Genomic DNA, 238126 nt, shown 5'->3' on the forward strand with positions numbered 1-238126 from the left:
AGAAAATGCAATAGTATAAAATATAAATAATACAAAATGTAAAAACTGTCTTCCTTAAAGAGCTCTTCTTTCATTATTTGGGGTTTCTTTGAGTGACACAAAGGCCTTCCCCCTGTGCCTGGGGGGGCTGCAGACCAGGCCTTCCCCAAGGCTGCTGGCCCCCAGGCCTGCTTGCCACACCTGGCTCTGCAGCCCTACAACTCCCTGTACCCCACAGCTAAACACCCAGAACCCTCCTGACCCCCCAAACCTCCCCTCAGCATCCAAACCCGGCTGGGAAATGTGAGAGGGACCCACCTGGCTCAGGGATGTAGGAACTCCAGCCATGCCTTCTCCTGCTTTTCCCTCTTTCACATTCAAAGGACCCCGTGCCCTCATCCCCTCCCACACACAGGCTTTGATTTTGAGGGTATGGAGAGAAGAGAGGGGTCCCTGCTCTGGTGAACACCCACTGTGGGCTTTGGGCTGCTGTTGATGAGGATAAGCCCAGGGCCAAAGGAAGCAGGAATCAGCAGGAAGAAACTGTGTGTGTGCAGGAGGTACCCCAAGGGAGGGAAAGGAGAAAATGTGTTTAGCTAGGATTAAGTTTTAATCTGTTCCCCCTAGTAGAGAGAAGAAAGCTGGGCATGTCCTGGAGCTGCAAATTTTTTTTTTCTGTAAATGTTGGGCGTTGGGTTTTTGTTGGGTTTTTTGTTTGTTTGTGTTCCTTACTTGGCTTGTACTCACTGGGAAGAGCCAGAGCCTGGTTTTGCTCAATCCACCCCATTCCCACCTCCACGTGCCATTGGCATGGGACCACTCCACCCATTCCCCAGCCAGACAGGTTTACTGCAAGGGCAGAAAGTCAATAATTATCTCTGGAAGTATTCATTATCATCGAGAGTCAATAAACAAAGGCTGTGAGTGCCCTCTGCTCATGGCACTCCAGAAACACCTACCAATTATTGTCTGGACTTGGCCAGAAGGGGGGCCCTGCCTGACACTGCCCGCTTTGGCCAGGCAGGAGGAGGAGGAGGAAAAAGGGGAGGAGGATGAGGAGGGGTGATGGTCTGCTTTAGAAGCTGTGGGAGATGTGGATGGACACTGAACTGGTTTGGCCATGGAGCTGTCCAGAGGGTGCTCGGTGGGGCTGGTTCCAAGCTGGTTTTCCCAAGAAAGGAGTGAGTGGAGAGTGGCCTGCAGGGTGAAGAAACAGCAACAGGATAAAGTGTACTCTGTGCCAAATTGGGAGAAACCCTCAGATGGTGGCAGGACGCTGCTGCTGGAGCATCTTTAGCCTGGTAAATGCATTTCGCAGCATCAAACTGTTGCAAGAAGGAATTCACCACTTTTCTAGGGGTAAAATACTGGTTTATGGTCTTTTTTCCTGCAACGCCCCTGGCTGACCCTGGGCAGAGCCCAGCACCCAAATGTCCTGCTCTGCCTGTCCCCATATCCAGGTGCATCCAAGGTCAAGGCACTCACCAAAGGTGTCTTTTTATTTTCTGTCTTTCCTTTCTCCACCCACAGAAAGGTCATTTCCACCCACAGGGAACGCAGGAGTGCCCATGGCCCTGGGGCAGATGCAAGGCTGTGCTGGCCCCTTGGGCACAGGATGGTGGCAGTGACCACCCTGTCCCCTCCCTCCGTCACCCTGCCCAGGTTTCTCCAGGCAGTAAATAAGGGCACTGAGAAGTGGAGCTGCAGCTTTCCCTGGAGAGTACCAAGGCCGTGGGCACTGGGGTGCATCCCCTGCCCACGAGGGCCATCCATCAGTGCCCAGCTTGGCAGCTTCAGGATGCTGGACCTGCTGTCAGGGGGCTGCTGGGGCTGATATTGGGGAGGAGGACCTGTGCTCCCCTTGTTTGGGTCGATAAAGGTTGGAGATGTCCCCACGTCCCCTCCATCAGTGCTGGCTCCACTGTGCCCGTGCAGAGAAGAGGGAAACCTGTAGGGTTTGAGGGTGCAAAACCACGATGGGAGTGTGACTAGCACAGGGTGGGACACCCCAGCCAGCCCCTGGATCTCAGGATACCTCTCCATCATGTCCAGATGGACACTGGATGCATCTCCATCATGTCCAGGTGGACATCAGGGACCTGCCAAACCTCTTTCCCAGGACCAGGTGTGTCTCACCCCGGCTTTCTGTGCTGGACTCCGTGGAAGCAGCCGCCTTCTCTGTCTGCAGGAGGGGCTCTGCAGCTCACCAGCCCACGCGTCTGCTCCAACAAAAGCCTTTTCCCTCCCTGTTTACCCGCTGAAGGCGCTCAGTCCGGATATTTAGGCAGTACAAGAAAAAAAGAGGCGCAGGCACAGACACTGTGAGCGTTCCCAGGCAAAGCCATTCGCAGCTGCCGGGAAGAGCGGAATGAAAGAACAGGAGCAGAGAGAGGCAGGCAAGCCAGGCCACGTCCTTTTCTTCCCTTTGGCTCTAAAAAAGCTCCAGACTGGAAAAGGGGATGGAGGGTTGGAGCTGAAAATATGTTTTTTCCCCTCTGAGTGGCAGTGGCCGTGGAGGCCAGGCGGCCCCCGGGGACCGTGCGGCAAAGCTGCGCAGCCGCCGCTGCTCCTCGGGTGCCACCGCCGAAAGGTCAGACACAGCTGGCAGAGGGGGACAGAGGGGACAGAGCCCGCAGCCACATGTGTCCGAGCAGGAGAGACAGGCCCCGGCTTTCCAGAGCTCCTGGCTGGGCTGTGGGGGGCACAGACAGCCCCCGACCGCAGACAGAAGGTCCCAGGACCCCGAGGATGTGCCCCGGAGCTGGGGAGAGCAGGGCTGCTCTCCTCTCACTGCCCTCCTCGTGGCAATTAGCAGCCTCCAATCACACGAACAGCACCGCTGCCTGTTGGAGTCATTTCTGGCAGCTCGGCCGGATCCCAACCTCCCGCTGGATCTGGCTGGAGGAGGGACTTTGGGGATGCTCAGCACAAGTTTGGACTGCAGGCAGGAAGGCACCGGGCTTTTGCCTCCAGCTTGGGAAAGGGTCAGACTCAGGATGTGTGTCCTCCTCCAAGCCAGCACTGAGATGTTTCCATTCCTGGCCCACCCCAGGTCCCAGTGACAGCCCAGCTCCTGCTTCCTTTCCTCCAGCACATCCCTGCACTGAACCCATGAGCCAAGTCCAAACTGCTCGAGGTCACCCTTCACCCTCCCTTGGCCACCCCTTGGCACAAAAGTCCATCTCCCTGGGAAAGCTGAGGTCTGGAGAAGGTTGGAGAGGGACAAGGGACAATCCCCACCCTTTCCCTTTGGATTCAGATCTTAAAACTCATTTCAGATGAGTCCTCAGGAAGATGCTGCCCAAGACCAAAGATATTTAACCAAATCTGCCCGGGGAACGCTGATGGGACAAGTGGTTTGACCCCGTGCAATCACCTCTCGCTGAGCCTTTTCCCCTGTGGATTATCGTGCTGGGGCAGTGGGAGGGGTGGGCAGAGGAACCTCCTCAGCCCCTGCCATGCAGAGCTGCCCACACCACAGGGGGATGGAGCAGGAGGCAGCAAAGTGCTGCATTTTGGCTTTTATAGACTATTACTGATAATAGAGAAGAACAAAAATGCTTTAAAATAAAGCACTCGAGGGCGTCAGCCTAAGCGTTAAATAGGCTTCTGCTAAAATGCTGCTTCCACTGAAGGAGTTTCCTGATTTGGATTGGAGGCATTACTTGGGAGAAAGCTGAAGGACAGGCAGCACCATCCCAGGAAAAGGACTCCGGTGCCTCTCCTGCAGTGTGGGATTGCTCCCCCTGGGATTCAGGGTGCTCCTTGCTCAGCTCACTCCCACCCATGCAGAGGTGCCTCAGGAGAGCACCCACTCCCCTCAATTTTAGACTTCCCGGCCGTGTGGGGAGCAGCGCTGCCACTGCAAAACACAGAGAGTATTGTGCAGTGTTAATGGGCAGCACAACTGCTAATGTGTAAACTTTTACTGCTCTGGAGAGTCAACAGAGAGTTTGGGGAGCAGACACTTCCCATTAAGACGCACTAATGAAACGTGAAAATGTTTTAGTGTGCTGTAATTTTATATATTTTTGAGAGCAGCTGCAGTGCTGTTCCATTTGTGGCTAATTTAAGCACAATTAAACCAGGCTAAATTACAGCCAAGTTCGCCGCAGGAACTGATGTGACAAGGGACGTGTCCAGGGGCCCCAAATCTCACTGACCTTGCTGCCACTGTTAAAGCTGGTTTGCAAGAACTGACAGCTCCTGGAGCTTGCCCAAAGGTCACAGCAGATCCCTGAGGACAGTGGGATCTTCCAGCCAGGGTGAGGCAAGGGCTCCACAGCTCCCAAGGGCTCCAGAGCTGTTTGGGGTATCTGGTGTGCCTGGCTCTTGGAAAGGTCCTCTTCCCTGTTGGCTGTTGGGAGCTTGGATGAGCCCAGGGCTGTAGCAAATCCTTCCTGCTTGGCCTGAGACAGCCACCCCCCCTTACAGCAGCCCTGATGTCCTTCCTGGGACATCTTCTCAACCCCCCAATTGCCTGGTGAATGCTGAGGCTGCATCCCACACCTCACCCCAGCTGCCTCCTGGGGAGGCTGATTCATCTCTGAAAAAAACCAAAGAAAAACCCTATTATTTTTCTCTAGAGAATGAAGGAGCTGGTGGGATTTTGTTCTTCCTTTTGGGTAAAGGGAGGAATAGAATACCCAGAGGCTGTGTTGTGCCTGCTGATAGCACCTACTTGACACCCTGAGCTGACCCCTGTGCTGGGTCCTGGCTGCCCTCAGCAGGGATGGAGCCTCCAGCTCCGTGCATGGTTTAGGGTGCAGAGCCTGTTCTCAGCAGTCTGGGGGTGGTTTTTACTGCTCTGGTTAGCTCAGGAGGGCCCTGTTCCAGTGAGGAGTGCTCCAAGGGTTTTAAAAGCACCAGCAGCCAGCTCCGTGCTCCTGCAGCCCCCGGCACAGGGAACTGCCGGCTCTCCCAAGGGCTTTTCCAGTTGATTTAGGCAATTGCTGTAAATCCCCTGCGGCCACTGGTTTCCAGCTGAGCCAGGTTAGACCCAATTCAGCTCAGGGACAGCAGGACTGACATCCTCCCACAGCCTTTGGGAATGCTCCTTGTGCCTAGGGGCACCACGGCCCTGCAGATCTGTGCCCTACCTCTCCCCAAGCAGATGGGCACCAGGCTTGGCACAGGAGCAGCAGAGCAGCATGGCAGGGTCCAGGATGGTCAGGATTGTCCTACTCAGCCTTGCTGCAGGACTCACATTCCCCTTCACCTCCTTCCGTGCCTCTCCCCAAAACCTGGGGCAGAGGCAACACGAGGCGCTGCCGCTCAGACAGCCTGGGGTGATGGGGAAGGCGACTCCGTGTCCCACCCGCCTTAACCCGGCTGCTCCTCGGGGTGCGCTCGGCTGACAGCACAGCCCACCCACAGCCCCCTCTGCCCCTGCTGCCTCTTACAAGCCCCGTTAACCAGGCCACGCCTCATCAACTCCAATTAGTGGGCAGGTCATTGCCCTGAGCCGTCCGGCAGCCCCACCGCCCGCGGCTGAGCGGTGCCTCGGCATCCCCGGTGCTGCTGCTGCTGCACCCATTCCATGGATCCCACCGCTGGAGGAGGCTGCAGCCAGGACCAAACCTCCCCAGAGCGGCCGCCAGCTCCGCTCTAATTAATCCAATTACAGCACTGCGTTGGCGGCGCAACCGGTGGATTAATTGCGGTTCGTTCCAGGTAGATGGAGGCGGAAACGCTCAAAGAGGCTTCTTGTTTGCTGTTAACTGTGCAAAGCGCAGCCTCGAAGCAGCTGGGGAGGAAGGAGTCCTGCCACCAGCACCACCAGCATCATCCTCGGAGGGACAGCGCGGAGCTGGGTACCTGCAGAGCCCTCGCACCGCTCCCAGAAACAAATCCTTGCCTGGGACTGAAAAAACAAAGATTAAGGAGACGAAGCTGGGAGCAGGAGTACGAAGCAAAAGGCTGCTTGCTCTCAGACTTGTGTGTATATATATATATATATTTATTTAATAGAATAAAAAGGAGATTATTGGAAACACTGATTGTTCAGACTGTCAAAGAGATGAAAGTGTCAGGAGTAAACAGATGCTGGTCACGATTCAGCGCTCATTAAGGCAGGAGAAGGATTCATTTCATATGCATGATTAACTCCTGGCCACTGATGATTTACACAGCAGATGATCAAAGGAGAATTAATTATTGCACAAATCGGGCTGCTGCCAGCCCGGCCCCGGTCCCCGACGGCGCTGCCGATGGCACAGCCCGTGGTCCCCAAACCCAGGACTGCCTCGGCCACCGCTGCCCCCACAGCTCTCAGCCCATCCGCCCCGTTTCAGTGCCCAGCATCCCGAGGATCCTGCCCCGCACCCACCAGGCACCGTCAGCATCGCGGGGAATGTTGGAGGGTTTCCAGCTCACCAACACCCAGCCCAACCATCCCCTCCCCGTCAGCAGTAATTAACCCAGGGAAGGTGTCTCTCCACTTGACACCTTTTCTTTCCTTTGTGATTGAGTCTCTCTCTTCGTTACAAATCCACGCTGTAATTAAAGGAACTCCACTCCCTTCACCTGATTTATTTTTTAATGCCGTCCACTTTTGATCTCTCTTAATTAAATTACGGGCCGCGAATCAACAGCGCTGCCAAAGCTGCTCTGCCTCACTCACTTCCCTCCTCCACCAAGAATCGCCAGAAGAGCGACAGGAAAACAGCAGCTCTGCTCATGCTGGGATTTCATCAGGAGCACAGAGCTGCATCCTGCTGGGCTCATGGAGAGGAAACATGAAGCTCCCAGGCCCAGGAGTGGAGCAGGGAGCGGTGTTGTGGGATGATTTTGCTGCCACTTTTGTCCCTGGCAGGTGATGGAGGACACGGGGCAAGCTGGAGAGCATCACCTTCTGCCTGTGCCCGCTCTCAGGGATGGGAAAACCTGCTGGAAAGAGCTCCTGAGCCCTGCTGGGATGGTCCATCCTTGGGAACGACGGGTTGTGAGTCCACAAAGGCCCTGCAGCCCCCACGGGCTCCGGGATCTCAGCCCACCCTGGAGCATCCTTGGCACGTGTGGTGCCTGTCCCCACATCCCTCCTGCACCCCCGTGCCCTCCCCGCTGCTTCCCCTGCACCTCCTCTCGCAGCTCTGAGGCCACCACGAAGGGACAATCGGATGTCAGCCACCTGAGACCCCGACAGCCCTCGCCCTCCGCGGGCACCAGGGCGCGCATCCCTGCGGATTCCTGCGGATCCCGAGGCCAGGGAAGCCGCGTGTCCCGGCCCCGGGGTGGCACCGTAACTCTCTCCGTGCAGTCCGGCTGCTGGCAGAGCTTTTAATGACCCATTATGGTGCTCTGCGTTTAAATGCACCCGCACTGTTGACTCAGGACTGCAGCAACACCGGGATAGGAGGAATAAATCCGGGAGGGCTCCCAGGAGCCTCACCCCCCTGGAAGCGTCTCCTGCGGACACCCCGGAGCGAGGGCACGGGAGGCGGCAGAGCCACCTCTTCTTCATCCCCTCGCTGAGTGCAAATGAGCCTGATGCCAATTTAATGAACTGCTGATGACTATCGCCTTTATTTTTAAATCTGAATTCCCGCAGGAGTCACCTTCAGCAGGGAAGCGGCCCCTCCCCGGCGACGGCAGCGCGGATTGATTGCCTGTATCTGATTAGCAATTACACCCGGCGCACTTCTGTGCTAAATACCGTCACCCTGGGCCGGGCACGAGGTGATGGCAGATTGTGGGGACCCCGGCGAGAGGGCTGGGGGGGCCGGGAGCCTGCAGGGACAGCACCCTGGGGGCCACAGGCACCTCCAGCTGGAGGGGACTGTCCCTCAATTGAATAATTCGTTTCTCAAAGATTGTAGAGGCTCTGTGTGGTGGGCTGAGCTCTCCACCTTTCCCTCCCCCAGGATAACTCTCTCCTGCTGCTACTTACAGGCATTTATGAATTGTGTCTTTAATACGGCGCCGGAATATTTGCCCCATAAATTCTTAAGATCAGATTTATGGATGAGCTATTACTGACATCACAGACTATTAATAAATCGCTTAAACCTACAGAGGAGATTGTATTCCCTCGTTTTACGGTGGCACAATAAGCGTATCAAGAGGGCCATAAGGCAGCTGCGGGTGCTCATGCCCGGCCACCGTGGCACAGGGACCATGTGCTGTGTCCCCCGGGCCACCTGCCCTGCCCTGGAAGCCACCAGCCATCTCTCCCTGCGGGGCTGCGGGATGTCCGGGGCGGAGTGAGCGGCTCCTCGAAGCCAGGGATCCCAGCACATCCCCATCCCCTCAGGAGAGGTGCGGCGGGGGATCGGGTCAGTGCCGAGGCGCTCAGGAGGCTGGAAGGGACACAGAGGACGCTGCTCGCACCGCGCTGCCTCCTGCGCTCAGCAGAGGAGCTATTTGCAGAGCCGAGCGAGCAGCTATTTCTGGGAGAGGCTTCATTGAAAAAAGCCATCTGGAGAGGGGCGGCAGCCGAGCCGCGGCTCCGGGAGCAGCTGGCCCCGCTCCGGGATCCGGTGGGTGCCCAGGGTTTGATGCACAGGGAAAATGCTGAGCCTCTCCTCGTTCCCAGCCACATCAACCGGCTGGATATTGGGATGCTTCGCCCCTAATTCAAAGCCAGAGAAACCCGGTGGTTTTATCCTCGCTGCCACCCTTGGCAGGGCTGTTCCTAGCCGGGGGAGATGATCAACCTTCCCATGTGCCTAAGATTTAGGCAGACAAGACCTGGAGACACCCTAAGATCAGATCCCGGTGCCATCGTGGGTGATAGGAAATGTGGGATGGAGGGCTTGAGCCCCACACCAGCTCCTGGAACAGGGGTGCCATGTGAAACTCTCCTCCTGAGGAGAAAGGGGCTGTGGAGGACGGTGGCAGGAGGAAGATCCCACTGCTGGGAAGCTCAGCCAAGGCACGGGGCTGGGAGCTGGTGGGCTGGGAGCCCGTGGCTGGCAGTGGCCCCACATCCAGCCTGTGTCCCCAAGCATGAGGAGCCCCCCATGAGAGTCAGGACATGGCCCCAGGGGCACAGGGGGAGATAAACAAACAGAAATGCAATATTTTTTTCCACCACCAAGTTTCCATCAGTGCTGGCTGGCTGGGTTTGATTAAACCTCGCATTTATTACATTTTGCAATATAGTTTTGTTACCAGATTAAACGCACATAAAATCCACAGGAAGGGTCCCAGCACAGCCAGTCCCCAGAGCCAGCACAAGCCACGGCAGTGTGGGCTGGGAGGGGACAGTGCTACCTTTGGGCTACCTCAGGACCCCCTCCCAGGGTCCCCCAGGCTGCTGGCTCTCAACCAGCTTTTCTCCAGCTGGGAATGCAGCCCTGCATGGGCAGATTCCCTGGGGATTGCAGGCACGAGGGATCCATGGAGCTGAGAAAGGGCCAGTGCAGCATTGCAGATGCTTCTCCAGCACTGGGCTCACCAAAACACATCACCTGGTGAAGGGATACCCACAGGCCACGGCCACCCAGCCCTGATCTGCCCTTGTCACTGAGCTGGACAGTCCCCAGGGTGCACCAAGGCCCTGGGGCAGCAGATCCACATTGGGGTACGAGGGTGATGCAATCCCATCCCTGATGCAGCCCTGGCAGCTGCTGAGGAAGAAGTCCTGCAGTCCAGAGCCATCTCCACGGGGCTGTTTCACCAAGCAGGTTCTCAGCTCTCTGCCTGCTGCCCTTGGAGGAGCCTGTTCAAGCTGCACTCCAGCACTGCAGCTGCTGGGCTCTGCAGCCTCTCCGTGACACCAGCCCTGCTCCCAGGCACTTGAAAAGCCTCTGTGTAAAAGAAATTAATAACAAAGTGAATTGCACTCGAACGCAGCTTCTGCAGAGATAAAGCAGTGGCAGGGGAGCGGCGGAGTGTGAGGGAGGAGTTTAACCTCCCCTCCCCACAACCCCAGGCAGTGATGGATGATGACATTATCACAAAACCAGGTCAGATTAAGACCAAAACAAGCTGAGATCCACCAGCCTTCCTGCTGGGGTCCTCACCGGCGGGGCTGGGTGTCAGAAGGCTGACAGCAGATGTCAAATGATTGATTCCTAAGCAGGCTGGCTTTCCTTCCCAGCGCCGTGATTGGAAGCTGGGAGGGCTGGAGCTGCCTCCTGACACTGCTGGGGTCTCACCCAGCAGCCAGCGATCGATGCTCACCCCTGAGCCAGCTGCCTCCCGGCTGGAGGTCTTTGTTTGCTTTGTGATGGACAGAGTTTGGGAAAACTGCATCCTAAAAGCTCTACGGCCTTGTCTGGAGGCTGTGGGGTTTTCACCCCCAGCCTTTGCCACATCAATGCAGCAGCAGATCAACCCACCACGGAGCTGCCCTCGATCCTGACAGGCACAGAGAAAGGAACAATGTTTTTTAAAAAGATGCAGGTTTGCAAGGGCACAACTCACTGTGTGCCCCATGGGCAGGAATGAAAGGCTGGAGCAGAGAAGCAGCATCTTCCACAAGATACAACTCCAAGGGGGACACGGTTTTTTCCCAGTTTTCAGCTGGAGTTTTCAGGGAGCAGCATCGGCAAAATATCCCCGGCTGGGGAAGCAGCAGCCATGGGGACCTCGGGGCCAGAGCTCCATCATCAGCAGTGATTAATGAAACGTCTGAGCTGTCCTTCAGCACCACGAGGTACCAGGGAAAAGGCCTGTGGGAGAAGAAACGGGCTGGGCTGGTAACTCCAAACCTCCCCCAAAGGCTCCTGTTGGTGTCTGACTCTTGGGACAGGGCGTGTCCCCTCCCCAGGCAGTGTCACCCTGGCTGCCATCCCTCCCCAGGCACCATTGTGCTCCTGATGCCCAAGGGGATTTGTCTTGCAGGGCCCCCGCAGGTGCTGGCAGGAGAGGGAGTCAGGAGCTGTTCCGACCTGTCAGGGCACAGCAACTTAATGTCATTCAGAGCTGGGATCTCACCTCCAAATCCCTCCTTCTCTGACAAGAGCAAAAACCATCCACTCAAATCTTCAAACAGCAGTTCAAAGCCTTTACATCACTCTCCAGATTAATTAGCAGCTAAATAATAATCCAGGCTAAGTCTTATCAAGGCATAAGAACCACGACATGGTCAGCCAGTGATGTGTGGGATCCAAAGCAGGAGAAAGTTTCGTGTTCCTGGTTAAATCCAACATCTCCCAGGAAAATGCAGCCTCTTCCCATAACAAACAGCTGTGTCAAGAGTCAATCCTCACCAGAGGAACATTTCAAACCAAACTCACCTGGGGCAGAGGGGCTGTGTTAACTTCAGGCAGGGCAGCAGCAGAGTCTGGTCACTGAGGAGGTCATTCCCCAGTGGGTTGGAGGACAGGTTCTGGTGGGTCAGAGCTGCAGGGTCAGCCAGGTCCTAGGGCAGGTGGCTCAGCAGAGGCATGGCCATGGCCTGAGGATGGACATGAAACAGAGGGACTCTGTGTCAGACCTGGGACATGCTCACATGCAAGCAGTGGCAAGAGGAGAAAGGACTGCCATTCCTTCATCCTGACGCGGGCACTGAGCCCAGGCACCTTTGCCATGGCCCAGGACGGTGCCTTTCCTGCTCTGGCCTCCCACCTGACACTCACATCCCACTCCAGGGGCCCACTGCAGGGTACAGCCCAAACCACAAGTGGAAGCCCAATCCCCAGCAGCCTGGGAGTGCCATTCCTTCCCTACCAAGCTCCCATTTCCCCAGGCAGCTCTGAACCCTAGGAGGAAAAACTAACTAACTAACTAACTAACTAACTAACTAACTAACTAACTAACTACATAAGCAAGCAAGTAGGTAAGTAAATAAATAAATAAATACCCCTCTGCAGCAAGCCAGCTGCACCAGAACATTTATTTCATAGAATGCACCATTTATTTTCAATTATCGTGGTGTTTTCCTCCCCCTCTGTCCCCGCGCATCTCGCTGGTGCAAAGTTAGCAGAGTCCCACAAGAGCCTGGGCAGGAGCAGCGGCTCCAGGGACAGATGGGATGGGGACAGTACGGACACCTCTCCCAGCGGCCAGGAGGAGGCTGGCAGCCCGGCCGGGGCAGGGCAGCAGGGGTCAGGCAAGGAGAGGTGTCCCGGCTGTCAGCTCACCTCCGGATTAGCGCGGGAGGAGGTGACAGCAGCCAGCGGAGCAGAGGCGGTGACAGGGACATGGGGGAGGGCACGGAGAGGGATGAGAGTAGTTCTAGGGGCATCTCCTCCCTCCGGTGTCACCCTCTCCTTTCCCCTCTCCTCCAGGGACCTGCTCTCACTGCCTGGGTGAGCCAGAGCTTGGGGTTGCAGCCAAGTCAGCCTTTGGCTGACAGGAGACACCAGCCCTGACTTCAGGGATGCTGCTGGAGGTGAAAACCCCCAGAGCTGCGGGGGCCAGGCTGCCCCCGGGGCGCTTGTGTGACATCCTGTGCCACATCCCTGGCCCACAGAGACACTGAGCTGTGACCCAGGCACAGAATTCAATGTCCTCACCCCACACTTGCACACCAAGCAGCTTTTTTATTCCCAGGTGTGCCTCAGCCAAAGCCATTTGAAGATCTCTGACACGTCATGAAGGATTTTCTAATGGGGCTCAGCAGACTCTAAGATTTATATCAAAAAGGCCCAATTTATTGAATTAATGCTGCAGAGTAAAGCCATGCCTGCTTAACAACTGGAGTATCAGTATTTTACAGCAACATAACTAATAAGGCCATTAATACAAAGTGGGCTCACTCCTGACATTTATATCACTGTAAATCTTGCTCTCAGCACCGGAATTATTTATGCCATCCCAGGCACTCGAGGAGCGCTGTCATCCTTTATCAGGCTGAAAGATTTGAGCCAAGAAACAACGAATATAAACACAATAATAAAAAAAAAAAAAAAAAAAAAAAAGGAGCTCGAGCAGAGCTGGGACAGGTCCCTGATGCAGAGGCAAGGGCTGGCCCTTGCTGCCCTGCAGGGATGGGAGCTGGAACCCAGCCAGGTCTCTCGGGACTGAACCCAGCCAGGGTACCTGGCTGCAGCTCCCCACATGCACCAGGTGTGCCCTGAGCAAGGAAAACTCAGGGAATTTTCACAGAATCACAGAATGGGTTAGAAAGGACCTTAAGGATCATCTGATTCAAACCCACCACGGGACTGCTTTTGCTTAAGGCCCTGGGTAGAGAACACAGACACTGGCCCCACTGTCACAAATTTCAAACAGGAATTGTGGATGCAGCCAGAGAGACCGAAAACTGCACAGGGTGAGGAAGATCTAAACCCTTCCCACCCCCCAAAAAACCCAAACCCCAAACATCCCCAGCACTCACCAAGCACTTGGGAAACTGCAAATAAGAAGGAGCTGAGGGCAGGGGGGGTGGGAGAGCTGAGGAGCCCGACAGAGCTCACTGAGTACTAATTATTCCCGGCATTATCTGCACAGACAGATAAGGTTTTCATTAATAAACTTGAGGGAGGTGGGGGGAGGCAGAGAGAGCAGCAGCCGCCGCTGAGAGCCAGGCAAGAGCTGCGGATGAAACAGCAGCACCAGTGAGATGCAGTCAGGACAGGGAGCAATCAGGGGCCCGGGCAGCAGCGGTGGCAGTGTGGGGACATGGGGACAGTAATTAGCTGACGAGCCTGTTCCTGCTCGGCATCGTTGTGCAGGCTGTCTCCTAATTCACAGCACGCTGGAAATGAAATCGTTAGCGATCTATCACAGGACCTTGATAAACCTGGAGAGAGAAACGCTGGCTGGTGTGGGAGGAGGGTGAGGGAGAAGCATCCCCTGCTCACAGCCTCGCTGCACCAGCACCTCTCTGCCCTTCCCACACCCACACCTATCTCCCTGTGGCACACTTCCAGGGGAATGCCTGGGAAATATTACCCTGAAAATGTGAAATAAATCTCCCAAGGACTGAGTGTCCAAGAGGATCAGAGCTGTGACAGCAAGCAAGAGGCCAGGATGGGAGGTCAGCCCAGCCCCAACCCAGCAATTCATGTTTGAAGTTCAGGTTACATCATGCAAGACTGAAAAAGGGGGTAAAAAATTCCCATGTCTAACTTTCTAGCATCTCCTTTCTCATACCTTATCTTCCAGCTTTTCCATAAGCCAAATCCAACCTTTCCCCAGCTCTTCCAAGCAGCAGCAGCAGCAATTTGCTCTGCTTGGCTGTAGCTAGCTGCAAAACCACCTCAAAAATTGCCTGGTTCAAGAACATTTAAGGACTAAAAAAAAAAAAAAAAAAAAAAAAGCTGCAAGAAAGCGAGCAAAATCCATCAGAGCTAATTATTTACTCTTGATTGTCAAAAAAATAGATGGATTGATGAAAGGAGTTGGTAAGCAGGACGATAGCAGGAGTGTGTTGTTGAAGGCAAGCACTGCAGTGGGATCCAAAAGCAGGAATTTTCATAATCTATGGGCTGTTAATTATCTAAACTGAGGTCTCTTGGAGCTGCCTGAGTGAAGATTAATTAGTTTTTGAAATAATAGCTAAATTGATACTGGGAAGGAGTTTGGGTCCCAAAATAATGGCTGAAAATTAGCCAGCCTGTTTCTCCATTTCTCTCTGCCATGTTCAGGAGGACATTTGTCTCTGTTGCTTTTTCAGAAAAGGGCCATTAATCAAATCAGCAGATGGTTCTTCCCGAGCTTGGGGTGTTGCAGAAACACAAAAGGGAGGAGGAGGAAGCAATCACCAACAAGTGTTAGGGGAAAAAATCCTCCAGCCCAGTGATTAGCAACTCCAGAGTCCATTTTCCCTTGAAAGAGCAGGAGCTGTTCAACTGGAGTAACACTTCTGGAGACAGGGAACGTCTCCCGTGACAAGCAGGCACCTCCAGGAAAGGGATTTGTCTGTCTTTAAAACAAATTACCTGCACTAATCCCAAATACCAGGATTTATGTCTCCTGGCTGACCCAGGTTGATGTCCAGCTTGTCAGTGCCTGCTCAGGCTTTCACCCACGAGTGGGCCACACACATCACACTCACCTCTGCACATCCTGGGGGTTTGTGTGCTGGCCTGTCCCCCTGCAGAGGTGCTCACTGTCACCCTGTCCCAGCTGGCTGCATGTTCCACGGGAACAGCTCCATGCAGGAACATCTCCTGTCAGCAGCGGTGACAACTCTGCTGTCACACACAGCCAGGACCATCCAGGGGGCTCAGGAGCTGTCAGAGGAACAGGCACACACAGAGTGCCCTGGAACACCTCTTGTTTCCTGGCGAATCAGCCAGTGGCAGCCTCAGCTCCTCAAAAAAACAAAAATCCCAGTGCCCCCTGCCTCCCTGGGATGGCATCAGCCACAAAGGCCCTCACAGAAGGTGCCCTCACAGGTGGGACACTGCTCCTGGAGGATCCCTGTTGTCCCAGCTCAGGGGGAAGCAGGTCCACGTCACAGCCAAGGGAAGGCACAGGCAGCTGAAGGCTGCCCCATCAATCAGCAGCCCCTGGGCTCAGAGGAGCATCTGCTCCATTGCACACACACACAGAGCTGACACGTGTGAAAGCCTTCACAGCACTCACTGAGGTTCCCTGCCTCGGATTTCATGGCAAATAACAGGGGAGAGGCAGGCACCAACCCCTCTGCATCCCACCCTTCATGGTGCTCCAGCCCAGCCCTGCAGGTTTCCTGCCTGGATGTCACCACTCCCCACGTGGCTGAGGGACAGGAGGTCGTGCTCCCAAGGCTTCGTCCCCTTTCCTGCTCAGCAGCCTTTAGGAACAGGCACCACCACCAAAGCCCATCCTTCCCTGCTTGTTATCTTTGCACAGCCAAAAGAAGGGACACGTGCCTGGGTGAGGGGTGGTCTCCTCCAGCGTCTGCCAGAGCCAAAGTTCAGTGCTCAGACCTGTCCATGAAGCTGACAGCCAGAGCCTTTGCCACAAGAGCAGTCAGAAGCCTCCTGGAGCCCACTGCCCTGCCCACCTTACACTGCCCCAGCAGGACCAGAGCTCAGCAGTTTGTTTGTCTGCTCTGGAAGAGGCAGGAGCAGTGCTCAGAGGAGAGATCCTCTGGATCTGAGGGAGCAGGGGCCAGGCCTGCAGCAGGAGGAGGCACTGGGTTTATCAGCAGCGCTCTCAGAGCTCCCACCACGGTGCAGGCAGGCAGCAGAAACAGCTCCTTAGTCATGGAGCAGATCCTGGGGCTCTGCCAATCCCCAGCAGCAGAGGATCAAAGGTGAGGCAGGGACAAGGAGGGAACCCACCTTGAGGCTGCTGGGCCAGCATCATCCTCAGCTCCTGCAGTGTGTGGGCTCCAGGCTGGGTAACTGTGTGATCTCACCCGCTGCAATGCCTTAACTGGATTTATTGCTCTGCCATGGGCAAGAGAAGTCAAGTAGATGCTGGATCCTTGGCCATTACTCTGATTTTTCATCCTTCACCTGCTGTGAATAAAAATAAAATGACAGTGAGAGCAGCAGCCCCCCAGGCCACCACCACTGTCACCCCCAGAGCAGGGCCAGGAGCACCCACTGCTCACTGTGCCCTACACGGTCCAACAAGCCCCTGATTTATCCCCAGGTGCCAAAAGGAGGAAGCTGGCCAGCAATCCTTAATCAAAACAGAGGCACCTCTGCCTTGAGGAAGGGCCAGGTGCTGTGCAGGATCCAGAAGTAGTTTCCTGGCTCTGCTGTTGTCAGCTTTGCCTGGATTCACTTTGTTGCCAGAAACGCACACACTCAGCTGAGAGAACCCTTGAGTTGCCAGGTTTTGGGGTTTCTCTACTAAGAACAGAAGGGAAGGAGTGCCAAGGCCCCAGGGAAGAGCTGTGTGTCATGGAGCTGGCCTGCAGAGGCTTGGGGTGCATCACCTCCTCCTCCAGTCAGCCCTGGGAGGGCATCCACGGCGGGCTGGGGAGCAGATCCAGCTCCTGGGGCTTGTCTCCTTGCAGACATCTCCATGTCTGTTGTTTCCAGCTCTCCTGTCCATCCCCAGGCTCTCTGCCAGCACACACCTGCCCCTCTGGGCTCTCCAGCCCAGCTAACACAGCGGGGTGAGCACATGGTCCCTTCTCCAGATTCCTCTCCAGCCATTTCCCAGCCCCAGGCACGGGGACGGTTTCTCAGCAAGGTGATTAAACGCTGCACTTGTAAAACACTTCATTCTGGAAAACAAATTATGCAAAACACACTCAGTGGGATCTCACACTGATGGATACAGCCACAGCCAGCTGACAGGGGGGACTCTGCTCCCAGGATTTATTTTCTGGGGACTGTGAGAAGCTGCCTGGCCAGCCTGCTCCATCCTGGGAAAGGGTGTTCAGCACAGAGCTCTGCTCCATCCCAGCCCCCAGGGACCTCCTCTGGGGAGGGCTGGCTGGTGGCACACACAGTACAGGGACAGACTGGTCTGGAGGAGGCTTGAGCATCAAACAGAGCAGCTCCAGAGGCCCAGCACATCTGCATCTCCTGCTGCTCCTTATTTTAACCCTCACATGACTTTTTCAGAGCACTCCTGCTGCTGTTGGCAATGCTGCAGCACTCATGCACCATGCTGGGATAAGAACAACTGGATGGGTCTTCACTCATCGTGTTCCCAAGCAGCTCCAGGGATGCTCCACTTGCCCACAGTCTGGGCCAGCACTTTCCCAGCATGAGACCTGCCTGGCCAGGCAGAGCTTTCCACATACTGGACCCCTGATGATGGGCAAGGAGGCTGCTCAACTGCAGACAGACCCTGTCTATGGCAGGCATCAGAGGATGGAGCTCACTCTTCTAGAGTGGCTCAGGGCTGCTCCAGGGGAAAGGACTTCAGGCAGTCAACATGCTGGATTAGGAACAAAACCAATCCAATCTGGAGGCTACCTTGGGTGCATCATTGTTAAAAAAAAAAAAAAAAAAAAAAAAAAAAGCAAAGGAAGAAAAGAGAAATTCAGATTCCCTGCCCCCGAACTGCTGACTCATGAGTGACTCAGGGACTAAGTTTAGCTGGGAGCTCTCAGTGGGGTGAGCAGTGCTGGCCTCTCCTTAACCTTATCAGACCTTCCAAGCAAACCCTTCACAGCCCAGGACAGATTCTGCTCACACTCCGATGGCCTTATGAAGCACCTCTAAAAGCTGTGCCCAGGCAGGTGGAGGTGCACACAGAGCTCTGCTGGGCAAGACCTGGCAGTGGAGACACAGCACCCAGAGCATCAGCCTGGGGAGTCACCATAGCAGCAGGGAATTCTAACAGCAGTGAGGTGTGGGCTGCTCCCCCGAGGGACCTGGGGACAAGGGGCTCCTCTGGGGCACAGGAGGTGGCACTGCCTGACACTGGTGGGCAGACCCCAAATGGCTTTGCAAGCCCTGCAGGTGTTGTTCCAGCAGCTCAGCCTGGCCTGGGGAGTGGGGATGACCCAGATGGATTTCCACAGCAGGGTGCCGTGTTCAGGACTTTCTGATCAAAGCAAACTCCCCGTTTCTAAGCACTGATGGTATCAGCAGCACGGCTTGGCCTGGCTGGGAGCTGAGCTGCCTCCCTGCCTCCATCCGAGCCGCTCCTGTCAGGTCAATCATTGCATAACCTCACACCAAACCCTCATCCAGCGCTTCCCAGGAACCAGCCCGGGGAGCAGCCCAGGGCTCACGGCTCATCCAGAGCTGCTCCTCGCTCCTCTGCAGCCCTGGGCAGGAGCTGGGGGGATCTGCCCACCCCCAGCCCCCCACACTCCCAAATCCTGCTGCCCTGGGCTGTGGCAGCAACGGGGACAGATTCCCACGGGGTCACTGTCAAATGAGCTGAAGGCATCATCCCTTCTCCACAGAGAACACCACACACTCAGCTTTTCCAAGTCCAAGAGCATTGCTGAGAGCTTTTTTCTCCCCCCCCACCCCTTTTTTTCATATGCTAAAAATCAATTCCTCCTCTGCACCACTGGTAATTCCACTGAAGTTTCTCATCCCATTGTTCCCTTCCCTGCACAATTTCTGCATTTCCCAGGCTCTATACTGGATGAAGTGCTGTCCATACCCTGTTTTTCCATGTTTTTGGCTCGTGGTGGCCACTCTGGCCAGGAGACATGCTCTGGCACTCACTTCCCCGGCTAGGAACATTCCCTTTTCATCAGACAGCTTCCAGGAAGCCCTGGGAGCCACAGAAGCTTGGGCAGTGCTGTGTTCGTGCCTTCCTTTGGCATCCAACCTCCCCTTTTATTGATGGGCAGAGAAGGGGCTGTGGCAGCCATTCAGCTGCTTCCTCCCATGCTGGAGGGAGAGGGACACATCTGCAGAGGGGAGATAAGGGAATGGGGCACCTCCAGTGCCTGGGATCTTATGAAAGGAGAGATCCTATCGCTGCCCAGAAATATTTGTGACTTCATCCTCGACCAACGCCGACAACTCAAAGGAGCAGGGAGAGCAGGCTGGGCTCTGTGGGGCAGGGAGCAAGGGCAGCTGCCCCCCTCTCCAAGGGATCACCGGCCACACTGTCCCCAGGGTTGGCCAGGGTCACTGGTGACAGACCAGCCTGTGGCAGCTCGGAGCTGGACACTGCTCAAGCTCTCAGCAGTGCCAGAGCTGCTGCCCAGGGCAGAGGGCTGGGGTTGGAATCTGCCAGTCCCCCCTCATTCAGGGACATGGGGGACAGGGACAGCTCCTGGACACCTCCCAGCCCTGCAGCCTGCCTCAGTCAGCCTCACCTCCCACTGCCAGCCCCGTGGGTGCAGCTGCTGAGCCATGCCCCAGCATTTTCCCACCCCGTGCTGCTTCCCCAGGATGAGCACAGTTGATTTGCCAAGGTCTGTTCCCACCTCTCTGTTCCACGGCAGAGGGAATTGGGCACCACAGCAGCTGATAAGCAGCTTGCTCCTCCAAAGCCCAGAATGAGTTGCAGGCAGGTGAAGCTCAGATTTCCAGATCCTTTACTTCTGCCCTGACACCTGGAGCCTGATTTGTCTCTGAAACCATCATGTGCTGCTGGTTGCTCTCAGGAACAAGCACGAGGCAGGCAGCAGGGCAGGGAGGGATCCCTGCCAACAAACACCACTCGTGCTGGACACGGCCAAGAGGAGCCACAAGGAAAGGACCCGGTGCCAGAGGCTCCTTTCTGCCAGGGCAAAGCTCATTTTGTCCCTGCAGCAGTTTGGCAAAGGGCTTTTGGAGGGCAGCAAGAGCCTCAGTGATGCTTGTAGGGCACAGACAGGAGCGAACAACAGCCAACAGCAGTGGCAGCAGTCTTCTTGTCAGACCAAACACCACAAAAGCCACGTGAATAACCTCAATAAACTCTCCCCACCCTTCAGAAGGGAGGGCAGGAGCCTGCTCTGAGCCCTCCTGGGAAGGCAGAGAGGATGCAGCTCCTCACCACGACCACTCCAGACAGCCTGTGCACACTGCCAGCTGATGGCCTGAGTCACAGGGGCCTTGGTGCCACCTCCCACCTCATCCTCCCCTGCACAGCACGTGTCCTTCCCACTGCTCTGGGGAAGAAGGGGGACAAACACAGAGCCCCCACAGCCGGGCACGTGGGCAGAGCATGACTGCTCCAGGGGGAGCTTCCCAGCTTGGGAACGAGCTGTGCTGGCCAGGAGAGCTGTGGGAGAGGGTGGCTGAGCTGGAGACACCTGAGGGAGCACAACAGGCCAAGCACGGCAGCAGGGAATGATCACAAGCATCAGTGGAAGGACTTCAGAGGAAGGAGCACTTCAGGGAGACAGAAATGGGTGCCAGGAGTTGACAGGGACACAGAATGGATTGGCTGGGAAAGGATCTTAAGGATTATCTACTTCCAACCCCTCTGTCATGAGCAAGGACACCACAAGTAAACCAAGAGCAGCAGTATTTGGGGAAATGAGTGGGCCCTGGTATGCCAAAGCAAAGGATGGGGAAAAGCTTCTGTCAGCTCCTCTCACCCTCTGTAAACACCACCCTGGGAGCTCCTTGTCTGGGATCACAGCCTGCCCAGCCACACGGAGAAAACACATTTCTGGGAAAGCATAACACATCCAACCAGCCAGCAAAGCGTGTCTCTGTGGGTGACAGCCCAAACACCACCAGGACATCTCCCTGACAACAGGGACAACCTACCCTGAGAAACAGCCCTACAGCTGGAGAGAGCTCCTTATGCTCCTCAGCATCAGAGAGCAGTCCTGCTCCTTCTGCACTCCCCAGCTCCTCACTCGGGCATCTCTGCATCCCAAAGACAGCCCCTTTGGGGGAAACAGAGACCTGGCCTATTGCCATGGGCTCCTCTCTGCAGTCCCACAGCTGCCCCCACAGCCCAGCACATGCCACCAGAGGGGGTCAGGGACATTCAGGGATCCCAGGAATGGTGGCAGGAGAAGACTGGCTTGGTGCTGAGTTTTGCACTGTGCTGGACTCTGCCAGACTGAATTGTCATTTACACTGCTCTTTTCTAGCTAACAGAACAAATAACACAGCTGGTGAGCAGAGAACCTCTTCCTGTGACAGCTGCTGAGGGAACCCAGACCCTTTTCCTCCAGCCCCTCTGCTCTGACACAGGGCAGGTTCCAGATAGCCCAGCTGGGCATTTGTCACCAGCAAAGGTGACAAAGGGAACAGCCAGTGCCCGACGCAGCTCCGAGCTGGTTATGGAAGGAGCGTCTATTTAAAGGAGTCAGTGCTTTTCTAACCTACCTTCCTTTGAAAGGAAAAAAGCCCACCTAAATATATCCTCCCAGAATTGGAGCTTTTAACCTGCCTGCCTCCTGCAGCCCATTGTCCGGCGCACCAAGAGCTGTTTCCCTGGAAATGGCAGCGCAGGCTAATTGCTGTTTGAAGCCTTTCCTCCCACGGAGCAGAGCAGCAGCCTTGGAATACCATTCCCTTCTCTGACAGCTCTCTGTCACAACAGGCTTCCCAACCTACTTCTCCCTGATTTTCTCCCTGGACAAGCGAGATTTAATCAGAAGAGTTTCCCTGCAGAAGCCACCCGAGGGTGTGCAAAGGAGGAGCTGCTGGGGACACACCTGGGGACTGACAGCTCCAGGGGAGCTCAGGGGACCCTCAGCAGTGGGATGAACCTGGGGCCTTCCCTACAGGTGAGTCAAGGCAAAGAAGCAACGTAAACAGGAGGAGAAGCACATCTGATGTGTGTGGTTTTTTCCCCTAAGCTCCTGAGAAGAGCAGGTTGTCAGGAGGCAGGACAGGCATTGCAGTGACAGCTTCTTATTTAATGTAATTGCTACACCTCAGAAGAAAAAGCAAAAGCCTTGTCAAGAGCCAAGATGATTTCCCTCCAAGAAATCCTTGAGGTTGGGTGTTTCCATTGAGCTCTGGAGAGGAGAGCCCTGTTCCCAGTCAGCAGCTGGGGCTGGGAAGGCTCTTTGCGTGAAGGGAGAATGCTGGAGAGGAATGTGGCCCTGCAGTGCCCTCTTTGGGCACAGCCAGGTGCGGGGTGTGCAGCCACAGCTCTCCCTCCTGGGCTGGCACACAGCAGGGATTTCATTCCTGGCTGCAGCAGAGCCGGGGGGAGATGCTCACACACAGCAGGCGTGTGCTCCAGCAGCCACAGCCCTGCTGGGAAAGCCCTGCCAGAGCCAGGCACAGCGGGGATCACCTGCAAGAGGAGCCAGCCAGACCCACCCCACTGCTTCCTCCTGCCTGGAGCTCCTCACACACACACACAGAGGGCAGGGATCAGGGGGCTGCAGAGGCTGAGGTGCTTGGATCTGCTGAAGAAGCACTTTGATGGAGTTTTGAGGAGGCTTTGCCAACTCAGGAAAGGGATCTGGAGCAGTGCAACAACCTCCCTGCAGTCTGAGTGAAACATCTGCATGGGCAATGCTCCCAGAGCCCTGCTCTGCTCCAGCCCTCCTTGTCCACAGGTCAGGATTTCCACGGGGAGAGACACCTGATGGAGACAATTCCTGGCTCCTTTGCTGGCACACAACAGCACTGTGAGCAACCACCTCCGAGGTTAATTAGATAAGGCTCTCCAACAAGGTCTCTGGCAGAGCAGGACTTCCTTTCCTCCGTGTTAAGCCCCTTTTTAACCCTCTGACAGGTCTCAACACCATGGTGCCCCTGTTGCACTGCTGACTGTAACAGGGGAGCTGCTGCAGCACATCAGGGGTGAGCTGCAGAGAACCACGGGCAGCAGAGAAAGAAGTAAGAGCTGCACAAGTTTAGAAATTGTTCAGCAGCCCCAGAGTCCAGCAGTGCTCGTGCTCAGAGCTGCATAAACAGAACACGGTATTGGAGTCAAGCTGCAAGCCCAACACATTCCACAGAGTCTGGAGATGCCCCGGAGCTCTAAGAGGCACCACACATGAGAGAAAAAAAAGGACACTGCTCTCTGTGTAGCACAACAAGACTATCTGCTAGCAAAAGTCCTCTGGTTTCTCCATTCCTGGTCCTTGCAGGTGCCTGGTTACCAGCCTGAAAGGCTGAGGGCCACCCCAGCCCTGCAGGTGAGGAGCTGGACAGCTGGGAGAACACAGCACTTTTTTATCTCTAGAGCAAACTGAGCCTCTGCTCCTGAGGGCCAGGGCTAATCTAGGCAGCCCCAAATGAAGCAGTCACTCTCTGCCAGCTGCAGCCTTGTTGAGGAGAAGAGCAGGACACGGTCTGAATGGGATTAGTGCAGAGGAAAATGAAATATCCAGGGCCATCCATGCCTTGGATGCTGCCAGGGATGTGCCTGGGGAAGGCTCTGCCTTGCCTGTCCAGGCCTTGCAGAAGGCCAGGAATGTCTCCATGGGTCTGCCAGGGAGTGAACAGTTCTCCAGCCACATATCCCTTCCCTTCTCTGCTGTCTCCTAGCACAGTGCAAAGGGAGATGGGCACTGGGGGTGGCCAGGCAGCATCCATGGAATCTGCTGCCTCATGTATCCGTGTGCCCCACAGCAGCAATGATGGACTTGTCCTCATGGCACGGCCATGGTTTCTGGGCAGCTGTAATCATTTTGGATCAGACTGATATTGCCACTGACCAGCCCCAGGATAAGGTCACAGGGAGGCAGCTGTAAAACACTAATCACCCCCACCCCAGCCCTCTTTAGCCAAGCCAAGAGCTCCCACCAGCCAGTCTGCCTGGGGAAAGAATCACTCTGTTAGCACTGGGAGGAACCAGCCCCCTGGCTTCTCCCACTTCAGTCTATTCCAACCTCACATTCCCTGTTATCCTAAGAGCCCAACTCCATTTCAGGGGTTTATGGTGCATGTGGCTTAAGCTCCTGAAGAACACAATGGTCAGAGGCTGTAAAAGCCACCCCAACAGCACAGGCATTTGTTCCTGTAAAGTGCAATGAGCTGCAGAAGAGCTTTGTAATTAGTGACCCACATTTAAAGCTGAGCTCCAAACCACCACAGCACAGAGCAGCAACACCATGCTCCACATCAGTCCTGTGCCAGGGAAATACCTCCTCACTGGAACAGGCAGGAACCAGCTCCTGCATGATTCCAGAGCATTCCAGAGCCCAAAAACAGCTCTCAGGGCTGGGAGATGAAGCAGGGACTGAGGTGAGGACAAAGCTGGGCTGAAGGCTGTGGGATCAGGTGAGGCCAGGACAGCAGAGCCCTGCAGAGAGGAGGTGATGCAGAGGCAGTGCTGGGTAGATCCCTGCCCAAGGGACAGTACAGCCCTTAGCCAGCCACCTCCAAGGCTCTCTGAAAAATCCTTGGAGAATGGGAACACCGACATTTTCCCCTGTCAGCCCTTGGGAGCATCCACCCCCATCACCCCCCACTGCCACCCTTCTCAGGAGACCCTGCCCTGCACTGCTCAGGCACACAGAAAACAACTCAAACCAGGCAGAAGAGGGAGAAAGAGGAAAACACCCTGCTCTGCACCCTGTCTGACCTGATCTCCCACCAACTCATCTGCACCCACAGCCTCTGCTCCTCAGCTGCCTGCCTTCCAGGAGCTGGCAGAGAGCCAAGATCCCGGCTCCAAGACATGAACCTGATTCCTTGGGACTGGCTAACCCCTCCTCAGCCCACTCCAACCTCCCCCAGGGCTGGCAGGACTGTGGTGCTGCACAGCTCCACAGCTCCAGAAAAGCTTGGGTTGCTCCCTGTTCTTCTCTGGCTTAAAGGAAATGCACGAGCTGAGGAAATTGCCTTCCTTGGTCATGCCAGTGCCTTGCCCAGGGTAGCTGGGGGAGCAGAACACAAGCAACTCTTCTCCTGCAAGCAGCAGAGCCCGGCAGTGAAGGAGTTAGCAGCTCCTTTGCCCCTCAGATTTCCATTTCATTTGCATTTTAAGTTTGGGCATTGCTGAACTCAAGCCCTACAAAGGGCAGGGGATGCTCCAGGGCCAGATTCCTGCTCTGCAGGTCAGCCATGGAAAGAGAAGACACCTCTCTGCAGCCCCTGCTCACCACATCATGGTGAGGATCAAGAAACAAACCCAGAAACCCTCTGGCAGCATCCTGGCATGCTCAGCCTAGGAAGAAGGAGGTCACACTTCTCCATGGATACTTGGACAGGATATTAAAGTGGATCATCACAGCAGCAGGCAGTGGTCCAAACCCATTGGTTTCAGGCATTTCAGAAGCCAGGACTTGCCTGAGCAAGCTCCCAGAAATTATCCCAACAGCACAGAGCTCACTGCAGCACCAGAGGCTCTTCCTCCAAGATCCTCCGTACCAAATGGCCCAGCAGCATTCCAGATGGCCAATCCATCCAGGCTTCCATCCCTACCCGCTCCTGGGAGCCTGGAACACTTCCTGTGCCCACAAACAGGAACTATGGCTCAACTGGAGATGGTGGCTGGGTACAACTGCTTCCTTGGCAGGCTCAGCGGGGCTGAGGAGGAGGAACCTCTCAGGAGGCGCCAACAAGATAAAGCCAGAATATTTTGCAACTATTTGTCGAAGTCTGCAGGAAACACTGGAGTTTTAGCAGTGCCTCTGGAGCAAACCAAAACCAGGACCTCACAGTCCCACACAAACACACTCACCCCAGCAGATCCCATCCCATGGGAGGGGAAGGGGAGCAGATCTGTTTCCCCATTTTCCAGTGGTTCTTGGGAAGCAGAACAAGGTGAAGGCAGTGGTTTGGCACTTTGATGAACCTCCAGCTCATTTCCCTAAAGAGCCATCAGGGAGACTCTCCTGAAGGTGTTGCTGGTCTGGACGGCCAGACACAGCCCAGTGGTCCATGAGCTGGAGAAGGGAGAGCTTCTCCACCCCCAAAACACAGGAGGGTGCTCCCTACTCTTACCCAACCCCAGCTGGAGATAAAATGGAAATAAAACTGGATGGGGGTGGAGGGCTCTGCCCCACAGCCCAGCTCATCCTGGAGGAGCCGGTGTGCCAGGCAAACAGCTCAGCCAGCTCTGGAGGAATTGGTCACAGGGCTACACGTCAGCACAGCTTTGGTTCAGCAGCTCTGAGCAGCAGCCTGTGCCAGGGAGAGAAGGGGGAAGCGGAGCCTGGAGCCATCCCACTGCACAGATGCCATCCCTGGTGCTGGCAGCCTGAAGGATGAGCGTGTAGGGCCTCATTTGCTTTGGCCTCATTGATTTCCTGCAGCTCTGCCCTCCACAGATCCACAGTGAGGTGGCTTGTCCAGCCTTGCAGGAACTCTGGAGCAGGATGAGGACACCCATATCCTTCCAGGACAAATGAAAGGGAACAACTGAGACAGCAAAGGCACCGGGGGATGTGTGAGGGTGGCATTTCCGCCCCTGGCCTCTTTCCATGCCCCAGGACAGGACTGCCTTGAGCAAATCTGGGGTGTCTGGGTGAGAATCAGCTCCTTCCTCAGCTCCTTGGGAGATAGGAATCCACCCAGAGCCAGCCCTGGCTGCCACACTCAAGCTTTTCAAGCCTCTCAGATCCCAGTCTGGAAAGCAAACTGCAGCAATTAACGGCTCTTGCTGCTGCGAATGGCAACGCTCTGTAAATAAATTACATCTCGGAAATTAATAAGTGTTGCCTAATTGGGGTTTAGCGTCTTTAAATTCCTGAAAATCCTTGTAAGATGACAGAAAGGAAGCAGGGAAGATATTTACTTGGCTGGAGAGCCCTAATCTAGCCCTAGCAGTAGGCAGGACACCCAAGGAGGCTCAGCCCTGCCTGTCACGGGGCTGTCGTGCTCCAGCACCAGGATATGTCTGTACAACCCAGGGTCAGACCAATTTTACTCCTGGCAGCAGAGCAGCAGTATTGCAAATGGCTTTTTAAATACCAAGCTGGAGCTTCCAGGGCAGAGCATCAGGGATGAAGAGAAACCAAAGCAGAGAGCAGCTGCCAAGCTGGGCCTTTGTACATGAGGCAGAGAACCCTTTGGCATTCAGCCTTTGCACTGGAGGAAGCTCAGTGTTCCTCTCCTCCTCCTGACAGCTCTTTGGTGTGTCCCACCATCACCATGGTGAGAGCTGGATGAGCTTTGGTTACCTGAGAGCACTAGGAGCCTCTGGTGCCGTGTGGGGAAATCATTTTGCAGCCAAAATCCTGCACAGATTTCCAGCAGATGATTCCCCTGGCACCAGGCTGGCAGCTTCCTCTGGGCTGCCACCTCTCCCATGCCAAGTCTGCTCCATCCAGCCTCTGAGCAATCTGTCCCTGTGCAGGGAGCAATGTGCCGTCCAGATCTTTCCCCTGCCTGCAGCACACATGGGCTTGTGCCTGATGAGCAGCAAGTCAGAGCCATCATCACTTCTGTGTGATGCTGATGGTTTTGCTTTCCTTCAGATTTCTCCCAGCTGCCTCCCGGACACCCCAGGGTTCCCAAGGGGCTCCATGTCCCAGCCTGTTACTGAGACAAGAGCATTTTCCAGACCTCCAGCTCCCTGGGGCTGATCCCTGAGGATCCCTCAGTGCCTGCTGATGGGCACGCAGAAGAGGCATTGCTGTGGAGCCACTCTCACGCAGGTACCCTGAGGGTTCAAGCCCTAATCCCCTTTTCTCCTGCCCACATCTTTAGCACATCCAGGTGAGCAGCAAACACAGCCCCTGACACTGAGCACTGCTCTTCCTCTCCACTAACTCCTGGGGGCCCAGCACGGAGAAACCTTAATGGATCCGACACAACTCCCAGCACAGAGCAGCTCCACTGTTGGATGCAAAGTTTAATTTGATTTCTCACTTGACTAGCTGAGACATCCTTGATGCACATCCTTCAGCTCCTTCCAGATAAATCTGCTGCATACAATTAGCACCAGGAGTCACCTGCATTTCACCAGCCTTCACTCCAGCCTCCACCAGCACCTCCCAGGGCTGCACAGCAACCCCACTCCACCTTTGGAAAGGATTTTCCATGGCATTTCCCTATTCTAGCAAGGGGAAAGATGGGGTTAAACATTTTTACTACATTACTGTAATCAAGGAGAGCTGATGGAGGGGGCAGAGGCCAAGGCAGGAGCTGCTGCAGCTTTCCCAGCTCAGTCTCCAACTGCAATTCCTGCAGGAGCACAGCCCAGGGCAGCAGCACTCCTTGCTGCCCCAAAAACCACTCTGCTCCTCCCCAAAAGCAGCTGTATTTCAGCAAGGCTTGGGGCAGCCCCTGAAGAGCAGCAGAGCACAACGCTCTGGAAACAGTGAGCAAACCCTGTGACTGCCAAGAAAATATGGGAAGTGCAGGTGGGAACACCGTGTTCCTTTTGAACGCAATGTAAAAGTCTGGAGGGTTTTTCTGGCATCTGTTTTCAGGACACCCTGGAACTTCAGCCTACAACCCCCAAAGCCTGGGGAGAACAGAGCTGCTGAACCAGGGTCACTGTTGGGGCGGGAGAGAGACCCACAGCTTCCCAAAGAGGGAAAGCTGAATAAGGAGAACAGTGTTGTCCTGTACCAAACCCAGTGATGCACAGGCAAAGGTCTCACCTGAGACTGGAGAGCCCCCACAGGCTCTGGCTGTTTTCTGTCTGATTCAGAACTCACTGGTGAGCCAGCTCAACTGAATCCGTTCCCTTCCCAGAGCTCTGAAGCACAACAGTTGATTTAAAAACCTTACAGCAAACTGTTGGGGAGTGAAAAATGGATTTTCAGGCATTAAAGCACAGACCGAGGAGCAAACAGACACCTTTGATTGAGAAATCAATGCTGGGGTTTTACAGCACTTCACACTAAGCAGCAGCAGAGCCCAGCGTGTGCCTCATCCCTGCAGGGCAGGGGGGGAGAAACCACAGAGAAATTAAACACTCTGATGCTTCCCATGGCCTTACCAAAGCCAAACATAACGTGTTTTCAGAAGAGACCCTTCAGATTATGAAGTGACAGGGAAAGGCTCCATGCCAGACCTCTCAGGGGGCTCCACCTGGCTGCTCTCTCCTCACCCCCTGCTCACAAGACCCTGATCCAGTGGGTGACATTCCTGCCCATGGCAGGGGGTTGGCACCAAATGGCCTTTAAGGTCCCTTCCAACCCCATCCATCCTGTGATTCTTTCATCTCTTCCAGCCCAGGGATCACCCAGAAGCTCCTGCTGCTCTGTCAACCAGCCCTGGGTGCAAAAAAAAATGGAGGAAAAAAAAGAAAGAAAAAGAAAAAAACCTGAAAAATATTAAAAGCAGAGCCTGGGATTGATGAAGATGCCAGAGGGAAGGAGCAAGTCACAAAGGGAAGAGGAGGAACAATCCCTGCACCCAACAGGGATGTTACAAGCCAGAGAGACAAGCTGACAAATTAAAACAGACCACAAGAACCCCTGATATGTTTTAAAGCTTTCTCTCAGCTTTCTTCTTCTCTTTTGTATGTTGAAAATTCATCTTCAATTGCAATCCCAACGCCCCCAGAGGGAAAAACACCCCGGCATAAGGCAGACTTCCCTCTAGGCAATGTGAAGCTGTATTACCAGAGCAAAAAGCCTTTCATCTCAAAATCGTTCCCTTCCAGAGCACTTGACCCAAAAGGAAGTCTCCTTTATTTCTGTAGAAGTCACTTTCTGTGGCCTCAGAAGGGAGCAGGGAGGCAGCTCTCTGCATTCCCCAGTACCTGCTCAGAGCTGGAGGTGCCTGCCCTGTGCCCCTCCACTGCCAGGGCACTGCTGGGGCAGGGACAGGCCCTCTCTATAGCACCAGGATGGCAGCAGATCCCAGGGCCAGGAGCTTGAGGACCCCCCTGCTCCTCAGAGAGGCTCCACAAGCCTCTCCTGCCCAGAGAGAGGGACAAAAGGGGACTCCTCCAACTGTTCCCATCCCTCAGTGAGAGCCAGCAGGCGCAGTCATTGGCACCTGGCTTGTTCCTCCTCACATGCTCCAAGGCAGGAGTGCTCCCTTTCCCAGCTGAGGCTGCATCCACAGCCCCTGGGGGGTTCTGGACAGCTCAGGGGTGCCACCAGACACGGCAGATAAAAACCAGGGGAGCTGCTGGTGCCCCAGGAGCTGTGGTGACTGCATGAGCTGGGGATGTCCCCCGTGAGGGCTGAAATGGAGGGGAAATGTGGTACCAGCAGTTCAGCAGGAGGGAGGGGAGCTGCTGTTTGCCACAGCCAGCAGGAAGCTGGATGGGTGAGACAAGAGCTCCTGGCTCCCACAGCCATCTGAGATCCAGAGGAACTGCCACCACTGACAAGGACCTGTGCACCAAGGCTCCCAGCCCAGCTCCACCCTGTGACACGGGCTCCATGTGCCAGGAATGTGTCCCTCTGCTCTGCCCTGCAGGACACCAAACACCAGACACCTGCCCACACAGGACCCAGCTCAGGAAAGCAACCCTGGGCTCAGAAAGCCAAAGCCCAGCACAAGTCACTGACCCCATGCTGAGTTCTGCAATGGATCTGCAGCAGGAAGGACAGCAGGGCTCACAGAATTACAGCACAGTTCTGCTCCTCCAAGCTGAGAACCACCTGGATCCCAGTGTGCTGGAAAAAGCCAGGGACTGGTTGTGCACAGCTCTGCCTTCCCATGTTTTTAAAGCAGCCCTTGGGGTTGTTTGAAGCACCTGCTGTTTGGGATCCGTGCAAGCAGCTCCTGAGCATGAGCTTTGCTTTCTCCTGAACACACACACAGGTCTGGGCTACTCACTGGGCTCAGCCATCCTGGAGGGAGCAGATTTATCAGGCAGGACTGGCAATAAAGATAACAGTGTTGGTGATGGTTCCTCGAGCTGAATTGCTCTCTGTGCACTGGGGGAGTGATATGCAATGCAAGATACCCACAGAGTTCTATAGAATAAACACAACTTGCTTCAGTTCACACAAACCACCCCACAGAAATATTAAAATTCAACAGCAGGGCTATCAGCTGGTTCAGGCTGGGCTGATTTCTGCATGCCATTTTTAGGGAGGCTATTTCTGAGGCTCTTTTCTTCAGCTCACAATTCCCTCAGCCCCTCTTTTTCTGAGCAACCCCAAGGAAAGTGAAATCCTTGAAGGAAAATGATTTCCAAACCTCTCAGAGATAAAAAAGCCCTATTAGACTAATTTTCAGGATGCAGGGAGGAGAACGCTTAAGCTAAACAAACTAGTGGAAAAATTGATTTATTAAAGCAGTTGGATGCTATCAGGGCAGCAAGCAATTTCCTGCAAGCACCATAGCCCATTCTACTAGAACAGATCTGTCTCACCTTCCTGGCAGTGCTCCCTCTCCCTGCCCTGCTCCCAGAGCAGCTCCAGTGCTGTGATCCCCTTCAGTGACCCATTAGCAGCCACGGCACATTTGCCATTGTGTAAGTGGCAGCAGCAGCAAACATAACACTCTAAATAAATTTTCGGCGGCTGCAGAGTGGTGTAATTAATCACAGGGTGGTTTACAGGCAGCAGGAGGCAGGGAAATGCACAAGGCTGTGGGAAAAGGGACATCAGGGTCCCCTCCCCCTGCTGTCCCCACCCTGCCCTGCCAGAGGCGACACAAGCCAAGGGCTGAGGCCAGGCAGCAGCTGGAGCTGGAGTTGAGGTCAAGCTCTGTTTCACAGCTCTGTCTCACAGCTCATCCCAGTTTGTGAGCTCCAGCAATCACTGTGCCCCCAGCCTGCTTCGTTTGGGCACATCCTTGATCTGCAAATAAACAGCCCTTGGTGTCGGTGCCCGCAGAGGTGTAAAGTTAATCCTGCTCCAAGCCCACTCCCTGCATCTCCCCTTTCCCACATCCCTGAGGAGCAAGACCTGCTGACACAGAGCAGGAGCAGATGAGGAAGGAAAAGCTTTAAATACCCTGTGGATCCCTCCAACTCCTCCCTTGGCAGACAGCAGCCCTCAGCTCTCCCTCCCTGCAGTCCCTGCTCCTGCACTCCTGGGAAGGCTCCTTTGGGACGCAGCTTCCTGCTGCCCACCCAGCAGCTGAACCGCTGGGGATGGCTTGGAAAGCCTCACATTTTCCTGAGTGCAGGACACAGCACATGCTGCCAACGTGCCTTCCTGCCCCAGGTCATCAGCAGAAGCAAATGGAATAGCCTGGCCCTGGGAGAAACCTCACATGAACCTCACATCTCCACCACTCCAGAAAATGGTCAGAGACCCTTGAACTCACCAGGATGGCACAAATGGCAAGCTGGGAGCCTGCAGGACTTCTCCAGGAGGAGCTGGCAGTGGCAGGTGCCTCTTCTCCTCTCATCCTCCCTCACCCAAGGACAGTGGCCCACATGGAAGTGTCCTTCTTCTTCAGAGGGCACTGCCTCCATCTGTTGAGACAGAGACAAAAAAACAGGTTTTGTTTCCTAATGCTGAACAGAAAACTAAAGTCCTAAAGGCTGTGGTGGAGTTGAGGTGTCAGCATTCACCCTGAGCCCTGAAATCAACCCACCTGAGACAATTCTCCTCTTTCTGCCTTGTTTCAGCCCCACTCCTCGCTCTCTCCTTAAGTCTGGCACCCCTCCTGCTCTGACTGGCTGCTGTCTCTGAGCAACACCAAAGCACTGCTGAGCAGAAGGGAAATATATATATATATATATATACAGCAGCCTTTGAGCCATGCTTTTAATATTTCATCTTTCTTTTTCTGCCAGAAGAAAGGAAATTCCTTATGCTGACTGGGCTGCAACCTCACCATCACACCCCTGAGCCTCAGACAGCTCTGGCAACCAGCCCCTCTAGACAGACAGGGAGTGCAAGGCTCATCTCCCACCCACCCAAACCTTTCTGCTCTGACATTCCCTGGTGCCAGTCAGGAGGAGGCACTGAGGGGACAGGGAGGGCTGGGCAGCTGCCTCAGAGCTACAAAATTCAAGATATTGCAGAGAATCCCTGCCCTGAGCTCCACAGGCCACTCAGATGCCTCCATGGACCAATTCTGGTGGAAACTTATCTGGGGAAGGGTGACAGGTCAGCAGCCACTGGGTCACCCCGAGTGACAACTGCCAATCCCTGCCACCACGCAGAGCCAGCTGCCATCCCACCCTCACACCAGCTATCCATCAAGCGTCTTCTGTGTCAAGTCAGCTTTTAGCTTTAAATTTAATGTCTGTAAAGTATTTTGGCTTTAAATTATTCCTCGGCCTCCCTCGGTTTGGCGGCGCTTCCCCGTCTAGACAGAACAATCTTGTTGTCAGCGAAACAGATTCGCCCTGACATCCCTGCCGAGATGTTGCTGCTGTTTTGTGGAAAGGAAAAGGGCTAAAAAGCTCATTCTTTACAGTGTTAGAGATGTGATTCCTGTCCATTCAACTTCAAACAAACACCCCAATAAATAGTCCTGCTGTCTCAGTTTGGATCTCTCTATGTTCGGCAGCAGCAGGCATGGCTCAGCATCAGCAGGATCCTCCCTCTCCCACTGCTGCTCCCTCCTGGGAGCCAGGAATTCCCACTGTCCTGGTTTTCCAAACCCACCTGCTTTGGGTCTCTCTCTCTCCAGGCTGCAGAGCCAGGACTGGAGTGTGATGATCCCTGTGGCAGCACAGTCCCTGCTCCAGAACCTGGATCCTCTGTGGCTACAGCACAAGTCTTGGGTGGTGGATGGGAGATGCAGAAGAGCCATCAGCAGCCTGAAAGAGACATTAAACCAAGTCAAAATATACCTTGCACACCAGCTTTGTTGCCAAGGCTCTGCCAGCATGAAAGACTACAAATACTTTATAACTGAAGGAAAAGTACCTTTCCCCCTTGTTCCCCAAGGCAAAGATAAAGCAGAGTGAGTGTTCAGCAGCACCTCGTGTCAGCCCGTGGTACTTGGAGAGAGAAAACAGCCCGATCCAGTCAAAAATAACATTGTTCCCCTTTTGCTCTGCCAGTGACACATCGTTGATGCCTGCAGTCAGAAGTGACAAGTACCAGCTGGGCACCTTTCCATCTCCTCTCCTGGTAAGACAGCCACCCACGTGGCACCAGGGAGGTGATCTCCAACTTGTGTGGGCATTCCCTGCCCAGGCAGGGATGACCCAGGGGAAAGGCACAGCCCCAGAGCCCAGCCCTGAGGAGCTGAACACACAGTCACACAGGAACAGAGGGGCTCCACGTGAAGGGCAAGAACTCAGCCCCAGGGATGCTTCTCAAGGGTGCCTGTGGCCAGGAGGGGCTGGAGAAGAGCTGAACACACCACCAAGCACATCTATAGGGTGGCAAAGGGCCGTATTAGCTGATTTCATCCCTGAAATGCCTCTGGAGCCCCAGGAGGTGCCCAGTTCAGAGCAGACTGGATTGGCCCTCCTGCATTAACATTTAATCCCAGAGCATCATACAGTAATTCAGGTGCAAAAGAGGCGTGCACAGGAGGAGATGCACTCCTCTAAATAGCCAAGCAGAAAAAATGCCTGTGAACATTCAAATAGGAAAGATAAAGTCGTGAAGCAAGAAGGGCTCTCTGTGCTCTTTGCACAGGCACCCACGGCCAGCAGCACAATGGGAACAGCTACAGCAGCAAAAGCTTCAGGACAGCTCCACACCTGCTTCCCACCCTTCATGTGATGTATAACCTCCTGAATTTATCCGTGTCCTGACCTCCATGGAGATAGGGAAGTGTCCTTTCCGTAGCTCTGTCTCTGTCCCATAGGGAACAGCAATCCTGGCTGTGCCAGAGTCAAAGCCCCACCTTTGGAGCAGCCCCCAGCACACCCACCCCAGGCAGCAGCAGATGGCCCCGGGATCCAGGGAGGCAGAGCAGAGCGGGGGAAGATCCCACCATCCATCCCAGAGATGTGCTGTGCACAACCAGCCCCAGGGACTGACTGTACCAGGGAAAACGGCACCAGGAACACAGGGCAAACAGCATATGCATGTGGCCTTTCCTAGATGCACAGAGACCATCCCACACAGGATCCTCCAAGAGCACAGAGCCCGTGGATGGCTGAGAGCATCCTACAGCGGCACTTTGTGCCTCTCCCTTCACCCACAGCAGTGTTTCACCAGCTCATTAATTCAATGAGGTTTTGCCCCAGATCTGGGGGACAGGCAGCTTTGAGGTGCCTCGAGCAGCTGCTCTCTGTGTTGATGGAGAGCTGGGAAAAATCCCCTCCTCAGCCTCTCCAGCTGCACCAGCCCTGCTGATGCCCAGATCACGAGAAATGGAGTTACAGCTCCAGTGGAGTGTTTGCTGTCCTCCCGGGATGGAGGTGTTAATGCATGGGCTGAGCGGGGGAGTGAAGTGCTGGAAAATGATGCAGAAAGCTCATTAGCACATCCTTAATAGCCCTGAAATTGCTGTGAGGGCCTGTGGCAGCTCTCCTCCCCCTGGGTCGGGGGGAGCCATGCTCAGGGCACCTCGGTGCCTGGAGCCAGCACCTCCACAGCGGGCATTCCCAAGGGGAGCGGCACTGGCTCAGCTCAGCACATCTGCTCCAAATCCAGGACTCCAGACGAGCCGCTGGCATGGAGCACCCAGATTTTACTGCTGCTTGCTGCTACTGCCCTCTGTGAGGAGAGGAAGACTGTGCCTCAGTTTCCCTGCCTGTGAGGAAGAGCTGTGACACCTTCCACCCACCTCGGTGAATATCTCCTGCTCTTAATTCTTCTTCTGCCCTCATGGAGCTTCAGGGATACATTTGGGGGTATTTTCAGGCACTTCAGAAGTGCTGAATTTCCGAGGTGACACAAGCACATCAACACAGAATCCCAGAATGGTTTGGGTTTGGGAGAGACCTTGAAGCTCCTCTCATTCCAGGGAACACTGACACAACACTGACACACGCTGGGTGTCCCGGTGCTCTCTCCAGTGGGACATGGGTGTGGACACTGCTCCAGGCAGGTCTCCAACACACACTGAGCCAGCTCAGGGCACAGGTTGGATCAAAGGAGCAATTCTGGTTTCCCAGAGCTGGGGCAAAGCCTTTTCTCTGAATTAATGAGCTGGTAAAATGCTGCTCCTGAGCGAGAAGGGGACAAGCGACAGGAGCAGGTCCCGTGTCCCACCTTTAAGTGCTGCACCACAGCTCCACTTTCCATGGCACCTGCACCGAAGGGATTCAATGACTCCCGAGGAATGCCAAGCCAAGAAGCTTTTAAGAACTCCTGAACTGCCTTTTTAAGAGGCAGGGCACATGTGCAGCTAATCCAGTCTTAAAACTAATGATTTAATTTACCTTTGGAGAAGCAAACCAGCATAAATTAATATCTCCCAGTAGTATAACATAAGCATGTTTTATCTAGAGATTATGTTGATTAAATCATCAAGTGCCATAATCTTCCCTTCATACCTCAATAAGCTGGAGGGGAAAAAAGAATCCCTAAAAATGTAGATACAGCCTTCTAAGCCACAGGAGGGAAGAGCACGTTCAACTCCAAGCAGAGTGAGCACCGGAGACTCCCCACCCAGAAAGAAGCTGCTCCAGATGGTGTGGCACCAAAAGCTAAAATAAAGCTCCCTGTTCCTAATGGAAGAGGTGCCAGAGATCCAGAAACTCTGAAGCAGCACAGGAGCTGCACTTCTGGGGTTTCACTCTGCAAATGGACCTGAGCAGAGCAGGTCAGGTCAGGTCAGGCTCCCCCAGGCCGTGTATCTCCTTTCAGGACACAAGACACCAGGGCCATTAGTCATGGCAGCTGGAAATTCCAGTGGCTCAGACCCACCAACGCAGGGAGACAGTGCCCCAGCAGAGGGGGAAAAAAAACACAGAATCCCCTTTAAAACATCTCCCTCCCACCTCCTTAACCTCGTTTGTTCGTACTCGCCTTGCACTGCAGGTCTGAACCACCCACCCTGATGAATCAACAAGACCTACCTGGACTTTTTCCACCTGCCGGGGGTGGTTTTTCAGACAAAGCCGGTTCCTGCGGGACTCAGCTGCCAACTGACTCCAGGTAATCATGCCCAGGCACTTGAGGTTTAATGGCTTTGTGTGCTGGCTGTTTGGATTGCTGGAGAGCCCTTGGGCCGGCCACTTCAGATGCACAACACCTTTTATTCCCAGCCAATTCGGAACCTCAGGCGAGTTTGAAAGCTTCCCTGGAGAAGGACAAAGGAGCTTGTTAAGAGGAGGTGGCCAAGGCCAAACCAACATCTCCAAAAGAAAGGCCCTCCCACGAAACAGCAAACTCTAAACACTGTTTGTAGTGACACCAGCAGCAGGTCTCCGGCAAGAAACCTGGATTTACAAGGTCAAGCCTCAACGTGAGCAACAGAGACTCACCCTTTTGGTCCCTCCTGGTGCTTATGAAATGAGTGGATTTTGCACAGAAAGAGCAATTAACAGATGTTGTTTCATTTTCTCATTGGCAATTTGGGGCAAAGAGCAAGAATCTGCCAGCAGCGCAGGCACCACAGCTCCGTGCCTCTTTCCTCACCAACAGGGTAATTTCTCCACTTTTGTAACAGCTTGAGAGCCTTCAGAAGAGAAGGGGCATTATTGCAGAAAACATTTTAAAACCAACATCAAGTTGTCAAGAGGAACACTTTGCTCAGCGTCTCAGGCAGAAGACACATCTCCATCCAAACACTGTCACTGGTAGGAAAAATACACATTGTAAAGAATCCATTTTCAGGTTCTGAAAGGAGGCCCTTTCTGAACATGGGTTTTTCCTCAGAGAGGAGACACTGTGTGCTGACTTGCAGCCTAACAAATATGGGAGCTTCAAGAAGTTTCCCGACATTATTATTATTATTATTATTATTACTCATTTCTATGGTCCTGCAAACCTGCCTGATGATTCAGAGAGCAGAGGTGGGGGGTTTTGTGTCTTTCCATGAGCACCATTAAACTAAAACTCAGCCCTTTTCTCCCCTAGAAGCAAACCTCCAAGTCTTACTGATTTCCCTAAAATGATCCAGGCAGAGGAGTGTAATTTAAGAGCAATTCTTCACATCCTTCTGATGCTGCTGTACAGTAGAAATAACCTATCTGACCTTCTCCCTCTGAGAGTGTCTCTGCCTGTCCAGCTCTGACCAGCCTTTTCCTTCTAGGCTTTATAACCTCTTCAGTTCAATTAATGGGGCCCCCAAAAGCCTGGGGACACCATTACTCCTAAATGAAACATCTTCAAAGACATTAATGCCACTTGTCCTCTGCAGGACCCTCATTCCAGGCAAGCCTGACATTTTGACAGATCTTCACACTCTTTTTCACCGAGGAAATGCACCATTACACGAGGTTAATTTTTTTAGGATTGATAGAAAATCTCTTCCTCTAGGTAAACATAACATAAACATCTGCACGTTGCGTGGAATTACATGTCAAGCCACTTGGTAAAACCAGCTTACCTGCCAGGAACAAGCCTGACAAATCCTTGGTGCAGATGTCTTTCTTTCCTCACTTTAAATTGCGCACAGAGGCCTCAGAGTTCAGAGGAAGAAGGGAGGGGGTTCCTCTCACTGATCATCCCCATCCTGCCTGTGCTTCCACCTCCCTGCTGAGACAGCTGCCTTTTGAAAGGAGGATTTGGAGAAGATATCCAGAGGAAAGCCTTACCAAAAAAACAAACAAACAAACAAAAAAAACCCCAAAAACCAAAAAGAAAGAAAAAGACACCCAAACCAAACCAAAAAACCACCACAACAGGGAGGTGAGTACATTTCCCTCTCCCCCCAAGCTGGGGGGAGATATCTTCCACAGGAGATGAAAGCCCACAGATGTCAGACCGTTTCTCTCCCCCTCTTTTAGCTGCTTGATGCCCTGGGGGAGCCAGAGGTGGCAGGGAGAAAGCCCGTGATCCCTTCAGGATGGATTTTATTGTCTTTAGCTAATGAGTTCCACCTTGGAGAGTGAGATCCTCCTTTCCAAGGGCCACAGATCCCCTCTGAGCTTCGCCTAGAATCTGCGTGGACATTGCCATTCCACACTCAACATCCTGGACAAACAAATGATTAATTATCCCCAGGGAGCTGCCATCTGTCAGCCGGGGACGGATCTGATGAACAGAACATCCCCCTGATCTCCACCAACTGCCAAGGGAAATGTGCTCTCTTCCCATGGTTTGTGCAACCAGCTTCTCACACTCAACTACCAAATGTAGCTGGTAATCCAAAAATCAGCCAGTCACCTGCTCCAGAGTGAGCCTTGGCCTGGCCAGCTGGATGGAGGAGGGGCAAAAATGTGACACTAAAGAGATGATGTGCTCAGAGGTGTAGGTGAAGTTCTGACATAGCCAAAAACCTACAGCAAAGCCTTAAGGAAGGTTAAGTTGCCCTCAAGCCCAGAGCAGAAGCTAGGTTGAGGAAGGAGAAATAATTTGCAGCTGAGTTACAGAGCCAGCTCTCAGCCTTTGGCTGATCATTGCTCTCCTGTGCCTCAGCCTCCTCGACTGAGACATCAAGTTTCTTCTCATTTACTTCTCTCCGTAGAAACCTTTGAGATTTGTGTTTCAAAACCACTGTGGGGGTCAAACCAGCGGCAGGACAGGCAGCAGCAGGCACTGGATGTCCTTCACAGCGGTGCCCAAGCAGGCAAGGAGGATGCTCTGCACTGACGCTGGGCTGGCTCCTCCCGCCCGCTCCACTCAGCAGCCGGCGATTGCCACAGCAACAGCAAAGAGGAGGAAAGTGTTTGTCCAGAACGGATTCGGTTGCTTTTAAGTGGATGAACACGGGAGAGTTTGTTTATAAACGTCAAGAGCAGGTCGGTGTGAAATTGGAAACGCCGGAGGAGTTTGACTCAGTGAGCAACAGCGGGGCGAGGGGATGGAGCACCTGAGCCAGGTGTGCAGCCGGAGACCTGGGGAGTCTCAGCACTCAGGAGACCTCGTCACCAATGCACGCAAAGCTTGTGTCACCTTGTCACAACGCTCACCACTCTGTCCCCAAACTCCACCACAGGGCTGAGTGACAGGGACCTGCCTTCCCAACATAAGCCCCCAGTGCTGGAGACCCAAGCCCAGCGTCAGCCGAGCTGTGAGCAGACAGCAGTGGGCAGGAAGGTCGAGCAGGAACCCGTGCTCCGGCCCAGAACCATTGGAGAGGCTCATTAAAGCAGTTAATGGTGCAGGAGCAGGGCTGACAGCAGCTGCCCCATGTCATTTGTAAGGACGGCCCAAAGGAGCGGAGCATTCGGCAGGAGCGCTCAGGGACACCTGAGCCGAGCTGTGCCAGGGCCGACAGCAGGCAGCATGTCCCAAAAAACACAGTGGGGCCCCAAGTTTCCCTGCTTTTCATTGTTTGTATTTTATTCCTAGGTATCTTCAAGAAAATTATGTATATTTTTAGAACTTATCTGTTTTATTTACATGTTTCTCCTCTGGGAGGAGAAAGATGATTGATGGTGATGTTCACCAACGAGGTCAAAGAGGTGGCAACCTTCTGCCTTCTGATCAAAGTGTACATGAGATGGAGTCAGAAAAATAGAGAGCCTCCCTGCTGACCTTTCTTGCTGCCTGCTTCGTTCTTTCACATCCCTAACAGTGACACAAGGAAGGTTAAAATCCTGTTTTTTGATGAACAGCGAGGCTCTCCATGTGCTGTGATGGTGATTCTGATGATGATGGCTGGGTTAAACACCCAGGCAGCAAAACTTGCCCTCAGCCCTGCCTTCCCCTTCCAGCAGGAGCTTGGGACATGTCTGCTCCATAAAGGAGCCTGTGGGGAAGCAGGGTGAGTGCCAAAGGATCGCTGTGAACAGTTCCATTTCTGTGACTGCAGCACACTCAGCTCACTGAGAGAGAAGGGGACAGGCAGGGTGAGGGCTGGGACACCACCGCAGGGACAAACCCCACACCCAGAGCCTGCCTGGCCCTGCACCACAGCCCCCTTCAGCTGACACACCACATCGATCCAAGCAGGTACTTGGCGATAAAAGGCTGCAGCAGCAGTGAAAAGGGTTGCTCTAACACATTAATTAAATGTAGCAGTGCCTCAGAATTTCAGCGGATATGCAAGAGCAGCACGGAGCAGGGTGTGTAACACGGCACGGTTGGGTGGCTGAAGGAGAGGCCTCGTGCCTCTGCTCGGCTGGCTGGCTGCATCCATTAATTACATCCCCATTAGGCAGGCAGGAAATGCTCCCAACCAGCAGCACCTTCCTGCTCTGCTCTGTCATTCAGCCCAGGAACACGAGAGAGAGAGAGCAGAGCTGAGGCATAATCGAGATGGAGCAGCTGCCAGGCAGGATGGATGGGGAGAAACCCCTCGGCTCGGAGGCCGTGCGGGTTATTGATACCTTTGGTTGGTGACAAGATAAAGAGGCACTGCAGGCCTCAGGAAGGCCACAGCCTGTGTTTGAGGCTGTTCACATCCATTACAAGGCAGGTGGATGAGGTTCCTCCCCAAGGCCCTCAGCACTGGGGTAGCAGAGGCTGGCACGAGCCAGCCCAGCACATCCTGCTGCATCCTTCATGCTCCCTTTGGCCCTCGTGGGATTTCAGAGCAAACACCACCTTCAGACTTCTCCGAGAAAGGCAGATTAGCACTGAGAGGTGCTCGGCCCCGCTCTCTGCTCCAGAGACTCCTCACTGCACTGCTGAGGCCCTGGCACAGGGTGCCCAGAGAAGCTGTGGCTGCCCCTGCAGCCCTGGCAGTGTCCAAGGCCAGGTTGGAGCAGCCTGGGACAGTGGAACGTGTCCCTGCCCATGGCAGGGGGTGGAAGATGATCTTTAAGATCCCTTCCAACCCAAACCATTCTGTGATTCCATGATTCTCTCCAAAGACAGTCCAGGATTTGCCTTCCACACCCCATAGGCAGCCCAGGTATGAAAGCACCAACACTGCAGCTTTGCAGCCCAAAATATCTGCTAAATACTTCACAGCACCCAGAAATGTCAGACAAGTACCTGTGCCTACCCAGATGGATGAAATCCTCCAGGAGCAAAGCCCTGCTGTGGCAGAGCCACTCAGTGGATTGCCACCAATTGTCCCATGGAACAGACGAGGGTTTATCCATCTTCAGGGGACAGACACTGTGTTTCTGTATTCACCCAGACTTTCAAAGCTCTTCCCAAAATTGTTATTTCAATGAAAGAGGGAACAAATCAATAGTTTTGAATTCTCTCAGGGGAGAACGAGACCAAGAGGCTGAGGCAGTGCTGCTAACAACCCTGTCATGTTTTATTTCCCTTTCCTGAACTGCAAAACTCCAGGCTTGGTCCAAAATGAGACCTAATCAATATTCTAATGCTGAGGTCCCATTACAGACTGAGCATCCCTGGGTCCCAGGTCAAACCTCTCCTTCATGTCTCACTTTTCCAGACAGTCTTGAACCAATTGCTTTAGCAATTCCCAATCTCAATGGATGAGATTTTTACCATCCCAGAAATCCTTTCCAACAGAATCTTTGCCTCCTGCTTTTCTACCCATTTTGTGCAACTGCTTTACATGATTTAGTATCATCAGTATTCAGAGCTTTCCCCATTGCGTGATGCCTCATGATGTGCGAGGTTTGGAATGTTTCTTCTCTAATCACCTCAGAAAAAAATATTCCTGTGGCTATTTAGGCAGTGTTACTAAATTTTAGATCATGAACAAAAGGCTATTTCTTCTCCAAAATGAGTAATTCTTTAGTGTTAACAGGAACTTGACATGATCAGCAGCGGCCCTCAACTGTGTGACAGAAATCAATCAATCGTTTATCAAACACGAAAAGGGGGAAAAGCCCAAAATGAACAAAAAACTTGACTTACCTCCTCATTTAATGATGGAAGCAGACATGGAGCTCCATCCATGTGTCCTGAGCCTGTCCTCCAAACCTATGTCAGCCAGTGCCACCAGCCTGTTCACTTAAAAACCCTTCAGTCACCAATTCCAAACAGAATTTAAGCAGAAACCTGAACTGAAGACACCAAATTTTCCCCTGGATCTGCATTTCTATTTATTTTTTGTTAATACTTGTTAGCTCTCATGACCTGGGCTGGCCATTAAACCTGCAGAGATCTGCAGGCAGTGACCACCTTCCAAAGAATCCTAAACTCAATAAAAAATAAGGAGCCTTAATAAAATGAAATAATGTACATTTCATCACTATTCTGCCTTTTTTTCCCCCTCCTCTCAAGAATTCGGGGCAGAACATGGGGATGCAAATTAGAACTAAATGAAAAATGACAAAAGCTACCTGAGGCATCCAGAGAACTGATAGCTTTCAAATGTGAGATTGATGGAATAAATCAGCAGCTGCTTCCCGTGGGTTACAGCTCTCGGTTCCAAAGCCCTACAAATGCCTGGCTTTGCTCAGAGCATTGCTATTTTAGAACCAAAGGCTTAAGTAACTCTTCCTGTGCTGCTGTTCAGCATTTTAATTATGTGAGGGGAGTTGAGCCACCCATCCTGGTTAGATATACACCATGGAGAATATTTTGCATTTCTTTTGTCACCTAAATGTCATTTCAATGTTGGTCCCAAGGCTTCTTTGAGCCACTCTCCCCCTTCTGCTTATTTATTAGCATCACATTGGAGGGGAAAAAATACTCCAAACATTTGGGGGGGGGGGTGTGTGGTTTGGTTTTCATAAACCCAAGTTGTTCTTCATGCCTATTTAAAAATTAAAATCTGGATTTTACAGAAAAGCATTCTTGCTTAAAAAGGAGAAATCTAAATAAACAGAATTACTCCACTGTAAAGTGATAGGCACTTAAGTATTACAAGATGGTTTTGGCATTCCCAAAGTTTGAGCTGATGTTTAATATTAAAGGAGTTTTCCACGTTGAGCAAAACATTACAATACTGGAATTCTTTAACTATATGAGATTTGAGGTTTCAGAGACAACAGGATTTCAATAAATCATAGAAAAACAGAAACATGCATTCTTTTATTTTCTAAATACTTCACTCTATATTAAATTCTTAGTTTTAGAATTGGGCAAACTAAAAATAGTAACAGTAAACCTTAGACACTCATTCAGATTTTCTGAATATTTCAGTGTTTGCTTCTGTGGAACAAGACTCCAAATGCTGCTTTTTCTTTTTTCTGAAGGGGGAAGAACCTCAGTTATCCACAAAGCTATTTCTTGCTTTCTTAACCTTTATTTTCTTAAAATTCCCCAGAAATTTACAAAAAACAAGTCAAACAATTAAGGTTTCTGTCATTAAATCCCTTTGTCTCTTTACAAAATTTAGCACATAAACTAAAAAAGCCTCTTTGGAAACCTTTCTGTTGAGAATGATGTCAAAAAAAGCCCTGGAAGTTGGCTCCCTGATCTGGCTTCCTTCCATTGGAACATCTAATGGCTGAGGGAGGAAAGAGTTTTTTATTTTACACATATCAACATCACAGTCCATTTCTCAAGGCAAAAAAAAAAAAAAAGCTTAATATGACTCAGCCAACTGCAATTTAACCCTCAATAAAAGTCTATTTTTGGCAGAAGGTTCACCTTCCTTAAAAATTACTGTAACGACGAGTTAAAACCATTTCCTGAATTTACTTTGAATGCTGTTCATAATGAGGATTAAATTGTTTCATACCTGCAGCAAAGCTGTTTCTGTTCAGAGGGCTGGGATCCTTCAAGACTGATGATAAGCAGGCAAAGAGCAGACAGAAAAGCCAATTTTCTCCTAGAATTCAAGCAAGACCTTGTCCATCTCCTTGAGTAACTTGTCTCTATTTTTCCAACCCGTGGCAGGAAATCTTCAATTCTGCAGCTCATGTCTCCACTCTTGATCTCCACATGCCTCATCCTTACCACAGAACTACTTGTGCATCCTTTTAGGATTGAAAAAAAAAATAAAAAATGCATTTGCTCACTTGCTTCCCTGAGTGCACAGCAAGGCACTGCACTTTATCACTTCCAGCCTCACAAATGGCTCAGGCCATTAGAGAACTGCCTGCCAGGATAAAAAAAACAGGATACAATATTCATGTACTCTGTGAGACACATCTACTCTTTATGGTGATGGACAGAGGCAAGGCAGACTCTCATTTCATTACGAAACTGAGGATGAAGTAGCCTATAAACAAAATTCCTTCAGTGTAGCAGTTAAGTTTGAGCCATTTACAGCAGTGCAATCCCTACTCAAGGCTGCCAAAAGCAGAAATCAACAGCCCAAAGGCTGACCCTGGGGGAACTGGCAAGGAATTCTGACAGAAGGAAGGTGTACAAACCTCACACACCCTTCCTGGAGGCCTGAGATTGGTGTGGGAGAGTTTGGAGATCAGGGTTTGCCAACTTCCATGAAGAAGCAGTGCCCTGATTCACCATCAGTTCATGGAGCCCCCTCTCCCTGTCCAACACACACTGACATCCCAGGCTCTCTCCTGTTAACTCCCAACATTTCCCCAGAGCAGGGAACACCACGGCAGCAGATGGCTGCTGGCAAAGCATCTCCCCAGCACTGAAAACACTCCCCAGCTACTCCCACAAATATATGTATTGATAATATATACACAAATATATGTAGTGATACAGACAGGAAATAAATCCTGCTACTTCCTTAACACTTTGTATTATTAGAACGATGTTCATTTAAAAACTCAGTGACAAATCCTGTCTGGTACATCATCACCTTATCAAAAACCTGTGACATGTGCAGAGAATGTTAAGTTATATTAAGTGAGCTGTTAACTTGACAAAATCCAGCCTGCTGCGTTCTGCCTGACTAAGCTGCAGCAGAGACGGCACGTTGTCAGGGGGTGGGAAACACCCTCTCCTTCCTTGCTACAGCTCCAGATCCACTCCAAACCTCCAAACACAGCAAAAATCCAGTCAGGTGTCTCAGTCACAGCACAAACTCAGCCATCACACTCCACTCCAGACCCACGTACAGGCATCAGTTTCTGGGGTGTGACTGCCACCCAACTGCAGGAAAGGAATGGGCACAGCCATTGCAGCTCCCCTCCCTGGACTCCATTTATCCAGACACCAAAAAAGGCTGCATGGATGTTAGCAAGAAGGCAGCTCAAAAGCAAAACCAGAAGATGCCTCAAAGTGACAGATATTGAGAAAGACAAAATTTACAACTTTTTGACTAGTAATCAGAAGGAGCACAGAGCTGTTCTGCACAGAAGGCAGAGATGTGACAGCACAGCCAGGGTACCATGTGCCTCCTGCCAAGGCAGTCACACATGGCATTGGTGCTTTCAGCAAGCAGCAAATGACTGGGAATAACAAAGGAATGCCAGAGGCAGCTCTTCAAACACCTGGGGAGCACCTTAATGTCACTATTTGGGCATTTTCACTTGCGCTGCAAGAGGGCAAGTGTAGAAACGCAGGGGTACCTCCAGCAATTCAGCCAGCCTTCAAGGGGAGCTCTTTGCAGAACATTTCAGGGCATGAAGGTTCCAGCTAGCAGCATGCCAAGGCCACTTCCTACTCTGTACCAGGCTCATTGGGAGGAGACTACAGACCTCCTGTCAGCAGGATCCCACCACAACCTGTGATTCTGATCAGTAGAAAAAGTGAACTTGATCTTATGCCTCTCTGCATCTGTGAGTGATTACAGACACACACAGAGTTCATACAGCCTTGCTGTCTGCAAAATCCAGGTAATTATTCCTTTAATTTAGTCATCCACCTATCCTAGGTAATTATATCAGCAAACAGACATACTCTGCTTGTTTATTGAAGGGTTTTTTAATGTGAAGAGAAACGGAAGCTTCTGACTAACCACGCGTGACTCTGAGCTACATTAAAATCACTGTATTTTCAGCAGTTTCTGAGCTGTGCACACCATCCTAAGAAAGTCTCCAGTCTTTCAACAGTCCATCCAATAAAGCTGATGGTGTGCACCAGGTATTCTGGAGGAATCAGCTGCAGCTGAAACCTGGCAGGATTCATCTTTTGCCCAAAATCCTGAGCTTTGCAGGAAAACAAGGCCAAAAAGCACGAATAACCTCAGGTCTCGACAAGCAAAGCTTCTTCCACTGGTCTGACTCCAAGAGAAACATGATGATGATGGTTTTGACACACGAGTCCCATCTGTGCACCACGAAACAACAACGAAAAGGAGGATGATGCAAAGTCTTCTCAAACAGTCACCCAAAATACAAAGAGAGCGTACAGGAAGCTTGATGCAAAATCCAGAAATAGTCCAGGGCAGTGCTTGGGCATCGCTAAAGGTTTAAAGGACTACTGGGGATTATGTGGCCAGCCACAAAGTGTCTTGTCAGAGGTCAGGACTGTTCCCTGCTGCGGGGAGGAGTGAGCAGCCTGTGAGCCCCTGGCAGAGGTTTGGTGATCCGATAAAAACCAGGACAAGGCTGGGCAGAGCAGAGTCAGGTGGCCGATCGCCGGCGGATCACGAACACGCCCCGCTGCAGCTGCCCCAGGTAGATCCTCATCTTGGTGCTGTCGCTGGTTTTCCTCACCCAGATCTGCAGGAGAGGAAGGGCAGAAAGAATGGGGCAGGGAGATGAATGGGGAGCAAAAGGGAAAACTCGCAGCAAGGGCTACACAGACAAATTAACTCTGTGTCTTAGTGTGAGAGCTGAACACCACAGGGGGCACAGATCACTGAGGTTAATCCCCTCTCCCTCCCCACATGAGGCATCTCCAACCTGAGTAGAAAATGAAATAACTTGTCTAACTTCACCTCCTTAACTTCCTGCTCAAAACAGTCCTCAAGAAAAATTACTCCTTCAAGCACCATCAGGAAAGCAGGTTCCTCCTGCGACAGTTCACAACAGAGCCGTGGCACTGAGCTTTGCCTAATCAAGACTAAGTCTCTCTAGATCCAAAGATCATAAAATTATCTGTCCTGGGATTTGCCTAGACAAGTCACTATTAGTCATATGAAAAGCTTTTTCTGATTTTGTTCCATGAAGCATTTCCCACCACGTACCACAAAAATTGTGTCTGCAGATAAAAGGGCCTCTCTTTTAAACACCTGCATGGAAGGATTCACACCATGTGTTCCAGAGGACAAATTGCTGCCACCGAGGCAGCCACTCCAGAGAGTTTTTGAAATCACCTTCAAGGTGTTTATAGATCTAAAAACCTGTACTTTCAAAATCAAGTCTGAGCAATTTCCTCTGCATTATATCCTTTTAATGCATTTCAACATATTTGAATAAATACATGGAGTAAAAATTATCCACTTCTTAGTACTGTAGTATTTTAGGAAGGATGTCCAGTATTTCCTACTGCAAAGGATTATAAAGTTATGTTGGCCTGTGATTTACCCTAACCTTTTTTTTTTTTTTGATATATTATCTACAGGCCTGGTAAGTAAATTGATTTAACTCTATTATTTTAATTATAAACTGACTTTATTAACAGGACCCCTCAATATAAAATAAATTTAGTATTTGCCTGTATTTCTACTTCAATTATTTCTCCAGAGAAATTAAAATGAACAGTCATTGATAATCATCTCCCAACTGCAACATTTCCAAGGATTTTGCATGTTTTGCTTGCCAAAGTAATTCAAAACCCCATAAACTTTGAGCAACCGTAGGAAACAAACATGCCCAATTTTATATTCCACCACAGTATGATGGAATGATACATTAGTTTTGCTAAATTACAGTAGTAATTTTAAACAAATTTTAACGCACCCATGAGCTCACTACCACTGTTTTTATGTGAACAACCAACTGAGTGCCACAACTGCCACTGCAAGGGAACAGCTGGGACACAAACAGATCCCACATGCAACTCATTCTGGGGAAAATAAAGTGTTTTCCCTTAGCTGCCACAACAAATTAAAGTTCCTTTATTGGCTGATTGAGGAGAAGTGCACTCAAGTCTATTATTTCTTTCCCTGAAGTGTCTGGAATCTGCAAGCAAAGAACAAAGTGCTCCCTTTGCCCAACTGCTGCAGGAGCTTGCAAAACACAGGATTATCCTTCAGAAACAAGCAAGTCTCTTCCCATCTCAAAAAGAGATTTCCCAAGTCAGTTTTATCTTGGCTTCTTTACACACCAGACAGGTATCAATCTTTAGCCCTTACTAAAAGCCATGTCTTTCCCACCCCTGTGCTGACAAACAAAAGCAGCCACAACCTCGTTGGCGCCCACAGAACTGATCACACAGCTGATCTTCGTGTTCTCCTTAGACTCCAGGTAAATAGCTTGGCTCTTGTGGTACCTGCAAAAAGGAAAAAAAAACCAAAAAACCCACAAATGTTAAAAAAAGGAAATGCATGAACCCATTCTTGATAAAGCTAGACAGTAAATTTGAAGTCAGCCTTTCTTTCCACAGCACTTTCTCCATCTTTGCAAGATAGTGGGTAATCTGATTACACACACACACACTCTGCATTTAATGATATTTTGAAATGCAGGAGGTTCTTAATTCAATTTCAACTCTGCACTGAAAGTTACTGAAAACAGATTTCACAACTGCAAGGGGGAGAGGCAGACCCCTCAGCCACAGCCGAGGGGTACCAGTGACTGACAAAACACCCAGGCTTCAAGGGTTAATCCAAGCAGCCTTTCTCATTTCAGACACAGGATGGATTTCAGAAGACAACTCCTTATTTTGCCTGACAAAATACGACAGAGCAAATCACAGATACTCAAATTATTCCCCAATACAGAATTACTAGAGCACCACCACCACCAGTGAATTACCCTCAATCAGTGCACTCTGTGCATTGTTTAATGAGACCTCAAATTTCTAACACTGTCCTATTTTTTGAAAATACCCAGAATGGTAACTAATGGGTAACTGACTCTGTAATGAGCTGTAAATATCTGCCATAAGGAGGCCATGACTAAACAGATCCATTTCATCCCATCTGAGATCATATTTTAAGCTCTACATTTTTCTTAATGTGTTGTGCATAAAACGAAGACTTTGAAATTCCCAACTCTGAACTGTTTAATTCCATGGACTTGCCTCTTTCACAGCCCACATTTCTCAAGAGCTGCAGTGTGCCAGCCCCAAAACTCCACTTTGTTCTTTCTGCCTCATTCTGTTCCATAGGCAGAACTAATTACACCAGAACAGGTGATTTGTAAGTAAATCATCTTAATCAAGCAAGCACCAGAATACTTTACAGTTATAAAAGCATGACTGTATTTCCACCTTTCCCCTAATCAAGATTTTATCTGGGCAATTCAAGCTGCAGGATCCCTGCACAGATATTCCCTCAGTAGGTACCCAGTGCAACCCCCTTACAGCCTGACTGCCACGTGCAAACTGCATGGATTTATTTAAACTTTACAGTTACTTCTACAGTAACCATACTGTACATGTGGAAGTCTACCAGTGGTTTATTCAACAATCTCTTCCTACTGGCTGATGCACTCAGAATTTTCACACTGCTTGCCAGTAACTGGAATGAGTGTCAGCTTTGAGCCTTCCAAACATACTCATTACCCATGGAGGGGGAGAGAGAATAAAAAAAAAAATCCACGAATCCTGCAACTCTGAAAACAATGGTTGGTGTTTTAAAACACAGGTGTCCTTCTTCTTCATTTTGCCAGAAACAATGTCACTGGGTTCCAGAAACAATAATCTGAGCCAAAAACATCTCAGTTTAGCGAGTCCAGATGTCATAAATTGATACAGGGGAACTCAATAAGCTACTAGAAACCCCAGGCCTCACTAAGATGAGACAAAAATCTCAGTCCAGCAGTGCCCTACCATGCCATGCTGGGAGTAGCTTAAGCAAGAGTTTTAATCTTGTACAATCAGCAGGAGTGCAGGAGATGCCAGTGCAAACAACAGCTCTCAAGCGTTAGCTGTGCCCACACAGACAAGGAAATATTTTTTCCTCACTTTCAATTTTTGATTCCCAGTGAATGCCAAAGCTGATGACACACGTGTCAGAGGCTTCACTCAGCCCTTGGAGTTCACACCATGAATGACTTTCCATCAGTAAATTAATGCTAATTGTGCCCAGGAAAGGCAAAGAACCAAGTCAGCAGTGTTTCACTGAGGAGTTGTCTCAGCTGTCTCACGCTCCATGCTCACACAGACAGGGCAGCTGAAGGCACAGCACCCTGGGCATCAGTTACCTGCTCATGTCTCACCCCTTTGCCAAGTTTATATATCCAGAGAGGGATAGGATTGAGGAAATTATCTCAGATGAAAAATGCAATGGAGTTTAAGTTAGCTTTCAAGAAAGCAGAGCCAAACAACTCTTGCTGTTGCAGTAGGCAAAACACACCAAGTGAGGCAAGCAGAAATAATTCCATTTCCTGCTATAAAATATTTTACTGAAAGGCCAAGATTTCCAACTGCAACTCCACCAGAAGATTGAAAGAAATCCCTCTGCATTATTGTATGCAGCAAAGCTAAGAACAAAAAGGTGGCTGCTTTACAGTGAAACTGTGGTTTAGGATTTGATGGGGGAGCACAGAGCTCTGAGGATAAAAATACGTGAGTCTAATTCCACTTTCACCTGAAACACTCCACTCTGGAAACATCTGTGAAATGTCTCTGCAAGACTTCAGGGGGTTCATTACTGGCCTAAACATTCCCTGTTTTCAGGTAATTGTCATGCAGAGCTGCATCAGGAAACAGAAAGTCATTCCTGGGCTGTCAGCTTTAGGATTTCTGTGCATGCCTGCAGTCTTTATGCACCTTAGAAAGAATCACCCTCCCACTACCAAGAGTTATTTCATTATTTTAAAACACCAGCTACTTTGCATAAGTACTATTACTATCAATCAAAAAATGTAAGCAGGATTATTACAACCAAAAAAATATAAAATACTGATCTTAAAACAGCATAAGAACGAGGCAGCCAGGAAAGACAACAGCTGGAATTCCTGTCAGCAAGACCCCCATGACAAGTGAATTCAGCAAGATGAAAACATCTGTTTATGCCCCAGCTAGAGAGATCTGGTGCTTTGGTGAGACTCTGGGCTCACTGAAGCTCTTCCAGGTTTTAAATTTAATGGGAAGTTTTGAGCTTTACTGACAGATTACTTCAGATGCCTTTTTTTTTTCCCCTTTCTTTTTTTACTCATGAAGACTTTTCAAGTACTCCATATGTTTCAAAATTCTAGAAGAAGAGTTTATTCATCCAAATATATCCTGGGGACAGTCACTTTACACACACACAAAAATTATAAAAGCCAAAAAAAGCCCCACTTGACAAATCTGTGGAATAAGTAGCCTGTTCAGTTCTTATCTGCTTTATCCTTCATGAATGTTTAAACTGAGGGAGCAGCTTTTATGAGAGCTGCGTACACTGAACTCTCCAACTTCAGTCAGAAGGAAAAACTGACCAACTGGCCAAGGGGATTGCTGTGTAAAAAAAATCAGCTTCACATCTATTTCTGTGATAAAATTACAAACTCATCACTTGTTGTTATGAGCCACTAGAAAACTGAAGCAGGCTACAAATAAGCAGATGACTTTTTGAAGACAAATTGTTTTCTGGTCAAGAAGTTCAAGACTACCCCCTTGATTATCCAGGTTTGCAAGTCTCATGGATTAAGTTTAAGACGTACTAAGATTCCTCTGCAGAATTTAATATTTTCCTTGTGTTTTGTGAGGCCTGTACAGCTGTACGGCCATAAAACTCAACCAAGAGAAATCCAATCAGCAATTCTGAAGTTGCCTCTCCCAGGTGGGTTTGATCTTTAAAGGTTATTTGGATTTATTAGAAACATTTTTCATCCTGAGCAGCTGGTGGACGACATTTCTCCTGCCACCTTGTGGAATGCTGGGCTCATGTTCCACAACACTGAGCCTCAGGAATGGGAGTGCTGCTGACAGCAAATCATGGAGTGTCAGTATCCAAGCTGGGCAGCTTCAGTCACATCCCACTGCGCCCTCTCCTACCTCTTACTAGGTTTGACTTCTTAAGTGCCACAGTGGGCCATGGGAAAGATTCAAGTGTCCTCTTATTGGAGCCACCAGTTATCTCTGAAAGCCTACAGGGTGTGAACATCCCATCATCACCTCTGCTTCACTGGAACCACGATGAGCACGTGGAGGGAGCAGCAAACCTCTGCCCAAAAGCATTTTTGCCCACCAACAATTCTTTGATCAGAGCCATTTCTGTCTGCAGCCTCTGCCTCCTCACAGCACAACACACAGAGTGATGGGAACAGAAATTCCCCAGGCCTCACCATCTCTTGTCATAGTAGAGTTTGCCATCTTCTATCCGAGCTTCAAATCGCTGTGCCGGAGACTCTGCTGGGGTGGCTGGGAGGTGCTCGGGAGAGGAGGGGGACGCTGGGGACAGGAGAGACACTCTGCTTAAAGACCAGCACATCTCACAGCAGCACATCTGGCTGCACAACTGCAGCTCATGAGGTCAGAAATAACAAGCAGAGAAAGCTGCAAACTCAAATACGCATTGGGAAAATGTTATATATTGTGATGAGTAACTCGACCTCGGCCTTGAATTAAAATATTCACTGAAATACAACATTTGTCTGAAAAAACATTCATGGGTAAGTGATGGACACTATGTTTTAGTTATAAACCACAGTAAATTAGTTAAATATGGTTAAAATTACTGAGCCAAGTTACTCCCACTCTGTCTTGAAATAAAGTGTATAGGCACATCTAGAGAGCTGGAGGCGTAAAACCGTAAGTGGTCAATCCCTCAGTGGAGCTGACAAGCAGACAAGGTGCTCAAATGCACCTGAATATAATGGAAAACCTCTTTTCCCAGTCAGATCCTCCCATGCCCAAGTGCTTCAGCCACCAAAATGCTCATGCCCCCCCTTCCCATCCCTGACAAACATCAACACCACACAAATAGCAGCAATCCCACAGCCAAACTGCACAGCCAAACATCTACAGTACCCTTCTCTGTTCAGAGCAGCACCCCTGTGAACAAGCTCCATCTGTAACTCACCTGGTCTCTTGGGTGATTTAAGCTACATGGGAAGAGAGCAAAGCAGTGTTAGAGATCTGAGAGGAGCCACAGAAGCTGCAGTGATAACTTCAGATGTCTGACTTTCCATGCTCTGAATATTCTTATTTTAAATGCTCTGTTAAGTGGCATCACACATAACCAGAGCAGTGTGCTCTAAACAGCCAAAGGTGCAGATAATGAGTTTAATGACCCAAAAGGCCAAGAAACTGAATTTGAGAGCATTCAGATAACCCACTCCAATGAGTCAAACCCATCTAACACACTGGTTTTGAATGTGATACAACATTTCTCAGGGTACACAAAATACAGGAGATAAATCATTAGAGAAACCTTAACAACTGGCATAAAACCAGTGTTCCACTACCATCCTCAAAAATGCCTTAATGAACAGCTTATATTCTAAGAAATTAGATAAGCCTTCAAGTGTTCAGCAAGAAAACAAGATGTTAATCAAAACTAGAAAAATTATAAACAGGCACACTGCCCCCTATCCAGCTTGCTGAAGTCTTGTGATAGCAGGGAGAAAACAAAGTTAATGAAAAATCCTACCCCACACTATGGCCTAAACCAAAGGCAGCCTGTGATCTCCCAGAAAAACACACTGACATCTGTTCAGCCATGAGGAAGAAACTCCTTAACATAGCTCATTCCTTGGTTCACACAAAAGGTAACATTTTTAGATGACAGTCGTTCAAATTAGGTTAATTAAGCCTCAATTAAAACAAGGAGATACCATCTTGCTAAATCTTTTACTGTGCTACTTCAGAAAGCCTACAGGGATGAAACAGTCCCATGTCTCAAAAAGGAACATTAAAGAGAGCTCTGTTCTCTCCAGGAGAAAGCATTTGCCTTCTCTTTAAAATGAAGATATACAGTCAAGCAACAATCCCTACCTTATTCAGTGTTCTTAGGTCTTCCATTATTTGCTCATCAGTCAACAAGTAATTTAGCTGAGGTATCCAGAATTAAGGATTCCATAAGCTCTTCACAAGCAAGGCTAAAAATTAAAGGTCAATGACATTTCACTTGAGTAAATATAAGCCAAAAGGTTTCTAGGATTTTAATAAATGTCTTACTTGAGCTTTTTTTTTCTTGTTAGAGGAATTAATGCAAGTCCATCTCCACGATCTTAGCAGCAGAGTGCAAAATCATTTTAACTTACTCAGATACAAGCATCAATGAAAAACCTTTAGTGGACTGACATTTACTTCATGGAAGCATCAAGCACCAGCATTTTCAGTGTTTTTCATCTTGTATTTCTGTGGAGAAGAATCTGTAAGCTGAAAAACCAGACTCACTTCAGGTTTTCTACAATGAAGCTAAATCCCACCTAAACCTATTCAAATAGAACTTTGTGTGGATGGGGATAAATAAGAGCCTACAATGCAGCTGAAAACAAACCCCAAACCTCTGAAAATAAAAATTAGTGTATTACAGTCTTATTAGAGCCCTGCTGTACTTTTGTTTCTTCACAGCAAGTGTTTAGCTGAAAGAATTCAAAGTATTCAAACTAAAGTTAACAATTGCTGGACTGCATTTCAAGGATTTTGGTTGTGATGGACTTCAATCCTCTCCCAGAGAGCAAAGGCAGAGAGTTTCATGGTGTGGTTGCTGTATCATGCTCAATTAGCAGGTCATGTTCACTATGAAACTCATTTATTTTGAATGAGATAGGGGCACTAATAAATGACTTTTTTTTTTCCTGAAAGAATGAACAGAATCTCCAACCAGAAAGAGGTTAATTGAAACTGGAGATGCTCATGACCATCCTGCATGAACTCTAAAAGTTCAAGGCTTGTTATTACCTTCAGAAAATGAGAGTCACTCAGGTAGTTTCTTTAATCTAAGACATACAAGTTTAGAATCTAATAAGAAGCCTCTGCAAAGCAAATATCCTTGCTTTCCTCTCCAGGTGAATTTAATACACAAATAGAAGGAGTGCCTATCATCACAGAGGAGCTAAAAACATATTTCCAGAAGCCAAGGAATATTTTAATTCCGAGACATGCAGCAAGGCAGATCCTATGGATTACACAGACATGTTTTTATGTCTCTTCTGATACACGAAAACAAGATGAATCTTCCTCTTTTCTTATTCAAAGAACAAATCTAGCATCCTTGCTTTTGCTATGCATCTCTGGATTAGAGATCTGAAGCTTCTATCAGAAATGGAAAAACTATTTTGATATGACAAATATGATCTCTCTGGTAAATGCTTTGTCACGTCTTGAAATGAGAAAAGCTGTGGCTCATGTAAAAAGCCATTTACTATCTATGGAATCAATTATCTCAGCATATATATATCTAATGTTCTTTCCAAGTTTTTCTTTTGTGAAATAAATTGCCTGTAAAATTCAAACTACTCTCACTGACAAAAAAAAAAAAAAAAAAGTTATTTCATGATACTGTAATGATTAAGTTAGGATACAAGGGATCTCCAAACACTGGTTTCTATATGTGTATTGTACTGTATAACTGTGTATTGTACTGTATTGTCTTAGCACGCATTATACGTGACAGTTGTGCTTCAGTATTTCCCAGGTTAAAATCTGCCCCTGGCATTTCATTTCCTTTTCTTTGCTGTACAAAACAACAAAGGTGTGGGGGTAGCACAGGGGCTGCAAACCCAACAACAGTGATTCCATGGAAGGATATCAGGGGCAGGTTTCCTCCTCTTGTCTGGGATAGGAACTGGATCATTTGGTCGCCGTCTCAGTTTCCTCGTCATAATAGGCTTCACTTCCATTGAATCTGTAGAGTAATGAAGTTGGAGAGTTGATAAGACCAGAGAGAAAGGAGTAGGCAGCAGCTTTCTACACAAAGCACAAGGAAAATAATCTTTCCCTCTTTCATACAGCAAATTGGATTTATTTTTTGGGTTTTTTTTGGTTGTTGTTGTTGCTGCTAGCTTCCAGCATGGAAGTGCTGACAGTGAATCCAAGTTCTCTCTCCATCAGGTCACTGTTCTGTGCCACTGCTGCAATGCCATGGTTACAGCTGCTCCAGGTAGAGATAAGCAGCACAATGATGCTACAAGGATTCAAGGCAAATTCCTTTCATGCTCATGCTATCTGCCTGGGAACAGATTTAAAAGGCCAAGCTCGTGGAGTTCTTTTTCCCAGCCCAACTCGGATCATTAATAGCATGTAAAACATCAGCTACAAATCAATTGCTCTCTCATCTTCAAGGCAGAAAAATGGCTTTGTCAAAAGATTAGAGAAAATTTCTGCATTGAAGACTGATACAAGTCTGCTGGAGTGATTTCAAACAAACAGTATTTAAATTCAGATTATCAAAGAATGATTAATGAAATGAGCCTAATTAATAACACACAGAGAAGCAGTTGACAGGAAGTGAACTGCAGCACATGCACTAGGAAAAAAGAAGAAAGTCTGTTAAAAACTTAAGAACCAGTCTCAACACCAAGTAATTATTTGAACTTAGTTTGTCCAAATGCCTACAGGTAACCTTTACTGAACAGCTCCACTCAAACTCTCACAACTCATTCCTAAATTCATGAAGATCTGTTGACCTGGCAGCCAAGAGACCACATCATAAATGCCAAACACATCATCCCATCTCCCTTTCTATCTGCTGACATTTATTTGCTCATCTCTAAGCACCCCTGAATCACCCTCTGGGAAGCCTCTTTAGCTCCCTCTAGACATGAAAATCTTGAGCAGCTCTGCATGTGCAAAATACACCAAATTCCTTCTCTCATCTCAAGAGTGAACAAGGATGACCATGACACCAGATGTCATACATAAATAAAAGAAGTTACCAGGGAAACATTACTCAAGATGCTTTCCAGTCCACATCAGCCCTAGAGTTTGTACTAAGCCAAGAGCACCATTTAATACACCAAAACAGGGTTGAATTCTCACTTCTGAGTATTAATTATTAGATTATATAAAACCTGTAGATACTGTGCAAGAAATACATGAAGGGTGTAACTCATGAACAGGCCCCAGCAACAAAACCACACTATCAGTCCATGAAGTGAGAGAGCTGCTCTCAGAAACAGCATCAAACCAGACTTTTGGTTCAGTATCACAGCAATTCTGCAGGAGTAATTAACCCCTGATTCAGTTCCCCTGTGTCCATTATCACAGAGCACTGCAAGGCACCAGGGGTACCAACCATCTGAAAAAGATCTCTCCGTTTAATATAAATTTTCTACAGCTTGGACACAAATGTAACCCACAAATCTTTTTATTTCTGGCTTTAAGCAGCAGATTTCAACTTTATTTTTTGGCTTTCTTCAACTACTTGACCACCCACTCCTGCAGGGAGAAAAGGACACAGCTTTACAGCCTGGCATCAGTGGTTAGGTCACAATTGTGACATATCTCAAGAGTTTTATTGCTAGGTCAGGGAACCAAAGCAGTCTCTTTCCCTGCATATAAGTAAGCCCATCATCCCTTCTGCTCCACTGACACTGCCTGATTCACCTGTTAACAATCCACTGAATTTCTGAGCTGCTTTCTCCATTAAAAGACCATCAATTTGTGCTCTGCCCCTGTTGGCATTTCCCACCAGCTGTCTGTGTAAACCAGCACTGCCATCTTTACGTCTCTTTTCCTGAGCTGGAGCAGAGTGGATAACACAAATGACAGGTGCTTATCTTCCTTACCTCCTGTTAATTCCATGGTTAGCTTTTCATTCTCAATCATCTTCTTCTTCTCTTCCAGCTCCGCTATCAGATTTTCCTTAAGCTCAATTTTCTTATCTTCAAACTCCTTTGCTGCTGCTTTCTTTTCCTTCACATAATTTTTCTCCACCTGATCTGTCTAACGCAAACCCAAGGAGCAAAAAGGTTAATTAGGGACTCAAGTTAATGACATCACAACAGCTTTTTAAATGCTTTATTGATCAGCTTTTCAGTTCACAACTGGTCCAAGTTTTGAAGATTATCGATATTCAGAGTCTACAGAAAAACATCTAAATATGACTTTTAATATGCTATTATATTGGCGAAAGAATATTTGTAAAAAGACATTTTTCTGTTGCATAACAAATCAAGTCCCTATCAGAGAGCTCTGCTGATTTATAAACAGCACTTATCACCTTAAACACTCTTTTTTGACCAGCCCAATCCACAGCCAGATACAAGAGGCCAATAGCAAATATTTAATTCTATTCTAACAACAAAGTGCAGAAGTTACTTGAGGCAATACCAACAGTAAGCTCTACTACATCTCGAGTGTAACCAGTCAGCTAGAGGAAGAAAATTTCTTTAAAGCCTTCTGAGAAAACAAGCCCAAATACTGGTTGATGAAACAAGGTTTATGCCTCTTCCATCTAATTAATGCATATTTTTGATAAATTAAGAGTACTTACTTCCAGCTGCAGGAACAGTTCTGAAACACAAGAAAGACTTAATTTATTACCTTCAAAGCTACACAAAATTACTTCTTTAACATTTTAAGCCACTGAATATTGCAGCCAAGACAAGCAGTGAAGCAAATAATGCACATACTTATCCAACCTCTGCTCTGACTTCACAGCTTTATGCTGAAAATAAACTGACTATGAAAAAGTTCCACAAAAATACACTGTTACCAGAAGTTTCTTACAAATTGTCACCTCACTGAAAAGCTTCCACTATTCCACACTATTCAGTTCAGTTTGGAGAAGGCTGCAGTAGCAACACTGTACTACTCCATTATTAAAAAAAAAAAAAAAAATTAAAAAACAGTAATAGACATACACCAAATATAAGAATGCTGCAATAAAAATCAAACTTTTTTTTTTTTTTTTGCAAAGCACGAAAGCAGCATTATGTATACAATCAAATGCAGGTAAATCTAAACTGTTGTTTTAATAAACCTCAGCATGGCAAAGACAAACATAAAAGACCCTCATTCCTGTAGTGCAAGGCAGTTGGATTTTTTTAATCACAGAATTCCAAGTGATCACCACCTGCCCTCTTGTGGCAGAACTCTGCTGCTGCAGCACTGCCCGTGGCCGGCCAAAAATACCAATTTGCACTTAGGCTTAATTTTATCAAAACAGCCCAGACTTGCCAGGATGCAGCTCTAGTGCATATGAAGGTCTTTTCCAACCTAAATCATTAGTGAAATTCATCTCAGGAGACAGGTTCCTGTTAACAAGAAGTTGTTCAAACCACTTCAGTTCCTCAAGCAAATCCTTTACCTTCCCAAGCACTTCCAGAAATACAGAATTGATTTCTCTTGCTAAAGGAGAAGCAGCTGTATTTCCTATATCCACATAATGCCTTCTACAGAAGGCCCTGCTTCAATATCCAAGGTGAGAAACTACTTGAAAGGCAATAAGAAAGAGAGCAAGCAGCTGATTCCCAAACCATTCCTCTGCAGCAACACCATAACACCCAAAAGAACAAGCACTGGGCATTTTAAAAATTAACCTGGGCCTTTGCTCCTGGAAACAGAGCAGCACACAAAGTCCAGGCAGCCCATTCCATGTCACAGTCAGTCAGAACAAGAGATCCAGCAGCAAATCCTCCGTATGCATTGTTCACAAACAGATCTTTGGGAAAGCACGTCCTAACTTCCCACTCCTGAAAAACGCAGGAGTGAGGGCACCCAAAGGCTTCAGCAAGGGCCACAAAGCAACAAACCAAAGTGGGACACTGTGGGGTATGCAGATAAAAATGGAATCATCTTTTTACTTGTGCTGCTTCACACAAATGAAGACTAAAACTGTTTATCAGTCAGCAAACAATGGTGCTCGAGGGAAGAAAATAACCAAGGTAGATCCTGTCATGTTTGGTGGACTCTGAAAAAAACCTACAATGTTCCCAAAGATCTCTGCTTCAGCAAGTTCCTTTTCTTTAAATGACAGAATTACCTCTTTTTTACTTCAGGAGTAATACAAAACACAAATTTAAGTTATTTACAGTGTCTTAGAGAGAAATTCCATTTACCTGCATTTCGTATCCTTTCTTTGTACTGCTGGTCCAACTTCTTCATCCTTTTCTGATATTCCTGAAGAGTACCTAATGGAAACAGATTATAGATTCCCACTGCATTTTTTTACCAAGTATTAAATATCCTCAGGGAGTCATACACCCCTCAAAGCACATTCCCTGCTTTTGTAAAAAGTGGATTACTCATTTTAAGAAGTGTTTTAGCAGACAGGCTTAACTACAAATGGAGAAAAGATGGGAAGCAGCTGACATTTTTAACTCTGCAGCACAGCTGAGAGCCAACATGCAGCGAAAGATGCTGCTCCCATCTTTCAAAACCCCCAACCTTCTATGACATTTGATAAGTGCTGAAAATAAAAAACAAAGCTACTCTTCAAAGCTTACCTTCCTGCAATTGCTGTAACTGCCTCTTCAGAGATGCCAGTTTGTCCTGATACATCCTGCAAACGCAGCAGCAAACTTTAAGCACCAAGCACACACAGATTATTCCACCATCTCTTGAAGTTACATGTTTACACAATCAAAAACTCATCAGAACTTCAGGAAACAAACAAACTACAAACTAAAAGAACTTTTTTCCAATGAAAAGTTCTCACTCTGTCTTAAGAATTCTGACACTTCTTTGATTCTACAATGGGTTTAAAAATTGGGATAAAATGAAATTTTTTTTTTTATGTAGAAATCCAGAATGACATTTAGATCTGCAAACATCAGAAACTTTACAGCAGAATCATTCTTGCACTATGTCAAGTTTTATTAGCTGTGTATTAGCTCCCCACATTATTTAAAAAAACCCACCAAAGTCTATTCCTGATGCTGCTGCAAGCCTGCATTTCTTCTACCACATATCTGTGGTTTAACATTGGCCAAGTCTTCCTGACCTTTCTTAAAACAGGCCTCTGCCAGTAAGTAAGAACTCAAAATACTGCAAATGCTCCCGAACATCATGGGGAAACTATTTTGAGTCTCCCAAAAGTCCATTTCTGGTTCAGGATTAGAATTCAATTGTTTAAGGCATTTGGATAAACATCTTAGTTTTCCTTAGCTTCTCTAAAGCAGAGCCTTTATTTTATTTGAAGACTCTGTCTGCAGCAGGAGCCATTTGCAGCTGCTCCCAAAGCCCATAATTATTTCTTTGCCCTAAACAGCAGCAGCCCTTAAATCCTTCAATTTATATAGAAGAGAGAAAGTAATAGGGAGAGCAGAAATACAAATGTATGGATTAATGAGCTATTCCATGGGGGTAAGCACTTAAAACTCCAAATCTTGGCCCAAAACTTCGCCAAGTTTTAGGCAATAAATACCCCTAAACCCACAAATAAATACAACATCACGTTATTTGTATTTGGAATGGTTTACTTACTGTTCTTTCATTTCTACAAAGTCCTCCTCCTCGTGCTTTGCCAGGTCTGTTTCACTGGCATCCTCAGTGTCTACAGAGGCAAGAAACAACTTGTTAAAATTAAAAAAGTATTTTTTAAAAAACCCAAACTAAGTAGTAAATTATTTAAAAACAAGGAAACAGGCAAACAAAAAAGAAATCCCCAAACCTCAGGCAATTTAGCATCAAAGACAACCTGAGTGATGAATTCAGAAGGGAAATGAAACACCTTCTGCAACTGTGAGTTTTGCAGTGCATCTTTACATGAACAACTTCAACTTCAGAGAGCCTGGGAATTTCTTCCCATTTAAGACAAGGGGCTCTACATTAATATTCACACACAGGTGAGACAAACACAGCCTAAAGACTCTGGAAAACATTTCACAAACCTGTTACTGGAGCTCCACCCACTCAGTGCTGCTTGGGTTGACCACAAAGGTCTCACCAAAGAGAGCAGTCACTGCCTGGGATCTGAACTTCTCGGCTACACTTCACTTAGTACTTCAACATTCAAATACCAGCCCTGCCATAAAGACAGCTGCATTTTATAAGTAGACTGTATAAACTGTAAATAAAGTAAATCACTGTGGGATTGCTCGTTTTCTGCTAGGACTTTTCAGACTTCTATTTCTAACACATGAGTAGCCAAGAATCCATTACCTGTTCAAAGAGGGATCAGTGCCTCCAGACTTTACAGGGTACAGCTGAGAAATCCAAACCACAGCTAATTCCCTACACATGGAAGGGGAACCCAGCCTCTTAAATCAGACCTTTCTCAGATTTTTCTCAAAATATGGGTTAAACTTCAGAAAAATTCAACGCATCAAAGACAAATCAATTAGTTTTTTAACTGCAAGAAATTTATTTAAATGTCTGGGCCACCACAAAGGACTCCTATACTTTGTTGGGAGAGCCCTCACTGACCCTGTCACCCTCTGTATCTTTCACATCATCCCATCTATAACGAGGACAGAGCGGATGGAGGGCTCTGCAGCTTTAGAGAGCAACAGCCACTCTCCAAGAATCCTTTTACATCTCCCTTATCTGTCACTTTATGTTCTCTGCACTCCTGGATACTCTGGGTTTTACTCAATTTCCTCTTCTCCCTCGCTCTCTGGTTCTTGTACTGTCACACCCCCTGCACTGCTATACTTCTGTTCACACCTTCTCTCTTAGCTGCGTCCTTCCCCCTTCACACCGCGGAAATACAGCCAATACACTGGATTTCTCCACTGTTTTCACTCTGCTGTCCCACTCAGCACCCCTGCTCAGCGGTCTCCCGTATCCCACTGCCTCCTGCTCACCTGGGAAGCCACAACTCCACATCTCCAGCGGCTTCGCTGTTTTACTTTTCCGCGGGGAACCGCTGCAACCCGACAGGTCCTTGTTTCCTTCGGGTGTTCTCGCGGCTCCGAACCCTTTAAGCCCCCAGCCCTTCCCCAAACACCGTGCGGACGGTCCCCTTCACCCCACACCCCCACGGGAGCCCCGCTCCGCCCCCCCGTCCCCGGGCACCAACCCGCCCCTTCCCCACACACCCTCGTCGGAGTCGCGGGCCCGGGCGCTCCGCTCGCCGTCCTCCTCCTCGGCGCTCTCCAGCTCCTCCTCCTCGTAGTAGTCGGGCGCGGGGGCCATGGCGGGGGCGGGCGGCCCCGGCGGGGCTGCGGGCGGCGCGGACACGAGCCCGGCCGCGCTCATGGCCGCGGGCGGGACGGGACGGAGCGGCCGCCGCTCGGCAACCGCGGCGGGAACCGCGGCCGCGCTTCCGCTTCCGGGCGGCCCCGGGGCCGCCGCGCCCCCGTGCGGCCAACGCGGGCACTGCGCCTCGGAGCGTCACGGGTTCGAGTCCCGGCCCCGACCAGCGCGGGGCACGGGGTTAGGCTGTGCCGCCGGCGGGGTTGGACTCCTCAGCGGGTTGTGGCCACCTGGGCTCGCGTTCATGGACCAGGCTCTGCTCAGAGGTGCCAAGAGATAGGGCAAGAACAACGGGCAGAAACATGCACAGGAAGTTCCACCTAGAGATGAGGAAAAGCTTCTTCACTGTGCAGTGACCGAGCAGCGGGACAGAGACCAGGGAGGCTGTGGAATTTCCCTCACTGGGGATATTCCAGAACCGTCTGGACACAATCCTGTGCCACGTGCTCTGCGATCACCCTGCTGGAGCAGATGATCCCTTCCAACCTGACCCATTCTGTAATACAGCAGAGCTGTTCCCCAGACACAGAACAGGACCTTGCCATAGTGGGGATGGATTCATTAGGACACTTCTACTCTTTCGAATTTTATTATATTTTAATAGAGAAATAGCTTCCTTGTTCCTCCATACTCTCAGCAGAACCTGACCACAGACAGCACTGTGATCTCACCCAGGTGAATCAGGTGCTTCCGGCCACTGAACAGCAGCTTTTGTAGAATGCACATGTGGCTCACATCTGCCAGGTACTACTGGTTATTCTGACTAGGCACTGCTACAAAATTAAGGATCAAGGTACGTATCCTGTGGTGAGTCATATGTAGGATCCCACTCCCATCTGAAAATGCCCCACAGTGGTATTTCAGACTAAGTATCTCGTGTATCTTATTTCTGCAGCTCAAATTCACCTGGGGAAGGACTAATTAATCTCATCACCTCTAGCACAGCCACACCAATCGCTCACCTTCAGCTGGGAGGTGCATTCCTGACATGCACAGCTTATTGACTCACTGAGGCACTACAAACACCTCACCGAGAAGGAAATGGGTTTGATCTGAAGCACTGAGCTCCAAAACCTGCAGCGCTTCTCCAAACCCGCCGAGCCGGGTGTTCAGTGCCCCGAACAGCCACCGGGTCACGCCGTGTCCTGAAAGGAGCCGTAATAACGCAGAGCAGCCACTCGGCTTTCCTGCCGATCACCCCAAGGTCTGTTTGCCCAGACTGACAATTTTTAACTCGGAACACCCATGCCAAGTATGCTCCGTGCCTCTTTCCTTAAGTCAATATTGCCTCTAACAGGGGACGAGGCTGAGGCACGGCCAAAAGCCGGCCCCTCCACCCCCCTCAAGCGGCTCCCAGAACTTCTGGGAGTGTTTTTGGCTCATGGGGAGACACATCACCAGAGCTGCTCACCACCTCCCCTTTCCCAAGGAATGCTGTGGGTTATCAGCACTTTGGAAACCCCTCCTTTTCCCCACTCAGGCAGTGCGGCTGGCACGGCTGCCCGCGGCCCTGGGGTGAACAGGAAAGGGCGTGGTGGTGGCTGCCACATCGCTTGAGCTGCCGGGTGCCCACGGGTTTGTCCTCTCCCCACACTCACAGCCGGCTCCAGCGCCTCAAATCGCTCCCCAAAGCCATCCACTCACTGGGCTAAAAATAGCAGTGGGATTGCAGGACTCAAGAACTATCCAGAGCCCCCTCGGAGCTTTACAAACACGAATATTTCCCCTTTCTCCCCCATTTCCTGTATCTGTTCCATCTGTCCACATACTCCAGCTGGGGATACCAAACCAGTTCTAAGTTTGTCTGAACCACAGCTGCCCTCCCGAGGATCATCTGCTCTGCCTCACCACTTTGTTTGGAGCTGATCTGCCCTCCCAGCACAGCCCTTCACGCATTGGGCAGGTGCAGGCGCCAACACGAGGGCGAAGGAACCCCCTGACCAGGAGCTGTGTGAAGCCAGTGGGTAAAAACACTGCAAACTGCTGCGGATGCAAAGCTTTTTAAGCTCATTCTGTGGTCAAAACTGGGCTCTCGCTATTGCTCCCTCCGTGCTAATTCCTCCTGTTTAATAGGAGCCTGCTGGAGACACCCTCTGCTGTCATCTCTCAGGCATTCAGTGGGAACCCGAGGGAGGAGGCTCAGCTTTAAGGAATGCCATGTTTCCCTTACAATCGCAGAAACTTAACTGTCTCCGCCCCAAGGAGCTGTCAGGGAAAGTGTAAAGTTCCCTGCTGAGCTGTTGTTCTTGGCTCGTGCTTCCATCGGAGCTGTTGTTCTGGTCACAACTCACTCAGTGCTTTGTGCACGCTCAGTTTGGGGAGAGATCTCTGCCTCCTGCTTGCTCAGCACCAGCTTTTCACAGAGCTGCTGACAGATGAGTCGTGCTCACGGTGCTCCTCCTTCCACTTCTAAGAAACAGAGGTGTAAAAAAAAAAAAAAGGTTATGGAGCTCAGCTTATAAACAGGAAACTCACTGTGTGGAATTACGGGACTACACTGAGAAGAGCTACTCTTGTACCTTGGCCTGTGAGACACAGGACACACCAACACCCCTCACCTGGGACTCGGGGCTCTCAGGTTTCTGTACCTCTGGTTTCACATGGCTCTCTGAGGATGGTTCTAGAAGCCCAAAAAGGGGAACAGCTGTCAGGAGCAAGTTGACAGAATGAAGCTGCACAAGGTACTGGCAGATAAAGCTCTGCTTTTTCAGTTTTGTTTAGAAAAATGAAGTCATTAACCCCGCCTGTCAAATGAGTCTCTGCAGCTATGAAGTGTTTAGGTTCAGAGGCTGTGGGGAGTCACTAAGTGTGGCAGAAACAGCATGAATTCACTTTACCCTGCCTCTGCTCTGAGCAATTCCTAACCCAAAGCTCTCAACCTCTGCTACAGTTCATTTTCCTTTGGGGCTTTGCTGCTAAATCACAGCTGCTCCTTCTTGGGGCCTCTTCCTGCTGAGACCTGCCACAGGACACGCAGTCCCTGTCAGGGCTCCCCCAACACCTGCAGCACAGAACTGAAGACTCAGAGCTGCCTTTTTACTGGGCCAAACACTGTCCCCTCACACAGGAGCTGGTTGTGGGCCCCAGCATCTGTCCCCCCCACACACTCCCCAACTTGAGACCACTACAGACCCTGACATTGTACACAAACATACACACGAACACCTCTGAACTAATTATGGGCCCTGACACACACACATCTGGACATGTTATGGGTCCCAACATCCATTTCCCATACTTGAGACACGCAATATCCCCGTCCCCTCCCTGACACACACCTGAGGTTACTATAGCCCCTCATCCACCTGAAACCACTATAGGTCCGTAAGTCCCTCACACACACACCTGAACCCGCTGTGGGCCCAACCACCCCCATACACACCTGAGACCACTACGGGCCCTAACACCCCTCACACACCTGAGACCCGACACAAGCACCCACGGGCGAGGCCGCTGCAGCCCCTAACAGCCCCTAACAGCCCCACACTCGCGCCCTGCCATCGCCGTGACCCCACACGGCGTTCCCGCCATTCCCCCTCCCTCAGACCCCCGCTCCCTCGGCGGCACCGCGCAGGCCGCTCAATCGAGCGCCGATGGCGCGGGCCGTGCGGTCCGTGAGGCGGCGCCGCTCAGCGGCCCGACCTGAGCTGCCAGGCGGAGCAGCCGAGGGCCGAGCAGGAAGCGGCGGTGACGGGCACGGCCCGGCGGACACGCTCCGTCCCCCTCTCCTTCTCCTCCTCCTTCTCCTCCTCCTTCTTCTCCTCCTCGTCCCACCCCGCCCGGGCCCCGCGGACGTGGCCCGCTGCCGCCGGCCGGCCAGGTGAGGCACCGGCAGAGGGAGCGGCGGCGCTGACAGGCGGGTCCCGGCGGGGCGCGGAGGGCAGGGGGCAGCGCTGGGGCTGGCAGCGTGTGTGGGGCTAAGGACGGCACTTCGCGGCGGCGCGGGGCGCTCGGTGCCGGCGGTCCCGGGGTGTCTCATGGCGGGGCCGCCCGGGGCTGCTCGGGGTCGGGGCAGCTCCCGCGGGGCTGGGAGTGTGCGGGGCTGGGAGAGCCCGGCCGGCGGCAGGACGAGGGCAGCTGCCCCGCGCCTCGCCTCGGGCGGCCGGGAACAGCCGCTGCTTCCTTCCCTTCTCCCTTGGCTCCCTCGCTCCTTGCCTCTCTCCCGTGTGCCGGGAGCTGTCCCCGGGAGCTCTGTGGAAGTCGGAGCTCCAGCAGAGCCGCCCCGAGCGGACGGGAACGCCCCGGTGAGGAGAGAAGGGAGAGCGGCCGCCTGCCTTCACCGGGAGCCGGGCACGGCTCGGCTGAACGGCGCTGCTCCGGTGGGATCACGCCGGGATCCGGCTGGCAGCCGGAATGTGACCCGGTGAATTCAGGGGAACAGGGAGCTGCGTTTCTGACAGCTTTGAGAGGAGTTGGAAGCAATGACGTATGTCTGGTGCGAGCAGATGTCCCTGTCCTTTTAATGACATGGAGAAATGATTTGCTGTAGGTGCTGGATGCCATCGAGCAGCACTCGTACCTGCGTGGGAAGGAGAAGGAAGGAAGACACGAGGCAAGTACTAAGCCTTCAGAATTTTGTTTCCTGACTACATCTCCTCGTGTCTCCTCACCCCCCTTCCCCAGGAACGTGAGTGGAATGAATTCCCTAATCCTATAGCTATGGCAGTTCTAAACTTCAGGAGGCACTGAGTAGCCCTGGTAGCATCCTGGTTTTCCCCTGAGCCCGGGCAGGACTGAGCAGCTCGGTGCTGGGTTTGCTGTTCTCCCCAGGGTGGGGAGAAGCCAGTGGGACACTGCTCTGGGAGCTGTGTGCAGTGTTGGCTCGCACACAGTCCAGCAGCAGCTCCGTGTTTGTTTAAAACGCAGCAGAGCAGGCAGTGCTGATTCCGGCCCTGGTTGTGCCAGAAGGATTTGGAATCCCCCTGCCCGTCTCCGTGGATAGTGATCCACGTGAGAAGGTGGAAGCAGTGAGCGTTCTGGATCCATGTGGATGCTGTTCCATAGAACACAGGGCCATTTAAAGTTACTGGGTACGGCAGTGCTGGCTGTGGTTTGTGGTGCTTATGTTGTTTGAGAATTAGTGGGCTTCAGTCTGTTCCCCAAGGTCTGCTGACATATTTTAGCAAATGTTTAGGATCCTGCAGTGCTGGGAGTGATGCAGCTTGTTTTGCCAGTGCTCATTACTTTGATGTGTCCTGTACCAGATTTATGAGAGGACATGTGTTGATGTTTCTATGTTCATAGTGGATTGTTCGTGGAGAGAGAGAACACACCATGCTCGTCTTCTCTATGAGCTTAAAATTGGGCTATTTCTGGTAGGTAGGTAGCTATTTTTGTGTTCTCAGGGGCTAATTTAACAATTTAGGACATGTCTTAAATGTTTGCAATCTCTCTTTTAACACTGGGTTTCATACAAATATCTGATGATTCTTTCATGCACCCACAGTGAGGCTGCAAACTGTTCCTATCTACATAAATGTGTCATTTATCAAATCCAGATTTCTTATTTGCTGTGCAGCTCATCATATAACTTCCTCTGGCGTCTGATTTGAGGAAACCTTGAGCTGAGTTGTTTCTATCCACCCTTTTCTGTACGAGGCCTTTCAGATTGCAAACTAATTCTTATTTGTGTGTGAATATTACTTACAGTGATTCTCTGTAAGTGCTTCCCTTTTACACCGTTGCATCATTTTCAGTTAAAAAGCAAGTCAAAGCTTTTAAAGATGAGATATTTCTGCTTGTGTGCATTTTAAATGTGGCTCTTGCATCAGCAGTGTTTTACTGTTAGATTTCTTTTCCACAACGTGTTGCTGGATGGGGGAATCTTTCAGCAGAAATTAGTTCTGTTCCTTCTGAGTAACCTGCAGTCTTGTTTAAAGGAAAAAAGCCCTGTTTGTATGGAGCAGGGCTGGAGCTTGCTGCACTGCTGGGGAGCAGAGGAAGAGCAGGGACAGGGCACTGGTCAGTGAGTTTGGACCAGGAACACAGACTCGTTGTTTTCTCCTCTTACAGGTTTTTGTTCAGGTTGTTCTGCAGCCTCGTGAGATGCTGCAACATCCAGGTTATGAGGAATGCCAGGGAAGGATGTGTTTGTGGAACACTTTCATTTTTATTTATTTGTTGCTTTTACACAGGAAAAGGTGTCTAAGGTTAATGTTTTTAAATAGGCAATACATCTTTTGTTTTAAGACAGAGTTTAGAGTCTTTTAACAGGACCCTTCTGCAGTTCAGTCACAGCATTTACAGTAAACTGAGTTTGACTAAAAGTGCAGTTTTGACATCAAAGGTATTCAAGAAGTAGATTTCTATAAAATTCTATTTCAGCACGTGCTCAGCTTTATTAATAGACATGCTGTCACACATCAGTGAAAAATTCAAGAAGTGAACCCAAAAGAGTATTTTGTTTTATGCTTATTATTTTCAAACTACTTCCTCATTTGAAGGCCATTGATTAAACCAGAAGGATCTGATTGCCCTTGGCTGTGTAATAAACATGATGCAATTGCCTGGTGCCTGCTTGGTCATCAGTTCTTCCAGGGGCAGCTCACTGAGTTTCCCTGAGAGTCTTTTTATCACTCCCTGAAATCACTCTGGCAGCTTAGTTTTAATTTTCTGAGTGAAGTGTGTTTTAGAAGGTATTGATCTGGTAAATCCAGAGTTCCCTCTGGCTAAAAAGAAGGAAATCTCTCCTGTGATTTTCACATGGGCAGCACAGGTTGTGACTTTTCATTGTGATGGTGCAGTGGGCATCACTTAAAAGTCATCATTGGCATTGCCTGCCAGGAACTCTCCTCTGTGAGAGCCTCAGCTCCTCATTAATGAGGAGGAAAGCTGAAATAGAAGTTAAAGTGAATTAATCAGGCATGGCCATCCATCTCTTGAGCTACTGAAGGATGTTGGATATCTGAGTTATTAATGGCATTGTGGCAGCTTCTCAATTGTTATAAGGCCCCCTTTACAGAATTAAAGAGCAGTGTTTTCTAATATAACATGTTGCCCTCATTCTGTAGAACTAAACCATGGGAATTCACTTCTAACATCCTGTTGGAAATATGAAAAATAGAAATATTTTTAAAGATCAGTAGTTTTTGCTCTAAGATTCAAGAATTCTGGAGTACTGCTAGTATTAATTTTAAAATGGTTTTAAATTTATTTTAATTAATTAAATGCTGGCATTAGGTTGGCTAATAAGTTTGTTCTTATTCAGGGTGGCAAAGAACACATTGGATTTGAGCAGGTTTGAAGACTCCTTGTTTATATACTCAGGTTAGTGTCACAAATTGTTAGTTTAATTTGTAAGGGCAGGGAAATTTCAAATTTAATATAGGGACCTTACAAAACAAGTTTGTCTGAGTTGTTAATGAACTAGGCACTTATGCCCTTGTACAGGTAATAGCTTGATGTTGGTGTAATTACTTTTTTCCCCACCCTGAATATTAGGTCAAACTGGACTCTGGTTGATTTAGAATTTAATGAAACCAGTCATTGCATGTGGTCACTTGTGGTCCCTCCTTGGCCACTAAAGGCTTTCAAATAGAGACATTTCTCCCAGTTTTGCCTCCATTTGTACCTCTTCTTGCTGTCACTGTTAATTATGATGCTGGGTTATCTGACAGCTCAAGAAATTCCTCAAAAGAAGGGCAAATGATGACGTTGGTGTTCCAGGAGTTTGATTTGGGATCAGCAGGTTTTGTGCTGCAGGTGACGCTGTCTTTGGGAAGAGAAAGAAAAAGCTGTTTGTACTTCCCTAAGAAACTGTCACTGTGAGAGTGGAGATGTTAACCCAAAATCCTGGATAAACAGGATATCCACTTCCAGCTGCATTCCCTGGAGTCTAAAACACACACATGGGTTTGTGACTTTCCTACAAACTACTCCTCAGCATCACTGTGGTGCAGAACCTGGCACTGGAAGGAATGAATCTTGTATGCAGTGTATGTATGTCCACACGTATCAAGCAGTTTAGGATGAAAGGTGTTGGGACTACCAGATACCATCAGCATTTTGTGAGCAGGATGTCATTATTAGATTGGAACTGATGAACGTGTGCCAAACGTTGTGGCGAGTCTGTTTTTAGAGAGATGCAGGCTGTGCTCACTTCCTACATTAAGCCTCATTTTCCCCTTATTTTTATATGTGAGCTGTGAGTCTGTTGCACAGAAACTGGCATAATATTGAGCAGATTTATTTAGGGTTGCCCTTGAACGTTGTGAGTGTTTAAGCCAGATTTACAGGAACACAGTCAGTGATGATTCATGTTGAGATGATGTTTTTCTCCCTTGTAATGGAACATATGGGACTACGTAGCATATGGTACCACTGAAAATTGTTAAACGTGGAGCACTGATTTATTACACAGCAAAAAGGGTTGGGGTTTTCAGTCTAACACTGAGCAGAAAGCTTGTAAACAGCTCTGGCTGTTGGTTTGTATTGGGTGCACTAGTGTGTTGTGTGGTAATTTTAAAGGATTCCTTTAAATGGCAACAGAATGCTTCCAAAAGTCGTGTGTCTGCCCTTTTACTATGGTACAGTCTTGCTCTGTGGGATGACAGCTTAAAAAACCTGAAAAGAAAAGAGAAATCCTTCCTCTCTCAGATGGGAGGCAGAGGTATTAAAATGTGTAAATAGTTTTCTTCCAGTCTTACTATCCAAAACACTTTTCTGTGTTTTATTTGGGTTTCGTGTTTTGTTGTTTTGGGTTTTTTTTTTTTGTCTTTATGTGACTTCTGGAGGGTTGGGGTTTTTTTTTTGCTGAGACAGGGAGAGGAAACAAACACACACCTTGGTCCTTGCAGTGCACAAGGGAAAGTGGACTAAAGTGCAGCTACAGAGAACATAAATTCCAGTCACCTATTTCCTTGTGCTCTCCTGTGTTTCTTAACTATTCATCTTTGGATGATTGTAATCTTTCCAGAGCAGGCATCCCTTCTGCTCTGGCTTTCAAGGGTCTTGCTGCAGGGTAACTGAAGCTCCCAGGTGCCGTGGTCATACAGGTAATGTATGACCTGTATTAATGGCTGGTCATAAATGTTCATTGATTAAGCTTTTTTAGAAATGATTTAAGCAAGAAACTTCATTTAAAGTACTTATTAAAACAACTTTATGCTAAATTTGCTTTTGTTAGACCAAAAATATGTAATTAAGAAAGAACATATGTTGTAAATTTTTTGGGATAAAAATCAGATGTGCCTTTTTTCTTCTTTACTGATTAGTGACAATCTGCCTCTAAGTTCAGAGTTTCTTGTGTGTCTCTGCTTATTCTGCCTGGTTCAGGTAAAGTTTGAGTATGCTGTGTCCTTTAGAATGGCAACAGATATTTGACATCATTAAAAACTGCTGTTATTTAATAAAAGGAAGTAATATCTACCCTTGAGGGAATTAACTAATGACCTCTTGTTAACCATCGCCTTCAGGATCTTAGATCCTCCCTTTGCTTGCCTCATCCTTAGTCATAGATTGGAAGAGGAAAACAGGCTTTTTCCCCTCCCTCCCAGCTCTTGAGCAGTTTCTCAACTGGAGATGAACTGATGGTTGACCTAAACCCTGTGGGGAAACTGAAGTGGGGACCATGCTGCCTTTCCGCTTGTGGAACATCCTGCTGGTGGTAAAACTCACACACAGCATCTCAATTAACTCTAATTCCCAGCCTTAGCCTTGCACATTAAATATTTTTAAGAAAGCATTAGCCCGAATGAATTTTAATTTCTGGCATTTCTAATCTCAACGCTGGTAGTGGTGTCAGTTTTAGCTCTTCAAAAGAGGGGGAAAACATTTCTTATCTGGAAAGTATGCGAGTGGCAGAGCAGATAAGATAATTGAGCCCTAAATGTGAGCTGGGATGGAAACAGGCTGTGTTGAGAGTCAGGTCTCATCTGCTGTGCCACAGTCCAGTGGTGCTTTAATGCATAATAATCCAGGGAGTTTAGTCTTCCTGGGCAGGACACAGGGAATTTTCTCTGCTGCTTTTTCATTAAGAGACACGAGCTTTTAGTTCCAGTGTGAGACGTTCATGTTCTCAGAGTCAGGAGTTTTCTGTCATTTGGGAAGCAGACAGCCAAAAATAGGATTTTATGGCTCTCCTGCCTGTAACAACAGTTAGCTGCTAAAGTGAGGAATAGAAATTAAAAAACCTTCCAAGTTGTTGTTCCACTTAGGCAGCTTTTTTTCAACATTTCTTGTGTGCCTTTTATCTGTGGTGTCTTTGCTCCGTGGAGGATCCCCACAGGAGATAACAAATTTTCCATTTCCAGCTCTTCTTCCCTTGGACTGAGAGCTCCTGTTGTGGTTTTGAGGTTGTGTGTTCAGCACTTGGGCATGGCCCACGTGGGTGGGAGGGAGCAGCACAGGTACCTAAAACCAGAATAAATGAGTAACTGCAGGAATTACTTTTTGCTACATAAAGTCTTATTTTTTCTTTTGTTTGCTTTAACTCTGCTTTTGTAATTTTCCACTTGGTATCATAGGATTGCCTTTAGAACGTACATTGCTTCAAATGAAGTTAGATTCTTAAAGAATGAGACAAAAGAGGGTTTTTGTTGCAAAAACCAGTATTTCATGTAATATTTTGCTGCAGGAATTGTAGCCTAGGAGTTAGACCTTGAAGCTGTAGTGCAGAAAAAGGTCTGCTTCTTTGTAGTGCCATATGGAAATGCCATAAATCAAAATATATCTCACTTAGACACTCGAGACTTGCAGAAATTACAGTAAGTGTGTGATAATACAGTCTGAGTAGTTTGAATGATTAACTTGGACAAATGCCCCAGACTTTAGGTGTGTTGGGCACCTTTTCTACGTTGTAGGTTTCCAGTTCTTATGTTACAGGGAGATTTCTGCCAGTCTGACTTGGTGCCTTAAAAGCAGGAGAAAGTTGCTGACTCAGGCTCTTTGTTAATTTGCTTTTTCCTGCCTACCTGAGTGTTTTAGAGCAGTGCTGTTTATATTTTTAGACCAGTCTTTTATTTTTTGATACGCTGAGGCCAATCGAGAGGTGTTCAGATGAGACTGTGGTCTGATCTGTTGGACAGTTTGTGCTGGAACCAGGCTCTGGAGACATCCAGGGAGGCAGAGGGACAGGATCCCAGTCCCAGTGCTGTGCAGGCTGGTGCTTGGAGCCCCAGGCTACCAGTGCAGCTCTGCTGGTGTTGAAGGTCAACTCCTTGCAAATATTTTAGCAAGGCTTATATTCAAATGCTATTTATAAGACCAGACTAATTTCTTTCCTCTTAATGATGGCCTTTTGGCTGATGACAGGGCTGGAATCTGGAAGATCTGGATTCTGTATGCCACTAGTCAGCTGTGTATCCACAGGGAAGTTGTTTGCCAGCTTTCTGCCTCGCTTTTTATCTGCACTTAAATGAAAAAAAAAAAAAATAAAGGCTGACTAATACCTGCCTCACAGGCTGTGAGAGCACAGTTAGTAGCCTCATGCTGTAAGATCTCTGGAAAACACTGCAGGAATTTTCAAAGGGCTTATTATGGTTAAGGTCCTGCAATGAGAGAACTGGTTAAGCCTGGGTTATTGTTACACCATTCATTAAGGAGCCTTAATAGCTGAAGCTCTGATAGTGGCTGTTGCCTGGCTTCACCTGCAATTACCCTGGGTAGATCCAGGCTGCTGCAATTCCAGTGGTCTGGAGCAGAACTGGAGCATATGCAGGGATGTTGGAGGCTGCCCTGAGCGCCTCACTGCGATTTCACGGCTGGCTTTGCATGCAGGTCATGCCGTAGCCTCAGTGAATTTTGGCAGTTCAGCATCGTGATGATGACTTATTCTGCCACTAGTGAGCCCTTAGCACCTTCATGCCCTAAGAAATGCTATATTATCAGCTGAGTTTTTCCTCTGTGTCCGCCTAACTCGGAATTTGCCCTGCTTTCACTTTGTAAATTGGACAAAATAATAAAAAAAATCCTTAAAGAAGTGTTTTAGGCAGCAGAAATTTTAGTTAAAAGGTGCAAACCAACTATTAAAAACCTCTTAGATCTGGTGATCTTCAAGCTCGGATCTTCTGACAATCTGTGAAACTTCTGTGTGAATACTCATGTTGTGGCTTTTAAAATGAATTTGATAGTATATTTAGAAAGTATCTATCAGAATTGTTTCCTTTCTGGCCACCATTATAATAACATAACTGTGCAAGGAAAGGCAAAATCCCCATTTTTGGGAAAGCTAGGTATCAGTGTTTATTTCCCAAACCCAAGTAACCTTGTTAGTCATTAGCAACAGTACCTCATTAAACTTGAATAACTTTCTTAAAATTCACACTCACTTGAAAGTCAAGATGCAGCCTTGACAGCTTGAGGTCCAAATCCAGACAGTTTTATTTATCTTTGCAGTTTTATTTCTTCCTTATTATATACAAAAGTTGTTTTCTGTGTCTTGGCAGATTGGAAATGTATTGACTGGATGAAAAATAGAAACTTGGATTCCTATTGAGACACACGGAGGAGGTGGGGCTCAGGGGTTGGGAACAGGAATGGATTAGTTGTGAATTTAAACTGTGAATTTAAAAATCATGAGTCTGCAAATTAATATTAATTTTGTGCTGATTTTAGTGCTGGATCAAAACAAGCTGTTCTTCCACCTCTCCTTTCTCCCACTGAGCTGCGTTGGCACAAACCTTTGTGCTACCAGAGAATGGTTCAAATTAGCAAACTGGTCTAGCTGTGAAATAACCAGGGGTAGCAAAGCCAGAGATTTGGAGATAGGAACAGACAGAGGGTGAGGATGGATGGTACAAACTTCTCCTGCTATATTACACTGTATTTTTCTAAAAATAATATAAAATTCACCAAACTAAACCTCTCCCATGCCGCTGTTGGATTTCCGTTAATGAGTAAAATGAACGAGTTTCACTTTCTGTTTCTTGGGCGCGGGTTGGGTCCTGCAGCATTTGGGTTGTCCTGGGGGAGACTGGAATCGTTGTTAGCACTCCCTCCTTTCAATGGGTTTTATTTATTTTAAGCACTTTTCTTAGGAATCCCAGTTTTGATGCTTTATATTACTTGCACCCGCCTTTTTTTTTTTTTTTTTTTAAGGTTTTGTATTCTGATTTAACCAAGGAAAGGCTTTTCTGAAAGACTGACACAATTTGCTGTATGCTCATTGCTCAGTGTTTTATAATCTACATGGACAAGTATCCTGCCTTAAAAAGTGGGGGAAGATCCCAAGCAGAATGTTTGTATCGAGCACTGACAATATTGACTAGGTGATGATACAGGTATTCCCAAACACGGAGTTGTAGTTCATATTTCAGGCATACAATGGCTTTTTAAAATGTTAGGCCATGGCAGGAATCATATGGAGGTGAAAGGTTACTTTGTAATATTAAATCCTATTAGTTGTTTAAGTGTGAGAATTACTTGCAGTATATAACCAAGATCCTAAAGTTAGAAAAGGAAGCACTAATTTACAGTCTACAAATAGACTGTGTCATTAACACAAATGAGGAGAGAGTTTGTTTTTTCTTCAGGAAGATCATTATTTTGGGTAAACAGTGCAGCACAAGAGAAGCCTTTCTGAGCACTGCTAAGCCCACCTGGCTTCCAGAGCCGTCCAGGGAATTTGTGGTGGGTGTTTAAAGAATAAAGCATCTCAGTTGAAGGAGCATTTGGCTCCTGGTGACAGGACCTCCCCATCCAGAGAGCGTTTGCAGCTGCTCTCAGTGAAGCTGTGGGTAAAAGCCTCAAGGGTGTGGAGAGAGGAAGTCAGAAAACTTTCATATTTACACTCCTGTCTCTGAACAAAGGGCACGAGTAATGGGTGTCATCATTCATAAATTAGGAACTCTCGCAAAGCGGAGCTGAGAGGCCAAGGGGCAGGATGAAACCCGCTCCGTGTCCTGGGCCTCTGTATCCCAGCAGCTTGGAAATGGTGCCAGAGATGGGGCTGTGGAGGTGCAGGGTTCCCACTCGCCCTGGCAGGAGGAACTTCTGAGCGCTGATGGTGCAGAAGCACGAGGGTTGGTTTGCTGCTGGGGCTGTGGGGCAGAATGTGCCTCCTCCAGCTGAGCAGGGAGTGAGGAAACCTCACAAAGCTCCTTGTCTTCTTCATGAGTGAAGGGATGGCTGCGCTGGTTGGGTTTGAAAGGCAGGGGATTTAACCACCAAAGAGCAAAGCTGGTGGTAAGGGGTGGCTGGGGAAGGTTTTGCAAGGAAAGGCACGGCGTGTGCGTGCAGTAGGGAAGGTTTTGGTTCCTGTTTGGGGATGTCCACGCCCTGCCCAGGCTGCTGTGCCCAGCAGGTATTGTTTGTTCCCTCTGGAGCAGGATGATGCCAGCTCCATGACCTGGAGCTCTCTCATGGGCTATGTGGAGGTTTGTTGGTCTTTTTGGTGTCAGGGCACCAGTAGAATAAAAATCATTATATTTTAAATTTTGAGCCCATAAACTGTCACATGATGTATTCTGTCTTCTCGGGAAAATCTGTATGCAGTGTACAGGGGTTTTCTTGTTCAGGAATTTGTGTGCTGCCTTTTTTTTAGGTCAGGGCAGGGGAGAACACTTTGCCTTTTTATTGGGAGCTTGCAAAGGTTTTTGGAGGATCTTTGCTGCTTTTGTAGATTACTCTGATGTCTTGGACCACCTTTGGGTGGGACATGTGCACAACTGAGTTTTAGTTTTTATATTGTCCTACATTTCCTTTTTTTTTTCTTCTCCTCCCCCCACAATTTCTTCTATCCTTTGTGTTCTATGTAAAAAAGTAAAGATCAAATACACCTTAAAATATCCTCTTTAAGAGGCTGCATGTTCAGGGGTTTGATCCCTTTATTGGCATAGCATTGACATAAATGAATGTGCTAATGTTGTACAGTGAGACTGGAAAAAAAAAAGAGTTAATGAGACATCTGGGTAGAGGGAGCAAACCTCAAATGAAAATTGCTTTTCTGTTTTACAACAAGTCAAAATATTTTGGAATTAAAAGCAAAACTGAAGCTAAATAAATTGGGGTTTTTTTAACCACTTGTACTTAGAGCTTATTTTATGTAATTACTGGGGCGTGACTTTAAGTTCTGGGCAGGACTTTGTGGCTTGTTAGCGTCGGGTTGAGCCTCTGATGTTGCAATGAAGAAGGAAGTGTGTATGTGTCTGCTTGGGGAGGGGGCCTGCAAAGCACTTCTGCCTGCCTGCATAAGGTGGGAATTGCAGCTGGCTGGATATTTTTAGCAGAATAACTCACTTTGAATGTGAATTTCGGTTTTTTTTCTCGTTGATCAGTGTTTGGTAAATTAGGCTCTCAGTTATTGTTTTAATGACTTTTTTTTCGTGCCAAATACACTAAACACATGAGCTCTTCACCCCAGTTTTATTCATTGACAATATTTAGGCTTTTATTAAACCTCCAAAGCTGCAGGACTGGGTGTGATGCATTTCCCAAGTGTGTCTCTCTTCTCTTGGTTTTTGCAGTTGTGCATCCATGGGTAGGGATAGAGGTGTAGTAGGGATTGCAGGGAGAGCTGAGGCTTTATAGATCAGCGTCTGTCTCTCCAGCTTAATTTAAAGCAAAAAAGGAAAAATCGTGGCTCTGGTTTTGTTCCCTCCTTTAGAAACATGCAGCAATAAGGACGTTTTCATGGGATGCAGGGAGAGGCAGAAGATAGCCTCAGTTTCCTTCGGTGTTTTCCAGTCATTTGTTGTAACAGTGATTCACTTCTGTTCAGTTGTTCATCCTGGCCTGAGGTGAGACATATAGAATGTTTCTATTTTAAGCTCTTCAGCAGAATGGATGGATAAACTCACCCTTCTTCTGCTGGTTTTTGCCACAGTGGGTGAGCTTTCCTTCCTGGGATTTCTCTTTTGCTGCACTGGCCTAAAACACTTGCCATCATGGTGTGCTGTCAACACCGGTGGAAGAAAATGTTCTGACCATTTTGCTTCAGGGTTGCTGATCTTAAACTGCACTGTTAAAAATAACAAGTTTTCTGAAGGCACACAGTGATGTTTTCCTGGCTCCCTGCCTCTTCCCCCCCATATTGATGTGATTAAATGCCACCAAAACTCAGCAATCCTTAGGTCAAGTGCATAGCCATGTGCATTTGCTGCAGCAGTAATAGTGGTTATTCCAGCTTTCTCAAAGAAAATTAAGGATGTTTGCATAAATGGAAGTCTTCTGCTTGCCACAGTAGGTACCACACAAGCCGTTTATGTACCAGGGCATAGAGTCTTGAGATTATTTTCCTACTGCTTTAAACTGTCTCATGCTGACTCAGTTTAGATGTAAAAAGCTCAAGTGTTGTGATCTAGAGCAAGTTTTTTTTTTTTTTCTGCTGGGAGAACAGGTGTATGCTAGAGATCAGTTTTTCTTTATGACCAAAACATTTTTTAATGTTCACTTTGAAGGATCTGCTTTCCCCAAACACCATTTCACTCGCTGAGCTTTGGGATCAGTCTGTCTTTGCCAGGGTTGATGGCGGCCCTTTCACATTTTGTGTTTAAGAAGCCGCAGTGAAGTCAAGAGTGTCTGATCTGAAATCAGACAGACCTGATAGCTAATCCTTTCAATTATGGGTTCAATAAATCCACGCTGGAAGGAAGGACAGGGCAAAAAGTCATTTCCAGGGCAAAGGGGCATTTCTAGGCTGATTGTGGCAGAAGTACCTTTAACCATCTGCATTCCTTGTGGCTGTTCCAGGATCTTTCTACAGTCATCTGGGCATACTCCACTGTTTTCAGAAGCAGCTTTAAAATGTTATCCTCTCTCCTAAATTAGATGCCAAATGGTGCATTTACCGAATTGAATCAAGAAACCTCTGATGATTCAAATGGAAATCTTGAGCCCACGTGTAAGGTTGCCAAAGTTATCTGCTGAGGTGTGGAGCTCTGAGCAGGCAGATAAAGAGCTTTGCTGCCTGTGTTGGGACTGACTTAAACCCAGATCCCAAACCATACCAGAACACCAATCAGATGTTGCTGTGGGATTAGTTTGAAAAGCTTTTGCTGGCTTGTATTTAATTTTAATGACGATATATTTTAATTGGCTGTCAAAAACGTGCTTCAGATGAGTGCAATGCACTTCTCTTTGTGTGCTGGTCATCTTGTTCCTTGTCCTTAAAGTGTTCTGTGTGTCCCTGGTTGGGAAGATAGTGCAGCTTTTTGAAGGACACGTTTTAAAATCTCTCGAGTTTGTAGCATGTTTGCCTGGGGTTAACCCTTTGAGATTTACAGGGCAGTTTGTGTTTGTTTTGACTGTTACTTTATCTCACTTTCTCAGTAAGTCCAGTCTCTTCTGGCCACCAGTGATAGGAGGGGAGGATGAGGAAGTTCTGGGAGCCCGTGTTGGGAATGCTGAGCTTCAGGGTGCACACTTGGCTTCTTTTCCTTAGCCTTTGCGTTGGTTCTGTGATTGAAAGAGCTGTAAGGGTACTGTGATGATGGAAATGAATTAAATGGTTAAATGTCTTAATCATTCAGATGTGTAATGTCCTTTCTGCTTGTACTTCCCTTGGTGTTCTTGTGTGTTGGCTAATCTTTGGTGACAAAACACTCCTTGTCCTGGCCTTGCACAGCAAAGGGGCTTCCTCAGCTCATTTATTAATTTTTAAGCTCGATATTGACATTTCAGTTCCAGGTTTGGGAGCTGTTTTCTCTGCAGGCACAGAAGCCAGAGGTCGTATTTGCAGTGTTGGTTCATACCCCCACGGCAGGCTGGGGGATGTTTGCCTGTGTGTTACTCTGCACTCGCTGTGGGAATTGTTGTGTCTTCCCGAGTGACACTCACAGCAGTAATGGACATGAAATGGGTTTTAAAACACGGGATAAAAATGGCAGTGCTCACATTCAGCTCTTTACCAGAGCCATGAGTGATGCAGTGCTGAGGGCTGGTGGTCTGTATGTTGAAGGATTCATGCAGATGAATTTCTGGGTGGGTTGCTGTTTTTTTAAGAAGCATTTTGAAGCTGTTCATTACTGTGTGTGTATAGTGGGGTAGCTGAATCATCCTCTGTGGAAAAGAGCATTTTAAATCTACTCATCCAGTGCCAGCACAGGTAGAATCTTTGGGTCCTCCTTTTATCCAGGCTAAGTGAGTGCCAAGGTGCAGTATAGGATTCCTGTGAGTGTAATTCAGGCTGTGTAATGCTGTGCTGAGAGCTGAGCTCCTCCTGCATCCCATCAGAGCCCCTCAGGGATGCTGTGCTTCGTGGGCACTGGCAGCTGAAGCTCAAATTGGGGCAGCCAGGTCACTGCACGGATTCTGCAGATGTTCCTGAGGTGGAGCTTCTGGCCATGAGTGACCTCGTGTGCCCAGCAGCCCGCAGTGCTTGGAGACGCTGCTGGATCTTAAACCTTGGTATGGAAACTCAGTTCCTGCAGTTCTTGGGAGCCAGCAGTGCTGTGCTTGTCTGCATCGAACAGTTAAGCTACTTAGAAACCACAGTTTTAATCTTTATGGAGAAGGAAATGGGAGTGTTGCAAGCACACCTTATATAATGCTCATAATTACTGACATTTGCCCACACTTCTCATACTGATGCCAATCCTGGGCATGCAGCTGGCACTTCCCTAGAAAGGTGACACATGACAAATAGTGTTATGGCAGGTTTGCTGAGCAGGTTTCCTGTCAAAACTGCCCAAGAGCTGCTCTTCAGACTCCTGCAGATCACAGACAAATTTGGTTTGGTTTGTGTTTCAGTAGTGCTTCCTGTAGTTAACTCAAAATGAATAAGGGCAAATGGAGGCCATTGTATGCACAGGCTTGTCTATGCTCTTCCCTGTTGCTTCAGGGAATTTTGGATTTGTGTTTTTGGGAAAGCAGAAGGGACCTGGGAATTGAATAGACTTGTGAACATAGAGGGTTTGGTTATAATATTCAGATTTTGTAGCACTGGTTGCAGCTAGAAACAAGACACTATTATTATAATTGTGATGACATCTGTGAATTCTGCTTTGGTATTGAATGAGGGCTGCTGAGTAATTGAAGGCCACATGATGTCTGAAAAGAAGGAAATTCTGATAAAATTTATACTCTCCTTCAGAACTAAAACCAACTACGGATTCCTGCAGCCTGGTCTCTGCTTTGCCTTATTGCTGCCAACTGTAGTGATCTGATACTTTGGAACAAACCCTTAATTTAGTGTCAATATTTGCAAAGAATTCCTGCTTTTCTTTACATCAGGTGTTTCCTGAAAAGTCCCTGACCAGAAATCTTCTAAAGAAAATTCAGTGTCTGGGGAAGAAAATCATTTTAGGTGAATTCTGATGCTGGCAATGGGGTTCTATGAGTGCTGGGGAAAACTCTGTGTGTTAGTAGTTCTCTATGTCCTTGTTGACATACTACTGCTAATTTATTATAATAACATGACAGACTATTCAAAGTGGGTGCCACATTTAGCTAAACTAGGTGGAAATATATATTTAATTTCATGCTTGGAAAACTTTATTGTCAGTATAAATATTGCTGATAAATGAGTGGTGTCACAATTCACCCTAAGTTTTGTCTTAAGAGAGCTGAAGACTGGCCTGGGGTTGCAGAGGGAGCATTCTGAGCATACTGAGACACATTCTCAGTAAAAGGAAACTCTCACTTCTGGATTTATCTTTTTATTGGGATAGAAAATAGATTTTTTTTGTCCTCAAACCCAGGGCTTTTGACCCTCTTTGCAGTCCTTCGGTGAAAATCGGTGAATCTTGTTCTGTGTCCGTGGTCTTGTGTAAGCAGATACCCTTCCAGTTGCTGGTTTGTGATGGATTTGTTTTAGGCTCTCTCCATTGATGAATGAGGATGTGACTTTCAGGTATTCAAAAGTGAGGTGGAATTTCTCTTTTGTCCTACTGGATTTTTATCAAGAGTCCTGGTAATTCAAGAAGGCCATGGTGTACTCTCTGAAGGTGAGACTGCTGCTGTTTGGTAATTCTAGGAGCCCCAGGCCTTATCTGGAAGGGTTATTAGTTGGCTGCTTGCACACAAATGTCTGAGCTCTCGTCAGATTAGAAGTGAAACCCAAAAATGTGTCTTTACCTTGAAGTACATAACCAGTACTCCAAAGGTGTGAATCTTCATGTCAGTCCTACATCCACTCCTTTCTTTGCAGCTGTTTTGATCATGGACTAAAAATACTGAAATTGATCAAAACAGTATAAAATAACTTCCTAAGTTTGGATGAATTTTTTGTTGAATGTTGATTTTTTCTTTTTCCTAGCAAAAGACTCAGTACCTGCTGAGTAAGAACTAGTTTTGTGCTGTCAGTGAGGCTGCCTTCCTTCCTTAGAGGCCATCTCGTAATGTGACCTAACTCTTAAAATCCAAATTATTCTGGCTTACCTCAAACCTCAGGTAAATTTAAATTTTGCACATCACAGTGCCTCTGTTATGGTGGCAACTTGTTTGGAAGTGAGAGGTGGACACAACCAGGATGCTTTATGCTCAGGCTTTACTCCAGAGGCCAGTCTAGACAGCAGCTGCTGTGGAGGAGTCTTTGGAGAGGCTCTCGTGGGGCTGTCACATGTCTGAGTGAGGGGACAGTGACAGATCCAGCTGTTGGCAGAGTGAACACAAAGTCACTCCGTGATTTGGAACATCTGGGGATGCAGGCAGCAGTGTGGCTGTTGAAAATGAGCCATTTCTAGGCTGGTGTTTTGGAGGGAAGTCAGAAGGTGAGGAGTTTTGTTCTCTCTAGTTTTGTCTAAAACAGAAGGTGCAGGGGGAAAATTGAGATTATTTAAAGTGTGGGGAGGGTCAGATGTGGTAAGAGATTATAGAGTTAGTGATGCAACACTTGAAAATGGAAGCAAGGGCTGTGGGGTGCTTCTTTGTTGTGTGTTAACTTCCCTTCTTCAAAATGTCCTCAAAATCGTGCAATTTATTTAAATTAGTTTCTCTTCTTCGGGTGTCTTCTGACCTTTAATGTTTCTTGGCAAAATTGACATTGCATTCAAATTGAACTGGGGAATATTTTCCCAAACTAAGCTTTCTAATTGTAATCTGTTATTTGAAATCTGCAGCGAGTATGTTAAATATAATGTACATTTATTGATAGAAGTTACTGCTTCTCATTTGTGTGGGTGTTATATACACTGTTTCAATCACTGGCTGCCTGGCTGGTTCCTAGAAAATAGAGGGGAATTTCCTACCATGACTCATCTTGGAAGTAGCAGATGCTACATGCACTCAAGCTGTGTATGGTAGCTCTGGAGTCTCAATAAATTTAATTGAGTGTTGGGGACGCAAAAATATATTGGATTGCTGCAATAATTACACACTGCTACTATTTATCCCTTTCTAATGAGGATGCTTAAGCAAAGTCTTTGTAAAGGTGATGGTGCTTTCTTCCCTTTCTGTCCTGTGGAGCTGCTGTGAAAACATGTTTCTGCTTTGAAATTTCAGTTTTACCCTGCTGTCACTTGGGGGTGGGGGTGTCTCTATTTTTAGTATTTTATAATTCTGGGAAACCTTCCCCATATTTTTTCTCCCTTTTTTTTTTTTTTTTTTTTTTTTAGTTTCTGTGCTCTTGAAAGTGACCCTTGAGCCACATGCTGCTCACAAGCAGGTCCAGGCCCTTAGCAGCAGCAGATTGTGTCGCTGGCAGTGGATCTGTGCTCCTGGGGAGGTGCTGGCTACCTGCTGATCCCAGATACAGAAATGAGCCTGGGAGTGCTGTGCCATGGCCAGCAGGCTCACAGGGGCCTCTGGAGGCTGTGTGGCCGTGCAGGTTTGTGTTCAGTGGGACCACACTGCATGTGCAACAGTGCAAGGAGGATGGGATTAAACACGTCCTAGAGCTGTGCCTGCTGGGATGTCCATCGTGCTGGGAATTGAGGAGACCAGGAGCTGCTGGGCTGGAAGTGCTGGGGGTGCCTGGCATGGAACACTGCTCCCTCCTGCCCTGGAGGAGGCAGGAGGGTGGAGGAGGAGGGCACAGAGGAGCTTTGAAGGGCTGTGGAAGGGAGTGGCTCTCCTACAAGCTGAATGTGTCAGATGAGATACCCAGCTCTGCCCTGCAGACTCTCAGATCTCATAGGGATCACTTCTCATTTCTGCATTATCCAAATAAACCCAACCTGCTGCTTCAGCAGCTCATGTGCCTGTTTCTTCCCGTGTGGAAGTCTGGATTCCCATGCAGGCATGGACCTTGCCTGGAGGCACATGGTGCTCCAGAGGAGCCCCAGAGTGTCAGTGGAGTGCTGTCGTGTCCAGACCCACTTCAAATCCAGGAGGTCCTTATGGCTTGCCCTTTCCAAAAGCTAAGTGAGGGCTGGCTTGCTGAGAGTTGAAAAGTAAAACTTCAGGGAGCAGTGGAATGGCAGTGTCTTGGTGTACAGGGCTCTATGGGATGCCCTTACCCACCTCCTTTCTATAGAAGCTGTAAGATCTGGAAACACAGGACTATCTCATGCTTGAGGAACATTCCCTGAATTTACTCCTTTGGCTGCCCAGGACATGTGGTATTTATCTTCCTGATGTGTCTCATGACTATAATTTAATGTGGGGCTTGTCAGGTTGGGAGGTCACCTATCCTGCTGTTGGGGGCTAATCTGGAAGTGAACAGGAAAGCACTGGCTGGGTTTCTCAGCCCTGGATTTTGGGTGGCAGTTCCTTTGCTCAGAAACATGGAATGGGCAATGTGTGTCTTACCTTCCTGGGCAGTGAAATATCTGAGGAAGGCTGGAATTACATTGTTATTTGAGCTTTTCCTGGGAGAAGGGCGAGTCCTTAAAGTGCTTTTCTTACTCCTGCTCTGGATTGCAGAAATGGACTTTTGCTGTAGTGGCCCTGGAGCGAGCAGCAGCTCTCAGTGGGGAAACTGTAGCCTTGCATTTGGCCAAGGAGCCAGTTCTGCAAAGCCAGGCCCAGCTGGTGGTTCCCAGCCCCAGCCTGGGGTAGGTGGGACAGGGAGGGGTTCCTGTCCCTGCCGTGCCTGGAAAAGAGGAAGCCTGGAGCTGAACCTCGCCGTGCTGCACTTCCCTAGAGAGCAAGATGAGGAGAGGCAGTTCCTCTGCTGCCCTTCATCTATGATTAATGGAGAGTTTAAGCACAGTATAGGCTTGCTCTGTAACCTTGCTGTGCTCCTCATATTCTCTCTGGGAAAGTTTGCTTCTCACCAAAGAAACGTGTAGCTTCGTTTTTCCAGCAGCATCATCTCAAATGGTTGGAAGTGTCTCTGAGTTTGCAAGAGAAATTCTGTGGTTATTTCTGATTTTTTTTTTTTTCCAAGGTCACATAATAGTTAAATTTGGCTGGGTTGGAAGTATTAAGTTCTGGTGTATGTTGTTCATGTACAAATATTCGGTGGTTTTCTTCTGACTTTCGGTAGTTACGCTTTTGAAAGTGTTGATTCTTTTCAATAATATAAAGAAAAATCACTAAAATGTACAGTTATTTTATACAAAAAGCTTTAGCAGAAGAGTTGAGTGCAGCTTCCCCTGAAGGCTTTCCCTCCTTGGAGGCAACAGCTTTAAAATTGTATGTGTAAAACTCAGGGTAGCTCTTTTAATACCATTCTTCTTCTCATATTAGATCTAGTTATACATTTGTACTAGGTATTGATTAGTTAGGAAGACTCCTAAAGGAGTTTTTTCCCCATTCTTCCTATCTAAAGTATCCTTTTCTAGGAGCCTAGAAGCTGCTGCACAGTAAGGACCCTGATCCAGGTGATTTTCCAAAGTCCCTGGAGTTCCTTCAGCACTTTGAGCAGACATGACCATAAAGTAAAAGACTGAGCGATCACAAATTTATTAGTTAATTTGAGAATTTTTTATTCCTTTGATTAGTGGCAATATGCCTCAGTCTGCGGAAAAATATGTTTCATTCATGGAGTGTCTTGGCTGTGCTTAAAATTAACCAGAACAAAATAATGAGCCCTGCAATTGAGAAGTTGTCCCCAACTAAAAATATTCCTCACTTAGACGATGGGATTGGATCCTTTCATAGTTTTACTACAAATATCCCCTTAGATTCATTATGCCTTGGTTGCTGAATCCATAAAATAGGGCTATTAATATGTACACCAAGTAGTGCTGGAGACTTCCAAAAAACTGGTAATTCCTTGATTTATTCATAAAGCAGGGAGCATAACTCTTGAAAATTTGATCAGATGCCAGTTCCTTCAGTAGCCACTCGATCCAGAAACCTTTTTATAGCGGTGCTAACATCTCTGAGGACTGTTAGGCTTAATTAATGTTTAAGACTCTTGTACAGAACATGCCATGAAAAGGGAAGCTCTTCTGAGGGAGCACAGGGAGGCAGCAGGAATCTGGCTTCGGGGAATGGAAAAGCAAAGGATGTACCAGCATTCGAGTTGAGTATGTTTGTGTCTATTCTCTCACTTAAAAACACCCTTTCTGTGTTTTTTAGAGAATTACTGTTATTTAGGGTATTGGATTGACAGGTGTTTATGCAGAATCCTTCACCAGGACTTTCTTTTAGATATTTAAAAGCAATTCTAGGTTACAAAAAAAACCAGGATGGCCTTATTTAAAGTATATATCTGTCACAAAAGAAGTGTGTATCTGTCACTCTTTTCTGTGGTATGAGGATGGTTAAGCCTGATAAAATGGTTCTGAAAATCTTCACTGTCAGGCAAAACACTTTAATTTCTCCCATCTGCAAAACAAAATAATGTTTATATTCTCTGAAGGGTCAAGTGAGGGGACCATTTCTCTGGGAAACTGAACATCTTTTTCTTGTAAATCAACTTGTTATGCATCCAAAAATTAGTATTTTCTCGTGGGCACTGACATCTCCCTGCACAAATACCTTCAGGGCTATGCAGAATATCATCAAACAGTAGAAAACCTTCATCCTCTGGGCATGTCTGGTGCTTCTGGGGCTACAGTGGGCTGGGGTGATATTCTTTATCAGGAGAAAATTGGCTTTATCTATTGATATCTTGCTTAACAAAGGTATCAAACCCCTGAAATCTCATTTCCCTGCTCTTTTTCCTCAACACACATTTTCCCAAAACCTAAGTTACGAAAGGTAGATGGAAAAGAAACTGTAATCACAAGGTAGGAGGGGTTGAATAGATGTTTGTGTACTTTTAACTGGAGAAAAAAAAATTAAAAATTGTATTATTTCAGAAGAATTTGCCTTTATTGCTGTGAAGGGTATATTTTTTTTGGTTTAGAACCCTGTATCTCACATAAATACATTTCTTACAGGAATTTAAGCTGAGTGTCCACCCCGAAGCAGGTGAGGGTTCACATCATGAACTGAGAGGAGAATGAAATGTGGGAACACAGCCCTGCTGCTGGGGAAGGACTTCAGTCTGTCTTAATAGAAAGCAGAACTGGAATAGACTGACGTAAATGACTGATGTTTTTTCAGATTTAAGTCCAACAACATTGCCTGCAGGGGAAAACACTGTTGGCAGAGACATTCCTGGTGATGAAAGCTTTACTGTAGCAGTTAAGATTAGTTGTCTTTAGACAAAAACCTCATGTTCTATTTAATCTCTATTCAGGCTCTTTTTTTTTCCCCTGGTTAAAATGGTAACAAGTAGGGCATCGAGATTGTATCAGTGAATGAACTATAGATGTTTTATTCAGCAAAAAGACCATTTTGGTTTCTCTTAGAAAAGTTTAATTGCTTAATTGCATGAGATTTAAGATTATGATGCTGAAATTCTACTACAGCCTTCAAAGCCTGCTTTGTTTAGCATTGCTTTCAAGGCAAGGCCTGCAGGAACAAAATGTAGTGGAGCTTTTTTTTTTAATATAAAAAATGGGGAGTTTCTGTCAGAAGTCAAGACTGAGAATCAAGGATGCCCAGTCTTATCTGGTGGTCTTGAGCTTTGGATTTTTTTCCCCTGCAAAGACAGCCTTGCTACAGCAGAGGATGTAAATAAGCACTTATATAACCAGGGCCTTGCTCACACTATCGTGGTGGCTTGAAGCTATTTTATCTCAATATCTGTCCAAATAAACAAAGTTCAAAGTGGTTAAGTGATGCCTGAACATCTCTCTCTGGACAGCACTGGGCTTTAGCTGCTCAAGTGGCTCTGAGAAAGTTGTTTAGGTCAGATAAAGAAATTGTGGAATGCTGGGATGCTTCATGGCAATATTTGTAATGTTTTAGCTCTGGCCATGGTCAAATGTAGTTGTTTGTCAGTGGGGGCCAGTCCTGAGGCAGCCTTGGGGGTGACAGGATCCACAGAATGCTGCTTGAGGTTTTGATCAGTGCTTTATCTACAGTAACCATACTTCAGATGGCTCTGATTCCCAGAACATCCTTGGAATAAGTTTGGCGCTTCCAAAGAGCCCTAGAGAGTATAACTGGAATTTGTCTGTTAGATAAAAACAAATCTGCAGAGAGGAAGAAGAGGTTTTTCTCTCATTACTACAGAAATTTGCCACAGAAATATGAAAGAAATCAAGAGTTTTTGTTCATTATCTTCAGCTGTCACTCCAAATACTGGAATACACTGAAGTGCCATATCGAATAGAACTGTAATGTTTGGCAAGGAGAATTTCTTACCAGGAACAATAAACGTGGCTTAAAACAGGTTTTTGTTACTTGTCAGGGTAACAGCAGGTTTGGAGTCAGATGTTTTGAGCAGGTGTTTGTGAAAGATAGAAGAGAGTGAAGTGAGGAGGGAACATGCTGGATTCTGCCAGGGATTTACTGTCAAATTCTGGATCGAGAGAGAACTCCTGAAGTAAATCCCCAGGGAAATGGTGTGTGCTGCAGTTGTGTGTGACTGAGGGGCATGCTGAACTGCATCTCCTGAGGGATGGGGACAAAACCCTGGGAGGTGCTGCTGGGATTCTGCCTTGGTCCTGGGCTTGGGCAGCCCGTGTGAGCTCCTCACCACAGTGAAATTTTTGTTTTCCACTGTAGTTATCAGTTACCTGAGCTCTTCTTTCTGAGCCTTGCACCCAGTATTGCAAATGGGTGAACTCATTGATTGAGAAGGTTTTATTGCTGTAATCAGAATAGAAACATGTAATATTTTTATGTCCATCTATACTTTTTGCCATGGCTTCTTGTCATTGCATTTATCCCAACGCTCCATTTGCCTATTTTTGACTGCCTCTGCCTGCTGAGCAGATGTTTTCAGAGAGCTGTCTGCAGCAACCCCCAGGTCTTTTTCCTGTGTGGTTACAATTAATTTAAAATTCAGCAATGTGTAGAGTAGCTGAAAATATTACTACTGCTGTCTGTTACCCTATTTTTGTACCAAATGCATTTTACCAGCCCCTTTTTTGCTGCTGGAATCTCTCAGGTCTGGGTCACTCAAGGTGGGCCTGGCTGTGTGTGTTTTTAACACAATGATTTATCACCTCTGCTATGAATTAACATTATCTATGAGATAAGTGACCAAAACCCTTTTGGTGGTGCTAATTCAGTATACACAAATCTGTGTCATTACTCCAGCAGCCATCTCAAAAATAGAAAACTGCTCAGTGACTTTTGGTGGCGATTCAAAGTAGTAAATTATCATTAGAGCAAAAATAAAGCTCAGTCATATCTTAGAGCAATCTCCACGTGGTTCTTCCTGTGCAGTGTTTGCCAATAAGCCTGAATTTTTGTTAGCCATTGAACACACATTCCAGCATCAGCTGCCAGTTCCTTAGCTTCTCATGCCAAAATAGAGATCTTTCTAAATTATGGTGGCCTTTTATTTTGCTTTGCTATCCTTTTCATTCTGTTTTCTTGTTTTAATGACTGTCTCTGACCTGAATTTCTCTTGCCTGTTCCCCCTGCCCTCAAATGCCATAAGTGTCCGTCGCTGCCACCCACAGAAACTCCCCTTGTCCCCACAGCCCCCCTCCCAAAGCTGTCACTTGGTATTTTTGTGCAGTGATCTGATGTGATTTTGGACTTGACACAGAAGCTGGGCCAGCAGTGAGGAAGTTGGACCCTCCCCTCCTGATGGTTTCCTTTCCAGGGCTCTGAGAGTCCTCAGATGTCTCCATCAGCGACTAGAAATTTGGATTGAAGCTTTGATAATGTTTTCTCCAACTGATACCTGTGGTGTGTTTTGCAGCATCCATTTTTCTTTTTTTGGGAATTCCAGCAGACAGAAATGCACTCCCTGTTTGTGCTAAAAGCTTTTCCAGTTGGTTAGAAGGGAACTGCTGCTTGCCTGATTATGTTCATATCATAGCAAATTGCACTGCTGAAGTAGCTCATAAAATACTCAGTTTCCATGGTGATCTACCTTCCACTTTTCCTAAAAGGACCCACTAGGTCCTGAGAGACAGACTCTACTTTTTTTGCCTGTGAGAAGATTAGTCACATCCCTTATTTTCCCCTTGGTTCTGCCTTGTTCTCTTTACACCAAGTAGTTTGAGTTTACTGATCTTTTTTTTTTTTTTTCTCTCTGCCTTCAACATTCTGAAATATTTAATCTCAGCACATTAAAGCTCATTGAGGATGTCCCTGTGCACAAGGACGCTGCACTGAAACTTGCATTTGGAATTTCGAGTGGAAAAATGAAATTTAAGCATAGATAATTTAAAATGAGAATTAAAGTCAGTTAAAACTGTGTAGTGATTCTTCAGTGCTGCAATGCTAATTAAAAAATAGTAAAGAGAGATTGCTGAGGGGACAGGTACCTGCGAGGTGTTGTGTCCTAATCCAGGTGACTTTCTCCTTGTCCCTGCCTCTGCCAACGTCCCTTGGGTGGAACCAAAAAGGTGCCCGACCAAGGCTCTGACTTGAGCTGCAGTGTTAAGGTCATTTTACACATCTAATTCCAGTGCTCAGTGAAGCAAATTTTTGTTTGCCTTCCAGTTCTAATTTAAAATTGTAGTTTTTCTGCATTAAAGCAACATTAACATTTTCTGACCTGAGAAAACCCAAGATGACAAAACTTAAGGCTGAAATCACAGATCTGGACCTCTCAGTTATCCAATTATTTAAAGAGTCTCTGGGTGTTGTATATTCTCCTATAATAGGAATAATGGTATGGTGTTGTAGCTGTAATTTCAGCCTTAACTCAGATTTTTTTTTTTTTTTTATCTGCTGAAGCAAAGCAATTGTTTCAGTTTAGAATTCTGCAGAATTTTGGTTTGGGTGGGGGGGGTGTGGGGTTTTTTTGTTGTTTGTTTGTGGGGTTTTTTTTTTTTGGTACTCCTTCTTCCTCTGGAACTTGTAGTGGATATATTTGACAATATATTAAGATTTTTCTTCCTTATTTTTTCTTAATTTTGTTTTTAAATTTTCTTTTTCCCTCCCATCATGTGTGATCCCCATTATAGCCTCCAGCCTGGAAGGAGCCATTCATTATTCCCAGTTATACCCCTGCCTGAAAACTGGCATCATTCACTGTGGGTTTTCTTTCCATCTCAACAGTCTCTGTCCTATATTTATAACTTTTATAACCATGATACTTTGGTATTTTCATGATAACTGTGATAACTTGTGCAATGCAGTGAAGAGCTGTAATTGTCATAAGGGTGTTAAAATGATCCTGAAGAAGAGGGATCCATACATGTGGATGAGTGATACAGCAAAGTTTGAGTTCTTTGTGAATAAAAGCAGCATGTGGTCTTTCTTCTTTTCCAGACTTTCAGCCATCCAGTGTGCTCTTTTCATAGAGGATAAACAGTTTCTTCTTGGACTCAGTTATTAGATGACAATAAGGAGATTTTGGATGTTAGCCACTCATATTTCACTTCTGTCTCTTTTATTAATGGCCATAAAAATTGCAGGTTATAAAAGAATAAACTTAGCCAATGGGTAAGTCATGTAATATTAATGACTGATACTTCCTTGGCTGGTACCTGCTAGGTTAAGTCTATCATCCTTTAATAATAATATTCCCATGAGAAATGGGGTTTTTTGGGTTTTCCCAAATAAGCTTTTTCTCGTTTAACTCCACTCCTGAAGTGGACTTTGGCACCTGAATGAGACAGGTGTAGCCATTTCTAATGATACCAGCGTGGAACAAATTCCTGTTATTTATGTTAATGCTTGCAGTTGTGCCTATAAATAGGTCAGGAGGAGAGCTGGATGTGCTGGAGTCGCTGAGGGCAGGCAGAGCAGAAATGATCAGCTGAAGCAGTCCAAAAGGCTGCTTCCTACAGTGTTATCTCTGGCTGGCACAGAGCAGGCAGGAAGGAAGGAGGGCTGAGAAAGGAGAAGTTGTAGCAGGGAGAGATTCAGGGGGCAAAGAAAGAGGGAAGTGTAACACAGTGAAAAGGAGGTGTCTTGGGGGACAGATATCATGGGAGTGTGGAAAACCAGGTGTGGAAATGTGTTGGAGTGATCTGGCTTTCTCTGCTTAATAAACCAGCAGCAGGTCAAGGATGAGAAACCTTTACCCTTTATCCACAGAGAGGAGGAACAACATACACAGCACTGTGCAACTCACCTTCTGTAAAACTGATGTTTGGGCTTGTTTTATTAATGGATGAAGTGAAGTCAGTGAAGATTGCTGGATTTTGTTAGAATCACTAGGCACGCGCTTCACAAATCCCTTCCCCTGTCCCTTCAAAGAGAAGAAAAAAGTTAAACCCCTACAGTTTGGTTTGTTGTGGGAGGTGTTCTCACCCTGCATGACCAGGGAATGTCTTGTCTTTTCCTCCTTCATGCACACAGCCTGTATCTGTTTCCTTGCTTTGTGTGAGGACCTCCTGCATGATCCCTTCTGGCCAGTTTTACCACGAAGCAGCTTCCAGAAAATCAGTACTTGAGTTTACGTTTTCTTGCACAGAGAGAATAAACAGGATTTTTAAATAGAAAACTCCTTTTTCAAAGTCAGCTAATGTTATGACAAAATCCGTGTGGCTACGCCAGGACTGTTACTCACTGCCCTGCACTTACATAATGAAATCACATTTTGCCCCAAATGGCATCTCAGGCTTTTCTTACATAAATATGTCCATGTACCTCTCCTAATACACACCTTTTCCTTGACTAGCACACAGTAAGTGTCCAGTCACATAATTATGTGTTAACCTCAGGTAGGTAAATCTAACAGTCCCTGCAGTTTCTGGCTTTGAGGGACAAATCAGAAGTCGAGCCATCTAAGTCACGATAAGGAAACTACTTTGAAAATACAAAGGATTTTGTTGTGTTCACAGTTACTGTGGCAATCGCTTCTTACACTTCAGGAAAATTTGAACTGGAGGTGGAGATGAGGTTTCAGCCTCGTTTGCTATTTAAATGACCTGTTGGCCACTGTGGTGGCTTCAGTGTCCCCCATGGGGATCCTACAGCTCCGAGTTGTGATGCAGGTGAGCTGGAGCAGCTCACATCTCACTGGAAACCTCTGGGAATAGATTTGTCAGTTGCTGGATGGGTTTTTTGTTTCATTTTTCTCGATTATGTGATGGTCAAAATATCAAGTCTTTTTTCAAAAGTACCTAAAAATAGCTTTAAGCCACAGAACAGATCCAGCTCTTTGGAAGCCATTACATTAATAGGTAGGAAACTCTGAGTGTGCTGGTGTCTCTTGAGCCTTCCACAAACAAATCCGATGACTTATTTGTGCCTCTGAGTAGCACATACAGCATAATACTCATCAATTTATAATGGTCTGGAGTTTTAAGCAACATGATGAAAGAGCCTGATAAAAACACTAAAGAAAAGAAAATTATGAAAATAGGGAGGCAGTTTTCTCAATCTCATGACCCATCCGTGATGCTTTTTAGAGATGTTTTGGTGAAAAGATCTGATGAAATTTGTATTTCTGTGTATGATGTTATTTGGGCTTATGTATGTTAGGGTTTAAAATGATTCATGGATCCTTCCTCCCCTCCAGATGTACTGCTGAATTATTTCAAGTGTGCCATGATGAAATATTATGAAATGATGTTGCTGGGAGCAGGAAGCCTTTTTTCTTCCCTTTATCTTTAATTAGGCAAGGTTTATTTCATGACTGAAAATGTTTAATCTTGTTAAATAAACCTGAGAAACTCTAACAATGCTCTCTAGATTTTATGCTAAAATACGAATTCTAATCCAAGACACGTTAATTACCCTTGAACTTAACAAGGGCATACATATTTCATTCAATTGTTTTAAATTCAACAGAAAGACTATTGGGAAGCTACACTCAGTGCCTTTTACTTTCTCATTTCGTATCTGTTGTGAGAATGATGCTGTTTGACTTTTGACAGGCCTTACCCCATGATTTTGGGTAGCTGTGATTATACATATTAGCAAAGCAGTGGAATTCCAGAGCACAACTGACACTATTCCTTTGGGAAGGGCTGGCCTGTGGCTTGATTTCATACTTGTTGAAACATTCCCGATGGATAAAACTGATTGTTTCTTGACTTTAAGCCCACTGATTTTATTTTTTTTAAATTTGTTTTAATAAGGTTGTCTTACATTTAAGTTTTTTCATAAGTTTATTGTCTTTTGCTGCACAAATAGCAGTCATAGTGGAATTATAAATTGAATGTATCCTTTAAAACTACTGCTCCTCATTGGAGGAAAAAAAAAAGCTGGTTTTGTGAAGGTATTTATCTCCAACAAGCCCTGCAAGTTATTAGCTGGATTTCATACCCCAGGGGCAGCGTGCAGCGATGGCCTGGGTCAGAAGAGTTGTGATTCAGGGTTTTATTAGCATGAGTAATGTGTGAACTCCACATGACCTGATGCACACGCGAGCTCCGGACAGCCCTGAACCCCGAGCACAGTGCTGGGATGGAATTCCAGGTGCTCTGCACAGCCAGACACTCCCAAGGGAAATTCCTGCACTTCTCTTCAGAAACTGGAGGTGCTGAGGAGCTGTGGTTGCACCCAGATGTTGATAGGAATGATGTGTGGCATTGACTTGGATGTTCTGGGAAGTTATTCCTTGGAAAAGGCAAGCAGTGGAGGTGGTGTTAGAGGAGCTGCTGCTGGTACCACTGGTGTGGTTCTGCTCATGTTGTCCAGCTTTCCTGGCAGACTGCATCCCCATTTCCTGAGGCTGCTCCTCCTGCTCTGTGCCCTTGGGGCACCCTGCTCTGGTATCTGCAGAGCCCCAAATGCTCAGGAGTAGTTGTCTCTCTGTCCTGCTGAAGGTCACTGGGTACCTTCTGTTCCTGTTCCATACTGAGTGAATCATTTTGCTTTAGAGAAATCTGAGGGAAGGACGTGACAGGACTTGCTGCTTCTAGACCAGAGTGAAATGTTTCCTGAGGGTCTTGGAATTGGTGATTAATTTAAGCAAACAAAGGCTTAAATTAGTAGTGGAGGTGCTTTTTGTATGCCCTGTCCGTAGCTTGAGTTTTTTTGCTGGATATGTGAATCTGACTGGCTTGAGCATTAAAATGGGTGAAATGCCTGGAAAAAACACGTATGTTGTGTTCACTTACATCAGGTTAGCTGGGAAAGTAATTCTTAACAATCAAACACTGAACAGCTTAAAACATGCAAGTTCCAGAGTGTTCTCCAGAAAGCTTCTCTGAAACAATGGGCTGTTCATCCAAGGCTGTGGTCCTCATGTGAGGGAATCAGCCCAGGATGAAGGGTTTGTGTTTGGCCTGGCCAGTCAGCCATATGTACCAATTAAAGGGAAGAGGAAGAGCTCCAGCTTCTTAAAAACAACATGAAAACTGCCCAAATCAAACCAAGCAAACCATGTCAGTTTGTGGATGAGGACTGCAGGGGAATTCAAACCTTTCAAGCTTGAAAGGTTTCTTACTCAGGATGGTTATCAGCTGAATTTATCTCAGAGTTTTCTTCTTTACGTTGTATTCTGGGTTTTGGAGAGACTGAAGTGATGAAATGGGGCTCTGTGTTTGGCCACTCTTGGGAAAATAATTCCGGTGTGAATTTATTCCCCTCAAAATAGGCATCTAAAAATGGGTGCATGAGCCATGTCATATTGCTCCTCCTCTGAGTGGAATCTGCTGCTGGTCCACCCTGTTTCCTGTAGTTTGTTTTTCTGCATGAAGTGGAAAACTTTGTCCTTGTTTTGGGAAGTACCCTGGTGTAGTTGGAACTAAAATTAATTTTGTGCGTTTCTGGGCACATTTGAAACAGCCCTGTGCTGCTGGGAGATTCAATTCAAACTCTGTTTTCACAAGCCACACACTTTGAGTTCTCAACTTTATCTTATTGACAGACATAATTTTCGATCCATGGATTATTTGGAAATGTCAGTAGTTTAGCGCCTCTTAAAAGTGCTTCCAGTTGTGTTTTGTTCTTTATATTCAGGTCAAGGTGTTTTCTCCTGTTATTAATGCAGCACCTGGAAGTTGTAAGCGGTAGGAGAGAACCTTTGTGCAGACACCTGTAGCAAAAGCAGTTAATTCATTGTTTTTAAAGGGGAGGCTTGCTTAGCATTGAGGAAACTGCTGTCTGAACAAAATGCTGATCTCCCAAAGCCTCAAAGTCTTGAGTCACTTGCAAGTCCCCTAAGTCACTGCTGGTGTGATTAATGGTATTTCCTTTTGAGGTCTTCAGGACATGCAGAGTCTCAAATGCTGCTTTACAAGGATGAAAAGCAGAAATCAGGCTTCTAATAGAAATTGTTGCTTGGTGTATTAATTCAGCACTTCGGTAATGAAAAGAACCTGCTCAAATTGACCATACCTTGAACTTAAGGTTTTTCTGCTGGTGACACTCAACTCTTACAGTGCTCTGCCTCGATTTAAACCATTTTTATTTCAGTCTCCACACATTTGGAGGAGAGTTGTGGTGTTAAGGATCTGTGACCTTGCCAGCCCCAAATGGAAGCAGTGTGATGTGTGTCAGTGGTGTTTTACACTGTCCAAGACCCAAACTGTGGATCCGGTGCTGTGCTGGTGTCAGTGCAGAGGGATCGTATGGATCACTCTGTGATCATGTTCAGTCAGCACAACTCAGGTTGCTGTTGGTACACTTTCCATCCTGAGCTTTTGTTATTCATTACTGGGAAATAATAGTCCTGCTGAGCAGATTTAACGAGCAGATTTACTTGCCTCACTACTCATGTCTGCCCTAATTGGAAAATGACATTATTACTTAGGGCTTAACTCTTAAGTATTGACATTTAGCCTCCCATTTTAAATACCTTGAATACTGGAGCTGCACAGGCTTTCTTAATGGCAGAGAGGTTCATTTGACTGGTGATGGATAAATTGTTTTCTCCATCAATTTGTTTTTATTTTTTTAAAGCCAGATGGATTTTTTCTGTTGGCTGAAGAATGCCAGACCTGAAATACTGCATTCTTTGCCCTGTCTGCAGGGCTGTAGTAAATATAGCACCTTTGGGTGAGGCCAATCAGCTGAAAATGAATAATCATTTCATTCATCTGGCTTTTGTTTATACTTGAGATATTTTTTTAAAAAAGCAAAACATTGCGGGGACCTTTTTTTGGTGCTCTTCAAATAACCTTTTAACAGCTCAATAGTATTGGCCTGTGATGAGATAAAGTAACAAAAATAACATTTTTGGTAATGTTAGCTATTAGCAGTAAGATTTCTGCACATTTATTTTTTTCTCTAATAAAGGAGAGCATGAGTTAGTGTGTCATTAAATCAGGTGCCTATTAATTCAGATTTTGGCAGTGTTAACTATTGCACTGTGCTTAACTTGGAAGCATTTCTGCTGTGCATGTAGCTACATGATAACATTTTCCGTGAGCTCTCCCTGTGTCCCACTCCCCTGAGGGGACAGCAGTGGCTCTGTGGGTGTTCCTGCACCCATGGGCGGCTGCAGTGGGTGACATTCCTCGCTGTGGCCTGATTTCAGCTGATGGGGCTCACTGGCTGGCACTTCTTTTTCCATCTTTTCATTGCTTATACTCTCCCTGGTGGAATTCAGCAGTGTCTGACTTAGTAATGCCCAGGACTTTCCCTGGAATCTTGTGTGTCATCAGGTAGAACACTGAGAGTAAAGTGATGGACTTTTGTCAGCTTCTCCTGGAGTCATGGAATGGTTTGGGTTGGAAGGGACATTAAAGCCCATTCAGTCCTCTCCCCTGCCATGGCCAGGGACACCTTCCACTATCCCGAGTTGCTCCAAGCCCTGTCCAGCCAGGCCTTGGACACTGCCAGGGATGGAGGTCTTTTTTTGAGCTTTGTCCTTTTTATAGATGATCTAAAAAACAGGTCTGAGCGGGAACTTCCTGTGCCCTAGCAAGATTGAGTTCTTTATAAAAGCCAAAGAACTTGGCATTTAACCTCTTTTCCTGGTTTTCTGTCCTCTAATGATAGATAGTCCAAGGGCTTTGGAGGAAGTGCTTATCCTCACCTAAAGACACACCATTAGCATTCCCAGCCAGTTCTCCTTGTTCTTTCAGGTGGTGCCCTGTAGTCACTGGCCTTTACTGGATGTGGTGCTTCTGTGTATAAGGATAAGGTGTAAAACTTCAAAATCGCTTTTCTAAATACAGATCCTTGTTTTTCTTTGCAGAATAGGAGAGTGTGGAGGGCTGGGAGCACAGGACAATGCTGCTGGAAGGAATGTGAGCCACGGAGCATGGTTGGTGCCACAGTTATCCAGGTGAGCTCCTCTCACTGCCCCTCTCCTTGCTCCATCACTGACCCTGAGCCAGGGAGGTTGTCTCAGCACCAGGCCAAAATCCTGCATTCATCCAGATGGCACTTGAAGTCCAAAACCTTCTAAAGCCTTTTCTGTGTGTGTTTTAATTTTAAATATATCTGATTGTTACATTTCAGCTGGTCTCCCATTAAATGTTGCCCTGGCTTATATCATGGTATAGGCTGAAGGTTCTGGTGTGTGTTTGCAGGAGTTTATTGTTCACTGACAAGATGTGGCTTCAGTAAGTGAGGTGCTGAACCACAGGTGTGAAAGCTGCTCTGAGACTTGCTCCAGACTGGTGGAAACTGCTCCAGTGACTCAGGTGCAGCTCCTCTGCTGCTTTTCACAAGCCAAAAGCAGATGGGTAAAGGCCCCCATCAATGCTTTGCATACCAGTTTTTAATGAGTCAATGCAGATTTTTCAAGATGTTTTGTTAAGAAATGGAAAATTTCCTTATATTAGGATGTTTCATTTTCTTTTTTACCTTCCCACACAAATAAAATTTTGGAGATGAATACTGAAAATTTTCTTTTAGGTGCAGCTCAGTTCTGTGCTAAGGGAAGAGTTTAAGGTGGCAAAGATCTGCCTTACATCATGGAGTTTAGGATTCTTCAAAACCAATTCTGTGTGCTGGGAGCAATGACAATCCAGTAGCACAATCCAGGATTACACATTCAGCTCTGAGTAAATAAACAGAGAAATAACAATTACATGGCTGCAAAGTGTTGCTGTGGAATAGCAGCTGACTTTCCACCAGCACCAGCTGGCAACTGGGAGTAGAGAAACAAAGCAAACAGCCCAGGAAAGTAGGAGGAACAACAGAAAGAGTCTAAAATGTGACACACTGGGAGCCCGGTGTGAAGAATAACAAACTCCTGTCACAGGATGTTTTGCATAGCAACAGGACTCTTGAATTCAAGTGGACTTCAGTGTCACTGCAGCACTTGCTTCCTGTGTGAGATAAAGAGCTGTTGTATCCTGAATGCATTTCAATCTCTATCTAAATAGGGCTAATAATTAAAAAGAATTAGCTGGAGGGAGGAAGCAATGGTGAAGCCTATTGCTGCTGGAAATGTTTCCTCTCATTTTGCTGTCAGAGGAGTGTGAACAGGAACACGTGCAAGGGAAGCAGATGAAAGATGAACTTTCCCAGCAGGTGCTGAGGAGAGCTGTCTGCAGACGGAGTTGTCGATGAAGGAGGAAATTGGTTGGGACTTGAGAGCACAAACCAGTTCCTAACACGCTTCAACATGCGCAAAGGGGTGCCAAAGGACCCAGAAATAGCTGACCTGTTCTACAAAGATGATCCTGAGGAAATATTCGTGGGTTTGCATGAAATTGGACATGGAAGTTTTGGAGCAGTTTACTTTGTAAGTAGAGTTCTTTCTTTTTTTTTTTTTTTTTTTGGAGAACGGAATCATTTCAAGTGAGGTTTTAGCAGGTTTTGAGCATTTGTAGAAGGAGGTGTTCCTTGAGTTTTTAGTGCTTTGTGTGCATTCATTTTGTGATAACACATCTCAAAAATAAGTGTTTCCAAACCACTCTTGATCTCTTTAATGGTCCAGCTGTATTTATAGTAGCAGTTCACTAGAGTCTTAATGGTGCACCCAACTATCCAGTCCAAGTATATGGTGTTTTGTGCTGTTTGATGCTGAAAGTTGAATTTAAACAGCTGAAAATTCATTTGCCAAACTGCAGTTTCAAGATACTTGGTGTTCACATGCTTGGAAATCACTGCAAATTCCTCTGTTGCAAAAGCAAAGAGGGAGTCCTCAGAGGAATGGGAGTTGAAGCAGGAAGGATGTATGGCATTCATTGATACAGGCAAGAGAATTTAATCTGGAAATGAAAAAAATTATTCTTTTACAGTTGGTATCAAATAAAGCCAAATCCAAAATACTGGAATTGGAAATAATTATAATCCAGATTGCATTAGTGAGACTGAAATAGAACCAATATTGAAAAAATCAGTTAAAGCCAAATTAAAGCTGCTTGGAACCGTGGTCAGCCACTCAGAAGGGTCAGGTTCATTGGAACTGGGTTTCTGAATATCAGAGAGTGAAGTATTCAGATAAAATCCCTGACACCTCTAGCTGGCCATAGGTAGCATGAGTTATTTTAAGCATTCCTATTCACTGTTTGGAGCTGTATGAAGTGATGGAGGTGTTGGTGGAACTGTCGTAAGGAAAGGAACCTTACATTTTATGTCATGTAAGTATTTCATGTTGTATTTTGAGAGATAACAATATAATTTCTCAAGGTATCATCTCAAATAGGCCCAAAACTGCTTCAGCAAGTGGCTGTTCCCCAGGTGTGCTCATACAGCCCTGGGAGTTGGCTCAGCCAGGAGCATCCCAAGCGCTTGGTGCAGCCAGAACTTTCCCCACAGCTCTGGGAATGTGGCAGTGTGTCCTTCAGTGACAAATCCCAGCTGGAAGGACAGATACCATGGTCAGGTGGAGCTACTTGGAATTAATGTGACAGGCAGAAAGAAAGCATTAATACCTCTGAGTAGAACACTTGATCTTCTCTGTGCTGAATCGGGGTGGCGAGTGGTGGGGAAGGGCTTTGCCTTATCCCAGAGTTATTCATTTTCAGCTTTCTCTGTCTCATTTGAGGAGTGTGTGCTGTCAGGGGCCTGTGTCCTCTCCCTTCACTAATTCCTGTGCTCCACTGGTTCACTTGAGTTTTTCTTTGAAGTCCCCACATGCCTCAAAAGATGTCATTAGTTATTACATTACTTGAAAGGAGGATTTACCACATTTAGCTCCTATTAAGCTTTCAACTGTCACTAATTTTTTTTTGTCCCAAAAATGGTTGGAGGTACAGAGATTTCAGCAACTGTTTTAAGACCAAAACCTTGATGGTTTTTACCCTTAACATGCAGAAATGAGGGCAATGCCTGTTCAGGCAAGGAGAGATCTTTCCAAACCTAAGGTTTTAGCCTCAAGTCACCATCCCTACATCATCCAGGGTGCAGAAAAGTAGAATTTTGATGGCTGCACAATCTTCATCACAAACCTAAGATCTAGTGCAGTGAAAGGAAAGCTTTTTAATTTAGATAAATTCCAGGTTGAATAATTTTCTTGAAGCTGGAAATTGAAATAGCTATGTTAGATTGTCAGGGTTGTGTGGAGTTTCTGGACGAAATCGTGGAGATTTTGATACACCACTTTGTTTCTTTGGCAGACATTTTGCCAAAGGTTCACCTAAAATTGTTTCTACTGCAATTCCAATAAAACTGTATTTTGCAGGTTCTCAGTAGGTGCAATATTGGGCCTTTTACATATCAACAGAGAAGTAGCACAAAGTCTGAAGGAGGAATAGTGGATATGGACAAATAAAACCCGGGAAAATGCCCTAATAGTTGTGTGGTAAATCTTATCCTGAGGAAGATGTCTCTGAGGTGTAAGAGCTTGCAAGAATATAGGAAAAAGAAGCCTGCATTTGCCACAGGCACAGCTCATTCTATGGGGAGGCAGGAAAAAAAAAAAAAAAGAGGCTTTTTTCAATCTATTTGTTGCTTTTTTTTTCAATATTTCTCTTTCCCCACTCCAGGCTACAAATTCCCACACTAATGAGGTGGTGGCAGTCAAGAAGATGTCCTATAGTGGAAAGCAAACGAATGAGGTAAGAGGAATAAAGGTAATTGTGCATTCAGGAGCTGTGGCAGCTCCAGTGGAAATCTGAGCAGTGAAATGAGCTGCAGCTCTGGTTTGACCCCAACAGAACAGCTTTTAATGCAGGAGCTGCTGCTCCCTTCCATGGGAATCGTGAAGGTTTGGGGAGAGAAAATGAGTTTATGCAAATTTTGACAAAGAGCTCAGTTTAAGGAAGTGAGTGGGGATTTGGAATGCCTGGATGGGGCTTGTTTCAGAAATTATTTTCTTAAGAAGTGTGTTAAAAGCACACTGGCCACTGGAGCACAGCTCTCTGAAACTCTGGAGGATCTATGAAATTGCCGAGACCTGCTAATCTCAGTTGTTGCTTGTTAATTGTTCCTCTTATTTTTGTGTGGAACTTGGACCCACTGTTCCTTTGGACTGGTGTGTGGATGTGCAGGGTGTGTTTGTTTGTTAAGAGCAAACAGGGGTGGTTTAAACTCATTTTTCCTTGCTTGCTTGTTGGTCTCCCAAATGTCAGTGGTTTTGTGCTGTGTTACAGAAGGTCAGGAGCTCACTGCTGCTCTCTGTAGTTCTTACTAACTTTGAGGCCACTGAACGCTTCAATTTGCAAAGCAGCAGCATTTAAGTTAAATGGATTGCAGTTTAAAAGAAGAAAAAAAAATACTTTGGCAGTCCTCAAGTTGTTAAATATATCTTGGGGGTATCTCAGTGCAATAAGGACCCAGACAACTGATTTACAGCTGTGCTTTTGCAGCACTGCCTTTCCATCTTCATATTGTAAAATAATTTTATGGTAGTTTTTCAGACTGCCCTACAGTGTGTGGTGCATGAAAGGATGTAGAGGATTAAGAAGAGAAACATATTTATACTTTTTGCTTTATTTTTGTCATTAGAAATGGCAGGATATCATCAAAGAAGTCAAGTTTTTGCAACAGCTGAAGCACCCCAACACCATAGAGTACAAGGGCTGTTACCTGAAGGAGCACACGGCGTGGGTGAGTGTGGGGCATTTAGAGCAAAGGGACACTGCAGCACTCAAATCCTCAGCACAGGCACTGAAACACCTTTGGGTTTATGGTGAACAGTACTAAAATAAAGCCAAATTTTACATCTTCTGATCAAAAACTAACAAAACCTACTACTTTTTATTTTTTTTCCTTAATCAGGGCGTTAAAGCCACCCTGTGATTTAAATTTGGAATGTAATGATGTTTCCTAATTTCAGAATGCTTCCAAGAGATACTTGAAGGCATGATGTTCTCTTCTTTTGCAGTTGGTTATGGAGTACTGTTTAGGATCAGCTTCTGATTTGCTAGAAGGTAAGTTTGATACATCCTGGATTTTCTTTTTGCTAGTGCCCCCCACCTGAGTTTGATGGGAGGGTATTTCCTCAGAGTGGGGTTTTGTAGAAGGTCTGTCTGTCCTGCTCCATTCTCTAGGAAGAATTTGAGGTTTTCCCAGTGATAGAGATAATTGGCATGCACATTTTAATTATGTCAAATGAAGGTATAAAGCATGCAGGTATGCACCTGTAATCTGTCCCTTTTTAGGTTGCCTGTTTTTGGGATATTCATAATAAAATCCTGCAGAGATCACCTTTGTCCTTGCATTGCAGTGTGCAGGAATAGTTATAGATGGGTTTTAGAACAGGAGGTTGATGCAACCTCAACACTGGAACAGCACCTGCAAAGAAACAGGGGAATTTAAGTCAAAATAGGGAAAGTTTATAAAAGTTTACAAAAACTAGAGTTGGTTGAGGGCCAAGATCACAGGGTCACAGAATGGTTTCGGTTGGGAGGAACCTTAAAACCCTCACAGGGAAGAACTCTTCCCTAATTCCTCTTTGTAGCACATGGGTGGGATTCCTTTCTTTAAAAAAGAATTTTTCTCAGGAAAATATCCCATTTATTTCCTTCTGTTTAGTTTTATTTTCTTGATTTTTCTTCCCCCCATAGTTCACAAGAAACCACTCCAGGAAGTGGAGATTGCTGCCATCACCCACGGTGCCTTACAGGGGCTGGCCTACCTGCACTCCCACTGTAGGATCCACAGGTGAGCCTGGAGCTGCTGCCCTTCCATCTGCTGCTCCCTGGAATCTCAGAGCTGCTTCACTGGCTTTAAACAGCCTTGGAAAAAATTATTCTCCCAACATTTTCTCTGCCTTGTTGGCAATTGTTCTGTGCAGACCCTGGGTAACAAAGGCTACACAGGAATGTTGCACTGAAGGGTATCACCCTAAATGTGCCAGATAAATGGGAGTTCAGTGAGCTAGGCTGTTTCTAAGACTAGTTATTTTTTCATATTTACATGTGAATAAGTAAAACTGTGTTGGTGTTGCACAGCCTGGATTTGTTAACAGAGGGGCCACAGAGGTGTCATGGGAAGCACAATTGGGATGGAAGTATAAGTTGGAAGATAAAACTACCTGAGGAGAAATCAAAGCACTTTTCCATGGCAGGTGGTTCCCTGGAACAGCTGCCCGGGGAGGGTGTGGATTTTCCCTCTCTGGAGACATTCCCAACCCTCGTGGACACATTCCTGTGTCACCTGCTCCACGGGCATTGGACTGGGTGATCTCCAGAGGTCCCTTCCAACCCCAACTATCCTGTGACCTGGATTTCATCCAAGGGATATTCCACCTTTTACCCGCTGAGGTGGGAGGGCCGATGTGCTCACCCAGAAATGAGGAGCAGCGACACATTGCTGGATTTGTGGCTGCTGTGGCAGAGGAGAGGCGAGAGGGCGAGCCCTGGCTGGGCGGGGAGCAGCTGCTCTGCACAGCCCCGGGGAGAAGTTCCTCTGCCAGTGGGATCAGCGAGGATGAGGGAGCAGGGGCAGGATTTGGGGTCGAGGGCCCGATTTTGGGGTTGAAGATCCATTTTTTGGGGTCGAGGACAATTTTGGGAGCGGGTCCGGCCCCGCGCGGGGACCTGGCGCGGGGGCGCCACCTGGTGGCGAGGGAGCGGCGCTGCAGGCGCCGTGCTGCTGCTGCCGGGCCGCGCTGGCGATGGGAGAGGAGGGAATTGTTGGTTTTATTATTTAATTGCAAGCACAAGGCTGGCAGATATGATGCTGATACCTGATGTGGCTGTTGAGCCGTGGTATAGAATCACAGCGTGGTTTGGCTTGGAAAGGACTTTAAAGTTCATCCAGTGCCAGCCCTGCCACGGGCAGGGACACTTTCCCCTATCGCAGGTGGCTCCTAGCCCCATCCAGCCTTGGCCTTGAATATTTCCAGGGGCAACCACAGCTTCTCTGGGCATCTGTGCCAGGGCTTCATCACCCTTATGGGGAAGGATTCCTTCCTAATTTCCCACCTAACCCTGCCGTCTGTCAGTGGGAAGCCATTCCCTGTGTCCTGTTCCTCCATCTCTTGTAAATAGGGAATAAATCTCTCTCCTTTCTAGTAGGCTCCCTTCAGATACTGGAAAGCCACAGTTAGGTCACTCTGAAGCTGCCTTTTTTCCAGGCTAAGCAATTCCAGTTCTCTCAGCCTTTCCTTGTGGGGGAGATGCTCCATCCCTTTGGCTGTTGTACAGAGAAGTTGGCAGTGGAGGTGACAGTAAAGGGGACAGCCTGTTCTGTCTCTCTTGTCCTTTTGAAGTGTCCATTCTTGAACACACAAGACTTCAGCACTTGTCCTGCAGCAGAAGTGTCAGGATGCACGAGTAGCACCTGTGGATGAAATATTCCATAATACACTTTTGAAGCAGTGCTGTCCAGGGAAAGGGGGAATAGAGATTACTCTGAACTTGCTGCTGAAACACTGTTGGTGAATTCCTCTCTGTGTCTTTGTTCCAGCATTACAAATTGCAGACAAAGGCATCTCACCAGAGTTTGCATCATGCTAAATTACTTTTTTTTCTCTTTTTTCTCCGTTGAAGGGATATTAAAGCTGGAAATATTCTTCTAACAGAACCAGGTCAAGTGAAACTCGCTGATTTTGGGTCTGCATCTATAGTCTCCCCTGCCAACTCTTTTGTGGGAACGCCTTACTGGTGAGTGAAGCTTTATTCCTTTATAAAACTACTGTCTTCCTTTTCCAGGGCTTCACAATACAATAATAATACCTGGATTAAATCTCCATTAGCCAAGCAGTTTTCCTGCCATCCCTGTGTTCAGATCTTTGGGAGGTCTGTCCTTCCTCAGAGTCCATAAGGAGATGTTTAGGTTGTGCAGTGCTTGGCAATGGCTCTACTCTTGCAATGCCATTGGCTTAAAAATAACTCACACTTGCCACAGGTGATGGGACTGAGACATTCATAGAGAAAGGGGATCCTGGTAGTCAGACTAGAAGTCACACAGCTACTTAAATCCTGTTTTGAAGGAATTGCTGAAGGGTCACCCGAGTTCCTTGGCATTCCCAGCACCGAGGACCAGCACAGCTCCATGCTCCATTGATTTTGTGGCAGAGGCCCCAGGCAGTGCTGGGAGGTCACCATGGCCCAGCCTTGGAATGAGGCCGTTTGGCAGGAAGCCTTTTTGTGGAAGAACACAATTGAGGAGGCTGAATTTTTGCAGGCTGGGCCTGCTGCTTCTCTGTCCTCACTTCATCCCTTTATCCTGGCACACCGTATGTCCCCAATGTTCCCAATTTCCTTGTTCCATTCATAGCTGCACCCACAGGCTGCATTTGCCTGCTGAAATGCTCCTGGTGTGCCAAGGGGGAGCCTGGGGGAGGGTGCAAGGGGTGCCTTTAGGGCTCTCCTGGCCCTTGCTGTCAGCCTGCAGCTACAATGCCTTTGGAAATAGGGGTTCTCCCATGTGCCAGGGTATTCTGCAGATAGGAAAAATATTGGGTTGACCCTTTCCCCCTCTTTTTCTCCCTCCCCCTTTCCCCCTCTTTTTCTCCCTCCCCCTTTCCCCCTCTTTTTCTCCCTCCCTTTCCTCTCTTGCTATTCCCCTTTCCTCTGACAAGTTGCTGGTGTGATCAGTCCTTGTTCAGTTCCAGCACACTTTTCCTCAGCTCCCCGCTGTCTCTGCCCATCAGTGGCTTTGCTAAAGGGGGTGAGACCACCTCAGTTGGTGTGCTGGGAGTGACCCTGTGTGTCCCCTAAGGCAGCCTTTGCTCTGTGGTTGGCAGGATGGCACCAGAGGTGATCCTTGCTATGGACGAGGGGCAGTACGACGGGAAGGTGGATATTTGGTCTCTGGGGATCACGTGCATCGAGTTAGGTGAGTGCACACACAGCAGCTGAGGTGGGTAATTAACTCTGCAGTGTTGTTAGGAGCTCGTGCAAAAAGGGAAGATCCTCATTCCTCATCAGTTTTTCCCCTTTAAAATGTCTGACTCGGAAAACTCTGACAGTTGAGTTAAATCTTTTTCTTGCTGGCAAATTAAGAGCAAGCCACTAATGTACAGTGCTTTCTTGTTAGTCTGGTGTGCTCAGTTATTCCCTGGAGAACCAGAGCATTTTGCTCTTGAGTAAAAGGAAACCATGGTTTGTCATCTGTGTTTTCCAAGCTGCACTCTGAGAAAGTTATCCCAGCTGTTGTGTCAAGGGAACTGGTGTCCTAAGGATTGTGTGTCAGAAGGGACCTACATTTAATTCTCAATCCTTCTTACTTCCCTGCTCTCTGAAACAAAAATCTTCAGTCTCAGCTGAAAAGTTTGTGCCATGAATCATCGTGGACAGGTTCTTTACGTGAGGAGAAGAAAAAGGTTTGCACTGCAAAGGGCAAATGATACACATCCACAGAGCCTGGAGCAGAGGTGGATGTGATGGCAGGTACATGGAGTAGACTCTTAAGTGTGTGTTTCAAGTTTGAATATTGACACTGCATGTGCTGAGTTAGATTATTTTCTAAAATCAGCCTTGGTATGGATTCTACTTAACAGCAGTACACCAATATTGTGTGGGTGAGTTCACCGAAAATGTCATTGGTGAATGTTTAATCAGCAGAAATGTGTGAGATAACAAAGAGGGGGATGTGCAGAAGAAATGTTATCTCTACAATTGAGATGGTGTAGATAACCAGTAACTAACATGGCTGTGTTTCATGTGCCAGCATGCTGACACGGTCTGTATTTTGATATAAAGAATGCCAGAAGTGGAAGTTTTAGGCTTCTGTTGTTGTGCATGGCCAATGATTTTTGTTTGTATGGAGTTCAGGTGTGTCACCACCTCTCAAGGACTAAATCACAGCAGTAGGAGAGAGACTCTGCAGCCCTCTGTAGGCACAGTCTTGGTACCAGAATTTCTCTGGAGCTTTTTACTCAGGAACCTCAAAGCCACTTTACAGAGATGATGGATTTCCTTTCTTTAAAAATACCCATTTGAGAAGCATTAAACTTTTTTAAACTTCAGAGTTTGCCTTTGCATGATTCCCTGTCTGAACACAAGGTCGGGCAGCAGTGGGAGGAAGTCTTTTGTTGAGCAGCCCTTGGCTTTCTTTGAATGCTGATGTCTTAATTCCTCGTGTAACTGAAGTAAATAGTGATTAAGGAGAAGCAGATGTGATGGTTTGTCTGCATGGCAAGGGACTGCTCTGGCTCTGCAAAGAATTGAGAAATTCTGACACCGCTGACTTCAGTGAGAACCAGAACTCTTGAGTTCTGCCCTCCTGAGAGGTCAGGGGCTGCTGGGCAGGTGTCCTCTTGGTGCAAGGACTGGGAAGGATTTCAGTGAGAGGGAGTTCCTGGCACATCTGGCAGGTGAATTTGGTAACCTGTCCCACTTGCAGTGATAAATGAGGGAGGCAGTCACTTTGTCCTGTAATCCCCCTGTTCCAGGAATGCATCAAAGATCTGTAGGGAATGATACAGCATGTCCTGACCCTGAACTGTGCCTAAGATTAGTTTTACTCAGTTTCAGCTGATTTTGTCACAGCAGAACAGGTGTGAGATGTTGCAGTTCAAGTAAATTTTACTGCAAACTCTTCCTTATAATTTGTATTCCACTCTCGTTGGTTTTTGTCTTCCCTCTCCAAGTGAACAGCAGCTTTCCTTGAGTGGGTGTCCTGGTCTAACTTGGAATATTAAAATAATCAGCCTAAGTGTGATGACAATACCACTGAGTATTGATTTAGCAGTGATACCCTGCTCATACTTCCATACATTTCACATTTCTCATTTCTTTCCAGACAGCCTGATCACACCTTTGTGTTCTTTTCTCTTTCCAGCTGAAAGGAAGCCTCCACTTTTCAACATGAATGCAATGAGTGCCTTATATCACATAGCCCAGAACGATTCCCCTAGGTTACAATCAAATGAATGGTAAGAGAACCATTAACAGCTGCTTTTTGTTGTATATTTCCCTGGAAATGCCCTGTGACACTGCATAGTTCAAGCCTGACAATGAATGTGTTGGCTGCAGTGCAGTGATTTGTGTGTGTTCTCAAGTCTTGTGTAGGCTGGCTCAGTTTTGACCTTCTGTCACTCTGGCTGTTCTGCAGTCTAAAAGTGTGGAGGTGTTAATTCTGGGGTGTAGCTGCTGTAGGAATTAAAATATTCTCAGGTGTGTAAAACCAGCCGTGGCTCAGCATCAGCAAAATTTCCAGCTGCCAAAGATCCCTGTTGGCAGAAAAGTTGTTAGCATTGCTGTGCAGCTGAAATATGGAGACAGGGAGGAGAATGTGGAGGTAAATTTTGTCAGTGGGTGACTCCAGAAGCCCTCAGAGCTCTGTGGCCAGTGAATACTCCCCGTGCTCCAGGCTTCTTCCAGAATCTGAGCTTGGGTACAAGAACACATTGTTATCCCGTGGGAGCAAAGGGCTTGCCCTGTTCCCTGTACCCGAGATTGGATTGTTGCTGTGGGTTGATACTTGGCAGGGTCTGCAGAAGGCTGGAAACAAAAGCTCCTGGTGAGGTCCCCTATTTCTCTGCTGGGCATTTGAGCAGCACAACTGTTTAATTGCTGATCATTTTATCAAAACCACTCCAGTTTCCTTATTTCATCCTCCCTGTTTTGCCTATTTTAAGGCTCCAGGCTTGCTCTGCTGCCTGCAGCGTGATCCCCACGTTCTGTGCAGGATTTGCAGTGCAGGGCAGAGACAGCTGTGGATAAACACAGCACATCAGTGTTCTTGACAAGCACTTGTTACAGTGCCCTGTTTGCTCTCTTGGAGTCACCAAGGTGCCTTTTGTGCTCCTTTTGAGTCCAGTGGCACAGAAAAGATCAATTTCTTTCTTTCCAGCTGGGATAAAACCTCAAGTGTTGAAGTGAGCATTGAGGGGCTTTCCTGAGGCAGGATTCCCTGTGTAACCTCTCCGGGATCAGTGAGGGCATTTCTGGAGTTCCCAATAATTCCACTGTCATTAGTTTTTAAGCAGTTGAAGTAAAATCATGAATAGTGACTGGTACACATAATTCTGACTTGGTTTTCAGTTTGTGCTTGGGGAATAGTTGTGTGTCCTTGTTATTTTAACAACCTTTAACCGGGAAAGAATTGATGAGATCGACTTGGAATTTGGAAAAACCCGGTTACTTTCTCTGCCTTAGAACTTAAGAACAAATTAGTCAGTGTTTTTCTTTTGCTTTGCACTGATAAGTTTGAATATATTCCAGATCCTGAGCTGCTTTTTTTTCATTTGGATTTTTTAAATTTTTATTTTATTTTATTTTATTTATTTGCAGGTCAGACTCCTTTAGGGGATTTGTTGATTACTGCTTACAGAAAATACCTCAGGAAAGGCCATCATCAACAGATTTGTTACGGGTAATTTATCAAATCTTTTCCAGAAATCTGGGGGGAAATCTGTTTGTCTACCAAAATAATTGCAAAGATGGTGAGCAAATACTTGCCCTTAGAAAAATGCACTCTTTGGCTGGTTTTTTTTATTTGCTTTTTCCCTCCATTCATGCATCACATTTAGCAGTTAAAAGTAGCATTAAGGGGATAGGCCAAGGCTGACTTCTTCCCCTAATCAAACCGCCAGACCCAAAAGTTGTTTAAATCCCTTTAATGGTTTTTATACTGAACCCAATTAATTAAACTTGTTTTGGAAATAACTGGATCATTTTGGAAGGGGTTTTTACAGGTCCATAATTGCCAAGAGCCTGTAGGAGGGGGACCTGGGAGTGATGTGTGTAGAGTTTGCCAAGGTTTTGTCAGTGAATCATAAATCAGTTGCAGGTTAAGTCACTTGGGTTCAGTTTTACCTGGGAAATAGAGGAACTGTTTACAGCTCCAAGGGATTTGCTTTTGGGAAATCCAGAAGCAGCCTTCCATTAGAAGGTAAGGGGGTGTGAAATCCTGTCCAGCCCCTTTTCCATCAGGCTTTGGCTTTTAAGTATTGCCTTTCTTTAAAATTGATTATTAGCCCTGCTCTCCCTCTGGCTGCTGGTGCCAATGACCTCTGCAGGTAAATGATGAAGGAGCTGCTTGTGCTCCCTTTGGCACCTGGTATATTTTTTTTATTTCCTGTGGTACATTTGTGCTGTGGGAAATAATCAGTGTTTTGTTCCCTGGTTCTACTTGTAGCACCCTGACCAGCTAATAGGTTTATGTTGTGGGTTTTGGAATGATTCATTCCTGGGGATTGGCAGCCTTGCTGCTCTCTAGGAACAGGCTGAGTTCATTGAAGGATGTGATTTCAGGAGTACCTTGAGTTGGAGTCTGTATGAACTGTTAGAGCTGAGATCTGAGTCTGAAATCCTGCACATTCCATAGTTTGGATTTATATTTTATTTATCTTTGTCTGCCCTACACTTCTCACGTGGTTGCATTTTAATATTTGAGTGCACACATAGAATGGATTTAGGTTCAGGATCATGGTTCCAAATGCCTCACTGCTTTCTAAAAATGATGTACAATGAGATAAAAATGGGTTCCTTTTTTCCCCAATCATAAATAAGCTGCAGATTGTTACTGTTCACAGAGAAATAAATGGTTGTTATCTGCATTGTGGAGCAAAAATGATTCATTTTGTTTCTGTGTGAAATGATGTTAAGAACTTTTAGCTCTGATTCAAAAATAAACACCCATCACTACAAGCAAAAAATGGGCACTGAAATGACTGGCTGTCCCCACTAGCAAAACTCAAATGCACAAGTTTGAATTCAGTTAAAAACGAGAAATCAGCTTGTGGCATGATGCTTTCCTTGTTTATTTACACATCATTAAAAGACGATTAGCTCATCCTTTCAGCTCTTTTGTTGAAGGCTCCTGTTTTAGGGCGAGCTGGGGCTCCATATGCTGGTTTACTCCAGCTCCAGGGGATGAATTCGCTCTGGAGCTGAGCCCACAGGAGGGCTGTGAGGCTGAGCAGGCAAAGGTGACCCTCCTGAGAATTTCCTTGCAGGTGGCTCCAGCCGTTGAGGCTCTAACAAAAGCCCCTTGTGGCATTTGCAATGTGCAGTAGAGAACAACTTTCTTTTTTTTTGCCAAAATTTCTTTTTTTTTTTTTTCCTCCATTGCAAATTTTTCTGTTTTCACTGTAGATTTTTCTACAAGCATGCAGAGGATGTTTGTGGCCTAAAGCCATCCCTCTTGGGAACTAGTAAGCAGCACACCCAGCTGTAAAGATGCCATTTAGAGTATTGGCAAGTGTGCATTCAGGTTGTCTGCTTTAGCCAAGGTTAAATGGGAAAACTGGAGACTTTAATATCCACTGCCAGCTGTACAGTTCAGGAGAATGTATCTGATAAATCAGAGAAGAGGCTTTAATCATGTTCTTAAATACCATTAAAGAATTTATTAAGTCTGTACTTAAAACCTGTGCATGAGTTGGCAAGAGCCTGATTTGATTTCAACTCTGGCTGCAAAAGCTTTAGGTATAAATAAACTTTGTGGTCTCCTTGCTGGTTTTATGTGTAAATTGGAATAGATGGATGCAGGAAAATCTTCACAGGTTGATTCTTCTTTGTTCTGGATGCATTTTGTTCATTCCTGTGCCTCCGAGGTTTGAAGTTTCACCTCGTGTGTTTTGAATGAACCAGCTCAGGAAGGGACAAATCATCTGTGTAGCCTGGAGAGCTCAGAAAACCTGACCCCAGCACCAGCTCAGTGTGTTTGGAGTCTTTGAGAAAAGGGTATTACCAGTTATTGAATGTGAACAGATAAATTGCAGAATGGGAGCTGTCACTTCAGGAGAAGTCCCCCGTTGTCCCTGGTTTCACCCCAGAGTCTGAAATGAGGTGTTCTGTGTCCTTTAACCCAGCACGATTTTGTCCGCCGGGAGCGACCTCCCAGGGTGCTCATAGACCTCATCCAGAGGACCAAGGATGCAGTGAGGGAGCTGGACAACCTGCAGTACAGGAAAATGAAGAAAATCCTGTTCCAGGAGACACGCAACGGCCCCCTGAACGAGTCCCAGGAGGAGGAGGAGGTACTCGAATTTTGTTACCCCATTTACATTGTTACAAGGAATTTTAGGGTCAAGGAGATGTTCCTGTGCTTAGGGGTGGTAGAACAAGCACAGCCTAGGTGAGGAATGTTGTTGGAACATCATCTGGATCAGCAGACAGACAGGAGAGGATAATGAGTGATAGTAGTCCTTGCTCAGTGTTAAAGCTGCCAATTACTGTACATGTGAACCTTTGGATTATTTCCAGTGCTGCCCTTTCTTCTGGAAGCCTTAGGGAAGAAACTCATTCTGAGGGAGCTTCTCTGTGAGAAGTGGCTCCCAGCCTTTGTGGAGGAGGGTCTTTGACAGCCCAGCCTTTTCTTTCTCATCTGCACAGTCAAAACAACTCCATTAATGTTAATATTTTTTCAATTACCATAACTTTACTATAAAGTAATTGGCCTCTCATGAGCTGAAAAGCAAATCACCGAATTAGTAAGACTTATTTTTAAAAAATTCTTTAATGTTAAAGAACAAAGAGAGTAAAGACCTAAAATGCAGCTTCAGTTTAAATCTTGTAATAAACAACCCACTTAATCAGTGTATGATAATTGACCCTAACTGTGGCTGGGAGAAGGAAACCAGTCATTTTTCAATTGATGAGCTTAGATGGAAATTAATGTCACTTGGTGCAGGCACAATGCATAAATAAATCCATGGCTGCTTCTCCATGAAAACCACTGACAGACAAATGGATGTCTGTATTCCTTGTGCTCCAGTGGAGTGAGGCTATAACACACAGCAAGGTGTCCAAGCTCCGAGGATCTTCAGGGGCTTGGGTTTGAGGTTTGGGGGTGTCAAATGCTCTTTTAAAGCTAAACTGGTTGAAGAAATGAGCACATGGGTCTCAGGTGGAGCTGCAGGAGGAGGGAACTGGCACTTTGTGGCCCCCCTCGCCGTGAAGATGCCCCAGAGGAGCAAGAACAGCAACTGCTGTGATTGAAGGTCCCCTCCAGCTTCCAGAGCTGGAGCTCAGCTGGGGACTGGGGGATTGTCAGACTTGTGCACTGAAACCTTCCAGTTTTTCTCCCTGCACGTGACAAGCTGTCAGCAGAGTGACGGGGCAGCAAGGTGCCAGGGAATGGATTTCCCACTTGGCTGTTGAGCCCTTCCAAGCTCAACAGGAAACACGTGGCAGTGTTTGGCTCCAAGGTGCATCTTCTGTTCCTCATGTCCCCACTCCTGAAGAAAGCAGGGAGGAGAGCTGTTGTGTCTGAGGGATGCAGCTGACACTCTGCATGTGCACAGCATGCTCTGCACTGACCCTGAGCCCTGTCCCACCACAGGAGGTGTCACTGCTCGTGTGTGTCACTAACTGGGCAGGGAAAGCAGACCCAGCACGTGCTGCAGTTCCTGCTGAACTGGGGACAGAGCCTGCCCCACTGGAAATGCCACCAGGCACTTCCTTCTTCTGCCTTGGGCTGTCGAAGGTGGAAGATGAGCCTTAAAAATCTTTTAACATGCAAAATATTACTAATGCTTTCCTCAGAGCCCTTCCAAGAAGGTGAAAGTTGAAGTCAGGAAGCCATTGCTAAGGTTGCATATGCAATCTCGTCTCTGTCCTTCCTGCATAAACATTCATTAATTGCACAGCCTCAGAGCCTTCATTATGTGATTTCTTCTTCAACTCTATATAAGCATCCTGAAAATATTTTCATTTCCCTGTGTCTATGCTCTCTGTAAAATAGTATTATTCTGGATTTTAAGTGCTCTCACACAGGCTCTGAATGATCTGCTGATTGCTTAAAAAATAATCACACAATCAAAGGCAAATCTGTCAAGTCTCAATTTTATCTTTCTGTCGGTCTCCAACAAAATTGAGTTCCCCATTAATTGATTTGTAATGGAATTCTCCCCAAGCTCCCTTCAGAGGCCAGGGCAAACTGGATGCAGCAGCAGGCTGCTCATTTCAGTGAGTCAAGGCTGCTTCACTCCAGGAGTGAAGGATGTTCAGAGTTCTGTCCTCACTGTGAGCTCCTTGCGAGCCTCTTTGGTGCCACTAGTTAATTACAAAGGACTCCATAAATTCTCTAAATCAGTCCAGACGAAGTGCATACTCTGGCTTTACTGTATTCCTATGGGTATGGAAGAAGAAAAAAGGCTGCCAACTCCTGATATTTGTATGTAAAATCAAAAATACCTCATATATGAGGAATCTTTATTTATGTATATCCCAGTTTTAACCCCTGTAATAATGCAGCTTTGTCTGAGTCAGCTGCTGGGATTCTTCACTCACCTTTATCTTGGCTGAAAACACAAGATTCAAGGGGTTTTTAGCGTGATAAAATCGAATTGCTGGCTGCTTGGGACATGGAGGTTAAAACCTCTGCACCACGTAGAACATATCAAATAATAAATGGGTTCATTGTCTATATATTTTCTGATTCAGGAAATGTGTTATAGCAGATCCTGACTTGAAGGATTGTTTTAATTCAAATTTGGATCATTTCTCTTAATTATGAGGCTCCTTCCACCAGCCATCCAGTATTCCTGGATGTCTCCTATCAAGCCAAGAGCCATGCCCAGACTTCAGGATATGTGGAAAAAAAAACCTGGCTTGAAACCTAATGTAATCAGATTGCAGGGGAAAAGGCAGAAATTGCCTGCCCCATATGGAGCATTCCAGAACCCAAACAGCCCTTTGAGATGTGCAGTTGGCAAAATAATGCCCAAAGGCCCTTAAAGTCTGCAGAGTCACCTTTAAAAGAAGCTCTGGGCATTGCAGGCACGTGCTGAGCAGGTGATCTCCTGTGAGATCTGTAACTGATGCCCCTTGTTTTATAGGACAGTGAGCATGGATCAAACCTGAATAGGAAGATGGACAGTCTGGGCAGCAACCATTCCATTCCCAGCATGTCTGTGAGCACAGGCAGCCAGAGCAGCAGTGTGAGCAGCATGCAGGAGGTCCTGGATGAGAGCAGCCCTGAGCTGGTCATGATGCATAGTGACGAGAGCACCATTAATTCCACCTCCTCCGTTGTTCACAAGAAGGTACGTGTGCCCTGGTGCTCTGTGCTGAGAGCAGGACCTGCTGCTGGGCTTGCCAGAGTCAACTTCTGTGTGGTTTTTGTCTTTAAAAGCATCTAAAGAACCTCTGCCCATGAGAAGAGGTTGCTAGTGAAAGAGCTGTCAGTGCCTAGGCAGGGTCCCCCAGCCTCCTGCATGCCCAGCCCTGCATGTGCACCTCTTCCTCTCTGCTTGGGACATCCTTAGGAATGCCTGTCCTGTGTTCTCTGCTGGTCCTGGCAGCCAAGCTAACCCTCTGCCAGGCACAATGTGTGATTAGAACCTGCCTGCATTTCAATTTCCCTTGTGGGGAGTGGAAGTGTGCAGAACTTTGGACCCTTCCCACGAGGTACATTTGGAGTCAGGTTCCACTCAATGCTTTCCTGCTCCTTTGCTGCATGCTGTGATCTGATGCCTTTCATTTTCTTAGGCCTGGATATTGAGCTGAGGTTGTCCAGCTGTAAGCCTGCATCTCGTCTCCACTGTTTGACTAAAATAGTTTTGGCTTGGCCTTAGCAGTGTCATTTGCTAGTGGGCAGCAAAATATAAGTTGGTTGTGTTGGTTTCGTTTGCAAAGAACTTCAAAGTGTACGTTTGCTTTTTGCCAGAGGAGCTAAAACACTACAGCAGCATGAAAAGTATGAATTTCTTGTTTAAGTTTACAGTAAAGCTTGGTTATATCTAACTAAATATTTGAAAGCAGTTCTTCCTCCTGAAATGCAGGGTTTGTGTCACTGGATATTAAGAACTATTGAAAAACTTCGTCTTCAACAAAACACGGTCGTACATATTTAAAGATACTGGCAGAGAAGTTGTAAAGATTTTAGGGGGTTGCCTCTTTCCTAAAGATGCTTGACAGAATCTTTAAGGAAGATTGTTGATTCAGAAAGGTGAAAATAAGGTGTTAGGTACCAAATGCCAGGCCATGGAACTGTCCCAAATGAAGAGCAGCACCACTGATGGATGCTCTGGGTGGTTATGACTGGAGCTTTTTCTTGTTTTGTATAGACTTTCAAAATGTGTGTTAACTTGAATTTCACATTGTTAAATAGCCATATTTACTTCTGCATTAAAATGGAAGTTTGAGGGACTGACTTACACAGAATTCATGGGTTATAATGACTGCTCGGAGTTGTTACAGTCCGTGAAAACAAAACATGAGCTACTCCCACCAGACATAAATGGCATTTGTGAAAGGAGTAGAGTTCCTTCTTGTTTTAAGACTAATGTTATATTTTATAATGGTTGTATGGCACTTGTGAAGTACAAATACAGGATCAGTCCTCCTAGACTTGTGTGTAGCTCTTCAGTTGAGTAGGATGTACAAACAGGACACCACAGGGAAGTTTTGATCTGGTTTGGAAAAAAACCCAGGATGTCTTGCACATTTGTAACTGAAGTATTATAAAATAAACCACTACTAGAACACATAACACAGGTGTTTTAGGGTAATTTTGGGAGAAGAAAGCCCAGGTCTGCACTGATGGTCTTCACAAAACAGTCAATGATTGGCTGGGACTGCTGATCCTTGGAGTAGGTTCCTTCTCCACTGGAAAATGTTCCATTCTGCTGTATGTAATTCATAAAGCAGATTTGGACTCTGTGTGGCAGTCTGCAAATATATTATTTTAATTTAGTAGACTTTTTTTTTTTATTCTTTGTTCCTTTGGGGAATGCAATTTTAAATGGAAAACTTCTTCCTGTGTGTTGTGTGCATATTAATATACGTGAAGAGACTAAAATTGGAGCTGGACATTTCAGGGGGGTTTATGTCCACATACATCCCACTTTATTTTCAAGGTAAAGCTCCTTGTTCTGCCAAGATTTGAGTTTGTGGTTTAACTGCCTTTCTGGAAATTGGGATGAGGCTGAGTTTTGGGTATCTCAGTACCTCACAAACACAATGGAAAGAACCTGGGGCTCAAGTTTAATTTAAGCTCTTGTTTTGCATTCAGTCAGCCTTTAAAGGCTAAAAAGAAAAGTCTGATGAACAGAAGCAGCATTTTGTGGGTACAGGGTCACATACAAGATGGTTTTGACATGGGTGAAGTCAAAAGTGTTGTGTAAAATTGAGATGTTCCACAAATGTTTTAATTATCAACCTCCAGATTGTGGAAAGGGTCCAAGATGGCAAAATCTTGGAAAATATTTCCAGAATAGCCTGGAGTGTTGGTATTTTCTATGGCTCAAAGCTCTGAAGTGTCAGAGGCCTTTTGGTGTTTTGGGCCACAGCCCCGGAATTTCGTGTGCAAGTAAAATGTAGGATGGAGGAGTCTTTGGTGGTGTGAGATGCAGTTCTCAGCCTTCAGTGCTTCCTGCCCGGTGTGCAGAGCCAGGCTGGGGTGGCCTTGGCCTGGAGGAAATCAGGAGCAGCCCATCCCTGTGTGGTGGCTGGCTGGGAGAAGCCTCAGGCATTTCCAAGGTGCACTCCTGGCATCTGTCCCGTGACCAGCTACCCTGAGGCACAGCTTAGGGAAAAGGCTGATGGAGTGAAAACACTTGTAAACAACTCATTTTCTTTCTTTTTTTTAACAGCTGCTAGTTGGCTGTAACTTCCAAAAATGTTTTGTGGTCACAGGGTAAGTGAAATGACCTGTTCTGATCCGGTTAATTGTCACTGGCTATGCTAGTTCATGGCAGCCAAGGTGCTTGGGGTTTGCTGCATTTGGGATGAATCCTCTGTGCAAAACAGGCACAGCCTTATCCCTTCCACAGCACAGCAGAGCTCCATGGCTTTAAACTTGTGCTTAGAACAAAGGTGACTCCCACCTGTTAGGCTGGAAGAAAAATCACTGAACAGGAATAAAATATTGAAAATAATAATGAGCCGTTATTGAATGTGGAGCTTTTCGTGTTGTTTAGTTTATAGCTGTGTCTTGAACTCCTGGGAGGAAAAAAATGGCAATCATGTGAGCTGCTGAGGCAGGAAGCCCATTCTTGGGATCAAACCCTGCTCACCAGCATATTCTTTTCAGGAAATTCAGATGTCTGGCTTGGATGAGGAAGTTTTCCTTGCCCATTTGCAGGTTGGTGAGCTCCAGCATGTACATCTCAGTATGTTCAGTGTAAGAACTCTGGGTCTCTTCTGAATATAGTTTAATAATTTTGCTACTCCATCCAAGGATCCTGTTGCCTATGGATACACATTCTCACGTCCATCTCCCTTTAGGAGTTGTTCAGCCGCCCAGGTTGAGAGCTGAAGAGGAAGTGATACAAACTCTGTGATACGGCTCTGATACAAACCCAACTGTATCTGAGAGCCCCAAAAAATGACTAAATGGGGCAGGGAGTTAAACTCCAAATACAATGTGTTTCAAAGATATGTAACCCAGGTTTTAAAATTAGATAAGTATCAGTTAATTAATCTCAAAAATGAGGATAAGACTTCTGGCTGCCAGAGTAAGAGAATGAAGTGGGTATAGGCATCAGCTGGTGCATCAGGGATGTTTTGTCACCTGTTTTGCTCAGCTGCTGGCAAATGGCAGTGTGGGCACAGGTGGCTTCTCAGAAATATTTCATTGTCCTCAATGAATTTATTATTATTTTATTTCTGCAAAACATTGATAATAAGATGTTGTAATCTTTTAATCTAAACAAGAATCCAGTACAATATTGGGTTTTTTTCAACTGCAGTACTCAGCTGTTGCTCTTTCTTGCTTCAGTCTTGAAATCATCAGTGCTTTCTGAAACCTGGGCAGTAAAGTGTCAGGGAAATCTCGTGATTAAAATCTGATTTATAACAAAAAGATGGGAAAGAGGATCTTTGTAGTTGATCATCACAAATTCTCACCCAATGTCTGTAATAATAAAGTACCTTTGCAATAACTGCTGCAACTTGAGCGACTTCCCAGATCCTATAAATTAACCTGTACACATCTCCTGTTGCTCTTCCAATTAATTTCAGCATTTGTGAGGAATTTTGTGCATGGAGAGAGCTTAAACCTCTCTGTCGATTATCGAGGCACTTAATGCAGTGTATTAAGACAAACGGTGCCACACTGTTGTTTTCCTTGCTCTTTAAATTCCTAGAAAGCAGGGATTTGCTGCAATTCCATAGGAGTCCTTAGTGTGGCTTGGAAATTGCCTTTCCTGTTTGTGCAGGAGACTGGCAGCCCTTGCAGTTAATGAGTCCTCCTGTGTCTGGGGAGGTTTTATTTGGTGTGCAAAGCAAAAAAACCCCAGTGTGAAAGGGAGTGTTCCTCCTGAGGAGGAGGTAGAGGTGTCCCAGCTTTGGGCTGGGCAGAATTTGGATGCTAAAGGCCTTTTTTCAGTGAGGAGAAGGATGGAAAGACAGTGTGTGGTGGAACTGAGATGGGACTTTGAACTCGTGGTTTGGCACAAACTCACTGTGAGATGCTCACACAATACACTAGGAGCTGCCATTCAGATCCAGCTGGATGCACCACCTAAACCACTGGAAGCTCCACCAGCTCTGGTCAGATAATGCTGTGGGAATACTTGAGGAAGGTTTTGTCCTGGCAAGGTCCCAGCCAAATCCCCCCCTTTGTTTTGATCAACTTGAAAACTGTTTATGTACATGGTAAAGTCAGAACAACAAATTATTCCTTGGGTAGGAAGTTGAAGATTCTGGATTGTTGGCCCTGAATAAAAGGATTTTAATGAGTGAGTTGTGAGCTGAGCATGCCCAAAGTTGCATCTTTAGGGCAAATATTGCAAAAAATCACAACAGGTGGAAAATGAAATGTATACAGAAGATACATCACTTTAAAAACAAACCAAGGCTTGAAATGCAGATATGGGGTTGAGGTACTCTGACTCAAACCTGATGAGTTTCTGGGGTGCTTTCAGTCAGATTTTACTTACTGGGTGCCCTGAGCTGAGGTGCCAGTTTTGGGTCTTTGTTTCCCACACATCTGAAGCTAAAAGTTTCAAAACAAATTTTCCTTATCCATGCCAACAGTTACGACTGCAATGTCTCTTACCAAGTTTTTGGGAGAAGGATTTTTTTTTAAATAAAAGTGGCAAAATTCTGTTTTTCTGGGTTTGTAGGGAAATGTTTGTCCTTGCTATCAGTCACCTCATCTAAGGAAGGCTGGTGGAGATGTGGCTACTTGTAGGTTTATTTCTCTTTAGCAGCTGCCCCCAGGTAACCTGTTAGATTTGGTGACTCTTCGTGCCAAGTGTTTTTATTTTTGGTAATGGGACAGCTTTTCCAAAAAAATGTTGTGCCTATGAAGGTTCCCTGGGCTTGGCTGAGAGTTGATGGGTGTCTGCTGCAGAATGCTCAGATCCTGGATTAAGGGGTGCCAAGGACAACCACTGAATTTTTTGTCCCCTTGAAATTGCTCCTTTGGCTTGCTCAGTTGCAAAGGAATTTTCCCGTTCCTTGCCCAGCTGAGTTTGTAATGCAGAATGTGGTTAATTCACATTCCTGAAGGGCAATTTAATTCTGCTCTGAGCTTCTCATGTGCACTGAGGCAACCAGAGATCCCATAAAACAAGGCCAGGGTGACACTCTGCCCTCTAAAAATCCACCTCTTGGATAACAAAAAATAAATCACAGATTAATTTTCCAGCATAAAAAAGCAATTGCAACTTAAACTTGTTATTTTAGGTGATGTTTTGGAGCATTCTGAAAAGTCTTGAATGCCCATTTTAAAAAGTTGGGGGGTTTTTCAGTGATTTGCAGCTTCTCTGGATTTAGTATTTCCCATTCCCCCTGCCATTACCAACATAATGAAGAGAAGGAAGATGATCCAGGGATTGAGGTATTGCTTAGCAGGCCTTGGGAACCCTGTGCACTCACAGGTGCTGCTGCAGGCTCTGTGTGTGACCAGGGGTGACATTTGTCTTGTCCCCACCTTCATTTCATGGCTGGAATACAGCACTGGGGGCTCCTGTGTGCTGTGGTTTCCTCTGTGGTTCAGGTGGGTGAGTCTGGTGTAGATCTTCACTGCAGGGTTTGAGATCCCTCTGGTGAGGCCGTGGGTCAGATTAAACTGAGTGATGCTGTTGGACTTCAAATGCTTCATCAGGATTTTTTGGGCATGGCTGTTCTAGAGCCTCAGATGTGCCTTTCTCAGGAATGTGGGCAAGTCCAAGAGCCCTGCCCCTCACACCAACGTGCACAAGTTGGAAATCGGAGATCAGCCCAATTTTTAGTGATTTCTCGTGTGGTCTCACTGGGTTTCCTGTCAGACAGTGCCACAAATGCCCAGTATAAGGATGACCAATATAAAAAGAAACTGCAGCTTTTTGTGACACTCCTCATCTCTATGGAGAACTGTCCTTTTTGGGTGTTTTGGCTCATTCTGTGTCCCTTGTGTGAGTGTAGAGGAGCTGGTGCAGACTTGGCACTATGGTGGCCTTGGACTGGGAACACTCAAAAGGAAGGATAAGGAAAGGTTTGGGGTTAAAGCACTTTTGATGAATGCCATGTTCAGCTCTTAATATCTACACTTTTGTACCTAATTGGCTTTTGCTTAAACTCATTTCCAGAATCCTTTTGAATAGGGCTGAGTGTGTGTGGGTCTGGAAATGGAGGCCAGCAGAGAGGAAAATGAGGTGTCTGTGGGGGATGGGAAAGGAGCATGGGGATGACAGCAGTGTCCTGGTGGAGACACCATTCCATGGTGGCTGCTTTCTCACTCTGGGGCTCTCTGACCTCCCTGGTATCTGCTGGGGCATGGCAGGGTGGCAGAGCTGCTCCTGCTCATGGAGGCAGCTCTTCTGTGCAAGGGCTTTCTAGGCACTGGCAGCCTTCATTTTTCCCCCAGACAACTGGAAACTTGATTTAATTCAGGAAGAATCCCAGTCTTCCTGTGAGGTTTTAGGAGCTGGAGGTAGAGGATGGGAGTCATGACGCTGTGGTGGGTGACAGTGTGGCCCTTGCAGAGCCAAGGCTGCCGGGGTGTGCCGGGTGTCCAAAGGCAGTTCCATCCCCAAGGTGCACCTGCAGGTGTGCTGGCTTTTGGCTGTCACCATTCCAATTGGGAAAAATTGTGGTGGTGTGGTGTTTTTTTTTGCTGGCCTTTCTGAGGAGGGTTTCTCCTGGAGCTTTGTCCCGCTCCCAAATTTGCCCGCGCCGTTTGGGCAAGGCACAGCCACTCCTGGCAAAGCCTTGCCAGGGAGCAGGAGAGAAGCTGCATCAGGAACCATTCCTGCTAAAACCTGGGAGCTGTTGCTTTAAAAAGGAAAAAAAAAAAAAAAATCCTTTGTGGGCTGTGGAGAGAAAGTGCTAGAACTGTGCAGGATCATGACTGGAAAGCAGGATCCCTGAGTGGTCACGGAGGCTTTCCTGGTCCTCTCCAGCCTGCCGTGGATTTAGCCAGGATGCTCGTCCCCCACAGCAGATAGCAAACGAGGGACAAAGAAACCCTATCGAGGACACACCGCTCGGCAAAGGGAATGAGGCAGGATGTTGCTGTGGTGTTAAAAGGGAACAGGATCTCCGTGCCTAGACATGGGAATCACGTTTTCACCAGGATCGCTGGCTTGCAGTGCTTGAACCCGACCTTCCCGAGGACTCCGATCGCCCTGCTCTGCTTTCTGCTCCCGCCTCGCTTTTTTCTGGCACATATGTAATACTGGAGGTTTAAAAAAAAAAAAAAAGAAGATTAAAAAAAAAAAAAAAAAAAGGCAGCCCGATCCAGGGATTCGGAGGCATCCTGCTAGCGATCAGCTGACACGCCGAGCTGCAATGTGTTGCTTATTCATTTTGTACGGTGGGAGCTGCCGGGGCTAAGCAGAGAGCTGAACTATGCCTCTCCTACAGCCGCGCTTGTGCAGACAGAGGGGTGAGAGAGAGGCAGCCGCCGCGGGAAGAGCACAGCCGGACTTTCTCCTTGTTTTTATCCATTTCTGCAGGATCATGTATTTATAAGGGATGAGGTGGGCCACAGGGATCGCAGGCCTGAGGTGCGGCCTACCCAGTCAGTGCAGAATCAGGCCCTCCACTACCGGAACCGAGAGCGCTTTGCCACAATCAAATCAGCATCTTTGGTAAGAGCCCCCACCCCACCCCATCCCACCCCACTCCGCGGCCCCTCGCTGCCATCGCGCCGTGCTGTTGGTGCTGTTGGCATAGCAACTGCATATGGCACCGAAAGAGATTTTACCTCTGTGTGTGTGTGTGTGTGTGTGAGAGAGAGAGAGAGATGTAAATGTGAAATATGTTTAATTTCTCTGTGCATTTCCAGTGTGAGATAACCCACCTTCCTGGGTGAAGTTAATATCTCATCCCCCCCACCCGCCGCCCCAGCCTCCATTTCCCACCTGTCCCTTTTGTTAATATATTTATCTGCATGTGCATAAAGTGTGTGTGAGGTGTGTGAGAGCTGCTGGAACGCCGTGGAGATGCAGATGCAGATGGGTTTGGGAACAATAAGATCGCTGCTGCCCGCCCTGAGCTGCTGCCTGGTTGTGGTTTTGGTGCTTTTTTATTTTTTTTTTTTTTCCATTCATTCATTTATTTCAAGCAACTGTACCGTGACTGCATTTTCCAGCCTGATCCTTTGGAAGGATTGCTGGGCTGCGATAAGGGAGAGAGAGGGCTTACAGCGGGCTGTGGGCTTACAAAGGGGAGGGGGATGGGATGAATCCATCAAGATTTGTACTATTGCAAATGTGATTGCTGTGGATGCCTTTGTAGTAGGGAAAGGGGTGTGTGCCGGAAGAGTTAGTTGTGTGCCGCCTCCCCCACCCCGCATCCACCCGGGCTGGGAGCAGCCTTTTCCAGGGAAAGCAGTGAAAAATGGCCCTTCCGAGGGAAAATGAATGTCCTATTAAATATTTGAGCCCGCTGGTATTAGAGGTCAGATGGACGGGAAGCGTTAGAAAGTCCCCACGGTTTGGCCATGGCACTTGCTCAGTGCTATGACATCATCCCGGACCAACCCCGAAATTACACCAGTGAGCCCTCCCCTTCCCGCTTTCTCCTGCCTCCACCATGGGGGTTCTCCTTCCAGACCACCATTTCTGCATCCCCAGCATCGCTTCCCATTCCTGCCTGCAGCAGACATGGGGTGGGGATGTGTGTGTGTGTGTGTGACCACAGCTAAAGGTTGTGACTGGAGGGAAGCAGCAGCAGCAATGCCAGCAGCACAGTTTTTTCTGTGTGATTGTTGCTGCTGCTGTTAAAATCTGAAATGATGCTGTGGCATTCAGCCTTCTGCCCAGATGCTTCCTGGGAGCATCTGAATCCCATCTTTTGCAGGTGTATTTCTGGGTGCCCGTACCCTGAGTGCTCCCCAAGCTGGTGTCTCCTGCTCCCCCCAGTTTAGAGTGACCTAGAAATGTGTGTGTTAGAGGACTTCTTGCAGCACACCTGACAGGGGCAGGATCCCTGCTCTCCTGGAGACCCTCTGCCCTGGGAATTTTTCCTTGTTTTGTGTGTGTGTGTTTGCACCCAGTGTAGTGCCAGCTCTTCTACTGCCTGCACTGAGCAGATAAAAGTAGGACCCAGTTAGGTTGGCTGGAGGGCAGAAATGATGAATGACTCATGTATCATACTCCAGACATGCAATTTCATTGATAAATTGATATGTGTGATGAATATATTCATGTTCTTTTACTCCCTGTGCAAAGCTGCTGCACCTTGTGGCCTGCCTTCAGCAGCAGAGCCCAGAACTCCTGTCTTCCTTGGAAATGTCACCCCTGGGCTACTTGGGTGGCTTGAAGGGATTGCATGGCCAGGCCCCTTTGGGAGCTAATGAAAATATGGGCTGTGAGGTGTTCCCACAGCTTCCTGAGCTCTGGGGAAAACAGCTGATATCCCAAGGTCACTCCTAAATCCCATGGCAGCCTCCTGTGGGGCTGGGATTGTGTCTGCCTTAATTCTTTACTCAATTGGATTTGCTGGATCTCTCTGCTTCAATGGCCAAGCGATGATAAAGAGAAAATGTTGGGTGGGGAAGATGGAGGGCTTTTTGGAGAGCTTCTGTTTTTTGGGTTTTCTGTGGAACGTGATCTGTTGTCCCCATCATACACACACATCTCCCCACTGCAGAGGGAAGTTCCCAACACACCACCTGAGCACTCCAGGAGGTGTTGGTGTGTCCTGCTCTTACTTCTGAGGTTGTGTGGTGAGGCAGAACTGTCCCTGTGTTTGCCACAGAAATATTTCATGCTGATGAGCTTTCCCTTTAATGGTCTTCCATTCCCACCTCTTCATGTTCCAAAATGGAAATCCAGGGTGAAAAAATAAAAGTTTAAACCCATTGCACAGAATTTAGGTGCCGGTGCTTGTGTTGGAGCACATTTTATCACTGTCACCATTCAGTGCCTGGATGATGTCAGTGGGGAGAGAGGTGCTGGACTGCTGCTCCTCTGGCCAAGGGAGAACCTCTTTCTGCTTCCCTGTCCAGTTTTTATGGGGAGGCCAAGGTTAGTCATGGAGCTGACATAGGGAGAAAGACCTGAACATTCCTGGAATTTGTAGTGCAAACCCAGAAATTCAGGCTTTATTCATCTGTGTTAATTCACTCTTTCAATGGCAGCTGAAAAGGATTTTTTCTGTGTGAATGGATGCTCAAGATCCCACAGTGGTTGAAAACAAGCAAACCAGCAAATTTTGATGGTTCCCTACATTCTGGCTGCTGCCCATTTCTCAGCAGCTGGGAAGATCTTCCCAGACCAGAAGGGCTGTGCAGCATCAGGTGGCCTGTTATTGAAGAGAATCAAAAATGGGAGTTCTGGCCCTAAATTGAATAATATGGGATGATATTTGGGTGCAAGAACTTCTTTTTATGGGATTTGCTGAAAACCACCTCCAAACATGAGACTAGGGCAGTGTTTTTTAGAAGAAAAGCACCAGTTCTGGGGCTGGTCCCTCCACAGCTGTTCCTGCTGCTGCAGTCCAGGGTCTGGGGCCCTCAAGGCTTTTCTTTCCTCCCCATAGATCAGGATATTGCAGATGGAGGTAAGGCTGGCATTCCTAAAAGTCATCCAAGGTTCAAGTTGCATCTCTTTCCAAAACCTAGCTGAAGCAGTTTCAGGGAGTGGGGAGGTCACAGAGGAACTTATATTAGACAGATGAACTCTCCTGGTGACCCCATGGTTTGATGAGTGATTCCCTTGCCCTGTTACTCTGCAAAAGCATCATGTGAATATGAAGGAAACTGGACAGACCTCCAGAGAAAATAGGCAAGGGAACTACCCACAAAAAAACAGGCTGTGGAGATCCCCTTTTGAGTCTTGCAGTAGTGCTTTAATACTGCTCAGATGAAAGAAAATAATGAAAATGAGCAAATGTGGGTAAGAAAGATGAAGGAGCTTAACTTGGGTCATAATTCAGTCAGCGATTTTAGTAGTAATTTTTTTCCTGGACCACTTTTGTCTTTAATCAGTTTTGTGTGGTAACAGTGACCATCACTCACCTGGAACAGGGGTGGAAAACACCCTGCATATTTCTGCTGTTGGAGTAAAAGTTGCCATCTGAAATGGAGACCAGACACCTACATCTCCATGTTATTTCACATATTATCATTGATCCATAAATTAAAAGTTACAACCAGAAACCTCTTGAAGCTCAGCAAGCTGTTTTTTGAAAAGAAGGGCGGAGGTTCTGCATGTTGATGAGACTACACCTCTCCATGTTTTCAAGGGAAAGCTGTTTTTTGAATCTCTTCAGAGCTGCATTGGTCTTCACTTCTGGGTGTCTTTCAAGCTTGACCCCTTAGGTCCCCTCTGCCTTATGCCTCTCCTCAACAGCTGCTTTTACAGTTTTCAAAGGCAATGATCAAGTAGTTAAAACTTCATAGAATCCCAGAATGGCTTGGGTTAGAAAACATCTTAAAGCTCATCTCATTCCACCCCCTGCCACAGGCAGGGACACCTTCTGCTATCACAGGTTGCTCCAAGCCCTGTCCAGCCTGGCCTTGGACACTTCCAGGGCTCCAGGGGCAGCCACAGCTTCTCTGGGCACCCTGTGCCAGGGCTGCCCACCCTCCCAGGGAAGGATTCCTCTCTCACATCTGTGACATCTCATTTCATAGAAAGATCAGACAGTGAGGACTCTATCAAAGGCCTTGGTGTTCTCTTTGAAATCCAAATACCAGCAAAAGAATGATGTGATCTCATCCAGGGGCTGCAGAGCCAAGTGCCTGTGTCCATGTGAGCAGGATTCCCTGGATGTGGCCAGGAAAATGGCACCAGGGCAGCCTGACTCCAGAACCAGGTACCTTCACATGGAGCTGTTCTCTTGCACCCTCTTCCACTGCAGCCTTGATGTTTCATTCCAGAGGACTGAGTTTCTCCCAATGGACTCATCTGGCTGCTGCCTTTGTAGACCTTTCCTCTAAAATTTTGCAACTTGTTCTTTCTCATCTCCTCGTGCTGTGAGAAGCAGCTGGCAGTGTTTTGCTCAGAGCTCTGCTTCTTTCAGCACAGGGGAGCTCAGAATTTTGGTTATTGAGAGGTGAGAATTCATGTCCTTTAGGAGAGGGTTCAGTATCTTGGATAAACAGTGTAGAAAAGGGAACTCTAAACAGCTGCTGATTTGGAGGAGAAGTTGTGAGCTCAACTTCCTTACATAAAGCTAAAATCTTGGAGGGGTGAAAGAAAGTTTGTATTTTATGGCAAATGAACTGCCTGTGGGAGTAGGTTGGAAAAGACATCTCTGTTCTCAGTTCTGTGTGTGCCAAAGATGCAGAGAGATAAGAAACTGAGAAAATGCCGTACCTTAATAAAAGCTGTTCTGGTTTATACAGGTTTTTGATTCTCCTGATGACCTGATTGATTGTTGTGTGCTGCAGGGAGACCAGGAAACTGCAGCTTTTTGGTGTGAAGGATCCTGACATTTCCTGGTTATATGGAGAACAAATTTTGTAGTTATCACCTTTTGCCTCATGCTAGTCTGTGGGGTTGTTTGTGGACTTCGTCCTGAGGGGCAGCTCCAACCTCTGGTCTCTGTCACCAGGGACAGGACTCAGGGAATGGCTGTAGCTGTGCCAGAAAAGGCTGAGGCTGGATTTTAGGAGAAAGTTCGTCCCCAGAGGGTGCTGGGCACGGCCCCAGAGCTCCAGGAGTGTTTGGACAACGCTGCCAGGGATGTGCAGGATGGGATTGCTGGGGTGTCTGTGCAGGGCTAAGGGTCGGACTCCATGATCCTTGTGGGGCCCTTCCCACCCAGGATATTCCAAATAGTACCTGGAGTTGAAGGGTCTCTGTCTAGGAACACTGGAAAAGTGACTACTGGAGCATCCCCAAATTTCCTTGCTAAAGTTGTTGCTGGAGCTGTTCATTCATTAGGGGCTTAATCTTTAAAACCATAATCTTTTATTCATTCGTAGTCTGAAGGACTTCTCTGGTACTGAACTGGGCATGTTCAGTAAGTAAGGTTCATTTCTTCCACATTCTCCCATCCCCGAGATCACCATGTGCAGACTTTGTCTTTGAAGACTGTCCTGAGGAGTGTTGGACTTGACTAGAGATTATGGTCATAAATGAAGTCCTTATCATGAGCTTGCTGAACACAGGCATTAAATCCATGAGATGTCCATGATGTCTGCTGCTCTTCTCTCTCATTTTTAGGATGAGATGCTGCTTTTTGTTTTCTTCTGACTTTTTAATGTCTCATCTTCTGTTGTGACTGGAAGGCTTTATCAGCTAGGCTTGTAATTAGCAATTGCATCCTATTGTTAGGGATAAATATCCTAGATTTCATGGGAAATCTTTCCAAGATGGAATTCTTGTCATGATAACGCTGAGCAAAATTGGAAATGGGGTGCAGAGGAGCAGGGAGAAAAACAAGGATAAAAGTTAATGAGTTTTGCTGTAAATAAAACAAGTGTACATTCTACATCTCATTAGAGATCAGACCAAAGGAGACTGGCAAACTTGCTGGAGGATCCTTAGATCCATTTTTTCTTAGGCTCTTGCTGTTTGCTTTGTTCTGCCAATGTCTGGGAACGGAGTGTGCCGTGCAGAACATCCCATTGCTCACAAAAGGGCTGGGGCCCCAAAAATAGCACATCCAGGAAGATCTTGTACTGCTGGTGGCTTCTAGATTTCCATTTCTCTTCAAGTGCCTGACCAAGGCTGTTCTTTCCCAGCTGGATGTCCCTGAACGTTGTCAGTGGCATGTGTGAAGTGTTGGCGGTCTGCGTGTCTTACCTGGCATCTGCCTCTTATCATTAACTTGGATCCTCAGAGAAATCTTCCTTACCTGGGAGCTTCTGGCAGAGATCTTATTCTTGCTGAACTTGACTGAAATGTGCAAGTTCCTAGGAACACTTCCCAACTTCTTCCAAGTGTCGCTGTCCTTGGTACACGTGGAAAAACCAAAAGCTCTTTGTGCTGTAGCAGAACACAGGGCTCACACAGTTTGTGTTTCTGTGGCCGTTCCTACAATCCCACGTACTCCTGGTGGCTGCCTTACATCTGTTTGGGTCTCAGGCATGTGCAGGCTGCTCTGTGACACCAGTTGCTGAGGTGCAAGTGTATTTAATCCAGCCCACTCCAAAATGACATTCCAAAATTTCTTGCAGGAAGGAGGTGGTTTGTCCATCATCACTTCCTTGGTGGATACTCAGCCTCACTGAAGGGATTGACCTGAGTCTGACAGTGCTGTGGTCAGCTGCTTCTTTGGTTCCTTTGCAGCCTTTGGGAGGCTCTTCCTGAGTTCTCTTCATACTCCTCCCAAGTGTTGGGAGTCATTTGGACTGACAGATGGCACTTGCTGCCTGCCTTGGGTGACCTCAGTCAGGGTGTTCATCTGTTGATTTTGGAGCTCTGACTTGGCTTCTTGTCACCTCCCAGCCCTGGAGCCAGCAAGTGCACTGGGATGGCAGCTCCCTAAAGCAGCTGAACCTTCTCAGCTCTGTAGGTGTATCCCATCCTTCACCTGAACTTCAGAAATCTCCACAAAACTGCCTTCAAATGACAGCAGCACCCTAGCAGGGGCCAGATTTTGGGGCTGCTGTGGAGGAATCCATCAGGAAGGCTGGGCTCTTGCTGGCTGCAGGAGGGACTCTTGGTTCATAAAGCTTCAGTGATCACCTTCAAAGGACTGAGCTCTTCACACTTAAGTGTGAAAGCAAAGGTCTCTGCACAGAATCAGGGGCTGCAGTTCCACGTACCAAGTTGTTGGTTTCAGATCATGTAACTGATTAGATCTTCATATGTGAAGTTCCTGAGACTGTCTTTAAAAAAATAAAAACCGGTCTTGGACACTTTTCTTCTTTTGAAATGGAAGCATCCATTTGCATTTTCTTCTGAACATTTTTGGCACAGCCTGTTGGGTTTTTTTTTTTCCTTCCTTTCACATGGATACACTTGGGCATGAAAATGAATGTGGAACTTGTGAGTTTGTTTCAGCTGAGCAGGGTTTAAAATCTGCTTAGACCATCTGATCAATCTTGTTAAGAGCACACAGTTCCAGAACAGTGTTCCCTTGTTAGAAAACTTTTAATTCTGGGAAGGAATGAGCTCAGTCTGTCATCATCTTGAATTTTAAGGGGAAATTTTGAAGGAGGCTCCTTGTAGCAGAAAATAGATGTTGAGGGATTGAATTGCCATGGGGGTGACTTGAGGAGGAGGGAAAGAACGGGTGGCTTGGAGGTGGTTCTGGCTGCATCTTGGGAGTCCGTGCCACCCTCAGGGTCTGAGTGCTGTGTCTGAATAAGGTTGTCCCCTGTGTCTGAAGAACATTGTCCATCAGCCACCTTTGTTTCCAGACCTGCTCCAGTGTGTCCTGGAGTGATAAGTAACCAGTCCCTTCCCTTATTTGTAATATGGCATTTTCTACAGCGTTACTGAAAACACATAAAAATCTCAGGAAAACATGGGGGGCCAGCATTTAGGAGAGAGAAACCTTGTGGCTCTGTGAAATTGAACAGCAGCACCTTTGCAACCTGTTGGTTCCTGAGAGCAGAGCAGGGCCTGGGCTGCAGCGAGCAGCCAGCATGGCTTGTGTGGGAAGCAAGGCCACGGAGCACTTGTTGCCTGTCCCTGACCACAGGTTACAAGACAGATCCATGAGCATGAGCAGGAGAACGAGCTGCGGGAACAGATGTCAGGATATAAGCGGATGCGGCGCCAGCACCAGAAGCAGCTGATCGCCCTGGAGAACAAGTTGAAGGCCGAGATGGACGAGCACCGCCTCAAGCTGCAGAAGGAGGTGGAGACACACGCCAACAACTCGTCCATCGAGCTGGAGAAGCTGGCCAAGAAGCAAGTGGCTGTGATGGAGAAGGAGGTGAGTGCAGGGAACAGTCCCTGATGATCTGAGGGACAGGAGAATCCAGGTCTCCAAGGGGGGCTGTGGGAGCTGCTGCTCAAACCCATGGTCTGAGCTGCAGAACAAGAGGACATCGTCTTAAAGCTTGCCCCAAGGGAAATTTAGGTTGGATGTTAAGAAAAAGTTTTTTATTAAGAAAGGGTGATAAAGTGTTGGAATGGTCTGCCTGGGGAGGTGGTGGAGTCACCATCCCTGAGGTGTTTAAAAAAAGATTGGATGTGGCACTTGGTGCCGTGGTTTAGTTGAGGTGTTAGGGCTGGGTTGGACTCAATGATCTTGAAGGTCTTTTCCAACACAGTGATTCTGTGACCTTGTGCTCCCTGGTGAAGCAGCCTTGAGTCACTTTTCTGGCTGATGAGCACTCTGTAGGCATCCACCAGTGCCACAGCTGCATAAAAGGGGCCGTGGGGACCTTGGTGGGAGCATTGCCTCAGCTGAGGGGGTGACAAAGCTGTCACTCAGTCTAAAAATCAGCACATTAATCCACATAATAAACTGGTGGGGTTGTGCCCTCTGGGGTGGGTTTGGTGGGGAGATAAGCACAAGGAAGCCCTCAGACTTATGTGAGCATTTTCTGTGCCAGCAGCGTTCCTGTGGCTGAGTGCTCGTGGCTTTGTCTAGCACAGTCACCAAAATGACTGACCAAAACCCACAACACTGATTTGTCCTGGATTCTGCACCTGCTCACTCACCTTTTTTCTTAATTGTTATTTTTTCCCCTCTCTGTACATTGCAGGCAAAGGCAGCTGCAGCAGATGAAAAGAAATTCCAGCAACAGATTTTGGCTCAGCAAAAGAAAGACCTGGCGACCTTTTTAGAAAGTCAGAAGAAACAATACAAGCTTTGCAAGGAAAAGATTAAAGAGGCAAGAAACCCTCATTTTTGGGGCTGAAGGGGTGTGGAATGAACACAAACCAGTCTTTCATTTTGATAAGCCTGGGCCAGCCCTGGAGTTTAAGGGATACTGTCAGGCTTGGAAGCAAATTTGGATTCTCAGCAAGTAAATTTTCAGGAACTGGGAGCATCTGGCAGCATTTCCAGAACAATTTGTGAGGGTGGCTACAGGTGCCTTCACAATTTGCTGTAGAGCAGAATCTTTGAAACTAAGGGTGATGAGGGAAAATGGGACTTCACAGAGAGTTCTTCTTCCCCTTTCTCCTCATTTTTTTTTTTTTCCCAAGTAATCAGAGCAGCCATTCAGTGTCCCTTGGCTAAAAGCCCTGTGATCACTTACATAAATAGGAAGAGAAGTAACTTCATATGTAGCTTATCTGTGCCAAAATGCATCATTTAAGTAGTTTCTCCACCACATTGCAAAAATAATTTGCTCTTAAGGTAAAGGTGAGAAAGTGATTATCAAGGAGCTCAGTGATCACTTTCCCTCGTATGCTTGGTGTGGGTCCTGGTACAGCTGTAGGGGCAGCAGGGCTGAGCATGGCCAGGTGATAGATCTGGTTCTGTTGGTTTTGTAGTAGGATTTTGGTGTTCTTTCATAACTTGAATGGCAGAGGAAGAGCCAGGAAGGTCCCCCAAGTCCTGTGTCGCTGTGGTGCTAAGGGAAGCCTTGTTTTGACCCTGCAGGAAATGAACGAGGACCACAGCACGCCCAAGAAAGAGAAGCAAGAAAGGATATCCAAACACAAAGAGAACCTGCAGCACACACAGGCTGAAGAGGAGGCCCAGCTTCTCAGCCAGCAGAGACTCTACTACGACAAAAACTGCCGTTTCTTCAAGAGAAAAACGATGATCAAGAGGCACGAGATGGAGCAGCAGAACATTCGGGAAGTATGGCACTCCTCACTTCCTCTCCCAGCCTTTCTTTCACTGCTTTAGCTTGGCTGAAGTTAGGTCCTCATGTTTCTAGTTGCTAAACAGAACTGAGAGAAGCATAAGAAAAGAAGTTTTAGGAAATGGTTTTCCATGCAGCTGTGGCTGCTTTGGTCAGTTGAGGGATGGCAGTGTTGACTGCAGACAGAAACACCCTGTGGGCCCCTTCCCTGGGCCTGATGCCTCATCCCAGCTCCTGGGTGTTGGGTTTGGGGGTCCAGCGCCAGTCTGGGCTGTGGGGAGGGCCAGGTAGAGCAGTGGGATGGGGATATGAGTTGTCAAGGAGCAGCTTTTCACATCCTGCTTCCCCTCGTTGGTTTTTGCCCCTTACCTCAAGGCTGCCTGTGGTCAAACACCCCCTTGGTGGAAGAGTTTCCACTTGAAGATGTTCCTGTGGCCATCACTGTAGTGTCTGAATTCTTCATTGTTGTTTTTTTTTGGATAAAGACAGTCAGATGAGAAGGTGTTCTAGCAAAACCTGAGTGAGGAGTGGTCAAAAATTTCCACTTGTGCTTGCCCTGCTACCCTCAGGTTTTCCAGTGTATTTTGTACTTGTTCAGAGCTTTGCTGCCCTTGGGTCCTGAAGTGCCTGGGGCTGCTTTGCTGAGATCCAGATATCTCAACCCAGGCACCCTGAAAATTATTAATTCCAAGAATTCAGATTTGGGCACCCTTATCACAGCATGTCAGCTCTGTGGCAGGGATGAGGGCAGAGTCCAGTTACCTACCACGGCATTTAACCAGAAACACACCTCTGACCTCCTGCATTTCAGCTCTTGTGAGAGACCTAATTTTCAGAATGATCTGAGTTCTTGTTTCCTGAAAATTACATCCCTACTAATTCAAATGTGCCAGTACTAACTACTTGGATCACCTGAAGTAAATAACACTTCCAAAGTGTGTTTTCCATATTTTAAATATGGACAGATGTTGTTTTTGTGCAAATGGGAAAGTGTTTGAGGGGAGTGGAATGACTGTGTGTGTTTATGCTGTCTGAACTGAAATCAGGTGTGGAATGGGCTTAGGAGAGGAGCTATCCTGGGATGAAGGCATATGTGCCACAGCTCCCTGCCTGGTCAGTGCCCACCTGCCTTCGTGCCACTGGGAAGTCATTTTGGCACACCCAGTACATGTCATTTTTAATCTTGGCTGTCAGGGGTTGAGTTTTGCTTAAATGTAAGCACATAGCATGTGTTTACATCCTTAGGGCCAGGAGGGCAGAGGGAAACCCTGGCCCTGTTTCCTTCCCCATCCTCTCAGCTCAAACCTGTCCCAAGTGTAGCAGTTTGCAGGTGCTCCTGTTGAGAATTACAACAGGATTACCACATGTGAGCAGCAGAATTTTTTTGCTTCTGCTGCAGAAACTCGTTCGGCTGAGGCAGCACTGGGCTGTCCCCATGCTGGGCACGGTGTGGGGTGGGGCAGCCCTGCTGTGCCTGGCTGATGCAGCAGCGAGCACAGCGCCGAGGCTGTAACCTGAGCCTGGATCAGGGATGCACCACCGCTGTCTGTGAAGGGGCACAGCTGGAGTCAGCTCCGTGCTGCACAGGATGTGGCTGACACCTTGAGACACAAATACTTGCAGTGGTGAGGGAGGAAGCTGGTGTCTTGCCCTTCCTGGGCTTGTAGCTTGGGGAAGGTTGTCCTGGACTGTGGACACTGCAAAACCCTCTGAGCCTCAAGCTCCAGTCTCATTTTAGAAACATGCTGCACCTTGGGCAAATCCCACCTGGAGAATTCATTTTCTCAGCTGAGATGGCGTTAGAGCCATTGACCTCTGACTGGCCGCTCTAGTGCAGGTGAGGGGAGCTCATTCCCAGTACCCACCAGGGGCACAGGGGAATTTAAACCAGACAAGAGCCCCGATTCTGTCACCACAGTCCTGAGCACCCTGGGATGTGTTCACTGAAAGCTGCTGCGAGTTTCTGCAGGCACAAGGGGCTTGTGTGGGGTCCTGGTGCCACCTGCTGGGGACTCCTGGGGCCATCCCAGAGCAGCAGGGGATGGAGGGCAGGATGGGTGGGCACTGTCCCATGGTGCTGCTGGGTTTGTGTTTCCCCGTGACACGGGAGGTCCCCGCGGCTGTGCAGAGCAGGAGCAGGACGCTCACGCTGGTGGATGCCCCGCTCAGGCGTGTGTGTGTGCGCAGGAGCTGAACAAGAAGCGGACGCAGAAGGAGATGGAGCACGCGATGCTGATCCGGCACGACGAGTCCACGCGGGAGCTGGAGTACCGGCAGCTGCACACGCTGCAGAAGCTGCGCATGGACCTCATCCGCCTGCAGCACCAGACTGAGCTCGAGAACCAGCTGGAGTACAACAAGCGGCGCGAGCGGGAGCTGCACAGGAAGCATTTCATGGAGCTCCGGCAGCAACCAAAGAACCTGAAGGTGCTGCAAGCTTCCCTTTCTCCTCCTCCTCCTTCTCCAGCCTCTGTCCTCCTCTCTGTGCCTCGTCCATGCAGCGCCCGTGCTGTGGGATCACTGCTCTCCACTCCCTGTGCTCTCCTTTGCATCCCCTCCCTTTGGACAGAGCAGCTCTGGATAAAGGAAGTTTTGTGCTGGGATAGCCCACAGAGAGTTTGTAAAGTGCTATGCTAATTGAGCTGTTGGGTAAAATAGTCTAGTCCTAAGCAAAGTGTCAGAACTTGTTTGTGACAAGCTGTGTGTGGTTCAGGCCCTCACTGGTGTCAGCTTAGAATGATGAGGAGAAGGTGGTTGGTGGTGCTTTCAGAGTCTGGAGAGAACACAGAGCCCTCTGAGTGTGTGCTGAGCTCTGTGCACACTTCAGTGTGACTACACACCTCTGAGTTACTCTCTGTGGGAGAGGCATGCTCCTTGTCCCAGTGTCACAGAAGTATGGAATATTCTGAGTGGGAAGGGCCCCACAGATCATCAAGTCCAACTCCTGGCCCTGCACAGACCCCCAGCAATCCCACCCTGTCCCTGGAGTGCTGTCCAAACTCTCCTGGAGCTCTGGCAGCCTCAGGGCAGTGCCCATTCCCTGGGGAGCCTGGGCAGTGCCCAGCACCCTCTGGGGGAAGAACCTTTCCTGACACCAACCTCAACCCTCCTGACACAGCTCCAGCTGTTCCCTGGGGTCACTGGCCACCAGACAGAAGGCACATTGCTGTCACTCTGTCACACCCTTGGCTAGTTCTCAGAGCTGCAGCCTCCACATAGTGCAAGGTTGAAGTGGGAAGGACATGGAAGGGGAGTGATGCTGTGAAAAAGCAAATGAATTTTGGGAGGCAGGTGCCAGACTGGGTGATCTGCAGGAGCAGCTACAAGTGCCCTGGGCTGAGGAGGGCTGAGTGGGTGTTCTGGCCAGGCTGCAGCAGGGCCTGAGCTGCTGCTGCTGCTGAATCCCTGTGGGAGGCATGCCCAGGGGAGCTGTGGTTCCCACCACCCCACCCACATGGATGTACCACAACCTCTCCATTCCCAAAGCCCTTCACCCTCTTCACGTCATTCCTTCCTTGGCAGGCTATGGAAATGCAGATCAAAAAGCAGTTCCAGGACACATGCAAAGTGCAAACTAAGCAGTACAAAGCACTGAAGAATCACCAGCTGGAAGTAACTCCAAAGAGTGAGCACAAGACAATTCTGAAGAGCCTGAAGGACGAGCAGACACGGAAGCTCGCCATCCTGGCCGAGCAGTATGAGCAGAGCATCAATGAGATGATGGCCTCACAAGCGGTATGTCCAGGGGGTTTGGGGGGCTCTGGGGCCTGGCAGCACCCTGGAGGGGACTTCTCCACCCACTGAATTATAAAAAGTGTTTAAATAACACATCAGGTGGCACTTTCCCTCTTGGAATAAGTGTCTTGTGGAACACACCTCCTTCCCCTGCTCCCCTCGCGTGCTGGGGTTTAGGATTGGATCTTCTGAGGCTCTGCCTCACTGTGAGCAGAGAAGCTGCTGTTCACAAAAGCCTTTCCTGTTTACTCCCTCTGCCACCAACACTTTTGGGAAGAAAGAGCAGTGTGTGATTTGTGTGAGAGCAGAGGAATTCCCAGCGGGGGTTTGAGTGTTGTTTTCCCGATGCTCTCACAGCTCCGGCTGGACGAGGCCCAGGAAGCAGAATGCCAAGCCCTGAGACTGCAACTCCAGCAGGAGATGGAGCTGCTCAACGCGTACCAGAGCAAAATTAAAATGCAGACAGAAGCACAGCACGAAAGGGAACTCCAGAAGCTGGAGCAGCGGGTGTCGCTGCGCAGGGCACACCTGGAGCAGAAGGTAGGTTCCAGAGGGGGTTTGGGGACACAGGGCAGGCCGGAGCTGTGCTGAGGGGCTGCTGACTGTGCTCGTTGCAGATCGAAGAGGAGCTCGCCGCCCTCCAGAAGGAACGCAGCGAGAGGATCAAGTTTCTGCTGGAAAGGCAGGAGCGGGAGATTGAGACATTTGACATGGAGAGCCTGCGGATGGGCTTCGGGAATTTGGTCGCATTAGAATATCCCAAGGAGGACTATAGATGAGGTTAAATTTCTTTGCCATTTAAAAAAAAAAAAACAACAAAAACCACAAAAAGCAAACCAAGTAAGGATAAAACTTGCAAACCCAACATTCCCCATGTTGACGGGCGTGCTCTCTCTCTTTCTGTCTCTCTTACTGACATCGTGTCGGACCAGTGCCTGTATATTCTTATCCATCAGGGGCCCCTTTCCCCCGTCACATCCCGGTGCAGGACAGCTCCTGGCAGTCTTTTCATAGTATGTCACAGTATTGATGTCTCTGTGCAATGATTAAAAATGTTTCAGTGAAAACTTTGGAGACAATTTTAATGTATAAAAAAAAAAAAAAAAACCATAAAAAAACAAACCACCAAGTGGATGTATGTTGCTTTTGAGCAATCACTCATCTTACCACCAATCAATGAAAGTACAAGCAAAAAACTATTAATAATTAAAAGATATCTATGATCCCAGGGGGAGAGAGACTGAATCCGCAGCCTTACCTTAACTAGCTGCTGCATAATTTTATTTTATTTTTATTTTTTTGGTATTTATTCATCAGGAATAATTAAATAATAAAAAAAATTTTATTAAAGATTGAAAAAAAAATTTGATACATTTTACAGAAAAAAAAAAGAAACTTAATCGTGCTGTACATATCAGTGGTGACATATTATTACTTTTTTGGGGGTGGGGAGGGGCGGGCGACGACGTGGTGATTTTTAGGAGAACCATGCCAGGGGCAGCAGGGACGAGCCCTGGCCCCTGGGCATATTCTTGATTGTATCATAAATCATTTTCTGCTGTCGCAGAGAATGTGAATACACTTAAATGAGCCCACAGGATCCCAGTAGCACAAATTGGGCTTTGTCAAATCGTGTATTTTGTGTATAGAAGGAATTTAAGGAGAGCTTTTACTTATTTTCATATTGTATTTTAACTGTTTCTCTGATCAAAAATTTTTTTACTTCTTTCCCCCTCTTCCTTCCTGCTCCAGCCACCCCCCACTCTCCAGTTCTGTTCTGGAGCTCAACACTGTCCGTTAGATCATCCCAGCCCTTTTCAGTTTTTTATTTGTTTTTTTGGGGTTTTGTTTTTGGTTTTTTTTTGTTCCTCCCCTAAGTCCACCCCCAACCCCATGATCTTGGTCATAAATATTGCATTATTCACACTTTCAAACTGTGTATTTTCTTACAATAAAAAGAGAAAAAAAAGGCTTTACTTCTTTTGCATGCACTTTAAAAAAAAACCAACAAAAAAAAAGGACAAAAAAACCAAGAAAACAACAAAAACATTTTTCAGGTTCCAGGGACGAGCATGAATAACTGTCAGAGCTTTTAATTATATTTGTAAATAAAAGTGTTCATCACAATGCCTGGCTGTATCATTGCGGGAGGGGCGGCCTGTGGCCCAGCACAGGTGCAAGGTGGGGATGGGGAGGGGACACATGCCACAGGTGTCCCATTCCACAGGTGTCCCTCAGCCTGAGGCTGGAGGAACCTCAGGGCTTGGGGTTTCCTGACTCTGGAGGTTTTTAGGGTAATGTGTTTTAGTTTTTTTATGTCCTCCTCCCAGCCTGAGCAGTGCCGGGATGGACCAGCCTTGTGAGCACTGCTCCACTTAACTCTGCTGAGCCTTGGTCTGGAGTAGCTGGGGGTGTTTTCCTGGAAAATCATCGATCCTGTTGAAATGATTTAATTGCTGGACTGATAAAACTGCCCTGGGGCAGCACCACTCACCTGAGTTGTGAAATCCCAAATTTTCACTGGGATGCTGCTGCTGCTTCCTGCTTGTCACTGCAGAGCTTTGATACAGGAGCTTGAAAAAAGGGGGAAGGCTCCTGAGTCCATGAAGCTGAATTGCATTGGCTTCACCTTTTTTACCTTTTTACAGTCATCAGCCTCTACCAAAGGCTCATTTCTGCTCCAGGGACGTGGGAGACACCCCAAGGCCTCACTGCAAAGCTGCTGGAGGAGCAGGAAGCAGCTGGGACCTGCAGCTGGGCTGGGCAGTGGCTGCAGGTCAGTAAAGCTGCTGGTGCCCAGACTGTTGGGGTGTCAGCTCTGCTGTGGACACGTGGGGTCTCCTGTGGAGGGAAGGAGCCCCCACAGGTCTGGGAGTGGGGGCAAATCCCTTGGGAAGGAACTGAAGCTTGGGGATGTTTTTCAGACAGAAACGTGATGGCTTTGAGCTGTGTCCTTCCAGCAGCAGTGAGTCCCAGGAATGGGGAGCACCAGGCACAGCCTTGTCCCAGGAACACAGAACCACCATCCCACTGCCCCCTGAGCACTGCCCTCATCCCCCAAGAAGACAACCAAGCACACCAGGTACCTTGAGAAGTTTTTAATTGCACTGTGAGCAGAGCACAGATCACCACAGGGCTGAACAAAACAAAGTGGTCTCAGCTTTGAGTGGCAGCAGAGAATAGAAGGAAGTGCTCTAGGCCAGCTCCTGTCTCCCCCTTGAGCTGCACCTTCACTGTTGTAGTGGTGATGTGGAGGCACTGGCAAAATGTAGGAAGGGGAGAAAGAAAAAAAAAAAGGGGACTGCCCTCTCCTCTCCTGGAAAAAGGAGTCTCCACAGCCAGCACCTGCCCCAAAGTGGTCATGTACCCACACCCCTGCCACCTCAAGCCATCCCAAGATGCCAGAGACCCCTGAATTGACACTAATTCACAAAGGCTTTTGATTCCCTTAAGCAGCTCAGTTTGGATGGAGTGGCCCTTCCAGGGACCCCCATCAGCAGCTCTCTAGCTACGATACCACGGGCATAGCACAGGCCTGGACACAGGGACAGCAACAGAGTGACATTTGCAGCAGTCAGAGCGGGACAGTTGGGTTCAACTCATTAACAAAACACAACTAGAGCGCGGTGCCCGGCCCCACCCACAGGTGCTGCTGTGCCCCTCGGGCCGTGGCCCTACTTCCCCGAGAGCTGCTCGTAGAGCTTGGGCACGTAGTTATCCCACTCGGCCTGGTAGCAGGTGCCGGCCACGGGCGCCCCCAGCCCGTACTTGCTGCGGAAGGCGGCCACCTTGAAGTTGCCGCGCTTGTCCCCGGAGCGGTTGGACAGCACGGGCTCGCTGCAGGCCAGCTGCTGGGGCTGCTCGTACACCAGCCACACGTAACGGTGCAGCCCTGCGGGGAGGGACAGTGTCACCACCCCGCTCCCAGGGGACCACCGCGGCTGGCTTAGGGGAGATGCACTAGACAGCCCCCAGTAATCCCGCAGGCATTGTTCCCACAGGGAATTCCCTGCGGGCTTCCCTCCCTCCCCACCCCCGGGCACTGGGTGTGATCCCTGTTAGCACCGCGTGGGAACTGCTGCAGGTACCGACCTGTTCCCTTGGGAGGCCCGGAGCCAACATAATCCGACATCACGGTCCCGCTGCTCACATTGTTGCCTTTCATGTTGGTCACCAGGAAGTGATGCCACTCTCTGAAAGGAGAAGGCAAACAACAATCAACAATCAATCAATCACAAACAATCTGCCGCAGATGAGAAGACCCTTTGTCACTCCAAGCTGCTGTGCTTTTCCACGAGGCCGTCAGCATGGGGTAAGCAAACAGCTGCCACTCCTGGTTTGCCAAACCCGAAGAGCACCAGTCCCAGAGCAGGCATTGCTTCACTGGGATCCACAGCCTGTCAAAACCAGCTCCACGTGGCTGCAGGAAACCCACAGCCTGACCTCAGAGTGGGTATTCCACACACTGCTGAGGCTGACTTGAGGAAGGTGAGCTGGTCCCAGATTTAAGATTCTGCCGCCAGCAAAGACCTAATTTCAACCCACATATGTGCTAAATCAGAGCAAGCAATAACTGCTGAGCTGCTCCCGCTACAACAGACCTTTGAACACCTCTGATAAGATAACCCGTGTATCCTGATAAGAACAGCTGCTGCCCCCGATGCTGTCCCTGGCTCAAGGACAGGTGCAATGACACGATTTCTATAACAATCCACAGTCCCACAGCTGCACCTTAGGCAGAGCACAGTGCCCCTATTTAAGCCTCTGCTCAGCCCAAGAGAGACGATCCTTTTTCCCCATGCAAAACACGGAGCTGTCCATCCCCATTACCGGAACTTTGGGTCCTTCCGACTGGGCGCATCAGGGTCTGTAAGAACCAGGGTGTAAAGCTTCTGGGGATCGCAGCCGTCCCACTCGATGCTGGTGGGGCGATGCTGGACCTGCAGGGATGACCCAGTTAGCACCGGCCCCGCTGTCAGCGCCAGCCACCTGCCCTGCACACAGGGCCAGCGCGGCTTGCGCTGGCAGCAGCGAGCGGTTCAAGGCCATTCGTGCCAGCTCGCCCTGGCTGTGAGAGCCACGGGCCTTCCGTCCTGCGGTACGGCCGCCCCCGTAGCAAGGCCTCCCCAAAGCTGCTCAGCCCCTCTCTCTGCCCCCGCAGCCGCTGAAGCTCCGGCGGCAGTTGCCGGAGCGACAGCGAGAGGCCCGACCGCATCCCGCCATTTTGCCGCGCCAACTCCCGCGCGCAGGGCCGGCTGCTGCTCACCTGAGTGGGCGTGAGCACCTTGCCCAGCTCGTCGATCTCCACGGAGCCATACTTGACCCTGAGTGGGTGCGCTGGCTTCTGCTCCACCTCGGAGAGGCTCAGCGGACCGTCCCACTTGCCCAGGTCTATCGGCATGGCGACGTTTGTGGCTGCGACAGCGGCGGCGGCGGCGGCGACGGCGGCTCCGGGCTGCCTCCCCACCTCCTGCCCCTTGTGGGAGGCACCGCCCCGCTCCTCTCCCATTGGTGGAGACGTCTTTATGCTCCTCTGCCATTGGTGGAGATGCCGCTATGCTCCTCTCCCATTGGTGGAGACGCACCGCTGGCCTCCCCAGGGCCAGCTCTATGGCGCCCCCAGGCGGAGCCGAGGGAGAGGCCGGCCGAGCTCCAGTTACCTGGGCCAGCACTGTCGCCCCTACCGCTAATTAGGTTAATTAATAATTAATGTACCAGGGCCCAGTGAGGCAACCCTGTGGGTCTCAGCGCTCTGCTTCACGCTTTAGTGCTTCCAAGCTGTCATGTGTAAGATGTCCTGGAGAAACCCGAGGATAGTTGCGTGGTTAGGGCCTTTGCTGCGGGGGTCACACAGAGGAATAACTGTTCATCTCTGCTCTTCTCGCTCCGCTGCTTTGTGGGGGTGTCTCTAAGTGGGTGGATTAGAGCAGCTCTCTGGGCGTGGGGTCGCTAACCACGTGGAGAACACCACTCGGCGAACTCGGTGCGGTTCCAGCACCCGCGATCCGCGGGCAGCACTCGGCGGCAGCGCCGGCCCCGCTCCCCTCGGGCCGCCCCACGCGGCCGAGGGGGGAGTGAGGTGACCCCAAGATGGCGGGCGGGGCTGAGGGGGGGTCCAAGATGGCGACGGCCCTAAGCGGCGGCTCTGAGGCGGCGGGAGCGGATGGACGACCCCATGAGGGGCCCCTCACGGGCCGTGGCGGGCGGGTCCCCCCGGCCGGGCACGCCCGCCCTCCCCAGGCCTCTCGCCGGGGCGGCGGCCGGGCAGTACCGCCTCCGCGGGGCTCCGGCGGCGGCACAGAGCCATGCAGCTCCTCGGCGGGATGCCGCCGGCGCGGCTCTTCCTCGCCCTTTGCGTCTGGAGGCTGGTGCCGCGCCGGGAGGCCGCAGGTAGCGCGGGCTGAGGGGAGGGGAGCAGGGAGCTGTGTCCCTTTTCCTGATCCTGGTCTGCGCTCGATGGTTTTAGTCACCTCCGAGGTTCCCTCAGCAGTCCCCTAAGAAGCTCCCCAGAAGGCTGACATAAATCAGATATCCAGGTCTTTGCTGGCAGAAGGCGGCTTTGCCCATTCCCTGCATCCCTAACGCCGTCCCTTCTCTCTTCCAGGAACAGATGAAGTGGTCTTTGGGCAGGTGGGAGGAAGCATCCTCCTTTTATGCCGGAACGTGTCCAAGGAAGCCACCGAGGTGGTCTGGTTCCAAGGGGATCCGCACTCCTTCCCACCTCTCTTCTCCTCGAGGGTCTCCTTCCCCCCGGACGTCCGCTTTTCCCTGGTGGACAACAGCTCCCTGAGCATCACGGAGCTGCGAGTGCAGGACGAGGGCAACTACACCTGCAGGGAAGTGCTGAACAAGACAGACCACGAGCACAGGGTGCAGCTCCTGGTGGCCAGTAAGTCATCCCCACAGCTGAGCTTCCTCCCCTTGGCCTTCCACATCCCCAAATTCGTCTGGCACTGCTGGGAAAATAATATTTAGGAAGTGCAAACAGCTTTGTCGTGCAGAATCTCTTTCACGTGTGCTCACAAGCACCAAAATGTGTGTCTGAATGGCCTTTCACAGATCTGGCATATACAGGGGAAATGCCAGCTCTCAAGTCCTCGCTGTGTCTCTTCTTCATTGCTGATAAACAGGTTTTTGGGTACATCTTCCATTCCCTGTAGCTATTCCAGGGGGATCCTTTGCCTCAGAATCTGGCTGACTTGCATCTCCATAAACATTGGGGTAAGGGCTGCAGCTCACTGTCTGCTTTCCCTTGTTTGGGATAGATGTGCTTTGCTATTCCTTGGTGCCACCCTTTTAGTGGGAGAACTCTTCCCAGCTGAGGAGGCTTACATTGATGGAAGCACAAAATTCCTCAGGTTTACGTGGGAGCAGTGTCCTGAGAGCATACCTGTTATCAGCACAGGCCACTTTGAGCCCTTCTGTATCTTCTGGTGCTCTCTCCTTTTTCCATCTCTGTTTCATCCCTTAGAAGTGTTCAGAGCACAGGTAGAAGTTCAGGCTGGAAAGTGCTCAAGCCAAGAAATCCTTCCTGCTTCTGCCAGGGCACCATTATTTTGCCCTGATGCCTCATGTATTCCATGGGAACAGCCCCCTCCAGATTAGCAAGGAGCATAGGTCCTGTGCCTGGTGCCACTCTTGGTCCCTTCAGGACTGGGAACAGGGAAAATCTGTTGCTTTTCCCATTTTGACCCTCTGTACTCCTTTGGCTCCTTCCCTTCTTGCTGTTCTTCCCATGTATGAGACCTGTTTGCCTTCAGGGTGTTCCTTCCTTCTACCTGTGTGTAAACACTGCACCTGTTTTGTACAGATTAACCTCTTTAAAGTTTACAGGAACAAAAATTCTCTTCCTGCAACAAGGAACGTGCAGATGGGGTGTGGAAGGATTGAACCCCAGGCTGCTTCAGGAGTAGAAATGTAGGCACTGGGCTGAGGAGTGGGAGCCCCAAATCTGGAGCACTGGGGCAGAACACCTGGGAGCAAAACATATTTACGGCGTGCCAAACATTGGTGCTGCACTCTGAACTTCATTTATAAGTCTGGAATAATTGTGTCAACTAATTTCCAAGTGATGTGAGCATACCCTTTGATAGGTGAGAAAGAGATTTCTGGAAATGCTTTACGTCAGCAGGAGGAGCATCAGCAAAAGTTAGAAGTTTAACCTCTGACCTGTAGCAGGGCCCTGCTTTTTGACAATCCCTGTTGGTAGAACATGTTATCCTGGGCTGGAGCAAATTTTGGACACAGACTTGGCACTACTGTGGAAGAACCTCCCAGGACATGTAGAGGCTTTGTGTGGGAATAACCAGCTGACAGTCTCCCCATACCGTGGGTGGTACCAAAAAGTTCTCTTTTTGTTTAAAACTTCACTTTGAAAACCCCACAAGCAGTAGAGTAAACATTCTAGTGGCAGGACAAAGGTGCAGCCCTGCCTTGGGCTGTGATTCTGTGTTTGTTTTGGATGGGAAGCTGTGAAGGAGATGTGCAGTTCCACACCTCCAGGGATTCCTTGGCACATCTGTGTGAGGGTTGATGCAAGCACTGTTGGCTCTTCTGTGGCTCAAAGCACAGCAGGTCCTTTTTGCTGGAGTTTTGGGAGGGTGGAGATTTTTATGCTTTTGGTTTGTTAACTTTGTGGGAGCAGATTTCTTTAAACAGAGTTGTGCTGGGAGAGCCTGGGAGTTCAGGATGTGAAGCTGATGGCTTCAGGAGGCTGTTCCTGAGGTCAGCACAGAAAGTGCAGCTCTAGTTGAGCATCCTGGAGGGGCTGTGTCCACCTGGACATCCTGGAAGAGCTATGCCACATCAATGTGGGGCAGTTTCTGCTGGTTCAGGCTGACAGGATGCCCTATTAACCACAGCCAGGGTTTGGGAGCAGTTTGATCCTCCCCAGAACTGGGACACAGGGAGTGTTGCAGAGAACTTTCTTGCCAGAGCTGGGTGGTTTCAAAGATCACCTGAGGTGTGTGTACAGTTCCTGGAGAGCCAAGCCCCAGGACACTGTGTTCTTGCAGCTCACACGAGGGTTTGTCATGATTTTTTTTTATTGATTCAAGTAATTTCAAAGTCCCCTGAATAAATGCTCCCCAAAATAAGCCTCAGACATCCCTGTGACGCCTCTGGTGTGGGGCTTGCTTTGGTTTCATCTGCTGGTGGGGTTTTGTTCAGTACTGCATTAGGCACACGCAGGGGCACAGCCTGTTAATTCTGCCTGGATCAGAGTCCAGAATCCCTCTGGCTGCTAAATCATCACGTGTGTAGGTCTGTGTGTGGAAGGAGCAGCTGGGAGAGAGCCAGGACCATGCCTTGTTCTCAAAAGATGACTCAGTGTCCCTCCCTGGCAGCTGTGCCATGAGGACCAGAGCAGTGGGATTTCATCCACCCGCTGTGTTTATCTGATTTCCATTGGATAAAGCTGTGGCAGTCATTTTTTCCCTCCCTCAAGGCTTGGCTGTGGGGACTGTGACAGCCCCTCTTGGTCCCTACTGGCTGTCACTTACAGCTGTGCACACCAGGGGCTGTGGCTTGCAGGTCAGGGAGCAAGACTGACAGGCAAATGGGAAAGATTTTTCGAGGGAAATAATGACAAATTAATTCCATCCCAGCAAGTGTTTCTGACCATGTGCTGTCCTTGCTGATAGATCCACCACAGGCAACCCCAAAGTGCTGGGCTGAGACCTCCTCGTCAGGGCTGATGCTGCAGCTGTTCTGCAGCTGGCCTGGGGGGTACCCCCACCCCACCCTGCACTGGAGAGAAGAGGGGCAGGATTTGGAGAACTCCAGCTGGGTCATCAGCTCCACCAGCTCCTCAGACACCCACGTGGAGACACTGAACAGCTCTCACCTCGCCCACCGAAAAGTCTTCAAGTGTGTGGGCAGCCACGTGGTGAAGCAGGAGCAGCCTGCCTGCACTGTGGAGATAAGTGAGTGGATTTGCTGCCTAGTTGACTGTTAATGAAGCTGGTGAACGTGGGGCAGGTGGGTACCCTGGTCATTCCCTGCCCTCCAGGGCACTGAGGAGGTCAGGGAAGCCAGGGGGTAGCATGGCAGGGCACACGTGCAGCACAAGGCACAGATGTCCTGCAGCTGAGATCCATCACAGCAGAGTTGTAGGTGAGCTGTGTTTTGGGTCTATCTTCAGGGGCCAACATATTTCATCCCAGCAGTGTTTTTTCACTGTGGAAAGCTTCCACACACCTGTGTGAAAGCGAGAGATGGTTTGGGGGCTGTGGGCAGCTTGAGATGAGGTTTGGTAGGGTTGTGTGTGCCCTTCAGACATCTCAGGGATGTGAGTGGCTGATGAAAATCTGGGCTGTATTTATCCTCCAAGGGTTTGTCAAGGCTTCACAAGAGCTCTGCTGATCCCAAGGGAAATAATGCCTGGGCTGCTCTTCTCCTCTCTGCCATCTACCTGCTGGCTACCCTGAGACCATTTTTCCCTGGGGATATGAAGACAGGTGTCAGGAGGGACTGAGCACCAGGAAAGCTGCTCAGGGCACTCCTTGGGACGCTCCTGAGTGAGCTAAATGCCAAACCCCTAGCGCTCAGCTCCCAGACTCCTGCCTCCCTCCCTTCTGTTAATGATTATTAATCAGCCAGAAGCTTGATTGCTCGTTACGCTAATTGCCTCCGTTCCTTCCTCCTGTTTTTGTTTTCTTTTCCCCCGGGGATGTTCAGAACTCCCTTCCTTGGAATCTGAGCCCCCCCAGACCTGCTTTGTGGGTGACAATGTGACCCTGACGTGCCGGGTGACCGAGAGCACCCCTGCAGCTCGGCTCAGCTGGCTGAGGGACATCACCCAGCCCGAGGTGGAGATCCAGCCTGGGGGGAGGTTCCTCATCGCCCAGGAGGGCAACGTGTCCCGGCTCACCATCCAGAACTGCTCCCAGGGCACTGACAGCGGCTGCTACGTCTGCAAGGCCCAGAACCCCGTGGGGCTCAGGGAGCTCTTCGTCTGCCTCACGGTGAAGCGTGAGTGGGGCTGTGGCAGGAGGGCCTAGGACACAGCACACCTGCTCTTTGGCTTGCACTGAGGATTCCTCATCCATCTGTGTCCCCTCTCCGCAGAGCCAGTGAACATCGTTGGGGTCGTGGGTGCTGTGGTGGTCGTGTCCATCCTGGCTGTTCTCACTGTCACTGGGGTTGTGTTGTACTACAATCCCCTCCTGTGCCTCAGAGGTAGGGATTGGTTCCTCCTTCTTGGGGCTTTATCCCTAACCTGCTTATCCCTCCCTGTGTGCTGGAATCGGTCAGGGTTGTCTGGGCAGGTCACTGCCGTGTCTGTTCCTCTATATGGGGCTGCCAGTGACCATGTGGGGAGGCACAGATGTGGAGACAGGATTGGCAGGGGTTGTCCAGTCCAGTAAAAACAGTGACACTCCCAGAGGGGCAGTTTCTAATGCTGTCTTCTCTCTTTTCTCTCCCGTTCAGGTGCTGCATTCAGGTGAGTTGACATTGCTCAGCCCTGTCCCGCATGGCATCACTACTCAGCCTTCCTGTAGGTCAGGGAACAGGCTCTCCTCATCCTTTCATCCAGCTTGCTCTGCTGTTCCCAGGAATGCAGACTCAGGGGATGTCTTAGTGCTGGTGGACTCTGAAGATGACGAGGAGGGGAAGGGGTCCAAGGAGGCCCTGAGCAGCTGCACCCAGCACGAGGCCATGGCATTGGTCGGTGGGAGCAGGGCCCAGGCTGCTCACCTGAACCACCTCATGGAAGGTGAGGAGCCACCTGCTCCCTGCTGAGCTGTGGGTGTTCCCAGAGCAGCTGCCAGGGAGGGAGGAATTCTTGATGGCTGTTGTAGCTGAGATGCTGCTGCTCTGTGTCCTGTGTAGGTGACGATGGCGAACTCCACGGCAGGGTCTCTCCACAGGAAGTGAGAGAAGAGACACGAGGCTCATAGCTTCTATCCCTCCTTGAGGAAGCACACAGAGCTCCAGCTGGAATCCAGCATCAAGCAGGCCCTCACTGTGTGTGGCTTGAGCCCAGGCTGTCAGTGTCCTGTCCCAGGACACTTCAGGGAGAGCTTTCCCAGCTCTTTCTGCACCTGCCCTTTCCACAGTTTCACTCCGTCCTTCCCCAGCCATGTTTCTCCATTCCTTCTCTTGTCTTCCATTTTCTTCCTTGTCTTGGGTGTCCCTAAAACAAGGTGACACCCAGCACAGGCAGAGCATGGGAACACCCCCTCACTTCAATGCCTGTGACTGACTCAAATTCCCATGTGGGATTCTGGCTCAGACCCCATGAGCAGCTCTGGGATGGAGAAAGTCACCATGGGGCCGCAGTGGTCCTGGGGCAAGGAAGAAACAAGTGGTGTGTGGGCAAGAGATGGGTGGTGCTGAGTCTGGGGAGGCTGAATTGTTTGTATTATAAATATTTTTCCCCTATTCCTTCTGCAGTGTTGCTCTGTGTCCAAGTCAGGAGTTACTCTGTTCCTTGTTGAGTGTGAGTGTAGGGTAATGGGGACATGAGCACACATAGGAGGGGACAAGGGGGACCTGACAGCACACGGGGGATCGCAGGGGACCTGATGGCCCATGTAGTGGAAGGGAAGCACTCCTGGGACACGCAGAGAGAGGCAGGGTCTGTGCTGTGGGTAAAGTCAGGGAGTCTGAGCCATTCCAGTGTGAGATGGAGCAGGCCAAGAGGGACAGGGAGGAGATGGTGTTTGGGGTCCAACTGTGGTCTCTGAAGGGCCGTGGAGCCTGAACGGAGAGTTCTGAGGGGCTGGAGCAGGGTCTGAGGGCTGGAGGGAACGGGGAGTGGGTGGAAGGAGGGGATGGTTTGAGGGCTGCGTGGGACCCTCTCTGCAAGCAGCCCCGGTGCATTCTCTCTGCCCCGCACCGCGTCCTCGCAGCGGCGCTCGGAGCCAAGCCAGGAAAATCCCAGGGAGCTGCGGGAGCCTCTGGCTGCCCCTGGCAACTGTGTTGTGCTGCCGCCACCTCGGCTGTCGCGGTCTCAGCTCCTCCGCACGCCCCTGGGCGAGGAGGAGGCACCGACCAAGATGGACTCAGAGCTGGAGGAGCGGCTGCGAGCGGCTTTGCTGGACAAGCTGCGGCTGCTGTGAGTGAGACCTCTCTGCCCTTCCCCTGGCAAGGGACCAAAGGGTTGGCAGCCAGGCCAGCATGTCCTGTGTGCCCCGTGATCGCGGTTGGTATTCCTGTCTCTGGGTGCCACTGCCAGGATGGGTGTCACTGGGTGGACACAGCGTCCCCAACTGAGGCTCCCAGGGAGGAGAGGACACCGCAGCCATGGGCTGGGGGGCGCAGGGGGTCTCTCTGGGTTCTAACAAGGAAGCTGAGATTGTGGTGTGACTCGTCCTTCCTTCCCTGGGGAACAGCACTGGTGCTGGGGGTGTCCAGGTGGGGGAGGATGGGCAGGAGCCAGGCTGGGCACGAACACAGATGCCGGCAGGGCTAACCCTGTGCGGCTCCTGACAATCCCTGCGCACCCGGGGGAGCGGGCCAGGCTCCCCGCGCTGAGCCCCGGGGGAAGCGGCGGCCCGTGGGCGCCCTGCCCGTGCCGCGGTGGCAGATGCCCTGCCCAGGCTTTCCCTCCGCAGCCCAGCCGAGCTGCGCGCAGCCCGTGGCAGGACGGTGCCCGCCACGCTCCTGCCATCCACTCGTATGCTGCTGAAGAGGCGGGAGGTGGCGGAGGTGGAGCGGGAGCTGCAGAACCAGCGGCAGGTGAGGGCGGCCCCAGCCCGCCGAGCGTCCCCTCCCCGGGCGCTGCGGGTGTGCCGTGGGGACAAGGCGGCTGGCAGGCGTGTCCCCGGCTCTCCTCGGGCTGGCACCCCGGGCTGCACAAGCGCGGGCCGATGCTCTCGACGCCCTGCAATCCCACAGGAGTTTCAGCAGCGGATGGAGCGCCTGGCGCAGCGCCGGCAGCAGCTGGCCCGGAGGCAAGAGCAGCACCGCGACGCCGTGCTCAGATTTGAGTCCTTCCTCAAGGTGCCGGGCCGGGGGCCGGGGCCGGGCTGGCCGGAGGGTGGCCGCTGACCCCGTGCCCTGCGCAGGCGGTGGCGGCCAGGCGGGAGCGGGCGCTGCGTCGGGCGGCCGAGGAGCGGGCGCGGGCGGCGGCGGAGCGGGATGAGGCGGCCCGGCTGCAGCGGGAGCTGGAGCAGCTGCTGCGGCGCAGGGAGCGCCTGGCCCGGCGCCTGCGGAGCCTCCGGCCCTTCGGGGACTACCTGCGGGACGTGCTGGCCAGGATGGGGCAGGTGAGCGTGGGGTCCTGCGTGTCCCCAAGCCCCTAGGAGGGGTCACCCCTCCAGCCCTGCGGCCTCTCAACCGCCTCCCACTGCCCAGTTCCAGGACGTGCCGGCCATGCTGGTGCATTTCGGGATGCTGGAGGAGATGCGGGCAGCCCTGGCACGGGAGGCAGGAGCCGGGCAGGAGCTGCTGGCCCAGGACAGGGCACAGCTCCAGCGGTACCGTCAGGACACCAGCATCCAGCTCCTGGGCACCAGGAACGAGCTGGCCCGGCTCCGCACACGCCTGGAGGCTGCCCACCAAGATGTGCTCCAGTGGGTAAGGGGGATGGGGGGTGGCCAAGGACCCCCCAGGCAGAGGGGCAGCAGTTCAGACCCCAGGGGTGCTGCCCAACGTGGTGGAGGTGCTAAGTTGGGCTCCACCCTCTGGGCTGAGTATCCCCACATGTCCAAAAAGCAGCAGCTCTGCATGGGGAGGCCCATGGCCATGGCCAGGCCACACGTCACCCTGGCCAGGCCTGGGGGGGGGTGCAGAAGGACACAGCGCAGGGGCTCACTCTCTCCCCCAGGAGTCCTGCTGGAACCACATCCAGAGTACAGCCATCCAGAAGACCCTTCTGCTGGGGCAGATCAAGCTGGCTGTGCTGAACCTCTTCCAGCAAACCACTGCACAGCTCAGGATCCCCACGGACACAGCCCAGGACACAAAGGCCCAGTTGGACATGGTCAGCCGAATCTTCTCCCCAGGGCACTGGGGCTGGGGACTCACAGGGACATTGACATCCCTGGATGGTTGTGACATTAGGCTTCCATCTCCACAGGTGCTGCTCTGCATGCAGGGCCTGGCTGACATCTGTGCCATTGGCACACACCCACAGCACCACAGGGGTGCCAGGCTGCTTCAGGGCCAGGAATAGCCCCTGGGGACACCTGCCTGCTCCTGGGGCTGGGAAGAGGCTGCCAGGGCCAGCATGGAGCCACAGGACCCCGGGGGATGGACGTAATTCCCTGCAAGTCTGGAAACCCCATGTCAAGACGCAACATGGATGGAAGTGGCACAGGCACACTGGGGTGGCACTACACCCAGGCAGGGCCAGGGCACTCTCGAGGTTCCCTCCTGCACAGAGCACCCCAGGCAGGGGGAGGAGGAGAAGGGAGCTGCTGTTGGCATCTCTGAAGGTGTTTCACATCAAAATACATCCAGCAGTGCAGCCGCAGCGCTTGCTTGTTCTTGTGCTTCTAGCAAAAGGATTACCCCAGTCACGAGGCTTGGAGCAAGAACCGAGAGAAACTGGGATTCAAAACCAACCAATATTTACTGTCCCCTTCCCCAGCCCCCAGCCCAGGCATAGGGGACGTGTCCCCTACATCCTCTTCCTCAGCTTGCCCTTCTTGGCAGTGCCCGTGCGGCGCCCGAAGGCCATTTGCCGCAGCTCCTGCACCCGCTGCCGGTTCCGGGCCTTGAGGCGCTTCAGGCCCCCGCTCTGCAGGAAGCGCTGCTTGGCCGCCTTCTTGCGCTGCTTCAGGATCTGCTGCTTGTTCTTCAGCTCCGAGCGCACCCTGCCCTGCGCCGGGGGCTGCGTGGGCCCTGCACGGGGACAAGGCTGTGCTCAGGGCAGGGGACAGAGCCAGCCCGAGGGGAGCAAGGCAGGGCTCCGCTGCTTGCTTCAGGTACTCACCCTGCCCACGCCTGTGCTTCCCTCTGAACTGCTCCCTGCTGCGTGGCCCTTCCTCATCCTCATCCCACTCGTCAACCTTGTACTTCTGCTTCCACTTCTCATAGCTGGGACAGGCGGGTTAAGGGAACATGTGCTGACTCCTCACTTTACCCTGTGCTGAGGTTGTCTGACTGTGCTCCCTCCCCTGGCTGCTGTCCTGGCAGGGGATGGAGCCCTGACACGTGGCTCCCACAGTGCCCAGCCCAGGCAGGCAGCAGTGCCCATGGCAGGATACAGGTTGTTCTTGTAAGAGCTGCTGATGTAACGCCCGCTCTCTGTCCGCACCTTCTTCTTGTCCTCCTGGCCCGTCTGCCCCACAAACCGCTTCTTCTTGCGGTCCCTGCGAGAGACAGAAGGGTGGTGGGACCGAGCAGTGCCACGCCCAGCCCCGATTCTCCCTCCAGCCCACGGGCAAACCCCACTCACCACTTGAGCAGCTGCTTGCTCTTGTTGAGGTTGTGGTTCTCATCGCCCATGAGATCCAGCACGGCCCCGGCTGCCTGCTGCTCGAAGGCGCTGCCCTCGCCACCCACGCTCAGCCTGCAAAGGGGGGTGATCAGAGCAGCCCCACACGTGCTGGGATGGGACAGCAGCAGGAGCCCCCCAGACTTACCCCCGCTCACTCTCAAAGTCCTTGGGCCGGTATGGGATGTAGAAGTCCTCGTCCTGCTGTGCCGGCTGCTGTGGCTTCTTCCTGGGACCATCTTCTCCTCCTCGGCCCCGTTTTCGCTTCTGGCCCCCCACATTGGAGAACACGTCCTGTATAGGGACAGTGGAGGGCTTTGGGAGCTACGTACCCCCAAATTCCCCCAAGTCTCTGCACCGGCCCCTAAGCCTCAGCATAATCTGGGGGCCCTGGTGCTGCCAGCAGCGGGCCAAGGCAGCTCTGCAGCAGTTCCTGCATCCATGACCCCATTACCTGGAGGTCTTCCTCTTCTCCTTCCCCATCCTGGGCCTCGGGAGGGGCTGGGCACAGCCCCTGCCCTTTAAGTGCTGCTGCCCGCCTCTCCTGCTGCCCACGCTGGAACTTCTCGATCAGGGCATGGTCGTGGCGCCGCTTTGATCGCATCACGGTGCTGGCCGGTGTCCGGGATGTGGCGTTGATCTCAAAGATGGTCTGTCCCCAGGGCAGGAGCACGATTCCCAGTGAGCCACATGGGCATCCCAACCCAATCCCATCCCAGTCATATCCTGAGTTTCAACTCACTGTCTTGGACTTGTAGGTTTTGATGCTATCCACCAACTTCAGCCTCTGCAGCTCGGTGTCTTCGAAGCGAGCTCCTGGGGAAGGCAGGCAGGGACAGGGGCACAGATCAGTTTCCTGGGGAGGGCAACAGGGTCTTCTCCCTCAGCATCCCTTCAGCACTCACTGAAGAGGGGGTGCATGCCCAGCTGGGACACATCCAGGTCCTTGGCCCTCTTGATGGACTCTGGCGAGGGGCCGGGCCGGGAGCGCAGGTACTGCTTCTGAGCATTGTCCGCGATGCGGCGGAGGCTGCTCAGCTCCAGAGAGCCCTCGTGGTCCGTCAGCAGCAGGCACTCCTCGTCATCCACCAGGCTCTGGGGGACACGGCCCAGGACCCCGCCAGCATCTGCAGCCCAGGGGACACCCTGTCAGCTCCCCAGCACCCACTCTGGATTTATCAGAGCACAGCTGACAGCTCCAGGGAGCTCGGCACTGTTCAATCCCCCACACACAGAGTGCATCACAGCCCCCAACACCCAATTTTCCCCATCACCCCACTGTGTGAGGGCCCACCACAAGAGCACAAACTCCAGCAGTGGCCAAGGATAACATCCCAGTGGCCACAGAGGCACCCCTCACCAGCAGGCATCTCCTGGGCTCCGGCGAGGACGAGCGGGTGCCCCAGGAAGAGGTGGAGGTCGAACACGTAGGGCATCTCGTCAGGAGCCACCAGAGAGTAGGCAGTGCCACTCCGGCCAGCACGGGCCACACGGCCTGCCAAGGGCAAGAGGAGAGTGGGGAAACCATACCCAGCCAGCCCAGGGACTCCCTGGTGTCCCTGGCAGTCTCCACACATGACATTTACCATGGGGACATGGCTGGCAATGGGCTGTGGGTGGCTGGGGAAGGGAAAAGCTTGCTACAGGCAAGGTACCAATCCTGCCCCCAAGAGCCCTAACAGTCCAGCTGGGACATCAGGGACACTGCTTTGTCCCCAGTCTGTCCCTCAATATCACAACACAGTGAGGGCACTGGTACCCACCGACACGATGCAGGAACAGCTTGCCCTTGGCAGGGAAGCTGAAGTTGATGACATTGTCCAGCATGGGGATGTCCAGCCCCCGGGCAGCCACGTCGGTGACCAGCAGCACTGGGCACTTGCCCTGGGAGAATTTGGCAATGTTGATCTTGCGGGCGGTCTGGTCCAGAGAGCTGTAGATGTGGGTGCAGTGGATGCCCTGCGCTGTCAGCAGCTGGGAAGGTGGGGAAAGAGATTGGATGGATGTTCCTTCAGCAGAGAGACAGGGCCAGAGACTCCGGAGTGGCCACCTGGACCTCCAAGACCACGTGTTCTCAGATTTCTCTTTCAACCCAGTGAACAGAGGGAGAGATTCCAGCTGGGACCAGCCACAGCTGTAGATGTCACATGGGCACCCCCAAATGCCACTTACCTCCCTCAGATACTCTGTGTGGTGCTTGGTGGCCACGAAGACAACTGTCTGGTCCTGGGGCTTCACCACGCTGCGGAGCAGGTGGAGCAGCACGGCCGGTTTGTCATCTCCACGCACGTGGAAGAACACCAGCTGCAGCATGAGGGCAGTGCTCAGCCCTGTGCCACCACTGCCACCCTTGTAACCTCCTCAGGAGCATGTGGCTTGCAGGGGGTAGGGGGCACAAAGCTGTCTTGAACTCCCCCAGTTCATCTCACCTTGAGCTGCTCACTCAGCTTGGACTCCACATCCAGGCGGATCAGCATTGGCTCAGTGAGGCCTGTGGTGACACACAGGACATGGGTCACACACAGGATGTGCTGCTGGGGACACTTAGCCCAGCATTAATCCAGCTTGGCTTTCCCAGTGCCAGGCTCAGCCTGGCTGTGGGATGGTGCTGTGTCCCTGTCCCCAGTGTCCCTGCTGTCCCTGTCCCCAGTGCCACCTGCCCCTGGTTCCTCACCAGCCCGGGCAAACTCGACGAGCAGCTTGGGCAGCGTGGCAGAGAACAGCACTGTCTGGTGGCAGTCTGGGAGCCGGGCGATGATCTCCTGCAGCTGCTCAGCAAAGCCCATCTCAAAGAGCCTGCAGGGGAGGGGATATGGGATATGGCAGGTCCCTCACCCATGTGGGGACACTGCCAGCCCGGGGGATGCCCCTGTGCCCCGCTGACCTGTCGGCCTCGTCGAACACCACGTACTCCACGGTGTGCAGCTTCAGCTTCATCTCCACTGCCACGTGCACCAGGCGCCCAGGGGTGGCTATGATTCTGTGGGGACAGAGGTAGTGACAGGACCAGGCTGAGGGGGAGACAGTGTCCCACACCATCCTGGGAGAGGGTCCCAAATCCAACCCAAAGATGACACAATAGAGACCCTGCTGTCCCACAGGAAGTTACTCCAAAGGAACACCAGGAATGCCCATGAGGTACAGTGGCTCTGAACACCAGTGATGGTCCCAAATGGCTGGTGGCCATTTCCCCACTGGGTCCTTTCCCTGTGCCACACTCACATGTCGGGGTTCTCATGCAGGGCAGCAAACTGGTCCTCCATCCTGTGGGAGAGGGGAGAGACTGGGGTGACACTGAGCAGCTCAGCCCCTCACCAGGTTTTGGGGAGGCTCAGGAACACAGGGATTGGAGGGGACATGGGGACAGCTTACTTGTCTCCTCCCAGGATCAGGGCTGTCTTCAAGCCAGTGAACTTGCCCAGCTGCAGGGTGAGGAATACTACATTGGTGGGATGTAAAACCAAGCCGATCACCCCCATTGTTCCCACTGTCCCCCATGTCCCCTGTACCTCCTTGGTGAACTTGAGGGTCTGCAGGGCCAGCTCCCGGGTGGGCGAGAGGATGAGGGCGCGTGCCCCGGCCTGGCTGGGCGCCTTGAGCCGCTCGAACATGGGGATGAGGAAACAGGCCGTCTTCCCACTGCCCGTCCGTGCCATGGCCACCACATCCCGCCCACGCAGGATGGCGGGGATGGTCTGTGGGACACCACCGTCACTGTCACTGTCCCACTGCCACCCCCTGCGGCGGGGACCCACTGCTCCCCATGCTCACCTTCCTCTGGATGGGCGTGGGCACCTTGTAGCCCTTCTTCATGATACCCTTGAAGACAGGGTAGCTGAGGCCTAGGGGAACAGGGCAAAGTGAGGGGGCATGGGCAGGAGGGGACAGTCCCTGTCCCAGGGACAGTCCCTGTCCCAGGGACAGCTGTCCCCTGCCTCATACGCACCCATGGACTGGAAGCCCCCGGATTTCTTCTTCTTCTGGTTCTGGGCCCGCACCATGGCCTGAGTGTCCAGCTCAGCATCGGCGCCATCGTCCTCCTCGGCGGTGGTAGGGAAGGCAGGCAGTGGGGTCGCAGGGACCTTGGGACAGTGGGGGACATGGCTGTGGTGATGGGTGCCAGAGTCACTGCAGCTCTGCAGTGCTGGCATGGCAGGCAGGGACACCAGTGCTGGTGACTGTGGGTACTGGGGACATTGGCACTGGGACACAGGTAGTGGGGACACTGGTACTCAGAACATCGGCACTGGGACACTGCTCCTGAGACATTGGTACTGGGGACACAGGCAGTGGGGACACGCGAACCAGGAACACGGGCGCTAAGGATACCGGCACTAAGGATACCGGTACTGCGGACACCGGCACATGGAGACCGGGGCCCCAGCACCGGGCGCAGCGACACGGGGTGAAGGGATATGCCTCGCTCGGGGCCGCCCCGCTCCCGCCCCGCTCCCGTCCCGTCCCCCGTACCGGCGGCCGGCGGGGCTGGCGGCGGGCGCGCGGCGGCGCCATGTCGGTACCGGAACCACGTGGCGGGGGCGGAAGGGGCCGGGCCGGGCCCGTGCCCGCCCCGGGGCTCGGCCATGCGGGCTGCGGGGCCGGCCCCGGACTGTGGCCCCGCTGTCGCCGCCGCTCGCCCTCCGCGGGGTCCCCGGGGCCGCCGCCGGGTGCGGCCGTCCTTCGTGGACGAGTCGCTGTTCGGCCGCCCCGCGGGGGCCCGCCCGCCGCCGCCCGCCTTCCCGCCGCCCTGGGCGGCCCCCGCAGCCGCCGGCTCCCGGCCCGGGAGTCAGTGCAGGTGAGCGGTGGCTCGGGCCGCTCCCGCGGATCTCCGCTGCCCCGGGTTTCGGGGCTCGCTCCGCGTCGGTGTCCCCGGTGTCCTACGGAGCCCCTCGACTCCCCCAGCGCGGGCTCGGCTGCCCCGCCGGCTCTCGGTCGCTCCCCCTCTGATTTCCCCCACTGTAACCAACACGTGTTTCTCCGCTTGTCGCCCTCCAAGGTCCCGCAGCCACGCTCCGTCCTTCTGTGACGAGTCCCTGTTTGGTGCCAAGCCCCAGGGTCCTGCCTGGGCAGCTCCGCGGATGAGGAAAGAAGATGTAGCCAAGCTCCATTCGCTGCTCTGGAGCCCCCCGCCTGCCCCCCAAAACCAGCCTGGCCTTTCCCCACGCTGCAGGGGGACTCCCCTGCGAGCCGTCCACCCGCCGGCCTCCGCGCCTCCGGCCACGTCTGAGCCCGGCCACAAGGAGAAGTTGTGTGCCTGGAGGCATCCCAGGAGCGATGCTTGCTCCGAAGGCTGGGGTGCTCCTGGCAGAGGACGTTCCCAGTCTGTCAGCAGGCTGAGCACCCCCTCGGACAGGATTCACCTGTCCTCCAACCTCGGCACAGAAAGGTGGAAGAACCAGAGCCTTCCAACAACCCCTGCTGCCCCCCAGGGCCCTCTGGTGAGGGGTCGATCCAACAGCGTGTCCGGATCTCCTGTGCCCAAGAATGCCAAGGCAGCAGGTGGCTGCAAAGCCAGACCCCCCTGGAAGTGATGCCAAGCGTCCCTCTGGATGTACACACAGCCTTAGTCTCCCTGAGGCCTCCCTGTGACCAAGCCCACGAGGACCCTGGGCTTTTCCCTGGCTGGAAACGAAGGATGGGGCTGTTCCATGCTGGAAGAGAAGCCAGGAGCCAAAGGTGACACAGTGCTGGGAGCAGTGAGCCCCTTGTTCAGGGCACAGCCCCACGGCACCAGAGCGGGGTGGCCTGGGTGGGAACAGCTGCTTCCCGTGATGTGCAGTGGTTGTCAGAGGAGGTTCCTGCTGTCTGGGGAATCCAGCTAGGAGGGTGGAGCAGCAGGAGACTGGAGTGCCCACAGTGCAGTCCAGGGCTCATCCAAGCACAGGTACATGGACAGTGGAGCTCCATGGAGCTCCCAGAACACGGGGTGCTGCTGGGGTGGGGTCCCAGGTGAGTCCAGCTGGGGCCGGTGAGGTCAGAGGGCCCTGACAGGGACCTTTGCTGACCATGTGTGGTGAGAGGAGTCCTGCTCCATCCCACCTGTGCTGGTGCCTGTGGGAATGCAGGATATCCCCTATCCCTGCTCAAGGCAGGTCCAGTCAGGTGGTGGAAACCCCTAGGAATAGAGATTGCAGAGCCCCTCTGGCCTCCTTCCCACTGCTCCACTCACCTCAGAGTGAAAGTTCTCCCTTTATCCAGTCAGAGCCTTTCTAGCTTGATTCTGTGTCTTCTCTCATTCTGCATCTGAGCACAAACCTTGGCCCAACCCTCACAGCCACCTCCTCTTTGCAGGTACTGAGAGGCTTCTCTGAGGCCCCCCCAAAAGGTTCCCTTCTCCAGGAAATGAGCTCCATTCCCTCTGCCTGTATGCACAGGATGTGCCTTGGTGTCTCACTGCTGTCCTTGCTTTGTGTCACCCACGCCTTATGGACCCCTCTGACAAAGCAGGGCAAGGGAGGAGGAGCACAGAGGTGAGGAAAGCATTGCCCTGCATCCTGCTGGCAATGGGATGGATGGGGTTTGTGACAGACAAGGATCTGAGTGGGGATTTTGGCAGCTCGTGGTGATGAGGAGGGGCTGAGTAGATCCATGATCGTGTAGCTGGTGCTCACAGCAGTGCCACAGTGTCACCAAATAAGTGCTCCAAGACAAATCTGGGACCTGTGGGGTGCTGCTGAGTGATCTGGGCACCTCCAAAACTCCTCCATGTCCTTTGCTGAGACGGGAAAGAGCAGCTGTCTGTATGGAGGTGGACAAAGGACATGAGGTGGGTGGGTGATTTGGGGTTTGCAGTCACTGCCCCCTGGGGAGGGAGGCTGCAGTGAGGATCTGCTGAGGTTACCGGGAGTTTGGTAACTCCCATGCTGAGGGAAACACTCAAATTCGCCCAAGGACACACCAAGCCAGGTAAAGAGCATCGTTCTGCCCCTAGAAATGATTTTATTGCACCTTGTGCAGCAGCAGGATCAGGCCTTGACCCACTCCAGCATGTGGAGCTGGAGCCAGCCAGGAGCCTGTGCTGAGTGGAATTTCTGCTCATTTCTTGGCCTGATTGGAAGCAAAAACAACCCAACATTATTAAAACCTGAGAAGGTGAGTGAGGATCCTTGTGATTAGCTCCAAGCTCTTGGATCTCTCCCTGTGCTTCCCACTGAGGCAGTCCAGCAGCTCTTCTCCACCTGGGGTAAAATTGGAGGGACACGAAACAATTGTGGCCTTCTCAGAGGAGGGGTTGGGAGTGCTGCTGTCAATCTGAGCCTGATTAGCTGTGTTTGGGATGTGGGCACAGTGATGTACAAGCTGTGTCCAGATGTGATTTGGACGCTAGATGGAGACAAGAGGGTTGAGGATTGACACAGGAGCAGGAACGCTGTTCCCCAGCAGCAGCTGGGTGAGTCAGATCCAGCCAGGTGAGCTGTCAGCAAACTGGGGGAACTGCCCTGGAGTCTAAGCAGAGAACTGAATCAGCACAATCTTGGAGAGCTGGAGTCCTTGGAAGAGGAAGCCTCTTAAAATAAGGAGAGATTTAATCTGAAAATCAAGTTGACGGTGGCCTGTGTGACCAGGATTGGCCACTTTACCTGCACTGCTGTGCTCAGGGTCCGAGGAATCAGAGGAGGAAACTCGAGCCCACCTCATCAGCCACACTTTCCTGTCCCACACTGGCCCCGGTTGTCACCAAGGGCTTCCAGGAGGTCAGAACTGGCACTTCCTTGCTATTTACACATGAGGACAATGTTGGTTAAGTATAAATGGGTTGTTTGCATTTTGTTCCATGATTCTCCTTCACACTGGTGCTTTACTGTTGCCTTGTTGTCTTGTTCTGCCAGAGCTGTGCAGCCCAGCATGAGAGCAAAACCTGCTGTTACTGCTGGAACTGGTGTTCACATGGAGAAAAACCCTACATTAAATATGAATGAAATGAGATGGGAGAAATGTTTAGTTGTTTCCTACCTCCAGATCCAGCCTGTCCGGTGTCACTGGTGCTCGGCTCAGGCCAGAGTTGTTGATACAGAAGCCTCAACCAAGCTGGGGATCCTCCCTGCTGCTGCTCTCATTTTTCTGTCTGCTCAGCACTGTTAAATCTCTCCACCTTTGACTCCACCCTGACTCCTTGTTGCTGACTTGGGGGTTAAAGTTGTGTTGCTGCTGGGCTGCTTTCCACTGCAGTCAGCAGAGCATTGGGATGGAGCGGGTACGCTCCACAAACCAGCGTAGCTGGCAGGGGCCAGGTGATAACGTGACGGAAGCGGCAGCCTGACCTTTACAGGCTTCGTCACCTGCAGGACCTTTTGAGAGCCAGTGCTCCTGGGTACCCCTCACTGCACCTACTGCGCTCGGGGCAGGGCTGGGCTGCGCTCAGGGCCCGACTCATTCCTACCGCAGCGGGGCCTGCGAACAGGGACGCTGTCTCCCTGCGGAGCGGGGAAGAAGCGGGTGTCCCAGCCCGGGGGCGGCTGTGTGTCCCGGTCCCCTCAGGCTCCCGAGCCGCTCCCGCCCGCGTTCCGCCGTTGCTCGGTGACCGCGCCTCTCCTCCCTGACCCGGGGGCGGGGTCTCAGCGCAGCCAATGGTACCTCGCGCTTCTCTCCTCCCAGAGCCCACCTCCGCCAGCTCGGACCAATCAGCGTCCCCGTTTGTCTTGAGGGACAGCGCTTCTATCCAATGGTGAGGCGTAGAGGGGAGGCGGGAATAACGCCGAGGCTCTGGCGGGGGTGGGGGCAGGCGCGGCGCGCGGATTGGCGGGAATGGAGAGCCCCCGCCCCTTGGGGCGTGACCGGCGCTGTGGCAGCCAACGGGAGGAAAGGGGCGGGGCGCGGAGGAGCCGCGTCGCTGCGGGCGCCGGTTCGGAGGGGCCGGGCCGGGCCGGGGGGCGCGGGGGGTCCCGGGACGGGCCAGGCGGGCCCGGGAGGGTTTGGAGGGGCCGGGGAGTCCGGGGACCGCGGCATGGCGGGCTGCTGAGGAGCAGGTTCATCCAGGGGTGGGAGGAGGGCGCGGGGAGGGCGCCGGGCCGGGCCTCCCCAGAGCGGTGACAGCGCCGTGCCGGTGTCCCTCTCCCTGCACTGGGACAGCGGCTGTGAATCGTCCCCGTGGCGCTGTCTTGGGCCTGCTTCATTTTCCTTTTGCTTCACCTTTTAGAGAAACCCGTGACCTTGTGGCATCGCGCAGTTAGAAAAAAAACAAACCAACAACCCTCCGGGAAGTTCACGTGTGCGGACTCCAGGCGGCCTCCGGCGCTCCCGCGTTCGCTTCCCCGGCTGCGGTGCGGCCGTTCGGGCACGGCGGGGGACAGAGCCATGTGTGAGCGGGACGCTTAGCGCCATGCCGGCCCCGGCTGCCTCACGGCCGCTGCTCCCGGTGCCGCGGGCTCAGGAGGATCGCTTCGTGCTGCGTCCCCGCTGTCCTGCGAGCCGTGCGCCGGCCGGGACAGGCAGCCCCGGCCTGGCGCTGTGAGCGCAGCTTTGGCACTAACCCCTCGAGTCCGCTGTCCTGCGCTGCTTTTTGGGGAGCGGCCCGCTGCTGTCGGGAGCTGTGGTGTCCGGAGATGGGTGCGCGCAGCGCTGTGTCCCTGTGCCCAGCAGACGGCCCCGGCGGAGGGCTGGCCGGGGAGAGGTTGTGACACCAGCGTTTCCCACCTGGAACTGCAAACTGAAAAAGCGTCCTTTAGAGCTCCGTGAGCGGGAGCCGCGGAAGGGCCGGGATGGCGGTGAGCATGGACGATGATGTTCCCCTGATCCTCACCCTGGACGACAGCGGGAGCAGCGCCTCAGCCCCTCTGGACGAGCTGGATCGGGAGGAGCTGCCTAACGAAAGTAAGAGCCCTTTGTCATTGCCTGCCCCGGGGTTGTCCCCTTGGGGTGCCTGCTCTTCCCGGTGACACTCCCGGGGCTGTCACAGGCCTGGGGCTGCCCCATGGAAGCTGGGAAATTGCTGCTTGTTGCTCACAGCCCCGAGTGACACGGCGGGGCCGGAGAGCTCCTGCCGGTGCTGTTTCCAACACACGATTTTGTGGTTTCCCCGGAGCAATACGTGACCTGAAGCCCTTTCCTGCACGTTGTCCCTTGGTGCTGTCCCACTGCAGTTCTCTCATGTGGCCTTTAAGCCCCATAAACATCTGCGCTTTGTGAGGCTTGTTTTGTCTGCTCCTAGTTTACATTCTTATTTTTGTCCAAGAAGGGAAGTGCTGATAAATCCCTTCCGTGGCTTTATTGTGTTCTTATCAAAGGATTCGGAGTGCTTTTGGACAATATATTCATGTTGGCCCTGGCTGTTTGCTGGGGCATAGCCAGTCTGTGAGCCCTGGGAAAGGGAGAACCACCATCCCTCAGATGATTTGCTTTTCTCCTCCGTGGGTCTTCATTAAAGGCCTCACCCTGCAGCAGGTTGGATGTGGCCAGCAGATGTGTCTGAGCGTGTTCAGAGAGTTTCTGGTGGGTGTTACACCTCACTGGCTGTATCTGTGCACTTTTGTCCAGCACATCCCCAGACTTGCAGCTGCAGGTGCACACACACAGGTCTTGTGATCCTGTTCCAGCCCTTGCTGCCACAGGCTGAACATTTGGAACAAATGCATAATTTCCTGGTCAAGCATCTCCTTTTTTCCACATTATACCTCCGTGCCATACTGCCTCTGAGATTTGATTCCTCTTGCAGTAAGATGAGTTCCCTTAATTTTCTCATTCTTCACTTCCCAACTCAGGAATTAATTTTGGATAATCAAGATTCCTCCTCCCTCCTCCTCCTCCTCCTCTGCCACCCCACAATACAGATCCCTGACTAAATTGCCCAGTTGACTTTCTCTAAGCTCTGTTTTATCCTTGCTTCATCCCATCTGTTTGTCTTTTAAAGTTTAGCCCTCTATTTTTAAGTTATATAGAAGAGAGATTTCTTCCTCCATCCATGGGTGTATTTATAGGATTCCTTGTGACTAATTTTAATCACTCTTCCCTCTTTCTTTCCCCCGCCTCCCATCCCTTCAAAGAAGAAGTTGTGTGAGGCTTAACAATTGCTTGAAGCCAGCATGACTGTGTTAAAGCACAGGCATGAGAATGAATGTATTAATAAATAAAATTCTCCACATTGAAATACAGGGAAGTTCTTTAGGGACACATTTTGTGCTGCTTACAGGATCGCTGTGTGGTTTTTGAGAACTCATTTCCTGGGATCCTTCGAATGAAATGTCTCTTATTTGTATGTTTTAATCACTGTTAAAGTTGGATTTGCTGCAGAAATATAAAGCTTATGCCATGGAAGCGATAGGGAATGATATAGAGCCTTCTGAAGTCAGGGTGGGATGAAGGATTAGGAGGGGAAGGCTGGCATCAACAACTTGAAAGGCACGTTTATCTCTGGGAAGTGGGAAGCTTAAATCAGGGAGTGAGCACACTGACACCAGCACTGGCAAAAATAAGCTTGTTTAAAAAGCAGCACGTGTGGTCCGGCTTTTGCTCTTTGCCTGCACAGAAAATCTGCTGTGAAATGCAAGAAAGTTGTGTCTCGGGGAGGCTGTGAGGAGTCAAATGTGTCCCCTCTCTCTGCCTCCCCTTGGCTGCTGAGGACTGAAAGGGCATGAACAGAACTGTGTGGTGTCACATTTTCGGTCAGAAGCTTTTCTTTTCCAGGGAAAAAGTGTGTGAGAAGTCCTTGTCAGGGGAGGGACAGCCTGCCAGGGTGATGGTCAGGACATGGGGACAGGGAAGGTCAGGAGGCTCTTTCCTTCTGGCTTTATCTTCCCTTGGCCTAATTGAATATTCAGCCAGAATTTGGAGGAACAGTCTCCTCATTACTGTGCCTGGCCATCGTGGACTCCAAGGGATTCAATGACAGGTTAAACACAAAACTTTTCAGTGAGGTGTGTCTCCAGAACAGGCTGGGGCTGTTTGCAGTGAAGGACTCACCATCCTCTTCCAGGTGACACTTGGGGAAAGACAAAGTGCCTGTAGCTGCCCCTTGTTCAATCACGTTTGAGGTTGCTAATAATTAAGTCTGGCTCTTGCTTTGTGTTCTTGTGTGCACAAACTCTACATTTTAGTCCATTTTCCAGCCTGTCACAACCATGTCACTGAGTGCTGTGTGGGTCAGTGTATCAGCTCTCGTGTTTTTTAAAGAGCTTCTTGTGCTTTTAAATTAAAAAAAAAAACCAAACTCTATCCATGATCTGGCTTTGTTCCAGTCAGGTCTTTGGATAAATAAATTTGTAGTTGTGGATTCTTGGTGTTGATTGCCTGGAACTGGAGACAAGTTTCTGGGTTAAAATAAGTAGAAACAGGATTTTTCTGAAAGCTAGCCCGTAGCAGATGTAAAAAGAAAGGACTGAAGTGCCAGAGTGAATTCCTTTCCAAACCTTGCAGGAGAGTTCTCTCCTGGGTAAGTGGGTGTCTTGGGGTTAGAATAAAAGAAAGCTAAAGGAGAAAATTGTCTGGAAAATTGCATTCTTAAAGAAAATGTCCAGCTGCAAAAATTAATCTCCCAAATCCTCCAGCTCTTAAGCATTTAATGAGAGAAAATACTTGCATGAGGAGGAATATTAAACTCTGCCTTGCTTGGCTTGTGCTGGCATACAGGGCTTCCAGGGAGCTCCCATCTGCAGCCACCACAAAGGCTCAGAATCCTGCAAAGCTGACAGGAATTCAGACCACATCCAGAAAAATGTGGTCCCTGTGGTGCTGGTGCTTTTCTGACTGCCCCGTGTAGGGGCTGGGTGATTTTTCTTCGCAGCTCCAGCAGCTGAAGGAGAAGCTCTTGCATCAGCTGGATCCAGAGCGATGAATGTGATGCTGCCCTTCCCTAGCACATCTTATCTGAGCATCTCCATTGGAACTCCAGTTAAGGTCCCCAGCCCCTGCCTGAGGGCAATGACTAATAGGAAACTGAATTCCTAAAGAAGGCAAGAAGGGAGATGGCAACCTGGCTGTGGCCTTTCCAAAATCCTGTCCTGAGAGTGATGAGAACCTGCCAGGGTTTAGTGATTTCCCATCCCTCCTGAACTCCTGGGAAATATTTGAACAGAGCTCTCAAAATACCTCCTAAGTGCAGTGTCTGTTTTCCATCTACAAAGGCAGCGTGGATAGCCTTGAAACTCTAGGACAGTGTCTCTCCTTGAGCTGATGGGAGCTATAAACAATAAATGAGTGCACATTGATTTATCCTGTATTAGATCAGATACAAGATTCTCCTTTGGCTCCTGCATGGAAATTGCTGTAGCCTCAAGTAGAGTTTCAGTGTGTTCAGAGCAGAAAGTACAGCTCGGAGTGTTGTACACAGAACAATGGGATATTGTCTGATTCCCCACACAATGGGGGATGGCAGGGGGAAAGAAGTCATCTTTCAACTCTGGGTTTTTACAAGAAAGCAACTGCTGCTGCTATTGAGGTAAAAACTAATTATTGGGGAGGTGGGGGAGCAACTGCAACAGCCAAGAGCGATGTTTTCTAGAGGGATTGTTGGAAAATGGGAAGTTATAACTTTGAGTGAGGTGCCTTTGCAATCTCACTTTCTGCTGCCTGAGAAGTGAATTGTCAGGAAAAGAAGAGCCAGCCTGGCCTTTTAGGAATGTGAAATATTTGGGTAGGTGAATATATGCCTGTCGCTGCTGGGAATGAGCAGGTGGCTCAAGGTTGTGTGAAGAAAAGGAGATTTCTTTGTTGGTGAGGTTGGAGGGGCTGCCCCAGGCGTGCTGGGTGAGGAATGTGGGTGAGGAAAGCCCAGGGCCTGCTGGTTGTGCCTGCAGAACAGTGTGTGGGGTGTGCTGGGCTTCCCCCAGGGCTGGAAGGGGCCCTCTGCCCTTGCACTGGGACAGTTCCCTGCTGGAATGTGGGGAAGGGCTTTCAGCAAAGCTGTTCCTTTTGTAACTGCCTGCCAGAGACTCAGGTGGTGGTTCTGAACACACTGTCTAATTACAGCATTAATGGATGTTGTAGACAAAAAAGTTGTCTTTTCTTAAAAACAAAAGAATTATATATTAAGCCCCAGGTAGACACCTGGGATTTGGGGTAATTAATGTTCTTTTTGAGGCATGGGAATTACCTGGATTTAGATGTGTTTAGTAGCCAAACCTGAAGTGACAGAAATCTCTTCTGGGCTGGATCTGGTTCCAGAACAGGTTTGTACCGGCAGTGAGAGAGTAAAGTCTGTCCATGTGGTCCACAGCTTCAGTCCATCTGCTCATGGAATCATCTCAGAGAATCCCAGAATGGTTTCAGTTGGAGGGGCCTCAAAACTCATCCTGTTCCACCATCCTGCCATGGGTCAGATTTCCAGGTGCAGAACAATTCCTAAGGGGCTGAGGAAGCAGAGAATAAACCCCTGACCTTTGGAAAAACGCTGCAAGCACACAAACTCTTGGGACCTGTGCTTCTTGATCTGCTGTGGAGGAATTCTGGCCTTGCTACCTTTGGCATTTCAAATGTCAGCTACCTGATTTAATAAATAATTAATTTATAAATCCAGCTACTGGATTTAATAAATCCTTCAGGATCTGTAGGTTTTGATCCTGGTGTGGAAGCAAAGGTTTCAGAGGTGGCTCTTTGGACTGAGGCACTGGGTATGAAATGCTGTGGCTAATTAAGGTGAAGGAATGAAGGGGATGAGGGAACAAGCAACTGCTTGCATTGGACCCGGCAGATTCCAAGATTTCTGACAGCCAGGCTCTTAAACAGCCTTTTGGATTATCTGGTGGCTTTCTTGGATGCTGTGCAGGATATTTTCTCACGTCATGGCCCCTAGTTCTACCAATTTGCCTTTAATTAGTTCCAGCAGCAGCAGCGCTTCTGCTGCTGCCTTTAGAGGTGAAACATGGCCAGAGCACAGGGCTGGGACCTCATTTTGGGAAGCAGGCTGGTTCTGCTGCTGGAGCAGCTCCTCCTTGCACCTAGAGTAAGTCAGGTAACGCCACTGTGGGTCACATCTCACCTGGAAAGTGCTGATTACACCTGGAGTGGGAGTAACCCAGGGAGCCTTCATTCCTTTGCTATGAGGAGGTGCTGTTTTGCATTGCTGTGCATGAATCATTTTTCTTAATATGCACCTGCTTAAAATTTATAGAGAGAGGAATTTTTATTTTTTTTTTCCCAAAGCATGATTGCTGGTTTTGTGGTGGATTGTTGGTTATGCCTCTGAAAGTCTCATTTCTCTGACCTAACAGCCTTGCATTCTGCAACTTCTGCCAGGGCTCCTCTAATCCTTTCCTGGCCTAGATGACTTAAAATGAATGTTTTAAGCAAGCAAAGCGGAGCAAAACTGCCTCTAGGATGAGTGAGGAGTGAAAATCTTGGAAAGGGAAACGAACACCCAAAACATAAGGAGATTATTGTTTTCTCCTTCAGTACAATTCGTTTCCCTGGGTGATGAGCTCTGTAAGCCCAGAGGAAGGAGGGAAATGCTGCTTTTTAGAAGATGTTGGGGATCTTTTGCTATGATGTTAGAAAAGAATGAAAAATATCTTTCTGCTCTGAACCATCCCCCTGGAATCTCACTTGTCCTGAGGATTCAGGTTTTAAGGCAGGGCTGTGCTTAAATACTTGGGCAGAGCTGGTGCCTTTCTTTCACCAGAAGGAGACCCGTGTTGTCCAAAACTCACAAGCATTTGTGTGGAGAAACTGTCAGGGTGGCTCTGTGAGCGTGGAGCCTGTAGAGGAAGAACCCCAAGCACAGTAAAGTACCAGGAGATATCGAGGGCTACAGCCATTGTGGGTATTTTTTCCAAGCCTCCCTTGTTTTCTGAGCTCTGCAGGAGATGGGTTTGCACAATGCACACGTTGTGTGTCTCACAGTGGGATGCTCTGTCAAACAGAATCTCTGCACTGTTGACTCTTTCACGCAGCGCGAAGGGGAAAAAAAAAAAATCCCAGTGATTTTTGTCTTGAATGCCCCATGCTGTTCAAATCTGAGCTGGTAACTGCCTCTGCAAGGTAGAGAAGACTTGGGTTAGTGTTCCATTATCCTGGAGTCAAATGGTTCTTTCTCCTTTGCCATCTCCTGGAGCACTGAGGATGGAGATCCTCCTGCTGGAGATCCAGGGGGGACACTGCAGAGTGGGGCAAGGAGTCTGGAAGCTCCACACTCCCTTCCTCAAGATGGGAGTGAGTATCTTGGTGCTGGGAGGGAGAGAGGGAGCCCCTGCCCTTTGTGTGCCTCTTCTCCAGCACAAGTCCCACCTTTTTGGGGCGAGAGCAGAACAGGGTAGCCTTGGGTGTTTGCTCCCTGAGCTGATTGCTTTCATTGGGAAATGTGGGATAAGGGCACGTGTCGTGTCATCAGAGGGCTCTGCTTTTTTGAGCAGGTGGTCCTGGAATTATAAAAGACGTTAAGGAGTTTGAAAGTGTTGGAGCTGCAATTTTAAATTGTCAACTTTCCAGCTCGAACCGGTCACTCCTCAGCCACCACAGCTGACTTGGAAACATTTGGCTCAGGAAGCGGAACAACAGTTGGAAACAAATAGTGATTAGTTTTTTCATGGCTTCCCAGGGAACGCATCAGTTTGTGCGTTTCCCCCCTCATTTCGTGGTTCCTGTGGATTTTTAAGGCACTGTAGATGCAGGATGTTCCCTTCAGCCAAGCCTGCGTACTGGCAGATTAAAATGAGCAAAGGCTGAGCACGCTGAGTTCACTCATCATAACCAATATGATGCTTCTCAGAACTTCCTTTGCCCTTGGTATCTTCACTGAGGAATCCTGCCTGCTGCCGTCAGCCCCCCTGCGTTGAAATCCCATTTTACCCGTTTCAATGCTGTAAGAAGTGCTGTATAAACTAAACAGGAGCATCTGTGAAGTGGTTAGAGTTGTTGTTGATTGCCTTTTCCTTATTGCCTTCGGGGGATTTAGGCTTGAATTTGCTGGAAGTAGAATTTATGAGCCAGAACGCTCCATTTCTGATCCTTAAGCCGGGAAAAGTGCGGTGAATTCGATCGGTCTTTTCTCCTGCCTCCCATGTCTCTGCCTTTTGATCTGGACCTCGCAGGGCTCTCTCTCTCTCTCTCTGTGTCTATAACATAATTGCTTTTTGCATGTGGAGAGGAAGGCTGGTTTTCACATGGCTGCTTTCTTTCTGGGGAGCTGCAGGAGCAGCGTTGGGGTTTGGGCCATCTGCTCTCGGTGAGCAGTTCCGCAGGGGCACCTGTGCCTCACCTGGGTGTTACGTCTCCATTTCTTATAAGACAGAGACAATTTTAGAGATAGAAGAAAAGAATCTTTGTTTTATACTAAAAAAATGCTTTCTTGAGCAGTACCCCAAACACGCTAAGAAGCCCATAAGTAACCGAAAGAAAAGCTGCTAATAAGTAAAGCTGCACAATCGGCAAAAATTCCAAGCAGTTGCAAATTTGTGACATTAAGAGCCACCTGACTGTTTTTTTTTTTTCCTATAGCAATTATCTCCAGGAGATTCTAGAGAGACTCCTCTCCCAAAATAAGGAAAAATCATGTTTAAATAGTAAAACTAACTAAAAATCACAAGTTACGTTCATAAGAAATTAAACAGTTTATAAAAGGAAAAGAAGTATTTAGAAGTTTCATTTGGCTTTTTTTTCTTTCTTTTTTTCTCTCTTTTTTGTCCGTGTTAATAAATCTATTTACCTTTCAATTTAAGCCTGCTTTGCTTCTCCTAATCTTATCTCCCCAAAAAAATAAGAAAGTAAAAACCACTTAAACCATTACACTAAATTTAGCAAACAAAATTCAGCAAACAGAAAACCACTACACTGGGGGACAGGCAGGCAGCAGAGGTGAGCTTGGGGACAGATCCTGAGCATGGCAAAGGGAGATGCTGTGGTTTGAATCCTACCCATGGGGGTTTGCAGCATCCAGTGCTGCCTTTACAACCACGATCTGGTGATGTCTGTGTGGAACAAAAGGCTTTTTCTCTCCTGCTTACGTGTGGGGGAAGAGAATTTAGGATGTGTGTGTCTGCACAGCCGTGTTAAAACCCCTGATTCTGTGGGGCTGGCCATCTCAGCTGCACTCGTGTTTCCCACATAACACGTGTGTTTCTGCACTGCCGCTTGGGAATGGCTGTGTTTTATTCCAGCTATAACTGTTTTGCAGAGAGAGAGTGTTTTCACTATGCCCCAGAGATTTGGGAAAGTTGATGGCTCGAGAGCGAAGTGGATTTCACTAGAGTGCACAAATGTGTTCCTGGTCTTCATTAACCAAATGAAGGAATGCCTGTGGAATTATGGCTGAGTGATCAATCCTGGGAGTGTTGAGGAGAATTTTGACATTTGAGGGGTGAAGTGACCAAGTCAAAGCCCTTTCCTTTCAAATACAAGGCTGGTGGCAGGACCTTATCTCTAGGGGTTGCAACGGAGAAGACTTAACCATTCAAAATTTTCTATACTTTGAGGCAGCACGAATGTGTAGAAAACAGAAATGTTTGTGGAAGCTTTAAAGCTGTTGCAGAGGCAGCAAAAAGTCACAGTAGCAGCATGCCTGGGCTAGCTAACAGAAAAGATACACAGATATGTAGATCAATATACATCCAATGAAGGAATAAGACCTGGGGGTGGAGGAAAATCCTGAAGAGAAATGTGGTCAGCAGAGTTAAAGGTGCTATAAAGGACTTGAGAAATAAAAAAAGCATTTTAAATGAGTTCAGCCTGTCAGGAGTTCAGGGTTCAACACTCCAGTAGTGCTACAGGGAAGCTCAAGAAATACTGAATGTATTCTGTATTTGCTGAAAAGCCAGATGACACAGTCATTGTATGACCTATTCTTCCATCCCCATGGTAAATAGAGATTAAACAGCTGATTCTAAAGGTTAGCATTTAAAAAATCAGCAGATGACTTTTGATTTTTAAGGCTGCAGCTTAGGCAGTCTGTACATTGCAGTGAGAGTGACTTTCTTCCAGCCCCAGAAGGTGTTTTGCACCAGGCAGGGGATTGCAGGCCAGCCAGCCAAGATTTCCAGGCACAACAATGGGAAACCAGCAGTAGCTCTTCTAAAATCTGGAATAAAAGGAGACTTTTTTTGTGTATGTGGAAGACTTTTGAAGTCAAAGTTGCCCATTTTCTGAAGATGTGGTTCTGTGTGAGGGCTGTAGGACTTGAAGTTAGGACCAGCTGAGGGAAAACCAGCTGTTCAACAGATGTCACATTAATGGCTGAACTCCTTCCTTCCTCTCCAGCCATTAAATGCAACCTCCAGTTCCTGTCAGCAGTGGTTTCCACCACATGTGCAGAAGCCTTTTTTTCCTAATGGAGAACAGTTCCTCAGCACTTGGGGCTGGGGTTTTCCCTGCTCCTTGACATGTGTCTTCCTCTGAAGTTGGCAGCTTCTCTTTCCTGTCTGAAGGACAAGGCAGAGGAGATCTGGCAGTGTTGTATTTCAAAGGAATCAGCCTGGTGGAGCCGTGTTCTAACACTACAAAACACAATTACCTCCTTATCATTGCTGCACCACAGCAAATAACTTTAATTGGTCTCAGCCTGTCATGGTAAGACGTCGAGAGTTTGTTATTTAACTTTTAAATTTATGTCGTTTTCCTGCTCTCCCTCTTTCTTCAGGGAAAAAAAAAAAAGGTCAGTGAGGCACATACCTTATTACTGCCTTCTTCATTCTAGTGCTGCTTTGGCCATGCTGGGGGTTTGCTACCCACATTAATCCTGGTTTCTCCCAAAGGGAAGAGCTTCCTCTTCTGCTTCCCACTGCTAACTCTGAGACTTCCCTGGAGAGCCGCTGGCGGCTGGAGCTGGCAGTCAGTCCTGGCAGCACACTACTCTAGTTAAAAAGGCCAGATTGCAGCTTAATCAAACATCTTTCCAAACTGCATCAGGGAAATCCAAAGGCTGCGCTTTGGAGAATTGAAATGAGGAACGTGCTCTTAAACTGCTGACATTGTGTTGTTAGCGAAGCCAAAGCAGATCTTTAATGTGTTAAAAGCAGGAGATGCTGGTTTCCCTTTTTGGAACAAAAAGAGGAAATTCCTTCATGTAACAGGATATGTTGAAGAAATGCTATAGCTGAGGGACTCTGATATTGTCTCTTTCCGTTATTTCCTCAAAAATTCTGAATTAGAAATGTGTGTGTGTGTGTATTTCAGGTCTGGCCTCTCTCTCTGCCTTAGGCAGAGTTGTCTCTTCTCTTTTCCCTTTTTGGTTCAGTTCAGCAAAGCCTTAACTGTTTCCAATTGTTTTTCTCATTCATTAGTTGTTCCATGGAGCCCCTCAATGACTCAGATATTTAATTCCAGTTATGGTATAATTTTATCTCAGTGTGTGTAAAGCCTTTGTTGCCGTGATACGATCGGACTGATGAGATTATGGAGCGTATTGGCTGCTGAAAGGAGGGATAATGTGAGTTGTAGGTGATCCTTCTGTTGTGGTTTTGGCTTCTCCTTTTTGTGGTGTTGTGGTTCATTTGTTAAGATAAGAAATAAAGGATATGAAACCGGCAGCAATTTGGCTTGACACAAGTGAGATTCTTAATTATAGCTTCCTAATGCAACCTTTCATTTTGTGGGACTTCTGCTGAATAAAAATGCTTTGGATTTGGCTTTGCAGCTCTGTTGACAAGCAGCAACTCCTGTGTTCCACAGCTTTATACTGAAGGAATGCCTGATTCCAGCTCTCCCTGTGATATTTCATGGACTCTCAGATGCAGGAGGATTTAATCCCACATCTGTCAGGAGGCAGCTTTGTGGAAAGGGTTTACACAGGGGATGGTTTGCAGCTGTCAGTTCATCTTCAGCTGCTGAAGTCTTGCTAACCTAGTTATGGATCCCAAACATCCCAAAAAGGAGGGGTCTGCCCCTCTGCCTCTTGCTGCTATGAATTCAGGAGTGAAAGTTGTCCCAGGATCAAACAGTTCCTGGCCAAAACTTCCCACATAATATTTCAAGAGAGGAAAAAAAAAAAAAAAAAAAAAGCCAGAGTGACTCAGGGATGAGATCAGAGGAGAGCAGGTGTCCTGGGGAGACGAGGCAGTGAACTGCACAGATGAGGATCTCCAACCAACCCAACTTGGCTGCTGTGGATGGGTAAAATTATCCTCATCCTTATTTTCCTGGAAGTCTTTAATTTAATTTTATTTTTTTAAAAAAAATTCTTCCTTACAAATGTCTCTGTCTCCAAGAGGGTGGTGCAGGAAGTGAATATCCAAGTGAATCATCATGGCTCTTCTCCCGTGACATTCACTTTTTGAAGTGACATTCCCTTTTTGTACGGTAATTGTCTTCTTGCTTAGTTTCCCTCTGTCTTAAAAGCACTGAGGCTGCAGAAGGCAAAACTGGCAATTATTTTGGAGTTTGCAGAGCAAAGGGTTAACTGGCTCTGCCTCACTCAGCTGGATGGAGCCAGGCTTTCTGCTGGGACTAAACCATGCTGCAGCTCTTGTGGCATCGTGTTCAGCTTGTGCACCGGGGGTTTTACATGTGTGCAGTGCAGATGTTAGCAAGGGTACGGCGGGCCCCTAATTAAGCAGTGCTGGGCGTAAGCTGTCTTCCGTGGAAGGAGCCCGGCAGCACGACTGAGAAGAGGCAATGATATATAAAATGTGACTTACCATGCTGAGGGACATCTGCTCCTCCTTCACGAGGATTCAGCTCCCTGTGGTGATGAAGGCACGGTGTGAGCTTGTGTTGGGGCTGGAGGAACTCGCTGCATCCTCGAGTCAAGGCGAGGACAGTCGCCTTTTACCGCTGACAGGAAGCGGCAACGTCCGTATTCTTTAAAAAAAAAAAACAAAAACAAACTTTCCTCTGTTAAATAGGAAGCTGAAGTGACTTTATTTGTTGAGCTTCACAGTGAGTGCTGTGAGAATACAGTAAGACAAAGAGCCCTGAGGCCCTTGCATATGTTTCTGCCGTTGTCTCCAAGGAAGAGCATGACTCAGTTACGCTGCCTCGGAATATTCCGAAGGAGATTATTTCTCTTGTAGCAGAAGGGCTTGGCACTGCTCTCTGTTGGAGATGCCCTTTTTTTCTGGGCAACAAACTGACAGCAAATTGTTTAGACTTCCCTATGGCTGTTTTGCTCCTTCTCACATTGTCCCCTGACACAGGACAGGCACCAGGACGTTTGGGGCCACAAAGACCAGTCCGGCGATGCTCCTGTTGGCACGGTGCAGAACTGGCAATCAGGCCACAAAGGCAGTGATTTCCCTGTGCGCCTGCCTCACCTCTGAAATGTGTTGCCAAGGGCCAGACCAGCTGTGCTTTCCAGGCAGCTTCCAGCTCTTTTTTCTCCCGGGTAGGTGAGCCTGGCCTTGAAGAGACAAGCACATGTGTGTTTGTGCCTCAGTGCTTGGAAGGGGCAGTTCCTTATCAGCCTCCTTGGAGGAGGGAGGGCAGATTAATCCTTTGGAGGTGAAGCCGCATGGCCCTTGGAAGGGAAAATGCCATCACTGGTGCTGGGACAACTCCAATACTTGACTTCAGATCTTGGCCTTGGGACTGAAGATGCCTGAACAGATTGCGTTGGGGAAGGGTAGGCATTTACCTTGTTTCTGGTTGGTTTTTTAATGGATTCCCTGTGGTGCAGCTGATGAGAGTTTCCCAGGAGAGAGTCTCCCTGTCCATCCTCACCACAGCCTCAGGGAGCAATGTCACTGAGAGCCAGAAACCTCAGCCAGCACAGGGATCCTGCACTGGACAGGTCTTGGGTGTGAGCTCAGGAGAGCCAGGAAACACCAAGAGAACCTTTGATGCTGCTGGGATCTGCCTTCTTCCATGGGCTCATGTTCAGTGCTGTGGGATGGCTGGTGATGTTTGTATTGAACCAAAATTTGGGCTCTGTGGCTGAGTTTGGGAATTACAGATCCAGTGCAGATGGAGGGTGTGAGAAACAGAGAGGGTTATGGCAGTGAGGAATGCAAAGCCTGAAAAAAAAAAAAAAAAAAAAAAAGGCTCCAACTGAATGGTAGAATGGTAAAATCATAGAATGCTTTGGATTGGAAGGAGCAGACACAATACACTAGGTGGGCCCCAAGCCCCATCCAGCCTTGAACACTTGAACACACTGGTGACTGGAGCTGCCCAGACTCTGTGCCCTGGATAGTTTGACCTTTCCAAATGCAGGAGGTGATGCCTTCCTTCCTCTGCCCTCGTTTGGTGAGTCAGGGATCTTGCAAGGCCACGTGAATGAAGGTGTCTCCTGTCTCCAAAGTTGTGTGTCCTTGGCATTTCTTTTTTTGCCTGTCCAGAGAAATATCACTCACACATGGAACTCACTGGAGTGACTTGCATATTGCATCTTACATGGACTCCACACGTGATGTGTGAACAGTATGACTGACAGAATAAGGATATTTTTTGCTGATTTAAGTCACTTCTGCCTTCACATGTCCTGCAGTGTTCTGTCATCATAGCTGTACTTGCTAAAATAGCAATATCTGGGCAGGGTGGAAAGTAGCATCCAAAGCACCCTCAGCCATTTAGGAGAAAGCCCTGGTAAGTCCAGTGAAGGCTTTGGAGCCAGGCACTGAGCCAGTTGGGGAATCTCAGTCTGTTTCAGCGCAGGGCCATAAAAAGCGTGTTCTATCTGGAAAGCAGAACATCTGGCAAACTGGCTAATGAGAGCCAGATTGGGAGAGCTCCGAGGCAAATGGAAGAGCTGCCCTGTAGGGTTGCTTTATAACTCTCTGAATTTCTAGGAGGTTACTAGTTTGTTGGAATTGTTTTTAAAAACTATTATTTATTTAAAGACGTGCAGACACCAAACCCCGTGGAATTCCAGAGTGACTTTGGTTTGATATATAATAGCTGGCTGGGAAGGATGATTTATCCCAGCCTCCTGTGGATGTTTTCTGTCCCTTATTCCCCTCTCAGCTCTGCCCTGGAGATCCCCCGTGGCTGCATGAGCTCCTCCGAAAGAGAGGAGTTTGTTTGCTCTCAGCCCATGGAGAATTTTTCCTTCCCCTAAGCAGGGAATTTGTTTTACAGAGGGAGAGGTTTGGGCTCTGGAAAGTTTATGCTCTTTCTCTTTCTTCCTTGTTTTTTTTTGTTTTTTATTGTAATGATGACATATGGAAACTATTTACACAGGAGCATGCTCCGCTGCACTGAATGGAAATGCTGGAGTCCCGGCAGTCTCGTTCCGGATGCCTTGTGTAAGCAGCCAGCTGGTTTTGCTTTTCCTTTTTGTTTTTTTTTCCCCCCTTTTTTTCTTTCCCCCCCTCCCTGCCTCCCTGTGTCTCTTTTCAGTGATCGGCTGGGATAAGTTACACGAGTGTAAGGAAGGAAGCGTTGCCATCTGTGACCGGCTCAGTTCGCTTCCTTCGGCGCTGCGAACTTTGAAACACCTATTTTGTTGTTTTTGGTGCTGGAGATTCCTCGCCGTGCCTGCTCAGCACTTTGGGCTCCTCTGCCGTTAGCTCATCGTGCTGGCTGGCGAGCGAGCTGTGCTAAATGCCAGCACACCAGAGCGCAGCACACGCGTCCCCGCTCCGCCAGCGCGCTCCTGCCTGCGGCGGCTCCCCGTCCTGCGCCTCTGCCTTCCCGAACCTCGCCCTGGGAAACACCCGGGGAAAGGCGCTCGCTGAGGTCTCAGCCGCCTTCCTCACTCCGAGGGGAGGGGAGAGCAGCCGCTCGGCTGTGCGGGCGGCAGAGCGGAGCCTTCTGTGCGGAGCTTTCCCTTGAGGAAGCGGCGAGGACCGGCTTTCGGGAGGGAGGCGGGAGGAGCCGGGGCCGTGCCCGGCTGCCGGCACCGGCGGCTGCCATGCAGTGGAGAGAGCTGCCTCCTGCCATCTACTTCGAGGACTCCGGGAGCCCCGTGGAGAGATCCTCCTATCTCATTGAGCTCCATACTGATGGTAAACGCCGTCGGGGATGTTGTGCAGCACGAGCGGAGCCGAGCTTGCATTAGTCTGTGTCATTGTTATCATGGGAGCAGCTGAGGAAATTAGCTCGCTGGAGGGCTGCCAAGCACACAGTCAGAGGGCTGCTCTTCAAATTTATTATTATTTTTATTATTATTTATGACCCAGATGATGCTGTTGCCTCGGGGATGCTAGATCAACCTTCTGGTACCTGATGGGGAGAGGAGCTGATCCACAAAATGCAGCTCCCCGCCGGAACACTTCAGTGCCTTTTCTGTTGTCTGTGCCTGGTTTAGACAGCAGGAAAGCATCTTGATTTCTAGAGCTGCTTCTCGTTTCTGATCTGCATCTCTGAGTGCTGTTTTGTATTTGCGACGTTGGTCTCAGAGCTGGGACAGCTCTTCTGTTTCCAGCTTCTGTGGGAAGCACTGAGTGGGGTCCTGTCCTGGGTTTTTGCTGGGGTGTGTCTTTTCCCGGTGTCAATCCTTTCCAGAGAGGTTAATTTTGGCAAAAGAGCTGCTTCAGGGTTAAAGGTGATTTTGGCATCTTTTGGCAGGGTTCAGTGTGTTGGTGTTTAGGTTAATGCTACAGGCCTTTGCTGGTTTGGCCACAGTGTGTTTTGATCCTCTTAAATTTTATATAATCTGTAACTTAAAATCCAGGTTCTAATGAAGATATGCTCCTCCTGTAACTGTTAAGCATCAAATGTGAAAAGGTTTTGCTCTCAGGCTGCAGTTTGAGGGAGTCTGTCTTTTTGAGACACGTCCCCAGCAAAAGCTCTGTAAATAATAACATTTAAGAACTTTTTAGAGCTTGCTATATAACGCTTCTGATTTTTGCATATGGCTGTCATCTTAGTTAAAAAGCAGACAAACCAGAAGGCTGCCATTCTAGCTCCATGGATAAATAAAAACTCCATCATTCAGGTTTTTGGTTTTTTTTTTTCAAGAACTGTGCTAAATCAAGGGGTGTGGGGGAGGAACCGGCCTCATTCAAACATTTGTCCAGATTTTGAGTGGTATTTTAAGGGTGTGGGGGCAGCAAGGAAAAGAAACAGGCTTCGTGCTGCAGAGTGCTCAGCAACCTGAGTGTGCAATCTGGATGGGCTTCAGAAACCCCAGAGAAATGTTATCTTGATTTGATTTAGGGGGTGGGAGAGGCAGCTGTGGCTGTGCACTGCTCAAGGGGTTCTGATTTCTTCCCACTCCCTGCCTCTGCCAGGAGCACATGGTGCCATTTCTCTTGGCGAGTGCAGAGTTTTTGGCATGGGCTCCCTCTCCACCACTCCAGAGGGTGTTCTGGAGAGACTGAATCAGTAATTCATCGAGGATTATTTTGTCACAGCAAATCTTCAGCAGGCTGTCATGAGAAGGGGAAAAGAACCTCGTGGTGCTTTTTTTGCCCACTCTCAGATAACAACTTGGAGCACAGAGAGAATAAGCTGCCACACCACAGCTCCTGTGCTCATAAAATAAGGGGGAAATCAGCACTGCTGTGCTGGCAAGCTCAACTTCACATGTACCCACTTTGGGAACAGGAGGCACTGGAGGAGGGAAGTCTCTTCTGAAAGCAGGAACAACCATGTGATGTGGGAAATGTTTGAAACTCTGGAGAACTGAGTGTGGCTAGCTCTACCACAGGCCCTAGGCAGGTCTCACTGCTGTGGGTTCTCTGCTCAGTATTCTTTGTCAAAAGTAAAATAAAACCCCCGGTCCCAGAAGAAGAAAACAAGTGACATTCCCTTTTTGTACAGTAATTGTCTTCTTGCTTAGTTGTCATCTGTCTTAATAGCACTGAGGCTGCAGAATGCAAAGATGGCAATTGTTTTGGAGCTTACAGACATGCCCTGTGTAACTCTCCCATAGGAAGGACACTGTGTCTGTGTAGCTCTGCCTGGGAGTTCCTTGCAATTGAATTGTTTTGGGGCTTTTTAAACAAAATCTTCATTTACACAATCTGGTTCAAATGTTCAGTATGGCGTTATTCTACAGTTCTTTGCTGGTGAGGAAGGACGAGCACTCAGAAATTTCCGAGTCAATGTGTGGAGTGTGAACAGAAAATTCATCTTGCAGTTTGTTTGCATCAGAGGGGTGTCAGTACTTAGCAGCACCTCAGAGTGCTGCGAAGATGTGTTATTTAGTGACTCTGAAGTGCTGTGAGAAATGGGGCTTTCCACTCGAAGTACTGACAGCTTTTCTCCTCACATTAGTGCCCCATGGCAGGGGCAGTGCTGTGTCTGTCCTTCCCTGGCTTCTGCTCCAAGGACACGTGCAAAAGCTTCTTGCTCCTTCAGCAAACCCTCTTTTCTTCCCTGGGCTGGGTGTCCTGGGAGTCTGGTGGCTGTTACCTGCCTGGTTCTAGTGTCTGATGCTGCTAGCAAGCTTCAGGCATGACAGCACACACGTGTGAGCCAGGAGAGCTGCCTGCTGTGTTGAATAGGAAGCTGTCTGCTCTGATGATCTTTGGGGAGCATTCCTGTGTGAAAGTGCTGGGTCTGAGCGTCTCTTTAAAGCTCCTACCTGCCAAGAGTCCATTTGTCAGTGTACAAGCTGCCACTTTCCCAGCTACTCTGCCTGTCTGTGATCCCAGAGCCTCGTGCTCCTCCATCCCAGCTTCCCTGATGGTCAATCCCTGTTTCTCTGCTGCAGATGGAGGCAGCTACGACGTGGTCAATGACGCCTCCAGCCCCGCGGCCAGGGAGTGCTGCGCCCAGCAGAGCTCTGCCCGGCACAACTGGGAGATGAACTACCAGGAGGCGGCCATCTACCTCCAGGTGAGCCCTGCTGGGTCTAGGGGAGGGTGGGCTGCAGCAGCTACGGTGGTTCTTGGTCGTGGGAAACAAACAGCTTCTGTTTTGGGGCTGAAAATTCGGTGCTTTGCCAAGGATTCTGCTTCAGGAGTGGGGCGGTGCTGGAGGCACCTCCAGATGGGCTTTGGAAGTCATTTGGAGCAAATGAATAACAAAATACCCACCCTCTCCCAAGGGCTGTAGTGGTTGGGGGGCTCAGCACATGCCCAGTCGTGCCACCTTGGCATGGAGATTTTTGTAGCTGGTCACAGATTGTCATTTCATCTCCACAGTCACTCCAGGAGGAATGGTCAGTGCTCTCCTGGGGATGTCTCCTGTTCTGGAAGTGCAGATTTGGCCATGGGGTTGGTTGGTTGGCCCAGTTAGAGTCAGTCAAGTCCTGCAGGTCATGTGAGATATGAGAGAAAGCAGAGGTCTTGATTTCTACAGGACTAAAGGATGCTGGCTGGGATAAGGATCAGCCAGGAGCAAAATTTATAATATTTAAAATAATAAAGAATCAAACCCTACCCATGCTTCAGTTACCAGAACCACCATTCTTACTGCAACAAAGGGTTTGCATTTTTAAGCTTGCTGTACATCTGGTGTGAGGAATTAGCCACCAAAACTGAGCTTCTCCCAAAGCTGGCCAGTCTGAAATTGTTGCTGGTTCCATTACTGTCCGTCCTTCCTTCTCTTCATTCCCTTTCAAAGCTCCGAGGTGCTTGGACATAATTGGGTTTCTTTTTTGTTTAAGCCACTGCAAGGTGAGAGAAACCATTTGTTCTTCCCTGCTCTGACCCCACAGGACTGAGAAATCTCGCTTCTCAGATATTTTAAAACAGTGTAGGCTGGACCTTGGCAACACTTGAGCTCCGTGGTGTGCTGGGGCAGCCCTGACGATGGCAGGGTGGCTCCAACCTCCCTCCCAGGCTTTTGTTGAAACTCCTGATTATTAGAGCAGCTCTGCAAAGGGTCATTGAGCTGCTGCAGCTCTGATGGTAATGGGCACAGCAGGCCTGGCCCTTCGGATAGGGATGATTGCTGCTGCTGCCTTGACCAATGGCCACGATGACACTGTCCTTGAAATTAAGTAGAATCACTTAAACAGAGTTTTGTGAGCAGTGGCTGCAGGCAAGTGTCGGGTCTGGGTAAGAGAGCTTTGCTGTCCAGCCACGTTTGGAATTGCCTGGCTCCCAAGAGGCAGGATTTAGGCTGTTTGTCATTCTGCAAGTGTGTTCTGGGGGGCGTGGATGGGAATCACCCTGCTGATCTCAGCCTGGGCTCTTTGCAGGGCTGGCTGTGTCCTGCTCCAGCCCAGCTCTCTGACCAGCAGTGTTTGTTCTGAAACCCTGTGTGAGCTGGAATAAGTGAGAAGCATTGGGAACCCTCTCCTGGGCGAGTCTGGAGAATGCTTCACTTCCTAAAGGAGAGTTCCCTGACCTCGTTATCCATTTGCAATCACGGCTATTCTGCTTTGATAGTAATAGCTTGACTGTCCTTGCAGTAATTGCCTGCTTGGAAAGATGTTAATTTAAATAAAACCTCACCACTTCTTGTGCATCCATGTGACCCTGCTGGGGAAAAGTGATCTCTTATGACAGTTCCCAAGAGGCAGCAAGTTTCCTGTGAGTGACAAAAGCTCCCTTGCCAAAACTGTTGACTCGAGAAAGAGAAGAAGCTGTTGGGTGGTTCTGCATGAAAACCCTCTAAAATCTCGCCGAATTAAGTTTCATCCTAGGGGTAAAAAATAGTCACGATGTAGCTGTTTGAAAATCAGTTGTAGGCTAAGTGTTAAATGGAATATCTGACCTTTTAATGTTAATTAAGCTTTCTAGTTAAGAGGGAATGACAGATCAGCATAGAGACTTGTTAATTTTTCATGGAGTCTGTCTTACCTTCCTGAAGCAGGAAAACACTGTGTGTGCTCCAATATTTTCTCCCAGACATTTTGCAAGGCCAAGATAAGGAGGAACAACTGTCAGCCAGGTGCCCCGGAGCTTATCTGGGTGTTTTCCTGTTCTGTCCTGGAGAAGTTTAATCAAATAAGTCTGTAAACATGTGGAAGTAGTTGCAAATAAATGAAGTGCTGTGTTTATGTTGGGTTGTTGGCTGAAGTTTGTTTGCCTGCCTCTAGAAATTCTCCCAGATCTCTGCCTCATTGTGAAAAGGCTCAGGGGTTTCTGAAGCAGGAGTTTGTGGATATTGAAGAATTTAATTACTGAAATGTGGTTATGACCAGAAGGGGATGTCCCGTGTGGGTAGAGTCCATTCCTCAATAAACACGTCAACAACAGGCTGTAAATGGCAATAATCCTTTGGGAATTGTATCTAACCGCTATAAAAGTCTGCATTCTTCACTCTTTTATAGCACTGAGAGTCACTAATGCTGTTCCCTCCTTTATTCCTGCTGCGCTAGGAAGGAGAAAACAATGACAAGTTCTTCACTCACCCCAAAAATGCCAAAGCACTCTCTGCCTACCTCTTTGCACACAACCACCTTTTCTACCTGATGGAGCTGAGCACGGCCCTGCTGCTCCTGCTGCTGTCCCTCTGCGAGGCTCCAGCGGTCCCCATGCTCCGTCTGGGCATCTTTGTGAGTACCTGGGGGCTGCTGGGGACAGGCTGCTTGCTCTGCAGTGTGGGCAAGAGGAAAACCATGGCCAGACAGAGAGGAAGGAGGAGGCAGTAAGAGAAAAAAAAAAAAATCCACCTGGCTTGTTCTGTAAATGGTTGACAGCAGATAAGCCAGACAGCAAAACTTCCTTTTCCCATGTGATCTAGGCAGACCACAATGAAAGTGACACTCATTTTGGTTATTGATTTGTGCAGTTCTTCATTTTGTAACAGAAATGGGTGGGTTTTTTTCCTTTTTTTTGTGAGGTAACTCAGCAGTCTGTGTGCTTTGATGGGATGGCTTCAAAGTTGTTTGTCAGGGCTGGTGCCATTACCTCAGCAGCACCACTCCTAGAACACAGATGAGGACCCTCCTTGTGATTTTCCAGAATGTTTAATTCAAAAGAAAACCGTTTTCTGTATAAAATCACTCTGTCGAGCAGTTCTCCTTCTTGTCTTTCACTAAAATATTACACTCTCCATTTTTTCAAAGGGTTTCTGCTCAAGTTGTTGATGTCTTGGCCTTTTGTTTCAAATGTATCAGTAAGTTTTTCTCTGTGTTGCTCCAGCCCAGAAGTGACATGGATTTCAGAAAATTCTGGCCTGGTACTGCTTAGAGGAAAATTGCACAGGGTTTCATAAAAGCACAAAGCAGTAGATCTAGAAACTTTCAAAGACGGTGCTATGTTAGCTATAAAAGAGTGGCTTAGGGTTTTCCTGCATGCCACAAGATGATGTTCAGACTGCTGTCAAACCCACCTGCTCCTTGGAAAAGGAGGGGCAGGAGTGTGGCCTCTGCTGTGTTGCTGTTCTCACCAGCCCTGTGCTGTGGCAGGTCCACGCAACCCTGGAGCTCTTTGCGTTAATCGTGGTCGTCTTCGAACTCTCCATGAAGATGAGGTGGCTGGGCTTCCAAACCTTTATCAGGCACAAAAGGACTATGGTCAAGGTGAGTTTGTCTGCTTGATTGTCAGAGTTTCTCCTTTAGCACCTCCAAGACCCAAAGAGCCAGATTAAATATTGGCCCACACTGCAGCAGGGATGATGCAGCCGCTGTGTCCCGGCTGCCAGATGATTCATATGAGAGATCCCAAAACTCTCAGGGACACCTCCCATCCTCCAAATGTCCAAATAAGCAGGTGGTCTGCCAGAGCTTTGCCTCTGATTCCCCCTGTGGTGATTTTTTAGAGAATTAATTCGTGTTTTATAGAAATATATGGTATAAAATCATTTTGAATCCAACAAATAAAAAGTGATTGTGAAACTGCAGCCTCTGCCAGGAACAGGGGAAGCAGCGCATTTGCAATAGAAAGAAGGGTGTCCCCACCAGGAGATGTGTCTCCTCGGAAGATGGGATTACCAATGACCCAGTGATCAACACCTGATGGAAATCTTATCTACATAGGCCTGAGTGTGCATCCCAACACCAGTTCCCCCTAAATGCAGTCAGACATCCAGCCCTGCCTGGAAAGCTGTTCACCAGATTGTGAGATGGGAAGAAAAGAAATATGAATATGGAACAATGACTGAGTGGACAAAAGGATGAGGCGACCCTCTTTCTGGCCAAAAAACTGTATAAAAACCAGCCCCACAAACAAACTTTGTGAGCAGGGGAGGATATGGCGTGGTAGAGGCTGGATCTGAGGTTCACCCAGCACTGATCCCGGCTCGGTGCTGCCCTTTGCTTGTGGCTTTTTCGAATTTCTATTTGGCGACATTTCTCAATAAAATGGCTTATTGATGAAATGGGGCTGATCACTTCTTACACCCCCCCTCCCTTTCTTGCAGACGTGTGTGCTGTTGGTGCAGTTCGTGGAGGCCATCGTGGTGCTGGTGCGGCAGACGTCGCACGTGCGCATCACCCGCGCCCTGCGCTGCATCTTCCTGGTGGACTGTCGCTACTGTGGGGCTGTCAGAAGGTGATGCTGGGCTGCCTGGGGGCTCTGCCCTCCTTCCTGGGGCTGGGCTGGAAGGGGAAAGGGTTGAGCTACAAATCCCCCCTGTATAGGAATCCGTTTCTCACACCTGGCTGGTGTTTCCAAATAGGGAAAGAGTTTCGGTTTACCTTGAGGCATTTGAGGAAGTTTAGGAAGTTCTGTGTTTTTCCCTGATGGAAGTGGCTCAGGGCCAGCCCAAGAGGATGGATTGGGCTCTGAGAGTGTAGCTCAAAGCCTGTTGTTAATTTCATTAACTGCAAGCCACGTTGTCCCTCCTAAAACATTCAGTATTTAGGAAGAAGCACAGAAGAAGAAGAAGAGCTTTTTGGAGTGTTTTAGCAAGGTGTCAGAAATTTTCTCAGACACATGTGTGTGGCTTATCTTTTGTTTTCAGTAACGTTTGTTATTTTGTTATTTTTCTTTATTAACTCTTTTGCTTTGCAAAACACCTCTGAAGAGCAATCTCGCTTATTAATTTAGCCACTTCTCTGCAAAAGCTGGACCCTCAGAGATTGATACATTTACACGTGGTTCATTACACTCTGACCACCTATTAACCTGTATCACCCCTGGGCCTTATTTACACAGGCCCAGGAGTATCTAAAGATGTGAAGACTGAGTTTAAACCTTGTGAGAAATTAAGATACGTGAACCCACCCAGATAGGAAGTAGAAATGCACGTTTACTTTCAAATAAAAGCAACATTTTTAAGTACCTTAAAAGTAAGAGCCTGTGTTAATAAGTACGAAAGAGACGTATTATGGTTTATAGTTCAGTAATCTTGCTTTTTGCAAAGTTAGTTAAATTCTAGTCATAACAAAAATAATGTAGCCTTGCTAGAAATTCCTAGATAGAACTATATGTGTAGAATTTGTGTAAAAATTTACAAAAATTAGAACATCAATTTTAGCTTAAGATAGGTCCAACACTTTTGTAGAGGGTCCATGTTTAAGCTGGATTGGCTAAAAATAAAATAAAATGCACTAAGAATGTTAGGAGGGAACACAGAATATGGGTGCTGTTGTTGCTGTTGGCTTTACTGCTGCTAATAAGGTGCTACTGCTTCTACTCAGGACTAAAGAACTTTATGTTAGAAGGCTTCTGCAAACTGCTGCAAACTCTAATAACTTTGCCTTCATAGGACTGATTTAACTGATGTAACAAAAGACTTGCTTTTACAACTACCCAGCTTCTAGCCTTCAGTGAAGACATACCAAAATCTCAGCAAATGGTGCCCTGTGTTTTAGCAAATCTCCAGCAGGAAAGCACTCAGCTCCTTCAGACATCCCAGGAAAATCAGTGTCTTTCCCTGAGTGTTGGAGATGGTTCTGTTGTGAGCTAAGCGTGGATGTGCTGATGGTACTCAGGGCTTGGGTGTATAAACCACCTCAGAGACCAGCACAGGGGTGTGGCTGCATTGGCTCTGCTCCTTGGCTTGCCTGGAGACTGCACAGTGAATCAGGGCTGCTCTTCAGTCTGGAGAAGCAGAGCTGACAGCGTGACATTAGTGTTGTTTGCAGTACCTGAGAGCTGACTGCAAAGGACAGATGGGTAGCTTGGAAATGATCTTGATTTAGCAAGCTTTCTACTTTTAATCCTTGGAGGGAGTGGGAAGAAAGCCCTCAAGTGTGGGGTGGTGGTGGTGGGTTTTTTTTTTCTTTCCCCTGACAACCTGGAGGAGTAAATGTGAGAATTTTAGTTTATTAATGTTTTCTTATTTTTTCAGAAATCTGCGACAGATCTTCCAGTCCCTCCCACCATTTATTGACATCCTTCTCCTCCTGCTTTTCTTCATGGTGATTTTTGCTATTCTGGGTGAGTTGTATTTATGGATGGAGAAGTGATGCTCTTAACCAGTGATTGTCCAAAAGCAACATGAGCAGCCCGGATGAATATAAAGCTGATCAGATTCAGCTTTATAAAGTGTTGCCAGGATCTTCCTTTTATCCCATTTCACCTGCAGTCACCTGGGAGGCAGAGTTAAAACATCCAAAAAATCTGAAAGCTGGGTGTTTGATTTTGAGACAAAAGTCCTTTTGACCTCTTCCAGAGCACAGTCAGTGGTGTTCTCAAGCACTGCTTCCACCAGCTCTTCTTCAATGTTGGCAGTTTCATCTGCATCCCCACAAATGCCTGTGTCCTGAGTGTGCCTGCTACAATCCAAACCACCCCCAGAAAGTTTATTTTCCAAGAGGAATAGTGAAATGCCAATGACATCTATTGGCAAATCTCTGTGGGGAAAGTCTTCCAGATTCAGGGTGTCAGAGAGGATTTACTGTTAGTGTGGGACCTTCCCTTTGGGAGCTGCTCCACTGCTCGACATTGAACTGACTTTATTTTTGTTTGTTCTTTCTCCTTTCTCTCCTCCTCTGTTTTCTCTGCTGCCTCTTTAGGTTTTTACTTGTTTTCTCCTAACCACTCGGATCCAGTGAGTATCTTGACTCTTTCATTAAGAGACCAACATGACAGTGCAGTCGTAGTTGGTTCCATGTTTGACCAAAGAGTGGCTGCTCCAGGGCTGCCTGGCAGTGTGACCCTGCTTTACCCTCTGCTGAGGAGGAAGGCTGTGCAGGGAACTCCCTTCAAGACAGGATGTCCCCAAGGGAACATTCTCAGGGCTGTTCCTTGTTCTTGATGCCTTCATTCAGCCAAAAGAGCCTCCTGCCACTGTCCCCAGGGGAGGTGTCTGGGGCAAAGCTTGGCCACTTCCACTGCTGTGGGCAGAGTCCAGCAGCCACTGGTTCCTGCTGCTGCCCAGGCTGTGGCTGTAAAAATGTGCTTTTGGTTCAACCCTTCACACAGCATTTCTCATTCAAAAAGGCCCAGTGCTGAAGTACTTTTCTCTAGGGAAGGCATCAGGGAACTGTGGGAGTGCCACATCCACAGGGGTGAGGGGACTGGTTGTTTCTTTGAACAAAATGTCCCTATGAATTCCTGCTTGCAGTTCGTCATGGGAATTTTTTTTTTCTTTCAGTACTTCAATACCTTAGAGAACAGCCTGGTGAATCTCTTTGTGCTTTTGACCACTTCAAAGTAAGTTCATGCTCTTCTATCTCAGGCTGTCCCTTTGTCCCAAAGGAGTCTGGCAGAGGCAAGAGTTTATCTGCAGAAATGCTCTGTCTCAGATGGGTCACCCCCTTCCTCTGTCTAAGAGAGAGAGAGATGTCCAGGGTCAGCCTGCATGGGAAGAACTGTAGTTCCATTTTACTTTAGGACACTGTGGCCTCAGCTGCAGAGTTATCTCTGAGGACTCAGATGTCTTCATCACTGGGAGGGCAATAAGAGGGGAAACAGCTTTGTTAGGCCTTGGTCCAAGAAGGGAAAATTTGTGTTTGTGCTCCTTTGTCAGCCAACAGCTCGCTGCTGAGAAGTAACTTCCTATTCCTGTGCTGCAGTTCACCTGTCTGCTAGGAAATTGGGATAACAGCAGTGAGGAAATATTGATCTGCTGTCAGGGAGAGCCCTGAGGATTAGGAAATTAGCAAAGGATGGAATAAATCTGAGGTTGTACTGCTGTTGTTAAGTACGAAAGCACAGCCCTTAACCAAAATCCCATTTGGTGTTTGGGATGTGCCAGGAATGTGTTTGCCATATTTATTTTTTTTCTGCGAGTTTTATACAAATGTGCAGATCTTTAGGTGTGGGTTTATACACACACAGCCCCCCATGCCCCGTGCCTGTTGCCTGTGCAGTGGGATGTGTACCATGAGTTATTTTGTTACCCTGTGTCCTTTGGGATGCAGTTTTCCTGATGTGATGATGCCGTCCTACGCCCGGAACCCCTGGTCCTGTGTGTTCTTCATTGTGTACCTGTCCATTGAGCTCTACTTCATCATGAACTTGGTGAGTCCCCAGGGGAGCACTTCACTTCCCTCTGCCTGGTTTGGAGCTCATCGCTCAGCAGAGACTTCCCCATTCCCAGAACTGCTCTGCAATCATCTCAGACCCTTTGGCAGAATACTTCTAGAAATGGCAGCTTGGCTACAGATAGAACTCTTTTAATGTCTAACCACGTGGAATTGAACTAAATCACAGAAAACCAAATTATATGAGCATCTTTCAACTACTCTCCCATTAATATCGTGCTTGGAGTGACATACTCAGTTGCTTGAAATTTATTATCCTTCTCTGTCTTAATTATTTATCATAAAATGGCATTTTATTAGCTGGACTTGCCCGAAATACTTTGTAAATCAGTTTGAAGGAGGATGGAATTACTCAGTATGGCAGGACTGCAGTGCTGATCACTGCAGAGTGGGAGCATGGCTGCCCAAGGGAGGATGTGAGTGCTGGAAAAGGGCTTGCCAAAGGAGCTGAGGAATTCTGCAGCCCAGAGTGGGGGATCTGATGCTTGTGATTGGATTTCAGTGCCTTCCCAGATGGAGGGTTAGCTCTGCTGTGTGTTAGCCAAAGCTCCCAGGAAGGGTGAGTGCAGAGAGCAGCCCTCAACCCTGCTTTCCAGGAACAGATCAGGGCGCCTGAATGAATCTTCTGATAGGGTTTTCTGCTGGCATTTGTGTGGTTTAGCCATAGCTCATAAAATCCACTAGCAAGTGTTGAGAGGCCAGAAACATCTGGACCTCCTCCAAAAAGTGGATCAGAGCTGTGAGCCTGGGGATCTCTTTGTGAGATCCCTTTGTGGGTTCCCTCGTGCCAGCGGAACCTCGCCAACCCCATCCTGCCTCCATCAGCATTCCTCCTCCTCGCTTCCCTGAAACCCTGTAGACTATAAGGGTCAAAACAGCACCTTTTTTTTTTTTTTTTTTTTTTTTTCCCTGTTTTCTCAGCTTCTGGCTGTTGTGTTTGACACCTTCAATGACATTGAGAAGAGGAAGTTCAAGTCCCTGCTGCTGCACAAGCGCACGGCCATCCAGCACGCGTACCGGCTGCTGGTCACCAAACAGGTACAGCTGTGCCACAGCGCCCTGGGCTGGGCTGCCTGAACAGCACCTCCAAAAACAGGCCATTTCTCTCTGCTGGTTGTGATCAGACTCACCCACGGGCTGGTGGTTTTTCCATTTATGTAGCTTGTTCACTTCTGTTTCTGGAGAAAAATAGAGCGCTCTGAATTTCAGCCCTGCGTGAGGTTATGGCTTGGTAAAATGAGGGAAATCTGTTCTGAAGGGCATGTGATCATTGATTTCTCTCTGATTCAGTCTGGGTCACTTGAGGACTTGGTTTGGCTTACCAAGCATCACTACTAAGAGGAGGGATGGGTCATAGAATTGAAGATAGAATCCATTTTCCAGAACCTGCACAAGTGAACAGTGCAGAAACCTGCACTGAATTCACCTACAAACTTTTTACAGGGACAAGAGCTGTGGGGAGAAGGTTGATTTCTTGCTTAACTTGTTGGAGCAGGAAGAGAAATAAGACCCAGAAATAACTAACCCACTTCTGGTAGATTCGTTTAGTGCATATAGCTGATGGTCTTAAAACAAGTGCCGTGATGGGATCTGTTAGGCTGCCTGCTGATTTCCCAAGAAGAGGGGTTGAACTCTGCTTGGGGTGTCTGGTTGGACAATTTTCAGGTGATGGGGCAACAGGGAACAGTTCTGCATTTTCTGGAGGGACCAATTGCCAAGAAGGCTTTCTGATCTCTGTGCCCTGGGATGAGCTTGGTGTGTTAAAGGGTACTTAGGGGGCTCAGTAATAATGTATGAAATCCTGCTTCAAACAAATCCAGAGTGAGAATTAAAAGCCTCTGTACGTTCCTGCCTGATGCTGCTGCTCCTGACAGCATTCCTTTGTTGCCAGAGGCCGTCTGGAATTTCCTTCAAGCACTTCGAAGGGCTGCTGCGGTTCTACAAGCCTCGGATGTGTGCCAGGGAGAGATATCTCACCTTCAAAGCACTGAACCAGAGCAATACCCCTTTAGTCAGGTAGGATGGTCCTGCTGCTGCCCTCCCTGCAGCTGGGCTGTGCTTTGGAGAGGATGGCTGGGTTTCTGGAATGAGCATTGTCTGACCTGTGGGGATAGGAAGGGGTTTTGCGGGAAGCTGGGAGGGGTGGGTACCCTGAGAGCTGAGGTTTTCCTGGGGAGGTGCTGGAGTTCCTGCGTGCCCTCTGGTGGATACAGCGCTGTGCTGGCACTCGCAGGCAGGAGCTGCTTCCCACTCCCCTGCCAGAGGAGAGGCAGGAGCTGGGGAGCAGCGCTGCAGCCTGCGAGGAGCCTTTCCTCACGCAGCGCAGCCTCGCAGCTTAACAACTTTGTGCTTTTATCCAGCAGCTGGCTGTCCCCCCCAGGGTTTTGTTAATTAAAATTTGGTTCTGCTGGTGCTTTCAGGGCTGCCATCCTCTGTGTTATGAGGCAGAGAATTGCCATTCTGCTGGGGGGTGGGTGCAGCTAACTCCAGCCAGCAAGGGAGCAGAGGGAATTAGAGCAGGAGACCTTCTCTTCCTTTTCCTTTGTTCTGGCCACAGACAGGTTCTGAGTGACTCTCCTATGAAACTGGTGCTGATGCTTCTCCTTGAAGTCAAGTGCCACAGAGAAGTATTGAAAATGGCACAGGGAGAAAGACTGAGTTGTGAAATTTGGGCACTGATGTCACCAGTAAGAGTCTGAGAAGTTCAGCATCCTCACTTGCAGACACATAAAAGCTGTTACAGGCCTGACCCCGAGCACCTAGACTGGCACTCATGTTCTATGAGTTTCTTTGCTTTCATGTCCTTTTTCAAACTTCATTTTTACCTTGAAAAGAAAATGTGCAAAGATGTTAGAAAAGGACTGTACGAGTAATTAAGCCGGTCCAAGACTTCTTCGTGAAGAGCAGTGCAATCTCCATCCCTTGGAGTTGGAATCTAAGCCTCAGGTCTTTCCTCTCAGTGGTGAAATTCTGGAGTTCAGCAGAGTCAGACTTTCTCTTAAGGGCTGAAGCATTACAGAAAGGAGATTCTGGCTATTGTCAGTCAAGAACCTTTGGCCAGGCTGGGAAGAGGTCACTGTTGAGTTGCAGTTCTGATAAGGAGTTAATAACCTCCAGGGACTCTCCACTGGTGATGTCTGACAAGGACAATTAAGGAGCTGGTCACCCTCAAGGCTCTGATGAGATGTTTCTTTCTGTTTTGCAGTCTAAAGGATTTTTACAATTTCTATGAAGTTGTTGGCTTAAAATGGAAGGTAAGAGTTTGTTGGGTGGAGAAGAAGGGAACGGTGTGTGGGAGGGAGAGAAGAGGAGGGGTTAGAGAGGAGCTGGGTAAGAAACAAAGGCAATCTAAGAGAAGCAGGTGATGGGGGTGAGGTGGGTCTCCCTGTTTTTGGCATGGATGTGGCTCTGGCTGCTGCTGACCGTGGCTGTTCTGCTCCCAGGCCAAACGGAACCGCGAGCACTGGTTTGATGACCTTCCACGGACTGCATTCCTGATTTTTAAAGGTAACACGCTGTTCTCAAAGACAGCACACTCTGAAGGGCCTTTCTCTTATGTGCCTGGAAAACAGCAGACTAACCAACTAACTAACTCTCTGTGTATCCTCTGAGGACACAGACTTGGATCCGGAGTCTCTGGGGAAGATTTCTGTCTTGTAAATATTCCTGCAGTGACTGTGGAGTGGGATTAGGGTTTTCACAAAAGCTGTTAGCCTGCCCGCTCCCAAGATGTGGTTGCAGCTCCTGTTCAGGTCAAGGACAGCAGTTTGGGAAGGGAAAAGAGGCCTGAAACCCCCATCAGAGCAATGTCTTGCCAATTTACCTCCCGTGTCCCAACATTCCTGACTGGTTGTAACCATTCAGAATTAAGAACCTGCAGCTCTTCTGAGGTGTTGTGTGTTTCTGGGGAACTGCTGACACCCTCTGATCCAAATACAGCTGCCACAGGAGCTCTCAGAGCTCTGCTGATGTTCCCAACCCTCCTTGTTGTTCCAGACAACAAATCCAGAGCATTTACCTCTGTCCACACCCCAGAATTAACACGTGGAGACCAAACTGGGCATCTTGGGGGCTAAGGATAATGACTTAATCACTGCTAAAATTCTGAAGGATATTTAAACTTGTTCCTGAAAAGTGAAAGTTAATCATCTGCTGATCTGTTCAGCTTCTGTGCTGAGGATTGGTGTGGAAAAAGTCTCTGAGGAGAAGACAGAGGGATCTGTGGTATGGAGGATGGTGTAAACACATTTTGTCATCCTTTCCTTCGCACAGGCATCAACATCCTGGTGAAGTCCCGTGTGTTCCAGTACACCATGTGTGAGTAGGAATCATGAGCTGTCTCTGCTTGGCTCCCTTGCTTGTGTGGCTCTGCTGTGCTGTGTCTGCCAGCCCTCCAAGGACTTGGTGTGGCCTGAGCCGTGGTTCACAGACAAATTTTGGAGTTTTGGTTGAGAGGGAGGGAACTGCTTCATTGTAGCAGCAGCAGCCTGGGCTCTCAGCTCTGGTTCTGGAGAGGCTCCCTGGCTCACCACACCCCTGGGGGCTGGAGGAACCAGCTTGTTGCCTTCAGGTGGGTTGGTGATCAGCTGTCCCAAACCTTGGGGGCTTTATCTTGCAGCTGAAGGGTGCTGGGTAAGGAAGTGCCTTGCCAGTCAGGCACATTCAGGCACATTCTTGCCACATTCTGCTCCCAAGGAGCTGAGAGTGTCCTCACTGCTGGAGGGATTGCTTGGCAACTGAGCTGCCTGTGAGAAGGAGTCTGTGCTTCTCTTCTCTAGAGGAGAAAGAGTGCTTCCTCCTGGTGCTGCCTGCTGGCTTCTAAATGATCTATTCCTACTCAGTAATTTGGGGGTTGGGTTTCTTTTTTTCTGTTTTGTTTCTTTTTGAGCCTAAAGGCACTGCATCTGTTAAAGGCCTGGAGAAAGACATGGGGGAAGAATCCCAATTTATGAGTTTAGTTTGTTCATTGAGTTGGAACCAATGACCCTGCCACTTGTCCCATATTGCATTCTTTTTGTTAGCCTGGGAAATGGATATCCAGGAGTGGTTTTGCTATGGGTTTTTCCTTTGCTTTCCAGACACTGTGGTGGCTGTCAATGGAATTTGGATTCTTGTTGAAACCTTCATGTTGCAAGGTAGGAAACATCACAGCTTGTTCCTTGACTGTGGTGCTGAGGGATTGGAAACAAGGGAAGACTTGAGAAAGCTGTTCTTGTGTCTTGCAGGAGGGAATTTCTTCTCCAGGAATGTCCCATGGAGCTACATAGTCTTCCTCACAAGTAAGCTGATGCCTCCCAACAGAGCTGTGTCATTTCCTGAGGAGCTGGGAAGGGAATTGAAGTTATAACTTAACCATGGGTGTAGAGCCTCCATCCAGAACAATGGCGTGCCTGGCAGGGATTGTTTTGTAGACTTTTCCGGAGAGAAATCTCCATGAACACAGGAAAATGGGTTGATTTGGAGGGGAAAATCTCTTGGGCACCTCACTGAGAAAGAGGATAGGTGGGGTCTGTTAAAGCCCTGTTCAGAAACCTTTTAAAATCACCCCACATCCATGAGGGCAAACCTTCCCATGAGCCTTTCCTGGGATGCTGCTCATCCCCGATCCCTCTTGTTTTGCAGTCTATGGTGTGGAGCTGCTCCTGAAGACCACTGGGCTGGGACCTGTGGAGTACCTGTCCTCAGGCTGGAATCTGTAAGTGCACATTCATCTTTTTGGGTTGGAAACATCAACTTCTGAGCCAAGCCTGTAGAGAGGAGACCATCAGCAAACTCTTACAATTCTCTTGCCCCTGGTCTGGTGCATCTTGTTAGGCTGGAGCAGCACCAATCCCTCTTCTCTGCTGAATAAATCACTGCTCTTACATTTATTTTATTTTTTTTTTTTTCCAGCTTTGACTTCTCAGTCACCCTGTTTGCATTTCTGGGGCTCATGGCACTGGCCTTTAACATGGAGCCCTTTTACTTCATCGTGGTCCTGCGACCCCTCCAGCTGCTGAGGTGAGGTGGGAAAGGCAGAGGGCATTCCAGAGAGCAGGTGGGAGGAAACAGGCTTGTTTTCCATCAGTCCCACTGGGGACTGAGCTCCTTAGCAGGAGAGGGCAGGGATTGCTCTGTGGGAATGTGACCGTGGCAAACGGGAATCGCGTGGGGTAATGAGATTAGCCCGAGTCATCAGAATGAACGATGACAAAAACTTGGGATGGGATATGAAAACCCCGTGCTTTGAAGCTTAAGCTGATCTCTAATAGAGATCAAGGGATTTACTGGGGGCAGATTATCCTGTGTCTGCCTTCGTGGGGTTCTTACACCTCCTCTAAATTGTCTGATGCTGTTCAGAGAAAAGCTTTTCTGGCAGGGTGAGATGGTCTGAGCCACTTTAATAATTTCCATTGAATTACCAGAAATTACAGTTTTCAAAGGGATGCTGCTTTCTAGGGTGAAGTACTGCCCTGCTCTAACTGCACCTCACACTTGGAGCAGCACCACGGCCTGTAACCCCTCTAAAATTCAGGGAGCTGGGGCTGATTAACCCTCTCATGTCCAAGTACAGTCATCCTCACAAACACCTCCACAGCCACGGGGGGAAGGGATTTTTGAGGCAAAATGTTTCATTAAAAACAAGCTAATGTAATTTAGCTCTTCAGTGAGGATTTTAAAAACACTTCATGACACTCAAGAGGGGAGAAAAAAAAAGTGTTTTCTCTGTTCCTCCCCTGCCAAAGCCTGTTTGGCAGCTGTGTTTCTCTGTAAAGGCTGATGGGGTTGCCAAATCTTAAATTAGCAGGCACAGTGTAGTTTTCTTTCATCAATTTTTATTTGGGTCATGGGGGAAACACAGAAAAGCTTGTGTCTTGGGGGAAGCAGGGACTTGAGTAAGTTCTTACAATTTTGGGGAGTTTTAAATAGCTGTTTATGCATCATGCCATGCAAAAAGACAGCCCTTTCTCCCCTGTGAGATCCTCAGTCCTGTGAAGAGTTGAATGTGTCATAAACATTCAGATGGGGCAGCAGGACCCTGGAAGGTGAGCAGAGACCATCTGAGCAAGAGCAGTGGGGTGTCAGGAAACCTCCCTGTCACTGACCTGCGAGGTAGAGAGAGCTGGGATTCTCCTTTCAGCTCTTTCCTCCAGCACCAGGAGAGCTGCAGGGTGTGGGTGACTCCTGGCCTCTCCTTTCAGGCTGTTCAAACTGAAGAAACGCTACAGGAACGTCCTGGACACCATGTTTGAGCTGTTCCCTCGCATGGCCAGGTACAACTTCTGCTCTTGGGGTGATGGCAGGGAGAGGGGAGTGAAGGTTGGGGTCAGGACAGGCACCTGTCCAACCTGCTGAAGGGATTGATGCTCTTACCTGTCAGTGGGTAGTTACTGATTCTTCTGAACCAGTGGAGTGTTCATCTTCCAGTTCCTTGGAGCAGCAGCACTCCAGCACCCTGGGCCTCCTCCTGCTTTTGTGTGAGGATAACTGAGAGTCCCTGCTTGTTGTAATTTTTCTCTCCATCCCAGCTCTTGCTGAGAGATGAAGCCCTATGTGGGAAGAACATTGGCACGAATCCCCTCGGCCCCAGATGCTCCCCTGTCCTCAGCAGAGCCCCTGGGGAGCATTTTTGTGAAGTGGTGGGGCAGAGGGAGCCTGGAGCTTGAGTGTGGCCTCCAGTGGGGCCTCCTCAGCCCTGCTTCCCTTGCAGGAGGCCTGAGTTGGCTGGAGAGCCCTGCTCTTGGCACAGTCCCTGCATCCAAGGATGTGGAGAGGGCAGAAACAGTGTGTGGTGTTCTTTACTAAAGGAGCTGTGGAGAGATGTTTATTTAACAGAAAAGGACAGGCTGGGAGGGGATCCAGGCTGCTCTTTAGTTTCTCTCTTCAATGAGTGGCAAACTCCTTGTCCAAGGGCTCCCTGAATGAGAGCAGGCCAAGAGCTGCAGCGCCACAGCAGCAGGGAGGGTGGGCTGGGGTTCCCAGTGCTGCTTCCCATCCCTTGGGAATTCCTCCCAGAGCAACCAGCCTAGGATTTTGTGTTTCCCTGCCTTAGCAACTCTTCAGCAGCACAGTACTCCTTCTGTTTTCTGCCTCCAGCCTGGGTTTAACCCTGCTGATCTTCTACTATTGCTTTGCCATCGTTGGCATGGAGTTCTTCGCTGGCGTGGTCTACCCCAACTGCTGCAAGTGAGTACCTCAAATCCAGCCCCCTCAACAATGCTTCTGGTGCTCAGCCAGCAGCAGGGAGCTCTGGCAGCTCCATTTCCCTGTGGAGAAGTGGCCTGAGGATGGGGCTGAATGGGGTTTTGTAGCTAAGGCAACATGCGGCAAAAATCCAGGAGATGCTTCATTTCTCTTGTCTCTGAATCCCTGGAAGTGTCCAAGGCCAGGTTGGATGGGGCTTGGAGCAGCCTGGGATGGTGGAAGGTGTCCCTGCCCATGGCAGGAACTGGATGAGCTTTAGGGTCCTTTCCTACCCAAACCATTCTGTTTCTCTGATGCCGCAGTTGCTTGTCCAGCAACAAATTCACCCAGCATTAATTCAGCTGGTGCTGGACTCTAAGCTGTCCTGTGCCCTTTAACGGTGGCAGACCACTTGGAAATGCCAAGCTTGAATGGTGTGAGCCAAGGAACTCATACTCTCAGTTTCTCTGGTATAATATTTGCTGAATGATTAGCGTGCTCCCTGTGCTTGTGCTGAGCTGCGAAGGAGAGAGGATTCCTTCCAGAGGAAAAGACAAGTGCTGGCCAAGAGGTAGAAATCGCCACTCTTCTTCTAGAAATTGCTTCTAGAGGGGGCTGGTATTTATAACTTTTTAGGTTTTCCTTGCTTTTCCAGTCTCTGCTGATTGTTTGTCCTCTTTTCTCCAACCAGCACAAGCACAGTCGCAGATTCCTACCGCTGGGTGAACCACACAGTTGGCAACAAAACAGTTGTGGAAGAAGGTTATTACTATCTCAACAACTTTGACAACATTCTGAACAGCTTTGGTAAGGGCACTTTTGTCCCTAGAAAAGATTATCCCGTGTTCCTGCAGGGCTGGATGGCTCTGTAATGCTGTAATGCTCATGTGAGCCTGGGACTCTCCCAGGGAGTCCTGCTAATGCACCTCACTCAGCATCCTGCTCTTTCTGTCTGGAGAGCTCCAGCTGACTAATTGTGCCAGGGCTGCTTTGCAGGGTAAGCAGAGGTCTCTCAGAGCCAGCTGGAAGCCAGCAGATCAGTTCTGGCAGGTGATCAGACCAGAGGTGTTTAAGGAGGGCATTAAATCACTGCCCTTCTAAAGAACCAACAGCGACGCCTCTCTTTAAACCCTCTGATGAAGAATAATTTGAATGTGTTGATTACTCTCCATGATTTTTCCTAATGTGTGAGCGTAATGCTTGTCTCCTGGAGATTTCAGAGGTCTCCATGCTCTCTGGTGAAGAGTCAGGTCTGGTTTCTTTAGGAAACAGAGATGAAGCCATGCTGCAGGTTGTGTGTCCTCATTGCAGTGGGGAGGGTCTGCATTCTCTCTGGATTTGCTGTCTTTATTCAAACTTTGCTGTCTTGTGTCAGTCCTCCCTGTCAGACACTTTATCTAAAAGTCACCGTAGAACAGGTCAGGATGGATAAAACAATTACCTGTGTGTGTTTTCTCCCTCTTGTGTGCAGTGACGCTGTTTGAGCTGACGGTGGTCAACGACTGGTACATCATCATGGTGAGTGAGCCCTGCAGGCAGCACAGGCTCTGCCAGCTCAGGCACATCTTCCACACCACCACTGCTTTCCTCCCATGGTTGTTGCCAGGTATCTTTTGGTTGAGAGGCATTTAACCCCTGCCATGCTGCTGGGCATTTTCAGGCTTCACAGGCTGGACAAATGAAGTCACCCTGTGCTCCAGTTTTGTCACCCTGCTGTCCAAGCTGTGCCCTCGTGGCACAGTGGCTCTTACAGCCACCAGCTTTGGATATTCTGTGTGTTTGCCTGGAGGAACCTCTCTTTTGAGCTGCAAGGACCTGTTGGGGCATTGAGAATTGCACAAGCAGTCCCTGGGGCCAGTGTTCATGCTGCTGCTTTGTGCCCCTTGATAAGCAGTTAACTGCACCTCTCCCTTTTGTGCACTGCTCACCTCTGCCCTCTCCTCTCCTCTTTAGGAAGGGGTGACATCCCAAACCACCCACTGGAGCCGTCTGTACTTCATGATCTTCTACATTGTGACCATGGTGGTGATGACAATCATCGTGGCTTTCATCCTGGACGCTTTTGTCTTCCGCATGAACTACACCCGGAAGAACCAGGATTCAGAAGGTCAGGACTGAGGCCTGGCTGACCCACAGCCTTGGGTCTTCTCTCCCTGGGACTTTATGTCTCTAGGAGAGAATAGGATTGTCCAGGAAAAGAACAGATTTATTACTATTATTATTATTATTATTATTATTATTATTATTATTATTATTATTATCCTGACATCCTGGGCTAATTATTTTGCTTTTGTGTGATATTTCTTTCTGCTCTGCTCCTCATCTCTCCCCCACAGAATTGCCCAAAAAAGCTCATGTGGGTGTATTTATGTGGGTTTTATGTCTGTATGTTTGTGTGCACACACACACACATACAAGCTTCCACCACTTGAGCCATTTCAACCAAATTCTTTGAAAGTAGAAACTCCTTGTGCATTTCATGCAAGGTTTCTAGGAAACATTGCAGCAGTGATGTAGCAAAGCTCAACGAGGGTCCTGACAGGAAGGGAAGTTAGATAATTTTTTTAAACCAATTTCCCTTCCTCACTAACACACTCCCTGGTGGAAGGATGTCTCTCCAAGGTGATTTGCCAAGACTTTTTGCCATGACCTGGAGGAAGCAGACGCTGCCTGGCCAGTGCTTCCCACATTTTCTGGTTGTACTTAGGCTGCTGATTCTGTGCTGATTTTGGACATGGCTTTTCCTCTAGGAACTGGCAGTGACTGAGGTCTCCATCCTCATCTCACTGTCCTTTTCCCCCTGAGCTGGGAGGTCTGGAACTGCAGGCACCTTCCTGAGCTGCTAATTCAGGTGCCAAAGCCACACTAATGGCTTACAGCCCTTCTCCTGCTATTCCTTCAGGTGAAGGCCCCAGCCCCTTGGTTTTTTAGGTGCCACAAGATCAAATTTGTGTGGCCCAGGAGCTGTTAATTAGGGAAACACTTGGGATCCTTCCTGCACCCAGTTTGAAGGGAGCAGTGAAGGACATTTCCAAGCTCTGGAGACTCCCAAGCTCTCTCAGGCAAGTGAAGGTCAAAAGGCAGCAACTCTTATCTGAGTATCTGTTTATCTGATTTCTTCATGTACAGGCTAGCAAAAAAGCTACAAGACTTACTTTTTTTCAAGATACCAGGGAGCCTGATGAGAATGGTTTGAGTCAGAAGGTTTGCTGGCCCTACACACTAGTTGACTTTCTCCCTGCCTTGTTGGAGGTCGAGCATCTCCATGTTGTAGTCACAAAAGCAGGTACAGGCTGTACCTGGCCTCTGGCTTGGTCCTGTGTGCTTTAGGCTTTGCCTTCCAGGGTCATCGTGGATGCTGTTGGAGCAATGCTCATCTTGGAGACTTTGTTTTTTTCTTCTTTCTGTTTCTTGCCTCTCCAGAAGATAATGGCATTGTGCTGGAGAAGGAGATCTCCAAGGAGGAGGTGATTGGCATAATTGAGCTGTACAAGAGGACTTCAGCTGCCACTGAAACAGCTCAGCTGCAGAAGATCGTGTTGCAGATGGACAAATATGGGGTAAGAGGAAACTCTGTGGGTTCTCACCTTCAGGAGAGGGAGGTGTGCTAGGGCCACCTGTCTGTCTGGAGACAGAAGATCACCTGCCTCTGTAGTGTTTGTTGAGGGCTGAGCTGGAGGGACTCTGCAGCAGCACAGAATTTCCTGTTCCAGAAAAGCAGCAGCTGCTCCTTGCATAGCCTTGGCAAAGGTTCGTCCCTGCTGCCTGCAGACTTCCCTTAGAGCTGTCCTGTGCTGACTGGGAAAAAGCATATTTAGTTTCCTCTGAGGAAGGCACTATCTCATAATTCTGCCTCTCTGTGCCATCATACACTGGGGCTTGGATAGTCCTGGAGCATTATGCAGGAACATCATGGCATTGATTCCAGGTCCTTCCTACCCCCATGGCACTGCTTATGCTTCCATTCTAAAACATTCTGAATTGGGAAGATGAGCTCCTGTCTCACAACTGTTTGTCTCATGCATCTGGGAAGGGCTGAAGTGGTTGTTTTAACATTGATACCCCTGTGTCACCATGACACAGGGCAGGTGCTGCAGCCTCTCAGGTGACAGCAGAAGGAGCCTGGGGTGGTCTGAGCTCCTCAGTGGGTGATGGGTGTCCACAGGAAGGGTGCCTGCAGTTCCAGGACAGATCCAGCTGCTCAGTGACTGATGAATGTCTTTGTTGGTGTTTCCTCCTCCTTGCCCCAACTCTTTAGCAAATGTCAACGGTGTTTCTGGGACGCAGGTCGAGGACCAAGAGTGATCTGAGTATGAAGATGTATGAGGAGGAGATACAGGTATGTGGGCCTGAGCTGGAGCTGCCACCAAGTCTGTGGTGAGGACATTCCCTGGAATAACAACTCATCCTTTCAAACCCTGGGAGCTGCTTTCCTCTGAGACCAGGGCTTGGTTACACCACAGAGCACATCAGAGCTCCTCGGTGGGGGCAGCTGTGTCAGGCCAGTCACAGTAACCACACTGGGGGTGTGCACAGGCACCTCTGCTTTGCTGAGCTGCGCTGGGCTCCCCGGGTGTCTGCTGGGGCTCTGAGCACACTTTGGTGCTGGCTGGGGCTTGGCTGCTGAGCACAGAGCTCTTAAACCTCTGGAATGTGGTTGTGTTTGAGCTTAGGCGTGTCTGTGTGACACAGAAACCAGGGCTTGGCCCAGGCAGGGCTGCCTGGTTCGCAGGCTGAGCAAGATGGGAGACAAGGAAATCAGCAGATTCCCTGGATTTTAGCACCTTCCTGCCAGTGCCATCCGTGGTCAGGAGCTTTCTGCCATGGGTTTGGTCACTGTCCTGCCAAAGGCAGTTGAAGGTTGTAGACTAATGTAATGATTAGTGCTGAAAGAATTAATCTTGTGACCATTTGAATGTGTCCTTTGTCCCCAGAGCAGACAGACTGGGGATGAGTCTTGAGTCCCCCTAAGGAAAAGGCACATTATTTGCCATGGGGTTGGGTGATCTGCAGAGAAACTTCCTGCCTGTTCTGCTTGGTCTGTGACTGAAGCTGTGACATCCTGGAACACCCTGGGGGCTGCCCAGCACCAGAAGCAGCTCTGCAAGTCCCAGACATCATGGGAAGGGCTGTACTCGAGCCCGGGGTGTTCAGGAGGGACATCCTGAGGGAGGGAAGTTTCCTTGGGCTGTGGGTGGCAATGTCTCAGTGCATCCACCACAGACACCCATTCTGCAGTTAGCTGGGTTGTTCCAGGGGGTTAGGCTGGATCCAGGGCTTTGGAAAGAGCCCTCTGTGCCTGAAGAGATGTGCCCTCACTGGCAGTGACAGCAGGCTGTGCCCTTTGGGGTGTGAGTGGCACAGCCTGATCCCTGCCTCTTTCCCCCCACTGCAGGAATGGTACGAGGAGCACTCCAGGAAAGAGGAATCTCAGACACCTCTGCAGGAACCTGCATCTGCTTCCAGCAGCTCTCTGAAGCCCCTGAGCCTCCGACAACGCTCCCAGACTGTCATTTAGGCCTAGCTAACGCGAGCCACCTTCTATGCAATAACCTAGAGTATTCCTCCCCGGGCTGTGTTTCGGGAGGCTGTATATAGATCTGTCAGTGTACCAGTGTAGGGATCCAATCTCGCCCCCAGCAGTGGTTGCTGAGAAGCCAGAGGCCCTGGGGGCTCTGGGGAAGGCTGCTGCACACGGATGGAGCATGATGCCCATGCTCAGCACATCTGGGCAGAGCAGAGCCCTTGTCCCTCAGAGCCCCTTCTCAGGCTCCAGCTCCTGCTGCTTACCACTAACAGACCTTGGGGAAAGGGATGTGTAATCCATTAACAGCAGGGAATTCGCTGAAGTCACCTGCTTAACAGGAAAACTTCAGCCCTTTTGGAAGATCCCTGTTGCTCAAAGGGCACCATTAACCTAGGGACAAAAGATCAGGGAGTGAGTTTTTGTTTCTTCTCCGCCTTCCTTACAGCAAAGAAAGGGGAGGTGGTGTGAAATCTCAGCACTTTTGGAAGGGCAGCCTGCCCTCCCCCTCCTTTTTGGCACACCTAGATGCATGCCCTGTAGTAGCTCCAGCTCTGAATACTGAATTTTGCTGTCCCTGAGCAGTTCTGAGGCAGAACTGAGGGCCAGCACCTCGTCATGTTATGTTTTCGGTGGGACAGGGCTTTGGAGACTCTGTCTCTTCTGTATCTGCATCACTGCTGGTCAGTCCTGCCCGTGGCACTGCCTGGGCCTGGGGTCACCTCTGCAAACCCCAAAGCTCCTGTCTCTGTTCAGGGAGGGGGGTCCTGCAGGGTGATGTGGCTGTTGGGCTCTGCCACTCGGCCACCTGCTCTGTAAAACCTCCCTGGCTGGTCCTCAGCTCCCATAAATGACTGGGAAAAAGAGTGGAAGGTTTTACAGCTCCAAGACTGGCTTTTTTCTGCCTGGCTCTCTGCATTAAGGAGAGCTCCTGGGCATCTCACAGTCCTGCTGGTCAGTCCTCAGTCCAGTTGGGCAAGTCCCAGCACAGAGTGGGGCTCCTCCCTTGCAGGAATGTTTCTCAGGCTGGAAAACATGAGCTCAGTCAGATCTTGGGAAGATCCACTGAAAAGCTCTGCTGTTCCCCTGGATTTTGGGTGCAGGAGGAATGTGGAAGACAAGGATTCTTCTCACCTGTCTGCTTTTCTGCACCTAAGAGCTGAGGAAAGAGGAGGAAGGAGGAAAAGGGATCCCTTCCCAGCACTGCCACGTTTGTGGGATTGTGGCAGTTGTGTCATCAGTTGTCACCATTTGTCTCTCCAAGTCCCTCTTTTCCCTGTCAGTGCTGGAAGTTCTGAGGGCTGCAAGTCCCTGGCAGCTGGAGGTTCCCTCACCTTCTTGCTGTTTGATCTTCCCTCAGGTTCAGACAAGGAGTGGAGCTTCCTGGGGAAGCTTCCCCCTTCCTCCAGGTGCATCAGGCAGTGGGAGATCTGTGTCCCCATTCCCTTTGTCCCACACACCTGGCTGCTCCTTGGTGGCCTCAGCTCGGGGCACAAGGACAGCAGGAGAGGGCTGATCCTCCCTGGGCAGCTCAGGAGCATCTCCTGGGTGGGTGAGACTTTCAGAGGGAGGCAAGACAGAGCTGCTCCTGGCAATCTCTGCCTCCATGGCACAGTGGGAGCCCTTGGAAGGAGTGGGAGAGCAGCTTCCCAGGCAGCACACACGCACCAGTGGCTGCTCCCAACCCTTGCCAAATTCCCTGGGTGCCTCACAGCAGCTCTTTGTTTCCTTTCTGGATACTTGCAGGTATGAAACTACTTCTGAGCTGACCCGTGAAGGACCTTAAAGGGCTGTTTTCCAAACCATAAATTCAACCACAAATTAACGAGCAGTGCAGTTGTTGCTCCTGCAGTTGCTCTGCGTGGAGTCGCAGCCCGGGAGGTTTATCCAGATTAGTCCTGGGGCTGCAGGAGATGGTGTTTATTGTGCTTTAAGTTGTGGCCAGGATGAATGAGCATTATGAAGGTTAGTGGGGGAAAAAAAATGTGGCTGTGTTTAATCTCCACATTCCCCTACAGCAAATTTCTCCTGGCAGGGCTGTCAGTGACTTTTCTTTTTTTTTTTTTTTGAGTGTGTTCTGGGTGTGAAAGAGCTGTGGCTTTGCGCTGTGTTGAGGAAGGCACTGACCACTGATGATGCAATAAAGGGCTCCCTGGAGGGTTGGGGGTCAGGCTGCCGCCTCCAAGGTGTTGATCCTCCCCCACAGACCCGCTGTGTTCATTATTTTTGTAAAACCAAGGAGGGTGGCAGGAGTTTGCTTCTTCCATATGACTTTGGAAGGAAACAAAGTTTGAGTACGGGGCATCCCCTTCTATTTATCCTCCTCTCCCTCCCCCGACACACAGACTGACGACGGAGACAATCATTTTGTAGGGAGCACGGGAGGAAGCACTGCAGGATTTTGTATGCTGGCGTTTTGTTTATAAAAAGAAAAACCCCGATTTTATGGACGTGTCTGTCAGATGTTCTCTAGTTTGGTTTTTTTTTCAGGCGCACTAATAAAGAGCATCCTCGGCTTCGTAAAGGCAGCGGCTTCCTTTCCTCCTTCCCGTGTTACTCCAGGGGTGGGATTTGGCCAGGCTGGAGCATTTCCAGTGTTTGAAGAGGAGCCTGCCCGGTGGCAAGTGCTTGTGTTGGGAATATTTTGCTTGCATGCCCTGCTGAGCTGCTCCACATTCCTGTTCCAGGACATTCCAAAGCCTGCCTTCCCCTCTGCCTTCCCCCTGCCAGGTTTTTCCCTAAACATCAAGATAACCCTTTCAAAGCTGCGTTTCTGAAAGCTGCCCCGCTGCAGTGTTGAGGCCAGGAGGGGTGTTTGACCCTGCACCTCTGTCCTGGGACTTTGGCCAGGGTTTGGATTGCCTTGGCCCTGCTTGTGGCAGGAAGTGGGCGTTGTGTCGCGATCGAGGTCGGGGCAGAGCCAATGGCTGCAGGCACAAGGCAGTGTTATTTTTTTGTGAAAGCTGTTGGTATCTGTTAGAAAAAGGAGAAATGCTGCAGGCCCAGGAGCAAAGGAGGAAGAACCCGATCTGGCAGTTGTGGTGTTTGCTCAACATGCCCCTCTCTTGTGGAGCAGGGGTGTGGGTGTCCCTCTGGAGTGACAATTTGCTTTCCAGCCCGTGTCCTGGGGACCCTCCAGCTGGGGAGCAGAACCAGCAGCCCACCCATTCCATGCCCCTGGCACTGAGAGGATTCCCTGTCCCCAGGGACTGAGCCGTGCTGACCCCGTGCCATGGCCATTCCCAGTGTGGCAGCACGTGACTGCTCTTGGGACACCAGCGACTGGAAACCACTTCCCCATCTGTCAGGAACAAACCACTCTGGGCCTCCCACCGTCCTGGCTGTTCCCTCTCCCCTCCAAAGGCTCCATGCTGAGTAAGGGCTGTGTCACACCAGCACAGAGCAGGAGGAAGGGCCTTTGCAGGAGGCAAAAGTCAAGGTTGGGTTTGTGTTTGTTGTCTTTTTTTTTTTTTTATTGCAGTTATTTTACAGTGCCTAAATCTAGTCCTGCCAGAGGTCAACACTGTGTGTGGAAACCTCCAAGTCCTTTCCTACAGCTCTGCCCACCCCAGGAGGAGGAGAAAAGTAGGATCTGAAACTCATGTTGAAAAACATTACTAAAAAAAGCAGGGGAAACCAGCCTCCCTTGGTTTGGTGTTTGCTCTTCCCTCAGGCTTTGCTGCACTAAACCCAGTGTGTCCCTGGAGCTTTGTGTCCCCTTGACCCTGCCTGGCTCTGCCCTTTCTGCTGTTCCAGCCCAAACTGCCAACAGGGACAGTCCTTCCCAAGGACAAACGTGTTCCTGGGCCTTGGCAGGGTCACAACTGCCCCAGCTCTGTCCCAGAGCACCACAGGGAGCTGAGGAGACAAACCCTCTCCTGCCGTACCCCTGAGCTGGAGCTTCCCCATTCTCTGGTCCTACAACCAGACACAGCTGAGGTCTGGACGTTGCTCCTGCCCAGAGTTCCTTCAATAACACGGATTAAAGAGAGCGAGGAGAGGATGTGGGCACTGACAGCTCCTTCCCCAAAGGACAGCAGGGGCTGATGGCTGGGCTGGCACCTCCAGCAGCACGGTGAGGTGGAGGTGCCCTTGTCCCCCTGCCAGGGACAGGGGAGGGGACAGAGCGAGACCCAGGGCTGGATCTCCTGGGGACGTTCACGGGGTGGAGAAGTGGATCACCCTGAACTCGGTGAGCAGGGCCACGCACAGGAACACCAGGTAGTAGGTGATGAGGCAGACGCCATAGGCCTTTCCCAGCTGGAAGCACTGCGCCGGCACCGTCACGAAGGAGAACACCAGGCTCAGCCCCAGCGCCCCGGCCAGCACCCACACCAGGGGGCTGTCAGGCTCCAGCTGTGGGCACAGGAGGGTGATGTGGGGTGACACCGGGGTCCTGCTGCCAGCCTGGCCTGTGTCCCCGTGTCACCACAGACTTACCTTCACCAGTGGCTGGCTGCTGGTCATCTGCAGCAGGCAGCCCAGGCCCACGCCGACCAGGATGTCTGCAGCACGTTCAGGATGGACACAGAGCACGGGAGGGAGCAACAGCACTGAGCCCCACATCCTCCTCCCTCTTGCATCTCCTGGCTAAAGCATTCTCTCTCTGTGCTGAATACAACCCTGGGCACTCGAGGAGAGACTTCAGCCTGGTCTGGGGACCACCCAAAACCCACCAGAGCAAAGCACAGCCCCCTCCCCTCCTTTCCTTTAGCAAGTCCCAAATCTGCCACACTCCAGCCCAAACTCCTGCCCAGGTGGGGCTGGACAGGGAGGTACTGCTGGCTCTGTCCCTGTCCCTCCCAAATACCTCAGTGTCCCTTGCACTGTGCGAACACTGCGGAGTTTGCCAGCGTTAGAGGGACTCTGGGATGGATCCTGCCCACATCCTCTCCGGGGATCCCACAGTGTAAGGGGCTCTCCCTGGGCTGTAGGCAGGGAAACTCGGGCGGCTCCTGCCCCATGCGGCCCCACTCTGGCCCTGGCAGCCACAGGATACTGAAGATGATGCCCCCGAAGCAGGCGGAGAAGGCCATGCGGGGATAGCCCTGGCGGGCCATGGTGAGGTCGGAGAAGGTGTCTGTGCAGGGAGAAAAGAGACCTTGAGGATGGCAGGGGGACCCCAGCGTGTGCCAGGGGGGCACTGGGGAGCAGCAGAACCCTCACCCCCGATGCTGTTGCCCCAGGCCAGCAGGGTCAGGCCCAGCACGGTGTTGCTGAGCTGGAAGATGATGCCCAGGGTCTGCAGGATGTTCACCAGCTCTGTGGCCGCGGCGTTGATCCACATGGCACTGGCCAAAAAGCCAAGGAAGGCAAACACCTGACGGGAAGAGGAGCAGGCTGGTCCCCAGTGCATCCCACAGGGCCCTGCACAACTCCTGGAGTCCCTCCTGGGGGCTTGGGAGAGAGGTCCAGCATCTGCTCTGCCCCAGGACCCTCAGCCCAGTCTGGAGCAGGCTGTGCTGGTCCCTGGGGGGTGTTCAGGGCTGGGGGACACCTTACACAGTGATACTTGGGTGGCTCCTCATTGCTTGTGGTGATGAAGATGATGAGGGCCAGGGCAGAGGCAACCAGTGTGACCAGTCCCCAGACTGGGAAGATGCCCTGGATCTGGTACAGCCCATCTGCACATGGTGGGGAGAGGAGGCATCAGAGAGGCTGGGACAGGGTCCCACCAGCCTTGAGGAAGGAGGTAAAGCCTTGTAAGCTAAAGGCACCTCTACCCTACACCCTCAGAGCTGCTCCCCTCTGTGCCTCAGTTTCCCCAGGCAGGCCAGGCCTGCTCCATTTTCCCCCAGGACTGGATGCAGGGAGGCCCAAGCCCCCCACCCTGTGAGGCTGTATCCAGCTGCAAACCAGCTGCAAACACAGCTTGGCTCTTCCTTGCCCATCCCTCCTCCCCACAACGGGGAGCCAGCTCTGCTGGGCTCCTGCAGTCCCCAGGGCTTTGGTGGCCATCTCAGCCCTGTCCCTTTCTGGAAGCTGGGACTGCCCCAGGCTCTTACAGGCGCCTGACTTGAGGGTGAGGACACAGAGCAGGGGGCTGGTGAGGATGTGCAGGCAGTTGAGGGGTCTCTTCCAGTTCCGGTCATCCTTGTCAGGATCCACAACGGGAACGGTGAGCAGCAGCACCAGCTCCACGGGCACCTGCCATGGGGACAGCCATCTGGGACACCCTGCCAGGTGCCCCATGAGCTGCTCCCAACCCCACCGCCCCACTGCGAAGCCCTGGGGGGACAGAGCCCCGAGGACCAGCAGGGATGGGGGTGTCCCTCGGGGGGCTCCTCCTGGCTCGTGTTGCCCCCTCCTCACCTTGAAGGCCTTGAAGAGCCGCCAGTACCAGGGCTTCCTCCTCCACTTGCGGTAGTCCAGGGGGCTGAGGGCCGCGGTGAGGATGCGCAGGGAGGGCTCCTGGGAGGGCAGCAGGGGCCTGTACTCCTCCCCTGTGAGGGGCCACGGGGACTGAGCGGGGTGGGGGCTCCCTGTCCTCCCCAGCCCTTCCAGCATGGGGCTGCAGTTCCCTGTGTGTCCCCAGGGAGCTCCCCCTGCTCAGTCACCCCACGGGCTCAGCCCCACCTGCAGCAGCCCGGGGGGCTCTGGGACCCCTGAGGACAGAGCAGAGCCAGCCCTGAGCCCACAGGGAACAACGTACCGTAGTCCCCACTGTTTGTGCTCGATTGCTCAGGCTCTTCCACGTCTGTCGGCATCTCTGGGGGAAGAGGAGCGGGCAGGGGCAGTGCAAGGGGACCCCAACACACAGTTGGGGCTCCCATCCCAGCTGGGCAGCCCTTACCTGGCTCCCAGGGCCCTGGAGGGGCCATCCCCTCTCCCCGCTGCCGCCGGTGGAGCCAGGTGCAGAGCACCACGGTGAGCACGTAGAACACGTAGAGCCCCAGGTAACCTGAGACGGGGGAGTGATGTGGGGTCACGGCACCCCCAGGCTGTCCCCATCGCCCCCAGGCTACTCCCACCACCCCCAGCTCCCACAGCGCTCACCCAGAGCCTCTCCCAGCCTGATCCTGCCCACGTAGAGGACCACGAAGGTGACGAAGACGGCCACCATGTAGAAGATGACGTCCCTGAGGAAGGGCCTGGAGGCGGCCGTGAAGGGCTTGACCAGGGCGATGCCCCCGGCCACCACCGTGGTCACAAACACACCGGCACCTGCCAACACAGGGACATGGGAACAGCCCACAGCTCCAAAAGGTCACCCCGTGAGGACACGGCAGTGGGGTCCCCTTACCAAAGATAGCCCCGATGGCCAGCCCAGCCGTCCGGGGGTCGGAGAAGGCCACCACAGCACTGAAGACATCAGGTGCCCCGTTTCCAAAGGCCAGGAAGGTGACACCATGGAGAGGGGACGTCAAGGAAAAGACCTGGTGTGCTCCTCCCCGTGGGCACATGGGTGCTGTGTACTCCTGTCCAGTGCCAGCACATGACCACTTGTCCCGCTGTTACCTACTCAGCTCACCCTATGAATTGGTTTCCCCTGGCACGGTGCCGAGGGGACATAAAGTGACCCTGTCACAGCCACCTCCCCTGCCCTGTCCCCACATCCCTCCTGGCCCACCCATCCCTGTGATTTGCCAAGGATACTGCCACGTTGTGGGACAGCTTCAGGTTGGTGGAGATGGCTGATAAATTGGGGCAGAAGCTGGAAGGGCAGAAAAGGAGACAGAGCGAGCTGATGGGGCTACTTGGGGACCTCCTGGTCACTCCCCTCCTCTGCGGGGCCACTCACAACTTCTCTGCTGTCACACCGAGGATGATGAACAGATACAGGAGCCAGAGAGCCTGTGGGGTCAGGGGGGGTCAGCGGGGTCCTCCCCACACGGCCCCACAGCAGAGCATCCCCAGCACCGCCCTTTTCCCGTCCTTACATAGAGGGTGACAGCCAGGGGCAGCAGCCGGGGCGGGAAGACACAGAAGACCCCATCGAGGTAGTCGAGGAAGCCCCCGTCCAGCTGGCAGTCGGGGTTGCTCCGGATGAAGTGGCACCACTCGGAGCTGTTGCGCTTCCGAACCGCCCAGCACTGCGGGGCAGAGGGGAAGGGGCTTGGCCGGGCCCCCCCGAGCAGCCACCGCCCTCCCCGAGGGCTGCCACGGCCACCCTGGGGGGACACTGCCCACCCCGAGCACCCACTGTCCCCACACGGGCTGCCATGGGGCTGCTTTCGGCAGGTCACTGTCACCGCTGCCTCGGTTTCCGCACCTGGGCTACCCGTGCGTGGGCGGAGGGCTGTGCCGGGGCCAGCAGAGGTGGAAACCCTTGTCCTCACCCCATCCTTGTCCCCACACAGCCCACACCCAGCCCGGCCCGTGGGAAGGCGCCGGCCTGGCAAGCAGCGAGGTTTTCGGAGGAGAAAACCAGCAGCGGAGGAAATCCTGGGGAGATCCCTGCCGCGATGGCGGGGACATGGAAGCAGGGACGGGACCCCACCACCCCGGCAGCGCCCAAACCCCTCCCGGCGTCCCCCCAAATCCCACCGCTGTCCCCAGACTTACATCCAGGCCCCGTCCGTGGCTCAGAGCATCCCCCCCGGGAGGGAGCGTGTGCTCCACGTCCAGCAGCAGCGGGCTCCCGGCTGGCAGAGCCCCGGCCAGGCTGAGCACCCCGGCCAGCCCCGTGGTCCCCTGCCCCATGGTCCCCTACCCCTGGGGACACCTACCACCGGCAGCGGCCCCCGGGGGCAGAGAGCGGGGGCTGCCCCCGGACCCCCATCCCGCGCTCCCCGGGCGGGGCGAGGAGGGGTTAAAAATTAATAATAAAACTGGAAATTATAATGAATGCTAAAAAGAATAAAACGGATAAAAAGCAGAGCGCCTCTCGGGCAGGTTAAGCCCGTCCCCGCCGGGGGTCTCAGCCCGGGGCCACCCCGAGCGGAGGGAAGGGGAACAGCACCCACAGCCCACGGAGAAGGAGCGGGGACCCCCGAGGGCAGAGAGGGGACAGAGAGGCCGCGGTGCGGGTGGGGACGGGGACCCCGGGGGGTGTGGGGGATCCCGGGCGGGGATGCGGGGACGGAGGGGGGTACCCGGGGACCCCACCCGCGGCGCGGCCCCACCGTGTCGGCGCGGCCCCGCTGCCGTGCGCGGGCAGCTGATCCCTGCCGGCCCCCCCGCCTTAAAGGGGCCGCCACCCTCCGCCCTTAAAGCGACAGCGACACTTTCCCACGCGGCTGCTCTCTGCTCCGTCCCGTCCGTCTCCGGCCGCGACACCCACCCTGCGTGCTGCGCCCACCTACAGCCGCTCTTTGGGGTGACTCTCTGAGAACGGTGTCCCCAGCTCCACGACACCCCAGCCTCAGCCGTGCCCCGTGCAAGCGCCACGCCCTGTTTGTGGGGTGCAGGTTGGGGCCCCCGTGGCCGGAGCCCCGAGATCCTGATGGGATTCAAAGATCCATTTCCCACCCCGGCCGGTTTCTCCCCGAAGCTGCATTCTGCCCTTCTCCCCGGGGAGAAGTGAAAGGAGTTGCACAAGGCCGGGGCTGCCGCGGGTCGGGGGCCCACGGGAAGCATCAGCGCCTGGTGTGTTCCCCCTGCCCCGAGCACAGGGACACGCCGGGGCCGGGCTGCTCACGAGAGGGGTCCACGCGTGTTCCCAAAGGCGGGGCACGGCTGGGGCAGGGAGGAGGGAACCTGCGCACGTCTCCTGTGGCGCTGGGAGAGGCGGGGTGGGGGCTTGGATGTGAGCGTGGGGTGCCATAGGGGTACCATGGGGGTGCCATGGGGGGACAGGGCGTGTTCTGGGGGGTCTGAGGGGTCCCCGCGGCCCCAGGGCGGGTGGGGGCGTGGCCACTGCAGAAGCCACGCCCCACTCCTCGCTCCCAGATGCGCTCTGCAGGGGGCGTGACCAATCCACGCCCCGCCCCCACACTAAGCCCATCCCACTGATACACGGCCGCGGGGCTGAGGGCGTGGCCACGCTGAAGCTCCGCCCCCAACCTCACCCCGCTCCATGAAGCCAACGGGGCACCGCGGGGGCGTGGCCGCAGTGAAGCCCCGCCCATTCGCACACCGGCGCTGCCGGGGCGTGGCCGTCCCCTCGCCCCGCCCCTCCGTGTCCCCGCCATGGCGGCCCCGTGGCCGCTGCTGGTGCCCTGTCTCCTGTCCCCGCTCCTGTCCCCGCTCCTCTCCGCCGTCCCGGCGGGCGCAGCCCCGTCCCCGGTGCCCCGCAATGTCTCCGTGCTGCTGGAGCCCGGCTCCGAGCGGCTGCGCGTCCTCCCCGGCCGTCACCCCGGCGCGGTCGCCTGGGCCGGCCTCGATGACCGCATCCCTCACGTCGGGTATGACCCTGGTGGGACGGGACGGGCACCGCACGGAGTCCAGCGGGGATAGGGTGGCCGCGGGCGAGCCGTCGTCGGTGGGATGCCTCGTCCCACCCGTGTCCGTGATCCACCGTGACCGTGTCCCCACAGCTGGGCGTTCCTGGAGGTGACCACCAACGCCTCGTACAATGACAGCCTGCAGGCCTACGCTGCTGGGCTCGCCGAGGCTGCCGTCACCGAGCAGGTAAGGGGAGACCCCTCCAGAAATGCGTGCCCCGGTCCCTCCCCGGGCTGTCCCCCGCCGGTGACAGCGCGGCCCTGTCCCGCAGCTGATGTACATGCACTGGATGAACACCATGGTGGGCTACTGCGGCCCCTTCAAGTACGAGAGCGAGTACTGCCAGAAGCTGCGGAACTACCTGGAGGCCAACCTGGCCTGGATGGAGGAGCAGATGGCAAAAGGGCAAGACCCCGAGTACTGGCACCAGGTGAGGATGGGGAAACCCCCACCCAGGGAATCCCCCTGGATCCTCCTGGGCCTCTCATCCAGAGGACAGGACAGGGCAGTGAGCTGTCCTGGCCGAGCTCCAGGTGGGATGACAGGGATGTGGTCATCCTCCTTCCCGGGCTGAGCAGAGGTGACTCGTGACTTTCTCCTTGCCAGAGCCTCACATGCTGCAGTTAGGGTGCACGGGATGTGGCTTTGTCACCCTTTGAACGCCATCTCAGCCATGGCTGCTGAGTCATGACCTTGCTGACAGTGACACTTCCCCCCTGTGCCTCTGCAGCTGCACTGAGAGCCAGCTGATCTGCTCTGTCCCCTGGGGGAATGAGGGAGCCTGTCCCCCAAAACCTCTCAGCCTGCCTCCTCGCAGGAGCTGAGTGCCAGCTCTGTCCCCTGTCCCCAGGTGCGCCTGGCCCTGCTGCAGCTGAAGGGGCTGGAGGACAGCTACAACAGGCGCCTGGACTTCCCCACGGGCAGGATCACCCTGGCACCTTTTGGCTTCCTGTAAGCTCCTTCTCAGAGGTGGTGGAGAGTGGGGGATGGTTGTCCCAGGGTTCAGAGAGCTGTGGGGACAATTCCTGCATGTCCAGGAACAGCCAGCTCTACTCTCAACCTACTTTGTCCACCTTGTCTGGGCACTTGTCTTCTGCTGCTGGGGCAGGATGAAGCCAAGGCAGGTTCTCCTCTTCCCCGCCCCATGTCATGGGTGGTGGGTTCCCCACACAGCCCCTGCCTCAGTTTCCCTGCTGCTGTGCTCCTCCTTTCCTCCTTGCTCATGCTGTCAGGGTGCTCCCAGCACTGAGGTGTGGTGGAGATGGACAGACAGACAGACAGAGAGCTCTGAGCTAGCTCAGCTCCAGGGCTGGGGCATCCCTCACCTGACTTCTTACGCCTTGCTTCCCCCAGGCTGCTGCAGTTGGGGGGTGACCTGGAGGACTTGGAGTCTGCCCTGAACCGCTCCTCTCCACAGCGTGTCCTGGGCTCGGGCTCGTGCTCTGCTCTCGTGAAGCTGCTGCCAGGCCACCGGGACCTGCTGGTGGCCCACGACACCTGGAGCTCCTACCAGGCCATGCTGCGCATCATCAAGAAGTACACGCTGCCCTTCCGCACCTCGGCCGGCGGTGCGTGGGCTGGGCTGGGGGGGCTGCCCCTCACAGCCCCTTTCTGACACCTCTGCATCCCCCTTCCAGGCAAGGCTCAGATCCCTGGGAGCGTCCAGGTGTTCTCCTCTTACCCTGGCACCATCTTCTCCGTGGATGACTTCTACATCCTCAGCAGCGGGTTGGTGAGTGGGTCTGGTCCTCAGGGACCTTTCCCCGGCCCTGCTGCCCTCCCCATCACTCGCTGCCCTGCAGGTCGCGCTGGAAACCACCATTGCGAACAACAACCCGGCCCTGTGGAAGTACCTGGAGCCCCGGGGCAGCGTCCTGGAGTGGCTGAGGAACATTGTGGCCAACCGGCTGGCCCGCAGTGGGCCCGAGTGGGCCACGGTCTTCCGACGCTTCAACAGCGGCACGTGAGTGGGGTGGGGTGGGGCCTGGGGATTGGTTCTGGAGGGGTGCCATCGGATGGAAGGTCCCCATGCTGCCAGAGGGATGCATTCATTGCTCTCCGTGCCAGGTACAACAACCAGTGGATGGTGGTGGACTACAATGCCTTCACACCGGGCAGAGCGAGCCCGGCGCCGGGCGTGCTGACAGTGCTGGAGCAGATCCCGTGAGTGGCTCCGTTCCTCCCTGAGCTCCTGCTGTCTCCTCTCCCATCCCTGTGGGTTTGGGAAAGCCCTGAGGGTGTGGCCTGCCCAGCCCAATGGGTGATCACAGGGTAATGTGACACACAGGCACACAGGGGTGTGTCTGTGGCTAAAGGCTCTGGGGATGCTGGTCTTGAGGTGATGGGTGCCCAGCACCTCTGCCTGGGGTGGGACCTCCAGTATGTGTTCTTCCCAGCCCAGCATGTCCCCCACTATCCCCAGTGGCGTTTTTCCTCTCTGCTCTGACCAGTGCTCTTCCTCCCAGCACAGGGGCCTGGTGGTGGTGGCTGATAAGACAGAGCTGCTGTACCAGCAGAGCTACTGGGCCAGCTACAACGTGCCGTGAGTGCCACCCTCCCTGTGGCCTGCCGTGGAAAGAGGGGCAGCAGTGCTCACCCTGCACCCCCTTAATGCCAACTTGCTGAGTTCCCCCACCCCAGGTACTTTGAGGAGATCTTCAACGCCAGTGGGAACCTGGAGCTGGTGAAGAAATACGGTGACTGGTTCACTTATGACAAGAACCCCCGTGCCCAGATCTTCCGCCGGAACCAGACGCTGGTGCACGACCTGGACTCCATGATCCGCCTGATGCGGTGTGTGCTGGCGCCCCCCAAACCCGGCTCTTCCACACAGGAATGTTTTGTGATCCACGGGCTTTTTGGGTGTCCTCACCGTGGCTCTGTCCTGGCCCTTTCTGCAGGTCCAACAACTACCTGCAGGACCCTCTGTCACGGTGCAGGGGCTGTGAGCCCCCCCAGAATGCTGAGAACGCCATCTCGGCCCGCTCCGACCTCAACCCTTCCAATGGCACCTACCCCTTCCCTGCCCTGCGCCAGCGCTGCCACGGCGGCATCGACATGAAGGTGTGTGAGCCAGGCAGCCCTGCAGGGGCTCCTCCTTGGGGCCCAGCAGCTCTCCTGGGCTGTGCTGCCCATCCCCGGTGCTGACTCGCTGTCCTGGTCTGTGTCCCCGTCTGCAGGTCACCTCCTCAGGCATGGTGCCCACCTTCGGGCTGGTGGCAGTCAGCGGCCCCGCCCGGGATGATGTGCCCCCCTTCCGCTGGAGCACGTCCCCCTGCAGCTCCCTGCTCCACATGGGCCACCCCGACCTCTGGACCTTCCCCCCAGTCAAGGTCCACTGGGACTGAGCAGGCGCTGGACCCATCCGTCCGTCCGTCCGTGGCGTCTGTCCTGTGGGGGATCCCTCTGTGGGGACAGCTGGGTGTGGGGGGTCTCAGCTCTGTTACACACCCTGTTCTTTCTGCCTCTCAGGGTGCTGGCTGTGCTGCACGAGGGGCTGAGCCCAGGTGTCCCCTCCCTGCCATGGGGCTCTCCAGTCCCTTTCCCTGGCACTGCTGCCTGGTTTGTGGGGGGCTCTTCCCAGAAAAGGGGCGTCCTGTGAGGCTGGGGCTTGCCCTAAGGGCAGACAGGAGGGCAGTGAGCTGGTGTGGCTGTGGCAAATAAAGTGCTCTGTGCTGGTGGCTGTGCTTTGCTCTCTGCTGAGGTTCTCTGGTGGCTTCTCTTAGGGTTGGGCTCATGCAGGTGTCCCCGTTAACATCTGCTCCTCTGCAGGTGGGAGGGTGTGTGGCCAGTGGGGCCGGGCCTTTTGGGGTGCAGGCTGTGGTGGTTTCTCTGCTGCTGGGATGGGCTGGCCCCACTGCTCACCCCCCAGGAGTGAGACACCATCCTCATGCCTTTTGTCTTCCTTTCCTCTGGCACCTGTGTGCCCCCCCGTCCCCAAAACCCGCGGTGCAAAATCCTCTTAGGCAGCTCCCTTGATCCGCTCTGCCTCGTTAGGAATAACGAGGTCATTACTGGGGGATTAATGAGCTGCGGCTCAGCAGCGCTTTGAAGGCACCAGGTTCCCACCGGGGCCAGGGGCCCCTGGGGGCTGTGGGGGGTGTGAGGGAGCAGGTCAGGGGTGTTGGGGTGCTGGCACCCCAGAAGCTGGGATGGGTGCCCTGGGGAAGGTGGGGTGTCCACACCTCCCTGTGCTGGGATTGCAGGTAAGTTGGGGATGGCAGAGCTTATGTCCCCTCGTGTCCCCATGGTGTGGGAGCTACTATGGAAGGGGGGGCTGCTTTTGGTGTCCCTGTGCCTCAGTTTCCCCAGACAGATCACCATCACTGGGTGAGGGAGCAGCAAGGGCTGGAAATGTCACAGTGTTGCTGGTTCCCTTTTTTCTGTTTCCTTAAAAGTGGAAAAGCAAACAAAAAGTTGTTAAATATCCCAGCTGCTGCTACAGTGTCAGCCAGGGACTCTGGCCAAGGGAAGTGACCAGGTGACAGCCTGGCATGACTTCCTCACAGCAGGGATGGAGCCAAAGAGGAGCACAAGAGGGGCAGGGAGGTGGGTATGGGGTGGAAAGAAACCCTGGACCATCCCAGGGCTGAGCTGAAATGTGATGTCCTCCCCAAGGGGACCTCCAGCCTCGTCCCTGTGAGCTGGGGGCGGCTTCTTGCACCCCTTTCCCAGCTCCTGCTGCTGTCCCACCCTCATGGAAGTGGCTGCAGTCTGTCTACTGTGAGATGGGGAGGTCACTCCAAGGGCCCCAGAGGGACTGGCGCTGTGTCCCCCCATGATGCCCCCCTTCAAGAAATCCTCCTCATTGCCCTCCTTTCCAGCCCCTGTGTCCCAAAAGCAGGGTGGCTCTGTGCAGAAGTGCAGTGCTGCGCTCTGTGCTGGTCACTCAGGAGCCCAAGGATGGTGTGGGATGTTCTGTTGGCACCCAAGATCAGCTCCGTCAGGAGCAGGGCTGCTCCAGAGCTCTCCCCCTGCCTGCTGCCTGCCAGCAGTGGTGCTCTGGGGGTTTTGCTGCAGCACAGTTTGGGTCAGGGGACTGAAATACCGTGTTCTGGTTTCCCTGCTGTCTGCCTGGCACTGGGGCAGCACTGGGCACAGTGTGGGGTTCCCTGTTTGGTGTGTGTTGGTCCCAGTGCAGTGTCCCCCCCTCGGGACTCCTTGTGCCCTCTGCTTCCAGGCTGCTTCAGCTTGGCCACAGCAACAGAGGAACTTTCTGCGGCTGCGGGGCTGCGAGCCAAGGCTGGGCCTTTCTCCAGATCCTCCAGATCCCAGCTTCCTCTTCCTTGCCTGCTGTGGACACAACCAGCCCCTCAGAGCACAGGTAAGACTTTTATCCTGGAGTGTCACAGGGCTGGGTGACAAGGAGGCATCTCAGAGGAAAGGAGGGGGCTCTGCCTGCTGGACCTTGGGTCTGGGTCAGCCTGGGTGGCTGTCTTGGCACAGCCCCCTCTCAGGGGTGATCTCTGTCCATGGGATACCCAGCATGGCCAGCTGGAGCAGGAGGGGCTCATCCCAGGGGTGTCCCCCAGCTGGAGGGGCTGAGCCCCCTGTGAGGTGAAGCTTGGAGAGAGAATTCAAGCGCTGCCGTGGGGTGTGGGCTTGGCAGGGTGAGCAGAGGGGTGTGATGGCTCGTTTGGAGGCAGTGAGAGGTGTTTTGGCTGGTGGTTTGGGCTGTGCAGCCTGCCCTGACTACACCAGGGGCTCAGGGGCAAAACCCTAAAAATCTGCTGGTACGTGTTTCTGGCCAACTTGACAATATCCAGCGCAAATCCTTGACAAACAAAATAATTTGTGACAAAATAATTTGTGACAAACAAGACAATTTGTGAGCTGCCTTTCCTCTTCTCTCATCTCCTGGGAGCCCACATCCCATCTCCCGGGCATGTGAAAGCCGCGGGGATCTGGCTGGCGGGGCCACACGTGTTTGTCCCCGCCGTGTCACCCGGCAGCGTGCCCGGCCATGGCCGGCCGCCTTCGGCACCGCTCCAGCCCCGAGCTGTAAAACCCGCCCCGGGCTGAGCAAACAGCGGCGCCGGGGCAATGTCTGGCCCCTGCCCCTTGCCCTGCGGTGTGACCGAGCTCGGGGACCCGGGGACACCGGCACGGCCCCTCGGACGCCACCTCTCCCTGCTGTGTCCCGCAGGCTCGGCGGTGGGTGAGGACACGACACGCAGCGAGGTCCCACGGGACACCAGGTAATGCCCGCCCCGGGTCACAGGACAGGTGTGCACGGGGCACCTGGGGACACCGGGGCTGCGGGGACAACGAGGATGGAGGAGGGAGTGGCACAGCCTGTTCTGGGATCGTCCGGAGAGAGCCCATCGCTGCTGCTGCATCCTAGAAATGGGAAGGGACACTGGGGACAGCCCTGTCCCTCCCCAGAGCCTCGGGGCTCCGCACCGAGCCCGGAGTGGGCTGCGGGGGGGCCCGTGGGGAGCAGCTGGTGACTCCACCGCCCCTCCCTGGCACAGCATCCGTTGTCAGGCCATGGCAGCCCAGCCTGTCGGGGGCCAGAAGCCCTTCCACGTCGTTTCGCCAGTCCTGGAGAGCCTGCCCCTCTCCAAGGCCGTGGGCACCAAGGTCTTCATGAAGCTGGAAAACGTCCAGCCCTCGGGATCCTTCAAGATCCGGGGCATCGGGCACCAGTGCCAGGATGTGAGTGTGGGCATGGCGTGTGCAGGGGGCTGCTCCTGCCCTCACGGGGGGCACAGTGGGGGGACACAGCCGCCCCCTCCCCTCTTTGTCTCCTGCCTTTCAGGCTGCCAAGAAGGGCTGCCACCACTTCGTCTGCTCCTCAGGTAACTCCATCCCGAGCCGGGGGGATGCTTTCCTGAGGAATGTGGGGATGCACAGGGGGTGGAGCCGTGCCTGACTCCGGCTTCCCGCAGGAGGGAACGCGGGGCTGGCAGCGGCGTACGCGGCCCGGGGGCTGGGGCTGCCCATCACCGTGGTGGTTCCCAGCAGCAGCGGCCCCACCCCCGTGCGCAAGCTGCAGGACCTGGGGGCCACGGTCGAGATCTATGGCAAGGTACCCCCAAAAGTGGGCTCTGGGGGGGTCTGGGGGGGGCTGAGCCTGACCTCACCTGCTCATTGGTGCTTGGCAAACCTCATCCCGAAATGTCCCTCTCCTGCACCTCAGGATCACAGCAGGGTCACCCTGGGAACCCTGTGCTGGTGTCCCCCAGCCCTGCAGTGACAGGGGACCCATCCCAGGGTTGTAAGGGCTCCATGGAACCCTGCTGAGCCACCCCTTTGCCCCCACCCAGGTGTGGGATGATGCCAACAGGAGAGCCCAGGAGCTGGCTGAGACAGAGGGCTGGGTCAACATCCACCCCTTCGATCACCCCTTGGTGTGGTGAGTGCTGCCAGGACTCGGCTCCTGCCCCCGGTCCCCGTCCCCGGTCCCCAGGATGCATCCTGCTGCCCCTCACTCTGCAGGGAGGGTCACTCCAGCCTGGTCCGGGAGCTGAAGGACTCTCTGGAGGCCAAACCAGGCGCCATCGTGGTGGCGGTGGGTGGCGGGGGGCTGCTGGCCGGTGTCGTGGCCGGCCTGCACCAGGTGGGCTGGCAGGATGTCCCCATCGTCGCCGCCGAGACGCTGGGTGCTCACAGCTTCCACGAGGCGCTCAAAGCCGGCCGGCTCGTCACCCTGCCCGACATCACCAGGTGAGCAGCCAGGCGTGCAGCCAGCCGGCGGGGCTCAGCGAGGTGTCCTCGCCTTGACCGCCTTGTCCCCTCCTGTCCCAGCGTGGCCACGTGCCTGGGGGCCAAGACGGTGGCGGCGCGGGCGCTGGAGTGTGCCCGGGAGTGCCAGGTCATCTCGCAGGTGGTGGAGGACACCGAGGCCGTGCGGGCTGTGGAGCAGTTCCTGGGTGAGCCGGGGTGACAGGGACACCGCCTGACCTCGGGGCTGGCTGGAGTCAGGGCGCTGTGCCCCAACCCTCCCCCTGGGGGTGTCCCCAATGTCGCCCTGCCCTGTGCCCGCAGATGACGAGCGGCTGCTGGTGGAGCCGGCGTGCGGGGCGCCGCTGGCCGTGCTCTACTCGGGGCGGCTGCAGCGGCTGCAGCGAGAGGGGCGGCTGCCGACCCCGCTGGGCTCCGTGGTGCTCGTGGTGTGCGGCGGCAGCAACATCCACACGGCCCAGCTGCGGGCCCTGAAGAGCCAGCTGGGCATGGAGTGACACCCGGCCCGGCCAGGGGGTGTGACACAGCCCGGCTGGCACGCTCTGCTGGCTTTCCTTCCGAGATCATCCAAATAAAGCCTGGGGACGCGGGGCCGGGCTCCTCACGCAGCCTTGTGCAGCGCACGGCGCCCACGCAGGGATGGGGAAACTGAGGCACGGGGGGTCGCACTGCAGGCGGGGATGGAGCCAGGGTGGGACCTGTGCGGAGGGTGAGACTGGGGTCCGCACATCCCAATTTTCCCCTGGGACGTGTCAGGTATCCTCCCTACAACCCTCTGCTGCCTCCCGCTGCTCCTCGCCGGGCTGTTTGGGCTGCCGCTCCCCACCGCAATTAGCAAACGCTCCGTCTCTGACTAATTACTTTGCTACTGTCTTTATGCATTATTATTGTAGTGATTATTAATTAATACAATCTTCTGCCGTTCCTGCCACGTTGGCTGTGGCCAGACGAGAACAACCCTCTTGTGACGGTGATTTATCCGCGAGGATCCTCGGCCGGGTTTAACACCTGCGGGCTCCGAGGTGCTCTAAGGCGTGGAGGGGATATACCCCATCCTAGACCCCCTAAGATCCTTTTACCCCTCATCCCACTCTTTTTCCTGTTCTCCTTTCACCCAGGCTTTCCTGCTCTCCCACGTTTCCTCTCTGCAGTGCTGTGTTCGCTTTTAGCCCTTTGCTGTGGCGCCTCCTGGGGTTTGGTTTTTTGTATCCTCCCAACATTTCTCCCCTCTCCTTCCTCCCATTCGGGGCGATGCGGGATTTCGCTCCTGCTGGTGCTCCCCAGCTGAGCCTGTGCCCTGTGCTCTGCGATGTTGGGCAGGGAGAGAAACCTTTTGTAGTCCCCAAACCTCACTCATCCTCCTGCCTTTTGGAGCAGAAGGAACCAGCTCACCCACAAAACCCTTTCCCCTGACCTGGCTGCCAACCCCCAGAAACCCTTCCCTGCCCTCAGCCCCTTGGCCCTACACCTCGCCGCCTCCCCAGGTGCTTCGTGGAGGCCAAACCCCCATAAATCAAAACTCTGTCACTCCATCGTGAGCAATACCTTATGTAAAAAGGTGTTTCCAGGGAGCACCGAAGGCTGGAGAATCCTATTACGAGGCACGCTATTAATTATAAGGAGTCAACCCAACCTACTCCAGCTATTTTTTATCCCAGGTCCAAAACCTGATTACTTTCCACCTTCTGCAGACCTTCCCCTTCCGAAAAGAAAAGGCAAGGAGGTCAGGAAAAGAAAAAAAAAATACCCTAATAGCTTTGGTGTTTGCCCAAGAGCTTTTAAAAAGGGATTTATTCCCGTGATTCCGCTCGGGGTTGGGGGTCAGGGGAGTCAGGAGCTCCCGATGGGGATTCCCCAGCACGGGCCCACAGAAGGGTCAGTGCTGGTGGTGCCGTGGGCAGGACTGTGGGGTTTGGGGTGACTCCCCCAAGCGCCCAACAGGGAGTTTCCCCCTCCTTGCCTTCATGAGGGGGCACTTGCCCCTTTGGGTGCCAGCTGGGGGCGTTGGGCTTTGGATGTCCCCAGCAGGGATGTGAGGTGCAGGGTGGCTGGGGACACCCCTGTGGGGTGGCCTGGCCTCAGCTGGTCACCTTGGTCACTCTGCAGCTGGAGACAGGCAGGAATCCCGAGTGCTGCTGCCTTCCCGGGACCTCTGGGGTGATGGGGACCCCGGGTTTGGCTCGTGCGCCCCCTTGGAGCTGCAGAGCCCCTCCATGCCAGGGGATTATTCCTTAGCACCATCCCTGCTTTGGTGGCTGTTCCTGCTGAGTGCCATCCTCCTGCGAGCCTCCAGCCCGGGAGGTGACAGCTTGGAGCATCACCCCCATCCCTCCTGCAGCCTCTTCTGTCCAGGTCTCAGAGATGGGGTGTCCCAGCAGCCTAAAAACAACCCTCAGCCTTACATTTTGAATTAATAATAATGGTAATAATAATAATTATAGCAAACAGTGTTCACCCAGCGATTAACCATTTTATACTCCTCAAAATGATGCGGTGAGAGGGTTATTTACAAGCATATCACCCTCTCTTTATAAAAAGTCCCCATTCCTGATAACACCGACAACCTGGGAGTGCTGGGGCCCAGGGGAGCAGCCAGCTGTGCTCCTGCCTCAGTTTCCCCGTTTGTGAAAATGACAGGAGGTGTTGTTCTGTAAGGGGTGAGAGGACACCAGTGTCTGTGCTGGCCCCAGCCCCTGCCTGAGGCCTCGAGGCTTGGCCTGGCTCCTTGGCCGCCCCGTTATTAATGCCAGTAATGGTATAGGAAGGATAAATTCCGCCACTTGGCTGAACAGAGAAAATATGCAGAGAAGTGACTGGCTTTCCATAAATCATCGGTGCTCCGTGCTACAACCGAGCCAGGACTTAAAATTCAGGTCAGGAGAGAGGGACTCTCGTAAGCCAGCAAGGGAAGGTAATTTATTCTGTTTATATCGTTTTACTGCAAGACAAGGAGCGGGGGGGGGAAGGGGGGGGGCCCGAAAAACTCTGCCATGATTTTGCATTTTAAATATTAGTTCAGAGCTGCAGCCTGCCTGGGACTTTTTATTTTTGTATCTCGAGGGATAGAAAGCAGGAGAGAGAGAAGGGGAGCCAGCTGGGGTGCTGGGGGGGAGACCCCCCACTCCTGCCACCAGGGAAAATGGGGCCAAAGCTGCTGATGGCGCTGCTGGACCCCCACTTGGGGTGGCCCTCCAGCTGCCCCCCGAGGCTGCTCTGCCGGCAGGGCTGTGGGGGCCCCTGGGAGGGTCTGGGGGGGTCTTGAGGGGCCCCCAGGAGGAAGAAATTGTGCATTGTGCTGTCTGCTGTGGGGGAAGGGGCTGAGCTGGGTAATGTGCCCCTTCCCAGCTCCAGAGAGCCGCGGGACTGGGGGGAAATGGGGAACGCTGGGGTAGCGGGTGGGGGATGCAGCAGCATCACCTGGTACAGGTGCACATCACCCACCCAGGGGAGTCGCTCCCCCAGACCCCACGCGGGGCTGGGTGACAGTGGGGGAGCCCGGCCAGCGTTTCTCACGGGCTTGTGTTAAATTAAATTAAAATAAAATAAAATGAAAGGGACCAGGTGACCGAACAGTAGGTAACTAAAAGGTTTTTTATTCACATTGAACAACAAGAGCCATTCACACTAACAGCCTCCGCAAGAGGCAGCGGGGACAGGAAACCCACGACGCTTTCAGAAAACAACTTTTTTTTTTTCTTTCCTTTTCCATTCTCCTTCCTTTTATACCCCCCCTCTCTCTATGCTCTCACCCCCTCCCCGGTGCCATGCCCTCCCTGCCTTCAAAATAGAAAAATTCGGAGCCTCCGATGACTAAAGTACAATAAATAATCAGTAAACACAAAAACATACTTTATTTGTTTCTCCTTTATACAAAATAAAGAAACTAGAAGCAAAAACTATAATACATCCTTAAATTGACGGAGCCTCTGGGAATCGTTGGGGTGGGACTCGGCGTCGAGGCTCGTGTGAAATTTCTGCCGTTGTGGTTGGCTTGGTTTAGTTCTGGGGTTCATCGTTTGTTTGGGGTTTTATTTTGTTGTTGTGGTGGTTTTTTATTTTCCTGTTTCTGCCTCTTTCCGCTGCCTGTTCCACCACGTGGGAGCCCGAAGTCAGCCAGTCACTGGGGCAGCCCCGGGCCTGGCCCCCTCCTCCCCACCGCCAAAAACCGGGTCCAAACCCACCTTCTCCTCGGGGGTAAAACGGGAACAATAAAAACGAGGGCAGGGAGGGGCCGCGGAGGGGGAAGGAGGGGGTTATTCCTGCTATTCCCCATTCCCCCCCCCGCCTTCCTGTGGTAGGGGATAATTAAAAAGGATGCTAATCAGCAGGGGGAGAGCCCTGCCGCAGCCCCCCTCCCGCGGTGCCGCCGGGACCCGTGTCCAGGCGAGTTCAGCTTTGGTCCGAGAGGCGCTGGTCCCGGCGCCGGCGGGCTCTGCAGGGCTGGGCACCTTTCACTGCCCCCCAAAAACGTGTCGGGGGGCAGGTGCCGGGAGCGGGGAGGTAGCGGGGTGACCCCGAGGGCCCGGGGGCTGCGGGGATGGGGAGGACGGGCGGATGCCGGGATGCGGTTTGGCATCGCGCCGGGGCGGCTTTATCCTGGACGCGCCCCTGCTGCGGGGCGAGGAGGGGGACACGCGTGGGCTTGGGGGGGACCAGGGGGGGCTTTTCCCCCTGCACACACGCACACGCGTGCCCACGCCGGGCCTACCACACCGCCGCCTCGCTGAGCTCCTGGTTGGGGTGCGACAGAGCCCCGCTGTAGCCGCTATTGCTGGACATGGAGAAGGGCGGGCTGGGCCCCCCGCTGAAGACCTCCCCCGGGATGGGGTGCAGCGAGCCCGTCATCCCCGGCTCGGGGCTCGGGGTGTCGGGGTGCGAGATCATATCCGTGTACCTTTGGTTTTCTGAGGAGTGGTGTCCGCTTAGGGGGGGCTCCAAGGGTCCCAGGGGTGTGGAGCCGGGTCCTGAGTTCTGAAGGTAGCTGGAGTCGGCCGGGGACTGGGCTTGGGAGGGCGGCCCGTGGGGGAAAAAGTCATAGTTGCCTCCCGGCCCGTAGTAGTCACCTTGGTAATCTGTGGGGAGGCGGGGGAAAAAAGACGGATCAGTTCTCTTTGGGGTGATAAAAACCTCCCGAAATCCCGCTGCACCCCAAACCGGCCCCGTGCTGTCCTCTCCAAAACGCTCTGCTGGCTCCCAAAGGGGGAGTGGGGTTTGAGTCCGCCCTGAGAGAAATGAGCCCGTCCTAAGAGCTGCACTGCCCGTCACCCTCTCTCCTGCCCAGCCTGGAGTGAAGGAGGGCAGGGAATCCGGCCTGGGAGAGGTGAGGGGGCCTGGAAAATGGGCTCAGTTCAGGGCTTAATTAACGGGGAGGGAAAAAAAAAAAAAAAACCATGCACATATTTATATATATGTATATAAAAAGGGAACGGGGAAAAGATAGATATAAAAAGAATGGGCAAATATATATATATATATATAACGGAGAAAGTGTATATAACGGGGAAATATATATGTACATTGGGGAAATTATATATAATAGGAAAAATACATAAAATATATACGCATAATGTGAAATTCGTATATTCGTTTAAGCAGCTTGGAAAGCTGGAACTAACAGCAGGGCAACAAGGGGTGCCTGCAAAGCCCCTGGTCAGATGGGAGGCTTTGAAAACGCAGCTTTTGGGGGGGCTCTGCGGGGAGCTGGGGGAGCAGGGGGGCGCGGGGCCGCCCCGCTGCGCACATCCCGTCCCGTCGGGCCGCACTGACCTTCCATATGCTGCGGGCCCGGGAGGTAATTGGAACAAATGCGGCCTGAAAGGGGGACAAAAGCCCCGCAGCTGGGGCTTTGTTCGCGGGAGAGGGGCCCCGCAACGCCGTGGGGCTGCGTGGGGCTGGCGCTGCGTGTGCGCGGCTGCGGGCACGCGTGTGCGCACGGGCGGGGGGAGAGGCGCGGGGAACGGCGTGTGAGGAACAAAGGAGGAGAGGGGGGACAGGGCTGGCAGCCCGCGGGCCGTCCCTCACCTCCGTAGTACGTGTAGGGCGTGGAGCCGAGCATCTCGGACTCGTCGAGGCGGCCGCCGAGGGGCCGCATCCTGCGGGGGGCTGCGGAAGAACGCGTGCCGGCGGGGCGCCCAGCGCGCATCAGCTGCTTCATTCCGCCGCTCCTTGGACCGACGGTTCTGGAACCACACCTGCGGCCGAGCTGGTGTCAGTGCCCACCGCGGATGGGCCAGCAGAGACCCCTCTGAGCCACCGGTATCCCATTCCCCAAAGTCTGCGCCGGGAAATCTGGCACCCACAATATCCACCCACAATTTTCCAATATCTGGTTGTTTTTTTTTTTTTTTTTTTTTTAAACCAACACCGACCCCCCCCTTCCTGCTGCTGCTACCTCAAAAAGTACATGGGGACGCCGCGCCCCACAAATAACCAGGTTATTTAAAATCCTGCCCCTCTTTCCCCAGCTGCATCGCCACATGCACATCCTCAGCCTCTCTGTCCCCGCAGCTGGAAAACGCAGGAGGGGGAATTTTCCCCTATGGATCAGGGAAAGAAGGGAGGAAACGTGGGAAGGAAAAAAGGGGATCGGAGTCTGGATCGTGGCAGAAAGCGGGGAGCAGCGGGATGAGCACCGGGGGCAGCAGGCAGGGAGTCAGAGCAGCCGGCGGCGAGGATGCGAATAAAAGGGAAAAGGGAGGTGCGGCCGCCTCTCCACGGGCATTGACTTCACCGAACCGCACGCCTCAGCAGCCTCGTGGGGCGTCTGGATTATTGTCTCGCTCCTCCAGGGATGGGGCAGCTCGGGGGTACGAGCACAGCGCTCTCCCGCGGGAATGGTGCTCCCCTCTGCCGGGAGCCGGGAATCGCAGCTCCGCTACCGGCCCAGCCGGGGAGTCCTCCCCTATTAATGCCTCTATTAAAGCCCATTAATCCCCGCATTTCCGCAGGGATTTTCTTCACGGGGGCAGCGCGGTGAGGAAGTGCCTGCAGAGAGCCGTGGATGCTCCTCGCTTCCGCAAGGCTGTGAATCCATCTCCCGGCACGCCGGGGATCCCGCTCGGCCCCGCGCAAAACCGGCCTGCTCCATGGTTTGGGAATGCTTTTCATCCCTCCCCGTGGGCTGGGGGATCCCCGCTCAGCCACGAGAGCGTGGGGTGGCTGCAGGGCTGGGCCTGAGGTGACGCTGGCAGGGGACAAATGGCCCGTTCCCATCCCTTGAGGGACCAGACCCCTTCCAGGCAGCTGGGGGGAGACTCTCAGAGCCTCGAACCGTCTGTGCTCCCAGCGGGACCCTTCCCCCGGCTCCCGGGCCGCTGGGGCTGCCCTACCTGGATGACTCTCATGTTGAGGCCGGTCTCCTGGGCCAGCTGCTCCCGGATGTGGCGGGTGGGTTTGGGGGTGGCGGCGAAGGCGGCTTTGAGGGTCTCCAGCTGCTTGGCTTTAATGGTGGTGCGGGGGCCCCTCCGCTTGGTGCCCGAGTTCTGCTCCTCGTTCTCGTTGTTGGTGGTCTCCTTGTCCGAGGAGGTCGAGTTGTCCGTTTCCTTGGTGTCGTCCTGCATGGGGTCCTGGAGATCCGGGGACAAACTCCTGTCTGTACATGAGGACACTGTAAAGGAGACCCAGAGAGGAAAGGGGGGGTGGATGACTTAGGGGAGACATTGACCCCCCTCTCCTCTGTCCTCCCCGGCCCGCCTGCCTTCCAGGAGAGGGCTTGGGGGGTGCTGGAGAGCAGCAAGGGGTGCAGACGGCTGCTGGTTCCCCTAAAGCATCACCCCCCAACACCACGCGGAGCTCCGGCCGAGCGCCGCCCGCTCCGGCCCTGCGCACCGTGCCCGAGGCGGGGGGGCTGGGGAGGGGGCGATGCCCCAGGCCCACCGCTGCCCCCCACGCTCCCCCTGTACCCCCCGTGCCGGGAAGCGGGATGCGCCATCGGGAAAAATACAACCGGTCCCTGTCGGGCTTTGGGGAGTCCCCGGTCGCTGCCTGGAGCCCGGCTCGTCCCCCGCCCCCAGCCACCGTGTTCCCCCCGGGGACCCTGCAGCCAGCACCCCCCCAAGGCCAAGCTCTACTCGCCTCGCTCACAGCAGCGGCCCCACTGACTGGCGTGGCAGGATCCGGCCCCGGGTGCTGGACGGAGAGAGAGCCCACGGAAGGGGGTGAGCAGGGGCGCCCGGCACGGCTGGGACAGCAGGAGGGGGCCTGGCCCTGCTCTCCTGACGCAGAGACAGCTTCCAAGGAAGTCAAATGGGAGCTTTGCCTCTGGGTGAAAGGAGGCGAAGGATCAGGCCCACGGCGCGGGGGGACGGGGCACACTCGCAGGGGAGGCTCTGGGGAGTGGGGCGCTCCCGAGCCAGCCCTCGGGGGGATCCTGGCTCCCCCCGCCCCGCAGCCCCGCTGCCGGAGCGGCCGTGCGCGGGGCAGGAGCCCAGGCTGGAGCGGGGAGCTCATCCCACGCGTGTCCGCGTCCCACGTGGGGGTATCACGGAGGTTTCCACCCGGTTCGAAGCCTTTCACCCCAAATCACTCCCTCCCCCGACGGATCAGCTGGCCGCTGGGTGCAGCCCCTCACCCCACACATCCAGACCTCCTCCACCGGGAGGTGCCGGCAGCTCGGGGCAGGGATTACCGGGGCGCTCGGGCCGGCAGAGGGCTGCAGCCCCTCACCCCACAAATCCAAACCTCTGCCCGGCCGGGGTGTGCCGCCGGGAGGAACCGACGGCGGGGACGGAGCGGTGGGCGGGCTGAGCAGCTCGTACCTGAGTTGAGGCTGCCTTCCTTCAAACTGGGAGAGTTCAAATAATCCTCTTTGCAAACAAATTTGTTTTCGTCGATGATATAGAGTTCCTCGCCCGTGGAGAGCTGCTTGTTGCAGACCATGCAGGTGAAACAGTTCAGGTGAAAGACTTTATTCCGGGCTTTCCGGACGAGGTCACTGGGAGAGATCCCTTGGGAGCAGCCGGCGCATTTGGTACCAAACCTCCTGGGGAGGGGGAGAAAAGCAAGAGCTGGAGCCCCGGCAAAGCTGTGTGCGGTACCGAGCCCCCTCCTCCATCCCACCGCACACCCTGATCCTCCAGCACCTCCCGATGGAAAATTCGGGGGAACAGGCGAAGCGCACCTTTGGGGCGAGGATGAGGAGAGCCTTCATCCCCGGCAGCCCTGGCGCTGGGCTGAGGGCGAAACGCGAGTTTGGGGTGTCCCCGCCCGCGGGGGACACACACACGAGCATCGCAGCCCGGATTTGGCCGCAGAAGGGACCCGCGGGAGCGGAGAGCGGCCGGGGGGACAGGCTTTCATTTCTGCCGGTGCCTCCCGGGAGGGGAACGAGGGGCTCCACGAAAATCCCGTGGCGAAAACGGGGCTGATCACGGCCGGAGAGACGGGGAAAGGGAGCGGGGTGCGGGGTCGCAACAAGGGGCGGCGGAGAGGAGGGGGCTGAGTCCCCAAAGCGCCCCACGGTCCCAAGCCTGGCATCTGGTCCCCAGCCCTCTGAGGGGGGATTTTTCCAGGTGGGGAAGAGCGATTTGTAAATCTCCGGTTTTCCTTTCTTTCCCAGAGGGGGTCTGCGTTTAGGTGTTTTTTTTTTCTTTTTTTTTTTTTTTTTTTTTTTTTTTTTTTTTTTTTTTTTTTTTTTTCCCCGCAGGAGATGGCTTTTATTAAAAATAAAAGAAATAAAAGAAAAAAGAAAAAAAATCACAGGGAATTCGAATCTGCTGGGAACGATCTCCCAAGGAAAAAAAGAACAAAATATATTAAAAAAACCACCAACCAAACAAAAAACCCCCCACGAAACCAAACAACTAAAACCTGCCACAAACCCCACAAAACAAAACCCAAATCCCCACCAAAAAAAAAAAAAAAAAAAAAAAAAAAGGCAACAAGAACAAAACATAAAACCCTCAGCAAAATAAAACAACAACAAAAAAAATTCCAACAAACCCCTCCAAATCAGGCGAACAAACAAAAAGGTAACTAAACAAGAAAAAAAAAAGATTAAAACAAACAAAAATAAAAGCAAACCCCTCAACCCCCAAAACAAACAAAAAAAAAAACCTCTCACAGAAACAAAAAATCTGCTCCCAGAATGAGGAGCGGGGGCTGTCGCTGCCGTGTCCCCGAGGTCCCGGGGGGCTGCCAGGCCGCGGGGTGCCCACGCAGGGTCCCCCCGTTTTTTTCCCCTCGGGCCGCGGCACAAGTTGCGCCTCTGTGGCTGCTCGCCGTGACGTTGATGTAGTGCGAGCATTAGGAGCCATAAGTCACGGCCCCCCCTTTGCCACGGCGGCCCCTCATTCCCCCCCGGGCCCTTATCGCGGTCATTAGGGGCGTTTAAGGTGCGGATCCCCCCGGGGACAGGTTTTGGTCACCGAGTTCACCCGGGTCTGCGATCCCGGGACGGGAATTTGGGGTGCCAGGGAGTCCCCCGATGCCACCGAGGCCCGGCGCTGGCGGGGGATGGTGATGGGGACACGGGCAGGGGGACACAGGGGGACACAGCCTCGCCACCCCCACCTCAGGCTGCAGCAGCGGCCGTAGCGCGGCTCCCCCGGTTCTTCCCCGGGCCGGGGGCTGCTCCCGATGGGGCAGGGGCGGTGCGGAGCCTCGGCGGGGACAGGCGGGAGGGGAACACCCCCTGAGCTCCCCAAAGCTCCGGGGGACACCCCGGGGATGAAGAGCTCCGCGCCCTCCGCTCCCCGCTGGGGTGAGGGCGAGGACTCACCTGAAAAAGTCATTTTTGCAGTAGAGTTTCCCTTCCCTGGAGAAGCATTTCTCGGTCAGGTTGCACTTGCACTCGCAGCACTGGACGCATTTGATGTGCCATGCCCTGTCCAAGACGTTCAGCAGGAACCGGTCCAAAATCGGCCTCTCGCAGCCCGCACAATGCACCATCATAACCTCCGCCGGGGGATGGAGACGCGCAAAAGGAGAAGCCAGCCCCGCGCCGGCACACGGCGGCGGCAAAAAAAAAAAAAAAAAAAGAAAAACAAAAAGGAAGAAAAAAAAAAAAAAAAGAAAAAAGAAAAAAGAAAAAAGAAAAAAGAAAAAATCCCTACAAACAAACAAACAAAACCCTAACCGAAAAAAAATCACCAAAAAGAAAACCGACCAACCAAAAAAAAAAAAAAAAAAAAAAAAAGAGGAAAATAATGCAAGAATAATATTAAAAAAAAAAAAAAGAAAGGGCAGGAAAAAATAATAAAATCAAATCAAAAGGAATTAAATGAATTAAATGAGAAGAAATCAAATAAATTAAAATGGAATAAAATAAAGGCGAATAAAAAATAAAACAAAAAGAACCCCCCTCCCCCCCCCCCACCAAAAGAAAACAAAATCGAGCGAAACGAAAATCAAAACTACCAAAATATAGAAGAAGGACCAACAAAAAATTCGGGGGAGGGCAGCGGGGCGGCTGTCAAGTTCTTCCCCCTCTTCTCTCCGGAGCCTCGACGACGGGAGGGAAAAAAAACGACTGCCCCCCCCAAAATAATCCGAACCACCCCCGAGAAATAATAATAATAACAAGAAGAAGAAGAAGAATCCTAAACCTCCCCCCGGACGGCTGTCCGGTGCGTGCGGAGCGGCCCGGGAGCCGGCGGAGCGGCGGCCGCGCTGCTGGCGGGCTCTGCGGCAGCGGGCTCGGCGGGAGGGGTGCATGAACCCCCCCTTGCAGCCGGCAGCCCCGGTGCCTCGCTGTGCTCCGCCGCCGCCGCGCCGCCACTCTCATGCTGTCCCCATCGCCAGCTTTGTCCCCCGCCTTAGTAATTCGCGCATCCTTATTCAGATTTGGTGACGCCGAGGCTAGCGTCACCCGCCGCGCGGCCAATGGCGGCGCCGTCGCCGTGGCAACCTCTTAATTTATAGCATATCTAAATTGGCTCCAGCCTCGCGCTTGGCACAGAGGGAAAAAAACAACGCGCCTCTATTGTTGAGGGTGGCTTGTACCTGGGCCGCGAAGTGAGTACGCACCTGGCTGGGGGGCCGGGGGGGGGCACGGCCGAGAAACCGCCGGCCCCGCCGGTTTTGCCTTGCATTTTTATTTTAATTGGCCTCTGTTTCTTTTCGAGGGATGCTCGGGTTGGAGTTGGGGGGGTCCCGAGTTGCTCCGGGCCGGAGCATCACCTGGTTTTTTTGGGGGGGGGTTTAAAATTTGGTTTGCACAAGGGGAAGAGATGCTTTTTGTCTGCAAGAGCAACAAGTGGGAAAAAGAAGCAAGGGGAGGGGGGGATGTATTTGGGATGGGGGAGGGGTTGGTGGCGATGAGGAGGAGGCCGGGGGCTCCTTCCCGCAGCGGAGAGGGATGAAAAGTTCCCCCGGAGGTATGCGGCCCCCCCGAACCCCCCCGGCCTTTGTCCCCCTGGGCTCCGGGCGGGGGCTCCCCCCTCCCACACTGAGTTTTCTCTTTAATTCCAGGTGCGGCCGAGCTGAGACCCCGCGGGAGGGACAGGAGCGGCCCCGGCCCGCGGCCACGGCGGCTTTGGGGAGGAAGATCCAGCCGGGGCCCGGGGGCTGCAGGTCTCCCTCCGTTTCCCGGGGATTTCAGGAGGGGAAAAGCAGCCCCGGGGGCCGGCCGTGCGGGGAGGAGGAGGAAAGCGGCGGGGCAGGTGAAGGCCGAACCTTCCTTCCCATTCCCCGTTTTTTCCTCTCGTCAAAACGCCTGAATTTTTATATTAAAAAAAATCCCCACCAGTTTTTATTTTTTAATTTATTTTTTTTTTATTTTCCCTCTCTTCGGCCCCAACTAACCCGTGGCTCTGGAGCATCCTGATGCTGGGAAATGTTCCTGGCAGCGGCAAGAAAAACAACAACAACAACAAAACCCCCCAAACCCCCACCTCAAAAATCTCAACAAATCCGAGAGGGCATCGGCGGGAAGCGGAGCAGGTTTTGTGTGTGGGGATGTTTGTGGAAAGAGGGAGAATCGAAATAAGAAAATACCCAGAGAGAAGGGATTCAGGGAGCAAAAATAAAAGAGAAGGAAAAGGGAAATAAAAAAAGGAAAAGGGAAATAAAAAGAGAAAAAGGGCAGGAGGAAAAGGAGAAAATGTATGCAGGAGGAAAAGAGGTAGAGAAAGGGGAAAAGAAAAGAGAGAGGAAAAATATATTAAAGGAAACGAAAAAGGAAGGAACTGAGAAGAGACAGAGGAAAAACACACAAAAACGAAGAAAAAATAAGAGAAAGGCAAAGAAGCAAAGAAAGAAGAAATAAATGAACGAAAGGAAAAAATACATAGAAATAAAGAAGGCGAGGAAGAATATAGGGGGAAAATGAAGGAAAAAGAAGGGAAAAGGAAAAATAAACGGAGGAAAGAAATGAAAAGACAAAAAGAACGGCGAAAATAGAAAAGAATGGAAATCAAAAGGGAATGGGCAAGGAAAAGCTCCAGAACGAGGGAGAAAAAAAGTGTTGGAGGAAGAAAGAAAACAAAGAGAGAAGAAGAGAAAAAATCCAGGGAAGAGAGAAGAAAGGAAATGAAAACTGCAGCGAGTTAAAAGGGGGGAGAAACGGCAAGAAAGGCGAAGGCACGGGAAGGAGGAGGAGGAGGGACCGGACCCACGGCCGATCGCGGCCGCGCTCCCGCCCAAGTTTGCGGGATTCCCTGGGCGCTTCTGAGGAATTTGGGAGCAGCGGGGCTGTGCGGGGCTGTGCGGGGATGTGCTGGATCATGCTGGGATGTGCGGGGCTGTGCAGGGATGTGCTGGAATATGCTGGGATGTGCGGGGCTGTGCAGGGATGTGCTGGGATATGCTGGGATGTGCGGGGATGTACGGGGCTGTGCGGGGATGTATCTGTGCGGGGCCCGCTCCAACCGCGGCCTCCCGGATTTCGGGGCAGGATCCAGCAGCGGGGCCGGGGGCACGGGGAGCATCGGGCAGGCCGCGCTCGGTGGGGAAAAGCCGGGATGTATGGAGGGGCCGGAGATCCGCGTGTCCCTGGGTGGAGCTGTGCGCTCCCACCGCACCGGCTCCACTCGCACACGCGCGGCCCGAGCCCCCGCAGCCTGCTCAGGGCCGTCCGGAGAGTGCGGGAGCGCGGCTGTGCCCTATGGAGAAACCTCTGGATAACATGGATAAAGCATAGGGAGGGTCCTCGCAGGGTGCGGGAGCGACACCCGCGCTCTCGTTGGTGCCCGTGGGTCCCCTCCCGGCCACTCTCCGCTCCCCATCACCCAGCCCGGACTCTCGGCTGGGGACCCCCGCCCCGTGCCCTGCTCCCCGCCGCCGCTCCCCGCTCCATTTCGTTGGAAAGTCAAGGAATAAATAAATCCAAGGGAAAACCCACCCCGAGCCCCAAGGAACTCCCCCCAGCCACATTCCCCCACGGTAACAGATGGTAATTCAGGGCCCGTAAGACCGCCTATATGTAACTAATAAACCTTTTGTGTTTTAACAGGGTGATGCGTGGAGAAGCGGCGTCGCTTATACAAGATGTTGATGGAATTTACTATATTATTAAAGGCAAAAAAAAAAAAAAAATCCCTT

General features: G+C 50.5%; 12 protein-coding genes and 1 long non-coding RNA gene across 23 annotated transcripts; 7 read left to right on the forward strand and 6 right to left on the reverse strand.

Moving 5' to 3' along the window:
- Window positions 1–9042: 9042 nt before the first annotated feature.
- LOC136368895 (uncharacterized) lies at window positions 9043–32322 on the reverse strand. The gene is made up of 4 exons (XR_010744924.1): window positions 32175–32322; window positions 16086–16265; window positions 11163–11323; window positions 9043–10814 (listed from the first exon to the last, which is right to left on the reverse strand). It is a non-coding gene; the product is annotated as an uncharacterized lncRNA (long non-coding RNA).
- Window positions 32323–46470: 14148 nt separating this feature from the next.
- SUDS3 (SDS3 homolog, SIN3A corepressor complex component) lies at window positions 46471–63699 on the reverse strand. The gene is made up of 12 exons (XM_066331353.1): window positions 63475–63699; window positions 61919–61988; window positions 60940–60995; window positions 60553–60624; window positions 58986–59005; window positions 58279–58435; window positions 56301–56396; window positions 54539–54600; window positions 53625–53646; window positions 52888–52993; window positions 48859–48943; window positions 46471–47229 (listed from the first exon to the last, which is right to left on the reverse strand). The coding sequence occupies exons 1-12, from the start codon at window positions 63632–63634 to the stop codon at window positions 47131–47133; spliced, it is 1005 nt and encodes a 334-aa protein (XP_066187450.1). The 5' UTR covers window positions 63635–63699; the 3' UTR covers window positions 46471–47130.
- A 3483-nt stretch (window positions 63700–67182) lies between these two features.
- Window positions 67183–141737, forward strand: TAOK3 (TAO kinase 3). 7 transcript variants are annotated; one of them, XM_066331340.1, is made up of 24 exons: window positions 68235–68258; window positions 99843–99932; window positions 101129–101342; window positions 103531–103602; window positions 104492–104593; window positions 104871–104916; window positions 105553–105649; window positions 107482–107595; window positions 108681–108772; window positions 110720–110813; window positions 112174–112255; window positions 114699–114866; window positions 117669–117875; window positions 120426–120469; window positions 120866–120916; window positions 124256–124262; window positions 125718–125852; window positions 133810–134046; window positions 134825–134953; window positions 135670–135873; window positions 138065–138304; window positions 139400–139612; window positions 139970–140152; window positions 140230–141737. In XM_066331340.1, the coding sequence occupies exons 3-24, from the start codon at window positions 101223–101225 to the stop codon at window positions 140389–140391; spliced, it is 2799 nt and encodes a 932-aa protein (XP_066187437.1). In that variant the 5' UTR covers window positions 68235–68258; window positions 99843–99932; window positions 101129–101222; the 3' UTR covers window positions 140392–141737. The 7 variants fall into 7 exon arrangements, with proteins under 7 accessions (XP_066187434.1, XP_066187431.1, XP_066187437.1 ...); XM_066331337.1 differs by lacking the exons at window positions 68235–68258; window positions 120426–120469; window positions 120866–120916; window positions 124256–124262 and adding an exon at window positions 67183–67451 and having other exon boundaries at window positions 101126–101342; XM_066331334.1 differs by lacking the exons at window positions 68235–68258; window positions 120426–120469; window positions 120866–120916; window positions 124256–124262 and adding an exon at window positions 67183–67451.
- A 958-nt stretch (window positions 141738–142695) lies between these two features.
- On the reverse strand, window positions 142696–145065 carry PEBP1 (phosphatidylethanolamine binding protein 1). The gene is made up of 4 exons (XM_066331358.1): window positions 144879–145065; window positions 144443–144552; window positions 143705–143805; window positions 142696–143504 (listed from the first exon to the last, which is right to left on the reverse strand). Exons 1-4 carry the CDS (start codon window positions 145011–145013, stop codon window positions 143287–143289), a joined length of 564 nt encoding a protein of 187 aa, XP_066187455.1. The 5' UTR covers window positions 145014–145065; the 3' UTR covers window positions 142696–143286.
- Window positions 145066–145399: 334 nt separating this feature from the next.
- VSIG10 (V-set and immunoglobulin domain containing 10) lies at window positions 145400–151994 on the forward strand. Its single transcript, XM_066331350.1, is given in 10 exon segments — window positions 145400–145782; window positions 145784–145900; window positions 145902–146002; window positions 146217–146501; window positions 149254–149535; window positions 150290–150583; window positions 150680–150790; window positions 151043–151055; window positions 151168–151328; window positions 151445–151994. Coding segments are annotated over 10 exon segments (1512 nt in total). The 5' UTR covers window positions 145400–145702; the 3' UTR covers window positions 151513–151994.
- A 561-nt stretch (window positions 151995–152555) lies between these two features.
- Window positions 152556–155091, forward strand: CFAP73 (cilia and flagella associated protein 73). The gene is made up of 7 exons (XM_066331360.1): window positions 152556–152672; window positions 153172–153295; window positions 153455–153559; window positions 153625–153825; window positions 153914–154135; window positions 154386–154541; window positions 154638–155091. Exons 1-7 carry the CDS (start codon window positions 152614–152616, stop codon window positions 154731–154733), a joined length of 963 nt encoding a protein of 320 aa, XP_066187457.1. The 5' UTR covers window positions 152556–152613; the 3' UTR covers window positions 154734–155091.
- Window positions 155092–155113: 22 nt separating this feature from the next.
- Window positions 155114–160513, reverse strand: DDX54 (DEAD-box helicase 54). The gene is made up of 20 exons (XM_066331341.1): window positions 160470–160513; window positions 159946–160081; window positions 159771–159841; window positions 159509–159694; window positions 159372–159421; window positions 159222–159263; window positions 158884–158979; window positions 158674–158795; window positions 158429–158490; window positions 158172–158303; window positions 157763–157973; window positions 157360–157494; window positions 156905–157126; window positions 156742–156815; window positions 156454–156651; window positions 156148–156293; window positions 155961–156074; window positions 155770–155874; window positions 155496–155599; window positions 155114–155404 (listed from the first exon to the last, which is right to left on the reverse strand). Exons 1-20 carry the CDS (start codon window positions 160509–160511, stop codon window positions 155181–155183), a joined length of 2472 nt encoding a protein of 823 aa, XP_066187438.1. The 5' UTR covers window positions 160512–160513; the 3' UTR covers window positions 155114–155180.
- On the forward strand, window positions 160510–162196 carry RITA1 (RBPJ interacting and tubulin associated 1). Its single transcript, XM_066331356.1, is given in 3 exon segments — window positions 160510–160571; window positions 160573–160794; window positions 160996–162196. Coding segments are annotated over 3 exon segments (819 nt in total). The 3' UTR covers window positions 161531–162196.
- Window positions 162197–164801: 2605 nt separating this feature from the next.
- Window positions 164802–208160, forward strand: TPCN1 (two pore segment channel 1). 4 transcript variants are annotated; one of them, XM_066331344.1, is made up of 27 exons: window positions 164802–164841; window positions 165136–165809; window positions 183391–183515; window positions 185950–186126; window positions 186982–187095; window positions 187935–188065; window positions 189810–189898; window positions 190477–190511; window positions 191058–191116; window positions 191827–191926; window positions 192871–192987; window positions 193841–193965; window positions 195155–195203; window positions 195393–195456; window positions 196222–196266; window positions 197028–197084; window positions 197175–197228; window positions 197572–197644; window positions 197842–197949; window positions 199131–199202; window positions 200026–200115; window positions 200804–200919; window positions 201584–201630; window positions 202066–202219; window positions 203536–203672; window positions 204371–204451; window positions 205508–208160. In XM_066331344.1, the coding sequence occupies exons 2-27, from the start codon at window positions 165698–165700 to the stop codon at window positions 205628–205630; spliced, it is 2454 nt and encodes an 817-aa protein (XP_066187441.1). In that variant the 5' UTR covers window positions 164802–164841; window positions 165136–165697; the 3' UTR covers window positions 205631–208160. The 4 variants fall into 4 exon arrangements, with proteins under 4 accessions (XP_066187441.1, XP_066187440.1, XP_066187443.1 ...); XM_066331343.1 differs by having other exon boundaries at window positions 164809–164965; XM_066331345.1 differs by lacking the exon at window positions 164802–164841 and adding an exon at window positions 179970–180736 and having other exon boundaries at window positions 165675–165809.
- A 916-nt stretch (window positions 208161–209076) lies between these two features.
- On the reverse strand, window positions 209077–214748 carry SLC8B1 (solute carrier family 8 member B1). 2 transcript variants are annotated; one of them, XM_066331348.1, is made up of 15 exons: window positions 214142–214717; window positions 213517–213669; window positions 213378–213430; window positions 213232–213290; window positions 212880–212984; window positions 212633–212800; window positions 212430–212537; window positions 212289–212345; window positions 211949–212079; window positions 211642–211783; window positions 211139–211260; window positions 210803–210956; window positions 210636–210716; window positions 210077–210141; window positions 209077–209992 (listed from the first exon to the last, which is right to left on the reverse strand). In XM_066331348.1, exons 1-15 carry the CDS (start codon window positions 214277–214279, stop codon window positions 209795–209797), a joined length of 1734 nt encoding a protein of 577 aa, XP_066187445.1. In that variant the 5' UTR covers window positions 214280–214717; the 3' UTR covers window positions 209077–209794. The 2 variants fall into 2 exon arrangements, with proteins under 2 accessions (XP_066187445.1, XP_066187446.1); XM_066331349.1 differs by lacking the exon at window positions 211139–211260 and having other exon boundaries at window positions 209858–209992; window positions 214142–214748.
- Window positions 214749–215686: 938 nt separating this feature from the next.
- Window positions 215687–219642, forward strand: PLBD2 (phospholipase B domain containing 2). Its single transcript, XM_066331352.1, has 12 exons — window positions 215687–215922; window positions 216055–216148; window positions 216234–216392; window positions 216813–216913; window positions 217316–217530; window positions 217600–217694; window positions 217765–217925; window positions 218030–218125; window positions 218433–218504; window positions 218603–218755; window positions 218863–219025; window positions 219142–219642. The coding sequence occupies exons 1-12, from the start codon at window positions 215708–215710 to the stop codon at window positions 219307–219309; spliced, it is 1692 nt and encodes a 563-aa protein (XP_066187449.1). The 5' UTR covers window positions 215687–215707; the 3' UTR covers window positions 219310–219642.
- A 2796-nt stretch (window positions 219643–222438) lies between these two features.
- SDSL (serine dehydratase like) lies at window positions 222439–224753 on the forward strand. Its single transcript, XM_066331326.1, has 7 exons — window positions 222439–222619; window positions 222723–222762; window positions 222853–222992; window positions 223231–223319; window positions 223403–223630; window positions 223712–223836; window positions 223952–224753. The coding sequence occupies exons 1-7, from the start codon at window positions 222452–222454 to the stop codon at window positions 224143–224145; spliced, it is 984 nt and encodes a 327-aa protein (XP_066187423.1). The 5' UTR covers window positions 222439–222451; the 3' UTR covers window positions 224146–224753.
- A 3599-nt stretch (window positions 224754–228352) lies between these two features.
- On the reverse strand, window positions 228353–234658 carry LHX5 (LIM homeobox 5). Its single transcript, XM_066331081.1, is given in 6 exon segments — window positions 228353–228720; window positions 229670–229748; window positions 229750–229839; window positions 230977–231254; window positions 232405–232628; window positions 234366–234658. Coding segments are annotated over 6 exon segments (1212 nt in total). The 5' UTR covers window positions 234539–234658.
- Window positions 234659–238126: the final 3468 nt, after the last annotated feature.

Source organism: Sylvia atricapilla, chromosome 17, assembly GCF_009819655.1.
Source record: "Sylvia atricapilla isolate bSylAtr1 chromosome 17, bSylAtr1.pri, whole genome shotgun sequence".
Classification (NCBI taxonomy): Eukaryota; Metazoa; Chordata; class Aves; order Passeriformes; family Sylviidae; genus Sylvia; species Sylvia atricapilla.

Bases quoted from the DNA above. Each gene is read 5' to 3' on its own strand.
- SUDS3 (XM_066331353.1), bottom strand. From the start codon at position 63,634: ATGAGCGCGGCCGGGCTCGTGTCCGCGCCGCCCGCAGCCCCGCCGGGG. The intron at 58,436-58,985 runs GTAAGTACTCTT...GGTTTGCGTTAG, and splicing joins AACTGTTCCTGCAGCTGGAA to ACAGATCAGGTGGAGAAAAA. The intron at 56,397-58,278 runs GTAAGGAAGATA...ATTACTCTACAG, and splicing joins AACCATGGAATTAACAGGAG to ATTCAATGGAAGTGAAGCCT.
- TAOK3 (XM_066331340.1), top strand. From the start codon at position 101,223: ATGCGCAAAGGGGTGCCAAAGGACCCAGAAATAGCTGACCTGTTCTAC. The intron at 104,917-105,552 runs GTAAGTTTGATA...TTCCCCCCATAG, and splicing joins AGCTTCTGATTTGCTAGAAG to TTCACAAGAAACCACTCCAG. The intron at 105,650-107,481 runs GTGAGCCTGGAG...TCTCCGTTGAAG, and splicing joins TCCCACTGTAGGATCCACAG to GGATATTAAAGCTGGAAATA.
- PEBP1 (XM_066331358.1), bottom strand. From the start codon at position 145,013: ATGCCGATAGACCTGGGCAAGTGGGACGGTCCGCTGAGCCTCTCCGAG. The intron at 144,553-144,878 runs GTGAGCAGCAGC...TCATCCCTGCAG, and splicing joins AGGTGCTCACGCCCACTCAG to GTCCAGCATCGCCCCACCAG. The intron at 143,806-144,442 runs GTAATGGGGATG...TTCTCCTTTCAG, and splicing joins CGGAAGGACCCAAAGTTCCG to AGAGTGGCATCACTTCCTGG.
- CFAP73 (XM_066331360.1), top strand. From the start codon at position 152,614: ATGGACTCAGAGCTGGAGGAGCGGCTGCGAGCGGCTTTGCTGGACAAG. The intron at 152,673-153,171 runs GTGAGTGAGACC...TTCCCTCCGCAG, and splicing joins CTGGACAAGCTGCGGCTGCT to CCCAGCCGAGCTGCGCGCAG. The intron at 153,826-153,913 runs GTGAGCGTGGGG...CCCACTGCCCAG, and splicing joins TGCTGGCCAGGATGGGGCAG to TTCCAGGACGTGCCGGCCAT.
- DDX54 (XM_066331341.1), bottom strand. From the start codon at position 160,511: ATGGCGCCGCCGCGCGCCCGCCGCCAGCCCCGCCGGCCGCCG. The intron at 158,304-158,428 runs GTGAGATGAACT...CTCATGCTGCAG, and splicing joins AGCTGAGTGAGCAGCTCAAG to CTGGTGTTCTTCCACGTGCG. The intron at 157,974-158,171 runs GTAAGTGGCATT...CCACCTTCCCAG, and splicing joins ACACAGAGTATCTGAGGGAG to CTGCTGACAGCGCAGGGCAT.
- TPCN1 (XM_066331344.1), top strand. From the start codon at position 165,698: ATGGCGGTGAGCATGGACGATGATGTTCCCCTGATCCTCACCCTGGAC. The intron at 183,516-185,949 runs GTGAGCCCTGCT...CTGCTGCGCTAG, and splicing joins AGGCGGCCATCTACCTCCAG to GAAGGAGAAAACAATGACAA. The intron at 204,452-205,507 runs GTATGTGGGCCT...CCCCCACTGCAG, and splicing joins TGTATGAGGAGGAGATACAG to GAATGGTACGAGGAGCACTC.
- SLC8B1 (XM_066331348.1), bottom strand. From the start codon at position 214,279: ATGGGGCAGGGGACCACGGGGCTGGCCGGGGTGCTCAGCCTGGCCGGG. The intron at 213,431-213,516 runs GTAAGGACGGGA...CTGACCCCACAG, and splicing joins CCCTGGCTGTCACCCTCTAT to GCTCTCTGGCTCCTGTATCT. The intron at 212,346-212,429 runs GTAAGGGCTGCC...CTCTTCCCCCAG, and splicing joins TCCAGGGCCCTGGGAGCCAG to AGATGCCGACAGACGTGGAA.
- PLBD2 (XM_066331352.1), top strand. From the start codon at position 215,708: ATGGCGGCCCCGTGGCCGCTGCTGGTGCCCTGTCTCCTGTCCCCGCTC. The intron at 216,914-217,315 runs GTAAGCTCCTTC...TGCTTCCCCCAG, and splicing joins CTGGCACCTTTTGGCTTCCT to GCTGCTGCAGTTGGGGGGTG. The intron at 218,126-218,432 runs GTGAGTGGCTCC...CTCCCAGCACAG, and splicing joins ACAGTGCTGGAGCAGATCCC to GGGCCTGGTGGTGGTGGCTG.
- SDSL (XM_066331326.1), top strand. From the start codon at position 222,452: ATGGCAGCCCAGCCTGTCGGGGGCCAGAAGCCCTTCCACGTCGTTTCG. The intron at 222,763-222,852 runs GTAACTCCATCC...GGCTTCCCGCAG, and splicing joins CCACTTCGTCTGCTCCTCAG to GAGGGAACGCGGGGCTGGCA. The intron at 222,993-223,230 runs GTACCCCCAAAA...GCCCCCACCCAG, and splicing joins CGGTCGAGATCTATGGCAAG to GTGTGGGATGATGCCAACAG.